General features: G+C 37.8%; 5 non-coding genes and 1 pseudogene across 5 annotated transcripts; 5 read left to right on the plus strand and 1 right to left on the minus strand.

Moving 5' to 3' along the window:
* Positions 1-48,880: 48,880 nt before the first annotated feature.
* On the plus strand, positions 48,881-48,954 carry TRNAI-AAU (transfer RNA isoleucine (anticodon AAU)). Its single transcript has one exon. It is a non-coding gene; the product is annotated as a tRNA-Ile (tRNA).
* Positions 48,955-53,808: 4,854 nt separating this feature from the next.
* LOC149261629 (uncharacterized) lies at positions 53,809-220,569 on the minus strand (annotated as a pseudogene).
* TRNAH-GUG (transfer RNA histidin (anticodon GUG)) lies at positions 65,596-65,667 on the plus strand. Its single transcript has one exon. It is a non-coding gene; the product is annotated as a tRNA-His (tRNA).
* TRNAK-CUU (transfer RNA lysine (anticodon CUU)) lies at positions 218,171-218,243 on the plus strand. Its single transcript has one exon. It is a non-coding gene; the product is annotated as a tRNA-Lys (tRNA).
* A 27,721-nt stretch (positions 220,570-248,290) lies between the features above and the next one.
* Positions 248,291-248,363, plus strand: TRNAK-CUU (transfer RNA lysine (anticodon CUU)). The gene has a single exon. It is a non-coding gene; the product is annotated as a tRNA-Lys (tRNA).
* Positions 248,364-248,805: 442 nt separating this feature from the next.
* TRNAI-AAU (transfer RNA isoleucine (anticodon AAU)) lies at positions 248,806-248,879 on the plus strand. The gene has a single exon. It is a non-coding gene; the product is annotated as a tRNA-Ile (tRNA).
* Positions 248,880-288,358: the final 39,479 nt, after the last annotated feature.

Consider the following 288,358-nt stretch of genomic DNA (forward strand, 5'->3'; position numbering starts at 1 on the left):
TTATTTTTGGGGCTTGCCATTGGTCTCTGTCTTCATGATGTTTTTCTTGATCCACTCCTTTGGGTAGTTCTTCACAAAATGGCCATAAACATGGAAATTGTTGAATTTGAAAGGAAGTTGGTCATAGTCCACTTGTTGGATAAAGGTCTAGTTGTCAAGGGTTAACTTTACTACTTTTGGAAATCCCTTCTCTAGATCAACTTCCACACAAATTCAAGCACATGCATACATGGATACATTGGTTAAGTTATATCTATGAATTTTCTAAGCACGTTCCCAATGTTTCTGAAGGTTTGCTGATTCCAGTAATGGAGGGAAAGGTAAGAAAAGTTCACCCAAACTGGAAGCACTTTTTTGTAGTTCTTCACAAAATGGCCATAAGCATGGATATTCTTGCATTTAAAAGGAAGTTGGTCATAGTCCACTTGTTGGATAAAGGTATAGTTATCAAGGGTTAATTGTACTGCTTTTGGAAATCCCTTCTCTAGATCAACTTCTACATAGATTCAAGCACATGCATACATGGATACATTGGTTAAGCTATATCTATGAATTTTCGGAGTGCGTTCCCAATGTTTATGAAGGTTTTTTGATTCCAGTAATGAAGGGAAAGGTGAGAAAAAATCACCCAAACTGGAAACGTTGTTGGGACATCATTTTCTGGATAAAAATTTGGATTCCATCTGTCCAAATACAATTCTTGGGTTGATCTAGGTGGCTCCAAACACATGCAGAAGTCCAAAAGGGCTCATAAATATTTAAAATTCACATTGTTAAAATTTCGATAAACTTAGCATTAGATCTAAGTGCTCGTCGCCCTGCTTCCAATGGTGTGAATGACACACCAATCCGACCTCGTGTGGAGAAGTTAGAGCAAGTCAAAGTTGCGGTCGAAGTTGGGCAATGGGCCAGGTTTAAGTGTCCTACAGTTTCATTGCTAACTGGCAGGGAACCTAACACCTGAGAAGTGGGCAAATTTGTTGGATCCCTAAATTGTTTAATAACCTCACATTCAAGAATTTCTTAAATATGGCGTAAAGTTGTAAAAAAAACAAAAAAAAACATATTAATGGGGTGGCGGGCCACCAACCCCGCCAACCCCCAACGGCCATATCAATTATATGATAAAAAAAAAAGGTCGGCGGGCCATGACCCCCGCTGACCCCAAACCACTATAATAGGGCGTATATGGGGGCAGGCCACCCGATCGAGGTGGACCCGCCACCCGACTCCTCCATAAAACCACAGTCGTTGGCAAGGCTTAATGCCTGCCCCAACAAACAAACCATAAAACAATCTAATATGCCATCAAGGGGATTCAAATCCCATCCTCTGCTAGGAGAGCCGAATTCGTTACCAATGGGCCACAACGGCCTCTTTGATAACTTCGCCCGAGAAAGTATATTTGACCTCCATTTCACATTGAGCTGAGGGGACAAGTGAAACAGAGCAGAGACGAAACTCAGAGCCTATGGAACCTCGAGCCATGAGAAACCATAATGCAATCCCAGATGGGGAACCATGATGGCACATTTCTCGAGACAAAGGATCTTTTGCAGAGAATATTCCTTGATCCCTAAAAGAATCCATGGGGAGGTAAATTTTCATTTTGTCATAATGATATGAAGTTTACAATCATTTTAACCAGAATTTCACAGGGAACACGATGGTGAAATCAGAATCACCATCTGACAAGCAGATTTGCATATTCCCACCAGAGTAGAATCTTTAAAGAATCTTGAGGGAATCTTCCAGATTCCTTGGAGGCTAAAATTCGCTAGAATCATAATGCAACCAACTTTATACTCAAAAGTCGTAGAATTTCGCAAAGATCATGATGGCGAGATCAGATTTGTGATCTAAGTAGCAGATCTCTATTCAGACCATAGAACAGAATCTTTAGAGAATCATGGGGAATCTAAAAGATTCCCAAAGGCCCAGATTTTGATGGTGTCGGAATTCGACAAATGGATAGTCGATTTTACACCTTTCAATGACAAAAATACAGTGGTGCAGTCAGTTTTTGCAGCTGAGCCTTCCATTTTTTCGCCAACTTTAGAGGTGAAGGTACATGAATCAGTCATGTCATGTTTTCCTTCATAATTGCTGAGATGATGTATTATGTTTTGAGATCCTTGTTTGATGTTATGTTTTGGGATCAATTTTGCCACATTATGTGAGATGTATTTAGATTTTCATTCTATGTATTGTTGTGGAGATCCATATGTAACTATGTTGAAGGGATGCTCATAGCCACATGGTGTGAGATCATGTTAAGTTGTCATGTTGAGAGGAAGCCTTCTTGAGTGAGAATTCCTATAAGCAGAATGTCTCATGGAGAGACAAGACACTCTTTTGAGGGTGTATGTCCTTGTTATGACAAAGAGTCTTCCATGTACAACATCATCATTTCCAGTAGTATATGAAGCAACCTCCACCATCTTGACAACGAGCTTGGAGATGTAGTGCACACTGGATGAACTCTGTTATCAAATGTCTCGTGTTTTGAATTGCTGATCATTGTCATGTTTCCTCTTACTTAAGCATGCATATGTGTTATTTTACGCTCTTTTAAATAAAATTCTAACAACATCACAAAAGTAAAAGATCTTGGATGATTCTGGTAGCTGAAGGAACCTAGATCAAGTTTGGTATCGGAGCGGTCTTCTCATTGATGTGAATTACATGTGTGAACAATTGAACATGCAAAAATGGAGGATGACAAAGAAATGTATGAGGAATTCCTAAGGATGTCAAAAATGGTGGAGATAATGTATAAAGCTTATGAGGAACGAGAGAAAGAAAGAGGAGAGAATGATGCTCCATAAACACCTTCCAGTGTACATTCATCACCTTCATCGTCTTCTCATCATTTGAATGAGGAGATCAACTAGAGCGTTCAAGCAGATAACGCTAAATTGAAGATGCTTCTACGAGAAGAGAAAGAGGAGAAGCAACAATTACAACTTCAGTTGCGTGCCATGAAAGAGGCCCTAGAAGAATTGCAGTGCAACAATCAGTGTCTTCTAGTAGAGCATGCTGAATTAAGGAGGCTTCTACAAGAAGAGAAAGAGGAAAAGTAGAGACTGTAACTTCAACTACAAGCCACGACAGAGGCCTTGGAGAAGTTGAAGAACAACGAAGGCTTAGAGAAGCCCTCATCACCTGTTTCAGAATCAACAGTTGAGATAAACAATGTTGGTTTTTCTTCAAATTCATCTTCACATGATGTTATTTCTGTTGGAAATGTGGAGATACCAATTACAGGAACTCACATGAGGCTCCTTACCAGGATAGGGTACAAAGGCGGAGGACATGGTGTTAATGTCCAAGGCATAACTCGGCCATTGGAGGTCGTGCAAAGACCTCGATTCGTAGGTTTGGGATACATCGAAGAAGAATGCTCAAAGGTGTTAGAAGCTTCCGATACATTGTTGAAACCGTCAAGGAAAGAGAATGATGGGAACACATCACCATCATCCCATGCAGTGCACATTACAGAGAAAGAGTTGAGGCAAGCTATCATCACCATAATGGCACCAGAGACAACCAAGAGAGGTATAAATAGTCTCAATATTCTAAAGTTCATTTTGATTACAAACATGTTAATGATGAAAATAAATCCTAACATAGAAAAACTTGTAGTTTTTGTGGTTTACATAACCATGTGATTGTTGAGTGCTGGAAGAGAATGGTAGCACGAAAAAGAATGAGGCATGAAAGGCCTTCTCCACAGTAGGGAAAGAAGCACATTAAGCAGATCTGGAGGAAGAAGACTTATTATAGTCATTGCAACAAAGGTGGTCATCAGAGAGCCACATGTTGGAGGAATCATCCAGAGCAACGTCTTAAGGACAAAGTGCCTGTGCATGAACCAGTTGAAAAAGTTGTTCGACAAGCGATTCCGCCACATGGAGATGACCCATTCACTTTGATAAGTGAGAAATGGTTTTTCTAGATGTGTTAGCTTGTCATAGCATTATTTTTGTAAATCACGTGTTGCAGTTTTCAATGTAAATGTGATGATGTGCTTTCCATCACTTTTTGAAGCAACAATGATAGTTTGGCCTTGTTTTCATAACTGGGGTATTATTTCCATTTTGATGTAAACTTGACCATAAAGTATGTGTTATAAACTCGTGGCAAGTATGGGATGCTTGGGTCATAGTTGGTCGTTTAATTTAAGCATGTAATTTGAAAAATATTGTACTACAGGTTTGCAGAGGATGCATGTGTCGACTCATCGCTTATAACTCCGAAGGACAAAGGTGAAGGAGAAGTAAGGGTGATCTGTCAAGACACTTGTGGTGCAGACAATGTACAAAGTAATTGCAGATTATTTTCATGCTTTTGGAGGACCAAAAGCTCCTTAGTAGGGAGGATTGATCTAGGTGGCTCTAGACACATGCAGAAGTCCAAAAGGGCTCATAAATGGTCAAAATTCACATTGTTCAAATTTTGATAAAATTAGCATCAGATCTAAGTTCTCGTTGCCCTGATTCCAATAGTGTGAACGACACTCCAATCTGAGCTCGTATGGAGAAGTTAGAGCAAGTCAAAGTTGGGCAGTGGGCTAGGTTTAAGTTTCCTGTAGTTTCAGTGTCAACTGGCAGGGATCCTAGCACCCGAGAAGCGAGCGAATTTGTTGGATCCCTAAGTTGTCTAATAACCTCCACGTTCGAGAATTTCTAAATATGGCGTACAATTGTATATATATATATATGGGGTGGCGGGCCACCATCCCCGCCAACCCCCAATGACCATATCAATTATATAATAAAAAAAGGTTGGCGGGCCATGACTGCCGCCGACCCCGAACCACTATAATAGGGCGTATATGGGGGCAAGCCACCTGATCCGCGCAGACTCACCAGCCGACTCCTCCATAAAAAAACAGTCGGTGGCAAGGCTTAATGCCTGCCCCAATAAAAAACCATAAAACACTCTAATATTCCATCAAGGGAATTTGAACCCCGTCCTCCGACAGGAGAGCCGGAGGCGTTACCAATGGGCCACAATGGCCTCTTGGGTAACTCTGCCCGAGAAAGTATATTTGAGCCCCATTTCACAGTGTGCCGAAGAGGACGAACGAAATGGAGCAGAGATGGAACTTAGAGCCTATGGGACTGTTGAGGGCCCCGAGGTCGGGTCAACAACAAGGGGGATACCCACCCGGTCCGGAACTTGGTTGGCGGCTCCTTGCCCGTTTGGAGTAGCGGGTCCGACTGGGGGTAATGGGACCAGTTTCCCAATGTGATGGGTGTGTGTGTGTGCGTAGAGTCTGATGATATTAATCTAAGGAAGGGGGGGAAGGATTCTTCTAATCTGGTCTTAATTCTAACTGCTAAATTAACTCTATGCTAATGTAATCTAATGAAGAAAAATACACCTAATCTACGCTAACCCGGGGTGTTTTTCTTTTGTTATGCGATCTAGAAAGATTTCTAACAGCAGCTGGTAATAAAGATCATTCAACTGATATCAGAATATAAATCAATAAAGATAAACTATTCTGCATAAGAAGTTAGGCAGAGTAGTTGTGAACAGTATATCGCATAATCAGTTTTCTATATGTTAAACATAAATAAATGATCCCACCGTACAGAAGTGCCAAATGGTAATACAGACATTCATGCAATAACATACAAAGAACTCAACCACATATCACTTTAGGAATACTAGCAGAATCTAGCCAAGAGATAAAAGTACCATTTATGACTAAGTTCACTAATAAACTTCAAGTAATAATGATTTATTTCTACTTGTTCTAACATCTGCTAAGAGTACAGAAGTGCAACATCAGTAACAGATATTAAAATGCAAACATAAATAAATCTCGATCCATCCATTCATCAAAAACCTCCTCTGAGGGTGCAGAAGTGCATGTTCTGAGGATAAGTTTTTTGACAGATTTCCGGACCCTTCTCCAAAAACCATGAGAAGGGTTAAATACTACTAACTAATCAATATTAATTACATGAAATTAGGGAATCGGCCTCAAATGACCGCCCTTTTACTAAAAGCAACTTTATTTCTAAACTTAAAATCTAATTTCTGACCGTTTCTGTATATTCTCTTTAGTGCTGTCAACAATGTAATGCTTTCCTAGGAAGAGTCGGCTAGCCGCCTTCTTGTTTCGCTCGGGATATAAAAGTGGAAATAGCAGGAGCTGGCACTTCCTTCCGGCAGACCAGAAGATGTTTTCGAAAACCTTTCTCTAGCTGGGTGTATTCGCCGCGTGTATACTTAGCGTGTCCCAGTTTCTTCTCGAACTGATTTTGCTGTTGCCGTTTTCGGTTTCTGGTCGTGCGAATGACTGAGTGGGTTAAGAGTCGTGCTGCATGGGCAACTCCCTGTGTCGAGAATTTCTTCCGTTCTTTGTTCCAGGTTTCCCTGAAGCGTTCTCCTTCTCATGCGCTTCTTTCTCTGCTTCACTAAGTCTTAGCTTCAGGATCTTTTCTGAATATGCTGCTTTTGTGCGCCTTTGACTCTGAGTCCCGGATAGTCTAATTTCATCAGTGCCGGTTGGCTGATAGCCTGGAATCCGCGGTTCTGCTGCATGCGGCATCCATTTTGCGAAAGCATTCTCTCTTTGCTGATTGGCGCTTTCCTCTTTCCTTCAGATGTTTCCTGCATATAAACTTATATTAGTTGCGTGTCTTGCAGTCTACGCAAAGGAGAAGTGAAATGAAAAGACTTGACGTGAAAGCATTAATCTCTAATGAATACATAATTCTGACATCCATCATCACTTGACTCTTCGATAAATGTAACGCAATCATTCCTAGATACTTAAGCATGCGGTCATTAAATTCTTTCAAGGCGCGCGCTTAATGCATGGGTCTATCGTGTGGTAAGTCTTTTCAGATCGCAGGTCGCAGATCGCAGATTGCTGCCATCGCAGATCGCAGATCGCAAATCGCAAATATCGCAAGTTCTCGTTTAATGGTTACGTCGTATAACGTAATGCTTGCGATTTGCGATATCGCAAATCGGCGATCGCATTGCTCGAAGGTTTTTCTTTTAAGGGGCGCGTGCGAGGTGTGCGATGCGATGAACTTCGCATCGCAATTTCGCAGTATTTGTTTTTTGCGCTCGAGTTATGCTTCGGCCTTTCTTTGCGATGCGATTTGAGCCTTAGGGAGAGAAATAAAAAAAAAACTTTAGAAAAATATATTTTTTGGGATTTTCGTTCAGGGTCCCCTCTTCGCTTGACATTATTGCTAATATCATATGAAGAAAGGGGGGTTGTTGGTGACCACAACAATGGCGATTCACTGTGAAGAACCAGTTATCTCTGCTTGTTCTATTGCATTTTCACTTCCAAAACAAAAAAAGTTTTCTTATGCCTGAATTTTGTTATGGACAGATAGAGTATTACCTTTTATCCTGTCAATAATGCTTCGTCACAACTTCTTATTTGATTCTGATTGTTTGCTTCCCCTGGGTTATTTTTTGTATTCATACCTAGTTATTACTCAGTCTCCTCAAAGACAAAATAAGGTCTTCTCTGCGTACTGGCTTTGTAAAGTATGCTCATTTGTCGCAGGTAGAGCCTCTGCTGCCCGCAGGCGTCCATAGCCTCGACAGGGTTACCATGTTATCCAGCAATGATCCTTTTTCCTGCTTGAGGTCATTTACAACATTCCAGAGAAAAATCCTTTTGACAATTTTTTTTTTTTTTTTTTTTTGATTTTTTATTCTCTAAAGAACAATGTCTTGGTTTGGTGGCCAAATTATGACACAGTCATTCACTTGATTTATACTTTTTGCTGAACAAGCTGGCTCGTGATGAGACCCCTTGTCTTTTGATTGCACAATCTTGAGTCGTTGCCCTGTTTTGGTAGACAGTAGTGGCAAAGTCAGCAAGTTATAATATCTGTGATCATGATAAGCCGGCTCGTGATGAGACCTCTTATTCTTTGAGATATAGTGTTTTCTTGGATTGTCTCTCTGGATGCTGCGATTTTCCTTAGCAGGGAGGAAGTCATTGTTTTTCCTTAAGAAAGCTCTGGACGACAATAATAGAGTTTTAAGAACAGCAGTTTTGCAGAGAATACCTATTTTGCTATCGATGATACCTTTCATAGCATTGGCATAAAACAATTTTTTGCCAAAAGTTACTCTCATCCCAGGTTTCTTTGTGAAGTTTGAAACTAACATCATATTCAGGTTAAAGCTAACTCTATTTGTCAATAATAAAAGTCAGATTTTTCGAAAAGTTTTGCTATTTATACAAGTGAAATCAAAATTTGGTACAGAAATGGTATGTTTCTTCATGAATACTATTTATGATCATTTACAACCAGCCCTATCTATGAAAAATGAAAACTAACATGAAAATTTAAAACTATCCTACAAAAACAGAAGGATGACCTTCTATGGGAAATACATTTTGAGGATTTGTCCGTTTACAGGCAGAGAATCTCTTCTGCCTGTCAAGTCCTGCAACACAAAAGTCGATGGGCCTATGACTTCTACGATTTGAAAAGGACCAAGCCATAGCTTCTGGAATTTCGTATGTTTGCCCTTTTCTTCGTGAGCCTTATCCCACTTCAAAACTAGATCACCCATCTGGAAGTTTTTTCTGGTCTTTATGTTTGAGTCAAAAGAGAATTTTATCAACGCTTGGTGGTGAGCATGGGTTTTCTTGGCCTGTTCTCGTCGTTCTTCTAACTTGATTATCTCCATTTGCCTTAGTTGTAAGGGAGAAGTAGGTACTTCATCAATGTGTTGTACTAAAGACAAAGAGGGAATGAGTAAGTGGGTAGGAAGAACTGCTTCTCTCCCGTAAACCAAATTAAAGGGAGAAGTCCCGATAGAGGCTTTCTTGGTAATTCTGTCTGCCCATAAGGCGTTTACCAGCGCTTTGTGCCAATTCTTTTGGTTTTGGTCAACTGTCTTTTTGATAATCCTGATTAGGTTCTTGTTTGTTGATTCAGCCAACCCATTACCTTGCGGATAGTAGTTGGCAGAATACTTCAGTTTGAACCCTCTTTTGAGCGCGAACTCAGTCATGGTATTTCCAGAAAAATATGAAGCATTATCAAATATTAAGGCCGTCGGCAATCCATACCTAGTAATGATAAGCTGATCTATGAATTCAACAATGTTTTCAGAATTAGCTGTCTTGAGCGGAACTGCCTCTACCCATTTAGTAAAATAGTCGGTTGCAGTGAGGATATACCTATGCTGTTTAGAGGAGTGAGGAACGATCTCACCTATTATGTCCAGGCCCCATTGGCTGAACGACTGTTCGATATTAACCGACTGCAGTGGCATGGATGACTTCTTTTGTTTTCCTGCAGCAGTTTGGCAGACTTGGCATTTTCTCACGTGATTGTACGAGTCTTTGAACAGCGTGGGCCAGTAGTATCCTGCACGTAAGATCTTGTGTGCGGTGGTTTCTCCAGCATAGTGTCCACCTGCTGGTCCATCGTGGAGTTCCTGCAAAACCTTTTCGGCTTCAGTTTTCTCAAGACATCTAAGAAGCACAGAATCATAGTTTCTTTTAAATAAGACATCATTTACGAGCTGGTATTGTTTAGCTTTTAACCTCAGGGCTCTCTTTTTTATATGATCCAGGTGAAATGGAGCATATCCATTCTTTAGGAAATAAATGATGTCGGCATAAAATGATTCTGCGTCGTTTAGGCTTACCTCATACGCGTGTACCTCTTCAGGTGACTCTTCGGGGATTTGCGATGCTCCAGCTAACATCTTGCAGAAGCCTTGGCCTCTTACGATGTGTGCCGACTTGATTTCCAGGTCGTATTCTTGTAAGGCGGTGATCCAATTCGCTCTCTTTTTGCCCACGTCTTTCTGAATCAGGAGGTTTCTTACCGCCGGGAATGGTACTATGACCTTGGTATGGGCCTTTAGCAAGAAGGGTCTGAAATATTTGACTGCTTTAAAGACGGCATATGCCTGTTTTTCTACGTCCGAATATTTCAGCTCAGCACCTTGTAAGTTTGAGCTAAAGAATGCGATTGGGGCTTCTGCCTTTTCTTTGTTTGCCTGGGTCAAGATCGCAGCATAAGAATGCTCTGAGGCAAACGTGTATAAGACAAATGGTTCTGAAAAATTTGGGGTTGCTAGGGATGGGGCGTCGATGATGGCTTGTTTGATTAAGTTAAACGCTTCGTGCTCGTCTAGACCCCATTTAAAGTTTGAATTCTTTTTTATCATTTTTTGTAAAGGAGAAATAATACGTGAAAAATCTGGGACAAATCTTTTCACAAAATTGATCTGTCCTAGGAAAGATTGCATGGTCTTTTTGTTATGGGGCATGGATATCTCGGAAATTTCTTTGATTCTGGCAGATTCGATGTGAATGCCCGATTTGGACACTATGAATCCTAGCAATTTTCCTTCACTCAACGCGAAAAAAGACTTCTTCGGGTTAAGCGAGATTCCATACCTTAAACATCTTTGAAAGATTTGCTTCAAATCTTTGATATGGTCGCTTCGTTTTTTGGAGTACACAGTTATATCATCCAGGTAAATTACCACTGATTTATTGATTAACCCTTTGAACGCAATATCCATAGCTCTTTGAAAAGTAGCGCCGGCGTTGATCAGACCGAACGGCATCTTTCGATACGCGTAGGTACCCCATTTAGTTCGGAAGGTGGTTTTTAGCTGATCGTCTGGGTGTACCAGCACTTGATTATATCCTGAAAATCCGTCCAGGAAAGACATCAATTCTGAGCCTGCTACAGCCTGTAATATTTGCTCCATAGGTGGAAGGGGAAAATTGTCCTTCTGACAAGCTTTGTTGAGATTCCGGAAATCAATGCAGATTCTAATATCTCCGTTTTTCTTCCTAACAGGTACCATATTGGACACCCATTTGGAATGTCTGACCGGGAAAATTATTCTGGCTCTCAACAACTTATTCAGCTCAGTTTTTATCTGATTTTCCAGGTTGGGGTGGATTTTTCTGAGCTTTTGTTGGACGGGTTTCTCGTTATCGATCATAGGGATAGTGTGCTGAATGATAGAAGTGTTATAAGTTTTCAACTCATCGTAGTTCCAGGCAAAGACGTTTTTGTACTGTCGTAGAAGACGGATGTATGCTGATTTTTCTTCAGGAGCTAGGCCTTGGCCTAGATTGACGTTTTGGGGTTTCTCGTCGGTTCCTAAGTTCACTGATTCGTAGTTCAGAGTTGAACTGTAAAGTTTGGCATTAGCTGACCTTTTGAACCGACTTTTTAAGTCATACAAATCTTCTAATTTGACCACTGATTTGGGTATAGCGTTATCAGTGCTACTTTGTTGTATTTGGTGGTCATGACAGTCCTCGTCGATTATCTGGCTTGAGTAGGATCCTTCGGAGGTAAGGAAACTTACGATGTCTGGGTCGTCGTTGAATACTCTCCAGTTGGTGATGTTGTCAGGAATAGACGGTTTAAAAATTAATTCTATCGAAAACCTATCTGGACTAAAGTCTTCGGAGGGAATGAGTCTGGAGGCTACGTTTGCTAGCAGGTCTGCGCTTGCATTGTGAAGTCTTGGGATTGATGAAATATTAAATGCTGTAAAATGCGCAGTGAGATCTTGCACTAAAGATTGGTAGTGCTTTAAATGACTAGACAGGCAATGTATGGTGTTACGTACCTGTTTGACGACGATCTCGGAATCTCCAAAGACTTGAAGATATTTGACGTTGGAGCCGATTGCTTTGTATAGGCCTTGCACCAAGGCTTCGTATTCCGCTGTGTTGTTCGTGCAATCGAACTCCAGTCTGCATGTGAGCATGGTCTTATTTCCGTCTGGGCTAATCAAGACGCATCCTGCTCCCGCTCCCTCGTTGGACTTAGAGCCATCAAAATATAATTTCCAAAATAAAGAAGTATTTACAGGGTTATCTAAGAAACTAACACATTTTGAATCATCAGTCTGGGAAAAGTTTTCTACTTGGGACACGACTGAATTTTCTAAATATTGTGATATGTGAGCATTGAAATTTCCAAGGAAAGAGTCTACCGAATAGTTGCCTATGATGCTGCTGTTGTATGCTATGGCTTCGTTCTCTCCCTCTAGGTCCGTCACTATGTACTTTTGGTGCAGTTCTCGTTCAACCTTTATTTGATTTGGCTTCCCGTTGAAGGGTAACCACATGTGCGACCAGTCAGTCGAAAAATATCCGTGGATCTTCTCAGACCAATCCCTGCTAAGAATTAGACCATAAAATTCAGGGATGTCAGCAACTAGAATATCGATGACCTGGCACACCTTGGGGTTGGACGATAGTCTTATGTTCACTTGATTTAGTTCGCCTATCACTTCGACTTGTGATCGATCAAGTTGAACTATGCGTACTGCGGATTTTTGCGGTTGAACATTAAGTTTGGCACATATTGACTTGGGTAGAATATTGGTTGAAGCACCAGAATCAACCAAGCAGTTATGCACGTTTCTGTTAAAGATCTCATAAGTGAGTAGGAAAGGGGGAGTGTGAGATCTAGACCTTCCTCCAATCAAGGCGATGTCATTTGGATCGATTTTATTGATCGTGTTGATTGGGGGTCTTCCTATATTATGAGAAGCTATAGCTGTAGGTAGAGGCGCAGTAGGTACGGCGTGTAACTCTTTCATCATGATCTTCTGTTGGTGTTTCAATTTGCTCAGCTCGTACAGGGTGATATTAGCCCTAGTCTTCTTCATGTCGTCTATGATGTTATACTCCATTTCATCCGACACTATTAGTGTCTTTGATGGAGGCGATTGCTCTGATTGGACTGGGCTAAATGAGGTCGCTTTAGGGGTTGTCTTCTTTGTTGAGGCCTTTTCTTTTGCTGGAGGGCTTGCGCCCTTCTGTTTTGGGGTAGTCTGGGGAGGATCAAGTTGATTTCTGCTTCTTGTACTAACCGGAAGTGCTTCTTGATCTTCCTCCTGTGGGAGGATGAAATCCCACATTCCTTGCAGTTCCACCACTTCTTCATCGTCGGTATGCGTTTCAGCGGTGTTCTCTTCTTCCTCTTCTTCAGATTCGACGTTAGAGACCACGCTAGGTGGCTTCGTCTCCATAGGAGGATTTCTCTTAAAACTCCTAAAAGGCTTTCTTGGGGACGATTCTACTACTTGTTTCCTGATATCAATCATCTCATTTGACATGGCCTTTAATACCTTTTGTAATCCTTCCATGTCGAAAGGATCCTTCGTTTGCTTCTTCTTGGTTTCTTCTTTGAAAGAGATTTTATTAGATTTACGCTCTTCGATTGTAGATCTCTTTTCTAGGGCTACTACGCGTCTTTCGACTGCTAATGCCTCAGCCAAATTTTCGACTAAGGTTGTCTTACTTTCCCTATCCACGAAGATGGCCAAGTTTGAAGGTAAGGCGGTGATGTACCATTCGCATCTTACTTCCTCGCTGGGTTGGGAAGCAGCGGGGATTTTATTGAGGATCTTGTTGAACCGTAAGTTAAAATCTTTAATGGGTTCCCGAGCCTCAGCTTTAAGATTGGACAGATCATTGATCAGTGTCGCTGTCGATCTATCATCGCCGAATTTAGTGAGAAATTGATTTTGAAAAATATCCCAGCTGGTGATAGATCCGGAGGGTAACGAGAAGTACCATGACCCGGCCGTACCTTGCATTGTATAGGGGAAGAGTCGGACCACGGCGTCTTCGTTGGTAACTCCGTTGAGATTAACTGAAAGCATGAAATTATTGATATGCTCTTCAGCTAGCATTCCAGTTTCTGGATTGAACTTTGGTAACCATTTCTCGGGATGGGCAGGTATTGGACTCAGGGGTGGAGGCATTAGAACCGCCCCAGGGTTGTTCCATGGAGATTGTGCCATCACTGAGTTGCTGGTTAGTAAAAGTGTAGAAGATGATCTTTGAGGTTGAGAAGATAGAGATGTTATGATTTTTGACGATTGTGGAGGAAGAGTTGCGGAAGATGGATGAGTGATTTGAGGTGGAGATGTGGGTGGTCGACTTCGCGGAGAGGGAGTTGAAATGGATGAGGTGGATGAAAGAGTCTCTCTGTCAGACTCTTGAAATGTTTTCCTTGCTCTTTTCCTAGTGGGGAGAGGGATTTCAGTTGGCTGAATGCTAAACTTTTCACTCTTCAATCGGGTCAGGGGATGAGCAGGGTTGTATTGCGAAGTCAAGCTGCTTTTAGATTTATCAGATTTCTGGTTAAAAATAGAGAATCCCTGGAGTTTACGGATCAAGGTTTGAACTTCAGGGGGATCGACCATAAATTGTTCTGATGTATAGCAGCGGTGGATGTCCGAGCGACTTCCAGTTCCGAGTTTAGTCATATTGGGGAAGTCGGGGAAGTTGGTGAGGGTGATTTGCTCTTAGAATGGTATTTGGATTTTGAGTTATGTGCCATTCATAGCTGTGGCCCTCCTTCTAGCGCCAGAAATGTTGAGGGCCCCGAGGTCGGGTCAACAACAAGGGGGATACCCACCCGGTCCGGAACCTGGATGGCGGCTCCTTGCCCGTTTGGAGTAGCGGGTCCGACTGGGGGTAATGGGACCAGTTTCCCAATGTGATGGGTGTGTGTGTGTGCGTAGAGTCTGATGATATTAATCTAAGGAAGGGGGGGAAGGATTCTTCTAATCTGGTCTTAATTCTAACTGCTAAATTAAATCTATGCTAATGTAATCTAATGAAGAAAAATACACCTAATCTACGCTAACCCGGGGTGTTTTTCTTTTGTTATGCGATCTAGAAAGATTTCTAACAACAACTGGTAATAAAGATCATTCAACTGATATCAGAATATAAATCAATAAAGATAAACTATTCTGCATAAGAAGTTAGGCAGAGTAGTTGTGAACAGTATATCACATAATCAGTTTTCTATATGTTAAACATAAATAAATGATCCCACCGTACAGAAGTGCCAAATGGTAATACAGACATTCATGCAATAACATACAAAGAACTCAGCCACATATCACTTTAGGAATACTAGCAGAATCTAGCCAAGAGATAAAAGTACCATTTATGACTAAGTTCACTAATAAACTTCAAGTAACAATGATTTATTTCTACTTGTTATAACTTCTGCTAAGAGTACAGAAGTGCAACATCAGTAACAGATATTAAAATGCAAACATAAATAAATCTCGATCCATCCATTCATCAAAAACCTCCTCTGAGGGTGCAGAAGTGCATGTTCTGAGGATAAGTTTTTTGACAGATTTCCAGACCCTTCTCCAAAAACCATGAGAAGGGTTAAATACTACTAACTAATCAATATTAATTACATGAAATTAGGGAATCGGCCTCAAATGACCGCCCTTTTACTAAAAGCAACTTTATTTCTAAACTTAAAATCTAATTTTTGACCGTTTCTGTATATTCTCTTTAGTGCTGTCAACAGTGTAATGCTTTCCTGGGAAGAGTCGGCTAGCCGCCTTCTTGTTTCGCTCGGGAGATAAAAGTGGAAATAGCAGGAGCTGGCACTTCCTTCCGGCAGACCAGAAGATATTTTCGAAAACCTTTCTCTAGCTGGGTGTATTCGCCGCGTGTATACTTAGCGTGTCCCAGTTTCTTCTCGAACTGATTTTGCTGTTGCCGTTTTCGGTTTCTGGTCGTGCGAATGACTGAGTGGGTTAAGAGTCGTGCTGCATGGGCAACTCCCTGTGTCGAGAATTTCTTCCGTTCTTTGTTCCAGGTTTCCCTGAAGCGTTCTCCTTCTCATGCGCTTCTTTCTCTGCTTCACTAAGTCTTAGCTTCAGGATCTTTTCTGAATATGCTGCTTTTGTGCGCCTTTGACTCTGAGTCCCGGATAGTCTAATTTCATCAGTGCCGGTTGGCTGATAGCCTGGAATCCGCGGTTCTGCTGCATGCGGCATCCATTTTGCGAAAGCATTCTCTCTTTGCTGATTGGCGCTTTCCTCTTTCCTTCAGATGTTTCCTGCATATAAACTTATATCAGTTGCGTGTCTTGCAGTCTACGCAAAGGAGAAGTGAAATGAAAAGACTTGACGTGAAAGCATTAATCTCTAATGAATACATAATTCTGACATCCATCATCACTTGACTCTTCGATAAATGTAACGCAATCATTCCTAGATACTTAAGCATGCGGTCATTAAATTCTTTCAAGGCGCGCGCTTAATGCATGGGTCTATCGTGTGGTAAGTCTTTTCAGATCACAGGTCGCAGATCGCAGATTGCTACCATCGCAGATCGCAGATCGCAAATTGCAAATATCGCAAGTTCTCGTTTAATGGTTACGTCGTATAACGTAATGCTTGCGATTTGCGATATCGCAAATCGGCGATCGCATTGCTCGAAGGTTTTTCTTTTAAGGGGCGCGTGCGAGGTGTGCGATGCGATGAACTTTGCATCGCAATTTCGCAGTATTTGTTTTTTGCGCTCGAGTTATGCTTCGGCCTTTCTTTGCGATGCGATTTGAGCCTTAGGGAGAGAAATACAAAAAAAACTTTAGAAAAATATATATTTTGGGATTTTCGTTCAGGGTCCCCTCTTCGCTTGACATTATTGCTAATGTCAGATGAAGAAAGGGGGGTTGTTGGTGACCACAACAGGGACCTTGAGCTGTGTGGAACCATTATGCAATCCCAGAAGGGGAACAATGATGGCACATTTCTAGAGACAAAGGATCTTTTGTAGAGAATATTCCTTGATGCCTGAAAGATTCCATGGGGAGGTAAATTTTCATTTTGTCAGAATGATATGAAGTTTACAGTCATTTTAATTGAAATTTCATAGCGAATGAGATGGTGAAATCAGAATCACTATTTCAGTAGCAGATTTGCAGATTCCCAGTAGAGCAAAATCTTTGAAGAATCTTGATGGAATCTTCTAGTTTCCTTGGAGGCTAAAATTCAGTTGAATTAGAATGCAACCAACTTTATACTCAAAAGTCTCAGAATTTCACAAGGATCATGATGGAGAGATTAAATTTGGGATATGAGTAGTGGATCTCCAATCATACTAGCGAACATAATCTTTGGAGAATCACGGGGAATCTAAAATATTCCCAAAGGCCCAAATTTTGACGGTGTCAGAATTTGACAAATGGATAGTCAATTTTACACCTCTCGATGACAAAAATTCATTGTTGAAGCCAATTTTTATAGCTGAGCCTTCCATTTTTCGACCAACTTCAGAGGTGAAGGTACATGAATTAGTCATGTCATGTTTTCCTTCATAATTGCTGAGATGATGTATTATGTTTTGAGATCCCTATTTGATGTTATGTTGTGGGATCGATTTTGCCACATTATGTGAGATGTATTTAGCTTGTCATGCTATGTATTTTTGTGGAGATCCCTATGTAGCTAGGTTGAAGGGATGCTCATTGCCACATTGTGTGAGATCATGTTAAATTGTCATGCTGAGAGGAAGCCTTCTTGAGTGATAATTCCTGTAAGCAGAATGTCTCGTGGAGAGACAAGCCACTCTTGTTTGAGGGTGTATGTCCTTGCTATGACAAAGATTCTTCCATGTACGTCATCATCATTTCCAGTAGTATATGAAGCGGCCTCCACCATCTTGACATCGGGCCGAGAGACATAGTCCACATTGGATGAAGTCCATTATCAGATGTCTCGTGTTTTGACTTGATGATCATTGTCATGTTTCCTCTTACTTAAGCATGCATATGTGTTCTTTTATGCTCTTTTAAATATAATTCTAAAAACATCACAAAAGTAAAATATTTTAGATGATTCTGGTAGCTAAAGGAACCTAGATCATGGGTGCCCATGAAGTATGGACCAATATTAAATATTGGTCTCCTTTCTTTTGAAATAGAAATGAGACGAATCCTCTTCAATAGAAAGAGGATGATATCTTCCATTTTATAAGTGGTCACCAATTTTTCTCCATGCACTAGTTCAATGTTCTCGGGGAAGGTCAAATCCCCTTGAACTGACCAATCATGCCATTTTTAGCTAAGAATAATGCCATACTTTGAGATCGATCTGGGTAGACTTGGATCTTTGGAATAGAGTCAAACTTCTTCACATAATGAAAGGGTTTTAGACACTAGACTTTTGCAGTTGTATTGATCAAAGATTGGAAGGTTGGATCGAGCGACAATAGAGGAGGAGGGGAGGTAGAGGTACCTACCATAGAGGTAGCCATGGCTGGTGACAAAATGCTTTTCCGATTTTAAAAAAATTCTAGGATGAAAAACCTTTAAACTCTTGAATCCCTCGCCAAAAAAAGTGATATCTATTTCCACTAACCCCTAGTGGCTTAGATTCCTCAACCCTTCTAGATTAAAATCATGATTTCATCTATCCAAATACATCCTTTGGGCGCCCATGAAATATGGGCCACTTCTATATATTAAATCTCGACATCCTTTCTTTTCAAACATAAATGAGAAGAATCCTCTTCCACAGAAAGAGGATGATATTTTCCCTTTGATAAGAGGTCACCAAATTTTGTCCACCTAGTGGTTCAATGTTCTTGGGGAAGTCCAAATCCCCATGAACTGACCAATCAAGCCCTTTTTAACTAAGCATAATTCCATATTTCGGGATTGATCTGGGTAGAATTGGATCTTTGGAATAGATTCCAACTTCTTCACAAAATGCGAGGGTTTTGGATGTTGGATTTTTGGGGTTGTATTGACCAAAGCTTGGAAGGCTAGATCTAGCCACGATCAGGAAACAATGGAGGAGGAGCGGAGGTAGGAGATCCTCTTGCAGATGTGGCCATGGATGATGACCAAATGTTCAAAATCTTTTCCAATATGTTTTAATTTCTAAGTTCAAAACTCTCCAAGCCCTCAAATCCCTCGTTAAAAAAGTTATATCTGTTTCCAATAACCCCTGATGGCTTGGATTCCTCAACCCTTCATTCTTCAACAATGTGATAGCAACGTCACACAAGATTTCAACATAGTCAAACAAAAAATAAGTTACTTATTCATTCGTTGGATGTTAACTATAGAAGAAGTGTTAAATTTAATTGTACACCTAAACACCTAAACTAATATTTTTATTTATAAAAAAAATATTATAATAATTTTCATAATAATGAAGTAAAAAAGTGAGACAAAGATAATTAAATTATAACTTTAACATCGTAGTGTAGAAAAATAAAAAATATATGAACATTCAAAAGAATGTACTTACAAAAATATTATAACAATTTTCATAATAATCATATCAAGAAGTGAGACAAAAATAATTAAATTATAACTTTAACATGATTTTTTTAAAGTTTCTAAATTTTATTGATCTTTCAAAATGAGTCACTAGTTACAACCATGAACAATTGTTTCCTTCGTGGTCTACGACTTGGGAAAATAGATCAACGGTGGAAGAAAATGATTTTTGACTAGAAAATAACAAGGTTTTTACACTGTTTCTTCTTTGCCATAAGTCTATTATAGCCAACATGATAAGTAAAACAAAGTAAATTCCTATCAATACTATAGGAGAAACAATGTTTTGTATAGAAGATAGTGATAAAACCATGGAAATAAAATACTGGAGGAAATCCCATAGTACTACTAAAGCCAATAGAGAAGTCATGTTGATGTGGCAACGTCAATCAGGGCTGCAAGTGTTTCTGGTCAAGTAGGTCCTTTTCCTCTGATAAGGATGACTTCAAGATGTCCCAATCATATGGTCAAATCACTGTGCTCCATAACTATGTCTTGATTCTCTACTATAATGTGATTGAGTTGCATAGATATCCCCTAATCATGCGCTCAAGTTTATGCTAAAAAATCAAAGTTCATAGAATGGAATGGAATCTATATGGTTGGATAGATCACGGCGATCTGAATCCAACGCAACTTGTTTCATCGAAAACGAAGTTCGAATGCTCCCAAAAATGAGTTCTGATCAATTTGCTAAACAGGCAAAATAAGTGCACAGTCAGCAAGTTCAAGTCTCTTCAGCCAATCGGGAGGCGCCAAGTGTCACTTTGTTGTTGGTCCTACAAATTGGCCCATCGCATCGCATCGGCATAAGTTTTCTGTTAAAAATCACCCCCCAGTCTTACCGAAATGTGATATGTGATATCGCATGGATCACATCGCAAAATCACATCGCAACAGGAAGTCTTGTTAAGAATCACACTGCCTGCACTGATAGCGAAACGTTGATGGAACCAGATGTGAAAAGAGAATAGATTGCAATGTATGGAATGTTCGGGTCCCCCGCCAATTGCGATAAGCCGATATATATCGAACGCAAAATTGTTATGAACCGTGGTGCATAAATCGTTAAGTCCACCATCGCAGATTGATGATCACAGTTTTTGAAAGGAGTTGTTTTGTCCATATCTCCACCAACACCGTTTGCGATTGCAATTTCTGAACCTGCCGGGAAGTATGGTTCCATTGGCCGAAATGTGGTAGATTTGGCGGATTTCATGCCAAATTTGATGGTTAGTGGCCAAAAAAGGGGAATTTGCTGAGCAAATTGTGGGAGAACTGGGAGAGGTCATAATTGCTTCAGTTCTTATCCAAATTAGGTGCAAAAGAGTAAATTCTAGCAGTTTTGGTTATTTTGAACTCATTGAGATAGGTTTCAGAGGCATTTTGAGCATTGTAAACATACTTTTGTTGTAATTTTGAGCATAATAGAGAGGCCCAAGCATTGGAAGCCGGACCAAGGAGACGTAGCCCAGGAGGGGTGAAATCCTCATCAATTCTCTGTGTTGTGTATTTTATTTTGATGTTCTTTGCTATTATTTTGCTGTTGTTCAGTGGTTGGATGTTTTTTTTTTTGACAGAAACGGTTAGGTGATGTATTAATTCTCGGCGAAAGATGCCTCATTACAGATTACAATAAGTAGACAGAATTCAGATTTCTCTTCAGATAGGAACCAGATGATTTCCCCCCTAGTGAGACTGCGAATACTTTGGACTATCATACGATTAATCTTCTCTATTTTTCCTAATTTACATAAACAAACAAACTGCTCCAATAAAAGACAGTAAAACATTTTAAACTAATAGTCAAGGGATGGGATCCCAGCCTTCATCTTCATTTCTTAGCAGGACTCCTGGAGAGAGGGGAGCCGCTTTGTTGGCTTCAGCATCAACTTCTTTATTGTTATCTCTCTTTACATGGAAGAATTCCAGGTTCTGAAAGGAATTAATAAGAGTTTTAATTCTGTTCATCAATCTTGAGAGCCTTAGATCAGTAGGAAGGGAGCTGTCAACAATGATCTTAATGATTGATTGGGAGTCCCCGAAAACAATTGCATCTTTGATACCCAAGGATATGAGCTGTTTGAGGCCCTGAAAAAGAGCCAGAGCTTCGGATTGGATGCTTGTGTTGAAGCCCGTGCCCCAGGAAAATCTTAGCTCAGTTCTGTTCTCAGCATTTTTGATTACTCCACCTGCACCGAATCTACCAGGGTTGCCTTTTGCTGCCCTGTCAAAAAAGAGAATGTATCTTGCCTTCTTGCTGCAAAACTCGGAAAAATCTACAGTATCCAGTCGAATTTGCCAATTTTTATGGAGAGGAGGGGATCTGATAATATCAGTGAAATTGAGCTGAAGGTCAGTGCCCCATGCATCTTCTTGGTCACTTAAATCTGCTCTGTCCAGCTGATCGCCCAAACAGTCTCTTAGGTGGCATTTGATTTTTTCCCATATGATCTTAATGTCACTTTTTTTGTCTCTGAATATGCGCTGGTTTCTTTCCAGCCATATATGCCAGAAAATGAGTTTAGGGAGGACAAGCCAGGCGTCTTTAATGTGGGCGTTCTGAAGGGAGCCTCCTGGAAACCTTGACTTCCAATTAGCAAACAGGTCTGCACAGCGATTTGGCAAGGCGAAGCCAACATTCCATGGTTTTAAGGCTTCGGTCCAGAGATCAGCGGAGAAATTGTAGTGGAGCATAAGGTGGGGGGCATTCTCCTCATCAGTTTCACATAACGAGCAGCGGGATGGCCCGCTGTAACCTCTTCTGCGCAACCTGTCATCTGTCAATATCTTTTGATGGCATAAAAGCCAGCTGAAAACATCAATTTTAGGAATTGAGGTCCGCGACCATATCCCTTGCCATGGCTTCGGATCAGGGGGAATGTGAGGACGAAGGGAGAGGAGTTTATAACCAAGCACCACTGTGTATCGACCAGATGATGGCCCCCATCCCCTGATGTCGGGTTTCCTGGAATTTAAAGGCGCTTTGCCTGCTAAGAGGGATCGGAGGGAGACAAGATCGCTGGAGAGGTTGTGAGGAACCTCGATGTCAATCCAGTTCTTCCATTTGCTGTTTTCCCATTTAGAGATATCCCAAAGCATTTTTAGGCCCGCTCTATCCATCCATTCTCTCAGCATCAGCAAAGAGCGGTCTTCAGAGAGGGGCTCACTGTCCATGATTCGGTCATCCCAAATGCTGATGCGCTTACCATTTCCAGGAATCCAGTGCGCGTGGAGATTGATCAAGGGGGCCGCTTTGATGCATAGTTTGTGAACCAACGTTCCAGTTATTGGTTTGGGTTTGTCCAGGCAACGGGTTCTCTGTCCACTGAAATATTTCCTCCACATCGCAACCTGAGCCCAACCTGGCTTTGGAGCTATAATCCTCCACAGGAGTTTTTCACCCAAGGCAATGTTTTACTTGCTGAGATTCTTGAAGTTGAGACCTCCTTCCATTCTGGGCAGTGAGACTGTGTCCCAGTTAATAAGGGGAATTTTTTTCTCGTTATCTTTCCCACCTTTCCAGAAGAAAATCCTGATGTAATCCTCCATTTTTCTCATAATACCTGTAGGTGCCATCGTGGCTGCAGCTTGGTAAGTAGGAAGGCTGTTCAAGACAACTTTGATCAGCACTGTCTTTCCAGCCAAGTTGAGCCAGTTGAATCTCCAGGTGTGAATTTTGAGCTTGAATTTTTCCAATAATGGCATCCAATCTTTGCTGAGGGCCCTTTTTTGGAAAACAGGGAGCCCCAAATATTTGAAAGAGGTCCAGGAAGAGGAGGTTACAAATCCAAAAAAGTTGGAGATAACTTGGAGGAATCTGGGGGAAGAGTTCCAACAGTAAATGTGACATTTGCCTTTGTTAATTCTACTTCCTGAGTCTTCACAGTAAGCATCCAACACTTCTTTGAAATGATTAGCCATGGACAAGGAGGCAACGCCCATTAGGAGAGAGTCATCCGCAAATAGGGCATGGTTTATGTCTTTTACACCCATTGCAATGCTCAGTCCCGTTATTTCTTGGTCATTCTACTTTTTTATTAGAAGGAAACTTAGGGCAGAAGCTTGGAGAACAAAGAGCAAGGGGGAGAGAGGGCATCCTTGTCTTAGCCCTCTAATGGCTTTAAAAAAGTCAGTTGCCCTCCCATTTACCAAAGGGGTAATCCAGGGCTCGCTGATACAAGCTTTGATCCAATTGATGAATTTGAGTCCAAAGCCAAATTTGTGGAGAACCTCAAACAAGAATCTGTGCCTTACCCTGTCAAAGGCACTTTCAAGGTCTAGTTTAATGACCATTCCTTTCTCTTTCCGGATCAGACTTGAATGAATCGCCTCTTGGACCAGAATAAAATTATCAACAATCTGCCTTCCCTGAATGAAGCCTCCCTGATTCTTGGGGATGATGTCAGGAAGGATGGTTTTTAATCTGTTTGCAATAACTTTTGTTATCAACTTGTAGCCTATATTGCAGAGGGAAATAGGGCGAAATCTGGAGAAGGAGCTGGCACCTTTTTCCCTAGGAATAAGGGCCAAGAAAGCTGAGTTGGTGCTTCCCCCAATTTTCTGACATGTTTGAGACTTCCTCACCATTCTGCACAAGTCTTTTTCCACTATCTGCCAACAGCTCTGCAAGAATCTAGCTGTGAAGCCATCTGGCCTCGAGGCCTTATATGGCTCCATTGCGAAGAGAGCTGTTTTAATTTCATTACTGGTGACTTTTGCTTCTAAGTACTACTTCTTATTGGTAGTGATCAGCGAGGGAATCTCGTCCACAGTATTTAATGCAAGCCCCTGTCCCTCTTCTTCACTATACAACTTTTTGAAATGAAGATATGCAGCCTTTTTTATACTTTGCTTGTCTTTATGGATTATATTCTCTTCCTTGATTTCTGAGATGGAGTTGAAACTTTTCCGGGCTTGGAATTGCTTGTGGAAGAAGGAGGAGTTTCTGTCTCCAGCCTTAAGCCAAAGCCTACGAGATTTGACCCTCCAGTACTCTTCCTCGGCCAGACTTGCCTTGAGAAATTTTCCTTGTAGCACAACTTCCTTATCTAAAATTTCTTTTGTAATTTCTTCATTTTCCGACTTCATATGGTGGATCTCAAGGCTTTCTTGAATCTTTTTCCTTTCCACTACTGGGTTAGGAAGGGATTTGGCCCAGGATTTCAAAGCAGCTTTCACTCTCCCGAGCTTTTCCTCCTATACATAGAAGGCAGAGCCATTGACTGGTTGCTTCCAAATATCTTTTACTAGCTGCATGAAGGTCTGTTCTTTAACCCAGAGAGGGCTGAATTTAAAAGGAATGGGGCCTTGATTCATGTGTGCTAGCAGATCGAGCTTAATGGGTCTGTGGTCTGAAACACTGCAAGGAAGAATATGCATTCTAGAATCTAATCCAAGAAGAAGAAAAGAACTTTGTACAAAGAAACGATCTAACCTTGCAGCGATGTGCCCCGGACCGAGTCTTTTGTTGGACTAGTTGTATTTTCCCGATGAGGGTTTTATGTCAATCAGGTCCCAATCCTGAAGCAGATCCTCAACCCATTCTCGCGCCAGATCCCTTACAATGATTCCTCCACGCTTTTCAGCTAGAGAGAGGGTTAGATTAAGGTCCCCTGTGATGATGACATTCTTTAAGTCTTCCGAGTCTACCATATTTCTGATGGAGTCCCAACAACTCTTTTTCTCACCTGCGCTGGTTGGAACATACACATTGAAGAGGCAGAAGGTCTCATTTAAATCCATGTGTTATAGTTTGGTGAACAGCCAATGGGTGTTGGCGACTTCTTTGATTTTTGAAATTTTATTTGCGTTCCAAAGGGTGCCCAGTCCTCCTGACGCACCGCGGGCTGAAACAAGTTGCCCTTCACTTCTTTTCCACAGTTTATTGACTGAGTGGAGGAAGGACTTATCCTCCATTTTAGTCTCCTGGATGAGGAGTATATCAGGAGATTCAGTTCTTATCAGGCTTCTGACGGCTTCTTCTTTTATTCTACTCTCCATACCCCTACAGTTCCAGGAGACGATATTCATCACTTGGTTTTTGAGTGGGGAGCTCCTTTAGAGCTCTGGTGCTGGTTTCTAGTCATCTTCGGAGTTTTTGCCAAGAGTTTCTCGAGGGTTGGTTGGCTTCCTTGAAGTTTGTCTTTATAAGTCTCATGTTCTCTTTTCTCGCGAGCTGATTTGCGGCCTCTCAATGATCTTCTAGGCGAGGAGTGTGAATCCCCTATTTCACCTTCCTCTTTTGAGTCCTCCGATCCTTGCTCTCCCTCGGCATCTTATGTGGGTATGTTGTTTTGCTTGTCTGGACTAGGATCAACTTTCTTTGATCCCGAAGGGACCTCCAAGTGGGGCGATGCTTCCTTCTGGCTCTCTATTCCTTTAGGATCTTTTGATGTTGAGCTTAACGGCGTAAATTTGTTACCTTGATCTTCCGTGGGGGAAGCTTGAGACGCAGGGCCTGGCTGGGGGACCTTGTCATTTTTGTTTCCTGGTCTAGGGTTTTTATGAGCATTTTTGGTCCTTTTGACCTGTGTCCATCCTTCCTCCTTGTTTTTTTCCCCTTCACTATTCTTTGGGAAGTTACGGGCAAAGTGGCCATAGACATGACACTTTCTGCACTTAAACGGTAGCTGCTCATAATCTAACTTTTGGAGGTGCACCCAGTTTCCAACCTTTATTTTATTGCCTCAGGCAGACCCACCTCAAGATCCACTTCAACACAGATTAGAGCGTAATCAAATTGATCTTTGCTGTTGGCTCGGTCTATGAACTTGCCCAATGTATTCCCAACGTGTTCAAGAGATTCCCAGTTCCAGCAGTGCATAGGCAGATTTGGCAGTCTAACCCACACTGGAACGGCTGTGGGAACGTCCACTGATGGATCAAAGTCAGGCGTCCACTTGTTGAGATACAGCCCTTGAGGGCCCATGAAATAGGGTCCATTGCGGAATATCAGTTCCTTATCCTCCTTTTCAGCAAATTCGAAGAGGAAGAAACCCTTCCCTAGGAAGTATGAGGTGACTCTGTGGTTGATCAACAGTGCCCAATTCCTTGCTACCCAACTTTCCGTGGTTTTGGGGGAGGGCCAGAGTCCAGTGAACTGCCCGACCAAAGCTCTCTCTGACAATTAGAGTGCAACCTGAATCGTCCCCTCAGGAGGGAGCTCGATCTCAGGAATATCATCTAAACGCTTAACAAACTTCGCGGCTTCAACTGCTTTCTTCTTTGGGAGAGATTCCAGCAGTTTTATGAATGCCTCTGCAGCAGAACCTTGAGGTGTTGACGGATCCATATTACCGACGACTTAGCTCGGATGGGGCGAGTTTGCCCTGGCTTCAACTCTCATAGTCCACGATCCAACCCAGAGAAACACCGCGCGGAGGGATATAGATCGGGGAGGGATTCAGAAAAGAACACCGCCCCAGGGATGAGTCCGTGCCAGGAGCCACCAAGGCAGCCAATAGGGCCGAGGCTGGATCAAGCGCGGTGGGTGCTAGGTCCAAAAAAATGATGCCACGATTGAACCACAAGATATCGTTCAATGGTTGGATGTTAACTATAGAAGAAGTGTTAAATTTAATTGTACACCTAAACACCTAAACTAATATTTTTATTTATAAAAAAAAATATTATAATAATTTTCATAATAATGAAGTAAAAAAGTGAGACAAAGATAATTAAATTATAACTTTAACATCATAGTGTAGCAAAATTATAAATATATGAACATTCAAAAGAATGTACTTACAAAAATATTATAACAATTTTCATAATAATCATATCAAGAAGTGAGACAAAAATAATTAAATTATAACTTTAACATGATTTTTTTTTTTTTTTTAGTTTCTAAAATTTATTGATCTTTCAAAATGAGTCACTAGTTACAACCATGAACGATTGTTTCCTTTGTGGTCTACGACTTGGGAAATTAGATCAACGGTGGAAGAAAATGATTTTTGACTAGAAAATAACAAGGTTTTTAAACTGTTTGTTCTCTGCCATAAGTCTATTATGGCCAAAATTATAACTAAAACAAAGTAAATTCCTATCAATACTATAGAAGAAACAATGTTTTGTATAGAAGATAATGATAAAACCATGGAAATAAATTACTGGGGGAAATCCCATAGTACTACTGAAGCCAATAGAGAAGTCATGTTGATGTGGCAACGTCAATCAGGGCTGCAAGTGTTTCTGTTCAAGTAGGTCCTTTTCCTCTGATAAAGATGGCTTCAAGATGTCCCAATCATATGGTCAAATCACTGTGCTCCATAACTATGTCTTGATTATCTGCTATAATGTGATTAAGTGGCATAGAGATCCCCTGATCAGGTGCTCAAGTTTATGCTAAAAAATTCAAAATTCATAGAATGGAATGGAAATTGTATGGTTGGATAGAACTCGGCAATATGAATCTAGGCAACTCGTTTCATTGAAATCGGAGTTCAGATGCTCCCAGAAATGAGTTCTGATTAATTTGCTAAATAGGCAAAAAAGTCCACAGTCAGCAAGTTCAAGTCTCTTCAGCCAATCGGGAGGTCCCAAGTGTCAATTTGTCGTTGGTCTCGGAAATTGGCCCTTCGCATCACATCAGCATAAGTTTTCTGTTAAAAATCGCCACCCAGTCCTACCGAGATGTGATATGTGATATCGCATGGATCGCATTGCAAAATCACATTGCAATAGGAAGTCTTGTTAAGAATCACACTGCTCACGTTGATAGCGAAACATCGATGGAACCAGATGCAAAAAGAGAATAGGTTGCAATGTATGGAATGTTCGGGTCCCGCGCCAATTGCGATAAGCCGATATATACCGAACGCGAAATTGTTATGAACCGTGGTGCATAAATCTTTAAGTCTGCCATCGTAGATCGGCGATCGTAGTTTTTGAAAGGAGTTGTTTCGTCCATCTCTCCACCAACGCCGATTGGGATTGTGATTTCCGAACTTGCCAGGAAGTATGGCTCCATTGGCCAAAATGTGGTAGATTTGGCGGATTTTAGGCCAAATTTAATGGTTAGTGGCCGGAAAAGGGGAATTTGCTGAGAAAATTGTGGGAGAACTGGGAGAGGTCATAACTGCTTCAGTTCTTATCCAAATTAGGTGCAAAAAGAATGAATTCTAGCAGTTTTGGTTATTCTAAACTCATTGAGTCAGGTTTCAGAGGCATTTTGAGCATTGTAAACACACTTTTGTTGTAATTTTGAGCATAATAGAGAGGCCCAAGCATTGGAAGCTGGACCAAGGAGATGTAGCCCAGGAGGGGTGAAATCCTCATCAAATCTCTGTGTTGTGTATTGTATTTGGATGTTCTTTGTTGTTATTTTGTTGTTGTTCAATGGTTGGATGTTAACTATAGAAGAAGTGTTAAATTTAATTGTACACCTAAACACCTAAACTAATATTTTTATTTATAAAAAAAATATTATAATAATTTTCATAATAATGAAGTAAAAAAGTGAGACAAAGATAATTAAATTATAACTTTAACATCACAGTGTAGCAAAATTAAAAATATATGAACATTCAAAATAATGTACTTACAAAAATATTATAATAATTTTCATAATAATCATATCAAGAAGTGAGACAAAAATAATTAAATTATAACCTTAACATAACTTTTTTTAAGTTTCTAAAATGTATTGATCTTTCAAAATGAGTCACTAGTTACAACCATGAACAATTGTTTCCTTCGTGGTCTACAACTTGGGAAATTAGATCAACAATGGAAGAAAATGATTTTTGACTAGAAAATAACAAGGTTTTAAAACTGTTTCTTCTCTGCCATAAGTCTATTATAGCCAACATGATAACTAAAACAAAGTAAATTCCTATCAATACTATAGAAGAAACAATGTTTTGTATAGAAGATATTGATAAAACCATGGAAATAAAATACTCGAGGAAATCCCATAGTACTACTAAAGCCAATAGAGAAGTCATGTTGATGTGGCAACGTCAATCAGGGCTGCAAGTGTTTCTGGTCAAGTAGGTCCTTTTCCTCTAATAAGGATGACTTCAAGATGTCCCAATCATATGGTCAAATCACTGTGCTCCATAACTATGTCTTGATTCTCTACTATAATGTGATTGAGTTGCATAGATATCCCCTAATCATGCGCTCAAGTTTATGCTAAAAAATCAAAGTTCATAGAATGGAATGGAAACTATATGGTTGGATAGATCTCAGTGATCTGAATCCAACACAACTCGTTTCATAGAAAACGAAGTTTGGATGCTCCAAGAAATGAGTTCTGATCAATTTTCTAAACATGCAAAATAAGTGGACAACCAGCAAGTTCAAGTCTCTTCAGCCAATCGGGAGGTGCCAAATGTCACTTTGTCATTGGTCCCGCAAGTCGGCCTATCACATCACATCGACATAAGTTTTCTTTTAAAAATCAGCGCCCGGTCCTACCGAGATGTGATATGCAATATCACATGGATCACATCGCAGCAAGAAGTCTTGTTAAGAATCACACTGTCTGCGCTGATAGAGAAATGTCGATGGAATCAGATGCAAAAAGAGAATAAGTTGCAATGTATGGAATGTTCGGGTCCTGCGCCAATTGTGACAAGCCGATATATATCAAACGCAAAATTGTTATGAATAGTGGTGCATAAATCGTTAAGTCCGCCATTGCAGATCGGCGATCATAGTTTTTGAAAGGAGTTGTTTCATCCGTATCTCCACCAACGCCGATTGCGATTGCGATTTCCAAACCCGCTGGGAAGTATGGCTTCGTTGGCCGAAATGTGGCAGATTTGGTGGATTTCAGGCCAAATTTGATGGTTAGTGGCCGGAAAAGGGGAATTTGTTGAGCAAATTGTGGGAGAACTGGGAGAGGTCATAACTGCTTCATTTCTTACCGAAATTAGGTGCAAAAATAATGAATTCTAGCAGTTTTGGTTATTCTGAACTCATTGAGATAGGTTTCAGAGGCATTTTGAGCATTGTAAACACACTTTTGTTGTAATTTTGAGCATAATAGAGAGGCCCAAGCATTGGAAGCTGGACCAAGGAGACGTAGCCCAAGAGGGGTGAAATCCCCATCAAATCAAAGTGTTGTGTATTGTATTTTGATGTTCTTTGATGTTATTTTGCTATTGTTCAGTGGTTGGATGTTAACTATAGAAGAATTGTTAAATTTAATTGTACACCTAAACACCTAAACTAATATTTTTATTTATAAAGAAAATATTATAATAATTTTCATAATAATGAAGTAGAAAAGTGAGACAAAGATAATTAAATTATAACTTTAACATCATAGTGTAGAAAAACTAAAAATATATGAACATTCAAAAGAATGTACTTACAAAAATATTATAGCAATTTTCATAATAATCATATCAAGAAGTGAGACAAAAATAATTAAATTATAACTTTAACATGATTTTTTTTTTTAAGTTTCTAAATTTTATTGATCTTTCAAAATGAGTCACTAGTTACAACCATGAACAATTGTTTCCTTCGTGGTCTATGACTTGGGAAATTAGATCAACGGTGGAAGAAAATGATTTTTGACTAGAAAATAACAAGGTTTTTAAACTGTTTCTTCTCTGCCATAAGTCTATTAAAGCCAACATGATAACTAAAATGGCATAAATGCCTATCAATACTATAGAAGAAACAATGTTTTGTGTAGAATATAGTGATAAAACCATGGAAATAAAATACTCGAGGAAATCCCATAATACTACTAAAGCCAAAAGAGAAGTCATGTTGATGTGGCAACATCAATCAAGGCTGCAAGTGTTTTTGGTCAAGTAGGTCCTTTTCCTCTAATAAGGATGGCTTCAAGATGTCCCAATCATATGGTCAAATCACTGTGCTCCATAACTATGTCTTGATTCTCGCTATCAGGTGCTCAAGTTTATGCTAAAAAATTGAAGTCCATAGAATGGAATGTAAACTATATGGTTGGATAGATCTCGGCGATATGAATCCAATGCAACTCGTTTCATCGAAAACAAAGTTCGGATCCTCCCAAAAATGAGTTCTGATCAATTTGCTAAATAGGCAAAATAAGTACACAATCAACAAGTTCAAGTCTCTATAGCCAATCGAGAGGCGCCAAGTGTCACTCTGTCACTGGTCCCGCAAATCAGCCCATCGCATCGCATCGCCATAAGTTTGTTGTTAAAAATCGGCCCATGGTCCTACCGAGATGTGATATGCGATATCGCATGGATCGCATCGCAAAATCACATCGTAGTAGGAAGTCTTGTTAAGAATCACACTGCCCGCGCTGATAGTGAAATGTCGATGGAACTGAATGCGAAAAAAGAATAGGTTGCAATGTATGGAATTTTTGGGTCCTGCGCCAATTGCGACAAGCCGATATATACCAAACACGAAATTTTTATGAACCGTGGTGCATAAATCGTTAAGTTTGCCATCGTAGATCGATGATCGCAGTTTTTGAAAGGAGTTGTTCCGTTCGTCTCTTCACCAACGCTGATTGCGATTGTGATTTCCGAACTCGCTGGGAAGTATGGCTCCATTGGCCGAAATGTGGCAGATTTGGCGGATTTCAGGCCAAATTTGATGGCTAGTGGCTAGAAAAGGGGATTTTGCTGAGCAAATTGTGGGAGAACTGGGAGAGGTCATAATTGCTTCAGTTCTTATCCAAATTAGGTGCCAAAAGAGTGAATTCTAGCATTTTTGGTTATTATGAACTCATTGAGTCAAGTTTCAGAGGCATTTTGAGCATTGTAAACACACTTTTGTTGTAATTTTGAGCATAATAGACAGGCCCAAGCATTGGAAGCTGGACGCATTGGAAGCTGGACCAAGGAGACGTAGCCCAGGAGGGGTGAAATCCTCATCAAATCTCTGTGTTGTGTATTGTATTTGGATGTTATTTGCTGTTATTTTGTTGTTGTTCAATGGTTGGATGTTAACTATAAAAGAAGTGTTAAATTTAATTGTACACCTAAACACCTAAACTAATATTTTTATTTATAAAAAAAAATTATAGTAATTTTCATAATAATGAAGTAAAAAAGTGAGACAAAGATAATTAAATTATAACTTTAACATCATAGTTTAGCAAAATTAAACATATATGAACATTCAAAAGTATGTACTTACAAAAATATTATAACAATTTTCATAATAATCATATCAAGAAGTGAGACAAAAATAATTAAATTATAATTTTAACATGATTTTTTTTAAGTTTCTAAAATTGATTGATCTTTCAAAATGAGTCACTACTTACAACCATGAACAATTGTTTCCTTCATGGTCTACGACTTGGGAAATTAGATCAACGATGGAAGAAAATGATTTTTGACTAGAAAATAACAAGGTTTTAAAACTATTTCTTCTCTGCCATAAGTCTATTATAGCCAACATGATAACTAAAACAAAGTAAATTCCTATCAATACTATAGAAGAAACAATGTTTTGTATAGAAGATAGTGATAAAACCATGGAAATAAAATACTGGAGGAAATCCCATAGTACTACTAACGCCAATAGAGAAGTCATGTTGATGTGGAAACGTCAATCAGGGCTGCATTTTGGTCAAGTAGGTCCTTTTCCTCTGATAAGGATGGCTTCAAGATGTCCCAATCATATGGTCAAATCACTATGCTCCATAACTATGTCTTGATTCTCTCCTATGATGTGATTGAGTTGCATAGAGATCTCCTGATCAGGTGCTCAAGTTTATGCTGTTGAGATTGCAACAAGATGATGGAGCTTAGTGAAAAGAGTCGCCTTCACTAAGTGGGCCCGCAGGCTATTTTTGGCGCAAGTCTATTTTTAGACTATGTCTATTTTTAGACATATGGATCATGTCTATGTTTATGGATGATTGATCAAGTTGGGAAAAATAGATGGACTTCTATTTTTGATGAAAGTGTGAGTGATCACAGTGTGAGTGATCAAGTCTATTTTTAGATTGGCTGTCAAAAATAGAAAAGTCAAATATTATTATCTCACAATAATATTTGGACTATAAACTTAATCTTATTCTCTTGGAGCACTTCAGTTTGAGCTACGGAAGTGGCACATGCAGCTGTCAGAAGGAAATTCGTTTTTCTTATGAGTCAGTTGAGTTGTTGCATGCATGACTTCAGTTAGAACTCAAGTGAGTTGAGTTTAGTGGACTAGAGGTACAGTTGATGGAGTTGTGTTCAGTTTAACTTAGTTAAACTGGTTGTAGTTAGTCTAACTGCAGATAGACTAATGATGAGTTGTTAAACTAATTATTAACTCATAATACAACTAAAGAATACATCAGTTAACTCAGTTGCATGTCAGTGCATGTTCAGTTCAACAGGGACAGGTGGTAGAGAATCAGATTGCTATCAGTTGTGACTATAGTTGTGCACCAGATCTTGCACAATCAAAGGATTGAGTATGCCAATGAGTTTGCTCACGTATTTGGCCCGCATTTTAGCCTTTTCTCACGTCCACAAAGAGTGAGTGACTATTTTGCAGGTGAAAATCGAGTTTGGGAAGCAATTCTCATCAGTTCTTGAGCAGGTATTGAGCAGTGGAGGCAGGCAAGCAGTGGAAGAGATTTGGAGATCAGATCTGAGCTGTATTGTGTGTAACAGAGGTGGAGATACTTGTGAGAAGTATTATGCTGTGTAATGTTACATGACTCAATCATTAATATACAGATAGTGTGGGGTTTTTAGCGAGATGCTTTCCCCGTGATACAAACTGTGTTAATGTGTGAATGCTCTTGATGTTTTATTGTTATTGATGCTGCTATATTCTTGATCAACGTAGAGGAGCTTATGTATTGTGTATGTTTTCCGCATTAGTACATGATCAGGATAATCTCCATTGAATATGTGTTAAATTATTCAAAATTTCTACATGGTATCAGAGCAGCTTGATTTGTAGAAGAGATTTTTACAGGATATCAAGCGAGGGTTGATCATCAGATCTACTATTCAGGAAGTGTTTACATTCTATTTCTCTAGGCAGAGCCTGTAATCGGGCCAGGTAGCCTCTGGATTCATCCTTCCTTTGGAAGGTGAAATATCCGGTGAAAGCCCATACAGTCAATCTCTGTACGAGAAATATTTTGTTCTCACGAATTCTAGATCGGAAGCAGTTGAGTTGGTAGCTGGTGGAAATTCGAATTTGCAGCAGTGTTGTTGAAAATGTCTTTCAATGGATTGCAAATGTTATTCCAAAGCAAGAGCGACCTGGCGCTCAAGGATAAACTCAGTAACAATAAAGGTGAGAATGGATCTTCATCAAAGGTATCTGATGAAGAGAATTGTGCTTTGGCTGCCAATGCAAAGAAAGGGAAGAGCAAGAAAGCTTCTCAGTCTGGTGCGAAAGGCAAGAAGCATGATATGTCCAAGGTGAAGTGTTTTCACTGTCACCAGCATGGACACTATGCCACAAATTGTCCGCAGAAGAAGAAGAACAAGCAAGCTGCTGGATCTGCAGGGGGAGAGGCCTTAGCTTCTCAGTTTGAGCTTGATTTTTCATTGATCGCATGCTTGGTTTCAAGTGTGATGGGATCTGTGTGGTTCTTGGACAGTGGTGCGTCTTTTCACATGACGGGAGATAGAGATTTGTTCTCTGATCTGGAGGACAAAGATCTTGGAGTGCACATCGAGATGGGCGATGATGGTAGATACAGTGCGACCGGTATCGGTACCATTTCCTTTGAGAGGGAGTCTGGTAAACCCTTTGTATTGAAGGAAGTCATGCATGTTCCAGGATTGAAGAAGAATCTCATCTCAGTGGCGATGTTAGAAGACAAGGGGTATGATGTTGTTTTCAGCGAGGGAAAGGCCTTCCTGCGCAGCAAGACAACTGGTGAGACCCGGAAGATAGGGGTTCGAGTGAGGAACCTTTATCAGTTGCATGTAGATGGATGCGCAGCAATGGCAGGCAAGGCAGAAGGATTGGTGAGCCGGGATGATGGCGAGTTGTGGCACAGGAGATTGGGTCACCTTCACCATGGAGCCTTGAAGATACTGCAGCAGATCACTACAGGGCTTCCTAAAGGCACACTTGCGCAGTCAGATCAATGCAAGGGGTGTACTTTGGGGAAGTTTGTGAAAGCCACCTTTCACGAGAAGGATAGTCGCGCCACGACGATCCTTGAGAGAATTCACACAGACGTGTGTGGACCTTTTCAGTTGCTTCAACAGCAAAACACAGGTATTATGTGATTTTTGTTGATGATTTCTCTCGTAAGTGCTGGATCTTCTTCATGCAGAAGAAGAGCGAGACATATTCAAAGTTCTGTGAATTCAAAGCACTGGTCGAGAAGGAGTCGGGGAAGAAGGTGAAGGCTCTTAGGAGCGATAATGGTGGTGAATACATCTCGGACGAGTTCAAGGATTTCTGCAAGGCAGAAGGGATTCGTAGAGAGCTCATAGCTCCCCATAACCCACAGCAGAACGGGGTAGCTGAGCGGAAGAACAGAACGATTGTGGGTGCTGCAAGGGCAATGTTGCATGATCAGGGCCTACCCCTTCACTTGTGGGCGGAAGCATGCAATACAGCAGTTTATGTGCAGAACTGTTGTCCTCATAGGATACTTGGCATGAGTACACCTGAGGAGACTTATTCTGGTAAGAAGCCTGATCTTTCTCATTTGAGGATTTTTGGTGCTAACGTTTACATGCATGTGACGAAGGATGCCAGAAAGAAGTTGGAGCCGACTGCAGAGGTTGGGATATTTGTGGGGTACACTGATACGCCCCACAACTATCGTGTGTATTTTCCAGATAGTGGTAAAACTGTTGTGCGACGGGATATAAAATTTCAGGAGGAGAAAGCCATGAAGTGTTCGCTTGAGAGGGAGCTACACTTGCATGCAGATGAGGAGCTATTAGTTCCTAAGGATGAGCTTCAGGACGTGGATCAGCCACAGGACGAGGTTCATGGAGTGGAAGAGACCACTCATGCAGCGCCAACCATCAGAGGGCGAAAGCGCTTGACAGAAGCTGAGCGACTGGCTCAAGATGCAGAGAAAGTTGTAGGACCACCTACAGCCCAACGCAGGCAGAGACAGTCACCTGATCGGTACACTGGATACATGGCTCTTATGAGCAAGTGTGTTGTGACTGAGCCATCCTCTTTCGAGGAAGCTGTGGAGGATCCCGCATGGGTAGACGCCATGGTGGAAGAGTATGATTCTATTGTCAGAAACAGTGCATGGGAGATTGTTCCTAGACCGGAAGGGAAATCAGTGGTAGGTTCGAGATGGATCTACAAAGTTAAGCAGGCAGCTGACGGGAGTGTGGAGAAGTACAAGGCAAGATTTGTTGCCCGAGGCTTTTCACAGATTGAGGGGATCGATTATGAGGAGACCTTTGCACCTGTCGCAAGGTATTCTTCCATACGGACGATTCTTGCTCTCTCAGCGCAGATGGGATGGCACATTCATCAGATGGATGTGAAGACTGTGTTCCTCAACGGAGTCATTGAGGAGGAGGTGTACATTGAGCAACCCGAAGGCTTTGAAGTCTTCAGCAGTGAGTCGCATGTGTGCAGGCTCAAGAGAGCGCTGTATGGGTTGAAGCAAGCACCACGTGCTTGGTACACACGGATAGACAGCTATTTCACAGGACTTGGATTCTCCAAGAGCGAGGCGGATCCGAACCTATACCAGATTGTGGTGGAGGGTAAGTTGCTTATCATTGTACTGTATGTTGATGATTTGATTCTAACGGGTGATGAGTTGTTGATACTGTCATGCAAGAAGGATCTTGCTACAGAGTTTGAGATGAAGGACTTGGGCCTCCTTCACTATTTCCTAGGATTGGAACTATGGCAGCGCAGTGGTGGACTGTTTGTTTCTCAGGGCAAGTATGCTCGGGAGATACTAGAGAAGTTCAACATGCATGGCTGCAAGCCTGTTGATACTCCTCTTCCTGGAGGTTGGAGGAAGGAGGATGCCACTTCGGGAGAAGAAGTGGATGCCACTGTTTATCGACAGTTGGTGGGGTCGCTGATGTATTTGGTCAATACACGACCTGATATATGCTATGCAGTTAACCAGCTTTCACAAGCTATGGTTAAGCCTACCAAGCTCTTCTGGAAGGCGGGCAAGCATGTATTGCGCTACTTGAGAGGCACATCGGGATATGGTTTGTGGTACAGACAGGAGGATGAGGTGAAGCTATGTGGCTTCACGGATGCAGATTGGGCAGGGAGCCCAACAGACAGAAAGAGCACATCAGGAGGGGTCTTTAGTATCGGATCGACAGCAGTTTCTTGGTACAGCAGGAAGCAGAGATCCGTGGCACTCAGTTCAGCGGAGGCCGAGTATATGGCAGCAAGTTTGGCTGCATGCGAGGCTATATGGATGAGGAAGATCCTGGTTGGTTTGTTCGGTTCTCATTTGGATCCTACTGTGATTTACTGTGATAACCAGAGTTGCATTAAACTCTCGGCTAATCCTGTATTTCATGATAGATCTAAACATATTGACATCAGGTACCATCATATCAGAGATTGTGTGCAGCGGAGGATCATGTTACTTTCGTACATTCCAACGGAGGATCAGGATGCTGATATTCTGACGAAGGCTCTCACCAGGAGCAAATTCGAGTACCACCGAGGCAGGATAGGGGTTGCTGATAATCCATATCTTGTCGAGAGGGAGTGTTGAGATTGCAACAAGATGATGGAGCTTAGTGAAAAGAGTCGCCTTCACTAAGTGGGCCCGCAGGCTATTTTTGGCGCAAGTCTATTTTTAGACTATGTCTATTTTTAGACATATGGATCATGTCTATGTTTATGGATGATTGATCAAGTTGGGAAAAATAGATGGACTTCTATTTTTGATGAAAGTGTGAGTGATCACAGTGTGAGTGATCAAGTCTATTTTTAGACTGGCTGTCAAAAATAGAAAAGTCAAATATTATTATCTCACAATAATATTTGGACTATAAACTTAATCTTATTCTCTTGGAGCACTTCAGTTTGAGCTACGGAAGTGGCACATGCAGCTGTCAGAAGGAAATTCGTTTTTCTTATGAGTCAGTTGAGTTGTTGCATGCATGACTTCAGTTAGAACTCAAGTGAGTTGAGTTTAGTGGACTGGAGGTACAATTGATGGAGTTGTGTTCAGTTTAACTTAGTTAAACTGGTTGTAGTTAGTCTAACTGCAGATAGACTAATGATGAGTTGTTAAACTAATTATTAACTCATAATACAACTAAAGAATACATCAGTTAACTCAGTTGCATGTCAGTGCATGTTCAGTTCAACAGGGACAGGTGGTAGAGAATCAGATTGCTATCAGTTGTGACTATAGTTGTGCACCAGATCTTGCACAATCAAAGGATTGAGTATGCCAATGAGTTTGCTCACGTATTTGGCCCGCATTTTAGCCTTTGCTCACGTCCACAAAGAGTGAGTGACTATTTTGCAGGTGAAAATCGAGTTTGGGAAGCAATTCTCATCAGTTCTTGAGCAGGTATTGAGCAGTGGAGGCAGGCAAGCAGTGGAAGAGATTTGGAGATCAGATCTGAGCTGTATTGTGTGTAACAGAGGTGGAGATACTTGTGAGAAGTATTATGCTGTGTAATGTTACATGACTCAATCATTAATATACAGATAGTGTGGGGTTTTTAGCGAGATGCTTTCCTCGTGATACAAACTGTGTTAATGTGTGATGCTCTTGATGTTTTATTGTTATTGATGTTGCTATATTCTTGATCAACGTAGAGGAGCTTATGTATTGTGTATGTTTTTGGCATTAGTACATGATCAGGATAATCTCCATTGAATATGTGTTAAATTATTCAAAATTTCTACATATGCTAAAAAATAAAAATTCATAGAATGGAATGGAAACTATATGGTTGGATAGATCTTGGCTATCTGAATCCAACACAACTCGTTTCATCGAAAACAGAGTTCGGATGCTCCCAAAAGTTCTGATCAATTTGCTAAACAGGCAAAATAAGTGCATAGTCAGCAAGTTCAGGTCTCTTCAGCCAACCGGGAGGTGCCAAGTGTCACTATGTCGCTGGTCTTGCAAATTGGCCCATCACATCGCATCGGCATAAGTTTTCTGTTAAAAATCGGCCCCCGGTCCTGCCGAGATGTGATATGTGAAATCGCATGGATCGCATCGCAGCAGGAAGTCTTGTTAAGAATCACACTGCCCGTGCTGATAGCGAAATGTTGATGGAACTAGATGCAAAAAGAGAATAGGTTGCAATGTATGGAATGTTCGGGTCCCGTGCCAATTGCGACAAGCCGATATATACTGCACGCGAAATTGTTATGAACTGTGGTGCGTAAATCGTTAAGTCCACCATCGCAGATTGACGATCGCAATTTTTGAAAGGAGTTGTTCCGTCCGTCTCTCCACCAACGCCGATTACGATTGCGATTTCTGAACCTGCTGGGAAGTGTGGCTTCGTTGGCCGAAATGTGGCAGATTTGGTGGATTTCAGGCCAAATTTGATGGTTAGTGGCTGGAAAAGGGGAATTTGCTGAGCAAATTTTGGGAGAACAGGGAGAGGTCATAATTGCATCAGTTCTTATCGAAATTAGGTGCAAAAAGTGTGAATTCTAGCAGTTTTGGTTAGTCTGAACTCATTGAGACAGGTTTCAGAGGCATTTTGAGCATTGTAAACACAATTTTGTTGTAATTTTGAGCATAATGGAGAGGCCCAAGCATTGGAAGCTAGACCAAGGAGATGTAGCCCAGCAGGGGTGAACTACTCATCGAATCTCTGTGTTGTGTATTGTATTTTGATGTTCTTTGCTGTTATTTTGCTGTTGTTCAACATATGTTTTATATTAAATTGTTTATAACATTTACATAAGAAACTATCATGGGAATCAACTAATTAAGCAAAAAATGTTGAATCCTTAAAGCACTTGATAAGAAAATGATAAGCATCTTGGGTTTTATTCTAAATGGGGAATTAGCACAACACTACTAATTTGCTCCATTTTAGATCAAGTTGGTATCAAAGCACTTGTTTTTGCTTACTAGGTTTTGCTCTGTGAAAAAGGATTTAATGGTTTACTAGTTTTGTTCATGCTAACAAGGTTAAAACTCAAAATAGGTGAAGGAAAGCTGGTTGGAAGCCCTGAAGTTGGGTCAAAGGGAAGAAGAGAAAGGTTTCCACAATATCCAACACCAGTTCAGCCTCAAGTTGCAGTTGAGACTACAGAGATCATGTCTCATGAAGAGAATCTATAAACATGACAGAAGATGAGAATACCTTCAGAAAGGATTTCTTTGATATGACAGAGATGGTGAAGGTACTCTATGAAGAGAGGAATAACAGGTTGCAAGGAGAAAGTTCCAAACCTCCCAAAGGAAAAGGCCCTTTAAGAGGAGGTAATGGAAAATGATGTAATGGGAATGGAGGAAAACATCCACCCTCTCCACCATCTTCTTCATCTTCTTCTTCACAAACATCTTCACACTCTTCCACTAATACAACCCTTACTCATACTCATCATCATTCTTCAAAAGGAGCTAGAAAATCACTTCTACTTAAACTAGATGTTAAATTCAATTTGCCCATGTATAATGGTGAAGTGAATGCCGAAAAGCTTTATAATTGGATTCGTCAGTTGGAGGTGTATTGTAGAATTCAGAACCTTCAAGAGGATGATATCAAAATTCAGTTGGCTTCATTGAAAATGGAGGGTACAACACTCATTTGGTGGGAAGCAAGGAATCAAGACGAGATCAAAAAACATGGTAAGATCTCTATTACTTGGTTTGATTTCATTGCTGCTATAAAAAGACAATTCTACCCTTTATCTCATATGCAAAAAGATATCATGAATTAGCAAAATTTCAGACAGTTAAAAGGTCAAAATGTTCAAAAGTATACTCAGGAGTTTAGGAGAAGAGCTCTTATGCTAGGAGTAGACTTGTAGTCACAAGATACTTTATTGAAATACATAGGAGGTTTTCATAGCTATCTTCGACCCACCATTCTTATGTTTAATCCCACAAATATTGATGAGGTCTATGTTCAAGATACACACCTTGAAGAAAGAGGGAAAAATGTACAAGAAGAAGGTAAGAAGAAGCCATTCCAGAGTGGTGAAAAAGGAAAGAAATCTAAAGGAAAGCAGAAGAAAAATGCTTCTGTTAAGAAAGAAGGGGAGAAACCCGTGTGCAAGAATTTTTCCAAAGAGGTCCATGATGAAGCGCATTTCTAGAAGTTTCATCCTGAATTAAGACCAAAGAAATTTAACAATAAAGGGAAACAAAAGGCAAACATTGTTGTATAACAAGACTTGGGTTCTGACTCAGGTGATGAAACAAATATTGCAACCACAATCACTAAAGGAAAAGTCGTGGCAAAAACAAGAAAATGGGAATCCATGGCAAGCACCAGCGCAACAAATAACTCCAACAATGCTTCAAATGAAGAAAACAGAATTGAGCTGTTCCATGTCAGAGTTATTTCCAAACACATCAAGATTGATGCACTGTTTGACAGTGGATCCCAAGAAAATTTAATTTATACAGACTTGGTCAAGAAGTTGAATATGGAAACTGTGCGTCATCATAAACTGTATCCATTGGGTTGGATAACCAAGGATGAAAATCTTCAGGTCACAAGGAAATGCGTTTTCAGGTTTTCTATTACTACCAATTTCATTGATGAAGTCGAATTAGATGTAGTGCCGTTGGATATTTATGGAATTGTGTTGGGAAGCTCGTATTTGGATGACTGGAAAACCGTTTTCCATAGATTTGAGAACAAATATCATTTGTTCAAAGATGGAGTGGAGTATATTGTGAGAGCCCATCGTAGAAAGCTTAATCTGTCTTTAGCAAGTGTAGGGCAAATGAAGCGACTGGTCAATTCCAACAAGAATCTCGTGCTCCTTATGATCAAGCAGAAGAATGACATGGAGTGTGAATCATTTGCAAGCTATGACATGAAGCTGAAAGCTGAATTGGTTGATGTGGTCAATCCATATGGAGATGTGTTTCAAGAACCAAAGGGATTGCCACAAAAAAGGGAACTCAACACGAAATTCAGCTACAACAAGATTGTCTACTCCCAAATATCGGTATGTATTGAATGTCAGTTCTGGAAAGTTTAGAAATTAAGAAACAAGTCCAGGGATTATTAGATAAAGGTGTAATTTGTCCCTCTACTTCACCATGTGGTTCACCAATTGTTTTGGTACCCAAGAAAGATGGAACCTGGCGCATGTGTGTAGATTATCGAGCTTTGAATAAAATTACCATAAAGAATCGATACCCACTGCCCAGAATAGATGATTTTCTAGATCAGTTGAAGAATGCAAAATATTTCACTAAATTAGACTTGAGAAGTGGATATCATCAAGTTAGAATAACTGAGGAGGATATTTGGAAGACTTCTTTTAAAACCAAACAAGGATTGTTTGAGTGGCTGGTTATGCCTTTCGATCTTTGCAACACTCCAACTACATTCATGAGAGTTATGAATGATGTTTTAAGATCCTTTCTTGATGAGTTTGTAATTGTCTATTTAGATGATATTTTGATATTCAACAAATCACGAGAAGAGCATGTCAAGCATGTGAGGAAAGTGTTGGATGTCTTGAAAAAAGAACAGTTATTTTTGAAGATGTCTAAATGTGAATTCAGGAAAACTTCCTTAATGTATTTGAGCCACATAGTTGGAGGAGGTGAGCTGAAGATTGAACCCTCTAAAGTTTCGGTCATTTTGAATTGGCCAATACCCAAATCAGTCACATAAGTAAGGAGTTTTCTGGGAGCAACGAAATACTGGAGGAAGTTCATTGCCAATTTCTCTTCCATAGCAACTCCACTACATGCTTTGACCAACATGAAGGTTGTCTTCCAGTGGGGAGGCAATAAACAAAAAGCATTTGATGATTTAAAACAAAATATCAGTTCAACCCTAGTTTTAGCGTTGTCGGATTTGAAACAACCATTTGAAATACAAACATATGCAAGTGACTACGCCATGGGTGCAATTCTTTTACAACGTGGTAAGCCCATTTCATTTCATTATGAGATTTTTAATGGTGCTGTTATTAACTATCCTACATATGATAAAGAGTTTTACACATTGGTGCAAACTGTGAAGAAATGGAAGCTTTATTTAATGGGAAAAGAACCATTATTCACACCGATTATCAACCTTTGCAATATCTGCAATCTCAAACAAAATTATGGCAATCAAGGAACTTTCGTTGGATGGGATTCTTACAACAATTCCACTTGGTAATCAGGTACAAGAAAGGTATCTACAACAGAGTTGTTGATATGCTTTCTAGACCAGTTGTTAATGTAGCCATTTTACTCAAGAATAATTCTGTTTTGCCTAAAAGTTATGTTGAACAATACGCACATGATGCTGAATTTCAAGAGGTATATTAAAAATTGAGTCAAGGCCACCAAGTTGAGGAATTAGACTACCATGTACATGATAATCAGCTGTATCATTTGGGAAAACTTTGTGTTCCAAAGGGAGAGAGAGTAAATGTCATAAGGGAAGCGCACACTTCTCTTATTGCTAGACATTTCGGTGTAAGTAAAACAATGACAAATCTTCAGAGGTATTTTTACTGGCCTCGTATGCTTGAAAGTGTGTCACATTTTATCAAAGGTTGTTCATTGTGTGCAGTCAATAAGCCTAGTAATAGGAAACTAAGATTGCACACAACACTTCCAATGCCTTCACGTCCATGGGAGAGTGTTTCTATGGATTTTGTAGGAGGTCTTCCTTTATCAATAAAAGATCATGATTATTTGTACGTAGTTGTGGACAGGTTCAACAAGATGTTCATATTAATGCCTTCTAAAAAAAAAATTACAACTGAACAAACAGTTCAACTTTTCTTTCAAAATGTATGGGTTCATTTTGGATTACCTACTTCTATTGTAAGTGACCGTGATTCCTGATTTGTTGGGAATTTTTGGTCAAATTTATGGAACTTGATGGACACCAAGTTAAAGAAAAGTGCAGCCTTGCATCTGCAAACAGTTGGTAAAACTGAAGTGGTTAATAAGACAATTATTCATTTTCTAAGAGGATATTGTAGCAAACATCCTAAGTTGTGGGATGAACAGTTGCATTATATTCAGCATGCTTACAACCAAGCAAAACACTCTTCTACTCTAACTTCGCCTTTTGAGGCATGTCTTGGTTATTTGCGTAAATCGCGTTTGGATTTCATATTTGAGAAAAATGTAGTTGTAGATGGACATAGCAACATAGATAGAGCAAAGAAATTCATTGAGAAATTTCAGTTGATTCACCAAACCGTTCAAGAACAACTAGAAAAGAGTTAAGGAAAGTAAAAGGAAAGGCATGATAAGCATCATGTGGGTCATCAGTTTCATGTAGGCGATGAAGTTTGGCTTTACATTAGCAAGGAAAGGCTTCAAGGTGAAGGTAAAAAGCTGAAACCAATTCGTTATGGTCCATTTAAAACTTTGGAAAAGATTGGTAATAATGATTTCAAGCTTGATTTGCCTTCATATATGAAAATTTATTTCGTTGTTATTGTTGAAAATTTGAGATTGTATGAGCCTCCTTTGATTGAAGATCAAGGAGAAAGTGTACATATTCCATCAATTGAAGATTTTTCTCCAGAATTTCTTGATGAGCTTCAACAAGACACCATACTTAACAGAAGAACGAGGTCATCAAAGAGGGGAAATGTTGATTATCTTTGAGTGGGTCTCAAAGGTACAAATCCATCAAAGGCAAAATGGATTGAAGAGGGGAAGGTGAGGGAACAATACCCTCATCTATTCAATAACTGAATATAATCTTTTGGGGTCCAAAAGCTTCCAGTGGGGAGGAGTGATCAGGTGCTCAAGTTTATGCTCAAAAATCAAAGTTCATAGAATGGAATGGAAACTATATGGTTGAATAGATCTCGGTGATCTGAATCCAACGCAAATCGTTTCATCGAAAACAAAGTTCGGATGCTCCTAGACATGAGTTCTGATCAGTTTGCTAAACAAGCAAAATAAGTGAACAGTCAGCAAGTTCAAGTCCCTTCAGCCAATCGGGAGGTGCCAAGTGTCACTTTGTCGCTAGTCCTATAAATCGGCCCTCGGTCCCGCCGAGATGCGATATGCGATATCGCATGAATCGCATTGCAAAATCACATCACAACAAGAAGTCTTATCAAGAATCACCCTGCCCGTGCCGATAGCGAAACACCGATGGAACTAGATGCGAAAAGAGAATAGGTTGCAATGTATGAAACGTTCGGGTCTCGCGCCGATTGTGACAAGTCGATATATATCAGACACAGAATTGTTATGAACCATGGTGCATAAATCGTTATGTCCGCCATCGCAGTTCGACAATCACAATTTTTGAAAGGAGTTGTTTCGTCCGTCTCTCCACCAACGCCGATTGCGATTGTGATTTACGAACCTACAGGGTAGTATGGCTTCGGTGGCTGAAATGTGGCAGATTTGGCGGATTTCAGGCTGAATTTGATGGTTCGTGGTTGGAAAAAGGGAATTTTTTGAGCAAATTGTGGGAGAACTGGGAGAGGTCATAACTTCTTCAGTTCGAATTCAAGTAAATTCTAGCAGTTTTGGCTATTCTGAACTCATTAAGACAAGTTTCAGAAGCATTTTGAGCATTGTAAACACACTTTTGTTGTAATTTTGAGCATAATAGAGAGGCCCAAGCATTGAAAGCTGGACTAAGGAGACATAGCCTAGGAGGGGTGAACTCCTCATCAAATCTTTGTGTTGTGTGTTGTATTTTGATCTTCTTTGCTGTTATTTTGCTGTTGTTCAGCATATGTTTTATGTTAAATTGTTTATAACATTTACATAAGAAACTATCATGGGAATCAATTAATTAAGCAAAAAATGTTGAATCCTTAAGCACTTAATAAGCAAATGATAAACATCTTGGGTTTTATTTTGAATGGGGAATTAACACAACATTACTAATCTGCTCCATTTCAGATCATCCCCTTGCAGGCTTCATGACTATTTCCTAGCACTTGGCATAAGAGAGATTTCATGTGCTATTAAAGTTCTACTGTATAGAGGTATTAATTATGCTTGTCATGGGTGTGTCCTAGGTTAGGGAGCCATTCAATAACTAAGGCAAGAATCTCAACATCTGTGAAATCATTGTGGTTTGCCATGGTTGCAAAAGTGGCAAGATCTAAGTCCCTTTGGATAGGGCCATGATTGTTGACATGTAATCTCCTTGCCGTAGTCAAGGCTCTATATCAAATGCTCACATTGCCAGCACCTCAGTTTGCAGAGCCTCTGTGACTCCACATCACTCTTGGGGCATGCTGGGATGGGGGAACAAAGCTGAAAGGGTATGAGATTGTGAAGCAGGAGTAATGGCGTAAAAGAGAAAGGCTTAAGACTTCCATTGAGAGGACAAGGGAAACCAAGCAGGGAGGAGTCCCAAGGGCTAGAAAGTCGTGGAGGGTGCCAACCAACATGAAACAAATAAGGAGTTGGCCATGGGGAGAATAAGAAAAGAGCAATGGTCACCAAGTAAGCTTGAACATAGCGTGGGGGGGTAGAGGATATTGAAAAATAGAGCGCTGATGAAACTTCAAAGACTCTAATGTATATACCCATAAAACACTAATGCATCTAGAGTGAACCTTGAGCTAAGCTAAATCTTGATAATTGAGAGAGCCAATGCTAGAAAAACCATAGCAAGTGGTTACTTGGAGTTGGACCTCGTATAGCTAGTGTGTTCTTGATGTGCTAAGGCCAAAAGAGTGAAATTCCCATTAAGGAGGCTGATTACTAGAGTTGCACCAGATGAAGGGTGGCAAGACCAACCAGTAATTGTGGAACCACTACCGTCATCAACAAATCGTACCACTGTAGTCCAAGATTGCATTGTACTAGGGATAAAGGGGGCCCCGACTCTCGACCAAACAAACTGACAATGATGGGTGTTGCAAATGTTGTGGTAGGGGGAGGGGGAAGGGGTGGCTAGGTTGTAAGGACCTAGACCAACCCCCAAAACAAAAGCGGAAACAACAAGTGCCCAATGAAAGCACAGCTCATTGAGATGGGTGAGAATGATCGGTGCAGTGAGATATCTAAGTGGAGGAACGAGAACCATAGAAAATACAAGTTCGAATACCAAGTGAATTGGGGTGAGCAAAACCTTAAGTAATGCATGCAGTGAGTGTAATGACACATCCACATGTTTACAGACTTAATTGTTGAAGGGATGGGGTGGTGGTGATGCCATCCCATCGCCTATAGACGAGCGTGTGAGAAGCCCAAGCGAAGATATAACTTTAACCTAATGGTGTAGCAAAGAAATATTAAATATTTCAAAAACGGATATTAACATTGAAAAGAGCCCACTTAGAAATAATATAGATACAAATAACAATGTAAATAAAAAATATTACCTATTCTACGTTATTATTTTCTTTTATTAATTTTTGTTCAGTAGTTAAGGTAAACTTGACTTCGTCAAGTTATTGGTGGTTTTTGAGCTCCAGGTTTATGAGAATCCATGGTATTAGTGAGTGATATAACCTATTTAAATGGGGAATTAAACCAACCTAGATCCATCTTAACTACGGATCTACCAAGGGCCAAGAGAGAGATCAAATATCTTGAGATGCAAATATCTTAACATGCAAAAACATTTTATCCTTTTCGCATTTGGGAAATCAAAAATTAAAATAAATTCAAACTGATTAATATATTTAAAAATATATATTCAGACATTTATTACCTAAATTATTTAAATATTTAATATTTATAATTTAATTATTAAAAACTTTTTAGATATTTTATTATTATATTCACATTTATTACTAAATGATTTGAATATTTAATATTTATAATTTAATTATTATTATTTTTTAAAATATTTTATTATTATTTTATATCACCAAGAAAATATAGTAATCAATTATAAAAAATCTAATAAACATTATATAATTTAACTAATTTACTCAAATTCACAAATTGCCTCGCAAGTTTCCAACCATAAGCAAAAAGGAGGTCATCACAAGCAATATTAAAACAATCGCACGAAACATTTATGAAAAGATGTATAAAAATAATGCATAAAAATAATAGATATTTTAGGATATGTTTTTCTTTGGAGTTGTTTTTAGTGTGATTTTTTGGACTTTCTATTGTTTGATGGAAAAATTTGAAGTGAAATTTTGATTTGTGTTGGTTAAACTAGTTTTTAATTGTATATATGGATTCAATACCTTGAAAAACGCGTAGGACACTTCGACTATGGAAAAATTACCCATCAAATTTGTGATTTCAATAAATTCTTACCAAATTTTAAAAAAATTAAACCAAAAAAACCCACCGAAAATTAAACAACTCATGTTTCTTTTAACAAATGATCTAATATATCTATGGAGAATTCTTGGACCTCGCATTCAGCGATACGGATTTCAATACTTTATAATATATTAATTATCATTTTAATAAAATTTACACATTTTTTTCAGCCTGTCTAGCTCAGTTGGTAGTACGCAGAGCTCGTAATCTTGTGGTCGTGGGGTTCGAGCCCCACGGTGGGCGTTCATGTGAACTTAATGCTCAATAATTGAACTGTACAGAAGCCAGAAATTACGAACCAAAAAGTGTGAAGCAAAACAGGGTACTCTTTGAAGCATTATTTTTATTATTCTGAGGGTGTTAGACCAGGAGATTTTGAGTGTAATTCTCTTGACCTAAGTCCTACCATTAATTTGACCACTCATCTCGGAATTAAAATCCGGGAGGAAGCCCAACGCTTTCAAAAGGAATTGAATTTGGAAAATAAAAACCATAATTGAAAATATTGTGTGGCCTATTAGCTCAGTTGGTTAGAGCGTCGTGCTAATAACGCGAAGGTCGCAGGTTCGAGACCTGCATAGGCCAAGGGTTTTAGTGTTTTTTATGCCTCTGCCAGGATTATAGAAATGTGAACAAAGAAATACCTGGGTTTTAGTGTTTTATGCCTCCTGCCAGGATTGTAGAAACGTGAACAAAGAAATACTTAACCAAAGGCAGGAAACCATGGAATGTAACCAAAAATATATAAACATAACTCTTTTCTTTGTTTTTCCGGCTACATTGGTTTTTTTTTCATAACTTTTTCGGCTACATTTTTGTTCTTTTGTTTTGTTTTTTTGTCAAAGGTGGAAAAATTTATCAAATTCAGTTGTCAAATCAACAGTGAGGACAGTTATCTCTGGCTGCCATCTGCGAATGTCGGTTTGACGCATCACTGTTATCAAGGAAAACCACACCACCTGGAATAACCCTTGGTGGTCCGTAAAGGAGCAGGCTTTCACTCCTGCCAAATGCCTCTGCGTCTTTGGCGGTTAACCTGTTTCCTTACGTCCGAGGAAGACGAGCTTTTAGCGAAGCAGAAACAATTTTAGGGCATACTCCAGGCCCAATCCAGCTACATTGTTATTCACAAAAAAAAAATAAAAAAAAATATAAAATTCTTTTTTCATGTTCTAACAGATCCGAAAAAAATTATAAAATTCTTCCTTCATATTCGAATAAATCCGAAAAGCAAATGATGCAAGCAAGCTCTTGTGTCCGCCATTAAAGTAGGCAGCAGAACTCTTCAAGACGGTCCTTGTTTTTCTGGCTACATCACTATTCACAAAACAAAAAATGTTACAGAAATGTAAAATTCTTTGTTCATATTCTTACAAAGCCGAAAAATAAATGATGCAAGTAAGCTCATGTCTCCGCCATTAAAGTAGCAGCAGAACTCTTCAAGACCGTCTTTGTTTTTCTGGCTACATTACTATTCACGAAAGAAAAAAATGGTGAGGAGATATAAAATTCTTTGTCATGTGTCCGCCATTAAAGTAGCAGCCTGACTGTATTTTACATGAAACAGATCATGGCTAAAAGCACTGCTAAAGAAACGCCCATGGCAGACGGTCTGGACGGGGCACCCGCAGCTAAAGCGCTGCCTTTGTTTTTTGCAGGGGGATTTGCCTGATTACTTCCATCTGTGCTGGAATTTGGCGTACTATGACCCGAGGGAGTAGGAGACCCCGTGGTAGGAGTAACAGGAATGAAGAAAGAAGTCCGCAGGAGGTGTCACTGGTGGTGCGTGGAGCGGGACAATGTTCAGATTCTGTCGGGGATAAATTTCACCATAAAAAGCCTTCCGCTTAAATATGTTCTTTTCCTAAGTTAAACATATGAAGGTTTACAAATATAACAATTTTTTTTATCAATAAAATATTTAATTTAATTTGTTTATCTTTTTCTTTCTAATTGTTCATATAAAGATTACAATGGGTTTGCTTTAAAATTGCTTGTGTTTGGTTAAGAGTTAGGGTTTTTGGGACATAAAGAAATTGATTAATGAAAAGAGACCTAGAAGTATGCCTCTTGCCAGGTTGTAGATTAGTTGTTTGCTCTTATATGGTGTAGAAATATGTGTTGGAATTAAAAATATGTTCTTTTCCCAAGTTAAACATATGCAAAAGGTTTACAAATATGACAACGTTTTTTATCAATAAAATATATATATATTTTTTTGTTTATGTTTTTCTTTCTAATTATTGGTATAAAGATTACAATGGGTTTGCTTTAAAATTTCTTATGCTTGGTTAAGAGTTAGTCTTTCTAAGACATAAAGAAACATGTTTATGACCCAAGACCTAGAGATATTTGGCACGAGTGAAAGCTTGCCCCTTTATGGACCACCATCGACTCGTGGAGTGCTTTTTTTTTTAATAACAATGGCGAGTCAACTTACATTATTGTTTTTTCGGAGGAAAAAACGTTTTTGATTTATATTAATAAAAACAGATAGTACAGTTTACAAAATATTTCAGTCTTTCTATAAAAACCCTATTGTCAACCTTACACTAATTTTTTTACTACTATTCCTCCTATGATTCTTATGAGCAGTATATTCCATAACATCTATTTCTTTCATCTACTGTCCAAAATACAAATTATCTTTCTAACAACAATATGACATGAGTGTTCTCCTCAATCAATTTTTTTGATGTTCCTTACACACACACACATATACACACCATGCAAAAATAAGATCCATCTTAACCCCAGACCTATCAAGATTCGAGAGGATCAAATCTCTTGATATACAAACCTCTTTTAAAGTGAAAAGAGATTTGATCCCTATCGATGCTTTATAGATCCAGGGTTAAGATGGATCTAAGATACTTTTTATATACACACATACCATATCTAGGCTAGATCCATCTCTCCCCCTCTCTCTCTTTCTCTCTTTCTCTCTTCCCTCTTGCTCTACTCTTTCCCTCCCTCTCTCCTTCTCTCTCTCAAGTCCTATTTCTCCCTTTCTCTCCCACCTCCATCTATCTCTTCCCCCATCTTTTTCTCTACCCTCCAAGTTTGTCCTATCACCCTTCCTTTCTCCTATATCTCCCCCTCTCTCCTCCCTCCATCTTTGTTTCCTCTCCTTCTCTTGGTCTTCCCTCCTTTCATCTCTCCCTCTCTCTCCATCCCTCCCTTGTCATTCCCTCTCTCCCTCTCTACCCATATCTCTATATGTATTTGTTCTTCCCTCCCTCCCTCTCCCCCTCCAACTCCATCTCTCTCTCTCCCCCCTTCTCCTCTCTCTCCCCTGCCCTCTCTTCGTTCCTCTCTCTCCCTCTCTCTTACACTTCCCTCTCTCTTTCACTCTATGTAATTAATGCTATATGTAATGTCTAAAATATTTTACATTTTAATTTTTGATTGTGAAATGAGTTATCATTTTTCAACATTTGGTATTAATAAGCCATGATATTGTAACAAAACCTATTTACAAGTTAATTACACCAATAGGCGTTCCTCTGTGGGGTTGGACTAGGCAGATCCAACGAATTAGAGATGCTTATTTTCGTCGTCCTCCCTTGAATAACAATTTGACACATGGATGATAACCCATGAGCATGACGACTGAAGAACTCGTCGATTTTTTATTCTTGTGCTTCAGTGCGACAAATGTGAAACCCGAATGTTGTAGCAATGCTACAACCTGACATGCTCAAAGCCACTGAATTGCAACCAACCCTCTGAGTGCAAATTCCCCCCTTTTAGCTTGTACTTGCAGAGGACCAATTTTTTGAAACAATGAGTTTTTCTTCACAACAATAGCAAGAAAAGGGTGTGCCCATTTCACATGCTTTGCACCTCGAATACGGGATCTGTCAACAATGCTTCTAAAATAAAAGAGTCCTATAGCCGCAAAAAATAATGCCAGAATTATCAAAATATGTCGAGAAACGACCCCACCGTGAATGAGGACTCTCTCTACTTGTTCTATTGGGTTTTAGGTCGTTTTGTTATTCCGATGCTCCAATGTGAGAAACATGCAACCCGAATGTTGCAACAATACTACAACTTGACCTGCTCAAAGCCACTAAACATCGAGAGGAATCTCTCTACTTGTTCTATTGGGGTTTAGGGGGTCGAATGTGAATTGGGTGGAAGTTATTTTGGCAAGATGTGGATTAATTTATGATGGGTACAACTCCCACTTCCTCACTGTGAAACCCTAAAGGTTGATCATATGATTCCTTGCACATTCAAGAAATGTTGTGTTTAAATATCACCATTAGAAACTGCCATGTTTACAAAGGATTAGCTATGTCCTTAAGGGAATGAATTTGACATCAAATCTGACATTAGCATAACAATAAATTGTTTTCATATTATTTTGTTTGACATAAAAACTCTGAAGTGTCTGCTTCGTTGGGACACATTCCTTTAGTTATCGAATACCAACCAACTCTGGTTACTAATCATGGAGGTTTGCAGGAATGTATTACAATAACCAAGAAGGGTTCCATTACTTCCCTGCAAGAAATATATGTGCTAGCTAATGATTTGACATATACAACACCTGCAACAACATTCGCGCATCTTGATGCCAAAGGATATTTTCTTGATAGCTATCTAATCAATTAATTTCTAAATTATAGAATCAATTTTTAATAAGCATTCTTTCTTTTGGTCAAGTATGTCTACCCAAGGCATTTTCATTCATAAAATATGTAGATAAAGAATAATATTGGGTTTGAGGGGATTTATGGTTTCCTTTAAGCATTCCATTTCTATTTCCTTGTTTTTCTCTCTATTTGATCACAGTAAGCACTAATAATAGATTCATTTATGCCTGCTATATCAAACAACATTCCATGAAGGATGTAGTCCTCTGGACTTGAAACTATGTCAAAACACTTTTATTGTAAACTACATATATCTTACAAAATTTCTCATAACTAGGCAAGGAAATCCCTTCTTTGAAAGGGTAAAAGAAAGTCCATTTCTAAGACCATTTCTATTGCAATACACTCTGGATTTATATTTACAACTTGATTATGGTACATGGATTGTTTCTTGGCATTTGATTTTCCCTGATATTTGCATCTTGCGAGGAATATTCCAAATTATTTTACAAGACATTATCAAGTTACTAAAAATATACCACAACCTCACCAATGTCATAATGTATGGAATTGTGTTGCAACTAGTTCAGTAGTGTTAATGACCTCAGATAACTAGAATACCAACTTACATGATCGAAAAAACCTATGTGGAAGAGAAGTAAGCAACTATATGGTTGAGATATTCAACTTACATCTTGGATGACACTTGAATCTATGCAACCCTTGACTATGATCTACACAAAATGATTTGATATCGTGGAAAAAATTACTTCCTATTTTGATCATATTATTTTTTCTTCTCTTAAAACATCTTCACAATTTTTGGTTTCTGGGATCACAGATGCAGTTCATTTTTTCTTGCTTGCATTGAACATCACTCATATGGGATAAAACCCACTCCAGACTTTGACTTTGAAAAGCTTGAAGCAAAGAATTTGTTTTCTTTGCAAAAATTAACAGTTGATGCTTCCAGCAGCCCATGGCTCACAACACCTTCTAAATCTTCCAGTACCTTCTCACTGGAAGTTGATACAAAAGAAGATTTTGGACTCTGTATATGTACTTTACCTATGTACATTTGTTCCACATTGGTTCCAATACCTTTTACGTGAGGACACATCTCATGTTCAACACTTCTGTTTGACTTTTGCTTCGAATCCTCAAAAAGTGAATCCCTGCCATTTATTTTGGAAGACATGCCATCTCCAAATGAAAATATATGAGGCAAAAACTTTTGCGCAAACAAAGCTCTAAATGCAATTTGACCCTGAAAAATAGGAAGAACAAAAATATTTACTTTTCACAATGAATATGAACCAAAATATTGACTTTTTCACAATGAATAGGAAGCGAAAAAAATATGGAAGCTTTTTAATATAGAACATAGAAATTATTGTACAAATATTTTACATGAGGTTGCAATTAGATAAGAGTATAATGTTTCCAACCTCACTCAATACATTCTTCAATGGATCAACGACATGGCCATCAACCCTGGAATAACTATTGTTTCTACTATTTTGAATACATATTTTGGCTTCTTTGAGTCTACCTTGCTTTGTTTATAGATTGTTGCTATAACACATTTCTTCCTCATCTATGGATGAACCTTCTTATAATTCAAGAACATATCCTCCTACATTACATTATATGCTTTGTACACAATTTATTGTATTATCTTAACTGTTAGTCCCCGAGTAAGGATCAATTTCAGGTTTAGTGCTTGAAGGTGTGTTTGAAGCACATCCCGATCCATCTTTTCCTAACTCTATCTCTTTCATTATTTGGTCCTCTTTTTTGGTTTGGTAGCTTTTTTTTTTGCATGACATCATGCATCTTTAGATTCTTGTACGTGAATAGATGTGTGGTTCTCATATTGTGAACCTTGAAATAAGGTCTCACCTTCTCTTTCAGTCGTATTTGAATGGCTGGGTTCTCTAGCTCCCATTATAGTTTCAACTTTGCGTGCAGATGGCATATTCTCTGCATCTGTGGCTCCTGAAAACATTCTTTGGTGGAGAAGAGAGGGCACAACACCATACAAGGACCACCAGGTTAAGGCTGCAACAACTGTCACTATGCAATTGCTTCTGCAACAATTGTGTCTCCATGCTACATTTGAACCCAAGGGAATACTAGAGAAAAGGTAGAAGTCCATGGACTCATGATCTCAGACTTAGACAATGAGGATGTGTTATTAGACATGTTAATAACCAAAGTTGACTAAGACAATGGTGTCATGTTAACAACCTCATTCACATTTTTTGAAATCACTCCATCTACAACACGATGCATTGGGACATGCCTAGGAGATTACTGATTTCTAGTTAGACAACTTGAATTGGTGTCCAATTCATTGGAAACTTGTTCATTTAATTTTGTTTCTACTCTGGAATCCTTGTCTGAAGTTGATATAGATTCATAATGTAAGATAATGTTTACATCAACAGTGGTATGAGACTTTAGACTATAACTGTGTAAGATTTCATTTCCATCATCCAGTATAGACTATAATGCCTGGTTGCAATGCCATAAACATGATTGCAATGCAAAGAGAAAATTAGAGCTCAAAAGAGAATGATATCATTGACAAAGTTGTCTGCTATAATCTTACTGCAATATGAAAGCCAAAAGGAGTTGTGAAATTGACTAAACCAAATTCTATGAATAGGTAGGAAAGCTTCTCAAAGAGGAACTATAGAAGTGCTAAACATACCTAGAATGAAAAAGGCCATACTGCCATACCAATACAAGCATCAGACAAAATTCATATTGATCCTTCCATGATTTTGAGCATTGCAATACCCCATTTGCAAAATCGTTATAGAAACGACAAACTCAATCAATACTTTTTGTGTATCCACCTTTGAACAAAAAAAAATTGATCTTTGGTCTAGAAATATTTGTCTCCCTTTCTTTAGTCTTAGCATTGACATGATGTGAATACAAAAAAAATTATTCAAGTCTACTGAGAAAACCTCTCAAAGATCAGTCCCCAAAAAATGTACAAGCATGATTTAAAGCGACCCAAATGTGCTTCTTTGTATTAAAATACTAAATCCAATAATATGTTGAATCATATGTAACTTGACCCTATCTATGCTATAGTTGGTAATAAAATATTATTCTCTATTTTCAATCTAAAATCCAAGAGAAAGTTTAATATTTTCATAAAAATCTAGGATCCATTCATGGACTACCGAACAAAGGAGCTTAATGAAATTCTTCCAACTTGTTCAATGCAGGTTGTCTTAAGGAGAGGAAGGTCCATGATAAGAAACAAGGAGAATCAGAAGGTTCCAAGGTATTTGGAAGACCTACTTTTCTTTTAAAACTCAAATACTTGGGTGGTTGGTATTTCATAATATCTTAGTAATCAAGGATTATCAAGGTTTGGTTTGGTGTTGCAAATGAATGTTGTGTGGTTTGTCACACATTTGTAATGGTTCATCATGTCATATGGAATTAAAAAATCACTTGAGCATTTTTGGATTCAACTAATATTGAGTACACTATTTTTATTTGTTTTTCCTCTCTAGTGGGACAAATGGATGATCCTGTAGGCAAACAAGATTATGCATCATTTGATAATATTGGCTCATATTTTTTTTTAATGGAAATGGCAATATGGAAACTTTTCGCCAGGTGAATACTTCATTCAACTTGGTAGAAGTTTCTGCAAATAAATTAGATTTTGGGGTTTTCCTTTATTCAATGGTGATTGGAACAACAGAGTTAGGAATCTTATAAAGTCTCTCATTGTAGGAGTTGTTGATGGGCATAGACTGCATCAACTCATAGGCCATGCTTGTCAACTCTACTGGACTTGTTATTCTCATTTTTGCCATGTTGGTTGTTCTATCCACTGTTCTACCATGAAACCCTACTGGCATATTATTATGTTTGTATAGATATATGCATGAACGTGTGTGTAGAGCTTTCTGGATGGTACCCTTTTCCATGTATATATGGCAGACATGTTGTAATATGTAAAGAGAAACTCTAAATTGTTAATTTGTTTGTTTGATTGCTTGGAGTATCCATTACCAATCTGAATTGTGATTTTGTTTGCTTGCTTACTTGGAGTACCAAGATAGAGATGATGGACCATATGGGATTTCTAGAAGTTGTAGGCAAAGGATTTTGGTTCATTTAATTGAGTTAAAACATAAATTATGCTGAGAGTTTAAAGTGAACACTAATTTTACATAATTAGAAGAAGGTTGAAATTTTGCAAGTCAGGATGTGTTAATGTTACTCATACTAAGAACTTGACTCAACTATTATGCTAATGTTCCTTATAATATGAACATGAACCAACTAAAATCAATCGAATATGAAGTGGGATTGTTGATATTTGAGAAATGAAACCATAGTTATTTCATTTTAATATATTTTAATTAGTTAGAAATAAAATAAAGTGACTTATTAATAAAATTCACACATTTCGATGACCATAAAAGTAAATGATACACTGTCATCATGTGTATAGAATCCTCCATACTCACTTCATATTGTGTACACAATCCTCTTGCACCATTACCTATGCTTTCTCTATATCAACATTTAGATAAAATCACAATACATGTATTTACTATATACTATATAGTTGAATAGGCTGCAAAACAAAATGCAAATCCTCCACTACTGCTGCCTGTTTTATTAATATTGCTTTTTAGTTTGGAAAGAGTTAATCAACCTTCCTCTACATCCATCGATGAACAAAGCACACGTGCATAACAACTACATGACAAAAATGAGTAGAGGAGGAGGTGCAGGTTTTATACCAAGAAAATTGCATCTAACAGCTTTGGTTGAATTTCTGTAGGGAAAGGCATGAATTGGCCACATTCTGTTACTATCATTCTATATCCAAGATAATAAGGGAAAGGTTACTCTGAATTTCAAAATCGTCAAAGTACAAAGTACATCTAAAGGTAACAATTATAAATACTGCTGCAGTATTTTTTGTCATTCAACAATAAATCCAAAAATGAAATGTACTCAAAAAAATGAAAAATATAACAGAAACAAAAACCAACATGATACAACTATTCTGCTTCAACTACCAAGTGTCTTGTTGAGGGAAAGGGTTCACAATGATATGGATCAATTTAAGGATGATCTTGGCCGTTTAGGGGATTTTCACTTGTTGAATAAGATATTGCCGTAAATCGGGATGCTTGGACATAGTATTTGGTAGCTAGTGGATTTCTAGGAATCAACATCTCATGCATCAGAAATAATTACAAAAATATGATGGTACATTTCATGAAACAAGATTCTGTGTTCAGCTAGTTTTGAGTTCGCAATGTTAACCACTATGTATAGACATCCTCTTTAGCATTAGATGGCTCTCTTAACTATTTTTTAGAAGTAGAGTATTACCCTCATCAAATATGTCAACTACTCTTCCTGTAGTATATAAGGCCATTCTTGAAGACATCTCACAGTGATCAACAATGCCGGTTCTTGTGCTAAGATGACAAAAAATGGGTAGGTTATGAGAAAGTATTGTGGAAAAGTTAAAAAAATTGAATTGGTCATTTTATGTTGCAACACCATCAAATGATCAAACATGTGACTTGATGTGGTTAAGGGACTTGATTATACTAAAATGGAGGCATATTCATAATCTGCAAATTTGGCATGTTATGGAAACAAGGTTTCCATTGCATACCAAAAAAAGAAATGCTAAACAAGGTGAAGCAACCATGAAAACTTATTCCATTACTTCAAAGTAGCATATTTACATGATAAATAACTACAAGCTTCTCTAAAACCCCTATAATAACATCATTGATGTGTGAACTCACACCAACATTAACAAAAAAAAATACAAGATATTGCCAAACTTTTGAGATAGATAAACCATGCAACATGATCTTTTTGGCAAGCTTATTTACAACCTAGTTTCTATAACAATGTTGGAGCAAGGTGTTTGTATCACACATCATTGTACACATGGGATGAACACCTTGATGCCACTATTGATAGACATAGAAAGAATGCATCAGACAAATTATAACATCTCTGACACCTTCTGCTGATAGTTGTTACAACCACATTGTTAAGTTTAACAAGGTTTTTCATTAAAAGTTCTTTCCTTTCAATCAAGAAATTGGGCTAGATCTTTTGAAAAAGAAGCCAGAATAAGCAACCAATGTTGTTTTGCAATATAGAACATGGTATTTTTTCCAGTTCTCTGAATTCCAACCTCCAAAAAATTACAAAGTTTAACAATATATATAATATAATATACACTAAATATTAAAAAAAACACCAAAATTTAAAATTTAATATATCAATATCATTTGCATGATTATGAAACCAAATTTCTTTTTCCAATTTAACAATCCTATCCACGTACCTTACACTTTTTTGGGAAATTAATGCTAGTAATATCCGTGGCAAAGTGGAGATGAATATCCATGGTTAAGAAACTTGTTGTATTATAAGTTTATTGTAAGTATTAAGTTTTTATGTGCTTATTAATTAAATTTAAATATGGTTTTGGAATCATTATTAGTCCACTCTAATGTGTTGATCACTATTATTTTATGATCTAGGTGGATTGATCCCAAAAAGATCTTTAATTGAAATGTGAGTTATTTACTATTAAAATAGTGTTAATGCATGATTCTTAAAAAAACCATTAAACACATAAGCATGAAGAACTGATAAGAAATTTGTAGCAAATTGAACATCATAACATGAAAATAAAAGAGACACACGAGATTATTAATGGAGTTTGGCTATCTTCAAGCCCACATCTCCAAGCCCAGGTCTTCAACGGGGAGGCCTTTATATTAGAACTTCAAAGCCAATAAAATACATCAAAGTTACATCAACAAGATCCCTGGATGGTCCAACTGTGATCTGCTTGACCTCAAAATTCTGACACAACTGACGGCTCAGAAAAAGACCCCTTACAACTCCAGGAATAAGCCTGCAAAGTTTCGCCTCCAAATCTCCAAAACTCTCCTGCTGCATAGACTGTTACAATTCCGCTCAAAGAAGCAAGCTCACCTCTCCTATCCCTCTGCCTCCTTCATGGCATAACATTACATGTATATATAGTGTTTGTAGCTGACCCAAATATAGAAAATGAATTAAATTACATATTGCATTGTTATAACCATATAACAATATGGTTCTATGGTTACAAACCCACTCTAAAATTAACATATTCGAAAGGTTTGTTTTAACTACATATACCATATATACATTATATGGTTGCTAACCATATCCACAATGCATACAAATCTCATAACCATATCGACGCAATTAGAACTTTACACATTGCATAACAAATCTCATATGTAATAGGTGGTCAATAGAGCCATAGACCCGTGGCATGTGAACATGGTGGAGCGGTGGATCCCATGGCTTGGAGCGGCGGTGTTGTCGAGACCGAAACTGTAGCATGTTTTGTAACCACAAATCCGACGGTTTTGGATTGTTAACTCCGCACCATGTTATACCTTAAACTATGTTTATTACATAGTGTTAACATTATCCATTGCCATGTTTAAACTTAGGTTGATGACCCATATCTATTTGCGCCATTCCATAACATAGGTTTTTGGTTAATAAATCAAATGCGCACTATACATGTTTAATATATGTTATGTGACTTAAATCGTTTTTGTGCATAACATATATTTTAATATATGGTTTTTGTAAACTATGAAATTTATATGCCATCATGTATAATAAGAAAATCACCTTTTAATCCATTCAACCCATTATTTCACCTTGCAACCAAACTGAAGATGTTGCAACTGTAACTGTAAATTCCATGTGTCGAGCAGTAAAAATGCGACGTGCACTGATTCGTCACAAACTTCAACAAGCAATTTCTCATTCATTCGGAGGCCAAATGCACCCGTTCAAGTTGTGTTGGAGTCGTTTCTGCGAACTCTACGCAATGGCGTTGCTTCCACTTGAATCCAGTAACTTTGAATTTTAGGTTTTTCTAGATCCTTGATCATCCATTGATCAATTTCAGATTATGGATATTGGTGGCCACTCCTATTCCACTTGGACCCCCACCACTGTCTCTTTCAGTTTTTCATTTTCCTTAATTGTAGCACAATTTACTATTTTTGGCAGTTTTTTAGGTCCTGAACTTCCATAGTCGTTTTAAGGCCCTAAACGATAATTTTTGGGAAAACTAGGAAAACATGGATGTTTGACATTTGAAAGTTGTATTCCCCAAATAAATCTTTCTAACAAGGTATTGTGTGTGTCAAATAGAGATCATATGCCAAAGTTATGAACCCGGGAAGTTGATGTACCAATTTACCCAAATGAGCCCCATAGTTTTGGCGCTTCATCTCCTAGGGTTAGGTTTTTGAATGTTTAGGATTTTCCATTGTTTCTCAATAATAAATAGGTCTTCGAGCTTCATTGTATCACAGTTCAGAGGCATGTAGCTGCCACATCTCTCCTTAGAGTTAAGCTACCATTGCCCGATCTAGTTTTATTTCCTTTTTGTTTGTAAGCATATTTCAATATTTGACATTAATGAAATGAAGTGTTATTTTTGCTGCATCTCTATATTTATGGTTATATATGTAATTTGTTGCGTTCTTGTTTAAGTTCAGATCAGTGGTATCAGAGTGATATGATCTTTCTCTATTTTTCTTTGCATGTCCCCAACGAGGTCGGGATATAAGGAGTTAAGGCTCGAACTGGTTGAACCTTTGCAAGACTAGCATCGCAAATCCCGACGACCTCCCATGGAAAAAGAGAAGAAACACGAGGGGGTAGGGGATCCTTTCAAAATATTGCTCAAAGAAGCCCTCAAGCAATAGAGGAACGCGATGATGGACAACTTTTCCCAGATCCTTCAACAACTACCTAAAGGCGATGCATCTCTTTCCAACAGCTACTCTGAAAGCGCCACACCCATTAAGGTACAAGTTAACTTTGACATCCCCATATTTGAAGGTAAAATATATGTAGAAACCATAGATAAATGGGTAAATATACTAGAAGGATATTTTTTTCTGTTCATGATTTTTCCAGCCGGGAAAATATTACTTTTGCACTTCTCAAAGCCGCCCCTGACATCAAGCATTGGTGGGAAACCTACTGTGAGAAGAAGGACGAGAGTACATCCTCACTACTTTCAGCTGCACCTACTTGGAATTTGTTCCAGGAAGCCATCAAGGAGTAGTACTACCTTGTCGGGAGCTAGGAGGATAAATACATAAAGTGGACTACACTGCGGTAGGGAAGGGACCAAGATGTGCCGAAGTTTACCAATGTTTTTCATACCCTTCGCACGAAGTTGGGTATCAAGGATTCTAAACAACATTTGGTACTCAAGTACTACGACTACCTACATAGGTACATATATGATGAGATGGAGTTCCTGGACGTCCCCTCGCTCAGCACATCATACCGATACACTTTTAATATTGAGAAGAAGTTTAAACATAATAAGCGAGACTTTGGATATCTGAATCCGAAGCAAGGGAAAGGTGCCCCCAAACCATAGAGAAAAGGACAAAGCCAATGCGGGGTGACCTAGGAAAACCCATTGAAGCCGCAAGTAAGAAAAACACCACGAAGAAAAAGATGGACACAGGAAAATGGTGTGAGTTCCATAAGAGCTCCACTCACAACACGAGTGAGTGTTAGGCCAATTAGTCATTGGTGTTCGAGCTGAAGGTTTCTGAATTAGATGCATGTTCCAACTCTGAGTCATAACCTAACAAGGGGAATGATAAAGGGAAGCAGATCATTGATGTGGAGCCCAATGCCACCATGGCCACCAACAAGATCCAGAAGAATGAGCCCAAATATCCAGAGGAGGGGGAACACCTATTCCACTCACAGATGTGGGTGAAGGGTTCTCTACTGCAATTCATTGTTGATAGCGGGATCCAAAAGAACCTCATTTCAGTAAAGGTCATGAGGCATCTGGGCCTACTAACTACAACAAATCTGCAACCATACACCATTGGGTGGCTTCACCAAGGATGAGATCTCCATGTCAACCAGCAGTGCTGCCTTCCCTACAACATCAAGCCCTTCATTGATGAGGTACTATGTGATGTTGCCCCTATTGAAGTTTGTGATGTATTATTAGGACAACCATACTTGTGGAAGCGATATGCTGTATATGAGTCTAGACCTCTCTATATGATTATTACTTTGGGCAATAAGTTGTACAGGATACCAGAGGTAGCCCCGCCTACTGGCATCTCTTTTATCACTGCAAAGCAATGCAGTGAGATCATTTCACAGACTAGGAAAGTTGTTTTCCTTATGATTCGCCCTCAAGGCGAGAAGAAGATTGTGGTCATGACTTCTAGACAGGGCTCCTCCGTACAACAAAAACAAATGGAAAAGGTCGTGGAGGAGTACATGGAACTTTTCTCCTCACCTACGGGGTTGCCTATGCATTGTCAGGTCAAGCACGCCATCTATCTGACCGTGGGCGTGATGCTACCCAATAGATCGATCTATCGAAACTATGTTCTGGAGAACGATGAGATCAAGAGGCAGATTTAGGAGTTGTTGTAGAAATGACACATCAGACCAAGCTCATGACCCTGTGGGAGCTTGATTGTATTGGTACAAAAGAAGGATGGGACCTAGAGTCTCTGTTTTGACTATCAGGCATTGAAAAAGATCACTGTACGAAATAGGTACCCAATCCAACAGATTGATGACCTTTTGGACCAGCTCAAGTAGGCCAAATATTTCAACAAGATCGATTTGAAGTTCGGTTATCATCAGGTGCCTATCGAACCCTCCAATGTGTGGAAGACTACTTTCAAATCCAAGGAGGGCCTTTTCGAATTGTTGATCATGCCTTTCGGGTTGACAAATGCCCCCACAACCTTCATGAGATTGATGGGCGACATCTTGTGACCCTTAACCAATGCATTTGTGGTGGTGTATCTAGATGACATATTGACCTTCAGCGAGAGTTGGGAAGAGCACCTCCACCATATTCGACAGGTCCTCCAAACCCAACGACAACACAAGCTATGTGCCAATTTGGAGAATTTCACTTTTGGCATGACCTAGGTTCAATATCTGGGGTACATCATTGATGAGAAGGGTGTGCATGTGGACCCAATCAAGATAAAAGTCATTCGGGATTGGCCAGCACCAACCACTCTAATAGAGCTATACAACTTTCTGGGTCTCACCAATTTCTACAACAGGTTCGTGTTGGGGTTCTCTCATATCACTTAGCATTTAAGTCAAGTCACCAAGGGAAGAGCGAAAGCAAAATTGTTTTGGTACGAAACCCAACAAAAGACATTTTCCAAGTTGAAGCATCGTCTCTGCTCTGCACTAGTGCCCACATTACCAAACCTACAACAACCATTTGAGATTGATACAGATGCCTATGACTATGCTATTGGTGCAGTTCTTACTTAGTAGGGGCATCCAATGGCTTACCACAATGAGACACTTTCAGACACATTTCGAAAGTATCCCAACTATGACAAAGAAATGTATTCCATTATGCAGGCCTACCGTCAATGGAAGCATTATATTATGGGGAAGGAAACGATCATCCTCACAAACCACTAAGCCCTGCAATTCATACATATACCAGGGAAGTTACAGAACGATCGCCATCAGAAATGGTCCGAATACCTGCAAAAGTTCTATTTGAACATTAAGTACAAGAAGGGCATCACCAATAATGTTGCAGACTGCCTCAATCGACCACCAGTCATGGCGCTGATCACTGTGCTCGACTACTGCGGGCACGAGACTTCGTGGTGGATGCATCTTTACAAGAACAATCTATAATTTGACAACACATACCAGACACTCCTGGAAGGTAAGAAAGTTCCAAATTTTAACCTCCAAGATGCATTGTTATGCCACCTGGGACACATCTGTGTTCCTTCAAGCGAGCATGCCAAGATCATTTGGGAGGCACATTACGATCAGGTCGTTGGAAATTTCAGAGTAGAGAAAATAGCGGCAGTACTACAGAAGTATTTTTATTGGCCGAACCTTCATCAGGATGTTGGGAAGTACATTCGTTCCTACAAAAATGATGATGTGCCTCTTAAAAATAATGGATTATTAAGATGTTTGTGAAAAACATATTCGATTTTATAAATTGTTGACCAGTTATAATTGTAATGTAGTATTGAAGGAAAAAATTACTTTGGGAAATTGTGAACTTCAGAGATCTAATGAAAAAGTAAATTGACCCCATTGAAATATGAAAACTATTTACATGTGGGCAATGATGAATTTGACATATCATATTATTAATTAATTTTTAGAACATATTTAGAAAAGTATTTAATTTTGCAATTTTTTAATAAATTATAATTATAATATTTTGATTTTGATATCTTATAATAAGAATAAATACTTTTTATACGAACTATTATATTATATTAAAGAAATAAAATAGTCATATTTCGATATAAGGAGTTTGTTGACCAATGAATGCTTACAACCCTATCTACGAAACGTGTGGGTAGATCTGTAGTCACCGCCTTGTTTTTTCACCTTTGTTAATATACATATCTTGTTCATCATAATGATTTTTTCACTTTTGTATAACATGAACGTTTTCAAGTTATACACAGTATAAAATTAGTTGCAGCCATTTTGTCATCCTGTGGCTGTAGTTTAGTGGTGAGAATTCCACGTTGTGGCCGTGGAGACCTGGGCTCGAATCCCAGCAGCCACATACATAGAAAATTGACTTTTAATCGACAGACACGAAAGAGATATGTTTGTTTGAATTCCTTACGCGTAATAATATTTTATATATCATTATTGTTATTCAAAAGTTTCATTATCTTCTCAAAAATAAAGAATAAATAAGCCATCAATAAGAAAATAAATAGTTAGCTAAAACGGAAGGTAAAAACTATTTAATAATAAATAAGAAAATAGCGTAATAATATTTTATATATCATCATTGTTATTCAAAAGTTTCATTATCTTCTCAAAAATAAAGAATAAATAAGCCATCAATAAATTGAATAAATAAGAAAATAAATAGTTAGCTGAAACGGAAGGAAAAAACTATTTAATAATAAATAAGAAAATAAGTAAATAGTTAGCTAAAACGGAAGGAAAAAACTATTTAATAATAAATAAGAAAATAAGTAATCAATAAAATGAATAAATATTAGATTTTAAGTTTCAATAAAATGATTAAATAAGAAAATAAATAATTAGCTAAAACGGGAGGAAAAAATTATTTAAAAATAAATAAGAAAATAAGTCATCAATAAAATGAATAAATAAGAAAATAAATATTAGATATGAATAAATAAGAAAATAAATATTAGATTTCAAGTTTTTGTGATCTATAATGTAGTAAGTTTGTCTTTTGCATTAATCACATCAGTGTAGTAGTTAATGTGGTTCATTTTCAATGTGACCCTGAGGATGAACCACATTAGCTGGTTCGAAACGTCAACCAAATAATACGGATGTGATTACTCTATAAGACAAGCTTACTACAAAAAAATAAATAGTTAACCAAAACCAAAGAAAAAACTATTTAAAAATAAATAATAAATAAGAAAATAAATTGCTAGCCAAAACCAAAAAAAAGACTACTTAAAAATAAAAAATAAAAAATAAATAATTAGCCCAAAAAAACCCAGAAAAAACTACCTAAAAATAAATAAGAAATAAAAAAATAAATTGTTAACCAAAACTAAATAAAACCTACTTAAAAATAATTATGTATGTAACATATTTTTTAATTTTTTATTTAACAAGACTCTTATCCTACTCCTTGGAAATGTCCAATTTTATTGTTATTTACATATGTATCGCCTCTTGAATGGTTAATAATTTCTCTACTATGTCTATTTCTAGAAAGTTTTGTTCCTTTTAAAGAGATTATATGATCGGGGATGATTTTGAGCATATTCATTGGTATTTATATAACAAGTTTTTTTTGCACCAGTGAAATTTTGTGAAAGAGGTTTTATACATTATATTAATGTTTGATTTGGTAATGAATTTAAAATTAGTGTAGATTCATTTTAAATATGAATCTAATATAAGTTTAGAGGGATCTAATTTCTTCACATGCAAATTTTTTATGAGCCAATATTATTTAAATGTTTTGTATAGTTATTTATTTATTTATATTTTAAATTTTTTATTTTGGCTGATATGAGCAAAATTTCAACTTTGATAACGGACACCCTTACAGTCATACTAGGTTGTAGAATGAGCCTCTAAGCTCAATTAAAACAGCATAGTCATATTGGTAAATGCTAATAAAAATCAATTTATAATAAATATCAAGAGGCTTATTATATAAAATAAAATTTTAAAAATCATAAAAAATAATTAAAGTATAGTTTTATTTTAAATTATTATTACTACTATTATTAACTAATGAAGCTATAATTAATGAAAAAATGACCCTATAATTGATTAAATAGGTTTTGTAACAATACCATGGCTTATAAATATTATAACTCATTTCATATGACACTTGTTCATATAACATTTTTTTAATTAATCAATTTAATTAAAAGGGTAAAGAGGACAAAACTATTTTGGAGATAAATCTCAACCTTTGATTTGTGAATATTACTAAGAATATTCTAAAATATGTTGAAAATGCAACAAGATGATGGAGCTTAGTGGAAAGGAGTCGCCTTCACTAAGTGGGTCCGCAGGCTATTTTTGGCGCAAAGTCTATTTTTAGACTATGTCTATTTTTAGACTATGTTTATTTTTAGACATATGGATCATGGTCTATGAGTTGCAGGATGCTGTTTATGGATGATTGGTCATGTTGGGAAAAATAGATGGACTTCTATTTTTGGTTCACAGCGGAGTGATCAAAGTCTATTTTTAGACTGCTAGGCTAAAAATAGAAACAGTCAAATATTATTAGCCCTTAGTAATATTTAGACTATAAACATTATCTTATCCTCTTGGAGCACTTTAGTTTGAGCTACAGATGTGGCACATGCAACTGTCAGAAGGAAATACGCTTTCTTTGTGGGTCAGTTGAGCTATTGCATGCAGGACTTCAGTTAGAACTCATGTGGTTGAGTTTGGTGGAGTTGATTGTGGAGTTCATGGAGTTGTGTTCAGTTTGACTTAGTTGAACTAGTTGTATTTAGTCTAACTAAAGAATACACTAGTAATGAGTTGTGTGAATTAAATATTAATTAATTCACTAATTATTAACTCATAAAGCAACTGAAGAATACATCAGTTAACTCATTGCATGGACAGTTCAATGGAGACAGGTGTTAGAGGTTGAGATTGCTATCAGTTGTGACTATAGTTGTGCATGAGATCTTGCACAATCAATGGGATTGAGTAATGCCAATGAGGATTGCGCAGTGTGGGCCAATACCAAGGAATTATAGCCTGTGCTCACGTGATTTTCACTTGGCATTGTGCAGTGGAGGCAGGCAAAGCAGTGGAGAAGATTTGAACCTGTGACTTGTTCAGATCTGAGCTAGTTTTGTGTGTAACAGGTGGAGATAGTATTGAGTACTTGTGAGGAGTATTGTACTATGTATTGTTACATGTTCTCAATCATTATAATATACAGATAGTGTGGGGTTTTTAGCTGTATGCTTTCCCCGGGTTACATACTGTGTTAATGTGCGCATGCGATTGATGTTTCATTGTTTTTAATGCTGTTAAATTGATGATCAACGTAGAGGAGGTTATGTATTATGCATGTATTCCACAATAGTGTATAATCGGGATAATCTCTGTGAATAAGTGTTTATTATTCAAAATTTATACAAAATATTCCATGGAGGTTAAATTCCTACCATCCACCTACTACTTATTGATAATTAATTAAAATTTTGGAAGGCCTATTCCAAAATAGACATGCATGTCCAAATAATTAATACATAGACTTATTGAATCAATAGCCCAGGAAGAAGGTGACTTTGTTGGCTCCCAATCCAAGGATCCTTCTCTATTGTAACTTGTGTTCCATTTCCCACATTCCATCTAATATTTTGGCCGAATAGAGAGAAAGCTTGTATGATAGTATTCCAAATAATGGATCCATTCTTTGAGGATTTATGAGGAGATCATATCCATTCCAGGATAGAGGATTTATGAGGAGATCGTATCCATTCCAAGATAGAGGATTTATGAGGAGATCGTATCCATTCGAGGATAGAGAACATGCTGATGTATTTTTGGTAGATATCTTGAGCCCAACGTCATGTTCCTTGGATGAGTTTCCAAACCCCTTTTGTTGCTAGTGCTTTAGAAATCCATAGTAAGTTCTTTAATCCTTAGCCTCGTAGTCGGGGATGTTTATTTTGGTACAATTGTGAGGGAAAAAATTCTTTGTTCTCCTTTCCCTATCCATATAAAATGAAGAGAGAGTTGTTTGATTTTCTGCATAAATCCTATAGGGATCCATTGCAAGGAGGCCAAATATATCAAGATATCTTCAATTATTGATTTGCAAAGGACCAATCTATCTACCCTAGAGAGCCACTTATTACACCATACATGAATTCCTTTTTAAATTTTTACAAGGAGCGATTGCTAACTAGATTTGAAATAATGGTTAGGCTTTAGGATGAATCCCATATATTTTCGACCCCCTTCAATCTCTACAACTGGGGAAGAGAAGAGATTCTTTATTTGAGTTTTTTCACTTCTCAGACAAACCCATACAATACAAGGAGGATTTAGAATGGTTTATGACCATACCAGAGGCCAAGGAGAAAATGTTCACAAGAGCCTTCAAGTTTTGCAAATGACCAAGATCACCATTTGAGAATATCTAAATGCCATCCACAAAAAGTGAGTGAGTTAGCTTCCAATGTTTATTAATAGACTCATATCTTTGTCTTGAGGATGAACCACATTAGTTGGTTCGAAATGTTGACCAAATCCTAATGATGTGATTAATCTAAAAGACATTCTCATTTGTAATAAAAATACCATTGTAGCAAATTTCGAGTTTGGCATTTGCTATGAATTTGTTGAGCCCTTCAATCACCAATAGGAAATGGAGGGGGAAAGTGGACAACCTTATTGGAGTCCCCTTTCCACATTGAAGAAAGTTGTAGCTACCCCATTTATGAAGAGGGGCAAGGAGGAAGAGCTTATATAGTTTAGTACATAGGTGTTGGGTCCTTTGTTTTGGAAACCAAGTCTTGCCAAGTTTTGACATTTTACCACATTTTGACCAAATTTGACTTGTGGGAAGTCATAGAGAAGACATCCGAGGAAGGAGAAAGACTCTAGGGAAGTCTAGCAGTTGTGGGAGATAGACCAGGGAAATTAGGGTACATGCAATCGCAGCCGAGATGGAATGTTTGCTGGCAACAAAGGAACCAAACGCAATCGAGCAACAAAGGTAGTTGAAAAGGAAAGGGCAAAGCATCTAAGGGAGAAGTAGTAGTCCAAGCGAGTGAAGTTTTTAAAAAGGATAAAGGAAAATCCAGACAAGAGGACAAGAGAGAAGTGCACCGAAATGCTGTAGTAGAGCCTATTGAGCCCACACTATTCTATACTATCTTGGTCATCTAGTATCTTGTATTACTAGTCATTGTTCTATAGATGTGGCTTTTGAGTTGAATTTATTGATGTAGTGCTGCCAAAACTAATGAAAGAGGAAGTTGTAGGGATATATGAGTCTTCTTGTGTGACTTTATGTGCCTCTTTTAAAAATTTTGTTATGAATGCATATGCATGACACATGTTCCTTTTGCATGCTTAAGTTGTTACATTTGTATCTTTGATGTCTTGGTTCTGGGTTTAATGAATATTAATAGTTCCATGTGATTTCCCCTAACGTTTGGTTCCAACCCCTTAACTAAGTAAGGTCGCAACAATGATAACCTTATTCTTTATGAGTAAAGTGAAAATGTCAGTGTTACACTAGACTACAACAGAGATTTTGTTGGCCCCTATGCATGAACCCAGGGTCTCAACCTGTTTCTCATTTTTCTGCCAACAAATGGTTCCGTTGCCTGGACCTGAAAATTTCCAAAGGGGTGTGGAACATGGTGTCTAGTATCTTTAATAAGGATCTGTAAGATTGGTGGCATGAACAAGTGGGGTGGTTTGATTCTCAACAAAGGCTTAGCTCCATCTCCAAAGTGTGAAGAGGCTGAAGGATGAGATTATGTATACGGAACCCGTGAATGATCAATACGAGATCTTTTGGTGCAAGTTCCCAGAGGAGCTCTACAATTGGTTTCGGAGGCTGCAGATAAAAGAAAATACCGATGGCCAAAGTCAATCTCCTCATACCTAGACTCAAGCTGATCTTGTTGAATTACATCGGCTTGACACATATTTGACACAGATTGTCGACTTCTAGGTGTAGTCCACTTTACAGGGGTATATTATTGAGTTTGCTACGGAGGGTCATCAATCTTTTTCTAAGGCTGAGGCTACATTCAATTCAGTCTTGCGAGGTAGACCACTGAAGGAAAGATCATTGTGGATTAAATTTATAATGGTAGAAGATAACTTGTTGGTTTTTTAGAAGCCACATATGGAAGCTTAAAACCCTGGTACTGGGGGAAGGGCCTAAGGGGAGGAATGCTACCTGGATGGGATCTATGAGACTATTGGAGAAATGGATATGAATGATTTACAGAAGGCTAGAGATCTGAGAGCATAGAGGAGAGAAAAAATAGGGGAGAAAACTTTACAGGAGATCTATAGACTATACAAGGAGCTACTGCGTTGAGCAGTCCAGAGGCACGGGAAAGAGAAGGAAGTCAGTTGAGGTCGCTAAATGATGGGGTTGATGATTGAGTAAAACCTGGTCCAATAGGAGAGGTTGATATCATGACAGTGACAGAGGTTCAAAAAGGTAGTAGAGATTTAACCGTTCCAACAAAGATGGGAGTGCCAGATGGATCGGGCCCTACCGACTCTAAGGTGAGCCTAGACGATGATATGCATTTTACTATGAAAATATTATTTTCTGAGAATGATGTGTCTCCCACGAGTAGCGATTCATTGCCCAACAGCTCAGGCAGTCCTCTAACCTTCCCCTAGTACTTTATAACAACCATGGTCAATTTTTGTCTAAGATAGTTAAAGTTATTAAGGTCCACAGTGTACACGCTGCCTACAATGTTAGTCCCTCTATTGGTAGAAATACTAATTTAAATTTAGGTCCCTAAGGATCATCATAACTAGGTTACTAGGATTTGTACTCGTTCCATCAGTTCGACCGTGTATGGTTGGTAAAATGGCGGGATCCTTTACTAGATATATTGAATTCTATGGGAAAGGGAATGAAGATGTCGAACAACATTGGTGTCTATATGAGGCCATCTGGAGAGCTCGTTAGACTCTAAATTCCATGAATCTTATTGAATTCTTGACCACTCTTCGAGACAGGTCCCTGAGGTGGTTCATCAAGTGGTCTGCATTACAACAGAATCTGACGATAGATGAGGTCTAGCGGGAGTTTGTCCAAGAGTTTAAAATCCCTTAGACTAACTACATCTGGAGGATGTAGAGATCGACATAGCAGGGGTAAAAAATTACGCTGATTTTGAAGTAATATATACTATGGGAGACAAATACCCCTATCTAGCATTACTAGGAATAGACTGGGCCTTTGAAAATTATGCAGTAATTGATCTGAAGAAGGAGACGATGACCTTTTAGGTGGATGGAGTTAGGGTGATCCAACCGCTGGATCCATATCAAGGGACAAGGTTCATAGATCCAGAAAATGACAGGGAAGAACCTGATTTGCTAGACCAATTATATAAGCTGACAACATGGAGAAGGGAAGACTATATTGAACCAACAACAGGAGTATCGATCAATTGGAGAAGTGTTCAGAGCTTTGAAGTTAGATCTGAGGTTGTATGGGATGACTAAAAATAGAGCATACAAGAGATCAACACTAGGCACTGCACCACAATCCAACGTATCATCTGGGTTGGTACTGAGGTATGAGAATTTCCTATTTTTAATGGCATGGGTTCTATTGTTGATTTTATTAATGAAGTTCATAGAACCATCCCCGAAGTACACAAAGTACCCTTATGGACGTCTCTTTACAAGAAATGCTAGCAATGTGGTGGGGCTCTCACCACAACCATCACAGAGAGTAGCAATGTGGTGGGGCGCACATAGTCTTCTTTATCTAAGATGACTGTTGATAATTATATAAATTTATTTAATTAATGTATTAAATAAATAAATATAATTGATTATATTAAATAAATATCATTAATTAATTAATATATAAAATTAATATTTTTAATATAATATCTACCTTGGGTAATCCATGATTATTTATTACAAAATAATTATTATTGATTTATATATTAGCCATTTTATTAAGATATAAATGAATATATTAATAAGTAATTATATTTCATTGTCAATAAAATCAAATATTTATTAATTTGGTTTATTTATAAATTAAAATAGTTGATCATTATCCTATTAACATTATATTAATTAATGTTTAAGTTATTATTATATTAATTTATTTTATTTTAAATGATAATTATTAATAATATATAACATTTAATATGAAATAAAAATTAATTTTTCATAAAATTTAGGGTTCTAGCCGACTGTTGTTCTTCCATTTGAATTTTTCCTCCTTAGTATTTATTCTTCATGTTTGCTCTTCTTTTATCATCATTCTTCTACCCTGATGATGGATCCCACTTGGGATTCGAAACGTTGGTTCGAAAATAATTCTACTGTGGATTCTCCGATCATTTCAAAAGAGTAGCAAGAGGTTAAGACAACATTGATGGCCAGATTCATGTATTCAGAGGACTACCTGCCAAAATTTCTTAAATATTGGGGAAGAAACAACCCTCAACAACATCTATAGAACTGTAAATATAGATGGATTAGAGAATAAATTATGGAAAACTTGTGGGTGCATATCTTTGTCCATACTCTAGGACATTTCCGTAAGCATGGTAGGTGAAGGAAGAAATAAGAAGATGGAACAGTTAATGGGACTGCATGGCAGCTCAGTTTACCAATGATGTTTCCTTCACCGATGAAGACAAAAGGATAACAACTGCTATGCAAGCTATCTAATGGGTCTTTCTCTTGGTAGGACAATTGACTAAGGCCTTCCTAGATCATAACACCTTGGCTCACATATACAAGTAGGGATTCCATGAAGTTGTGGCCTGTGGAAAGATAGACCTGGAACTTGATGAGGATGATTTAGAGGAACTGAGGCATTTGACATTTAAAGAATCTGAAGGAGGGAAGAGTGTCAACGATGGGCCTATAACCGTTGGTTTGTAGCTACTACCTCTGAAGGTGCAGAAGAAAAATATTAGTACTGAGGAGAAGTTGAAATTAGATTCAATAGGATATTACTAGGATGAGTAGAGTACCAAGGAAATATTCGATCTCCTAAGAGAATACGAAGACCTGTTCCCTTCATCTGTTGCAGAGCTTAAGGGGATTAAGGGGGAGATAAGGAAGATGAATAGTGTGCTTAGCCTGATGCAAAACCATTGAAACATCGACCATGTAGACTGAACTAGGGAGTCAGAGAGAAGGTGAAGAAGGAAATAGACAAAATGTTGGAAGCAGGGCTTGTCTTCCCAGTTGATGAGGTCGAGTGGGTCAATCCAATTGTTATACAGAATAAGAAGGACACTGAAGAAATTATGGTCTGCATGGATTATAGGAGTCTAAACAATGCTTGTGTTCATGACCCTTTTCCTACCTCTTTCAGCGATGAGGTTCTAGATAATGTGGCAGGAAATGAAGCTTACTCTTTTACAAATGGATTCTTTGGTTACCACCAAGTCTGTATTGCAGAAGAGGATAAGAATAAAACCACATTCACAACTAAATGGGGATCCTATGCTTACCATGTCATGCCTTTTGGACTCAAGAATGCACCAACAATGTTCTCGAGGATTGTGATCGTTGCATTCCAGGATTATATTCATAGGTTTCTGGAGGTTTACATGGATGATTGGACCATCTATAATTTGCTAAAAGAACATTCCAATTTGCATATGAGTGATGTTTGAATGTTGTAGACAACTGCATATCTATTTAAACTTGAAGAAGTGCATATTCATTGTCCCTTTTGGAACACTCCTAGGCCATATAGTATGTAAAGAGGGAGTTCGTGTTGATCCCGCTAAAGTGGCAGTAATCCTAAATATGGCCCGCTAAATAGTGTTAAGAAACTGAGATCCACCCTCAGCCATACCGATATTACCGTAGATTCATTCACAACTATGCCTCGACCACTGCACCGCTGGAAAATCTATTGAAGAAATTTAAAAGCTTGGCAAGGTCTGATGAAGGTGGAGCTGCTTTCAATGTGCTGAAGGAAAAACTAGTGAGTGCACCAATCCCAGTCTACCCTAATTGGAACAAGCAGTTTCATGTCCATATTGATACATTGGGAATCACCTTGGGTTCTTTTTTGGCTCAACCTGGGGATGGAAATCTTGTTCACCTGATCTGCTTTGCTAGAAAAAAATTGTCCATGGTGGAAAGGAATTATACCACAACTAAGCTTGAAGCACTTGGAATGGTGCATTCGCTACAAAAATTTTGGCACTATCTTCTGGGGGGCTCGATCAAGTTCTCTATTGATCATTCGACCCTAAAGTATTTAGTAAACAAGCTTATACTTGAAGGAAGGATTTGCAAATGGATTTTTTTGTTTCAGTTGTTCACATTTGAAGTAATTGTCAAGCCAGGAAGGCTAAACATGGTACATGATCATCTTTCCCAGTTAGAATCAAGTGAAGTTGGGGGGTCAGTAGATGACCAATTTCCAGATGTCAACCCGTTTCGAGTTGAGGCCATAACAAACAAATTGGAGGATATCGAATTACTCTTAACCATATGTAAATGCCTGAAGGAGTACATGGCAACACAATGGAGGCACATGGTGGTCCAAGTTGCAGACCACCAACTGATTTCAAGGCAGTTGTACAAGATGGGCTTCGACCAGATATTGTGAAGGTGTGTTATGGATCATGAGAAACATGATGTCTTATGGGAATTCCATTCAGGAGTTGTGGGTGGACATATGGGCGGGAAGGACACTGCAAGGAAAGTGTTGTAGGCATGACTCTGGTGGCCTACACTTTTCAAAGATGCAAAGGAATTCACTAGGAAATGCGATGTTTGGTAATGTGTGGGAAAGCCATCGCATTGCAATGAGATTTCCTTGTTTCTGATACAGGAACTACATGCATTTGAGAAGTTGGCAGTCGATTTTGTAGGGCCCATTAATGCTCCAGCGTATCACTCCCATGCTAGGTACATTATCACTGCCACATATTACCTTACCATATGGGCTAAAGTTGTGCCAGTTAAAGATTGCATCGCATACACTGCTGCCAAATTTATCTTTGAAAATATTATTTCCCAGTTTGGGTGCCCACGAAGCCTCACAAATGACCGGGGGACCCATTTCATTAATGAGATAGTCACTTCATTAATGTTGCAAAACTTTATGATCCAACACCATAAGAGCATCCCATACCATCCTCAGGCAAATGGTACTATGGAAGATTTTAACAAAATCTTAGATAGGGGCCTCACAAAGATATGCTCTGCTAACAGGGATGATTGGGATGAGCGAGTGCCGAACACATTATGGGCTTATTGTACAATCGTCAAGTGCCTACCCAAGTATACTCTATTTCAACTTGTTTATGGACGAGAAGCTATAGTACCCGTTGAGTTCATCGTCCCCAACCTTTTCATTGCATGGGCTACTCACATGACAGAAGATGAATCAGTTACAAAATTTTTGGAGGACCTCTAGGAGTTAGATGAATCCAAATTCATAATAGACTTCCACCAAGTTGTTGAGAAGGAGAGGCAGAAAGCATGGCATGACTAACAAATAAAGTGGAAATCCTTTGCAGTTGGTGATCGGATTCTCTTATATGGTAGTAAGTTCTTGAAACATCCTATAAAGTTGAGAATGAATTGGGTAGGACCATTCATTGTTACGGAAGTAAAGGAATCAGGAGTTGTCAAGCTCGTGCAAATGGATGGAGTCCTATTTCCTGGTTGGGTAAATGGTGCACGCCTGAAGCCCTTCCATGACACAACCAGTTCTGCGTCAAAACAATTTGATCTCTGAAAGGGTATCATAGGTAGGTATAGATATAGTTAATCATTCCTTTTAGTATGTCAATTGTATCAGTTATTTTAGTTGAGCTGGTCATGAATAAATTTCTATTAGTTATTTTAGTAGTGTCAGTGGAATGCAACCCCCCGCAACTGCTTGTGGTTAGGGAATCACACGTGTCGGTCGTCGTATCCATAATAATTAGTAATAATTCCCTGCATCAGTTCAAATTTGGGCTAAATCTCTCTTGTAATATCTCTTACATGATCCGTTCATCAACCTATAGGAACCTTTTGTCATATCATCATAATTATCCATCATCCCCACCATTTTTTTCAGTTTTCGTGTCATCTAGCCCAGGTCCAAGTCACAGTCTTTGTTATTGCCATGATTTGAATCAAGTATGGAAAGTTATCATATTAATTAGTTAAGTGGTCTAATCACAAATGCCATGTTAGGTATTTGTATTTAGTTTGCATGACAATGATAGGTTCCTCAGAAGCAAGCATAGGTGGTTGAATTACATTTCTGAATTCTATGTCGAATTTCCCCGGCCCTTAGATGAAATTCAAGCCACCTATATAAGTTGTGTATAGTCACTGGCCCGCAATCATGAATAAGACCATAATATATGTTCTAGCAACCGAACCAGACTCAAGAATCACCAAAACTAAGCCCCTTTATGGTAAATATGACAAGGCTATGCTTGTGGACAATGACCTCTCAGACTCATTCCATTTTCCAATGCTCAAAAGTGAAGTTTATATAGAAACTGTTGCCAAATCTGATAGAAGCCAATCATAGAGAGTTAAGGAATACTTCAGAGGATTATAGAGGTTTATATTGTTAAATCTTTGGAATCTCCCAGTCTTCGGCACTAAGGGAGCATCAATGCAATGTACCAAATTCCTTATCAACAAAATTCTTGGAGGATCTCTATGGCTTGACAAGGAATACCCAATCCATGACACCGAAATTCACGGGCTCATAGGGTTGTCTGTTGCAGGATCCACAGTGTTAACTACATTTTAGAATACTTCCAAATCGGGGAAGAAGATGGGCGACGAAAATTACTACAACAGGTATGATACCAAGCATGGTGATAAGGGAGCCCTGATTGAACCAATTAACAAGCCTACCATCAAGTTTTCTTGTTATACGATCGTTGGAATGATCATACACCATTTCTAAAGAGGTGAATGTATACACTATCTCAATCACAAAAGCCTGTGTACAGAGTACTGATTGTATTGGTGCAATTTTCTGTTGTAGGATCTCTTTGAAGCTTCTGAGGATATCTAGAAGAGGGAAACATATTTTATTTATGGATATATTTTTGTTTCCTTCGCAATGTGGCAGTGGTGCCCACCAAAGGGTAGAGAGATAATGCCCATTGTCGACGATCAACCCCTCGCCCTTAGATATTCACCATGGAAGACCTTTGGGGATCCTAGCAGCAAGGAAATTAATGAGGCTTCTTTTATCGGATGGTACCAGAAAATGTTGAATTTCATCAAAGATAGGCCTAGGATAACATCGATTCTCCTAGATGAACATTCACAAGATATATGGTTTGGCATAATCCATGGCAACACCTGGGTTCATCCTAAGTGTGTCAAATCTGACATGTTTCAGATGCAGGCTCAACCATTTGTTCTCTTAGAGGAAGCATTCCACATTGAAGTCTCGTCTTGGCTTGGAATGGCTCGATAGTTCAGGATGGGAAGATGACATATTCGTTTGAAGGATTTTTTCCTAGGCCACTTCCTAGAGAAACCCCTTCCGCCTCTTAGAAGAGACTAGTCGAAGAAACACTCAATATAGTCATCAAGAAGCCTAAGACACATATGTAGTCCTTATGTAGCACTCTAGAGGATCTCAGAGCATCAGTAAGTCAATTTCCTACCTTTTATAAATTTACCAATTCTAGTCCTATTTATGCTTTGACCTGTAGCCCAACCATTACTTCAATTCCCCCAATGGGCCCTCACTCGTATATCGAACCCATAATCAGGAATACTCACCCATTTTCTACCAAGCCACTGTCAATCCCTAAGAAACCAATTAAAAACACCTCTACTCAAGTTGTTTATCTTACTGACGAGGAACCCCACTCTCACACTAACACACCCATCACTGAAGAGAATCTACCCTCCACTTCTACAGTATCCCCAAGGTCACGCAATCAATCCCTATGAACAAGCTCCACCTCAGCCACCATCTCAGACATTCCTCCATCTGGAAATCCATTGGTTACTGAAACATAATTGGAGGTAGACTTTGTTATCCATCCCTTTAAAGGAAATACAAATGAGGCACTTGTAGTTCACCCTTCTAATGAGGAGTTCATTACCACGTCCCTGTTATCTTTACTACTAGAATTAGGCCCGTTAATGGCCACCAGCCAGCAGACTAATAACTCTGATACCCTAAGCACATAAATGATACACATCTCACCCCTAACTTTCAATCTCGTCTCTCTTTCATCATCACAATCCAACCTAACCCATATTGGTACTCAAACCGTTGAACCATCACATCGAGAGACCTCACCACAAGGGCTATTTGAGGACTCAGTTGCCAAAAGCCAAAAATTACAAATTCGGTACCCTGGACCCACCACTATGACCCCTGATGACCTCTAGAGTTGGTTGTTTCCCCAATTGTTCACTTTCATTTCACTGGATACACGCCAAGTAGAGGCGTTGCACAACAATTTGGCAACAGAACATGAGCAACAAAAAAAAAAAAACTTCTCTCCATAGCAACAAAAAGAGTCCAACCTATTTAGGAGAAGCAGGCACTACAGGCACAAGTTGAGAAAGTCAATTCAAAGCTCTAGGCTCTTTGGCCCTCAATTGCCGAAATTGTAACAGATGCACCAAAATATTTTTCGACATGCACCCTTTATGAGTGTTGCAACCATATTAAAACTGCCTTTGTTGATCTAATCTCAACGAACAAAGAGCTCAAGAGAATTATTGTCGCCACTTCAAGGGTGCTACAAGATCTGGAAACAAAGTATGCCAACGAGATCAACCAGAAAACTATAGAAGCGACTTATCTACAAGCCTCTATTATCCAAGCTATGGAGGAAGCTCAAGGAATCCTACCAAAAATTCGTGGCTGGACAGGCTGCCTGGCCAAGAAAAATCAACTAGTTTATCCATTACGCCATCAAGCTAATCACCTCTTCAAGAAAGCCATGGGTACCAAAGACAAAACCTAGCAAAGGGATCTCCTAGCACAGGTGGATGCCATCAAAATACATATCCAACAAATTGAGGAAATCGATCAAGACTAAGAATCTTCTTGGAGACCTTAAGCCATGAGCACAAGATCACTTTTAGACAGATTAGCAAGGAGGCAGACAGTCAATCGAATACCCTTTTGATGACACACCCTACCTAGCCAACAAACGAACTCGTAATGTAGTTCATTTCTCAAGCAAGCACTCTCACAGGCTCATGGCAAGTGGCACTTGTTGAATATGCATCATTTAATATTGCAGTCATTGAGTCTGTTCCATAGTTGGGTCCTTCATTTGAACGAACAAGACAAGGGGGGAAACACAAGAGGAAGCACCAACAACACCAACAAATGATTGACTTGAGGATGAGTCAATGGATTGTGGTTGGGGCCTATTAGGTCCTTTGTTTTGGAAACTGTCTTGCCAATTTTTGACAGTTAACCACATTTTCACCAAATTTGACCAGTGGGAAGTCGTGGAGAAGGAAACCAAGGAAGGATAAAGACTATAGGGAAGTCTAGCAGTTGTGGGAGATCGACCATAGAAATCACGGTACATGCAATCGCAGTCAAGCTGGAATATTTGTTGAAAACTGAGGAAGCAGACACAACCGAGCAATAGAGGCAGCCAAAAAGGAAAGGGTAGAGCATCCAAGGGAGAAGCAACAGTCAAGTGAGTGAAGCGTTTAAAAAGGCTAAAGGAAAAATCAAATGAGAGGATAAGAGAGAATTATACCAAAATGTTGTCACAAAGCCTATTGAGCCCATACTATTATATACTTAGTCATGAAGTATCTTGTATTGCTAGTCTCTATTCTACCGATGGGGATTTTGAGCCGAATGTATTGATGTAGTGTTGCCAGAACTAATGAAAGAGGAAGTTGCAAGGATATATGAGTCTTCTTGTGTGAGTTTATGTGTTTCTTTTAAATTTTTTGTTATGAATGCATATGCATAGTACATGTTCCTTGTGAATTCTTAATTTTTTATGATCGCATCTCTGATGTCTTGGTTCTGGGTTTAATGAATATTAATAATTCCATATGATTTCCCTTGATGCTTGGTTCTAGCCGCTTAACTAAGTAAGGTCACGATGCACCTTGGGTGACACATCTTATTCTTTCTGAGTAAGGTGAAAATGTCAATGTTACACTAGACTACGATAGAGCCTTTGTTGGCCCCTGTTCCTGAAACCATGGTCTCAACCTATTTCTCATTTTTATGCCAATAATAGGTGACAAAAGAGTGGCAAAAACTGAAATGAATCAATATAATTCTAATGCATAACCAACTTATCCTATCAAAATCTTTGGAAAGATCCACTTTAAATAATACAAATTTTTAACAATTAGAGTTGATGGTATGAAATCCCTCTTATGCAGGTCTTATTGCTTCATGAATTTGATGTCCTTCCAAAAAGCGAAATCACTCCAAAGAGATGAGTCACAAAGAATTATTTCTATCAGAGTGCTATTATTGTCAAAGTGTATTGTAGATGGATTTACACAAATATATGAGCCTAAAATGGTCTAAAAGTTAGGGTTATTAATTTTTGGAATAATGTGATGAAGGTAGAGTTAAAAGGGGATAGGATTTGACTAGTGGTTTGGGAATATTGAATAACATTTTAATAGGTCCTCTTATACAAAATCATTGCATTCAAGGCATAATTCAATGGGAAGGCCATCCAAACCTAGAATTTTTCTCTATTGGAAGCTATGGAGGACTCTTTCAAGTTAAATTTTAGTAACCTATAACATAAGACAATGATTTCCCTCTAGGTTTACAAATCTAGGAAAAAGTTTGGGCACTTTGACAATATCATCTATAGTGGCTCTATTTTCTTAATGAAATATTTTTTGAAGTATTTACAACCCTTTGTGGCTATACCTTGAAAATAGGATGCACTTGTTCCATCAAATATTGTGATTTCACATATTGTCCTAAATGACCTTTCTATGATTTGCAATTCATAGATTTTTTTTTTGTATTTTCATTTCCATCCTGTCGCTAGAGAGCTATGCTCGTCATTCTCCATTATTTTTCTCTATCAAGTAATTCTTCTTCTTTAATATTTCAAGCCTCTGATAAGCTCCTTTTGATCTACCAATATTTTCTCATTTACATATTGTTCAAAATAATCTTTTAGTTTGGCTACTACTTCCACTAGAGTCTTTGAGTCACCATTCTCTTTTTTGTCTTACCCATGTGGTGATAACTACTTTTGACAATTTATCTTTTTTTTGGAATTTTATGGAGGGAGATTCTCTCATATCTAAGGTGAAATGACACCGTATCCTTTTTATATATTCATATAGAGATGGATCTTCAAACTAATGGGGGTTTAATTTAAAAGGACTTGTAGGCTTAGAAGGGGAGGAGTCCAAGTCAAGTATGATTGATTGGTGATCCAAGTCACCATCCATAGAAACCCATTTTCAAGAGCATAAACATGTGTAAAGAAAAAATTAATAGATGAGGAACCGACCTAATATTTTATGATTTTTCACCTCCCCTATTATATTATTCTTCCAAGTCAATATTAGTTTAGGGGTTAGAATTCCAACAAGCCCAACTTCTTCAATTTTATCAATTAAAAATTCTAATAATGGGTCAGGGAGAGTTGTAAAGCCTCAAATTTCTTTTGCCCCCAATGTAAAATTTAGATCCCCTCCTACTATGATTCTTACAAAGTTGAAGAAATATTATTGGAAAGTCATGGACTAAAATTCTTTCTTGTTCAAGTAAAGGCCATATATATTTAAGAAGATAGGAGATATGCCCAACTCCTCGAAGTGAAGGTTCAAAGAAAAATGAGATTGAATCAAACAAGCCATAGAGAGCCGAAAACTATGCTCATTCCACAAAGAGATGAGACCCCTAAATATTCCAGAAGCATCAATGGCCACATAATCCCACTTTGGAAGAATTGTTTGTAGAAGTTTTATAGCTTTTTCTCCCTCCATCCTCATATCTTGTAGGAAAAGAGAGCACACCTCAATCAATCATTTTAGTGATATTTTTTTGAAGGGTTGGTTAGTCTCCTACAATCCAAAGACATGAATTTAATTTAGAAACCTTCAGAGGGGCTATCACTCTTTGATTAGGTTGGTCTCTTTTTGGTCCTTTCTTCAATTCATTCTTTGTTTCCTCCTAATCTCCTGATCTCCCCTCTGATTTTTCCTCTACGTTAGAACAACCATATTCTCCTAATAGCCCAAGATTATTACTTAGGTCGAACATAAGGAGATTCACATTACAACTTATATTTGCAACTTTTTCTTCTAAGAAATAAAACCTCCCCTAAATCGGTCCCAAGATCACAAAACCAAACTAATCTTGGATGCCTCTATATTTCTTCACCATCCTTGAGGAATTTTCTCGTATCCACCCTCGGGCTTTACTATGTATCCTGCCATTACCATTCAAGGGAATTCTAGGACTTTTGGAATTTTCCTGACACCACCTCACCCCAGATTCCGAAACCATATGGAAATCAAAAGCTCAAACTAATAAAGAATCCCATCACACCATGTATATCTAGAAATGTCAAGGCAAGGCTAAAAACCACTATCAAAACATAGCAAAATCCATGCCAATGACAACAAAAGAATTAAATACCAACATGCACATACCATGGATGTCAAAACCAGCTAGGAAATCATACATGAAACTTGTTACCTGCAAGTATTCCTGCTAAAGTTGTCTGATCCAAAGTTTCCTTGCTTGATCCTTGCTTTCCTTTGATTTCCTTATCCTTCCTTTTCTTGCTTGATTTCCTTCTCCCCTTGGTTATATTATCCTCTTCGAGACTAATTCCAAAATTGAACTAAAAAAGGATACCAACTGATGCTCTGATGTCTTTTTATTATTCATGCCTCTAATTTCTTCCATTTTCCATTATTTTCCTTCATTTTCTTCCTCACAAGCAACTTGTGACCTTTCACCTTCCTTTTATCCTAATTTCCTTTATTTTCATAAAATAAATGCCAATTAATGCCTCTTTTCCTTTCCATAGCCCTAGCCATTGTCTTTGCCAATTTCCCTTAGTCATAAACACATCAAGTGATGCCCACTAGGTTATTTTTCCCAACATTTAGCTTGGAATAAGTGTCCCTTAACTGTGGTATTATTTTTCCTTTATTAACTTTTATTACGTGAAATTTTAACTTGGGTCTGTTACAAGAAAATAGGGTGGAAGAAAGGGAAAACAAGTGGATTGAAGCAAAAGGAGCACCAGGATCCCAACAACCACTGCAACCATTGTGATATTGACAGTCAAACAGAGGAGAAGTGCTGAAATTTGCATCCATATCTTAACCCAAAGAAAAAAAGAAATACAATAAGAATAAGAATCTCATGGCAGTTGGTTCAAGCAACCAAATTGAAAAAAATCTCTAATGTGGATGAGAAGATCATCTATACATTAGTGTAGAAGGAGGTGAATCTAAGTAGCCTTCAACGACATGAAGAGAAAGAAATGACCAAAGTCTTCCATATAAAGATACAAGTCAAGAGGACAAATATTGTGCTCTATTTTACTCAAGATAACAAACAAATATCATTGCAGTAGAGCTAGTCAACAAACTGGGATTGGAAGTTCATGATCATCCAAGCCATACCCTTTGGAATGGGTAAATAAGGATGCATAGTTATAGGTAATAAAACAATCTGCAATTAAATTTTCTACCAGTGTTGATTTTATTGATGAAGTAGAACTAGATGTAGTTCTTGTTGATGCATGTGGTGTCACGTTTGGAAGTCCCTACATGTACATGTAGGATGAAATGTTCATGCAAAGAGCCAACCAATACCGAATCGTTAAGTATGGAAAATTATTCACCATCAATCCACACAATGGAAAGTTGAAAATTTCACCGATAAGTTCCAACCAAGCCAAGAAACTAATCAGTTCTAGAAAGAAGTATGTTTTACTATTTTTAAGAGAAAATTGGTCTGTAAAAGATTCAATAAGAGGCAAGGCATCCCTAGAGGGTTTTACTAAGAAACATAAATAGCAAATGGAAAAGTTTCTATAGGAATATAAAGATGTGTTCTGGGAGCCTAAAGGGTTACCATATAAGAGGGAAGTGGAGCACGAGTTCCAACTATTTCCGGACTCCCCATTACCAAACATTGGGTTGTACATGAAACATGTTATATAAGAAAGTGATGTGAAGAAGAAATTGCAACAAATATTGGAGTAAGGTGTCATTCGACCAAGTACATCACCATGTGGGTCACCCATCATCATAGTGCCAAAAAAGGATGGGGCTTAACGGACGTGTATTGATTATAGGGCACTAAAAAATATCATGCTCAAGAACAAATACTCCCTGCCTAGGATAATTGATTTGTTGGATCAATTGTAACAAGTGAAAACTTCACCAAGCTAGACCTAAGGTCTGAATATCACCATGTTTGTAGAAAATTAATGTGTAGATTTGAAACTACTCATGAAATTTACTACAACACAAGACTCAAATCTACTCTACTATTCTTCGGACTTCAATTCATGATAGAGAACACAAATCATAAACATGCAAGAATAATTTTCACACTTGCACAAATATTTATCTAGGGGAAAGAAACTGCTCAAAACCCCTTCTTATTTGTATTTCATTAATCAAATAATAGAGATGAATACATATTCTTCCTCAAGCTTGAGCACAACCTGCAAGTGTAAAATCTATCTCTTTGCTTGAATGACTAACTCTGGCCAACACTTAGCCAATTTTCAAGCCCTACAGGCTCCTATTTCCTTGTGTTGTTACTTGAGGAAATTAGCCCCTATTATTTAGGAAATTCCCTCTATTGAATTACACAATTCTTCTAGGTCCTTCTTTTGACTGCATGCACCACATGTACACATGGGAATAGTCTACAAATGATAGTACACTACCTTGGAATCTCCATATCAATTGGGTAACTCAAAATCTCTGCATGCAACAATTATTTTGGGTTGAATAATCAGTTAACTAGTTGATCATTTAGTGTGGTTGAAGTTCCATTTCCACAACTTAACCTACACTAGTTCTTATAACAATTAGAACTAGTTTAAATAACAATAACTCAATTTAACGAAAATAGATTGCTACAAATTAGCAATCAATCATACTGAACAGAAGTCAAGATTCCCCAACACAAATTAACTGAGTGAATAGTGGCATGTCACCTCAGTTAACTACCTCTAAGATTTCTGTTGAAATAGAAATTCAAATTTTCACTAGTTTGACCAAGGCAAAGTCAAACTAAGATTTTCTTGCTGCAAAGACAAACTACTCACAAAATTTCCTAAAACACAAGACTCAAATCTACTCTACTATTATTCGAACTTCAATTCACGATAGAGAAAACAAATCATAAACATGCAAGAAGAATTTTCACACATGCACAAATATTTATCTAGGGGAAAGCAACTGCTCAAAACCCCTTCCTATTTGTATTTCATTAATCAAATAATAGAGATGAATACATATGCTTTCTCAAGCGTGAGCGCAACCTACAAGTGTATTATCTATCTCTCTACTTGACTGACTAACTCTAGCCAACACTTAGCCAGTTTTCAGACCCTCCAAGCTCTATTTCCTTACATTGTTCCTTGAGGAAATTAGCCCCTGTTATTTAGGAAATTTCGTCTATTGAATTGCACAATTCTTCTAGGTCCTTCCTTTGACTGCATGCACCACCTGTACACATGGGAATAATCTAAAAATGATAGTACACTACCTTAGAATCTCCATATCAACTAGGTAACTCAAATTCTCTACATGCAACAATTATTTTGGGCTGAGTAATCAATTAACTAGTTGATCATTTAGTGTGGTTGAAGTTCCACTTCCACAACTTAACCTACACTAGTTCTTATAACAATTAGAACTAGTTTAAATAACAATAACTCAATTTAACTAAAATAGATTGCTACAAATTAGTAATCAATCATATTGAACATAACTCAAGATTCCCCAACACAAATTAGCTGAGTTAACTGAGTGAATAGTGTCATGTCACCTCAGTTAAATACCTCTAATATTTTTTGTTGAAATAGAAATTCAAATTTTCTCTAGTTTGACCAAGGAAAAGTCAAACTGATATTTTCTTACTGCATTTTCACCACTTCCTCTCAACAAGAAAGGGATTATCAACCACCCATATCATGCACCTGTGGAACTCGAAATTCCCTCTTGACAAGGCCTCTGTCAAAATATCATCATCTTGTTCCTCTGTTGGAATGCATTGCAAAAAAATTATTTGCCTTTGCACAAAGTCCCATAGATGGTGATACCAGATATCTATATTCTTGGATCGATCATGAAAACAAGATTTTTAGAGAGCTTGATATGACTTTGAATATCACAGTAGATCACAATTGGATCCATCATCTGACCAAACAATCTAACAAGTATCTTTCTTATCCAGATCACCTCACATGATGCTTGACTTGCAGCCATGTATTCTGCTTATGCCGAGATGAGTGCCACAAATATTTTCTTCCCGCTATACCAAGAAACTGTTGTGGACCCAACCCTAAAAATTCCACCTAATGTACTCTTTCGGTCCGAGGGAATCCCCACCTAATCTACATTTGTCAATCCACACAACTTCACTCCCTATGTCTATCTGTACCATAGTACAAACTAGGTATTTCCTCTGAGGTACGACAGAACATGCTTAGTTTCCCTCCAAAATAGTTTGGTTTGCCTAACCATAACTTGGCTCATCCATTTTACTGCATAACACATATTTGGTCGTGTGTTCATAAGATACATTAGTGAACCCACCAACTATCGGTAAACAGTAGCATCCACTTCCTCACTTGAAGTGGCATCCTTTTTCCTCCAATTGATTGCTAGAGGTGTCTCCATGGGTTTGCACCTATTCATTTGGAACCTCTGAAGTATCTCATTGGCATACTTTCCCTAAGAGACAAACAATTCCCCATCACCTTGCCATACTTCCAATCCGAGGAAGTAGTGCATGAGACCCATGTCCTTCATTTCAAACTCTCTTGCAAGGTCCTCCTTGCAAGATCTGATCAACTACTCATCACTAGTCAAAATCAAGTCATCAACATATAAAACAATAATCAACAATTTACCTTCTACCAAAATATGATAAAGGTTTGCATCCACTTCACTTTTGGTGAAGCCCAAACCGGTGAGATAGCTATCGATCCTGGTGTACCAAGCACGAGGTGCTTACTTGAGACCGTATAATTCTCACTTGAGTATGCACAAATGAGACTCCCGATAAAAAGTATTGAAGCCTTATGGTTGCTTGATTTACAGCTCCTCCTCAATAACTCCATTAGGAATGTTGTTTTCACATCCATCTGGTGGATCTTCTAACCCATCTGTGCAGCCAGAGACAGGATTGATCTGATGGATGAGTACCTTACTACATGAGCAAAGGTCTCCTCATAGTCAATCCCCTCAACCTGAAAGTACCCCTTGGCCAAAAATATGAACTTGTAATTTTCTATTCTTCTATCTGCTACATGCTTCCCATTGAAGATCCATCTCGAACCCACCACTGATTTGTCTGCTACTCTTGGGATCACTTCCCAGACATTGTTGTTTACAATGGATTCATACTCCTCCACCATTGCATCAACCCATACAAGTTTCTCTACTGCTTCCTCGAAACAGGATGGCTTAGTCTCTACAACCTTAATCATTAGATCCATGTAGTCAATGTACCGATCTGGTGACCTTCTCTTCCTGCATTGATTTGAAGGATCACCCACATTCTCCCTCGCATCTTGCACAAGTCTCTCGGCTTCCCTTGTCCTTTTCCTGCCTTCTCTGGATGGTTCTACTTGAGTGGTTGTCTCCATTCTTTGCTCCTCAACTTGTGTCTACTCCACAACTTCTTGAGGTTCCTCCTTTGGAGCTAAAATCTCCTCTTTTGGTGGGATGTGAAGCTCCCTCTCAAGAGAGCATTGCATGGATTTATCTTCATCAAGTTTTACATCCCTTTGCATAATTTTCATTCTAAGGGATGACAATTACATGTGTTAGTTGTGGGGAGTTTCTTTGTAACCCAAAAATACCCCCAATTTTGTTGTTGGCTTTAGCTTCTTCCTTGATTTTTTGGAGACATGGCAGTAAACAGAGGCTCTGAAAATCCTGAAGTGCGACACATCTAGCTTCCTCCCTGAAAAAGCATCCTTCAATGTAATCATGCCAAGAATCAGATGAGGATTCCCGTTCTGTAAATAGACTGTTGTGTTACATGCCTTGGCCCACAACTGCAAAGGTAGGACCTGATCATGCAACATTGCCCTTGTTGCTCCCACAATGCTACAGTTCTTCCTCTCAGCCACCCCATTCTTCTGTGGGTTACGGGGTGCTATCAAATCTCGTCAAATGCATTCTTTTGCACATTTTTTTTTAAAATTGATTCGACACATACTCACCTCCATTATTGTTCCTAAGAGCCTTCACCTTCTTTCCCATTTATTTCTCAACCAGCGCCTTGAAATATACAAACTTGGAGAATGTCTTATCCTTCTTCCGCTTGAAGAAGATCCAACACTTCTATGAGAAGTCATCAATAAAAATGACAAAATATTTGTTGTTGGTAGTGGAGGCTTTCAAGAAAGGTCAACAGAAATCAGAGTGGATCGTTTCAAGGACTACATGTGCTTTGTTGTCCCGATCATGGAAAGTGGATTTTTGTACTTCCCCAAGGTACACCCTTTGCATGTATCTTGCTACTCTAGTGATCCTTTGGGGAGTCATGTGGTTATATGTTGCATGATCTTCAAAGCACCATGATACAAATGGCCAAGTCTTTTATGCCAAAGTTCACCAACATCGCGGCTTTGCACCTTCTCTACCTTTGTGCTCAATGTAGCACAATCCTCCACATCTAGCTTGTACATGTTCTTCACACGAACCCTTATCTGCTTCACCTATCCCATGGCTATGTGTCTTAGGAATGCCTTTCCTTTCTTGAAGATCATCTCATAACCATGGTCTTCCAAAACTGCAATGGATACAAGATTCTTCTTTAGACCCGTAACAACCATCACATCCTTGAGTTTGAGAGGGGAGCCCAACTCCCTCTTAAAGGTGATTGTACCAATCTCGGTCGAGTTGTACCTTCCATCAGCTCCCATCTTGATTTGCATCTAGAGATATTTCTCCTCCAAATCACTGAAAAATTCTCTATTCCATGTCACGTGGCACAATGCACCATTGTCCAAGTACAACATGCTCCCCATCACTGTGTTGGTCATGCATGCAATGGGAGTAAAGTCAAGCTCAAAATATGAAGCCAAAGCTTCACTTGCTACTCCTCCTAAGGTATTCTTTCTTGTCTTGTTGTGTGGAAACTTTGTGGCATAGTGCCTGAATTCAGGACAGTGAAAGCACTTGATTCTGGAAAAGTATTTCTTCTTGTCCCCTTAACTAGATTCTGATTTGGATTGGGATTTCTTCCCTTTTCCCTTCTTTTCCTTTCTAGCCAAGGCACAATTTTCCTCATCCTCACCCTTGGATGAAGTCCCATCTATGGTATTCCTCCTTATTTCCTCCTGCACCAAGTCAGACCATAAGCGTTCCCAATTTGGTAGTTTCTCCCTTCCGTTCAACAAATCTTGGTTGTTGTGTTAGCTCTTGGGAGCCAACTTGACCAAGTTCATCACGACATTGTGTGAACCTTCTCAGGTATTGTGAAAAGTCTCGTTCTTCTACATCTTGATATTTCAAATCTTATTCTTGAGTGCCAGCTTCCTTTGGTCACTACTATTCTAGAACAAATATGTCAGTGCTTGCCACATTAGATATAGAGTCTCTTTCATGTGGAGATTTGAGACAATGGTCTCATACTCCCTCCAATATGATTCTCCTCACCTTGGATACAAACTTCTTCCATTCTGCTAGATCCTGAGCATCAACTTGGTTTCAGAATTTCATTATCAATTAATTCCTTCATTCCATTGTCATCCAACACTGCCTCCATGTGTTCCTTCCAAGAAACAAAATTCAAGCTCCCCTCAAGGGCATACTCGATTCTTAGTCCATAGAAATCCATCCTTCTAGCTTTGAAGAATTAATCCTACAATTTTGATCCTCTTTCAATAAGAACCTGAAATTTTTTGCTCTACTCTGAATCCTGCTATGATACCATGTAGAAAATTAATGTGTGGATTCGAAATTGCTCATGAAATTTACTAAAACACAAGACTCAAATCTACTCTACTATTATGTGGAATTCAATTCACAATCAAGAACAAAAATCATAAACATGCAAGAAGAATTTTCACACATGCACAAAGATTTATCTCAGGGAAAGCAACTGCTCAAAACCCCTTCCTATCTGTATTGCATTAATCAAAGAATAGAGATGAATACATATGATTTCTCAAGCCCGAGCACAATCTGCAAGTGTATAGTCTATATCTCTTCCTAATTGACTAACTTTGGCTAACACTTAGCCAATTTTCAAGCCCTCCCAACTCCTATTTCCTTGCACTATTCCTTGAGGAAATTAGCCCTTATTATTTAGGAAATTCCTTCCATTGAATTGTGCAATTCCTCTAGGTCCTTCCTTTGATTGCATGCACCACCTATACACATGGGAATAGTCTACAACTGATAGTACACTACCTTGGATTCTCCATCTCAACTGGGTAACTCGAATTCTTTGCATGCAACAATTATTTTGGGTTTTTTGACCAGTTAACTAGTTGATCACTGAGTGTGGTTGAAGTTCCACTTCCACAACTTGACCTCCACTAGTTCTTCTAACAGTTAGAACTAGTTTAACTGACAATAACTTAATTTAACTGAAATAGATTGCTACAAATTAGAAATAAATCATACTGAAATGAACTCAAGCTTCCCCAACTCAAATTAACTGAGTTAACTAAGTGACAAGTGCCATGTCACCTCAGTTAACTACCTCTAAGATTTCTGCTGAAATAGAAATTCGAATTTTCTCTAGTTTGACCATGGCAAAGTCAAACTAATATTTTCTTGTTGCATTTTCAACAATGTTTGAGTCAAAGAATAAGATATTTGGAAGGCTGCCTTCAAAACTAGGAAATGTTTGTATGAGTGGTCAGTCATGCCATTCACCCTATGTAATACACCAACTACATTTATGAGGTTAATGAATGATATATTGTGCCCTTTCATAGATTCATTTGTTATTGTCTATTTGGATGATATAATAGTATACAATGCTACTTGGGAGGAGCATATCTCACATTTGATGCAAGTGTTGGAGACATTAAAGAAGCATCAACTACTAGCAAAAATCAAGAAGTGTGAGTTTGCACAACAATATTTAGTGTATCTGGGGCATGTGTTAGCTGGAGAGTTGAAATTAGATATTTCCAAGATGGAGGCCATCATGAAATCGTCAATCCCTTCTAATGTTTCCAAAGGTTTGGAATTTCAATGAGTGGCACAGTACCTAAGGAAATTCACAGCCTCATTTTCAGTAGTAGTAGCAACTTATGGACAAAACAACCCATTCTTTCCTTAATGTTTTTGTCCTCTTTTGCTGTTAGAGCCAACAACCACATGGAATTTTCCTTGTCTTTTCAATTAGATTTACTACCCATTCAACCCATTAAATTCTCAGTCAAACCATGGTTGATACATTTAAATTAACCATTTCCTCAAGCAATATCCCTCCCCAAGCAACTGGAATTTGTGTCCCTTTTTCTCATCCTTTTAAATAAATACAATTATTTACAATGAGAGAATATTAACGAGATAATTGATGAGCCCCAATTTTTGGTACAATTTGGGCTCATATTGGCCTACTTACCTTGCTCAACCATTCATATTTTACCACTTATGCATTCATTTCTTAGTATATTCGTGTTGTTTGTAGGAAGAAGGGCATGCATTATATCTATGTGACTAATACATGATGATTTCAGGTTCTTGGCATTAAAGAGAGCAAAAGACCACGCAAAAGGAGACAAGGAGACAGCAAAGGTGACATTGCGGGTTCATAGGGAGGTTGTCCACAGTCTTGATGACCCTCCTCGTGATTTTCACCTTCACTCCGAGCTCTAACAGCTCTCCCCACCGAGCTTAAAGGCAGCCAACACGTTCTACAGGATCAGCAGTTTTACAGCAGTTTGACTCTTAGTTGGACAGCCAAGCTCCACGAATGGAGGAAGCCAGCTTGATCTTCATTTTGTATAAATATGAAGGCCGTAGCTTTTGTTAGGAGCTTTTGAACTTTTGGAGTGATATTGTAATTTTTGGAGCATAGCTCGGTGTTTGTTTTTGTAAGCCAATTTTGGCATGACATCAGACTTTTGATTATGAATAAAGGCAAGCAGATTTGGATCTAATTCTAAGCTTTTAAGGGAGCTATAGCTCTCAGGTTAGGGCCCAACCTGAGAGCAATAGATCTCCTCTTCTTGTAGTGTTATTCACCTTTCTTTCCAGCATTTTGTTTACTTGTTTTGATATGCATTTCAAGAACACAGTTTGCTGATTTGATTTCGTTAATAGGATTGAGTAGGATTGGTTTATGATTAAATTACTTTCAGCTGCTTAGATTCGGATAGGAGGTTTGTAATACACAGGAGCTCCAAGAAAAGGTTGTTAGAGATCACTGCCATCTCTGTTTAGGGATTGGGGTGCAGTCTATACCAACCACCAAAAAAAAACACAGTCTTTTCTACTCTCATGCAAGCTGCAACACAGTCGGTTTAATCGTGGATCCTTCCATGCACTTTTTCCCTTGAGCCATACTTCGTCATTGCAATTCCATGCACGACTTTCCTTCATGATTTACATCACTGTTTCTTGATTTAATAGCACATGTAGCAACTGGTTAATGAATTCTCGTTTTTGGTGCAAGACATAAGTCATTTGTTTCATTTACACTGCTCCATATCATTCCACTTCCTTCTTCTTCTTCTTGACCTCTCCTCAAGCCACCTACTCGACCTCTGTTCAGCTCGTTTGCCTTCCAACTCATTCATTGCCACGTAGCTTCATCTTTTTGACCTTTCGTTGCTGCCATCCTTCCATCCACCAACCAACTCCATGCACTCTCTCTCCATCTTGTTCCTCTGCCCCTGAGCCATCACAAGCTCCATCTCCACCTTACCTATTCACCCAAACCATCCCATCACTTCACCATCACCCAAACTTCCACTTACAGCACATCCTGTAGAAGTTAGGAGACTTCCTGTAGAATTCCTTAGTTTCCTGTAGGATCCCCTGTAGACATCCTGTAGAAGCCTGCAAACTTGGTTTCCGAGCATCCGAATGTTGTAGACCTCTGTGGACTAATGCTAGGGACCCTCTGGGACCTCTCCTAGCCATCCTGACCTTTCCCAAGCTTTCTCTCCCTTCGCACCACCTCTGCACAGCCAAACCCTAATAAGAAACAAAGTCATAATCACTTCATCCACTTAAGCAAAAATACAAAAACCATGTTCTTTTTCATAGAAGTAGTTTGAGTTCATGCATTTCACAGCATTAGAGGTAATGGCATCCTTTTTAGACATTTGCACTTTCACCATTGCATCATAGAGGTTAAACTAGTCAGATTAGGGTTTACTAGGGTTTCCATGCTTTGGTTGGCTTTCAGTTCATTGTTGCAAAGTAGATCAATTCCCCTTGAGATAGCCTTCGTCCATCATTTAGAAAGCTTCTTCTGAGAGCATATAGAAGTTGGCTTGAGCCCTAGCGGACTTGTGCCAGCTGACCAAGTGACAGCTGCGACAAGAGCTAGTACTTGTGCATATAGCACCGTCGCTTCCAAGTTTGTACGAACTACCGTGTTGATAAAATTAGAGATAGGAAGCCCCAGGAGTTGTAGCATTATTGCTACAATACTGGAGCCCACCAATAATGTCACAATGTACTTATCAGTTTGACAACTCTGTATTTTTTTGTTTTGCTGATAATTTCATAGACTTCAATCTCTGTTTTTTTTTTCATAATTTCTATAATTCTACTTCATAAAAATTTCCACAGCTCTTCATATAATTTTAAATGACTAATTAATTTTATATCTCTTTGTAGCATGTAACTTGAAACATAAGAACTAACAAATGCATCTAAACAAAGAAAAAATATAACATAAAAAAAGTAGAAATATATGATAGAACTTGAAACATAAAACAAAATAATGGAAAAAAAATTTAATAGTTTTAGATAACAGTTTCAAGTTACTGACATTTTTCATTTGAATAATTTTCCTTATTCATTTGCAGAAGAAAGGTAAAATTTGTTTTAGACTTAATCACTCTAGGAAAAATTTGCGCTGACCTAAAGTCTATGTGGAAAAAAGGAGATAAAAAAGGTAAGTTCCACTGCTCCACACAAGGTGGCCACAAAAGCAAATATTTTGTTTTATAATCATCTTGGGAAAGTGACCCAGATATTTAGACTTGTCTAGAATGATTTCTCTTGTTATATAATTCCTTTTTGCATTACCTAGAGAGAAATGAAACTAGTTTGATGCATGGAGGACAAATATAAATCCCAAAGTTGCTACACTTGGTTGTAAATAATAAAAGATAAATTTGTTGTGAATAAATTAACAATAACTACTAGAAATTATTTATATTCCACCATGTGATTGCATGTAATCACTTACGCCTTTATAGTAAGGGTTGTAATTAATGAGAAGCGAGAGATGGGAAAGTCTTTGGATACATGACATAAAATTTGACTTCATGCCGCAAAAGTCTCTCACTTCAAAAAATGTTACCAAGTCTAACACAACTACCTAATAAGGCATGAATCTCTAGTATACAAGATTACACTTTATCACTATGGCTAAAATTTGTGCGCAGTTAAAATTTGTATGGAACAAAGACATGCATAACTAAGGTATCTGCGAAAATACAAACATAAAAGGGTAAGTTCCATTTCTATACACAAGGTGAGCCCAAAAGAAAATATTGAATCTATAATCATATTGGAAAATGTAGCCAACTATCTAGACTTGCATGTAATGATTTCTCCAGTCATAGAATTACTTTTTTCATTATGTGCAGAGAAATGAAGATGACCTTTGCCTAGTAAATTAGAGAGTTAATAAAAAATGCATGCACGAAACTAAAATCTATGTGGAACAAACATGTAAAAAACTAAAGTTTGTGTGCAAGTCATTTAACATAGATTCATGTCCCGCCGCGTGACTACGTGTAAGCACTAATGCCTTTATAGTAAGATAACATACCACGGTTAATGGGAAGTGAGAGACAAGAAAGTCTTATGATATTGATCTGAAATGGGGCAGATTAGTAATGTTACGCTAATTCCCCTCATCAGAATATAAAAATGTGCTTGAGGTTGTACTCCAAAACAGAAAGTAAAAGCATGAATTTTATCTGTTTTTGCTTAAGATAGTTTCATTAAGAAAAACTTCAAAATTCAAACTAAAACACTAAATGGAAGCATGCATCAAACAATAATACACCAGCCATTGATAAAGGAGTTCACCTCTCCCAAGCTACATCTCCTTGGATCAGCTCTAAAGGCACGACCCCTTCTCCTTATGCTCAAAATTCTTCAAATAAAGAGTACATAAATGTGCTGACAAAAGAGTGGCTTGTTTCCCCTTAAAGGAAGCATTCTTCTTCAAAAAATTATCACTCTAAACATATGACAACCTACAATTAGTTGTGAAACAATAAAAAAGCTAAGGGTTCTCAAATCAAGACCCCATACTCCAACTTCCAAGAGCATAAACAAGTACAAAAATCCACTTAAAGTAATTAACAAGTCTCTTTATCCATACACATATACAACAAAGAAGAAATACAACTACAACACTATTGTAATGGCTGCTGCAGGAACACATATGGGGGCTGGAATACCCCTGCAAGGCCATCTCCATCTTAGAACTCCTCCATAAACTAAATCAACACTCTGGTTGGCCACGACACCCATAGGCTTCACTTTACAAAAATCTTATCCAAAAGTGCTCCTTTGACTCTGAAACCTATTCCCATGAGTTCAAAATGCCCAAAAATGGCTATCTAGCCTCTTTTTGCATCCAATTTGATCGAAAATTGCCTTAGTTATGACTTCTTCTAGTCTCCCCACAATTTCCTCCTCCAAATCTAGCTTACTGCCAGTTAAATTCATTATCAATAGTCTAAAGTAGCAGTTCTGCCGAAATCGGAAATTCTTCCATCAATCCCACCAATCTCGCGGTTAAGGGTCGAGTGGTCACACTTGCAGTTAGGTCTGGTGGTTACGGCGACGGTCCCATAGTCTGTCGAATATCGCAATCGGTCTTTGTTTGGAGTAATCCTTAACACAGGACTTCATGCTGTAAAACATGCGATCTGGTGAATAAGTGGAACTACTGGAATATTTAACTGCAACTCTGAGTCAAATTGCATCCAGAATCCATCGCTCATCGCATTTCGCATCGATGGAGAACCGATGGTAATGGAATGTGGGACTTTCTTTGATTGTGATATCTGATTAATCACATCACATCCATTCTTGAACTGGGGCCGATTACCATGAATTTACACGATGTATGATTTTGATCGCATCGCAACCTACCTTGCACTGGGGGATGATATCCTTTCCTGCGATATGCGATTTTTCTAATCACAATCGACTTTTTTTGGGGGCCGATTCTTACTTGATCCTTTCGCCGATATGTGATTGTGGATCACAATCGCAACTTCGGATGATGTCGCATCACATCCCTTCCCTTGTCGGGGGCCGATTCTGTAATGTGATCCATCTTACGATTGCAATTTCTGATATGTGAGGGCCAATAGCGGGCTGCCACTTGGCACCTCCTCATTTGTTGAAGACCTTGCCATGTCATCAAGTCAACCCTGAACTTTGACCGGCTCTAGCTTCTGCATACGATCTCAGATTTGAGTGTCGTTCACACCATTAGATTCAGAGTGATGAGCTCTTCAATATGAAGTTGAACTTATCAAAATTTTGACACTTTGAATTTTTGGCAAATTTTGAGCTCCTGATCACTCTTCCCCACTAAAAAAACTTTTGGTCTCCAAAAGAATTAAATAATCTGCAACTACACTGTACTTGTCTGCACCGCAAGTATCCTTCATGTCATCCTTCCTTCTCCTTCACCATTTTTCTTCAGAGCTATAAGCAATGAGCCTACACTTGCATCCCCCGAAAATCTATAGTACAATATCTTGCAAATTACATGTTTCACTATGTGATCAAATACTTCAAGTTTGATGTTCTTCTCGACCTATCCATGTCACTATGGCCATCCACAGCAACAACCTTCCCAAGAATAATTCCAAGAATATTATTTTCAAAATCCTCATCAAGGATAAGATCCTAAAAGACTTTGTCAAATGAACCCAAAACAAGCTTCACATAGTGAATACTCGTATAACTCGAGTACTACACACATTTGGAACATGCTAAATGTGTTGCAACCACTCGTACAACAGTCTTAAAATGATTTTTGCAAAATGTGTTCAAGAAATCATTTTACAAAATGGAATGAACTTAACTCCCAAATTTTTCATTCAAATTGATTATCAATAAGCCAAACTAGCATTGTAATGCTTAAAGAAAACACCGTTGCATATAAGTGATTTATTTATGAACATCACTTTTACAAATTACCCAACTATGGGGATATGCAACTATTGCAAAATAGAAACTTACAAACTTCAACTGGAAAAATAGTCTGCCCATTTCTTACCCAACTGATGAGCCTTATCATTGGGTAATTATATGGGCCTTAATTCACCTCCTAGCTTAGTCAAACCAACTATTCTCACAACTTATTGCATACTTTTGATTATATTTTGTTTATGAGATGAGTTAGAGTTGGATATTTTTCTTTGTGGTCTAATGTGAATTTAATGTAGGATTAAAGGATAAAAGCAAGGAATTTTGGCAAAGACCTTGGTCAAAAATCGAATGGGACAAGGGAGAGGAATTATAGGAGATAAATCCTCCTCATTTACTACCCCCCCCATTCGAATATTCCTCCATCAATGGAGTGCAAACAGCCAAATCATGAGGACTAGAAGGCAGTCAAGAAAGTGAAAGTCAAGGCACTAGTTTATCTCAAGTTTGGGAGCCAAGCCTCCCTAATTTTAAGGAATTCATTGGAGACTTTAGACGTATAAGTAGAGAGGCCTAGGACCTCAGTAGGATTCAGACTTTTGACTTTAAAACTTTACTCTATTTTCGAGCTGCAAGACTTGTGACAGTTTTTGATGTAATCCATTGTTTTGATAATAAGAATGAGTTTTGTTTCAAACCAACACTGAGTTAACTCAGAGGGCTGAAGCTCTTGGGTTAGGGCCCAACCCTAGCAGCCAAGGCTCCTCTTTATTGTACATGTATGCTAGCGTAGATTCATGGTTTAATCATTCATTTGCTTAAGTAGCTTCATTTCCATTACAACAGTGTAGTGTAGATTGGTTATGTTTTAGTTTGCTTCCATTTGTGCCTTCTTTCAATTAGTGGGTTAGCAATGAGAAAAAGATCACCATAAGGTTGTTAGCAGGTGTCCCAGCCTCACCTCCTCCCTCTGGGACTTGAGGAAGAGACCCTTCAGCAACCCCAAAAACACAGATTTCTAGTTCTTCCATGAACTTTGGAGTTTTTCGTCTTGATTCAGTACTTGGTTCATTTCATCGTTTTCTTTTTTCCATCACTCTCTTTCTATAATAAGATCTCACTCATATTCTCATTTCCTTCAGCACTTTCTTCATGCATAATATATGCGGAAGCTAATAAATCATGTCTTAATCAGATTATGCCTGTAGATTTCCTTACCATCCGATCCACAACAAACCTGACCAATCACCGTCAACCGCATGTTGCGTATTCACTTCAACATTTGACTTTAGGCACTCCAAATCTCCATCGTCGATCTGTTTGGCTTGATCCAATGGCTATAGCGTCACCCACTCACCAACTATCTTGGCCGATCTCCACCGTTGATCAATCCCGCATGATCCAACGGTTATCGCGCAATCTCACGTGAAGTCTTGCACTACCGATATCTGACCGAGAGCATGCGAGAAAAGTCATTTTCCCATGCTACGTGTCACTCACTCAGGCTAATCGCGTGAAATTTAGGAATACAGCTTACATCTCTTAGGGCAAGCGAGATACTGCTTACCACCTATGAAGACTGCTCCATCGCATTACCCGCTTGCCAACTAGCTTGGCCAATCTCCACCATCGATCTGTCTCGTTTTATCTGACGGCTATCGCGTCACCTGCTCGCCAACTAGCTTGGCCAATCTCCACCATTGATCAATCCCGCATGACCCAATGGCTATCGCGCATTCTCGCGTGAATTCTTGCACGACCGATATCCGATCGAGAGCACACAATAAAAGTGGTTTTCTCGTGCGACGTGACACTCACTTAGGCTAATCGCGTGAAATTTATGAATTCTGCTTACAGCTCTTAGGGCGCGCAAGATACTACTTACCACCTATGAAGACCGCTCCATCATTCCGCACATTTTTTAACCCTTTTATCGACACGTGACTTGATGTGATCCATCCATCTATTAACGTAGTCTCCTGCGATAAGATTTCCGCCGCTCATCTTCCGTTAATATTTTTCATTGATCCATCCATCTATTAACTTAATCCCCTACGATAAGATCTTCGTCGCTCATCTTCGTGTGCACTGCTGCTTCATTACTTCTTCCTTTCACTAATTTCGATCTTCGATTACTCTTCCACTTGACTCCTTCCCAAACTTTGTCTACGTATTATTTAAACACTGCCACTCCTGAGACACTATCCAAACACTCCATAGACCTTCTAGCCATCCTCAACCACCTTCCATCCACCTGTCACGTCTCCAAGAACAATTAAATTGCATGCTTGATTTTACCCAAAAAAACCAAAAAAAATGAAAACAGATTTAGTTTAGTTTCCTTGCTTAAACATTAGTTTTGTTTGATGCTTTTTACTTTTGTAACTTAGATAGCAGCATTAGGTTAGTGTTGATTTATAAATTTTGCTTAGCATAGCTATTTAAATGGTTAATTAGGATATGGTGTGATTTAGCATTACATGTTGTTTTCTTCATTACTGCAGTAGAGTAGCTCTCTTAGAATAGATTTTCTTTTCTTCCATTAAAGAATCAAGCTTCTTCTGACTCTATAGGAGTCTATCTTGGAACCCCTGGGGTCTCTTGCCAAATGAACAGTGACAATAGGCAGGAACTTCACTTTTTCTTGTGCATATAGCACTGTCACCTCCAAGATTGTATGAACTCCGGGTTGATAAGTAAATATGGTAGCCCAGGAGTTGCAACATCCTTGCTACAATACTGGCGCTCATCACTTTTTGGCACCATTGCCGGGGAGGTGTCTGAGTAGAATTTGATTACTGATTTCTTTTCTTCTATTTCTAGTCTTCAATTTTCTTCCATTAGTTTATTTATGCAAAAGTAATCTAGTAGCTTCCTTTCTTTCAGTTGTCATTATCTGCTTTCCTTTCCATTCTGCAAGTAGAATTTCAATTCAGTAAGTAACTTTTCTTCATGTCAGTAGTTTTCATTCAATCAGCGATTTCATTTCTGCAAAGTACTTTCCAGCTAAAAAAATATTACAAAAACCAACCCAAAAACATTTCCTTTCATTCCTCGTAGGAATAGGGACAATTTAGGGAAATTCTTGCCAAATACCCCCACTGCATCCAATAGCCAACCTTCTCTCTTCTTTGATGGTTGTGAACTAGAGGAACCTTTAGGTGAGCAACCTGACATATTTGAAGAACCTATATGGGAAGAGGAAGAAGAAGAACCCATTCCTACTAAACCAATGGCTGAAAACCGAAATGATAGAGGGAATAGAGAGAGAGTTGAGGTTCCTTCCCATCAAGGAAACCAATGGGGACACTAAGATGAAGAATATAAACCCCTCTGCCCTACCTCATTTCCATGGCCTGACCACAGAGGACCCTGAAACTTTCCTATTTGATTTTGTTTTTATATGCTGAACCTATGACTATACAGATGATGAGCAAAAGTTAAAACTGTTTCCATCTACCCTCAAGGATGCAGCATTGCACTGGTTCATGGGTTTACCTAGAGATAGCATCACAACTTGGGCTCAGATGCAACAAGCTTTTAACAACAAATATCGGGACTACTGTAGGTCAAAGGATACTAAAGAAGATATTTTCAAGATGACCATGGGCCAGGATGAATCCTTAGAAGACTACGAAGAAAGATTCCAGCTCAGTTACAAAAGGGCCAGGTGCACACTTGACCCCGAGTCACTAAAGCTGGTCCTGCTTAGAGGAATAAGGGAATATCTTCTGGATACCTTACACTTGTTGGTAGGAGGAGATATCTACCAATTGCCCTATGAGGATATCAAGAATGTCTTAGAAACCATTCTAGGGTGGCGAGGGAAAAGGGTAGGAGTATTCAACCTATGGCCAGTGCATCATCTTCCAACTCATCCATCTAGGGTGAAATTGGAAGTATGCTGGAAGATTTCAAAAGTGAGATGTTGCAAACCCTTGCCTTGCAATTGGACACCATGAACATCAAGAGGAAGTAAGAGGAAGCAGAGAGAGCCTTGGCCATCTTTTGTCCTAGATGCACTAGGAGGTATCCCAAGAACGAATGTCCATTGAACTGCATTGATATTTGCTCGGTCTGTGAAGAAAACCACTCCACAGACAAGTGCCCTTCTTTACTCGGACTCAAATATGTATATCAAGGAGCTGAAGGCATCACTGAGCAACTTTGCTACATCAACCAACGGAGACCTCCTAGGTTTAGACCATACCAGCAGGGTATGCAAGGGTCATCCCATGCATATTACAACCCCAACCAAACCACAACTATACCTTCTTGGGGACCCCTTGCTCATCCTTCCTAGTCTACACCCCTCCATGGTCCTATGCATCCTAGTATCATTCCCAGCCAGCCAACCAGTCATTTAAACCTTATGTTCTGCCACACCCTCAGTGGAATACCCCACACCAGGGGTGGAGGCCCCAATACAACAATGCTTCAGCTCTATTGCCTCTACCACCTACCCAACCAAAACTCCTACACTCTACTCCACCTAAGCAACCCCAGATGCTTGCCCAGCCAAATCCAAACCCAAACAATAGGCAGGCTCAACAAGTATACAGTGGAGAGACATCATACCTAGCTTATGATGTAGAAATCTAGGAGATCAACCTAAGATTTGGGAGAATTCTCCCAGATAACCAACCTCCCTCTCCACATAGGGAGGTTGAGGAAGAAAGAGAGGAAAGAAACCTTAAAGTAAATCCAACCTTTCCTGGGAGATTAGCCCAACCACTCCAGCCTACCCCAAAAGAACTGAACTTCTGGGAGAATTGAAAAATCTGTGTGAAGATCCCCCTTCTCCAAGCAATAAAATATGTTCCCATTTACAATAAGTTGATTAAGGAGAAATGCTTCAAGTATCCAGGAAGAAGAAAAAGGGATTCCCCTACCATTAATGTCATTGGGCAACTGTCCGACTTAATGTTGGGGTAGGTAATATGTCCGAAATATTTGGAACCTGGAAGCCCTATAGTAGATGTGCACATCAATGGCACCATCGTCCCACACACTCTGATCAATATTGGGGCTGCCATTAATGTGATGACCAGGGACACCATGCTCAAGATCAACCTCTAAGGGTCATTGGGGAAGACCATAATAGTTCTGCAACTTGCAGACCGTTCCACAGTCACCCCTGAGGGAATTGTGGGGGATGTAATGGTCTCCGTTGACTCCTGGGAGTACCCTATAGATTTTATAGTTCTCCAACCTAAGGCTAAGATTACTGGTTACCCTCTCATCCTTGGGAGGCCATGGTTGGCCACAACTGATGCTTACATTAGCTGCAGAGCTGGGAATATGACCATCAAGAATGGGCATATGTCTAAACAGTTAGTCCTATACCCTCCTGCTCAACCTTCTCTAGAGCATGACTTACCTTTATGGTTGGAGGAGGAGGAAGAAGATGAGGTTTATTCAGTCCAACTTTATGCTTTGGAAGCAACCATAGGAGGATGACAGCAAGATGAGGATGACTTAATTGAACACCTGCTCCAAAGTCCAACTCCTAGTTTGTTACCATTAGAAGAAGAAGTAAGGGAAACCCAGAACAATCATCCAATTGACTTATGCTTGGCCGATTCCAACCCACTCCGTGTCAAAACTATAGAATTCAGCCTAGAGAAAACTTTGAAAATTAATCCATCTCTTTCGCTCTTGAAGAGGAAAAGCTATGCAACATGTTGAGAGAAAACCTAGAAGCCTTCGCTTGGAGTTACAAGGAAATGAAGGGAGTACACCCGTCAGTGTGTACTCACCACATATACATCAAAGAAGGTTGCAAGTTGTTCTAATAACCACAAAGGAGGATGAATCCAACTCTTAAAGATATAGTCAAAGAAGAACTGCAAAAACTGCTAGATGCAGGATTCATTTACCCTATCTCCGACAGTGAGTGGGTCTCTCCTTTAGTGTTAGTTCCCAAGAAAAATGGTAAGTGGAGGATTTGTGTCGATTATAGGGAGTTGAACAAAGCCACAAAGAAGGATCATTTTCCCCTACCCTTCATTGACCAAGTGCTAGATGGCCTGGCAGGGAAGAAGTTTTTCTCTTTCCTAGATGGATTTAGTGGGTACAACCAAATCCAAATCTGCCCAAAAGACCAGGATAAGACCACATTCACTTGTCCTTGGGGTACTTTTGCCTATAAGGTCATTCCTTTTGGCCTATGCAATGCTCCTGCCACTTTCCAGAGAGCAGTCTTGAGTATTTTTGCCGAATTAGTACATGATGCAGTGGAAATTTATATGGATGATTTTACACCTTATGGCTGTGATTTTCAAGAAGCCTTGACTAACCTAGGCAAAGTATTTCACAAATGCATTGAAATGAACCTGTATCTAAGTCCGGAAGAATGTGAATTCTTAATGATTGAAGGGACCGTGCTAGTTCATTCAATATCTCAGCAAGGACTGCAGTTGGACCCGAACAAAATAACAATCATCCAAAGGGTCCCACCTCCACAAAAGCAGAGGGATGTTAGGAGTTTCTTGGGGTTAGCTGGATACTACCAAAGGTTCATAAAGGACTTCAGCAATTTGGCCTCTCCTTTATTTGGTTTGTTGGCCAAATATTCTGAGTTTATATGGTCAAAAAGCTGTCAAGATGCCTTAGACATTTTAAAGGGTAAGTTAACAACTGCACCAATTTTTTGAGGCCCAAACTGGGCCCTCCCTTTTCATGTTCATGCTGATTCCTCACACAAAGCCATAGGAGCAGCCTTAGGTCAGGTAGAGGAGAAATTTCCCTATGCCATCTATTTTATCAGTAAGAACCTGTCAAAGGCTGAGCTAAATTATACTGTGACCGAAAAGGAACTCCTAGTTGTTGTGAATTCATTAAACAAATTTAGGCATTACATTACAGGCTACCAAACATTTGTGTATACTAACCACGCTGCAATCAAATATTTAATGAACAAACCAAATGTGAATGCTAGAATTATAAGATGGTTGCTTTTATTACAACAGTTTGATCTAACTATTGTTGATAAGCCTACAGGTGAAGAAGGAATGGTGCATGACCAATTACCAGACGAGCATTTGTTTTCTATTTCAGTTCTCTCCCCATGGTTTGCTGATATAGCAAACTATTTGGTATCAACACAGTTCCCACCAAACTTTCCCTCCAAAGAAAAGAGAAAGATAGTCAAGAAAAACGCCCCCTTCACCTGGATTGGGGGTAATCTATTCAAACTTGGCCCAGATCAAATCTTGAGAAGGTGTGTAAGGGAAGAGGAAGTTTTTGACATCCTTCTGACCTGTCATGATGGTCCCTGTGGAGGTCACTTTGTAGCAAAGAGGACAACATTCAAAGTGTTACAAGCAAGCTATTATTGGCCCACTCTTCATCAGGATGTGAAAAAGTACATTAGTCAGTGTGATCGGTGCCAGAGGATGGGAAAGCCTACTCCAAGAGATGAAATAACCCTACAACCTCAAGAGACTTTAGAGCCATTTGACAAGTGGGGCATAGACTTCATTGGGCCTATCAAACCTCCTTCAAAGCAAAAATAGTACATTATTGTGTGCACTGATTATTTGACTAAGTGGGTTGAAACCAAGGTGATTAAGGCAGCAACAGAAGAGAAGGTGGCTGAGTTCCTAAGGGAGAATGTATTCTACAAATTTGGGTACCCTAGAGAGATAGGCACAAACCAAGGCAACCAGTTTACCTCCAACATGATTGAAGAACTGCTCATCCATCACAAAATCAAGCATTGGACCTCCACTCTTTATCATCCACAAGCTAATGGGAAAGTGGAGGTGACCAGCAGCAGCAGGAAGGATTGGGCAGAGAGACTAGTTGAGGCCACGTGGGCCTATAATACAACATGGAAGACCACCACTGGATTTACACCCTATGAGCTGGTCCATGGGAAAAGGGCTTTGATGTTCATTTAGTTTGAATATAACACATTGAGGATGGCAACCCAACTAGATTTGGATCTCAGTCATGCACAAAAAGAAAGATTGTTCCATTTGAATGGCTTGGATGAATTCAGAATGCAGGCCCTCCTACATAAATAGATAGTTCAGCTTTAGAGGAAGGTCTGGCATGATAGACATATTAAGGAGAAAAAATTTCAAGAGGGCGATTGGGCATTGTTAGATGATTCTAGGTATAAATATTTCAAGGGAAAGCTAAGGACAGGATGGCTTGGACCTTATGTGGTGGAAAGATGCCATGATAATGGTTCAGTCAAAATCAGAACTATAGATGAAGAAGCCATTTCATTGCTTGTTAATGGACACCACTTGAAAATCTACAAGAGGCCTTTATCAAATAAAGAGTTCATTGAAAATATCAATAAGACAGTGACGATCGTGGAGCAAGTTCCAGCTCCTTCCTCATCAGGTCACTAAAAAAAGAAAAAAGAATAAGGATTCAGGTGAAAACCTCCATGAGGTGCCTAAGTCCCATCTTTGGGTTGAAAACCTCGTGAGGCGGCCCAATGATGAAAAAAAATTTCAAAAAAGAATAAGAATATCCCTGGGTGAAAACCTTCCTTGAGGCACCTAGGGCAAACATCTAGGGTGAAAACGTCTCTGAGGCAGCCTAGGTGTTTTTCAAAAAAAAAAAAAGTGAAAAGAGAAAAAAACATAATTGTTATTTGCAAGTGGGCGAGAAAGACAATCAAGGAGCAAAGGGAACATCCAAAGGGAACCCTTCCTCACATATATTCATCTCCTCCACTCCTTACCATGCATCCCTCCATCAATTCCATTGTTTTTTCACTTCATTGCTTCAATTTAGGCGAAGACTATGTTTTCTACAGGATGATCCTGTAGGAATTACAGTGGCCCGAAAAACCTATAGGAAGCAATCTGAGGGTGAATGGTAGGTTGGTTAGGTCCTGTAGCAGCCTATCCCACATAATATCAATTATCAGCTATTAGTCTTCACTAGGATGATCCAGGAGATCCATAGCAGCAACAACATTAGATCTTCAGTCACAAACATCTGCAAAAGCCAAGAAACCATCAATAGATAGCAGAGGAGGAAGAAGAATGACCATACAACAAATAAATAACGCAACACCACTGATCTTCGACAACTGTAGCATGGAATTGAGATCACAGGTAACAATCCCGCTCACTCACTCATATGCATCATTTGATCAAAAGTTGTAAGGGTTACGAGGTAGTTGGTTTGTAAGTGAAAAGGTGGCCAGTTAACTTGGCCACCTTCGTTCAGTCATCACATACAAAACTGGGTGTCCTCTCACACGTGGTTGTAGTCAACTCAAAGATAGAGGAAGAGTAGGACAAGAAGTGGTTAACTACGGATCTACGAGGTGGGAGCTGATTACGAGGAACCTCACCCCCAAAAACCATAAAAGGGAGATAAAACATTGTTTGCATGCATTCATGCATTCCACATCCTTGAAACTCCCTCACTCAAGTCGCTCTCATAACTCTATCCACCCATAGGAAGCAAGGATCCATCATTCTGCAAGAGCATTTCTACAAGAGCATGCACAGGAATTCCTACAGGGACAGTCTACAGGAGCAGTCTCCAGGATACACAGAGGCAGTCTACAGGATAGGCAGAGAGGGGTTCAAGAGGGGATATCACGAGAATTGTCCACTGCCACCATTCTAAAGAGGTAGGATCTGAAAATCCATCCCCATTTACAAGCAAATGAACTAGAAATGCTGCAAAAGCTAGTGGATTTAACAACCGTGGGAGGTGAATTACATACACAGGAAACTCTGTTTTCTCCTGAATTTAAAATTTTTGTGTCAAAACCTCTCATTTCCTCCTCAAGCCTCACAAGTAGATGACAGGAGGGTTTAATAGAAGAGAACCCACAAACACCGTGAGGTTACAACAACACCCCCAATTGCTTGAAATCTTTATAAGACACCAATGGATGGAGTTTTTCGAAAAATTCATAGGGTATGATGATGAGGTGGCTCAAGAATTTTCTCATTCCCTCACTCCACACAGCAGAATCCATGTCGCTGTTATAGTTAGAGGGCTCACTATAGATCTCACCCCAGAGCTCATTAGTAGAGTCACCACACTTCCCCTAGGAATTCCATGGAGAAAAGAAAACAAGGCAGGCAGTCAGGTGGAAAAAAGGAAATTCTTTTTAGAAGGTGAAGAACCCACAAAGGATAAAAATAGAGTAAGGAGGGACAGTATTCCATACCCATGGAGCGAGGTAGGTTACCAACTCATCAAATATATCTCATGTGGGGGTATATACAATGTTGTTTATGGCTACCATTTTAGGATGCTTGAAGAATTAAGATTTGGGGTAGAAACACCAATTCACCAAAGACTCAGCATACCATATTTCTTGATGCAATCACTCATAGACTCTAGCAACAAAGTAAAGGAAGGGAATTCCCAACAATTGGCTCACCATGGGCTGATCAGGATCCTCATTCAGGATGCCCTCCAAAACCTCAGGATCCCTATAACATGGTCTGTCTTCAGAGGCTTACCAGCAGAAGATGACATCAAAACCCTCACCTATGATGTTAGTCCTTCTGTCAGCGAGGAGGAGGCAAAACAAGAAGAAGAAGATAAAGAGCTAGATGGGTATGAGATGGATGAAGAAGAAACTAATACAGAGGAACATGATGAAGCAGAAGAAGAAGGGGGAGAAGAGAAGGAGGATGATGCTGAAACAGAGGAGGAAACGAAGGAAGAAACTGATGAAGATAAGAAAAATAGAGAGGAAGAAGGCATTGAAACAAAAGGGGAAGAACACAAGGAGGATTCACCTAAGGTGTCTTCAGAGGCCCTTGAGAGGGAGGCAGCAACTTCCCTCACAGCTCTCAACACCCTAGTCAAGAAAAAAGGGAAAAGAAGGAGGCAAACTCCTCTATATTTCAGAACAAGAAAGAGCACAAGAATCAAATAAGGGAAGCCACAAATGTCAACAAAAATCCCTATTGAGATTGAAGATTCCCCTACACCAAGAGACAAAACGCCTTCCCTTAAGTCACCAATCACCTGTGTAAGGAGGCCTAGTACCAGATCAACTTCCTTAAAGGGTAAGGCCATCCTACAGGATCCACAGCAAAAACTACAGGAAGCACAGAAATTGGAAAGAAAGGTTGGGGAGTAGAAAGAAACAAAAGAGGAAGACATTGAGCACATGGAAGAGAAGCTCAAGGAAATGGGCAAAGAGCTAAGTGGCTTAAGGGATAGAGAAACAATAATGAGAGATCAACTTGAGAGGGAAAATGCATGGCTGAGAGGACAGCTGCAGGAAAGGGAAAACCAACTAGCATGTATGGCCAACCTCTCCTTGGAGGCCATCCAGTGTAGGATGCCAGCTAAATCCTATGCTCTTTACCTCAGAGAACAATGGCTGCATTTTCATATTAAAACACTAGCACAAAGGGGCACCATACCATTTCAGGAGGACACGTAGTTTATTGATCTTTGTGATCAAAGTACACTAGAGGATAGGGCCAAAATGGCTGAGTTTTACTTGCACAACATGGCTCTCACAGACATGAATGTTTGGGATCCTAATGTCGAGCTAGGATATCTACAATTAATGGCTTTGGCATCATGGATGAACCATGAGGAGTCAAAGGCTGCAGAGATGAGAAGAATATTGGCCAGAGAGCAAAATGAACCTCTTTTCATCAGAGCTGAACAATCAAATCCCATGGCCCTAATCAGCACCCATAATCTAATTGAAAATGATCCTCAGCTGGAACCTAGATATCTTGCTGCCCAAGAATAAGCAATTTCACATTTTGAGGATATGTTTTGGCTTCTAGGAGATGACAGTATACATGCCTGCTTAAGGAGATGGAACACACTGCCACATAGCTTGAACATCAGAGAATATCACTCCCCTCAAAGGTTGAGAGAGGCACTCAACATGACACCTAGGTATAAGCAATCAATGCAAAGGTTGAAGGTCAACTGGATAGGCCTAAACCTCAGTCCACCACTACACCTAGGGATTCTAGAAGGGAGAAAAGAAGAAGAGGAAAAGAGGCAGTGGGAAGAAGTAGAAAGGAAAGCAGGCTTCTATGCACAAGAAGAAGAGACCACAGCAAAGGCATGGGATGTGAAAGAGGCTATCAGAGCCATGAAGGACATGGACATTGACTAAGTTGCTCAGAGGATTAGCAACACTTTCAGTAGGGGGGTGATGATGAGCCTCATCATTGGGTAATTATATGGGCCTTAATTCACCTCCTAGCTTAGTCAAACCAACTATTCTCACAACTTATTGCATACTTTTGATTATATTTTGTTTATGAGATGAGTTAGAGTTGGATATTTTGCTTTGTGGTCTAATGTGCATTTAATGCAGGATTAAAGGATAAAAGCAAGGAATTTTGGCAAAGGCCTTGGTTAAAAATCAAATGGGACAAGGGAGAGGAATTATAGGAGGTAAATCCTCCTCATTTACTACCCCCCCATTTGAATATTCCTCCATCAACGGAGTGCAAACAACCAAATCATGAGGACTAGAAGGCAGCCAAGCAAGTGAAAGTCAAGGCACCAGTTTATATAGAGTTTGGGAGCCAAGCCTCCCTAATTTTAAGGAATTCGTTGGAGACTTCAGACGTATAAGTAGAGAGGCCTAGGACCTCAGTAGGATTTGGACTTTTGATTGTAAAACTTTACTCTATTTTCGAGTTGCAAGATTTGTGACAGTTTTTGATGTAATCCATTGTTTTGATAATAAGAATGAGTTTTGTTTCGAGCTAGCACTGAGTTAACTCAGAGGGCTAAAGCTCTTGGGTTAGGGACCAACCCTAGTAGCCAAGGCTCCTCTTTATTTTACATGTATGCTAGCGTAGATTTATGGTTTAATCGTTCATTTGATTCAGTAGTTGCATTTCCATTACAACAGTGTAGCGTAGATTGGTTGTGTTTTAGTTTGCTTCCATTTGTGCCTTCTTTCAATTATCAGGTTAGCAAGGAGAAAATATCACCATAAGTTTTTCAGCAAGTGTCGCGGCCTCACCTCCTCCCTCTGGGACCATGACTTGAGGAAGAGGCCCTTCAACAACCACAAAAACATAGATTTCTAGTTCTTACATGAGCTTTGGAGTTTGTCGTCTTGATTCTATTAGTGTCGGTATCTTCATCCCTCCGTCAGAGATCAAATCCTCTTTTTGCATTGCATATTAGGTGTCCCGCTTAGTCATCTGCATTCCATTAGGCGCATGGATCATCTAACGGTAGTGGCTTCTCCTACAATTTCCCTCATGTCATTTACCTGCTGGTTCATGTTTTTTCATAAAAAATTGTACACAGTCACCTTTTTGTCTTAAAGATTGCAGAAGTCTTTACTAGGGTTTCATTGTCATTTTGGTCTAGGGTTTCATTAGGGTTTCATCAAAAATGGTTTCAAAAGGTCCAATAACAACCAGTAGGTGCATGAGGAGTTTCCAGTACCAATAAAATTCATAATCAATTGCTCAGAAATGTATTTTTCCTCAAAACTCTGTTTTGAGGAAAAACAGAGTATTCTAGGTTTTTGTTGTATAAATTCATGTAATTTCAGTTCTCTTGTATGTAAATCACTTCAGTGGCAACCCTGGTCACCTTGCCAAGCTTCAGCTGCTCCATCACCTGCAAGGCAAACAAAAAATCAAAGCATTCAGTTCATCACAGGCAAAAATAAAGCAAACTGCCCAAAAACAGAGTTTGAAAAGCAAGTCAAATGCAAACATTACAAAGTGGGTTGTTGATAAGTGAAAACTTAAAATCTCTTGTATATAACTCATTGGTCATGTTCAAAGAGCTCATTTGCATTCAAAGAAGACATATTAAGCAAGAGAAGGTCGTGTTGGAGAAAGGAAGCTAGTTTGAAGCAAAATTGTGCAAATCTAAATGCACTGGGCAGGAAGCACGACGCATACAAGAGGCGCGGCGCATTGGGCCGCATTTCGCAGTGTAAAACAACACGGGCGCGGCGCATACGCTGGGCACGGCGCATTGGGCTGGATGCGTGGCGCACACAGCCAAAGAGCCCAAAAACTGCCCAAAATCGCTCTCATCGCCCCAAATCGCATGAATTGGTCTTGATACAAGTAGGTAGAGCCTCCATCTTTGTTTTTATCCAAGTTTGGTGTATATGTCATGGTGATCGATGAATGGTGAGTGTTTAAAAAATCAAACCCTACTTTTTCAACATTTTCAAAGGAGATTGCTACTAGGGTTTTGTATTTAACTGTTTTGCTATCAAGTCTATCATCCCCCCATCACTCCCTTATCCCATTTGTCCATTGATTTTATTATTCCCTAAGTTCCCCTACCCCCTAAATTTACTAATCCCATATCCCAAGTTCCCTTTCCCAAAATCCCAAGTGTAAATTCCCAAACCCTAATGGCTGTCCCAAGAGCTTCATGTCACCATTCAGCTGAGTGTACCATCATTCAGAGGGTTTTCATCATCATTTCAGGTTCCAATGGGTCATTTTACACCTTGTTCGTGCTTCAGTTGCGTCTAGGTAAAGTTCATTTCCCTCTCCTAGGCTTTTGAAGGTAATTTCTCTTGGATGGTCAAATCATCAGAAAAACTTGTATCCTGATGTTCATACACCTTCCCCTATCCTTAATGTACCTTATTAAACACTTCCCATCACTGATATCCCTCAAATTCCTCATTTTCGCACAAACCCTAGTTTCTTGCTACAACTTGACAATTTTCTGGGCTAGGCCTGTGTTTTGCCCTTTTGGACCCCTTCCCCTCAGTCAATCTTTGCAATTCCACTTTCCCCTGCTTCCTAACATCCCTCCCTACTTCCAAAAATTTTCCCAAGAATTTAGAAGCCCCTTATCCCCTTCATTTCGCTTCATTTCGACAAATCCCCTGTTCCACACATCGGGGTAGGTTTTACTCAAATGATCTTTCTGAGCAAGAAAAGATGAATTTAAGAAAACTGAGAGAGTTTTTTGTCCACAATAGGCCAAGGAAGAAAAACCTCCTTCACTTTTTACACAAGTGTCATGGTTTTAGAGAAATGTCAAAAATACAGTTGCCCCAGGAGAATTGATGCACCTCTGAAGTGACTTTGGGAAAATCAAGATTTATCCTAGCTTGGTTGGCCAAATGACTACTTTATGAGTCAAATCATAATTATATACAAATATATTTCCAATGAGCTATCATGAGCTCAATTTGGGGTTGAGGAAGACCTTCAAAAGTTGACTGCAACAGCACTCTGCCTTTAGGCAGCCTCATTTTGTACATTTTGACCAGTTTTGGGAGATTTAACTTTTGACAGGGCAAATGAACTCCAAATTGAAAAATTCAAGTTGGGTTGGAAAGTAGACTCAATAATATTTCCAAAGAGATATTTTTCAACCATTTTTGACACCTAGAAGGCCCTCAAAAATGGTCTTCAAAAAGGCGCTACGCACAGAAATTTTTAACACAGGTTTTTCAGCCCTATGCGCCGCGCCACGTGGCGCTCGCTTTTGCTAGGGGCCTCCAAATCACAAAAATCAGAATTTTTTTATTTTTCATGGAAAATTATGCTTTCCTACCTATGGCCAAGAAATTTGGGCAGGTTTTGAGCCCTCAAAAAGGTCAAAAACACTCAAAAAATGACCTCACTGCCCCTATTTTGACACACAGGAAGCAGTGTTGGGAGAATGGACTTTTGGAGGGGAAAATGGAGGCAAAATTGAAAATTTCCACTTGGTTTGGAAATTAGACAGGCATACCTTTCCAACAGCACACCTGGAGCTCATTTGGACATCTGTAAGGCCTCCAAAAGTGGGTCCAAACAGGCGCTACGCATAGAGAATCAAGCGCGGTGCATAGAGGAAATATTGCCAGTTTGACCGAATTTTGCTCTGTTTTTTGCCCAACTTCGCCTAGTTTGACTTTTTCACTTTCCTAATGGAAAATTTATGATGTAATTTGATGAATATTGATGGATTATTATGTAAATATGTTGGATTTTCACTTGTATAGGTAGATTCATCAGTTTAGAGGTTGTTTGAAACTGAATGAATCAGTTCCTTTGTTTATAGAGGCATGCTGTTATGTTGCCTAGTTTCTAGTTCTCAGTTTAGAATTAGTTGGATCAGCCCCTAAACTTGTGAGCTCGACCCCTAGAGGCAAGGAGGAGCTATGTTTGTCTATATTATGTTATTTTTCAGTCATTAGCATGGTTGTACTTTTAAGAAAGCCTTGAGCTTCATTGTACATTCATTTTCAGTATTTTGGCTAAGGAATTGACACTAGGATTTGCAACACTCTTTGGGATTCATGTGGAAATTTGTATTGGTACAGTGCTTCTCTTTGTAATTGTGAATTTTGTTTATGTATGCCATCATCTATCTTATTTCTTCTGAACTAAACAAACAAGAGTGTAAGTAGAATTCATTGAAAGTGCAATGCTCTACTTGAAGTTTGCTTTAGTTGTTCGATGTTTTCAGCTGTTTGGGGAGGATTCTTGATTGCCCTTTCCCTCTTCAACACCTCACCTGTCTTTTTCCTCCATCTCTCTAAAATTTAAGTGCCAAAACGATTTCCTACCTTGCCCCATCGAGATCTCTGCAGAACTGAGCCTCAATCCCCGCACCCCAAAATTTGCCTTTCCCTTGATTCCAACAAAACCCCCAAAAAATCAAATCAAATCCTTGCACTTCATACCTAGCCTAAAATTAGTTTTTATTTCAGTCATCTCAAGCCCCATCGAATATCTTTTGCTGAGATTGACCCAGAGAGAGCCCTCTCTTGTCCTCGTAGGGCTAGCTACGAGGCTGAGCGTGGTTTGATGTTGGCCCTGGATCCTACCTTTTCAGCCTGAGGTAAATCTAGGCTCTAACAGATTCAGTACTTGGTTCATTTCATCGTTATCCTTTTTCCATCACTCTCTTTCTATAATAATATCTCACTCATATTCTCATTTCCTTTAACACTTTCTTCATGCATAATATATGCGGAAGCTAATAAATCACGTCTTAATCAGATTATTCCCGTAGATTTCGTTACCATTCGATCCACAACAAACCTGACCAATCGCCGTCAACCGCGTGTCGCATATTCATTTCAAGGTTTGACTTTAGGATCCACAACAAACTTGACCAATCGCCATCAACCGCGTGTCATGTATTCATTTCAACGTTTGACTTTAGGCGCTCCAAATCTCCACCGTCGATCTGTTTTGCTTGATCTAATGGCTATCACATCACCCACTCGCCAACTAGCTTAGCTGATCTCCATAGTTGATCAATCCCGCATGATCCAATGGTTATTGTGAAATCTCGCGTGAAGTCTTGCATGACCGATATCCGACTGAGATCACGCGAGAAAAGTGGTTTTCCTGTGCTACGTGTCACTCACTCAGGCTAATCGCGTGAAATTTAGGAATACAACTTAGAGCTCTTAGGGTGCGCGAGATACTTATTACCACCTATGAAGACCGCTCCATCCCGTCACCCGCTCACCAACTAGCTTGGCCGATCTCCACCGTCGATCTGTCTCGCTTGATCCGACGACTATCGCGTCACCCACTTGCCAACTAGCTTGGCCGATCTCCACCGTAGATCAATCCCGCATGATCCAATGGCTATCGCGCAATCTCGCGTGAATTCTCGCATGACCGATATCCGGACGAGAGCACGAGAGAAAAGTGGTTTTCCCATGCAACGTGTCACTTACTTAAGCTAATCGCGTGAAATTTATGAATTCTGCTTATAGCTCTTAGGGCACACAAGATACTGCTTACCACCTACGAAGACCGCTCCATCATTCCACACATTTTTTTACCTTTCTGTCGCCATGTGACTTGATGTGATCCATCCATCTATTAACGTAGTCTCCTGCGATAATATTTCCACTGCTCATCTTCTGTTAATCATGTTCGTTGATCCACCCATATATTAACATAATCTCCTGTGATAAGATCTCCACCGCTCATCTTCTTGTGCACTGCTGCTTCATTACTTCTTCCTTTCGCTGATTTCGATCTTTGATTACTCTTCCGCTTGACTCCTTCTCGAACTTTGTGTGCATGTTATTTAAATGCTGCCACTCCTGAGACACTATCCAAACACTCCATAGACCTTCTAGCCATCTTCAACCACCTTCCATCCACCTGTCACGTCTACAAGAACAATTAAATTGCATGCTTGATTTTAACCAAAAAAAATGAAAACAGATTTAGTTTAGTTTCCTTGCTTACACATTAGTTTGGTTTGATTCTTTTTACTTCTATAACTTAGATAGTAGCATTAGGTTAGTGTTTATTTAGTAATTCTGCTTAGCATAGCTGTTTAAATGGTTAATTAGGATATGGTGTGATTTAGCATTACATGTTGTTTTCTTCATTACTGCAGTAGAGTAGCTCTCTTAGAATATATTTTCTCTTCTTCCATCAAACAATCAAGTTTCTTCTGACTCTATAGGAGTCTGGCTTGGAACCCCTGGGGTCTCTCGCCAGATGAATAGTGACAACATGCAGGACCTTCGCTTTTACTTGTGCATATAGCACTGTCACCTCCATGTTTGTACGAACCCCGGGTTGATAAGTAAAGCTGGTAGCCCAGGAGTTGCAACATCCTTGCTGCAACATTGGTGCTCATCACCAACCAGGTGAATGAACCCTCTATTTGAACTTTCTCTTCTTCTGAAGCTATTTCAGGGATGGTCGCATATTGCGCCACTTTTTTTATTGTCGGTTCCTCTTCTGGTGCTTACATGATCTTCTTGCCCTTACCAGGATTAACTTGTGGAAACAATTTCCAACACTTCTCAACCCAATGCCCACTGATATTCTAGTGAGTACACAAGTTCTTTTGAGCTCCTCTCGACTCACTTGCCTTTATCCTTGGATGAGATTTTCTCCTTTCGATCTCAATTCCGGTAGACATAAACATCTTCTCGATGATTGCTTTCCTTTTATCGCACTTATATACACAATGGTTAGATGAAAGGCAAAAGGTGCATGGAAACATTTTCCTTAACACATTATTCAAATTTGCATTTTTTTCCATCGTGAAAAGCATTCGATTTAACAACATTTGAATTAACAGAACGGTTATACATATGTTGGTTTTCGTTTGTCTTACGCTGCCTGTGTGAGGAACTTGAGTGGCAACAAGAACTCGGCTTTCCTTCTTCTTTAGCTTTTACATCTCTCTTTGGAGACATTCTGTACTGCAAGTCCTTCTTACACTTGAGGAACCAAGCGGGAACCAGTTCTGGGTGCAAACTCCAACATGTTTCCTCCTCATGTCCTCCCTTATGGAAAAAGGAGCACGTGACCCATGAACCATCGCTAGAAGACCATTCTTCTTTTGCGACATAGCCTAAGCCTTCGTATTTAGGCCTCTCTTTGGCTGCAATAGGATTTTTAATGCCCTATATATTTATTCCAAGGCCTCCTCCCTTGTAACCCATCTTGGTCAAGAGTTTGGATCCAATGCCTTTACTGTGCTTTTCAAAGGTCGCAAATGAATTTATGTCAATAATTTCACAAAAGGAAGAAGTATGTTGATCCAAATTTAAACAAGACTGCAACAAATTATAGATATAACCATAAATACAAAGATGTAGTAGAAATAACACTTCATTTCATTAATATCAAATACTAAAATATGCTTACAAACAGAATGGAAATAAGACTAGTGCAATGGTAGCTTATCTCTAAGAAGAGATGTGGTGGCTACATGCCTCTGAACTGCGTTACAATGAAGCTCCATGACATTTTTATTATTGAACAATAAGAGAAAACCCTAAACAACCAAAACCCTAAGATGAGGAGATGTAACACCAAGAGTTTATGGGCCTCGTTGGGGTTAGTTGGACAGCCAACTTCCAGGGGTCGTGACTTGGTCATATTATCTCCATTTGACGCGCATGATACCCCATTGGAAAGATATCTCCAAGGACTACGAAGGAAAAATGATTTTAAACAAAAAATTGTTGGAACAAGATTTCCAAAACAACGTCGTTTAGGGCCTCATAACGGCTCCGAAAGTTTAGGACCCGAAAAAACTGCTAAAAATAGTAAATTGTGCTACAATTAAGGAAACTAAAAAACTGAAAGAAACAATGGTGGGGGTCCAAGTGGAATTGGCAGGTGGCCACCAATATCCACCTGGATCATTCCTCCCCCCTTAGGAAGCAATGGTTCCCATTGCATTGAGTTCCTCCATGAGATGGGGAAACTTCTGCTGAAATTGGTCCCTAGTGAGCCACTTGCCCTGGTGAAGGAGTTGGCTTGCTTTGAAAACTCGATACAGTTGGATCTTCTGCTGGTCAGTGTGCTTGATCTGTGTGTCCATGACCTGATCAGTTGTGGCTTGTTCCATGCAATCTGGATTTAACTCTGTAGGTGTGAGTTGTTCTGCAAGGTCTGATGTGTCTAGCATGGCGGGAAGTATGGTCGAAGGAGGTCCACATTAAACACCGAGTGCAGGCCAAGGAATAGGGGAATGCTGAGCTCAAATGCACTGTCTCCCACAACCTTAGTAATGGTGTAAGGACCATATCGGAGTTGTATGAGTTTCCGATAGGCTCCAGTAAGGCGTTCCTTTTGCAAAAGCAACTAGACTTTGTCACCCACATGAAACTTGTGTGGCACCCGATGTTGATCATGTCGTTGCTTGTACTTGGCATTTGATTTCTCCAGAATGTCATGGACCTGCTGGCGGATATGTTGGATGTGCTCAATGAAGCTATTTGCCTTATCGGTTTTGGATTGGACATGAGCCGAATCTACCTAAGTAGCTGCAAATGACATGGCCACATCAATGGGACATAGTGGCTGGAATCCCAAGCCCACCTAAAAAGGGTTATGGCCAGTCGAGCTATGGAGAGCCCAGTTATAGTTGTGCTAGACATAGGGGAGGCTCTCATCCCATGTGCGTGGATGCTTTGAGTTGTACATGCGCAGAATGTGTATGATCATCCTGTTGATGACCTTTGTCTGGCCATCAGTTTGGGGATGGAAAGCTGTGGACTTAGTGAGCTTGGTGTCTAGCATTGACCAGAGACTAGACCAAAATGTACTAAGGAACTTGCTGTCCCAATCTAAGATGATATACTGTGGGATCACAAAGTGTACCCACACTCATTCAAAGAAGAGTTTAGCAGTGGCTTCCGCTATGATATTCTTCTTGCAGACAGCCATAATGGCTATCTTCGAGAATCTGTTGACGACCACAAAAACAAAGTCATTGCCATGCTTAGTAGAATGAAAGCCTGACATGTAATCCATGGAGATGGATTCCCAAGGTCGACTAGGGGTAGGTAGCGGAGTATAGAGGCCTTGCTTCTTGATGGTCAGTTTGGCAATGGCACAGGCAGTGTAGGATCTGATGTACTTCCCGACATCCTATCGAAGATTCGGCCAATAGAAATACTTCTGCAGTACTGCCACTGTTTTCTTGACCCCAAAATACCCAATGACCCAACTGTAGTGTGCTTCCCAAATAATCTTGGCACACTCGCTTGAAGGAACACAAAGGTGTCACAGGTGGCATAATAGGGCATCCTGGAGGTGAAAATCTGGAACTTGCTGACCCTCCAAGAGCGTCTGGTATGTGTGGCTGAATTCTAAGTCGCTTTTGTAGAGAAGTGGTCAATCAGAAGTCTCGTGCCCACAAGAGTTAAGCACGGTGGTTAACGCCATGATCAGTGGTCGGCTGAGGCAATCTACAACATTATTAGTGCTTCCCTTCTTATACTTGATATTCAAATGGAACTATTGTAGGTATGTGGACCACTTTTGATGGCGATCATTCTGCAACTTCCCTTGCATCTGTATGAATTACAGGGGCTGGTGCTCTGTGTGGATGATTGTTTCCTTCCCCAAAATGTAATGCTTCCATTATCAGCAGGCCTGCACAATGGAATACATCTCTTTGTCATAAGTGGGATACTTCTGGACTGTGTCTGAAAGTGTCTCACTGTGATATGCCACTAGATGCACCTGTTGAGTAAGCACTACCCCAATAGCATAGTTAGAGGCATCTGTCTCGATCTTAAATGGCTGTTGCAAGTCTAGTAATGTGAGCATTGGTGTAGAGAAGAGGCGATGTTTCAGCTCTGTGAATGCCTTTTGTTGAGATTCAAACCAAAATATTTTTTTTTTCTCTTCCCTTGGTGACTTTACTCAAAGGCCAAGTGATATGAGAGAATCCAAACATGAACCTGCGGTAGAAATTGACAAGACCCAGAAAGTTATGGAGCTCTGTCAGAGTGGTTGGAGTTGGCCAATCCCGAATGACTTGGATCTTGGCAGGATCCACATGTAGCCCCCATTCATCAATAATGTATCCCAGATACTGAACCTGGGTCATGCCAAAAGTGCATTTCTCTAAATTAGCACATAGCTTGTGTTTCCACAGTGTTTGGAGAACCTGTCGGATGTGGTGGAGGTGCTCTTCCCAACTCTGGATGAAGATCAAGATGTCATCCAAGTATACCACTACAAATGAGTTGGTGAATGGCCACAATATGTCATCCATCAACCTCATGAAGGTTGCAGGAGAATTCATCAACCCGAAAGGCATAACCAACCATTCGAAAAGGCCCTCCTTGGCTTTGAAGGTAGTCTTCCACACATCGAAGGGTTCGACTGGTACTTAGTGATATCGAAATTTCAAGTCGATCTTGCTAAAATATTTTGCCCCCTTCAGTTGGTCCAGAAGGTCATCAATCTGTGGGATCGGGTACCTATTCCGGACAGTGATCTTGTTCAGCGCCCAATAGTCAATATAGAGTCTCCAAGTCCCATCCTTCTTCTGTACCAACACGATCAGGCTCCCATAGGGTGATGAACTCGGACGGATGTGACGTTTCTGCAACAACTCCTGAATCTGTTTCTTGATTTCATCGTTCTCCAGAACGGAGCACCGATAGATTGGTGCGTTGGGCAGCAACGCACCTGGGGTCAGATCAATGGAGTGCTTGCCTGATAGTGCAAAGGCACCCCTGCGGGGGAAGTGAAGATGTCCTTGTACTCCTCCACGACCTTGTCCATCTTTTTTTGTCGTGCGGAGGGGCCTTGTCTAGAGGTCGTGGCGACTATCTTCTTCTTTCCCTGAGGGCGTATCATCAGAAAAACAAATTTCTCGATTTTGGAAATGAGCTTACTGCATCATTTTGCAGTAACCAAAGAGATGGCAGTAGGCGGTGCTACCTCTGGTATCCTGTACAACTTATTTCCCAAAGTAACAATAACAGCACGAGACCTTGACTCATACACACCATGTCACTTCCATAAGTATGGCTGGCCTAATAATACATCACAAACATCAAGGGGAGAAACGTCACATAATACCTCATCCTTGAAGGGCTTGATGTTGTATGGAAGGCAGCACTGTTAGCTCACGCGAAGATCCCGTCCTTGGGGAAGCCACCCGATGGCGTACAGTTGTGGATGTGTTGTGGTCGGTAGGCCCAGCCGCTTCACGACCTCTACCAAAATGAGGTTCTTTTGGCTCCCACTGTCGACAATGAACTGTAGTGGGGAACCCTTTACCCACATCTGGGAGTGGAAGAGGTGCTCCTCCTCCTCTAGATCTTTGGGTTCCTCCTTCTATATCTTCTTGGTGGCAATGGTGACGTTGGGCTCTACATTGATAATCTACTTCCCTTTGTCATTCCCCTTGTTGAGTTCTGACTCAGAATGGGAACATGCATCTGTTTCGAAGCCTTTAGCTCGGCCACCAGTGACTGCTTGACCCGACACTCACTTATGTTGTGAGTGGAGCTCTTATGGAACTCACACCACTTTCTCGTGTCCTTCTTCAACTTCGTGGCATTGTTCTTTTCTTGTGGCTTTGGCGGGTTGTCCTGGGCCACCCCACCTTGGCTTTGGCCTTTGTTCTGTGGTTTGGGGGCACCTTTCCCTTGCTTTGGATTCACAGATCCAAAGTCTCGCTTCTTCTGTTTAAACTTTTGCAAGATCTTGACGACATATCGGTATGCTGTGCTGAGCAAGGAGATGTCCAGGAATTCCATCTCGTCCTCAATGTACTTGTGCAGGCAGTTGCGGTACTTGAGAACCAAATGCTTCTCAGAATCCTTGATACCCAACTTCCTGCGAAGGGTATGAAGAACATTGGTAAACTCTGACACATCTTGGTCCCTTCCTTGTTGCAGTGTTGTCCACTTTATGTATTTATCCTCATAGCTCCCGACAGGGTAATACTGCTCCTTGATGGCATCTTAGAACGAGTTCCAAGTGGGTGCAGCTGAAAACAGTGAGTTTGTACTTTCATCGTTCTGCTCACAGTAGGTTTCCCACCAGTCCTTGAAGTGGGGGGCTGCTTTGAGAAGTGCAAAAGTGATCTTTTCCCGGCTGGAAAAATCATGAACAGAAAAATATCCTTATAGCAAATTTAACCATTTATCTACAGCGTTTGCATCTATTTGACCCTCAAATATGGGATGCCAAAGTTAACTTGTACCTTAAAGGGTGTGGCGCTTCCAGAATAGCTGTTGGAAGTAGATGTGTCGCCCTAGGGTAGCGCTGAAGGATCTGGGCAAAGTTGTCCATCATCGCGTTCCTTTATCGCTCGAGGGCTTCTTCGAGCAAGATTTTGATAGGATCTCCTGCCCCCTCATATTTCTTTTCATCTGCCATGGGAGGCCATCGGGATTTGCGAGGCTGGTCTTGTAGAGGTTCGACCAATTCAAGCCCTTTATATCCTGACCTCGTTGCAGACATGCAAAGAAAAACAGAGAAAGAGCAGACTACTCTAATACCACTGATCCAGATTTAAACATGAATGCAACAAATTACAGATATAACCATAAATACAAAGATGCAGTAGAAATAACACTTCATTTCATTAATATCAAATACTGAAATATGCTTACAAACATAATGGAAATAAGACTAGCTCGAGCGACGGTAGTTTATCTCTAAGAAGAGATGTAGCAACCACATGCCTCTGAATTGGGTTATAATGAGCCTCCATGGACCTTTTATTATTGAAAAATAAGAGAAAACCCTAAACAACCAAAACCCTAACCCGAGGAGATGTAACACCAAGAGTTTATGGGCCCCGTTGGGGTTAGTTGGACAACCAAATTCCTGGGGTCACGACTTGGTCATATTATCTCTGTTTGATGCGCATGATACCCCGTTGAAAATATCTCTCCGAGTAATATGACGCAAAAGACGATTTTAGACAAAAAATTGTTGGTACAAGATTGCCAAAAAAACGTCGTTTAGGGCCTCAAAACGGCTTCGGAAGTTTAGGACCCAAAAAACTACTAAAAATAGTAAATTGTGCTACACTTAAGGAAACTGAAAAACTGAAAGAAACAATGGTGGGGGTCCAAGTGGAATTGGTGGGTGGCCACCAATATCCACTTGGATCATATGTAATTCTTACCATTTCCTGTATCCTTTGATTGGCATATGATGATGTTTTCGAATTCCCTTTTAATTCGAGATGTGTCCTATTGGACTCTTCGACTCTCTTCTTTCAGCTCCTCAGATTTGGGTGTTGATAGAACCTCATCTTCCACATCATGTGGAAAAAAGTACAAACTTGTCCATCTGCCTTCTCTGAAGGACTTTCTACACTAGCATCTTACATAATAGTTGTAGAAAAACATGAAGATTGTGGAGAAGATGGTGGTTTATCACCATTCTTGTTACCTTCTTCCCTTGGAGAACATTCTCCTCTTTGAGGTCTAAATCCTTCACCTTGCAAATTGGTATTCCTCTCTTCATAGAGGACTTTCACCATTTCTGCCATGTCTACGAAAGCCTTTCTAAAAGCCTTCACATCCTCTGACATTCTTGCAGTCTCTCCTCCTTATGACATTCTTTGTTTGAAGCTTCTACTGCAATTTGAGGTAGAACTTGGTAGTAGAGATTGAAAAAATATTTCTCTCCTTTCCAAAACCTTCTCATCAATGAGCCTCAAAACACATTTACTTGCAAACAATAGTAAATTCCTCGTTTAGAAATCTTCGGCAAAATCACATAATCAATCTTTTGTCGACGCGTTTCGAACCAACCAATGTGGTTCATCGTCAGGACAAGTTGAAGAACCAATCTGGCTTAGCAAGATTAAATAGAGTGTGCAGAGACTCCAACGGCTATAATGCCAACGGCTAAATTTGGCCAAAAAATCTTAGTCAAACCACTCATTAGTTACTAACATCCTTAGAAACCGCTAAAAAAGATATAATTTATTACTATATTTAATATTTTTTTAATTATAATGGTTATAAATAAATTATATAAAAGATAATTTATCTTTTATATAATTTATTTATAACCATTATAATTAAAAAAATATTAAATATAGTAATAAATTATATCTTTTTTAGCGGTTTCTAAGGATGTTAGTAACTAATGAGTGGTTTGACTAAGATTTTTTGGCCAAATTTAGCCGTTGGCATTATAGCCGTTGGAGTCTCTGCACACTCTATTTAATCTTGCTAAGCCAGATTGGTTCTTCAACTTGTCCTCACGATGAACCACACTGGTTGGTTCGAAACGCGTCGACAAAAGATTGATTATGTGATTTTGCCGAAGATTTCTAAACAAGTTATGGATCACAGAAGTCTAAATTCCTTAGTAAATTCCTCCTTGCACAAAGCAAAACCATAGCTTTGATACCAACCTGATCTAAATTGGGGCAAATTAGTAATTCTATGCTAATTCCCCTCATCAGAATATAAAAATGTGCTTGAGGTTGTACTCCAAAGTAGCAAGTAAAAGCATGAATTTCATGTGTTTTTGCTTAAGATAGTTTCATGAAGAAAAACTTAAAACATGAAACTAAAACACTAAATGGAAGCATGCATCAAACAATAATACACCAACCATTGATAAAGAAGTTCACCCCTCTTGGGCTAAATCTCCATGGATCAACTCTAAAGGCATGACCCCTTCTCCTTATGCTCAAAATTCTTCAAATAAAGAGTACATAAATGTGCTGACACAAAGAGTAGCTTGTTTCCCCTTCAAGGAAACATTTTTTTACAAATAATTCTCACTCTAAACATATGACAACCTACATTTAGTCATGAAACAATAAAAAAGCTAAGGGTTCTCAAATCAAGACCCCATACTCCAACTTCCAAGAGCATAAACAAGTACAACAATCCACTTGAAGTACTTAACAAGTCTCTTTCTCCATACAAATATAGAGAAAATAAGAAATACAACTACAACACTGTTGTAATGACTGCTGTAGGAACACATATGGAGGTTGGAATACCCCTATAAGGTCATCTCCATCTTGGAACTCCTCCATAAACTGAATCAGTACTCTAGTTAACTAGGACACCCATAGGATTCACTTTACAAAAATCCTATCTAGAAGTGCTCCTTTGACTTTGAAACCTATTCCCATGAGTTCAGAATGCCCAAAAATGGCTATCTAGCCTCTTTTTGCATCCAATTTGGTCGAAAATTGCCTTAGTTATCACTTCTGCCAGTTTCCCCATAATTTCCTCCTCCAAATCTAGCTTATTTCCAGTTAAATTCATTATCCACAATCCAAAGTAGCAGTTCCGCGAAAATCGACAGTTCTGCCATCAATCCCACCAATCTCGCAGTTAAGGGCCGAGTGGTCACACTTGCGGTTAGGTCCGGCGGTTACCGCAACGGTCCCACAGTCTGTCGAATATCGCAATCAATCTTTGCCTGGAGTAATCCTTAACACAGGACTTAACGTTGTAAAACATGCGATCTAGCAAATAATCGGACCCACTGGAATATTTAACTGCAACTCTGAGTCAAATTGCATCCGGAATCCATCGCTCATTGCATTTTGCATCGACAGAGAACCGATGGTAATGGAATGCGAGACTTTCTGCGATTACGATATCAAATTAATCGCATCGCATCCATTCTTGAACCGGGGTTGATTACCATGACTTTACACGATGTGCATTTGCAATCACATCACAACCTGCCTTACACCGGGGGCTGATATCCTTTCCTGTGATATGGAATTTCACTAATCGTAATCGACTTTGTTTGGGGGTCGATTCATACCCTATCCTTTTGCCGATATGCGATTGCGATCCATTGCAATCACAACTTCGGACGATGTCACATCACATCCCTTCCCTTGCTGTGGGCCGATTCTGTAATGTGATCCGCCTTTCGACTGTGATTGCTGATATGCGAGGGCCAATGGCGGGCTACCACTTGGCGCCTCCTCATTCACTGAATACCTTGCCATGTCATCAAGTCAACCCTGAACTTTGATCAGCTCTAGCTTTTGTATATGATCTCAGATTTGAGTGTCGTTCACACCATTAGATTCAAAGTGATGGGCTCTTCAATATGAAGTTGAACTTATCAAAATTCTAAAACTTTGAATTTTTGACAAATTTTGAGCTCCTGATCACTCTTCCCCACTAAAAAAACTTTTGGTCTCCAAAAGAATTAAATAATCTGCAACTGCTCTGTACTTGTCTGCACCACAAGTATCCTTCATGTCATCCTTCCTTCTCCTTCACCTTTTTTCTTTGGAGCTATAAGCGATGAACCTACACCTGCATCCCCCGCAAATATGTAGTACAATATCTTGCAAATTACATGTTTCACTATGCGATCAAAGAATTCAAGTTTCATGTTCTTCTGGACCTATCCATGTCACTATGACCATCCACGTCAATAACCCTCCGAAGAATAATTCCAAGAATATTATTTTCAAAATCCTTATCAAGGATAAGATCCTAAAAGACTTTGTCAAATGAATGCAAAACAAGCTTCACATAGTGAATACTCGTATAACTCGAGTACTACACACATTTGGAACATACGAAATGTGTTGCAACCACTCATACAACAGCCTTAAAATGCTTTTTGCAGAATTTGTTCAAGAAATCATTTTACAAAATGGAATGAACTTGACTCCCAAATTTTCCATTCAAATTGATTATCAACAAGCCAAACTAGCATTGTAATGCTTAAATAAAACATTGTTGCATATAAGTGATTTATTTATGAACATCAATTTTACAAATTACCCAACTATGGGGATATGCAATTAGTGCAAAATAGAAACTTACAGACTTCAACTGGACAAATAGTCCGCCCATTTCTTACCCAACCAGATGAATGAACCCTCTATTTGAACTTTCTCTTCTTTTGAAGTTGTTTCAAGGATGGTCGCATCTTGTGCCACTTTTTCTATTGTCACTTCCTCTTCTGATAATTGCATGATCTTCTTGCCCTTACCGGGATGAAGTTGTGGAAACAATTTCCAACACTTCTCGACCCAATGCACACTGATATTGCAGTGAGAACAAAAGTTCTTTTGAGCTCCTCTCAGCTCACTTGCATGTATCCTTGGATGAGATTTTCTCCTTTCGTTCTCAATTCCAGTAGACATAAACATGTTCTCGAGGATTTCTCTTTTTATCGCACTTATGTACACAATGGTTAGATGAAAGGAAAAAGTGCATGGAAACATTTTCCTTAACACATTAATCAAATCCGTGTTGTGTTTTCCATCATGAAAAGCATTCGATTTAACAACATTCGAATTAATAGAATGGTTATACCTCTATTTGATGTCCTTTGGCTTACGATGCCTGCATGAGGAACTTGCGTGGCAAGAAGAACTCAGCTTTCCTTCTTCTTTAGCTTTTACATCTCTCTTTGGAGACGTTCTACACTGCAAGTCCTTCTTATGCTTGAGGAACCAAGCGGGAACCAGTTCTAGGTGCAAACTCAAACATGTTGCCTCCTCATGTCCTCCCTTATGGAAAAAGGAACACGTGACCCATGAACCATCGCTAGAAGACCATTCTTCTTTTATGACATAGCCTAAGCCTTCATATTTACGCCTCTCTTTCGCTGCAATTGGATTTTTAATGCCTTGCTGATTTACTCCAAGGCCTCCTCTCTGGTAACCCATCATGGTCAAGAGTTTGGATCCAGTGCCTTTACTGTGTTTTTCAAAGGACACAAATGAATATACATCAATACTTTCACATAAGGAAGAAGTATGTAAATTCTTACCATTTGCTGCATCCTTTTATTGGCATATGAAGATGTTTTCGAATTCCCTTTTAATTTGAGATGTATCCTCTTGGACTCTTCGGCTCTCTTCTTTCAGCTCCTTGGATTTGGGTGTTGATAGAACCTCATCTTCCACATCATGTGTACAAAAGGTAAAAACTTGTCCATCTACCTTCTCTGAAGGAATTTCTACACTAGCATCCTGCATAATAGTTGTAGAAAAACATGAACATTGTGCAGAAGAAGGTGGTTTATCACCATTCTTATTACCTTCTTCCCTTAGATAAAATTCTCCTATTGGAGATCTAAATCCTTCACCTTGCAGATTGGTATTCCTCTCTTCATGGAGGACTTTCACTATTTCTGCCATGTCTAAGAAAGCCTTTCTAAAATCCTTCACATCCTATGACATTCTTGTAGGCTCTCCTCCTTGGGACATGCTTAGTTTGAAGCTTCTAGTGCAATTTGAGGTAGAACTTGGTGGTAGAGATTGAAACAATCTTGCTCTCCTTTCCAAAACCTTCTCCTCAATGAGCTTCAAAACAAATTTACTTGCAAACAACAGTCAATTTCTCGTTGCACAAAGCAAAACCATATCTCTGATACCAACCTAATCTGAATTGGGGCAGATTATTAATTCTATGCTAATTCCCCTCATCAGAATATAAAAATGTGATTGAGGTTGTACTCCAAAGTAGTAATTAAAAGCATAAATTTTATGTGTTTTTTCTTAAGATAGTTTCATGAAGAAAAACTTAAAACATGAAACTAAAACACTAAATGGAAGCATGCATCAAACAATAATACAACAGCCACTGATAAAGGAGTTCACCCCTCCTTGGATACATCTCCTTGGATCAGCTCTAAAGGCATGATTCCTTCTCCTTATGCTCAAAATTATTCAGATAAAGAGTACATAAATGTGATGAAAAAAAGAGTGGCTTGTTTCCCCTTCAAGGAAACATTCTTCTGCAAATAATTCTCACTCTAAACATATGACAACCTACAGTTAGTCATGAAACAATCAACAAGCTAAGGGTTCTCAAATCAAGACCCCATACTTCAACTTCCAAGAGCATAAACAAGTACAACAATCCACTTGAAGTACTTAACAAGTCTCTTTCTCCATACACATATAGAGAAAAGAAGAAATACTACTACATCACTGCTGTAATGGTTGCTGAAGGAACACATATGGAGGTTGGAATACTCCTACAAGGTCATCTACATCTTTGAACTCCTCCATAAATTGAATCAACACTCTGGTTGACCAAGGCACCCATAGGCTTCACTTTACAAAGAGCCTATCTAGAAGTGCTCCTTTGACTCTGAAATATGTTCCCATGAGTTCAGAATGCCCAAAAATGGCTATCTAGCCTCTTTTTGCATCCAATTTGGTTGAAAATTGCCTTAGTTATAACTTCTTCTAGTCTCCCCACAATTTCCTCCTCCAAATTTGGCTTACTTCCAGTTAAATTCATTATCCGTAGTCTAAACTAGCAGTTCCACCGAAATCGGCGGTTCCGCTATCAATCCCGCCAATCTCGTGGTTAAGGGTCGAGTGGTCACACTTGTGGTTAGGTTCAGCAGTTACGGCGACGGTCTCGTAGTCTGTCGAATATCGCAATCAGTCTTTGCCTAGAGTAATCCTTAACACAAGACTTAACGCTGTAAAACATGCGATCTGGCGAATAAGCGGACCCGCTGGAATATCTAACTGCAACTCTAAGCCAAATCACATCCGAAATCCATCGCTCATCGTATTTCGCATCGACAGAGAACTGGTGTTAATGGAATGTGGGACTTTCTGTGATTGCAATATTAGATTAATCACCTCACATCCATTCTTGAACCAGGGCCGATTACCATGACTTTATGTGATGTGCAATTGCGATGCATTACAACCTTCCTTATGTCGGGGGATGATATCCTTTCCTACGATATGCGATTTCACTAATCGCAATCGGTTTTGTTTGGGGGGCGATTCTTATCCGATCCTTTCGTCGATATGCGATTGCAATCCATTGCAATCGCAACTTCTTCTGGTGTCGCATCACATCCCTTCCCTTGCCTGGGGTCGATTCTATAATGCGATCCGCCTTTCAACTGCAATTTTCGATATGCAAGGGCCAATGGCAGGCTACCACTTGGCACCTCCTCATTCGTTGAAGACCTTTCCATGTCATCAAGTCAACCCTAAACTTTGACCGACTCTAGATTTTGCATACAAGATCGGATTTGAGTGTCGTTCACACCATTGGATTCAGAATGATGAGCTCTTCAATCTGAAACTGAACCTATCAAAATTTTGACACTTTGAATTTTTGACAAATTTTGAGCTCCTTATTAGATATATAAAGAAAAGTTTGATGACATGCTACACAAGTTTTATAAAGAGTAGTCCACAGACTAGTGATGTAAGTCTCAAGCTTCAAAAAATCTTATCAAGTCTACACAATTACCTAAAAATGTATGAATCTCTAGCATACAAGCATATACTTTCACTCTAGGTAAACTTTGTTCACAGATAAAGTCTATACGGAACAAAGAGGTGCGAAATTGAAATCTTTGTGGAACAAAGACATGTGTTGAACTAAAGTATGTTTGTAAGTGAAGACATAAAAGGGTAAGTTCCATTGCTTCACACAAGGTAAGCCCAAAAGAAAATATTGAAACAACAATCATATTGGAAAATGCAACCTAGATATTTTATTGATTTCTCTAGTCATAGAATTCCTTTTTGCGTTACGTGTAGATAAACAAAAATGACCCTCACCTCCATATTATTGTTTATTTTGTGCCTCAAACCCATCCATTTGTTTATTTATTTATTTTTATATCTATGGATTGTAGCTTTATAAAAACAGACCAAAAAAAGAGCATGAATGCTTTTGTTTTTTTTCTTTTCCTTTTTTCTCTATCTAGATATCGACAAAAACAACTTCTATTAATTCCATTTACATGTTGCTAAATTGTGCATGCATTGTATCCAATGGAAATTGTATAGATTTGCAATGAATTCAAGAAAGTTGGACGAATTCCACCTTAGATCAAGATGATTTCCTCCCTTACAAATAAATAAAGAATCCAATCAAAAGAAGAAAATATCTAAATATTTCAACATTCTGAGAGTCTGAATATTACCTTCCTTTTGTAGAATGCAAAAATCATTACTACAAATAAAAAAAGGAGTAATGAATGAATATCAACACACAAACCAATAGTGACACTATAAAATTGCATATTGTTGAAAGGACATTCATATTTAAACTCAGATTTAGTGGTTAATTATAGAAAGAGGATCAATCAAATAAACCAACATATACATTTCTAATAATGCATTAAGAAGAAAACTTACATTTTATTCATTTTAACACTTAAGCATGTTTTTCATATAACAAAACAAAATTCAAACTGAATACATATTTCAAAATGACTCAGATTGAACCCTTTAAAAGAAAACGAAAATCATTTCTCCTACAAAATTTCCAATGAAACAATCTATATATTCTAAGTTGAATTCCATGGATGCGAAATAAATGTGTTATTTTCTCCGCATAGGAGCCGTGATATGGGGATTTCTATTTAATTTAATTGAAAGATTCATGTCCCATCGCGGTATTTCATGTAAACACTTATTCATTAACAATAATACAATGGAGCACAGTTAACTAGAAGCGAGAGACATGAAAGCCTTACGATAAACAAAAAAATTGCATCACACCATGAGAGTTTTACAGTTTGTTCCTCAAGCCCGCTCCCTAAGTCCCCCACTTTGAGAAACCTTACCAAGTCTAACACAATTACCTAAGAAGACGTGAATTTCATACATAGAATATTATACTCATCGTTGTAGATAAACTTTCTGTGGAGTTGAAGTTTGTACGAAATGAAGATTTGTGCAAAGATGAAATCTATGTGAAACAAAGACATGTGAAAAACTAAAGTATGTGAGGATCTGCAGAGATAAAAGTGTGATTTCCATTGTTTTGCACAAGGTAGCCCAAAATCAAATATTGAATCAATTGTATTGGAACAAAGGCACAAATATCTAGAATTGGGTGTAATGATTTCTCTAGTATTAGAATTCATTTTTGCGTTGTGTTTAAAGAAATGATGATGGCCTTGACCTAGTAAATGAAAGAGTTAAAATGATTTTAAAAGTGGTAAATAAAAGTGATAAATTTTAGTATTATAGGGCAGCCTATTAGTTACCAATTACTAGCCTTAGTACCTGGTGATTTCAATACTTAAAGGAAAATCGAGGGTTTCAACACTTTGAAAAATCTCACCAAGTCTACAGAGCATAAGACATACACTAATGATGTAACTATGACAAAAATGTTAATAATTTCATATATTAGTTGCAAGTTACTATAATTCATGCATTTCAAATGTATTTCTGACTCTAAATAAACACAAAGTAAACTAGTACTGATAGACAAATGTATAGTTCATGCTTTGAAAAATTGTAACTTTATTTTTCCCTGCTTTTCTTTTTAGAGATTTTTCTTAGTTTTAATACCACTTAAATAATACAACTTCAATTTATCTCACCTTCAAATTTAATAAATGTAAAAAATATTAAAAGAAATTTTGATCAGCTCTAAAGGCATGATTCCTTCTCCTTATGCTCAAAATTCTTCAGATAAAGAGTACATAAATGTGATGACAAAAAGAGTGGCTTGTTTCCCCTTCAAGGAAACATTCTTCTGCAAAGAATTCTCACTCTAAACATATGACAACCTACAGTTAGTCATGAAACAATCAACAAGCTAAGGGTTCTCAAATCAAGGCCCCATACTCCAACTTCCAAGAGCATAAACAAGTACAACAATCCACTTGAAGTACTTAACAAGTCTCTTTCTCCATACACATATAGAGGAAAGAAGAAATACACCTACATCACTGTTGTAATGGTTGCTGAAGGAACACATATGGAAGTTGGAATACCCCTACAAGGTCATCTCCATCTTTGAACTCCTCCATAAACTGAATCAACACTCTGGTTGACCAGGGCACTCATAGGCTTCACTTTACAAAGAGCCTATCCAGAAGTGTTCCTTTGACTCTAAAACATGTTCCCACGAGTTCAGAATGCCCAAAAATAGCTATCTAGCCTCTTTTTGCATCCAATTTGGTCGAAAATTGCCTTAGTTATGACTTCTTCCAGTCTCCCCACAATTTCCTCATCCAAATCTGGCTTACTTCCAGTTAAATTCATTATCCGCAGTTTAAACTAGCAGTTCCATCGAAATTGGAAGTTCCACTATCAATCCTACCAATCTCGCAGTTAAGGGCCGAGTGGTCACACTTGTGGTTAGGTTCAACGATTACGGCGACGGTCCCGTAGTTTGTCAGATATCGCAATCAGTCTTTGCCTAGAGTAATCCTTAACACGGGACTTAACGCTGTAAAACATTTGATCTGGCGAATAAGCGGACCCGTTGGAATATTTCACTGCAACTCTGAGCCAAATCACATCCGGAATCCATCACTCATCGTATTTCGCATTGACGGAGAACTGGTGTTAATGGAATGCGAGACTTTCTATGATTGCGATATCCGATTAATCACCTCACATCCATTCTTGAACCGGGGTTGATTACCATGACTTTACGCGAAGTGAAATTGTGATGCATCACAACCTACCTTACGCTGGGGGATGATATCCTTTCCTACAATATGCGATTTCACTAATCACAATTGGTTTTGTTTGGGGGCCGATTCTTACCCATCCTTTCGCTAATATGAAATTGCAATCCATCGCAATCGCAACTTCTTCTGATGTCACAACGCATCCCTTCCCTTGCCAGGGGCCGATTCTGTAATGCGATTCGCCTTTTGACTGCAATTTTCGATATGCGAGGACCAATGGCAGGCTACCACTTGGCGCCTACTCATTCGCCGAAGACCTTTCCATGTCATCAAGTCAACCATGAACTTTGACCGACTCTAGCTTTTGCATACGAGATCGGATTTGAGTGTTGTTCACACCATTGGATTCAAAACGACGAGCTCTTCAATCTGAAACTGAACTTATCAAAATTCTAACACTTTGAATTTTTGACAAATTTTGAGCTCCTTATTAGATATATAACAAAAATTTTGATGACATGCTACACAAGTTTTATAAAGAGTAGTCCACAGACTAGTGATGTAAGTCTCACGCTTCAAAAAATCTTACCAAGTCTACACAATTACCTAAAAATGTATGAATCTCTAGCATACAAGCATATACTTTCACTCTAGGTAAACTTTGTTCACAATTAAAGTCTATACGAAACAAAGAGGTGCGAAATTGAAATCTTTGTGGAATAAACACGTGTTGAACTAAAGTATGTTTGTAAGTGAAGACATAAAAGGGTAAGTTCCACTGCTTCACACAAGGCAAGCGCAAAAGAAAATATTGAAACAACAATCATATTGGAAAATGCAACCTAGATATTTTATTGGAATTTCTCTAGTCATAGAATTCCTTTTTGCGTTACGTGTAGATAAACGAAAATGATCCTCACCTCCATATTATTGTTTATTTTGTGCCTCAAACCCATCCATTTATTTATTTATTTATTTTTATATCTATGGATTGTAGCTTTATAAAAACAGACCAAAAAAAGAGCATGAATGCTTTTGTTTTCTTTTTCTTTTTCTTTTTTCTCTATCTAGATATCGACAAAAACAACTTCTGTTAATTCCATTTACATGGTGCTAAATTGTGCATGCATTGTATCAAATGGAAATTGTATAGATTTGCAATGAATCCAAGAAAGTTGGACAAGTTCCACCTTAGATCAAGATGATTTGTTCCCTTACAAATAAATAAAGAATCCAATCAAAAGAAGAAAATATCTCAATATTTCAACATTTTGAGAGTCTGAATATTACCTTCCTTTTGTAGAATGCAAAAATCATTACTACAAATAATAAAAAGAGTAATGAATGAATATCAACATACAAACCAATAGTGACACTATAAAATTGCATATTGTTGAAAGGAAATTCATATTTAAACTCAAATTTAGTGGTTAATTATAGAAAGAGGATCAATCAAATGAACCAACATATACATTTCTAATATTGCATTAAGAAGAAAACTTACATTTTATTCATTTTAACACTTAAGCATGTTTTTCATATAACAAAACAAAATTCAAACTGAATACATATTTCAAATGACTCAGATTGAACCCTTTAAAAGAAAACAAAAAACATTTCTCCTACAAAATTTCCAATGAAACAATCTATATATTCTAAGTTGAATTCCATGGATGCGAAAGAAATGTGTTATTTTCTCCGCATAGGAGCCGCGATATGGGGATTTCTATTTAATTTAACTGAAGGATTCATGTCCCATCGCGGTATTTCATGTAAACACTTATGCATTAACAATAATACAGTGGAGCACAGTTAACTAGAAGCGAGAGACAGGAAAGCCTTACGATAAACAAAAAAAAATGCATCGCGCCACAAGAGTTTTACAGTGTGTTCCTCAAGCTCACTCCCTAAGTCCCCCACTTTGAAAAATCTTACCAAGTCTAACACAATTACCTAAGAAGACGTGAGTTTCTTACATACAAAATTACACTCACCGTTGTAGCTAAACTTTCTGCGAAGTTGAAGTTTGTACGAAATGAAGATTTGTGCAAAGATGAAATCTATGTGAAACAAAGACATGAGAAAAACTAAAGTATGTGAGGATCTGCAGAGATAAAAGTGTAATTTCCATTGTTCTCCACAAGGTAGCCCAAAATCAAATATTGAATCAATTGTATTGGAACAAAGGCATAAATATCTAGAATTGGGTGTAATGATTTCTCTAGTATTAGAATTCATTTTTGCATTGTGTTTAAAGAAATGAAGATGGCCTTGACCTAGTAAATTAAAGAGTTAAAATGATTTTAGAAATGGTAAATAAAAGTGATAAATTTTAGTATTATAGGGTAGCCTATTAGTTACCAATTACTAGCCTTAGTACCTGGTGATTTCAATACTTAAAGGAAAATCGAGGGTTTCAACACTTTGAAAAATATCACCAATTCTACAAAGCATAAGACATACAGTAATGATGTAACTATGACAAAAAGGTTAATAATTTCATATATTAGTTTCAAGTTACTACAATTCACGCATTTCAAATTTATTTCTGACTCTAAATAAACACAAAGTAAACTAGTACTGATAGACAAATGTATAGTTCATGCTTTGAAAAATTGTAAATTTATTTTTCCCTGCTTTTCTTTTTAGAGATTTTTCTTAGTTTTAATACCACTTAAATAATACAACTTAAATTTATCTTACCTTCAAATTTAATAAATATAAAAAATATTAAAAGAAATTTTGATAATTATTACTTAAAATTACCTTAAACTGGACGTCGATTAGACAACGAAATACAATCATTAGTCAATGTGCACTCTTGCATGAGGCCCATATGCCCTTCCCTCCTTATCCTCCAATGTGAGACTTGGAAAAAACCCATTCCCACTAACGAGTTCCACTAATTTCTCATTTTTTTCATTTGAGTGTCGCGATTCACTCTGAACAGAGAAAGTGAAACACAAGGTTGATTGTGGCTTCAAATACTCTTTGTTTTGTAAATATTCAAAAAAAAAAAAAAAAAGCCTCTTGGATAATGAGTTGTTGAGTCATGTAGTGATTTCTTTAAAAACCCCAACCAACAAATCATCCACATAATGTATTCAATCTCCTCAAACTGAATGAGTTGTTGAGTCATGTAGTGATTTCTTTAAAAACCCCAACCAACAAATCATCCACATAATGTATTCAATCTCCTCAAACTGAATGACACATTATTGAGCTTTTGGTGAATCTATGTATTTGATCATGATTTGGTTAAAGGGTCACTGTGGTGATTGCCACTAGTGAAAATCAATAAACCATTGGGCTTGATCACTTGACTCAGATTGTGAATCCAATTTAGGGGTGATTAGTTGGAGCAAAGTTGCAGTGTACCTAGCCTAAAATGGTCTTTCCAACCATTTTTAGATACACATATAACTCTATTTGTTCATGCATATTTCAATTATTATTTATGACATGCATTGTTGTGTCTTTGACTAATGCAAGGCCATGTATATTTATGAACCAATAACATCAATGGCCACAAAACTATCCGAGAGTAATCAACTAGCAATCATTTACAATGAGCAAGCCTGATGAGCCCCAAAAATGGACAATTATTTGGGCTCATTCAACCTCCTAATTTGACTTAATCCACCATTCTCATTAGTTTATTGCATTTTTTTGATTATATTTATGTTAATAGAGTGAATTTGGTTAGTCATTATGCCAACAAGTCTAATGGGTGCTTTGTGTAGCCTTTTTGGTCAACTTGGAGACAAAATTGAAGGTCTTAATGAGCACTTGGCAGCCAAATTCGTGGGAGAACAAGCTAGAGGATTTGTAGGAAGGTTTCCCCTCATTTATGGGCCCTTACCTCGAATTCTCCACCATCAGCTCGGAGTTCAAGGGCCACCGAATCAATCAGCACAAGGGCAGCCAAGCAAGTCAAGTAGGACTGCTGTTAACTCCAAGTTTTGGGCAGCCGAGTCCCTAAAGTTTAGGAGGACTGTTGGGTCCTCAAATTGTATAAATAAGAAGGTTTAAGGCCTCATTTGGGTTAGCCACTGGATGATAGCTAGTTAGCCAGTAGATAGTAGCTAGTGGTTAGTCATTTTGTAGCCAATAGTTAGCTAGTTTGTAGTTCGATTTTTATGCAATAGATTAGCTTTGCATTCAGCTCATTTTCAAGTTCTTCTTGTGGACAGTTTTGATGTAACTCTTCATTTCTTGATCAATAAAGATGAATCCAGATTTGCACCAGCTCTAAATCTCTCTTTGGAGGCTGTAGCTCTTGGGGTTGGGCCCATCTCAAGCGCCCAGTACCTCCTTTGTTTATCTTTATGTGTTTTGCTGCGTTCTTAAAATAAAATCTGCTATCTAGATTTAGATCTTTCTTTGTTATTTAGATTTCTTTTGATGGTTAAAGTAGCTTTTTATGTTTGGAATAGAGTGGTAGGATTTAGTCATGCATTCAGATCTTTTGGACTGTTCTTGCTCACGTGTTGTACATGGTTTCCTTGCAAATAAAGCTGCTGTCCATTCTTGTTACTGTTAGCTAGATCATATTAGGGTAGCATAACTAGATCTTTGTTTTCTTGCATGTCTTTGTTTGTTCAGTTTGAAAAACCACTTGCAGAGTACCTGTTATCCTTCCTTACCTGCCCATACTCCATCCAACCTACCTGCTTCATCCTTCACTTATAAACCTTACCTTACATTTGCCTCATCCGCTTACTTTGCCATGATTCTCATCTTCTTGTGCAACATCGCTTCATCCATCCTTGAACAAATCCAATCGCTCCTTAGCCTCATCCACCAAGTCCTAGACCTCTTCACACCCCTATTTCACCTCCATACTCATTCCTCCATCTTTTTCCCTCCATCCATGCTCCAAAATCCCATTTCGAAACATCCTGTAGAAAAATTACAGAACATCCTGTAGAAATCCTAGAACATCCTGTAGAACCCCTGCAGACTTCCTGTAGAAGCTCATAAACGCGGTTTCTTGGCAGCCAAACTTTGTGAAACTCTTTGGAAGGGTGTTAGGGACTCCTTAGACCCTTTCTGTACCTTCCCAACCTTTTCCAAGCATTTCTCCTCCTTGATCCACCTCTGCACAGTGAAAAGCCAGTTACAAGCACATGCATGATAATTCTAATAACTTAGTCAAAAATACAAAAATATGTTTTCTTCAGATAGTGATAACTTAGACACATGCATTTTACCTTCATAGAAGTAATGGCATCTCTTTCAGTAGTTTGCATGCTCTCCTTTGCGTCAATAGGACTAGCTGGTAGAATTAGGGTTTGCTAGGGTTTGCATTTCTTTTTGCTTTCAGTTTCTTTTTGCAACTAGATTAGCTCCCTTCGAGTTAGCTTTCATCCATCAATTAAAAAGCTTCTTCTAAGAGCTCATAGAAGTTGGCTTAAGCTCCTAGTGGACTTGTGCCAGCTGACCAAGTGACAGCTGCGGCAAGAGCTAGTACTTGTGCATACAGCACCGTCGCTTCCAAGTTTGTTACGAACTACCGGGTTGATAAAATTAAAGAAGGGAGTTCCAGGAGTTGTAGCATTATTGCTACAATACTGGAGCCCACCAAAGCCCATTTCTCTTCGCATACACCATGCATCCACACATGCCTTCCACTAGTTTTAGACATAATAATATTGCCAAACCAACAAGACTTATGACTATAGCTCAAGTCTGTGTGTAACAACAACATGTGCGGGAGTACACAGATATAAGGGTAAGTTTCACTACTCTACACAGAGTGGGCCCAAATGAAAATATTTAATTTATAATCATATTGGGAAAGCAACCCAGATATTTAGACTTGAGTATAATGATTTCACTAGTCATAGAATTCCCTCTTGCATTACATGGAGATAAATGAATCTACTTCGATGCATGGAAGATAAATATAGACCCCAAAGTAGCTACACATGGATATAAATTATAAATAATAAAGTTGTCATAAATAAATTAACAACATATCATGAATGCTTATTTATCTTTTTTGCAAGTAATAAAGTAATGTAAATATAGAAAAAAAAAGGTAATAGTTCCAAGTTAATATCATTTTACATTTGAATAATTTTGTCGAGTCAGGAGCCAAACTAAATGCTATAAAATTTCTAATTATTTTGTATGATTCAAAAATTCAAACAATCATGGATAGACACATTTGATGTCGCAATATTATTATTTTTTTGCATACTTTCGAGTTGATGGGGAATTAAATAGTCAAGAAATATTCTATTTTTTTTCGAGATTCTCTCTGATTATTAACAACATAGTTTCATGTAAGTAATTTTATGCATTTCAAATTTATTTCTTTTCTTCACTTGTCTACATTCTATTAGGTATCTAACATAAGTCACTAAATTGTTACTTCATACTTCATGCAAGTAGATTGTTAAGCTAACAGAATACGTGTAACTTGAAATGCAAGAACAAAGAAATGCATGTTGTTACGCTAGCCAAATGCATGTAGCTTAAAACACACAAACTAAGAGATACATGTAAACATAGCAAAAAAAAAAGCACAAAAAACGAGGAAAATATTATTGAAATTGAAACACATTGAAAATAAATGTTTTGCAAACAAAAAAAATAAAACACAAAAGGTATAAAAATAGGACGTACTTACCAATTTGTCGACATTGTATTTTTTTGTTTTACTGATGATTTCATAGACTTTAATCTCTATGTTTTTTTTCACAATTTCTAAAACTTTGCCTCATAACAAGATCAACAGTTCTTCATATAACGTTAAATGACTAATTAATTTTACAACCCTTTGCAACAACTTGAAACACAGGTGCTAACAACTGCATCTAAATAGAGAAAAAACAGAACAAAAAAATAAAATAGAAAACTATGATACAACTTGAAACATAAAATAAAATAATGGGAAAAAAGTTAATAGTTTCTGCCAATAGTTTCAAGTTACTATCATTTTGCAGTTGGATATTTTTCTTAGTTATGTGCAAAAGAAAGGTAAACTTTATTTCATAATTAGTTTCAAAATTAATCACTCTTGGTAAACTATGTGAGCAACTAAAGTTTGTGCGAAATAAATGAGATGAAAGGGTGAGTTCCAATTCTCCACACAAGGTTGCCCCAAAAACATATATTTATTTTATAGTCGTCTTGGGAAAACAACCCAGATATTTAGACTTGCATATAATGATTTCTCTAGTTATAAAATTCCTTTTTGCCTTACCTAGAGAGAACCGAGATCTATCAGCTACCAATAATTTACAACGAGCAAGTCCATTTCTCTTCGCATATGTCATACATCCGCACATGCCTTCCACCAGTTTTATACCTACCAAGATTTTTGAACCAGGAGGACTTATGACTATAGCTAAAGTTTGTGTGAAACAAAGACATGTGCGAGAGTACACATATATAAGGGTAAATTTCAATTCTTCACACAATGTGGGTCCAAAAGGAAATATTTAATTTATAATCGTTATGGGAAAGCAACCTAGATATTTAGACTTGAGTATAATGATTTCTCTAGTTGTAGAATTCCTTCTTACATTATGTGGAGAGAAATGAAGCTACTTCGATGCATGGAAGACAAATATAGACCCCAAGTAGCTACACTTAGCTATAAATTATAAATAATAATTTTTTCATAAATAAATTAACAACAAATCATAAATGAGTGATAAATGATTATTTATATTTTTTGTAAGTAATAAAATAATGCAATTATGGAAAAAAAGGTAATAATTTCAAACAATAGTTTCAAGTTACTATCATTTTACATTTGAATAATTTTGTCTAGTCATCTGAGGAGGCAAACTAAATGCCATGAAATCTCTAATTCTTTTGTATGATTCAGACATATTCAAACAATCATGGACAAACATTGGATGTCACAGTATTATTATTTGTTTTCATACTTTCGAGTTGATGGGGAATCAAATAGTCAAGAACTATTCTACTTTTTTCTAGATTCTCTTCGACTACTAACAACATAATTTCATGTAAACAATTTTATGAATTTCAAATTTATTTATTTTCTTCATTTGTTTGAATTTTATTAGGTCTTTGACGTAAGTCAAAATAATTTTGCTTCATACTTCACACAAGTAGATTGTTAAGCCAACCAAATCCATGTAACTTGAAACACACAAATAAAGAAATGCATATTGTTAAGCCAACCAAATGCATGTAGGTTTAAACAAACTAACTAAGAGATACATGTAAACAGAGCAAAAACGAAGCACCAAAAAACTAGGAAAATATAATTGAACTTGAAACCCAATGCTTTGCAAACAAAAAAAATCAAAACATAGAAATGATAAAAATATGTACTTACCAATTTGACAACTTTGTATTTGTCTGTTTTGTTAATGATTTCATAGACTTTAATCTCTGTATTTTTTTCATAGTTTCTACAACTCTACTTCATAATAAGTTCCATAACTATCTAAATGTAGGCTTCTGTGAGTAGAATTATTTAGAAAAATGTTTTTAGGATCCATCGCATGAAAGTATTATTTGCTTTTCGTATAACGTTAAATGGCTAATGAATTTTATAGCTCTTTGTAGCATGTAACTCGAAACATAGGAACAAACAAATGCATCTAAACAAAGCAAAAACATAATACAAAATAAACAAAAACAAAAAAAATGTGATAGAATTTGAAACATAAAATAAAATAACAGGAAAAAGTTAATAGTTTTGGACAATAGTTTCAAGTTACTGTCATTTTGCATTTGAATAATTTTCCTTAGTCATGTACAGAAGAAAAGTAAACTCTATTTCAAGCCTAGTTTCAAACTTAATCACTCTAGGTAAACTCGATGCACACCTAAAGTTCGTGTGGAAGAAGGAGATAAAATCGTAAGTTCCACTTCTCCAAGCAAGGTGTCCCCAAAATAAATTATTTATTTTATAATCATCTTAAGAAAGCAACCCAAATATTTAGACTTGTGTATAATGATTTCTCTAGTTATAAAATTCCTTTTTGCATTACCTGGAGAGAAATGAAGCTATTTCGATGCATGGAAGACAAATACAAAGCCCAAAGTTGCTACACTATTGTAAATAATAAAATTTAAAGTTTTCGTGAATAAATTAACAACAACTACTAGATAGTTATTTATATTCCATCACACGATTGTATGCAAGCACTTACTCTTTTACTATAAGATAGTGGGTTGTGGTTAACGAGAAGCTAGAGATAAATTAAGACTCCTAAGGAATTTTATAAAATAATAATGGAAATAATAAATTATGATTATATTACATCATTAAATTTTAGAGGGAAAAAAGAAAAAACTACTTTTTCAACTTGTATTTTCAACTTATCTCCCTATAATTTTACTCAAATTTCGAGTAGGAGCACTCATTGGATGTGAACTTTAATTCCTCATCCAAGAGTACCTGTGTTGCATACTTTCGATGGATCCCACTACACGAAAAATGAGAAATACTTGAAAAAATGTGATTGCAATCATGTTTTTCATGTAGCAAGGACCATCAAAAGTATGCAACATGGGTATTCCTTAGATAAGGAATTAAATTTTTCATCCAAAAATTGCTCCCTCTCAAAATTTGAGTAAAACCGTAGGGAGATAAGTTGAAAAAATAGGGTTTTTTTTCTTTTTTTTACTCCAAAAATGGTGAATCATCCTCCATGGTTGAGATCATCATATTAAATCCTATTGGTTATTATAAAGTTGATTTTGGTTGTACATTTTTGTTTTAAGTCTCATTTTAGACCTCAAAATTTCTCTAATAAGTCTTATAATACATAACAAAAAATTTGGCATTGTACCATAGAAGTTTTATAAATATGTTCCTCAGAATTGTGGCATAAGTCTCCCCCTTTGAAAAAGCTTACCAAGTCTATTACAATTACCTAAGAATGCATGAATCTCTAGCATACAAAATTATGTTTTATCACTCTAGCTAAACTTTCTGCGCATTTAAAGTCTGTATGGAACAAAGAAACGTGGAACTGAAAGATGTGTGGAACTAAAGTATGTGTAGAAATGTGAACATAAAAGGGTAAGTTCCATTGTTCTACACCAGGTTCGCCCAAAAGGAAATATTTAATCTATAATCATATTGGAAAATGAAACTAAGTATCTAAATGTGCATATAATGGTTTATCTAGTCATAGACTTACTTTTTGCGTTTTGTGGAGAGAAATAAAGACAAAATTCACTTAGTAAATTGAGAGTTAAGAACAAAGACATGTGCGGAACTAAAATCTGTGTGGAACAAACATATGTGAAACTAAATTTTGTGTGCATGTCATTTAACAAAGATTCACGTCCTTTCACATGATTGCATGTAAGCACTTATGCCTTTACAGTAATACAGTGAGCCACGATTAACGGGAAGTGAGAGATGGGAAAGTCTTATGATACATAACAAAAAAATTGATGACGTGTCATAGAAGTTTTATAAAGTGTGCTCCATAGACTCACATCGTAAGTCTCACACTATGAAAAATGTTACCAAGTCTAACATAATTACCTAATAATGCATGAATATCTAGCATCCGAGATTACACTTACACTCTAGCTAAACTTTGTGTGCAAATAAAGTCTATATAGAATAAAGACCTGCGAAACTGAAATCTATGTTGAACAAAGACATGTGCCAAACTAAAGTATGTGTGAAAGTATGGACATAAAAGGGTAAGTTCCACTACTCCACACAATGTGAGCCCAAAATAAATATTGAATCTATAATCATATTGAAAAATGAGACTCAGATATCTAGACTTGCGTGTAATTATTTCTCTAGTCATAAAATTCATTTTTGCATTAAATGGAGATAAATGAAGACGATTGTCACCTAGTAAATTGGAGAGTTAATAACAAAGGCATGTGCAAAAATAAAATCTGTGTGTAACAAACATGTGTAGGACTAAAGTCTATGCGCAAGTGCAGAGATAAAACAGAAAGCTCCACTAATCCACATAAGGTGGGCCCAAAAGGAAATATTGAATATATAATCGTATTTCAAAAACAACCCAGATTTGTAGACTTAAGTCTAATGATATATCTATTCGTGGAATTCCTTTTTTTCCATTATGTAGATAGAAATAAAGTTACTTTGATACATGGAAGATAAATAATAAAGAAGCTACACTTGGCTACAATTGAAAAAAGATAAATTCATTTCAAATAAATTAACAACAACCAATAAATGTGTATCTTCTCTACAATAACAAAATAATTCACAATTTTCGCACGCATAATCTTCGTCCTTATATTTTTTATTACAACACTATATTCATCCATTTTTATCTTTCTTAACATTATTATCATGACTATATTACTAAATGTGGTTCATATATATCAATAACTGTCAATTGAAATGTGACAGTGCCCTAAGGTGCCACTTGGTGCCAACATGGACTTTGAGACTACGTCACTGCAAGACTCATTCCCCACCATGAACTTAGTGCATCGTTTAAAATTGTTGAAGGCCACAAACCAATAAGGAATGTGAGCCATGGATATCTATGTCATTTAATAGAAATATTCACGTCCCAGTGCATGACTACATGTAAGCACTTATCCCTTTATAGTGAGATAGTGGACCATTGTTAACGGAAGTGAGAGACGAGAAGTCTTACAATATATAACGAAAAAATTGTCATTGCACCACAAATTTTTATAAACTATTCCTGAGACTCATGGCCTAAGTCTCTTGCTTTGAAAATTTATATCAAGTCTAACACAATTACCTAAGAATGCATGGATCTCTAGCATACAAGATTATACTTTATCACTCTAGCTAGATTTTTGCGTAGTTAAATTCTGTACAGAACAAAGACGTGAATTGAAATTTGTGCACAAGAAAGACATGTGTGGAACTAAAGTATGTGTGGAAGTGCATACATAAAAGGATAAGTTCCACTTCTCCACACAAGGTGAACCCAAAAGCAAATATTGAATCTATAATCATATTGTAAAATGTGGCCCAGATACCTAAACTTGCAAAGAATAAGATAATAATGCAATTATGATTTTTTTAATATAATTTTAGATATTAGTTTCAAGTTACTATCATTCATGCATTTCAAATTTATTTCTTTTTCACTTGTTTGAAATAATTTTATGATTGGTATCATCCTATTAGTTGAACATCATATGATTTCTATATTTATATATGTACATACAACACATAGCACAAGGATTTGTCTCAGTCCATTTTGCTAGCCTTGGTAGGTTTCCTTCAAGGTGGCTAGGTCACTGCACTTGGTCAGTGGCCATGTCCATAGCCACTAATAGAAACATAAAGCATAAAATTGAAAGAGATGAAAGAATTTTAGTTCTTGAATTCACACATCTCTTCCACTCGAGTTGGGTGCAGTTAACCGAAAGCGAAATACGAGAAAGTCTTACGATACATAACAAAATATTTCACGTGGCACTGCAGGAGTTTCATAAAGTGTACCCCGCTTCGAAAAATCTTACCAACCCTGGCACAATTATCTAAGAAGACATGAATTTCTAACATACAACAATCACAAGACACACATTATTAGAACAAAGAATAAGACCTACTACTAAGGTCACTTAGACTACGACTATATTGTATTAATGTTAATTGAATTGATGTTTCATATTTTACACTATTGTATTATTGTTAAATTGTTGCTTCATACTCCATAGAAGGAAATTGTTAAGCCCACTTAATCCATGTAACTTGAAATGCACAAACAAATGCACATTTTTAAGCCAACCAAATGCATATCACTTGAAACACAAACCAACAAATGCATGTAAACAATACATAAAGTGTGTCCTCCTTCGGAAAATCTTACCAGCTCTAGCGAAATTATCTAAGACATGAATTTCTAACATACCAAAATCACGAGACACACATATCAGACGAAGGAATAGAACCTACTAGTAAGGTCATTTAGACTACGAATATATTGTATAAATGTCAATTGAATTCCTGCTTCATATTTTACAATATTGTATTATTGTTAACTAAATTATTGCTTCATACTTCACAGAAGCAGACTGTTAAGCCCACCAAATGCATATAACTTGAAACACAAACAAACAAATGCATATTGTTAAGCCAACCAAATACATGTAACTTGAAACACACAAACTAACAAACACATGTAAATAGAGGAAAAACAAAGCACAAAAAAACCAACAAAATATGATTCAACTTGAAACACATTGAAAATAAATTCTTTGCAAACAAAAAAAGTTGTATTTATCGATTTCACTCCTCTATATATTTTATTTTTGTTAATGAATTCGCATACTTTAATCTTTGTATTTTTCTTCTTCACACTTTTCTACAACTCTACCTCATAACAAGTTTCACAACTCTTTGCAAAATGCTACATGACCAATGGACTCTGCAAATGCACCTCCACTTCTCAACGACAAGTTTTATAGGATGAATCCCAAAATGCCTCCCCTGTAATCGAGGAGATATATTGAATGTTCACGGTGTGTTAATATTGCTGCAAATCAACAATGAGATTTAATCATCAATGTTATTAAATGAACAAGATGCAGATTTCTTTAATTGAATCTTGATGTTCGCTCCTAGACCTCAAGTGAAATGCCACTTAGTTTTCCTTTAATTAAATTTTTGTTTTAATTAACTCTGACAAAGAGATTTTATCATCAATGTTCTTCTTGAAACAATAATTTTTATTTGAAAACATGTATAGTCTCGAATAAACATGTCATTATGCCACGATTTCATTTCTAAATCTTGCAAAACACAAGACATATGTTATGTTTTTTATTATGGCATTTGAATATGTTTTTCACATAAATACTAATGTGCTTGTCACTAGGCACTTGGCTTTTTTCGCATTTTTGAAATTAAAATATTTATTTATTTTTTACTTGTCATGTCTCACCACAAGTAATTAGTCTTTTCAAATATTTCAGGCAATCAAAAAATTGAACCCCTGGGAGGGACTAATAAAAGAGGTTTGGATATTTTTTTTGAATGATTCATTTGTATAATGTATTCTAACTTTAGAATTTTTTCATTGAGAGAGCCGATGAACAAGTTACATGCAAAAAGATTTTATTCATAGAATGTTGAGGTCATTTTATTAGGCCATAGTGCCTTAGCTTCAACTTACATCTATTTTTTTGTTGGAAAATTTTGACTTCAACTAACTTATATTTTTTTTTGGAGACCCTACCATGGGTTAGAATTTCTTTTAGAATGGTATGGCTTTTAAACTTTTAAGATCATTGGTGAACTTTGAGTAAGATTATTATCTTAATTTCAAAGTTAATAATTTATGTTTTTTTTCCAAAAGAAGCTAATAACTTAGTAGTTAGTGATAGTTATATTTATATTGATTTTAATGAATGTCTATTGCATTGAAAGGGGTTTTACAACTTAGTATAAAAGAGATGTTGTCACATGATATTATATTTAAAAATAATAAATTAACAAATTAAAATAAATATCAATATTGGTCATAAATAAAAATATTTCAATTTCCATTTTAATTTTACATTGAGAGATAAAGTAATTGAAAAAAAATAGTATGAGGGGATATGTAATTCTTCTCTACTTAATATAGAGTTAACAAGTGGCATGTAGAAAATAATATTGTTGATACTACATGATGTGGAATTCATTCTGTGTTTAGTTGACATGTAACATTTCAAACAAAAATATATTAATAACAAAAAAATCTTTTATTATTGATTATAAATAACAAAGAAAATAAATTAAATTAAATTAAAAATGTTCCTAGAATTTTACTTTCCATTACCAGAAAGATATGTAATTTGTTCCATTTTTAATATGGAGTTCATATGTAATATTTAAAAAATATCAATAACATTTTATTTTTTAAATTTGAGTTATAAATCAAGTATTTTAATATACATATTGGGTAAAAAAAATTAATATTTCATATTTATATAAAAACATCAATAAGTTTTTTCTAATTGATAAAAATTTGTAATTCCTTTGGTGTTTAATATGGAGTTAACATATAACATTTTTAAAAGTATTAATAAGAAAAGTAATTAAATGTGTGTGTACATAGAGAGAGAAAATTAATATTTCATATTTATATAAAAACCATCAATAAGTTTTTTCTAATTGATAAAAATTTGTAATTCCTTTGGTGTTTAATATGGAGTTAACATATAACATTTTTAAAAGTATTAATAAGAAAAGTAATTAAATGTGTGTGTACATAGAGAGAGACAAAATGAACATTTTAAAATAATTCTATATATTATACAAAACATTTTATTAGTGTGTTGTTCAAAACCATCGTAGATCCATCTTAATTCCATATCGACGGAAAATCAGAAAGAATCAAAATTTTCGAAGTACAAAACTTTCCTAAAATTTTACACTCAAAAAAATGTTTGCATCTTGAAATATTTGATTTCTAATCACTTGGTAAATCTAATATTCAAATAAATCTATACTTATTCTACCAAAATATATTTAAAAACACAATTAAAACTCATAGCTAATAAAAAACCTCCAAAATGAACTAACTGGAAACAAAATTATGTGATTGTTTGAAGATTTAACACCTATAATTACAATCATTCTATCTCCTCAGGGTGCAACAAAATGATTGATTTAATGGACTCCTGATGAAGATGAACTCCCCTTCTAATGGGTTCCTAGGTGAAAGACACTCTTCCAAAGGGTAAAAAAGACGCATGAATTGAATTCCTTTATTTATAAATTAGAGTACCTTTTATGTTGTATGAGTACGGGGGGTGAGTACGGTACATGACACCTGTAATATTGGATATCAACGAATAAGCTCAAGATCCCTTTTTTCGTCCACGTGGCTGGGGTTTGTTCTATATTTATAATATAAATAGAGAGAAGCATGTCATTGGTGTGTACAGCTCAGTGGGAAGAGCTCATGGTTTTTAATTTTGTGGTCGTGGTTTTTACTCTGCCGGAATTGAAATCGAAATTGAAATTCTAGGGTTTGGCAAGCTCATTTAAACCATAAATTCCTGGAAATTAAAATCGAAGCATGTGGCCTATTAGCTCAGTTGGTTAGAGCGTCGTGCTAATAACGCGAAGGTCGCAGGTTTGAAACGTATTTCTTTAATATTTAGCGAAATTTTGCGACCATACATGCTCCTATGGAATTTGAATTTGGTTTTAGGGAATATACTTCATGAACAAAGGATTTGCGACCATACAGGCTCCTATGGAATTTGAATTTGGTTTTAGGGAATATACTTCATGAACAAAGGATCTTAAATCCTCTAATCTTGTAGACTCATCTTATTTTTTCTTCATCTACTTCATGAACAAGAATTTGGTTTTAGGGAATATACTTCATGAACAAAGAAGGATCGGATCTTGAATCCTCTAATCTTATTGCTCCATCTTATTTTTTCTTCATCTACTTCATGAACAAAGAAGTTTGAGACCATACATGTTTCCATGGAATGTCATTCCCTATCATTTTGGCAAATTTGCGACCATACATGCTCCCATGGAATTTGCTTTTAGAAAATATACTTTATGAACAAAGAAGGATCCTGGATCCTCTAAGCTTATAGCCCCATCTTATTTTTTCTTCCTTTACTTCATGAACAAAGAAGTTTGAGACCATACACGCTCCCATGGAATTTGCTTCTAGGGAACATACTTAATGAACAAAGAAGGATCTTGGATCCTCTAGGTTTATAGCTCCATCTTATTTTTTCTTCCGCAGTGGAGAGAGATGTGCCTCTTTTGGAGGAGCTTCAAAAGCTTGCCTCATTCACTATTTTCTAGAATGTATTACCATGATTCTTTTGATTTCCACATCCTCCAATTCATTTATGTTGAATATCCACTCTAAGAGTTAGTTACAAGGAGATGTTGTGAGCCTTCATATGGTTTTAGTTGGGAGGAAAGTCTAAGGAACTAATGCCATGAATCATCTTAGAAAGACACTATTTGTACATCCTGAACCTCATAGAAGCAATGCTTCTGAAGAAGGTGCTTTCCTTTGTAGGCCATCTTCTAGATTGAGGATCTATGTGGAAATTGTGTCGTTCTTATTCTTTGCTATGTACGAAAGTTGGCACTATATTTTTTGTTATGTATGGTATCTCATAATGCTCTTCCCTTTTGGATCCATCTTGTTAATTTTGGTATGTTATATGCTTAAGAGCAATTTACTTCAATTTCTTATTAGCCCAATATCAATATCTAGTTTAGCAATCACATCAGCATGATAGTAAAATGCAAATAGAACATAAACATAAACAGTAGAAGACAAGTCAAAACAAGAGGACACAAGATGTGGCACTAGCGAGGGACAAACCTCAATGTGGGGAAACCCTTGATAAATTCTTCTTATGTTCTTCAATAGTTTAGCAGCGAGAGAGAGATAGTACAAATATACAAATCTGATACTTTATGATAGCAACAACAAACCCTAATCAGCAAAGTCAACGTTGGTCAAACAGGTCAGATTTGACCTCCAAATCAGCTCGGACAAATCCCAATCAACTCGGCCTCCAACAACAAGATGAAACAACCCAAAACAGTGCAAAAATCCCAGTCAATTGTAGTCAAACCTGTGGCCAACCCTAGGATAGTCAACGCTGGTCAACGCAGGGTCAAAATAGCCTAGAAATCCATGTCTATAATTTCGGCCTGCCAAGGAGAAGTTGCCTCACCCAATCCATAGTCAAACCAAGTCAACGCAAGTGATCAACGCAACAAAAGAAGTCTTCTTGCAACTCGGTCAAACTGGTCAACGCAACCCTAAATAGAAATGTCCACCTTCTTCGTTCGCACGTGTGAGAGATGTTGCCCAGATCTGCATACCCAAACAAGTGAGGAGAGATAGATGAGAGAGATGATGTCCAAATGAATTTAGGTCTCCTCCTTTTATATGCAACATTGAGGATGAGCTGGGGGTGAAAATCCCTGTTTTGCTTGTTGGTCGACCTTGACAATTTGTCAATAATACAAATAAATTCATATCTCCATTTTTACATGTCGGAATTGGATGATCTTTAGATCAATCCTACACCTGTCAGAGAGAGGAATCCAAGAAAAATGTCAGCTGGCATAAATAAGGTGACCCATATGGAGTTTGGCCCTAGTTGCTAATTTTAACACTCGCTCTCAACTAGGGATAACTCCATCTGCTAATCCATCTATCAGTCAGTACTATCTCTGCCAAGAATGCACTACTTTGTTGAACTATGAAGAAGAAGAAGTGATCGAGAATGTATCATAGCATTCTCTACTGACCCGAATTCAGTCCTAGATAAAAGAGAGTGTCTCATATCACTCTTACTGACCCAAAGTCAGTTCCAATTGATTACAGATCAATATCATCCTAACATAGGGAGTACGATAGTACACAATGCGTCCGTTGGTAGTACTATGGTCCCTATCCTCATTTCCCTACTCATTGGCCAAAAGAGAGGTACTTCCCATGAGTCCCAGACTACATGGGTAGGATGTCTCAGTAGGAGAAGGATGAACCACTCATCGTGCCTACATGTCACCATGGGGTATCACAGGGGAAGGCTAGACCACTCACCCTGTACACAACAAACCACTAGGGGAAGGCTAAACCACTCACCCTATGGTTTCTCATTGCTCCAAGAAGTACCCAAAGTCCCCCGGAGCTCCTAAAGCTCAATATCTGTAATGATCTTGATAATAGCAAATATTCTACATAGCAAAATACAAAAACGAAATGTTTAGCAGACACCCATATAAAAACTGTAAATGAAGAACTTTTGAGCCATTTTATTAATTTTCTACAAACCAAATACAATAGATGATGGAATGGTGCACCTGGGCTTGTCTCAATGGACAAGCAGGACCAAACCCAAGTAGGAAAAGGGTTGAGCTGAAGGTTTCCCAACTACTACACCACTTTGCACTATGATGCCCAAAAAACTACTACTCTATTGAAGTTAGAATCGCTGGAATGGGTACTGTTACACTAAAAAATGTCACCATGACTATTTGCATTTAGTATGGCTCCATCCACTGTCATACTATCCTCCTTGGCAAGTCTCATGCCTCTGCTCTCCATGTCAAACTTCAAGAAAGAGAGAAAGTCATTAAAAAGTCAATTATCTCTGGTACGCAGTTTCTCTTAGCCTTACCTGCGTGTACGCAACCCAAGTTCACAATACCTGCGTACTTGTACGCTCTGTATGTAAAGGGGTGGGTGCGTACTCCTGTAAAGGTCAAAAGGCGCAAGTTTCACTCCAAAAAAGTTACTTGTGGTCATTTCTAGAGTCTTCTAGAAGCTTGTTTGACGTGTATGAAGCGCCTCCAGATGGTTCATGTATCCCTACCTAAGAGGAACTTATCCCATCAAGAGGGGAGCTATCCCATCCAAAGAGGGGCTTATCCCATTGATGGTGGACCTGAATAACTTCCTCTAGAGCACTATAAATACAGACATTGGGCCAAAGGGAGGAAAGGTTGGAAAGCTAAACATTCCTAAGGGTAGATGCTGCTAGAATTAGGACTTCCTTGTAGAAGCTTGTGAGAAGAGATTACCATCTTTACTTGTTTCCATTGGGAGGTGGGTGAGCTGATCAGAGTAAGGGAGAACTCTTGTGGACCCTGGGAGGAGCTTGCACAACACCAAGGCTCAGGTTGTAATGGTTCCTTTTGTTACCTTTTAATACAAATTAGTCCATTCTTCTCAATAATTTGTTATTAATGAGTTGTTTCATATACTCCTTGGTCTATATGTTAAATATGTTTTATTTTATGTGATATTCAGGTGCTATTTAATCGTTTGATTGTTAGTGAATGCAGGTTTCGAAGGGAAGGAGGAGCTCATCCGGATCAACGAAGCTGGACTACTACAACAACGTTGGATTACAGATAGGATCTAAACACTTGATTTCTCATATTATAAAAGCATATTTAGGGAAGGATTGCTCTTATTTGTCTTGTTTGTCATTAGAAAGTCTTAGGCTTGTAAGAAGGTCGGTTGTGTCCGCACTAACGACTCTTTCCGCGTGACAAAATGGCGACTCCACTGGGGACTCCATGAATGTGTTTGAGTTCTTTTTGATTTGATATTTTGGTCTGAGAAAAATCGCTTGTTTTCTTATTTTTGGCTGTCTAACTGTGTATTTGGGTGGGTTAGCTTAGAGTCAATTTAGATTTTTATTTTTCTTAGCTTTGCCAGCAGTACGCAGTCTCTGAGTTTGACACAGTGCGTACTTGTACGCACTGCGTCTTTGTGCACAGGGCGTACCCGCGCCTATGTCAACAGATCACCTGCGTACCCCTGTCAAATTTGAGAAAATTCCATTTTTCCTCTTTTGCTCTTTAGATTTTGTTTTTACTTTGTTTTTACTGCCCAGATCCATTAGTTTACTGTCAAAGATCTTCACCTGAACTTGTCCTGTTAGTGTCGAGGGTTTTGGTGGAATTCATAGGGATTTTGCCTTAGGGTTTGATTTTTAACTAGTCCTGTAGTGACTTTGGCGTTAGAGGTTGTCAAACTTTGGATCTCCTTGGTTTTGGTCAGTCCTCTTAGGAGTCGGGCCTGTCGTAGAAGTCACCCTTGTGAGAGACCTACCTTTGTGTCTTCTCTTTGCGAATCTCGAAAAGTTTGTTTGTTAAAGCCTTGAATTCCATTCTTGAGAAAAAAGAACAAAAACATTTCGATTTTGTTTTTTGGTTAGTTTATGATTCTGCATGAACTGATCCTTAGTTGCATTTTGACTGAGTAAAACATCCGGGAATCATCTTTGTAGGCTTTTGTCCTCATTATTTTTTGCTTTTAGGTAAATTTACTTTTAATTTGCTCTTGAGTGAATTTGATTTGATTGTATTAGATTTGTTAAATTTGATTTGATAAAATAGTTTTACATGCTTTATTAATCTAGGAAAAACACAAAAGTTCTTTTGGAAAAAGTTTGCTTTGGTAGCATTTGTAGACTTTTGGGAGAAAAAGGAAATTTCGTAGCGTAATTAGTGGTCATGAGTTGTGTGTTTTGAAAAGATAAAGAGAATTGTTTCTTTGATTGTCTTTACTAAGAAAGTTGTTTTCTATAAAATTTGTGTTTTCCAACTCTCTCAGTTAGGAGATTCATTGAAAAAGAAAAGTAGTGTAAATCATCTTAGGTGCATCTTTGCAGTGGTTGCAAGTCGAGTCTACACACCACCAGTTTCATCTCCACTACCCTTTTGTCTTTAAGAAAAACCGTAAAATTAACGCTTAAAGTAAAATCAACTTAGTAACTTTTATTTACTAGGGCTCTGAAACACCAATTTAGATCAGGCTAGTGTCTTGGAGTAGGAGAGTAATTAACTTTCCAAGACAACAAAACCAAACAAGTAGCTTATCTTGTGATAGAATAAATCCAATTGTTTCATTTGTACTCTGGGAAAGCTCCTCTTAAAGGAGAAGCATGAGCTCGTGTCCGAACCAGTGAGGGGATCAATCCTCCCTCGTTGGGAACGACGCCAGACACGCACGTATTACAAACGGTAAACCTCGGATTAACCATTGTCGAGGAGCCAGGGGTCACTTGTCGGTAAACCTTGGATTATTGTCAAGGAACCGGCAAGGGGATTGAGCTTGATACTCTGCCCTTGCGTGCTGTCGGAGTGTAGACTGTTCCCCCAGGTGCATTTGTTGCGGTTGGTAACCTTAGTGACCATTATCTTTAGGATTCTACCGAGGTGACGGTGGAGGGAAGATCCCACTGTACCTGGAGCAGACGTCGGCTAGACTCACTTGGATTTTCCGAGGGGTTCACTTCACTCGAGACAGTTAAAGTGGAGGAACTTTTGCCGGTCTATTCATTAAGCAGGTTGCCGGGGTAACTGTTCCACCCGCCACTTTTGTACTGAATCCGGCGATGTTGGGTTTCATCTCCAACTAGCGTTTTTGGTCTGGAAGGCTACTGTTTGTGCTTGGTTTGACGCCCTAGATTCTTTAGGCGTGTGATTCAAATTTGTTTGGTTCTTTAGAGACTTTAGGTGGTTTTCTTTGAGATTTTACTTTGTTTGCGTGTGCAATAGTTAAAAGTTTTTAACTGTGGCGGAATTACCGAGACAGTCCCGTAGACTTCGGGGCAAGTCTCCTGAGGTTGTTTCTGTGGCCGAATTGTTGAGGAAATCCCGTAGACTTCGGGGTGAACCTCCTCAAGACGTCCCGAGTCATTACGAAGGTTTAAAGGTCCTTGTAACTCCTCCTAGTGGCAGTAGAGTAGGTTCACCTGAAGAAGGAGAGTCTTCGTTGGTAGTCCATCAAGATTACCAAAGTCTAGAAACAGGTTATAATCCTGAAGCAGTTGCAGTTTTTGAGCTTGCTGGTAGTTTTTCATCTACTAGTGATATAGGTGAAGAACCTGAAATATCTGAACCTGTTACTCCAACTTCTAGTGTACCAGATTCACCTAGGGTAGAAAGAGTCATCACCGAAAATCTTCCTACTGGTTTGATAGCAATTGAAGAACTTGCTCCAGAGGAAGAGTTAGGCGTATCTATCCTTGAAGATCAACCCACTATTGATCTAAGGGAGCGTGAATCTATCTTTTACAGTCCTCCTAGAAGTACGACTTGGTACCTTTCGTTAACCAATTATTTAGACAACTCAGGGGTAGGTTTTTCTCCACCTCGTACTCCTTTTCCACCTGGAGGTATTTATACTCCTGTAAATATGTCTGGTCAGTCGTCCGTGTTCACTCAATCTCCTGAATCTTTCTTACACGGCGGTCCTTCTGTTCCCACCGGGTATCAGTCACTTTCTGGTACCTTTGCGGGGGCATCTCCTCAACCCATTGATCATGGGTTATTAGCTAGAAACAATGGTAATAAACCGTTGGGTATAGGGGACATTTACATGATGTCAGGTTCAGTTCCCGTTTCTCAACCTCAAGGTGGTCAATTACCGCCTGGGGGGCAACCTCAAGGTACACAAATTGTGTCTGGGGGGCAACCTCAAGGCCAGTATGTACCCATAGTACAATACATGCCTCAAGGTCAACCCCAGCCTCAATATGTACCCCAGGGTCAACCTCAGTATCAATATTTACCTCAAGGGTATCAACCCCAAGGGTATCAACCTCAAGGGTATCAACCTCAAGGTCAAGGTCAACCCCAGTATCAGTATTTACCCCAAGGTTATCAACCTCAAGGTCAATACTCGAGTCAAGGTTATCAACCACCTCAAGGTCAGTCATATGTTCAAGGTATGGGAACTGTTCCTTTCAGTTATCAATCCTATCCTCAATCCGGTTATGGATCTCAGTATCCTCAACCTGTTACGGGTCAATACCCCGGAATGATAGTGTGGGATCCATCACAAGGTCAACAGGTGTTGCAGCCAATTATACAGTTGTTACCTCAAACTGGACAACCCGTAGTTTTTGGTTCACCCCAGCAACCGCAACCTGTCCAGTCAAATGTTCAAACTTCTGTAACTTCGGTAGTTACTCAGCCGCCAATTGCACCTAGTACTCCATCTCAAACGACTGCTGCAACTACCGCAACATCTACCGCACTTACTTCTGGAGTATCGACAGCTCCAGTTTCTACTGTCTCTGTAACCACTCCTCAGACATCTTTACCGTTGTCCGGATCTACGATTCAAACCACGGTCCAGATGCCTGTAGGGCAGCCTGGTTTAAGTACTGTTGTAACAAGTCAACCTCAATTTACCTACCAACAGTACTAGGGACAGTACCAACTCGGTCCTGTTGTCCAACAACCGGTTTACCAGTATCAACCGTATCCTGGGTACACTTATCAACAACCTCAGCAACCCCAATACGGTCCGGTTAATCCTGGTTTTCCAGGAGGATATAATATCCCGAATGCGATTCCTGTTCCAAGTTATCCTGGATATCCTCCTCCTGGGTCTGGTCTTCTGACCCAGAGTTTTAGAGATCCTAACCGGCAGTTACCGTTTATCGCAACTTTGGATTTACCAGACTTGACGCGCCTAACGAACGATCCAATTCAATATCTTCCGTTCTGGCCGCCAATGCCAAATAAGTTGCCCAGTGATATACCCAAGTTCGAAGGTAAGTCTGGAGAGGATCCGTCCAATCACGTGATGACATACCACCTCTGGTGTGCTTCAAATTCTATCTCGGATGATTCGATCCGCTTACGTCTTTTCCAGCGTACGCTCATTGGTCTCGCGGCCAAGTGGTACATTGAGTTACCACGGGCCTCTTTTTACAATTTTAGCTAGTTAGCCACCTCGTTCCTAACTCATTTTCAGTTGCCAGTCAGATACGATAACGGCACGGAGCTATTAACTTCATTAAAACAGTCGACCTCCACTTATATTTCCGATCATATTCACGAATGGAGACGTCGAAGACGTTTAGTGAAAGTTTTTATCCCGGACCAAATCTTAGCTGAATGGTTTGTAAAATCATTATTACCGAAGATTACTGAAGATGTAGCTAAGGCCGAAGTAGTTACTGAGGAGCAAGTCATTGCTCAAGCCCAGTACCTTGACTTAGTTTACACTCAATCGGGTACGTTGCACGAGAAGATCCCAGATCTTCCTAAGTCGAATCAAATCGCTGCTGCTCCTTCGGGGTCTCATGCTGCTGATGGCATGATTGGCACAGTAAATACTAAAAGTAAGAAGAAATCCTCAAAGAATTCTTCTCCAATAATAACCTTACCAGACTCCCCGACAGGAGAGTCTTCTCCTGAAATTACCGCCGACATTCACGCTGTAGAGTCATCTACGGCTAAATCAAAAAACAGTGGTAAGAAGAAAGGCAAGAAGAAGGATAAAGCAGACAAGGCTCCAAAGGAGAAAAAAGAGAAGTCGGAATCTAACGACGAAAAGCGCAAACCTCGCTATCCTTGTTTAATTTGTGAAGAAGATCATTTCACAAGAGATTGCCCTCATCGGGCGGAGGTTGTGAAAATCGTTAAAGGTTCCCCAACTCCTGCTGTTCTGAAAGATCCATTTCCGAAGCAGGAGAGTAAAATGATAGGTTCTTCCTCGAGTGCCAGTGAAGAACCCATATTGATGATGTCTCATGTACGGATTGCGACTCGATCGCAAGATTATGGTAGTAAGAATCCTGTTGATGGTAAGGAAGCAGAATCTTCTCATTCTAATCCATCAACCTCAGCTCTCGGTTCCGATCCACTACAGATCGAGAAACCTAACTCGGACTTGGTAATTAAACCGCCCGCCAAGGGTATACTTCGAAAATCTGCTTTCAATCCACATGCGAGAGCAGCTCAGAATTATAACATTGTTGAGGATTTAGTTGTTTCACCCTCAGCAATGTCGGCTTTGGAAGTGCTGCAATCATGCCCAGCACAACGAAAATTACTCTTGTCGGCTATAGGAGTTGTTGATATTCAGGACCCGAACCTGATAATCTTTGATCTAGAAAATAGTACACCGCGTCTCCCTCATCAAATGGCTTTCCAGATTCCAGTGATAGTCAAAAACAGGCCTATTCATCGGACTGTAATTGATGAAGGAGCTTCTACGTGTATTATGTCGATTCAGTGTTGGAGATCGCTTGGTTCTCCTTCACTGAACCAATCCCCGACGATTCTTAAGGCCTTTGATGGCCGTGGGTTCCATCCGTTTGGCATTCTACAGGATTTGCCTATAGGGGTTGAAGGAAAAACCGTTAGTCTGGATGTGAAGGTGGTTGATGCCCCTCTAGACTACAACCTTCTTTTGGGTCGCAGTTGGTCTTACGCTATGACAGCGGTCGTGTCATCGGTCTTCAGAGTTATAAAGTTTCCACATAATGGTAAGATCGTGACGATAGACCAACTGGCTTACTTTTTATCCAACCCAGCCTCTTCAGAGAGTATCCAGCATGTCGGTAAAACGACTATCCCTTACAAGGATGTTGGTGTAGGATTAGTTAAAGATTTCGGTTTACTGGGAACTTTTCCTTTTCCTTCGATCAATGCAGACCCTTCATTCGCATCCATTCATAAGATTACTTCAGACACTATTATTTACGATGATCCTTGGATTGTCCCATCTGAATCTGAGATAGACTCATTCGGTAATGCAATGCCTTTGAGTCCATATGAAATTACTTATGAGGCCATGCAGTCTTTTTCCGACTCCAGTTCAACCCAATTCGACCAAATGAATGTGGTCCGTGAGGAATCACTTTTCACATCAACCTCAGAACGGATAACGTTTCCTGAAGTCGTGTCATCTGACGAACAACTTCGCGAAATCCTAAGTGTAGACGATCTACCATGGGAAGATCTTCATCATAGATCTTCGTTTTTACCTGAGAGTGATGACTTTGAAAATGATTTTTCATCAATTTTTACAGCTGAATATGTCAAGGACGCTCAGAATCCCACGAAACATCCTGATTCAGAGTTGAATTTGGGAAACATTTCCCAAACTATTGCCATCGACATTTCAGTCAAAACCGGAGTTATTGAAAACATTCATATAGGTGCCTCGTGTACAGATAACGAAATTCAAACATACAAGGTCCTATTTCAAGAATTCCGCGACGTGTTTGCCTGGTCCTATGAGGAAATGCCAGGAATTGATCCCTCCATTGTTGTTCGTGAAATCAAGACCTACCCGGACGCTAAACCCGTTCGGCAACGTCTGCGTCAGATACACACTAGGAAAGCGGCTGCGATTAAAGCAGAAGTCGAGAAGCTGTTGAAAGCAGGTTTCATTTATCCGATCCCGTTAACGGATTGGGTATCGAATATTGTTCTGGTTAACAAGAAACAAGGAACAATAAGAATATGTATCGACTATAGGGATATAAATCGTGCTTGTCCGAAAGACAACTATCCTATGCCCTATATCGATCAAATAATTGATGATTGTGCCGGCAGTGAAATATTTTCCTTTATGGACGGTTTTTCCGGTTACAACCAAATCAATATTCTACTGCTGATCAACCAAAAACGGCTTTTATTTGTCCTTGGGGGACATTTGCTTACTGCAAATTACCTTTTGGACTTAAGAACGCCGGAGCCACTTTCCAACGGGCAATGTCTTACGCGTTTCACGACATCAAGCACATTGTGCAACCGTATCTCGATGATTTGCTTGCTCATTCTTTACATCGAGCTGATCACCTTGTCCACTTACGCGCTATTTTTATGAGGTGTCGGCATTATCGAATTCGGTTGAACCCACACAAATGTGTCTTCTGCATAGAAGTGGGACGATTGCTAGGATTTGTCGTTTCAAAAGCCGGTATCCGCGTCGATCCCTCGAAGGTCGAAGCCATCATCAAATTGCCTCCTCCTTCGAGTCTGCGCCAACTCCAAAGTTTGCAGGGGAAAGCAAACTTTTTACGTCGATTCATTCCTAACTACGCCGAGGTTACAAAGGGTTTCACCTGGTTGTTGAAACAAAACGCTCAATTTTCTTGGGATGAGATAGCTCAAAAATCTTTTGATGCACTTAAGCACGCGTTAACCCATGCACCGTTGCTGCATCCTCCCAACTACAACCAGGATTACTTTTTGTATCTCGCCGCCTCCCACTCCACCATTGGAATGGTCCTAGTTCAGGAAGACGAATTCGGAACGGAACATGTGATATATTATCTTAGTAGGACGTTAAATCCCACTGAGCTAAAATATTCCCATGTGGAGAAATTGGCCCTGGAAGCTGTTCAGGCTGTCCAGCGTTTTCGTCATTACATTCTTCTCCGTAAAACTACAGTGATTTCGGATTGCAACCCTATGATCTATATTTTGACTAAACAATTGCTAGGGGGCAAGTACTCCAAATGGATTGTTATCCTGCAGCAGTTCGATTTGGAGTTCGAGAAGTCCAAGTCTAAGAAATCCTTAGTTTTTGCGGAATTGATGTGTGACTTCCCGCGTGCTGACACGGAAACTGTGGCAGAGGAACCCATTGCGGATGAATCTCTGTTTCTTATCAGCACTTTAGATCCGTGGTATGGGGATATAATCGTCTATCTCCAAACCCAATCCTTTCGGCCCGAAGCTTCAAAGTCGGAACGCCGGAAAATTCGATTCCAGTCCCAACAGTACAGAATTATTGGAGATACTCTTTATCGTCGCGGGGCGGACTTAGTTTTTCGTCGTTGCTTACCTCACGAAGAGGCAGAAAGGGTTCTGAATGACTGTCATTCTGGAGCATGTGGCGGTCATATGTCTGGGTATGCCACAGCTCAGAAGGTGTTGTGTGCTGGCTATTTCTGGCCGTCCATGTTTAAAGATTGTATCATTGCGGTCCGGAAATGCCACAACTGTCAAGTGTTTGATCGCAAGATGCGCGCACCACCTGCTCCTCTCCACCCTATAATTGTCGTTGGTCCTTTTGCTAAATGGGGTATCGATTTTATTACATGTAACCCTCACTCGGCCGGGGGGCATGCGTATATCATCCTTGCGGTTGATTATTTTACTAAGTGGGCCGAGGCGATGCCTACATTCGAGGCAAGCGGCAAGACAGCAGCGATTTCATTCGAGGCAAGCGGCAAGACAATAGCGATTTTCGTATTCAATCATATTATTACTAGGTTTGGCGTCCCACAAGCGATAATCACTGACCATGGGCGCCATTTTCGAAACATTATGATGACAGAACTTACAAGCCAGCTTGGTTTACGTCATGATAGTTCTACTCCTTATTATCCTCAAGCAAATGGTTTGGTTGAATCCATCAACAAAGTTCTAGTTATCATGATCCGACGAATCATTGGTATTCATCGGTCGAATTGGCATAACATGTTATTTTCAGCACTTTGGGCATACCGAACCTCAGTAAAAACATCAACAGGGTTCACTCCTTTCCAACTAGTTTATGGTTTGGAAGCAGTGTTGCCCATTGAATGCGAAATCCCATCACTTCAAATGGCTATCGAATTACTTCCAGCTACTTCCGAAGAGGAGAAGCGTCTCTTATACTTAGCTAAATTAGATGAGACTCGACGTGACGCTGCTTTGGCAATCGAGACTCACGCAAAAAGGATGAAAGCTCAGTATGATCGTAACGTGACCCCTCGTAATTTTTCGGAAGGAGACCTAGTGCTGGAAAATTCGTTCCCATGTGGCATGGACCCTACATTGTCAAGCGAAAGCTAGCAAAAGGGGCCTATGAGCTGGTAGATTTTGATGGGGACTCTTTGGGTAAGCCCAGAAATGGACTTTACCTTAAGAGGTATTATGCTTAAATGGTGGGTATGGAGATTTAGTTAGTTCTAGTTAGGTTAATTTTTCTTTCTAGCTAGTATGTTTGCTTAGTTTAGACTGTGTGCTTAGTTTAGAGAGTGTGTTTTTGTCGTTATTCTGGCTTATCTTGGTTTTACTCTTGATATTGCAAATGTCGACGCCTCTCCAAACGTACATTGGATTCGCTGATGGTGCTTGTCGTAGTACACGGAATATCTCTTCCGCAGCTTGGGTTATCTATTCGCCCTGTGACGAGTTAGTTTCTATGCATGGGGTGAGCCTCGGTCAAACAACTAACAACATTGCAGAATACAGTGCAGTGATTGAACTATTATCTGAATCTATTTCATTTGGGATTCGGAGTTTGATAGTGAGGTTAGATTCTGAACTCGTTGTATTACAGCTTAATAGAGTCTACGCCATTAGAAATCCAGTGTTATTAAGATTGTTTTTGAGGGTGCGTCTCTTGGAACGTGAATTTGACTACATTAAATATCAACATATTCCAAGGTATTTAAATACATTAGCAGATGCAATGGCGTCTCGAATGTTAAATAGACATTTGTAACAATCATAAATGTAAATTTATAAACATTTCATCACACATGTTTAACAAAATAAGCCGGTAATAATGATATATATAGATAGGAGTGTGTCAAAAATATACATCGTCTTCGATCATAGGTTGAAAAACACCTTATGATCGGCAAAAATGATAAGTACAAAAAACCATAAATGTCGCATGTGTCTACAAAAGTGACTAGCCAATCACTGGTGGTGCTCTCTATACGAGACCACTGCCCGTGCTACCCTACACAGGAACCTCCTGAAAGGTCCTGGGACTGCGACCACGTAGCGCTGAAGTCGGATAGGAATGTCATCTATAGTGGTCTCTGGTATACCCGCCGTTAGACGCTCTAGATCCTGTTCCAGCTCGGCTAAGGTCTCTGCGGCCGCATCCTGTGGGGCCGGTGCTGGTACAGCTGGTACTCTTCTCTCAAAAGCCCGGAGATTGGCCGGACGCCGTGGACCTACATCTGCATTTTGAAAATTTGTGCTGTCAGTTTTGAGACGATATATAAAAAACAAAAAATATAGATAATTTAAAAAAATTGTGAAAAATGAAATACCTCTGTCATCCCATTGTTCTCCCTGTGGAAGAACCATGTCCGGATCATTGCGAAAATCCATTCCGGCATAAGGAAAATCCTGAATCGCAAAGACCTGGCCCTCCAGCCAATGAAAGTAACCATCAGGAAATCGAACAACTGCTGCTCCCTCATCAGGATGCCGGGCCATTACCGCAACCCATCTCGTCAACTTAGGCTCCCGAGGAGCCCCAACTGGAACTGTAAGATGCTGGGGGATCAGCATTGGAACTCTCTCTAGGGCAAAGCTCACGACTAAAGGCCCATATCCAAAAGTCTTCAGTTGTCCGTTCTTTGCCCTGGTTAGTTGGCCCTTCATATTGGCCAACACAGCATCGCACCAGTTGAAAATGGTACCTCAGAAGCAATCTATAGCCATCCGCATTTGGGAACCAGTGGCTATGTGCAAAGCGACAGCACCGCAAAGTCTGGTAACTGTAAAGGCAATTACCATAAGTTCAGGTCGGGATATGTATTTGATTTCTATCCCCTTATCCTGGTTTTGATTGTTGCACCACTCTAGCCGGAGACTAGCAAGGGATTGGCCACCCGGCCTAGTCCCGAATAGAGAGAGTTGCTCGCCCCTGTTAGGCAAGCCAGTGAGAAAGTATATGTCGGAGGACTCTATCTCGAGCTGGTGTTCTCCGATGTAAAAACATTGATCCTGAATGTTCCACCTTTCAACCAGCCACTCTAAGAATGGCACCTGGGCCCTCATGCCAGGTATGGCCCAGTACTTGTAGAGACCGCATGCCTTTAAAGCATCAATGGAAGGTTGATGACCTATTGCGGCCAAATCGACATCTTCGTGTTCTCTTTCACGCCAATCTAACATGGTGGGCAGTCTACACACCAAAAAATATTAATTAGAATTCATAAAATAAAATTTTGATGGTTGATTTTTGTGTTTGGGGTTTGAAAATCCACTTTGCGCGGAGTACGCACCCCGCGTTCAGAAAACAGAGCGGCGGTACGCAGCTGTTCTGAAGGTGGGCTGCGTACTCCGACCATTTTCCCATATAGGAAAATGTCGGGGTACGCAGGTCGCCCATAGGGCACCTGCGTCCCCCGAAAGGCGGACTCTAAAACCCTAAACCCTCCAAAAAATCAAACTAAAACTTGAAATGAAATTCTAAATGGATGAAATTGAAGAGGAGGATGTTGTGAAATACCTGAAAGAGACGGCGCTCGATTCTGACGATCGGATTCTCCGCAAAGTCCACGGGAAGTTTCTTGTCAAAAGCCCTTTTCTCAACCTCAACAGTAAAATGGTAAAAATGACATGGTAAAAAGTCTTTTTATAGATTTTTTGGATGAATGAATGCTAAGTTTGTTTATTTTTCACCATGAAAGGATATTTTTCAATGCATTTTTGCCCATCTTAAACAGGTATGAGTAATGTGTTGTTTTTGTGCAGGACAAAAGGACTTTAGGGTAAAATCATCATTTTTCACGAACCAAGACATCAGAGTCATCTTTTAAGCCCTTTTCTGACTCCTAAAACATGAAAAGATTTCCAAGCGTTTCTTTTACACTCGTTAAAATGGAATTAAAAGACGGTCCTCTTACAGCCTTTTTTTGACCGTAAAAACACGAAAAGATTGCCGGATTTTTGTCGTTTCAAATTCGATACTAGAAATAAAACGACATGCCTCTGATCGCTTTTTACTTTTCAGGTCAAAGGCATTAATCATGAAAGTACTCCTTGGTCGCAAGATCAAGCAGTTCTCTCAGGTATTATTTTATACTTTTTCGGGCTTGGGAGACACAAATTTACGAAAAAGTTCACCTTGGAGTCTTCTTTAGTTTTTTCAGACTCTCTAAAAATGAAAAACGCCGAGTTTCTACTATACTGGACTCGTTAAAATTTCACAGTAAAGGACTTGTTCGATTACAGACAGGAACAGACCACTCCTTCTTAGGGTCCGAAACTAAACTAAGTTGGACTCATCCGAAGGATGAGCTTATAATCAAGCATATGTTATCCTCCTCAAGCTTGTGAAAAATAAAGAGGTACTTGCCAGAAATGGTGGGGGAAAAGAGAGAAGAATGAACCTATTTTCCATCCTTTGTTACGGAAGAACCTTATCACCGCTCTTGAACACGACACTGTTCATTCACCTGGGTTGGGAAATCCTTTGCCTTAAAGTTGATCAAACCACTTTGAAAGCCTTCAACCGTTTCCGGGTATTAACTTTGGGTCAATCGTCACCAAGCCATCTATCGTGTCGTTATGTGTTCAAGAGGTCTATGCAAATAAACCATTCATATGCAAAATACTTGTCATCCATTTGACCATCCCTGAGTCAGTCCTTACAGCAACATTTCTTCAACTTGAACAATGATTTCGTGTTGTGGGCTTGCCTGCAACGGGTCGCTTTCTATCGACATCAGCACATTATCTAGAAAGATGACTTAGAAATCGTCAGTACCTTGAAGTCTGCATGCATCAATGGCAGGTTTCTCGCCTTTGACGACAGTTTACATCATTGACTTTCGATCAAAGGATTCCGTGACGTGTTCGACATCAACCCATTCATTCACATTTCATGGATTGTACTGGGTACTTTGAGAACCATTGACATTACTGGTGGTCTCTCTCACACTTGTTAACGGTTTACATCATTGACTGGTAATCAAGTGGTTTCTACCATGCTCGACATCAACTCATTTATTCGCATGGATAGAATCGTACCAATTCGGGAAGTAGAAATGAAGACCCTGGATCTAGTTTCCACCATCCAGGCTGCGAGGAGTTTTGTATTCATTATATAGTAGACTAATCATAAACAGATGGCTGCGTCCATACTGTGTCTACAAAAGTCTATGATTGTGATGTACTGCAAAATCATTCTTGTATCAGAGCAGTAGTTAGATTGTTAGTTAAAGTTTTCAATCTGAGTATGGGAATGCCTACCTCAGCGATGATATCATCTTATATATGTATTTTGTGTTGAATAATTGCAGGTTCTGACCGGGTCCTCCGCAAGATACTCCTTGAAATGATAAAGTACTTCACCCTTCCTAGATCATAAAAACCCTAATCTACTACAAGCTTTGCACTTTAGGGGGCAATCTGTTACACTAAAAAATGTCACCATGACTATTTGCAGTTAGTATGGCTCCATCCACTGTCATACTATCCTCCTTGGCAAGTCTCATGCCTCTGCTCTCCATGTCAAACTTCAAGAAAGAGAGAAAGTCATTAAAAATTCAATTATCTCTGGTATGCAGTTTCTCTTAGCCTTACCTGCGTGTACGCAACCCAAGTTCACAATACCTGCGTACTTGTACGCTCTGTATGTAAAGGGGTGGGTGCGTACTCCTGTAAAGGTCAAAAGGCGCAAGTTTCACTCCAAAAAAGTTACTTGTGGTCATTTCTAGAGCCTTCTAGAAGCTTGTTTGACGTGTATGAAGTGCCTCCAGATGGTTCATGTATCCCTACCTAAGAGGAACTTATCCCATCAAGAGGGGAGCTATCCCATCCAAAGAGGGGCTTATCCCATTGATGGTGGACCTGAATAACTTCCTCTAGAGCACTATAAATACAGGCATTGGGCCAAAGGGAGGAGAGGTTGGAAAGCTGAACATTCCTAAGGGTAGATGCTGCTGGAATTAGGACTTCCTTGTAGAAGCTTGTGAGGAGAGATTACCATCTTTACTTGTTTCCATTGGGAGGTGGGTGAGCTGATCAGAGTAAGGGAGAACTCTTGTGGACCCTAGGAGGAGCTTGCACAACACCAAGGCTCGGGTTGTAATGGTTCCTTTTGTTACCTTTTAATACAAATTAGTCCATTCTTCTCAACAATTTGTTATTAATGAGTTGTTTCATATACTCCTTGGTCTATATGTTAAATATGTTTTATTTTATGTGATATTCAGGTGCTATTTAATCGTTTGATTGTTAGTGAATGCAGGTTTCGAAGGGAAGGAGGAGCTCATCCGGATCAACGAAGCTGGACTACTACAACAGCGTTGGATTACAGGTAGGATCTAAACACTTGATTTCTCATATTATAAAAGCATATTTAGGGAAGGATTGCTCTTATTTGTCTTGTTTGTCATTAGAAAGTCTTAGGCTTCTAGGAAGGTCGGTTGTGTCCGCACTAACGACTCTTTCCGCGTGACAGGTACTAAAACCACCCAGAAAATTATATTCTTTTAACCTCGAACTCCTTGGCCAAAACCTAGAAAACCCAGAAGGGATTTTCGTTGGTTTTGACTTTGGTTTCTCGACCCCCTTGGAGTCTCACCCGAACTATGGCTGCCAAATTCAACCTACTGGAAACTAACTGCAAATCCACCTGCAAACTCTTCCAAAATGTTGGGTTTACCCTTGCTATCCAACTCCTAAATCCTCGAATGAACTCTTGGCCCGACCCAGTTGCTCTCCAAGCACCACGAAATTCTGATGTGTTGCCTCTATGCTCTCTCTGCTCTGAAATGTGATTTTTTGGAATGTTGGCTCAACTGGCTGAAAGCTCTAGTGAAAATGCATGTCCAACACTGCTACCTCAGCTCCCTCACCTCTCAGCAAGCTGTGTGATCCCTGCTTGTCTCAAACTCCCTCTGTGTGATTCCTGGCTGCCCAGAAATACGCACCCCCTTCCTCTATTTTGTTGTTGATGTGTGTCACTACCCCAGAACTCCTGAAAAATCCTGTAGAACAACCTCCCTAGGGCGGGAACGGATGGTCCCCCAAAGTAGAGGTTGAATCTCCCACATGAGAGACTCGTGGCTAAATAGCCGGTAGACTCGCTAAACAACAAAGTGAACAAATGTGTGTTTGTTTGCAAATGTCAAATATGAAAAAAAATGAGAGTTGATCTCTCTTTATAACTCCTTGGGCCCCCTCAGCCTCATGTGGGCCCTTCCATCCACCCATTCAATTTTCCCTCCAATCATATCAAATGGATAATTCGAACTCCTATGTGGGTGGCCCCCACATTCCACTAGCAGCTAAATAAAGTCGATTTGGCCCCTAAGTCCCTTAGTAAAAAATGTGCAAAATTGTGTAGCAGCACCCTGTTACTAATGTGTTTGAGAAGAGACATGACAATCCTCCCCTCCTAAATGTTTCTTGCCCTCAAGCAACCTCAAAGTTGGGTGCTCCAAAATATGCTCACCCTCCCAAGTGGCATCCTCATCTGGAAAGTTCTTCCAATGCACCAAACATCGCTTGTCCTCAAGCAATGCCCAAAAAAACACCCTCTCTGACTGTGGACCCCCACTATCACTGCAAACTTCACCAGGGTCCCAAATGTGCCATTGGATTGTCCCTGATCGTTGTACTATCCTATAGTGAAGGAGTCTCTCGATACCAGGATCCAAAGCCAACCTGATCAACGTGAAGCGCTCCTTGCTCCACTAACTATCTTGTCATATATGGGCATTAGAACCTCTGTGTCTATCACCAATAAGTAGAGCATCCTGACGATGTAAAACTCTGCCTAAATCCTCATGAAGTTTCTCTACCGAATAGTCCACCCCATGCATTTTGCTTGTGGGCCCTTGAAGATACAACTCAATCCCTATGTGAATGAAGCCTCTCTTGCATGAGCTCCTCCTGAAATACTCTTGCTGGCCATCCTGCCATGTTAATGGAGTCTCCCACACCCTTAGCAAATCACTGAACCCCGATGGAGAATCTTGATGACCCTCCCCTATAGAAACCACCTCACCCCTATTGGTATCTGAACTGCTAAGTACTATGATGCTAGGGTCCCACACCCAACGCAACAAGAAATTGTCTTGCTGACCCCACGACACGCTGGTCATCACTAATTGTCTAACGTGATCGTACTAGAGCCTCCTCTTCCATAAGTCTCGGCCACAATCTATGTGATGATCGAGGTTAGGCCTAACCTGCCAAAGTGACCTAAAAGTGTCAGCGCCTATCCCTCCATGGCTGGCCCCAATCTTGAACAACAATCTACCTCCCCCTATGGTGAGGGCTTTAGTGATTCCCCATGTGTCTGCCTGTGAATGAATCAATTCGCATGTTATGCTGCCCATGCTCACTGAGGAGTGGAGTATACCACCAATCCACTGTCTCCCTGGATCCCATTACCATACTAGAGGTCCACAACCCCCAATCCTTTCTGCCTGTCGTTGTGATATGTTGCTAGCTATTGGGACTCTTGTGTGTCCCGTCTTTGACTCTTGTAGGTATCCAATAGGTAGGCACTGAGCATCAAGAACTCATGTTGCGAATAACCATTTACTCCGCACCTGCCAAATCACACAACAAGATCTACTATCCCAACTCCTGATGATGTGCCCTAGTCCTGCTGGAAGCCTAGGCATCATCCTGCCAATGAGGGCTACCATCCCTCACACCTCATGTTCACCTAATGTCTCAAGTTGTCAAGTTGGAAAAGCACCATACAACTCCCTCTCGGTCACCTCCCCAAGTGTGAGCCTAGGGGTGGAACATATGCTACCTCGAAAATCAATCATGCTATCCCTAAGCCTATATCTGTCAACTTGTGCACCTACCAAGTGTCTCAACTGGAGAGTCTCCTCCCAGCCCATGACATGCAGTGTCTCATCCAACTACCTAGGGTGAGAATCTCATGCCCTACTTCCTGAATGGAGAGTGTCAAGGGGCAACAACCAAACACTATGCGGCTGTAAGAAACAACGGAGGAGGATGGGTGGGTATGTCCCGAAGGGTATGATCAAGAGTCTACCAGAATGCTCAAGAGTAATCCTACGTACGTCCCCGTCTCTGCCTTGGATCTGCTGACAACCCCCTCGAGGCCCTATCTCCACTAAACATAGTGTCACCATATGCTCAACCATGTCCTCATCGATCCTAGGTGAGATGCATCTAATGTTACACCTATTGCCCATGTCCACAAGTCTCCTTGGAGGTAACGCTCCAAGCGCCCTCTGCATTGCATCATTTGCCACTATATACAACCTAGTATCACCGCACTCATTGACATGCCACTGTATACTGCAACCTATCTCTGTACACCATGAAATACCCCCGGCTACAGCCATACCATCCTGTATCGTCCCTTGTGCTGCTTGTGTCACTGCACCTGTCACTCCCCACACATCCTCAATGCGATGTGAGTTACTACTCCTACCCCATATTGTCAACTAGCATGTTGTGGTATACCACCATGTATCTCCATGCTCCTCTGTAGGCCATTGCTCCTCACTGCATAGCTTTACACACCACTGGGTGCTATGGCCTATTATTGGGTCTGTATGCATCAAGCCACATCCCTCTATATAAAATTGGATGTTATGACCTAACTATGTGCATTCTTGTGTACCACTGCTTACTATCATACCAACCTGTAACATATGGTATCCCACATGTGACAAAGTTTCTGCCACTTTGATAGTGACCCCACCATGACACGCGTCATGTCCCCTCATCCATCCTGGTAGACTTGAGCACCCTAACTCCACTCCTGCTGGGGGGATATCTCTACTGGGTCGATCCTCTATGATCCCTGAGTCCTAAACCTCAATGGGAGAACATCATCTCCATACAATATCCGGTCTAGTGGCATACCCATGCCACATCCTCCAACCAACTCCTGCCAGAGAATGCTAATCATCCTACGCCCACATGTGCAACCAACAATCCAAAACAATGAATGGAGCTTGCTCACAAACCACTTGGCCACTAGCATAAATTGGAACTCCCCTAAGGAATGCATGTGCCCAGGCACGGGGTTAACTACCTCATCAATTCCATAGCCATCCCACATGTTTGATATTGGATAGGAAGCCCCGCCTGGATCCCAATTCCAACCTGAGCCTCCAACACCCTCAATGTCTGAGAGCTCCCACTGAGATTTACTTCGAACTAGGACCATCTCCATGAGTCTAGCCCACTCCACTGGGTACCAAATCAGAATCTCTCGCCATCCAAACCCAAGAGAGGGATTGAATGCACAAACTCTATCACATAGAACAAGCCCTCCATCCTGCGAGTGTTGCACCCTACGCAACTCATGTCGCCTCAACTCACCATCCTAGTCAACACATAAAATTTGTCAGGGAGTCTCTACATCTCTCTCTCCGTAGTGCAAAGGTAGCCTAGCAATGTTGCAAGCCCCATCTATGTAAGCCCAGTGAGAGCTATTATCTGAAAGTACTACAACTCTGTTGATGGGTTGTGCGTCTAACAACTCTAAGTTAGTGGTGGGCCCTAAATAAGACTGCTCGTCCTCCTCCACCATGGGCTCAACATCAGTCACGAACTGCTCCTCCATGGCTATCTCACACCCCTCTATGTGATCTCCATGTCGTTATAGGTGGTTGTCATCCCACAAATCTATCGTAAATCTGGGTGCCTTTATACCTATCGGCTCCTCATCAAGGGTGGTGATGTCTCTTGGAACCTCATCATCCTATCGTGCATTTCTATCACTTGAAAACTCGGTCATGACCCCAGATATATCAACAACGGATGTCACCTTCTCAACGATGGACACGTTTGTGTCTCCTGTCACCTTCTGAATGGATGGTCCTATGGGTGTATGCTCTACTTTCTCCCCCACAACTAGTGCTATCAAAGAGGCCTCCAACGATGGTGACTCTTGTGCCACACTGGGTATACCAATGTGATCCTCACACTCCCGCGTGTCCTCTACCTTATGTTAAATCTCCTCCTCAGGCCCCTGATGTCTAAGACCAAGTCTCCACTAGCAAAATTGTCTCCTTGACTTATCCTCTAACTATCTCTAGCATGCCTGCTCCTTTTAAGGAGATTTGGTTCCCTGATTATCTCGGCTTTCCCCACATAGTGTAGATGGTTGTACTCCCACAACTTTTGCACCTTTAGTGTCTAGGTTGTAAGGACAAGGATGGATATGGTTTGACACCTTCCTCAACTGAGCCAACCTCTCATCGCTCCAGCGGATTCCACCCCAGAATTCCTGCATACTGAATCTCACTTGAACCATGTGTAGTGTACGGTGTAACTCGTCACTGTGCATACATTCCCAAATCTCCCATGATCTTACTGGTTACCCACAGCTGGGCCAAGATCATGCTCTGATACCACTGTAATGATCCTAAATAGGAAATACAAGTGATAACAACAAATATTCTATGCAGCAAAATACAAAAATGAAATGTTTAGCAAACACCCATATAAAAATTGTAAATGGAGAACTTTTGAGCCATTTTATTAATTTTCTGCAAGCCAAATACAATAGATGATGGAATGGTGCACCTAGGCTTGTCTCAATGGACAAGCAGGACCAAACCCAGGTAGGAAAAGGTTTGAGATAAAGGCTTCCTAGCTGCTGCACCACTCTGCACTGCACTGCCCAGAAAACTGCTGCTCTGTTGAAGTTTGAATGGCTGGAATGGGTACTAAAACCGCTCAGAAAATTATATCCTTTTAACCTTGAACTCCTTGTCCAAAACCAAGAAAAAACTAGAAGTGATTTTAGCTGGTTTTGACACCCTAGCTATGGATGCCAAATTTGACCCGCTGGAAACTGGCTGCAAATCCACCTGCAAACTCCTCCAAAATGATGGTTTTACCCTTGCTATCTAACTCCTAACTCCCTGAATGAACTCTTGGCCTAACCCAGCTGCTCTCCAAGCACCATGAAATTTTGTTGTGTGGCCTTTGCACTATCTCTCAGCCAAAAAATGCGAAATGTTGGAATGATGGCTCAGCTGACTGAAAGCTCCAGTGAAAATTCTTGTCCAACACTACTACCTCAGCTCCCTCACCTCTTGGAAAGTTGTGTGATCCCTGCTGGTCTCAAACTCCCTCTACATGATTCTGGGCTGCCCAGAAATACGCACCCCCTTCCTTTATGTTGTTGTTGATGTGTGTCATTGCCCCGGAACTCCTGAAAACTCTTGTAGAACAACCTCCCTAGGGCGAGAATGGATGGTCCCCCAAAGTAGAGGTTGAATCTCCCGCGTGAGAGAATCGTGGCTAAACAGTCGGTAGACTCGCTAAACAATAGAGTGAACAAATGTGTGTTTGTTTGTAAATATTAAAGATGAAAACAAAATGAGAGTTGATCTCTCTTTATAACTCCTTGGGCCCCCTTAGCCTCATGTGGGCCTCTCCATCCACCCATTTGATTTTCCCTCCAAGCATATCGAATGGCTAATTCGAAATCCCATGTGGGTGGCCCCCACATTCCACTAGCAGCTAAATAAATTCGTTTTGGCCCCTAAGTCCCTAAGTCGAAAGTGTGGGGCCCTCTTCCTTTTTAAAAAATGTGAAAAATTGTGTAGCAGCACCCTATTACTAATGTGTTTGAGAAGGGACATGACAATATCCATATCATACAGGACCCTCATAAGAGGATCGCTCCACGACTCCTAGTCGTTCTTGGAAAGTCAAGAATTTGAACTTTCCCATGGGCTTTGTCAGAATGTTGGCGACTTGCTCATCAGTCCCAATGTGATGGAGCCTTATTGATCCTCATTGTACCATATCTCGGATAAAGTGGGATTTGATATCGATGTTCTTGGAGCGATCACAAAATACAGGATTCTCTAATAATCGTATCCCACTCTGGTTGTCGCAGAGGATCACAGTGGTATCCAAAACATGTGAAAATAGCTCACTAAAGAGCTTCCTCAACCAGACAGCTTCACAGGAGGCCATACTCGTAGCTATGTATTCGGCCTCAGCAGTTCTTAAAGCAACAGAATTCTGCTTCCTGCTCATCGAGGATATTGAAGCAGACCCCAAAGAGAAACATCACCCAAAAGTACTCTTGCGATCCACCACACTGTCTACCCAATCAGCATCAAAATAACCATGCAGTCTCACATCTCTAACAATGTATCTCAATCCATGAGTGATTGTGACTCGAAGATATCTCAGAAGGTTCTTGGCACAAATCCAATGTGTGTGATGAGGCTCAACCATATATTGGCTCAACGTATTAACTACAAAACATATAGTCAAATGGGAGTTCACCAAGAACATCATTGCTCCTATGAGTTGGTGATACTCATAAGAATTTCCCAATACAGGTCCAGTAGCCCTACCACATAACTTCTTAAAGTTAAGTTCCATCGACGTAGTCACAAGCTTGCAGTCCACTATCCCAAATATTTCCAATATCTTCGCAACATATTTTCCTTGAGATAGGAAAATTTCTCCTGGCTTTTGCCAGACCTCCAACCCTAGGAAGTAGTGCATCAGTCCTAGGTCCTTCATCTCAAATTTGGAAGCCAACTCCCTCTTACATTTTTGAATGAGAGGGTCTGCACCTGTTAGAAAGAGGTCATCCACATAAAGTACCGATATGAGAGGTTTATCATCTTCAACCTTAAAGTAAAGGTTCAAATCATCTTCACTTCTAGTGAATCTCAGCTTCATCAGATAGCTATCGATCCTCTCATACCAAGCCCGGGGTGCTTACTTCAAGCCATAGATATCTTTCTTTAACCTGCATACATGAGATTCCAGGTCATTAACCTCAAACCCCTCGGGTTGTTCCACATAGACCTCCTACCGGTCTTGACATCCATCTGATGTAGGTCCCATCCTTGCGAGGTAGCAAGGGCTATGATTCAACAGATGGTGGTGTATCGGGAAATCGGTGCAAATATCTCATCGTAATCTACACCTTCCTTTTGAGAGAAGCCTCAAGCAACAAAGTGAGCCTTGAACTTTTCAACACTTCCATCAGCTCCATGCTTGATTTTTTAGAGCCACTTAGAGGTGAAAATTGATTTGTCCTGGGGTCTAGGAACCACATCCCAAACATCATTCTTCATAATGGACTCATATTCTTTATTCATAGCATCCTTCCATACTTTATGCTTCGCGACTTCTGCGAATGGTGTAGGCTCATTTTGAATGATAGTGCTCAATATGGTCAAGTATCCATGATACCTTCTCGGCTTCTTGCTTTCACGAAAAGTCCCCCTTGGTGCAATATGTCCCTCGGCATATTCGAGAGTCTACCTAAGCCATGAGGGCCTCCTCTTGGAGGAGGAGGTCTATTGAAGAGGAAGATCAATAGGATCCATAGGTTCATCAACATTAGGCATCGTTTCATCTTCTTTTTCACCCTACTTTCTGGTGTCAGCTTCTTTATCCTTCCTTGGTATAGGAAGGTTGTTGACCTTGCTAAGAGCCATATCTTCATCAAATGTGACATCATGATTTATCTCAACTTCCCTTTGACCAGCCACATAAATTCTATAGCCCTTAGAATTTTCACTATATCCCACAAAGATTCCTTTCTTCCCTGATGCACCCAATTTTCTTCTATTCTCTTTCGACACATGAAAATATACGGGACTTCCAAAAATTCTAAAATGGGAGACATCGGGTTTCTTACCAGTGAACATTTTTTCGGGAGTCTTGGAGTTCAATGCTTGACGAGGGCATCGATTTTGAACATACACGATGGTATTCGCAACTTCGACCCATAGAAACTTCGGAAGCCTTTGATCATGAAGCATGGCATGAACAACTTCCATAATAGTATGATTCTTCCTTTCAGCCACACCATTATGCTCGGGAGTATATGGTGTTGTGGTCTCCCTCTTAATGCCAACTTCTCTGCAATAGGTATGGAATTCATTGGATTCATACTCGGTCCCATTATTAGTTCTCAATATCTTGATTCTCTTCTTGGATTGATTTTTGATCATGGCTTTGAAGTGACGGAACCAGGTGAACACTTCATCCTTCCTTTTCAAGAAGTAGATCCAAGTCTTGCGAGAATAGTCATTCGTAAAAGTGAGATAATATAAGTATCCTCCCAAAGAGTTTACGAGCATCATACTTGATATTTCAGAGTGGACCAATTGCAATATATTTCTGGTCTTGCTATTATTTGAGGGGAATGGTCCCCTTGTAAGTTTTCCTTCTGCACATCCTGGACATACACCTTCATGCTCTACTTTGAACTCAGGCATACCTGTCACCATCTGTCTCACGTCGGGTAGAGCCTTATAATGAATATGGGCAAACCTCTAGTGCCATAGTTCATATTGTAGATATGAGTCACAATACATGGCTCGTAATGGACTTCCTCCAACTTGATACACCATCTATCTCACATCGGGTAGAGCCTTATAATGAAGATGGGAAAACCTTTGGTGCCATAGTTTAGATTGTAGAGATGAGTCACAAGACATGGATCCTAGTGGACTTCCTCAAAATTGATACAAAGTGTCAACCCAAAACCCAAGAGTGAAAGCATCTTTAAAATTTATTTTCCAAACACGTACCTTTCCATCAATGAATGCCACCTTGTATCCTTTATCTTCCATTCTGAAATGGAAACCAGGTCCTTTTTTAGATCAGGTACATATATAACTTCTTGTAAATGAATCATGTTACCCTGATTCAATTGAAGGGTAACATTCCCTACTCCCTTTACGGGATAGGTGGCATTGTCTCCAAAAATAATCTCCAAGTTTGTCTCTTTCTCTATCAGATTAGAGAGAGCTTCCTTGTACCCAGTGAAGTGCCTTGAGGCACCACTATCGGTTAGCCAATTCCCCAAAGTGTCCAAAGGAGAGGTAGTGGAGAGGGCCGATATAAGATAGTATTCCTTTTTCTTATTGTTAACAACATTTGATTCTTCATACCTGGAGTTACTTGCTTTCTTGGAGGGTTGACCGTTTCCTTGATGTCCCACATTCCTTTTTCCTTTGCCATTGAACTTCCCATTCCTTTGATTGTGGTTTTTGAAGTTTCCCCTAAAGTGATTGTGATCATCATCATGTGGTGTGTCCCTTCTATTTGGACACTCCCTTGCATAACGACCAAACTTATTGCAAAAAAAGAACCTTCCCTTCCTTCCACCCTTAGATTCAGGCTTTCCATTGAAATGACCTTTAGACCCTGCATTATTTATACTTTTGGCATGAGCAGAGAAAACAGTGGGGTTGCCTCTATTAGAAGGAATTTTTTGCTCCACCATTCTTGTCTCTTCTTGAATGAATCTTGACATTAATTATTCAAATCCCGGAATTCGATCATTATTGAGAATAGTTATTCAAATATATACCACTCAGGTGGGAGCCCTCCAAGGGTAGTGATATAAGTTCCCTGTCAAATATGATTTCTCCCATCGCAAGAAGATCATTCTTGATCCCAGTGATTTTTAAGAAGTAGGATTGAATATCCTTGTCCTTGCCCTTCTTAATTTCCTTCAATTTAGTTTTGAGAAATAAAATTTCATTTGCATCACTAACCTTGAACATGCTTACCAATCTGTCGTAGATCTCCTTGGAGGTGTTCAAATTGTAGATGTATGCCACGAGACATTTGTACATGGAATCTCTGATAATCTTCTTCGCTTTGAATTCAACCTTGTTGTACTTGCTCTTTGTAGCAGCCAGTGCATTTAATGGAGGCCCAGGGATTTTACCCTTCACATAATCCAACACTTGTTGTTATTCCAATGTCAGATTAAGAGACATCTTCCATCCGTGATAGTCAAACTTTTCATGGAGCTTGTCTTTAGTTGGGAAGTGGGATGAGGAACCCATTGAGCCCTTTTTCCTTGTCTAACTGTCTTCAGTGATTGCTCTTTCACTCTTGCTTGGGCTTTGTCTTCACGTTAGATCTGATACCATGTTAATTTTTGGTATGTTCTATGCTTAACAAAAATTTACTTCAATTTCTTATTAGCCCAGTATCACTATCCAATTTAGCAATCACATCAGCATGATAGTAAAATGCAGATAGAACATAAACATAAACAATAAAAGACAAGCCAAGACAAGAGGACACAAGATGTGGCACCAACTAGGGACAAACCCCAATGTGGAGAAACCCTTGATCAATTCTTCTTATATTCTTCAATAGTTCAGCAAAGAGAGAGAGAGATAGTACAAATATACAAATCTGATATTTTATGACAGCGACAACAAACCCTAACCAAAAAAGTCAACATTTGTCAAACAAGTCAGAATTGACCTCCAAATCAGATTGGTCAAAGCCCAGTCAACTCGGCCTCCAACAACAAGATGAAACAACGCAAAACAATCCTAAAATCCCAGCCAAATGTTGGTCAACTGTAGTCAAACCTATGACCAGCCCTAGGATAGCCAATGTTGTTCAACGCATGGTCAAAGTAGCCTAGAAATCCATGTCTAGAACTGCAGCCTGCCAAGGAGAAGTTGTGTCACCCAATCCACAGTCAAGCCAAGTCAATGCAGCAAAAGGAGTCTTCCTGCAGCTCGATCAAACTGCTCAACACAGCCCTAAACAAAAATGTCCTCCTTCTTCCTTCACACGTGTGAGAGATGTTGCCCAGATCTGTGCACCAAAACAAGTGAGGAGAGATAGATGAGTGAAGATGAGATGATTTCCAAATGAGTTTAGGTCTCCTCCTTTTATATGCAACGTTGAGGATGAGATGGGGTGAAAATGCATGTTTTGCTTGCTAGCTAACCTTGATAATTTGTTAATAATACAAATAAATTCATATGTCCATTTTTATATGTCGGAATCAAATGATCTTTAGATCAATCCTACACCTCTCGGAGAGAGGAATCCAAGAAAAATTTCAGTTGCCATAAATAAGGTGACCCATATGGAGTTTGGCCCTAGTTGCCAATTTTAACACATCTCCACCATATCTTAGCCCCCAATACTAGACTAAGTGTTTTAATATCTCGATCACTAGCCCACCTTGTGCCTTGGGGATACAAAGGTTATCCCAAGAAATCAATGCCCATTTTATATCCTTTAAATCTCCTCCCCAAAGAAAGGAATGTTGTATTGAATGGATCTGGGACTAAATGCATTTTGGAGTGACAAGAATTGAGAAAACATAGATAGGAAGAGCTTAGAGAGATGTTCCGAGGAGAACCATCTAACCTACTATATTAAGGGAGTGAAAGGTCTACCAATTTAGGTGATTTTCAATTTTTTGAAAGAGCTATATCCAAGATTTTGCCTTAAGGGAGTTAATCATAAAAGGGGCTCCCAATTATTTAGAAGGGAGTTTGCATCTTTTGCACCCTAGTGGCCTTATAATGTGAACTTGAATGGGAGGAGGGACAAAAAATAAAAATAAGACTTGAGAAGATTGAGCTAGGTCCTAGAGACACTTTTGAAATTATCTAGGACTTCCTGAAAGACTATGGATTTTTTAACCATGAGTCAAACCATTAGAATTGTGTCATCCATAAATTGTTGGTGGGTGGTTGGAACTATATATCCAAACAATCTCAGTCCCTTGATTTTCCTTTTTCCATTACAACTTCGATTTTCCTTCCCAAACCTTTAGTAGCCAAAATGAAAAGGAAGGGTGAAAAGGGATCACCTTGTTGGATTCAATGAGATGGGTTAAAATGAGTGGATGGAGAACCATTGATCTAAATGGAAAAGAAGGTAGAAAAAATAAGGGAGAGGATCCATGATGTCCATGGCACAGAAAACTAAAAGAAAAGAGCATTTTATGAAGATAAGATCAACTTAGCTTATTGAAGGCTTTAGATAGATTGAGCTCAATGATCATACCTACTTTTTTTTATTTGTGCACTGGGTGAATTATCTCGTGTGCCACAACAATGCCATCAAGAATTTGTATGCCTTCTGCATAGCATGATTGTTCCTTAGAGATAATAGAGCACAATAATGGCTAAAGTCTATTGTATACAACTTTGACATGATCTTGTAGATGGTATTGTAGAGGAAAATAGGTTGAAAACCACTAAGGTCATAAACAATGTCTTTCTTTGGAGCTAAGGAGAGGAAGGTTGCACTAAAGGCCGATAATAATGAGGAGGTTCTTTATGATTCCCCCACTGAATCCCATATTTCCACCCCAAGAAAGGGGAAACATGCCTAGTAGAAGTCAAAGATAAACCCATTAGGGCATAAGACCTTATTTTTTGGCATGCATAGGACTACTTTCTCCACCTCATCCATAGTTATAGACCTAATCAATGCTTCATTTTGATCTAGTCTAACTAGTGAGAGGATATGTCTAGTTATAGAATTTATGGCATTCTCAAAGTCCCCCTAAGGTTTAACTAGGAGTTCATTGTAGCACCAGACTAATTATTTTTCTATCTCCTAGTGTTATAAGAGCTTCTTTCCATTTATAAATTTGAGGGAGCATATTTTTTTTTTCTCTAATGATTTTTCAAGGATTTATGAAAAAGATAGTGTTTTCTCCCCTTCTTTGTGTTAGAATATGTTGTCATTGATGTCAAAGGATTTGTCAATGAATAGCAAAGATCACTGGTTGTAGGTAGATTGATAATTAAGTCAAACAAATTCCTATGGAGCATTATCCTCTGATTAATTTTTGCTTCAGATATTTAGCTTAAATTCTCTTGAAGACTGCTTAGATGAATAGGCCTTGAGAAGACCTTTCCAATGGTGAATGACACTTTGCAAATGACCCCCTAGATCGAAATATATTGAAAGTCAAAGTGGGCAGACCAAAAGGTCAAAGATCAGGGTCTTAGAGCCCAAATTTCGTGGTAAACTTAGCCATCTCCAAAATTGACGCTAGTTTGGCATTTTGCCAAAGATGGTGGCAGAGTTGACGAATAATAGAGTTAACGAGATCAATGGTTCATGGGTGGATCGGGCACCACACATGTCCTGTGCTATAATGGATGATAGGAGTGAGCCCAAACTCCGTTGATAGTTAAACAAGGGGAGGGGGTCGAACATTGGAATATTCACCCAAACTACAGATCATTAGATCTACGGTCACGATTGAATGTGCACCCCCCTTTCTTTGAACTACCAAATGGGGTCGCACAAAACTACCATGTGGATTTCTCCAAAGCGCCAATGACAAATTACATGAGACCAACAAACCAAGTGGTAGGTGATGTGGGACGAGTAGACCTACATGGTTGTTGCCGCAACGATGATGATGTTATGGCACTCAATACACAAGGAACATGGCATGTGTTTTTTGTGTTTTTGGATGGCCATGTGGGCCTATTATGGGTGACACATGGACCCTTGTTGAGAGGCCACATGGCCCAAATGACATGAGCATGACATCATCATCTAAGTCAGTGAATTAGTAGGTTGGCCAGTTGAGAAACACACAAGATTCCCCGACCTTTTAAGCCCCAAACCTCATTAAGGTGTGGTCACAACCCTGATTCGTATGGGCAAAGCGACCACCAAATAAGGCTTAGCCATTTAGTGAGGAAAATAGCAAATTCGGTGGAGCTTTTGGTAGCGTGTGCCATATTTGGCAGTTCAGACAAAGTTGGCGATGGGTTTAGCCACAATTAAGTGGCACTTGGAGTTTCAGTGAAGTGCAATTGTAGCAGTGATGACATATTTAGCAGCTAGCCAAAATTGGAACTGCAATTAAAACCACTACTAAACCCTATAATGTGCCATAATTTTAGAAAACAAAATTTTAAGTTAAGGATCCACTTTAGATCAGCATGCAGGACTTGAAAATGAGTTTCACACATACAAACAATTGATATAAACAAATTGTACAACAAGAAAATAAGAGAAAACTTAAAGAAACTAAAGATAGGAGTTGAAGATAACTAAAAGCTAAAACACTAAAAATATCAGCTCAAATTCTTTACAAGTAAAATTGAATAAGCAATTTGGTTATTAGTGGTGCAACAATATGCATATTGTAGTATGCATTAGGGGTGAATCAGAGACACATTATGGTGTGAATCAGAGATACATTAGCGTTTGAATGCATTAGAATTAGTGTTTGAGATGTGTTCAATATTTCCAAGAATATTTTAATGGTGAAGTTGGTGTATGCATCAAAGGTTAGAGAATAATGAAGAGAATTTGTTGAAGATATTTTTATGGCACTAAGGTGTTGATATAGGTTACTGAGGTGTGTTAGAGAGAGAGGATGAATCTTGTTTGTAGAGAGAAAGTCTTGTTGATTTGAGTTTGAAAATAGTATGAAAGATGGATCAACATGGCTAGCAAGTTGGAGCTTAGATTCCAATAGTTGTAGATCCTTCCATTAGTGGGTTGTCAATAATCAGGGGTGAGAGCTCATTTCAATGGTAGCTGATAAATAATCATGGGTGGTAGATCCTTTCAGTGATAACTGATAAATCAAGAGTGAGAGCTCCTTTTAGTGGTAGCTGATAAATAATTATGGGTGGTAGCTTATTTTAGTGGTAGATGACAAATTAAGGGTGGTAGCTCCTTTTAGTATTAGTTGATAAATCAGAGAGTAGTAGTTTCCTTCCAGTGGCAACCTAAGAACCTACAAGTAGAGGCGTGTAGGCAATTTGATTTAATACAAGTTGTAGCTAGTAAATTGCATCATAACTTTAGCAGTTTTCCTAATTATATTGTTGTGTCTTAATTTGTGAAATGGCTTGCTTGTGCTGATGGCTTCAAGAATTGTTTGCTTTGAACAAAAAAGTTTTAAATTGGCAATAGTTGTATAATTTGGTCACAATATTGATTCACCCCCCCACTCAGTATTGTCCTGGTTTCTAACAATTGGTCTTAGAGTAGGTTCCTTTAGGACCAGTCTAATAGTTGAAAGGAAGATCAAAGAACATGGAGAACCAAGATAGGATTACATCATATGGAGTTCCATTTTTGAATGGGTCCAATTATACAACTTGGAAGGTAAGAATGGAAATCTAGTTACAAGCTCTTGACTTTGATATATTGTTATCTATAGAGAATGGAATAATGACAATGAATTTAATGCACAAGTTAAGGAGGAAATCATGAAAAGATTGTCTAAGATAGATCTTGAAAAAGTGGTCTATTATGAGATGGTCAAAGAGATATGGGATAAGTTGCAGTCCATCTATGTCATAAGAAATCAAGCTACATGTGATATAAAGGGGAATTCTCTGAAGAATGGAGCAGACAAAGATTCAAATAATATTGAGGATTCACCAATATCAAATGGCCAATATGTTGATCATCACTCAGAGGATTCAAAGCCACGATGAAATCTATATGTAAATTGCTATTATGTTTTTATCGTAGAGGAATAGGTCATCTATCATCTAGATGCTCACAAGAAATTTCTAATGAAAGAGATAGTTGTTCATCTAGTAGTAGTAAATAAGGAACTACTTTGATAGAAAAAGTAGATCTAGACACTACTCTAGAAGATGATGGGTGCACCTTTGGTAGAGAGGAAGATGGAATATCCCATGTGTCTATAGTAAAATCCATAGACTTAGAAGGGAACAATATATTGAAGAACTTGAAAGTGAAAGAAACACTAGTTGTGAATATAGTAGTTATTTTACTAAATTAGAAGATCTTAAAGAAAATATCTGTTTTAGAAGGACACTCATATATGTCACTTAGAAGATCCACAGGCTTACAACCACAAATCAAAAATTGGAAGTAGAGATCATTACTTTAAAGGACCAATTGTCTCAATATCATAAGCATGAAAAGACTTCTGAATCTTTGGATGAGATTTGAAGTAGCTAAAGTCCCCCTCTTTATTGGGATTCTTTTCAAGGAGAAACAAGTAAAGAAAAAACTAGCCAACAAGAAAGTCATGAAGCCAAAGGTAAATTTCCCCTCACATGTTTTAGTTGTGGTGAAGCAAGACACTATTCCTCTAAGTGTCCAAAGAAGAAGAACCAACTGTAGTAGAAGAAAAAAAAGGTGTTTCAGTCTCAACAAGGCACTACTCAAGGCAGCAATTCAAACAACCACACATACAAGTCCTTTTCCCCTCAAGAAAAAAAATTCAAAGGCTCAATGTATCTAGGAGAGCATGTAAGAGTCCGAGAAATGTATATGTTATAAGAGGATATGGTAGTCATTATGTTAATCCCTTTGTTCCTCCCTTAATTAATGTTGAACACAACAGGGGTGGTAATTATGGGCACATAACAACCACACGTAGATTTAGGAAGAATAAGCTTCTTTATAAAACTAATGCAAACAGAGGCATGGATCATGTTCAGAACCTGTTATCGCCAAAAAATGATCACCTAGCGATTTCTAACTAGGTGGATCGAAATACACCATGTAGGATTAATTTTACCATAGTAAAATCACTTTCACCATGGGAAATAATTTAGTAAACCATTTTTATTAAATTATTTTCTCATCAAAATTTAAAAACCCCATGAGAATAATTAAATAAATCATTATTTATTTAATTTTCTCTAGGAATAATTATAAAATCATTGTTTGATAATGATTCTTTATCACATTTGACTAAATCCCCTAGGAATAATTAAATAAATCACTATTTTTTTATTATTCCTTATTTCTATTATTGGAATAATTGTTAAATCACTATTTAATAATTATTTCATTTTCACACCATTCTTAATCCTTGTGAAATAATTAATAAATCATTTTATTTGTTAATTATTTCTAAATAAAGATATTTGACCATTTTGTGTATCTTTTCCCTCCCCAAAAAATATAATAAAGTATTCCTAACAGTTAGATCTTGATTTGGTTAATATTATTATCCATTTTCAAGATTAACTCAATACTTTGTTATAATAGGAGGGTTTTCCATTCATTCTTTACCATGATCATTATCATCGTCACCATTATCGTCTCTTTTCACTTGAGCTCCCATTTGATTTCTTCACACTATTTTGGGTTTTTCACATATTGAGAGAGAGAATCGATTACTGAACCATCAAGGACATCAAGGGACTCATCCCACAAAGGGGGATTTTCATATCCCTTTTGTAAATCTCCTTCACCAGGTGTTATAAATAAAATATTTATTCATTTTAAAGTCTTTCCATTTGGGTTACTGCATTGGATATCTATATTATTGTTTGTTGTTTTGGATCGTATAAACTATTTTGTTGCAGTTTTTCCAAGTTTTATTACAGATCTGAAGTGTAAGAAACCAAAAATTGTTGTTAGGGTCATGTGTCACCTAGTGACTTAAGTAAAGTGTTTTTGGTACACCTTCCAAGAAATTTCACACTAATAGGACAAACAAAGATAAGTGCTCATCAACAATAAGAGTAACATGATAAAAGAAGAAAGGAATCAACAAAGATTTGACTATCAGAGGAAAGTTACGATAATTGATATTTATTTTCCTAAGATTGATCTCTCTAGTATCAATTCAATAATATAAAAGGAGCAACAACTCTGCTAGTCCTCCATTGCAGAAAGCAAGCACAAACAATGAGAAAGAAGCATAATAGGAGATATGTAGTTTATCTCTATTTGGTGACAATAATCACAAGTGGTTCATATGTTCCGATTGTGGCATAAAGTCACTCAGACAAGTAAAAGGACAAGTTCACGGTGATGCCCCTATCAGAACTCAACATATAAAGGTATGGAAGAAAAAGGGAGGAAATCTACTTAATGGGAACATATCCCTTTTCCCTCTTCATTGAAAAGAAGAGGATGGCTTCAAGAGGAGGGAAAGATGTCAGATGCAAGTAATAAAGAAGATATATTGCATTTGAATGATTAAGGAAAGACTGTGTTTTTCTTTCGAAGTTTCTATGTTGATCATATTTCCAAGATGTTGAAGAACGAGTGTTATACTGAATCGATCATGATAGGTGAACTAGTGTTGTCTGATTGTACAAAGTTTCTGTAACAAAGTAAAATATTGTTGAGCTCTGTAAAAATCAATCTGGAATTCTTGTGTGCTATGAGGCGAAGACTACGATGTGTTGTGCGTATGAAAACCATGTTGGTGTGACAAACGTATGTAATTTGGACAACTGTCCAATAAAATGTGGGTGTATTTGTGTTTAATGTACTTTCTATTCCTACTATGGTTGCGCTCAAGTAAATTTAATTGATTATTTACAACAACATTCTATGACTAAACCCAATTGGTATAAGTGATGAATGGAGCTGGTTTTTTTATGCTACCTGAGACACAGTGCAATAACATACACTATGTGAAGAAACGATTTTATCTCATGAAAGTTGAGAAGAAATTTGGCCATTGGAACAAGCTTGATACTCCTACCTGTTGTATATTTATATTGTTAACAATGTCTTTGCAGGGAATAAGTAAACACGTGTTGCAAAGAGAACACATTTATGTCAGTTGTATTAAAAATTGGTATACAAGACTTGTACTGCTAAAGGATGACAAAGTTAAGGCCATTAATGATGTATTATTGTTGATATTTATTTTGAGTTAGAGTGTATAGTGATGAATGTAGGAGTATGATGTCATTAGGATTTTGAGCCGATGTAGTGATGTATGGTTTTGGTATGTTGCTACAAGAGTTAAAAGAGTATGATGGCCAAAAGAAGGTGTTGGTAAGTCAAAGTGTGTTATCACTAGTTGATGCATGCTTGAGCTAATGTTGTTAGGTTTTGTAGTATAATTTGTACTCATGGGTGGAAAGTTGTTAAATCACTATGAATGGGTTATTTGTATGTGTTCAGTCATCTAACTTGTTTCGTAAGTTGAGAAGCCCTTGTATTTTTTATGCGTAGAAGAACATCATTTGTGTCAGCCATGCATAAGAGAGATGTTTGTTAGTGATAGAGGTCTTGTTCATAAGTTTAAGGGTGAAACACAATTATAATTGTAAGCCTAGTTGAGACTTAGACCAATGGGAATCAATGTTCTTTTGACTCAATTAGTATGAATTTTTGATATCTTAAAACCTTTAGTAAGAGAGCCATCTTGAATACTGGAGGCAGAGATTGGAGTAGCCACTCTTTTGTCAACTAAATATTCTCCATAGGGTAGGAAGGTAGTTATTCATATCAGTCCATAAATAGTTGAAGCAATCAACACATAAAGAAGCAACTGTTAGGTCCACAAGATCAAAATGATGGGGGGGATTACTTGCAAGGGGATCATCTTTGCCATTGATTTCTAAAGGGGAGGAATAAATACAAATATTGCATGGAGAAATAAGAAAACATTGAGAAAACATTGAAGGATATTTGAATGAGAAACAATTGGTAAAAAGTGAGGTGTTTCTCAAGTACAAAGGAGAATGAACAAATGAACAAAGTGTTGTTGCTATCAATAACTATTCCATTACTGGTAGCAATGTTTGGTGTTGCCGTAAATGTCAAAGGGGGAGAATGCTAGAATATGTTGTCATTGATGTCAAAGGATTTCTCAATGAATAAAAAAGATCATCAGTTACAGGTAGATGTATGATCAATTCAAACAAATGTTTATGCCGACATTATTTTTAGATTAATTTTTGCTTCAGGTATTTAGCTCAGATGCTCTTGAAGATGACTTAGATGAATATGCCTTGAGAATACCTTTCCAACAGTGTATGTAACTTTGAAAATGACCCCCTGAATCAAAAGATATTGAAATTCAAATTGGGTAGACCAAAAGGCCAAAGATCAATGTCTCCAGGCCCAACTTTGGTGTTAAAATTATCCATCTCCAAAATTGGCGCTAATTTGGCATTTTTCCAAAAGATGGTGGCAGATTTGGTGGAGAAAGGAGTTAACAAGGGTAATGATTGATGAGTGGATCAAGTTCCATCCTTAGCTCTAGATCAAACAACAAGAGCTAGCCCCGACTCTCTCGACAGTTAAATGAGGGGGGAGGGGTCATGCATTGGTAGATTCTCCCACACTAGAGATCATAAAATTTGTGCTTATTATTGAATGCCCACCCCCCTTTCTCGAAACCACCAAAGGGGAGTCGCGCAAAACCGCTAGGTGGATTTATCCAAAGTGCCAAATATATATTACATGGGACCAACAAACCAGGTGGCAGGAAATGTGGGACCAACAGACCAACTAGAAGGTGATGTGGGACCAATATACCTACATAGTTGCTGACACAATGATGATTTCGTCAACACTACTCACATGAAACTCTATACATGAGACATGTGGCATGTGTTTTTTGTGTTTTCAGATCGCCACATGGGCCTATTCTAGGTGACATGTCGACCACTTCTGAAAATCCACATGGCCCAAATGACACAAGCATGATGTCATCATCCAAGTTAGCCAATTAATAGCTTGTCTAGTTAACACATGAAATGCCCTAATCTTATAAGCCCCTGACCTCATTAAGGTGTGGTCACAACCCTAAGTTGTATGGGCAAAGGGGCCATCGAATAGGGCTTATCCATTTAGTGAGGAAAATAGTGAAGCCAATGGAATTTTTGGCAGTGTGTGCCATATTTGGTAGTTAGACAAAGTTGAAGGCGGGTTTAGCCAACACTAAGTGGTACTTGGAGTTTTGGCAAAGTGCTACTGTATTTGGTGGTATATTTAGCAACTATCCAAAATTGGCACTACAGTTAAAACCACTATTAAACCCTGTAATGTGCAATAATTTCAAAAAAAACTTTAACTCAGGGATTCACTTCATATTAGCATGTAGGACTTGAAATTGAGTTGCACACATACAGAAAAATGATATAAATAGATTGTACAACAAGAGAAAACTTAAAGAAATGAAAGAAAGGAATTGAAGATAATTAAAATCTAAAGCACTAAAAATATCAGCTCAAATTCTTTATAAGAAAAACTGAATAAGTTGATTGTTATTGGTGAAAAAATATGCACATTGTAATATGAATTAGGGGGTGAATAAGAGATCCGTTAGGATGTGAATGCATTAGAATTAGTGTTTGAGTTGTGTGCAATATTTCCAAGAGTTTTTTAATGGTGATATTGGTGAAGTTGGTGTATGCATAAGAGGCCAGAGATCAGTGAAGAGAGTTCGATGAAGGTGGTTTTATGGTAGAAGATGTGTTGAGATAGGTGAATGAGGTGTTTTAGAGAGAGGAGGAGGAATAATGTTTGTAGAGAGAATTCTTATTGATCTGAGTTTGAAAATAGTATGAAATATGGGTCAGCATGGCCAACAAGTTGGAGCTTGCATTCTAGGGGTTGTAACTCCTTCCAGTAGTGGCTGGTAAATAATCAGGAGTGAGAGCTCCTTTCAGTGGTAGTTGATAAATAATCATGGGTGGTAGATCCTTTCAGTGGTAGCTGATAAATAATCATGGGTGGTAGATCTTTTTAGTGGTAGTTGATAAATCAGGGGTGAGAGATATTTTAAATGGTAGCTGATAAATAATCATGGGTGGTAGCTCCTTTCAGTGGTAGCTGATAAATCAGGGGTGGAAAATCCTTTTAGTAGTAGCTAATAAATTAGGGAGTGGTATCTTCCTTCAGGTGGCAACCTAAGAACCTACAATAAGAATCTTGTAGATAATTTGATGTAATACAAGTTGTAGCTTATAAATTGCATCATAACTTTGGTGGTTTTCCTAGTTATATTGTTGTGTCCTAAATTATGAATTGGTGTGCTTGTCCTTACTCATTCAAGATTTTTTTTATTTTGAGAAAAAAATTTAAATTGAGAATAGTAGTATTATTTGGTCAAAATAATGATTCACCAACCAACCCCCCCCCCCCCCCCACCTCCCCAATATTGTCCTAGTTTCTAACACTTTGAGCCATCTAACTCTATATTTTTGGCACCATATAATTTATTCTTGGCTTATGTGCCCTTTTGGTTGATGAATAAGAGATGATTCTTATGTGACTAGATCATTTCACCTTCCATTTAGAATATTTCTATTGGAGACTAACTATATTTTCTTCTAGGTGATTTTGAGCTTGAATTAGATTCCCAAATTCTTAATACAAGATTTATGATATTTAAGCTTTTGTTGGAAATTTCTAATTGTTGATCGAGCTATTGTCCGAGCTTTCGGCCACCATGCTTTTTCCTTTTCAATAAAAGGTTTATTCATGAAGCTATAATCTCTCAAAATGGAAGGGTCGATTATGGTGCTGAACCTTGATGCCCGAGCTTAGACAAATTGGCTAGTGATTCAATCCTCTATAAGGGATTATAGAGGCTTATAAGAAGAGAATTTTCTCTAGAAGTTCTTTTGAGACTAGGAAGTGATCTAGCTGGAAGGCTACTTAATGGGAGCCCCCTCTTATATTTCTCCAAGTGAAAATTCCATTAACTCTGTGGATTTCCTCCAAATCTAATTGCTACATTATTTCTTTTAAGTGATTCTCCTCATAGTATAATCTACAAACACCACCTCACTTTTCATCCAAGGATGTAATAAGATTAAGGTTCCTTCCAACAATCTAAGGGATACTTTTCATCAAATGATGGAGATTACAAATAGATTGGAGAAATCTTTTCTCATCCCATAAAAGGTGTGAACCGTGGACATTAGAGAGATTTTTTTTTCCACTAAGCTCATGGGCCTAAATCGAGATGATAATATTTATGGAGCATCTAAGAAGTTAAACCGAAGTATTTTTTTAAGGTGCCATATGATTTCCAGCATCCTATCTTGGCCTTAAACGTTTATTGCAATGCTTTGGGCACTAAACCAACATTGAGATTTAAGGTTGGCTACTTGGTCACTAATGCATTTTGTCTCCTAAATCATGATGATTGTCAGTTTTCTTGGTGGAGTCTATTACTTAAGATCCTTTTCTTGCCTTTACAATTGAGGCCTATGATTTTCCAAGAGATGATCTTCATGGATCAATAGGATAGGAGAAGGAAACACCTTTATCATCAATGTGATTCTCCTAGAGTTCACTAATAGTTCCCCATGTTCTTGCAATGGTTGTTTATTACCTTGAAGACCTCATATTTTCTCTTCTTTGTCCTATTTAGATGGATATATGGAGTGATACATGCTAAAACCTAAAGAAGAAGAGAAAGATGTGTTACCTATTGGGCCTTCTATGATGGATTTTGGATTTGAGTAGAGATTTCTTGAAGAGGTGGACTTAGTGTTGTGGAATAACTTTTGGATCCTTAACTTTCTATTATGCGGCTAGGGCTTAGAGTTCAAGAAAATAAAGATCCATATCTTATGCCCCCTTTGGTGGATCATGTGGGGGAACCTCTATCATTACCACCTTATTCTCTAGCCTCGATTCTTCGCATGTTGGAATGTGATTGGTTGAAGGTTGTTTCTTGCTTGTCAGGTTGTCCTTTTCCTTTTGTTTTTGGCTATAGAGGGATCACAATTTTCGTTAATGGATTCCTCACTTTTGCTTGCATTTTATATATCTACAGGTGTCTCAAATCTATTTTGAGTATGAACCATTGGATCAATATCTTTGGAGGATTAAGAACAAGGGTGCTTGCATATGGGGTTTGGATGAATGAATCCATCCTAATCATTGATGGATTTTATTGTGGAGGAGGATTTAATGGTTGTGTTTGTGGTAAATCTCTAGAGAGATGGTCATATTTGTGGCATATCCTTCACCTCAATGGGATGTGTTCATAATACAAAGAATTCTTCCATAGCTCATCTTGGTAGTACTTTTCAATGGAAGTGGAAATAGGTTGTGATGTATCCATATAGACAAATCAAGGCATAAGATGAGTAAAAAACCCTTCGTGTGACTGCAAATACTTTGAAAAAATGGCCTAACACGTGGACAATGCCTTCAAGGATTTATTCCTCCCAAAATTCCTTTAGAAGGGAGAATGGCTTGGTCCATACAAGTGTAGTTTTCAAATCCTCCTTATTTAGATGAAAATTTTACATTTAGAACTTGAGGTGAAGGCCTGGTAAATTGAAGAAATAAGGAACGCCTTAGAATATTTGTGGTCAATCCATCAGATTGGTAAAAATGACTATGAAGAACCCTTTTGATCCGAGTTGTAGACCAATTTTCCCTTTCAACTTCCATTTATTATAGGTTCAAGTGATTAGGACTTTCTCATTGGGCCAAAAACCAAAAAATGTCCCAATAAGAATGTGATATTGTATATGTTGTACATATATGTTCTCCAATCTTGCCAAACTTGGCTTTAAATTTGGGATCCACAACTACCTTAGGAACACATCAACATGATTTCCTTACCTTCTAGGATGCTCCAACAAGTGGCTTTGTAAAGGAACCAAGATGCGTTGGGTTGTCACAATGGTGGGTGCCTTGTTGATGAGAGTTGGACATTACTTTAGGTTGATTTTCTATCTATGCGTCTCTTATAGTACCACTTCAATAGAACATGGATAACTCCCCAAATTTTACACACATCATTAATGTAGTTAGAATGGAAAATTTTGTTTCAGAAACCTTGATGACAAAGTGTGGATCAGGTTTGATTGAAATTTGACATTGCATTTTGCTAATATTTCTATATGAAAAATATAAGTGTTGATGCTTAAAATTTTCTTGGATGTAGAATATACATATGCCCTTGCTTCTTTAGGTGTGAGTAGTTTATTTTATTGATATTTGTTTGTTGGGAAATTAAATTGTTTTGTTAATTTAGTTCCCTTCTTGAAATATGTAAGGAAACACGATTAAAAAAAAAAAACATGGGATCACCTTGAAAACTTGCATAAGAAGAATTGACTCCATTAACAAGAATCTTCACATTACACCACCATCTCATGCTCTTGAATAAATTTAACTCTCCAAGAGTTCTCTACACCACAAAATAATGAAGGGGAAGACAACAAGAACAAGCAAAAACTCAAGGAGAAGGTAAGAGTTTGCATCTTTGTCAGCCATGAACTTGATGATCCAGACCATGTTGTGAACTTGTTATTTGTTCATAGTTTCAATAATCGGGTTCTCATGATTTTAAGACTTGAGATATTTATACTAGATTTAGAGTGCTCTGGTATCTCCACATATTAGTCTTTAGTGGCCTTTGCAGTTTCCTGTGAATTCATGGAATCAGGAATCACAAGCATTGGAAAGAATATCATGGCCATGTTGTGTTTATCAATAAGGTTGGAAGTTCTTCTAGTAGATACGGGATAGTTTTTGGTGTCTAGTGACTATGTAATATTTCTTGTTAAAATTGCAAATGGAAAAATGAATTCAAATAGAAAGAGGATCGAACATTTTATTTTTCAAGGTTTTCAAAGAGCAATTTGAGGCCATTGATTCTTCATCCATAAAAACAACTCTTGTAAACTTCAAAGAAGTTTCTCCAATCCTAAAATGAGAAAAGGAGAACAACCATGAAAAGGAAACATGGTTAATAACATGCTCATGAGGAGTGAGATTGTATATGTAATTGTGAATGTAGGGGAATACAGGGTTGTTATTGCAAAGAGAGGAAGGGGACATAATGGAGTAGAGGCCCTAGATCTCTCCTATGATCAAAACCAAGAGGATATGGGAGGGATGTTAATCATTTTTATTCTTGTTTCGGGTCAATATTCTTCTTAACAAGAAATGTAGCCTATGGTTTTAATGCATGAGAATTTAGAAATAGCTCTATTTCGTTCCAAATGTGTGCCTTAATAGAGGGTTGAATTTGGTTGTTTTGATGAGATTTGACATAGATAAATATAAGGTCAATTCCCACCTACATATGAAGTCAAATACTTAGCTTCAATTTTCATCAATATAGTGTTTTCTTGTGTTCTGACTTATCTGATCTAGTCTTAGTTAATCTCTCTTCTACCTAGGTTTCTGAATTCAAATTTAAAAAATATAATAAGGCTAAAGATGTACAATTGTTTTTTTCCTTTGCCTTACCTGAATGCCTCATTAGAATAGTTAATCTTGTTTTTGTTCATTCTATAGTTCCCAATTTAGTCCATCAAATTATTTACAACAACAACAACATTGGCATACCGAGTGCTCTATTTCAAGTTTATGTAAATAAACAAGTTGATGTTAATCACCAAACTTAACTTCATTTTTTCCTTGGCAAATCGTTTCTTGGTCAAAAACTTCCAAGGAAAGAGCATTGGTTAATAAATGCAAGTTGCTCTATATATTTATAAAGAGTATGAGGTTTACATGATCTACTTCTTATATATTTTTATACTTCTTTACTCTATTTTGTTGCACTTTATATCTTTAGCCCTTTTTTTTCTTACTTTACCTTATTTTTTATTTTTATACGGTATCCACATTCCTCATCCCCTTATTCTTTATCTTATTCCTATTTTTATTTTGTATATTGATTCTTTATTGTTTGTATTGTCTTTATCTACCTTATGTTTTCTTCTTGCTATTTTCTTATTTTTCTCATTATTCCTAGCATTTTAATTGTTTCACAAGTGTGCTTGAAAGTTGAAAACTAAATAAATTATGGCTCCTTAAATATAAAATTCAAAATATGATAATGAAATGTAGATGAATTATATGCGTGGAATCACACTCATAAGTTTAAAACTGAATAAATTATGGCTCTTTAAATATAAAAATCATAATATGATAATGAAATGCAGATGAATTATATGCGTGGAATTATTTTCATATTGTTAATCATTGTATTTTCTCTCTATAAAGCATGATTATAATGGATCAATGGGAACAAGCATGTGTTCATCAATATTATATGATATATGAGGATAATTATTTGATTCATGACCATTCAATTTCCATGGATATGATATCATTCTATCATTCTAGTAAAAAAAAAAATCTTGTAGATTAGCTAATAAACTTATTACAAAAATCAGGTGAGAAAAAATGGAAGAATTTCTTTGAGATGGTAGCTCACAAATCAAGAGAAGGTGACTAGGTATATGACACACAATCACTTCCACATTTTCCACACCATTTGTGAGTTGGATCAAATCTAAAGTTTGAATTGTATGATGCACATCAATATATATGATATTTGAGTTTTGCAATGCAAATCAAGCTCTCTAAGTAATCGAAATAGTCTAACATCTAGTTTAGTTGAGTCCTCTTAATAGATTTAGGATACTTATGTTTTCTTCTCCTCAACATAGTTGAGCCACTTAGGATACATATGAACCTTAATAATATTAATCATGGATCTCATAAGGATATATGCAATGGATAGTAGAGTTATTAACATTACAAAGCCAATACACATCTAAATAGTAGTGAGGACTAAAAAAAAGAAAACCCTATAATACTTGGCTGAGACGCCTTTAACAATGTGTTGAAATCGTATGTAGGATCTTTTCTCTAATAATGTGTTGATGTCATATGTAGGTTTTCCCCTCTATTTAGAGCATGAAGGGAGACTACTATGTTTTTATAATTCACCCCACTTTTTTGTTGAGTTTGTTAGATTCTTTTGGAGAGTGTTCAATTTGTTGGTGTCATGGTGTTGTTCAAAGAGTACCTACTGTTGGCATTATGTTACAAGTGTTGTCCTTGATGGCAACTCACACAGATGTTTGATAAAGGTGATGGCAACTTAATCGGAGGACAGATCTTAGTACAGCAGGTCAAGAGAGAGATATACGCAGGTTCATCGTGACCAAGCCGCGTATACACGTGGGTTAGATGTTCCAAAGATGCGTATGCGTATACACGCACTTTCACGCAAGGAAAGGCACGTACATATTAGAAAATCAAGCTTTGGTCCATGGTATTTTGGTATTGGTCGATGGTATTTGTGTTGATCCCAGGTATTGTTTCTACATGGTTTTGGACCATGGTATTGAGAGAAGCCTAAACCTATATAAGGAGAAGATCATTAGGCAAAGGCAATGAGCAAGGAATGCATGTCTGACGAAGTGTGAAGATATAGTATGCTGGTTATGGGTTTGTGATGCTTGGCTCAGGTTGGAAATGACAGCGACGGTATAAGTAATTATCTTTAGATCTGTACGCGAGTTGTCTCTGGTGAAAGCACGTATACACGCGGTTTTGATATAGTCAAGTAGCGTATGCATTATGAGATTTGGCGTTTCAGGTTGTTGTTGGTTCTAGTGGTTGTTGCAGAGTTCTGGGCTCTAGTAACTTTGTTTTTGATGATAGGGTTTCAGTGATTCAGTATTGGGTGAATTAGAGATTTATGATGCAAGTATAAGTTGATGATTGTATTGCAGCAGTGATTGTTTTGTACTTATGGATCCAGTCTGAAAATTGATGAAACGTGCTCCCTGGAAGAAAAGAAGGTTGTAGCCTTCTGTAGGTCAACACCTACGTACTAGTATATCAGCTAGTACAAGAGCTAAGGGGGTTGTAGCTCCCTTCCAGAAGAAACTGGAGAATGAGAGAGGGTTGTAGCCCTCTGCAGGTTGCAGCCTGCATGCTGGTAAAGGACTGCACCAGTACATTGTAAAAGAAGTTTCTTATTAAAGGAAGATAGAAACAAATTGCAGCAGGTGGTTTTCACCCACATTGGGTTTCCACCTTATATGATGGTGTTCATGTGTGCTCTTTATGTGTGATGATCTGTTATTTTTACTATTCATATGATTAATAATGTTCTGATGCATTCACTGAAGATGAACTAACTAAATCACAAAGTTTACTGGATGTACGCTAGTTGCTTTTAACACAATAGCGTATATACACAGATATCTTTAACTGAAGTAGCGTATATGAATCAGAATATGAAAATGGAAACGTGTTTGATTTGCTAATACTGATTCACCCCCCCAAGTATTATATCCAACAATTGGTATCAGAGCAAGTCATTTAGAAGAAGCTTGATCGCTTGAAGGAAAGATCCATCAGAATGGCTAATCTGGAAAGAGAGGCACCCATCAGGCCACCAATCTTTGACGGGAACAACTTTACCCACTGGAAGATAAGAACCACGACATATCTACAGTCGCTTGGAGCAGAAGTTTGGGGAATCGTGGAAGGAGGATACACATACCCATCAACAATTCCTACAGATATAGCAGAGAGAAAGCAATTGAGCTCAATGCCAAAGTTGTTACTGTCTTATTGGGAAGTTTTTCACAATCAGAATTTATGAAGGTCATGCATTTCAAATCAGCTAAGGAAATATGGGACAAAATCATTCTAAGCTACGAAGGAGATGAACAGGTGAAAAGAGCAAAGCTTCAAACTCTTAGAATCTGGTATGAAAATCTTAAGATGCATAGTAATGAAAGCATAGCTAATTACTTCCTACGTATAGATGAGATTGTAAATTGTATGAGGAATTTGGGTGAAGCATTTAAGGAAGTTGTCTTAGTTGAAAAGGTTTTGAGATCACTGTCTGCTAAATTTGATTCCAAAGTGTCTGCCATAGAAGAAAATGAGGATCTGCAGAAAATCACCATGTCGCAGCTTCACGAAATCTTAACTGCTTTTGAGATGAGAAAAGAGGGACCATCAGAAGCCACATTCGAAGCATCAGGATACATGTCAGAAGAAGAAGATGAGGTAAATTTGTCAAGAATCTTGAACGAGGAACTGGATGGTTCAAAGGTAGGCTACCTTTTAAATGTTTTTCATGTGGTAGAGTTGGTCACTACGCCGCTAGATGCCCTCATAACAAAGGAAAGATGTCTGAAAGAAGGTAATAGAAGCTATTATACCCATGTTAAAAGTAATGACTCATTCAATGGTAGTGAAGACATTAGAAGTCTCATGGCATATGAAAAGAAGGATGCAGAAACTGAAGAAGTTACCAGATTAAACGAACAATTGGAGTCAGTAACAAGAGTAAGGGAGCAATTGCAGGATATAGTAAAAGATCAGAGCATAACAATTCAGAGACTTGAATCGAAGATCCTCTCTCTAAAAGAAGATCTTGAAAAATCAAAGAAGTAGAATAGAGAAGCTCTTGAAGAACAAGAACATGAAGTGATCAAATTAAAGCAGCAAGTGGAAGAAGGAAGAAAAGCTGAAGAAGACATAAGGAAACAATATCTGGAAAAGGAAGAACAACATCAGGTTGAGGTAAATATCTTAAAAGGTAAATTAGAAGAAAAGGATAAATTGTTACGATTTCAAGATAGTACTAAGATTTTGGATGACATTCTTGGTAGTCAAAGATCCCCTACTATCAAAACTGGTCTTGGCTTTTATGAATCTGTTGAAGGTGAATCTAGCTCACAAGGTGAGGCAAGGAACTCTAATGAGAAATCTGAAATGCTCAACAAGGAACAGCCAAGGAAAGAAATTCCTCAAAGAAAATCCTTTGCTCCTAACTATGGAAGTGATAGACGATTATTTCCTCCACTGAATAATGTTGAATGTTATGTATGTCATAATCTTGGACATGTTGCAGCCAGATGTAGAAGTAGAATGGTTCAAGACCATCACAAAAGATCATCACATTCCAGGTATTTCAGAGGATATTGTTTTGCCTGCAATGCGTTTGGACACAAAGCAATTGATTGCAATAGAAGGAACATGAAACATGTAAGATGTTATACATGCAACAAGCTTGGACATAAAGCAAGGGAATGCAGGAGCAAATTTCAAAATTCAAAACAAGAGGACCATACATCATCACAGTTCCAGGAATTGAAGAAGACAGAATTAGAGATAGAAAGGTGTGACATAACTCAATTAGCTGACATAACAGACACAGGGGAAACTGAAAGTGAAGAACTTCAGTATTCCATCTTGCATACGCTGATATAATGAAGATAAGTCGCGTATATACGCGAGTTAGAGGCTGCAAAATCGCGTATATGGAGTTCAGAAGAAAAAGGCAGCAGAACAAGCTCAAGAAATGGTTCGGTCATGATATGTAATGGTTGGCGCAGGCTCAAGGGGAGCATATACCTCAAATAATGCATTGTTGGCATTATGGTTAGAAGTCGTTGATGAAGTTTATGAAGCTAAATGATACATCTTGTTGTTTGATCAAAGGAATGGTATTGCAGGTTTGTATGTTGATGCTTATGGTGCAGATCATATATGATGTATGATAGTGGCTAATGACTATCATGGTCTTGAATGGATTGCTGGTTTTTGAACTTGCATCTTCTCAGGGGGAGCATGGATGGATTGATACAACTTGGCATATACAAAAGGGGAGCCCAATCAGAGATTTCAACAGGTACTCAGGGGGAGTATGGACAACAGAGGGAGAGAACTTCTTGGTCTGCCCTTTGCCCTTGATGTCAAAGGGGAAGAGTGACTTGGTGTGGTGGTTGCCATCAAGTCCAAAGGGGGAGAGTGACTTGGTGTGGTGGTTGCCATCAAGTCCAAAGGGGGAGATTGTTGGCATTATGTTACAAGTGTTGTCCTTGATGGCAACTCACTCAGAGGTTTGATACAGGTGATGACAACTTAATCAGAGGACAGATCTTAGTACAGCAGGTCAAGAGAGAGATATACGCAGGTTCATCGTGACCAAGCCGCGTATACACGCAGGTTAGACGTTCCAAAGACGCGTATGCGTATACACGCACTTTCACGCAAGGAAAGGCGCGTACATATTAGAAAATTAAGTTTTGGTCCATGGTATTTGGTCCATGGTATCTTGGTATTGGTCCGTGGTATTTGTGTTGATCCCAGGTATTGTTTCTACATGGTTTTGGACCATGGTATTGAGAGAAGCCTAAACCTATATAAGGAGAAGATCATTAGGCAAAGGCAATGAGCAAGGAATGCATGTCTGACGAAGTGTGAAGATCTAGTATGCTGGTTATGGGTTTGTGATGCTTGGCTTAGGTTGGAAATGACAGCGAAGGTATTAGTAATTATCTTTAGATCTGTACGTGGGTTGTCTTTGGTGAAAGCGCATATACACGCGGTTTTGATATAGTCAAGTAGTGTATGCATTATGAGATTTGGTGTTTCAGGTCGTTGTTGGTTCTAGTGGTTATTACAGAGTTCTGGGTTCTGGTCTGCGTTCTGGTAACTGTGTTTTTTATGACAGGGTTTCATTGATTCAGTATTGGGTGATTTAGAGATTTATGATGCAAGTATAAGTTTATGATTGTATTGCAGCAGTGATTGTTTTGTACTTATGGATCCAGTCTGAAAATTGATGAAACGTGGTCCCTGGAAGAAAAGAAGGTTGTGGCCTTTTGTAGGTCAGTACCTACGTACTAGTATATCAGCTAGTACAAGAGTAAGGGGGTTGTAGCTCCCTTCCAGAAGAAGCTGGAGAACGAGAGAGGGTTGTAGCCCTCTGCAGGTTGCAACCTTTGTGCTGGTAAAGGACTACACCAGTACATTGTAAAAGAAGTTTCTTATTAAAGGAAGATAGAAACAAATTGCAACAGGTGGTTTTCACCCACATTGGGTTTCCACCTTATATCATGGTGTTCATGTGTGCTCTTTATGTGTGATGATCTGTTATGTTTGTTGTTCATATGATTAATAATGTTCTGATGCATTCACTGAAGATGAACTAACTAAATCACAAAGTTTACTGGATGTACGCTAGTTGCTTGTAACACAGTAGCATATATACGCAAATATCTTTAACTGAAGTAGCGTATATGAATCAGAATATGAAAATGGAAACGTGTTTGATTTGCTAATACTAATTCACCCCCCCCCCCCCCCCTCTCAGTATTATATCCAACACCTACATGAACATAATAACTATAAGAGAATAATAATAAATTTTGAATTTTAAAGCAAAATTTTCTATATGATTACTTTTCTATAATTTACCTACTTTTATATTCATATTTATAGGAAAGTACGCGTTGGCTAAGTGTTATATTATCTAGAGGAAAGTTTGCTACCCAGTATTAATAAAAATGCCTTGTGTTACACAATCTATGATTTTCTATGCTTTTTTCTTTCATAATTTCATCTAGTTATTCTCATTTATGCATTTCAGTTACATATGACAGTGTCTACAAAATTTACAAAGTAATTCAAGCAAGAAAAGGAAGCATGTGAATCTTGCATTAGAAAAGGTAAGTTGTGTTGCATGGCTACTTGTTTCAATGAATAATATGAATGAATTTCCAACAATATGCATAAGTTCAAGTATGGTAAAATTGATTGCCATTTATATTTTTTGTCTCGATTTCTATTTTCCTTATATAGGAGGTCAATCTACTTTGCAACCTTTTCCCTTCTTTGCGCCTTTAGGAAGATTTTTTCTTTTCATTAGTATGCATGTAATTACATTTTAGCATATGATAAAATTATTATTAATGTGTTACACCTTATTTGATTTTTAGGTATAGCTAGTTCCATATGATGGCCTTTACATTTTAATTTATAAAGAAATAAATGAGAACTTTCCTATTAAATTACCTAATGCACTTTGTTTTGTGGTACATGGCATGTTGATGCCATCTAATGTGTTTGATAACCAACCTCATTTATTTTTGGTGGGAATTGGCTTTGGCTTTGGATATTTAGTTTATGCAATATCCTTGCAACTAATAATTTGATGTATAACCGCTAGTTTTGAATTTTTGATTTGTAGGTAACGATCTTCTATGGGTGCACCCAGGCCAAAAAAAGAGAAGAGGGAAAATACAAATAATTTTTTGGGTTGTTTTTGGGTATACAAGGGTTTAGGCCTAATATTTTGAATATGGTATCTAATACTATGTGTGAGGCCCTCAACCATGGCTTCAAGATTTTGAATATATAACCAAATGTATATTTAGTCTGCCCTTTTCATGTATGCAATCTTATTTATTTACAACAACATAGAAATAGATAACTTAAGCATCATATAGGAAAAATTTAAATAAGAAGCATGTGTAGGGAAAATCATGAGAATAAACGTAGAATATGATAGGAAAATACCTTCAATGTTGAGTTGATTTGAATGTGAATGTGAAATATGTAGTTTTGCTTCTCCCAAGATGCCCTCCAATTGTCCAATTGAATTGATCACCCAACAAAATAGGAATAGCCCATCTGTATTTCTAGCCCTACTAAAGCCTCCACATGTTGCGTAGCCCTCCAAGCCCAAGCCCTAGAGTTGTAGCCCATACTGTGTTTTTCAACATCCAGGTGCCTAAGTAGCTTCCCCAATTCCAATTGATTGTTACCAAGTCTTCCACAAGAAAACTCCAACTCTCTCAAAGTTGAAAATCTCTCTCTCCCTTCTCTAAATACTCACAAAAAATCTCCCACCATAATTTTCCTCATCCCCATTCATTTATCCTCCCCCATCTCCAAAATATCTCCCCCTCCTTTAATGTCCCACCTACTCAATCAAAAAACCCCTCACTAATTATCTCTTCAATTTTAAGTTATACCTAACTCCATTATTTTATTGTTAGGGTCTTGGATTCCCCACACTACAAAATAAGTCATGACAACTAAGCCTGCCAATAACAATAATTAATTGACAAGGTCAAATCAAGGTTTAGTCTACCATGATATAAATTTTAATCTTTTATATTTAGTCCTAAGAGGATAAGGAATATCATACTCTTCTTATACTTGACTTATACTAGAATTATACCGCACTCATACTAGACTTAGATTATTATCCTTATACCATATGACATATAATATTTTATCATTTAATCATATGCATTATTGTTGAATAAAATATTATAATAAAATCATTTGGACTTAGAAAGAAACAAGGGCTCTCCTTGATTTATTCTTGTGCTTTTAGATTGTAAGAACCCAATTTCCATAATAATTAGTTTATTATGAATTTATTCAACCACATTAATTAGTCATTAATAAGCATACGGATTAATTAGAATTATTTGAACATAAGGTTCCACTTAAGATCCAATTAGCATAGTATATCATAGAAATAATATTGTACATGTGCAAGGTATGTATGTGTAGCTAGTGCATAAATATCTCATGCATGTGCTAGTAGCAATAACTATCACATATAATCTATAGTGAAATACATCAAAATGAAGTAACTAAGTATATACACAATCCTTTTAGAAGAATTATGTCATTCACAACAAATAGAACATAAAAGGATAGTCTCTAATTGATAGAAAATTAAGTTTAACATAAAATACAAGGAACATGAACTAGGTCAGGAACTATAGTTATGCGATAACTCAATACACTCTCAACTAATCCTAACACCTTTCCTTCCTAACCTACTTCCATCCTCCATGTCCTCTCCCTCCTCTATTGGAATATTACAGAGTATCAACATTATTGACCTAACTTTAGGTAGAACCTATAACCGAGAGTATTAATGTGTTGATCAAGCTTCCCCAATAGAAAAAAAATAGTCAACATCACACGTCTAGGGAACTGATACTTAACACCATTCTCCCATGACTCCAGGTTTCACAAGATACACGGTGGGAAATTCCTTTGCCCCTTGTTATAGAGCTAGGGTCAAAACCCTAAGATAGACCACACTACATTTTTAGTTTTGGGTTCTTGTCATTGAATTATTTAGTCAAGAAGTCATGTTACCTACAAACATGCATCTAACCCAAAGTCATAGTAATGCATATCAATTAATACAAAATACAATAGAACAATGCATATATGTCATTACTAATTTGATGTCCTAACGTCGACCAATTACAATCATGGTTCTCTGGATATCATATAACCCTCTTCCAACATATAGGTTATTTTTCATCTAAGAATATGCATAACAATATATAAATATAGACATGTGATTCTAATTAGCATATTATCTAACCTACTATCCGCGTACCAAAATCTTTCAATTAACATCAACATGCTTGAAGTAAATCATACATCTATTATAACGTAACATAATCCATCTACTATTTTTATATAAATAAGTCCACCATTCCAAAATTTGAAATGCAACAATATTATGTCACAACATTCATAAATAATGCGTCAAGAAAATACAATTAAGGCCTCAATATAAGTAGTCGTAGGTCAAAATGGGGCATTACATAAGTGTGGGTGCAATAGGTTGTTGGGATGTCCATACAAACATTGAATGGACTATAAGGTGCCACTATCAATAGAGGATCATAAAAAGTTTCAAGCAATGTGGAATAATTAAAGATTTTAGGGATAACATTAATTAAGAAATGACATGTTTCGATCCATACAAATAAAGACACTATTAGGGTTGAGTTCAACTTTTGGATCATAGTAAGTGAGTTGATCAATGCCAATGATATATCCTTCATGGGGGGAGCTCATGGTATGGAAAATTGAGGAGGAAACTTCATTCATCACATGTATATAACCTTTTCTGGATGAGCTAGTCAATTAAGGCACCTACACCCTTAACATTAATAAGATCCTAATTACCAACTAACTACATGAGTACATTTTCATAGAACCCTATAGGTTGGGAGTAAAAAAAACATTGGGACACCCTTACAAAAGAAAATATAGCTTGAAGGTGAGATTTCTTTGTTTTCTTTTCCATGGTATGTAATTGTGCAAGTACAAAAAAAGAGGTACTCACTATGGATTTACCAAAGACCCTATGGCTTGTTATGTTTCTATAGAATCTTAACCCCCTATTCTCTGCTCTCTATCTTCCCACAGCCAATTCTCTACTCAACTATGGAACAAAATACGATAATATAGAAAACAACCCCTTCTCCTCCTAGTGGTCCAATATTTGACATTTCCCGATAGCCATCTAGGGTTAAGTTCTTTATTTTTTCAACCATCAATTAGAGTTATGGTTTTGGACCTTCTATAATCTTCTTGAAAATCCACATGTGAATATCCCCATATGCACGTGTAATGGGGGTTAACATGTCATCTTGTCATACAATAGTGGTCAACATAATAAGTCAATTTTTGGGAGGCATATCTTTTTCGTACAAGCTCCAATTGAAGTGAACCTTGAGTTGTTACTTCTCTAAATGTAGATTGGCATCAAGGGGTCCTTGCAAGCAAGATAAACTTTGACCCCAAAAAAATTCATTCAATGCCTCAAAATCACTCAGATTTCAAACCCTAATTTTGCAAATTGGGACCTATAGTTAAAATCACCTTGAAAGACAATTCCTCTAATTTTTCCATTTTGAAAGATGAAAAACTATATAGTGATCCGAATTAGATCATATCTCCCCATTTAGGGAGGATTTTGGTCTCCAAAATATTTATTAAATGAGGTGAGGAAAATTGTCCTCTACCTTATCCCTAGAGTATCATTTTTCCTTGCCTAGAAGTTGTACTTACAACTCAATTTTCCAATGGCCATGCTAACCGTGTCTTATTTCTAGACCTCTTTTCCAAAACTATGTTCTCTACCAACCTTTCCTAAGCATTTGGTGTTATTCCTCTATGGAATGTGGGACTTGCTCCTCTTCCTGATCCAACATGGAGTGATCATTGAGCTTGAGATTCTCTACATTCAAAACTAAGTAAATATGCATGTATGAGGGTAGAATGAGTATATCAATGCTATATCCCATGTTTTCAAATATCTCAAAAGAACCATACCACAAAGTTTTTCTCTTCTTACCAGGACCATGTAGTCATTCCTTGTTTAACTATAACAAAACTCTATCTCCCACTCTAATTGAATTCTTTGTTATGTTTTGGTCTTGTTAAGCCTTGTAACTTTCTTATGACTTATTTAATGTCTTTTGTACTTGGAAATGGATCTATCTCATATTCTCAACAATTTTTTCTACTCTCATTGCATCTTATGTGAGGTCCCCCCTCTTTCCTCCTTGATGTCCATATTCAACATCCAAGGTCAAAGGTAGCAACTATCCAAAGCAATTTTTAAAAGGTGACTTACCACAAGAAGTGTGTATTTATTTGTTATAAGAGTGTCATATATAAATCAAATGTCATCCTAGGTCTTTGGATTCTTTTGATTGTAAACCCTCAGAAGCTACACAAATTTCATGTTGACTACTTTTGTCCACCCATCTATCTGTGGATGGAATGCCATAAATATCTCCAATTTTCTATATTCTCCCATAATGTATTCCAAAATGCACTAAGAGATTTGGTATCCATGTCTAAGATGATGCTCCTTGTTATCCCAAAATTCCCCCAAACATGTTTGTTGATTTTTTCCCTTTGATAGAAGCATGAGAATGCACGTCTTATTGAATCTGTCAACTACCACACATAGGTATTCATGTCCCTTCCTCATTGTAGGTAAACCTCCCAAAAATTCCATGGAAATTATTTCCTAAGAATGAGATGGTAGAGGTAAGAGATGGTATACACCTTTCCTATTACTAGGCCTGTTGATACAACAAAGTATACATATTTTTATGTATTGTGCTACATCTTCTTACATTTTGGTTCAATACACATACCTATGTAAATTTGCAATTGTCTTCCCAAGACCAAAATTTCTTACAACCTTGAAGGTGTGAGCCGATCTAATAAGATGTATTTACTTAACATTAGAAACATAATTCTTGCCCAACCTGTAGAGTAACCCATTTTGGAGATGACAATAAATTTGATATCACCATATTTTACATGACTTGGCCCATTTAGTTCCTAAAAGAGACCCTTGAAGTCCAAATCTTCTATGTTTACATGTCTTTATGCATCATGGGTGAAAGGCTCCATATGTATTAGAGTTCCCTATGATGTAATTCTGGATGTAGGTGGCCCTGAAAGCATGTCTTCTAATATATATGTGTTTCCCTTCTTGCACTTGATGACTAGATGAAATTGTTGTGAAAACCATATCCACTTGTAATTTTGAATCTATTGCAAATTACTTTGGGCCTACATATATTGTAGCAACTAGTGATATATGTAGATGATGGACTCTTTTCCCATTAGATAAAGATTCTCATCTTTAATAACTTATACCAAGGCGTAGATCTCCTTGCCTTAGGTAGGTTAATTGAGAATTTCCCCATGAAATATTTTAGGATGGTACCATACAAGCCTCCCCCCTTGCATTAAAACTTCTCCCATGGCATACCCAACTATATCTCTCTCCCCTTCGAAGGGTTTCTACAAGTTTGGTAACACAGGAATTGGTGCTTGAATAATTTTTCTTTTCAACACTTTAAAAGTATGACACTGATTCTTCCCCCACTGTAAACTCCCACAACTCGTTGTTATGGCATGGAGTGGTGTAGCTACTTTTGAAAATAAATCCATGAATTTCCACAAGTACTGTGCTATCCAAAGAAAGCTTATGAATTCAATGACATTAGTAGGAAATGGCCATTTCATGATGGTATTTGTCTTTGCAGGATCTATCTTGAGCTCCCTCCAATAATCACTTACCCCAAATACACCAATGAACACTAAGAAAGCTCACATTTATCTAGCTTATCTAGCATTTGGTGCTTCTTCAAAGTCTCTAGCACTTGCATAATATGTGAAATATGTTCCTCGTAGGTAGTAATATAAACCAATATATCACCCAAATAGGCTATAACAAATTAATCTAGATATGGACATAATACATCATTCATCAATCTCATAAAGGTAGTTAGTGCATTTCATACACAAAATGGCATGACCATCCATTCATACAAAACTTCCATGGTTTTGAAGATGGTATTCCAACTATCTTCTTCTATGAATCAAACTTGGTAGTATCCTAATTTTAGATACAACTTGGTGAAGTATTTTTTGATGTAATAGATCATTGATCTTGGGTAGAGGGTATTCATTCTTGAGTGTAATCTTGTTTAATGCATTATAATCAATGTAAATTCACCAAGTCCCATCCTTATTTGGTACAATTATGATGGGTGATCCATGTTGGGTGTGGAGCCTGATTATCTTCTATATTCAAAGGTATCGCCACATAGGACCCCAGTTCGAAATGGGGGCGGCAACGCCACCTGTAAAATATTCGTTGTAGGGGGGGTCCAGGGGGGGGGCAGCTGCAACCTTTGGGAGCCCCCCCCTGGCGAGGGGTTTCAGGGGCAGCGCCCCCGAAGCTAAAAACAGCTGTAAAATTGCCTTGTAAAAGTATAGTAATTTCTAGTCAATCTGGGCCGTTCATTAGGCGAATGATCTGACGGTAGAACTTATGTTTAGTTTAGGGTTTTTTGCCCTAGAAGGCAACCCCTCTCTTTGTATGAGGGTATTGTATTTGAGGCTGTGTGATAGATGTGTATTCTGTGAGCGAGAAACAAAGAGGTGAGACTGTGAGAGAAAACAGAGGTATTACAGCAGATTTGCTGTAGGTTGTGTCTCTTCATTTTGCTGGATAATAGAAAGGAATGACTGGCTGTTCGGGGTGGACGTAGCCCAAACTGGGTGAACCACGTATATCTGTGTCTCTCTTATTTTGTGTGTTTTCTGTGTTTATATTTCTGCAATATTTTATGTGTTCCATTGCTCCGTAATATATAATTTTCTAACAACTGGTATCAGAGCCGAAGGTCTATTTGGCTGATAAACTCGCAGGAAAGAAGGGTTCCTGGTTCGAGTGGGAGCAATGGCGGAAGATGGTAAGTTTAGGGTCGAGAAATTTAACGGCCAAAACTTCTTGCTGTGGAAGATGCAGATGGAAGATTATCTGTATCAGAAAGATCTATACCTACCATTGGGCGGAAAAACAAAGATGCCGACGGGTATGAAAGACGAAGAATGGAACCTTCTCGATAGAAAGGCACTCGGAACAATACGGTTGTGCCTTGCTGCGTCAGTCGCCTTCAACATTTCGAAGGAAACCACGACAGAGGGTTTGATGCAGACGTTGTCGAAACTATATGAAAAACCCTCGGCCTCAAACAAGGTATTTCTTATGAAACGGTTATTTAATATGAATATGTCGGAAGGTGGATCTGTTGCAAACCATTTAAATGATTTTAATACAGTTACAAGTCAGTTAAGTTCTGTAGTGGTAAACTTTGATGATGAAGTTAGAGCTCTGTTATTCTTTTTCTCATTACTAGAAAGTTGGAATGGTTTGGTAATGGCCATTAGTAACTCCGTTTCTGGATCTAGTACTTTAAAGTTTGATGATGTTGTCGGTGCTATCCTTAGCGAGGAAATGCGACGGAAAAGCTCTGGTGAGACATCGGGAAATGCTTTGAGTGCAGAGTCTAGAGGAAGAAAAATGGAAAGAGGAAAGAGCTCAGGATATCGCAGTAAATCAAGGAAAGGCAGATCCAAGTCCAGATCGGGGATAGTGTGCTGGAAATGTGGAAAGAAAGGACACCTAAAGAAAGACTGTAGATCTCGGAAGGGAAAAGAAGGAGATGCACAGCAAGAAAACAATAATGAAACAAATGTGACAGGTGAGGTGTTACAAGATGCTTTGATTCTTTCTTTCGAAAATATTACTGATTCCTGGGTGGTAGATTCAGGGGCTTCATTCCATGCCACACCTGATAAGAAATACTTTCATGACTATGTTCAAGGAGATTTTGGACAAGTTCGTCTGGGTGATGATAAACCATGTAAAATCGTTGGAATGGGTAAGGTTCTTGTAAAACAGTAGAATGGAAACCAATTGCTATTAAAGGAGGTAAGGCATGTTCCAGTAAGAAAAATCTGATTTCAACAGGGCAGTTAGGCGGTGAAGGTTGTGTGACAACTTTCACAGATAAAGCTTGGAAGGTCACCAAAGGAGCCCTGGTAATAGCAAAAGGCGAAAAGGTTGGTACATTGTATTTATGCAATGGTATTTCTAACTCTGTTAATGCTTTAACTTCCAAAGGAGCAGATGCAGCATTATGGCATCATAGGCTCGGACACATGAGTGAAAAGGGGATGAAGATTCTTCGCTCAAGGAATTTGTTGCCGGGTTTGAAGAATGTTGATTTGGACTTCTGTGAGAATTGCATTTATGGAAAACAGAAGAGAGTTAGATTTCTCAGAGTTGGGAAAGAAAAGAAGAATGAAAAATTAGAGCTTGTGCATACAGATGTATGGGGACCTGCTCAGGTATCATCTCTCGGTGGCTCTCGTTATTATGTTACTTTTATTGATGATGCAACTAGAAAAACTTGAATTTATTGTATTAAGAATAAATCTGATGTATTTGATACTTTCAAGAAATGGAAAGCTTTGGTTGAGATTGAGACAGGAAAGAAATTGAAGTGTCTTAGATCAGACAATGGAGGTGAATATTGCAGCAAAGAGTTTGATAGGTACTGTTTAGAGCATGGAATTCGCAGAGAAAAGACAGTTCCAAGAACACCACAAGAAAATGGTGTGTCAGAAAGGATGAACAGAACAATCATGGAGCGTGCAAGGTGCATGAGATTGCATGCAGGATTGCCTTTACAGTTTTGGGCAGATGCTGTATATATTGCTGTTTATCTAATAAACAGAGGGCCTTCAAGTTCCTTGGATGGTGGTGTTCCAGAGGAAGCATGGACAGGTAAAAAGGTAAACTACTCTATTTTAAAGCCTTTTGGTTGTGAGGCCTTTGTCCATATTGATAAAGAAAATAGAACAAAGCTTGAGGCAAAGTCAAAGAAATGTACCTTTATTGGATATGGTGTTAATGATTTTGGTTATCGCTTATATGATTACGAAAATCACAAAATCATTAGGAGCAGAGATGTAATATTCAATGAAAAGGTCTTGTATAAGAATCAGTTGCAGGAAAAGAAACAGGAAAAGGAAAACAAGGAATATGCAGTTATTCATGAAGTCACTGAAAAAGGAAATGTGCTTGAAAATAATAATAATCAACAACCACAACAACAACAACAGGCACCCCAAACACCTGAAAGTGGTGTTAGAAGATCTACCAGGATAAGTAGACCCCCTGAACGATACTCTCCTTCATTATATTATTTATTGTTGACTGATTCCGGTGAACCCGAATGTTATGAAGAAGCAATGCAGGTTGAAAGCAGGAAGAAGTGGGAGGTAGCCATGGAAGAAGAGATGGACTCCTTAATGCATAACCAGACTTGCGATTTAGTCAGGTTGCCTGTAGGAAAAACTACATTGAAGAATAAATGGGTTTACAGGCTGAAGGAAGAAGATGGAGGAAAACAGGGGTATAAAGCTAGACTTGTGGTGAAGGGGTTTGCACAGAAGAAAGGTATTGATTTTGATGAAATATTTTCTCCTGTTGTTAAAATGACTTCAATCAGAACCATTTTAAGTCTTGTAGCAGCTGAAGATTTGCATCTTGAGCAGTTAGATGTAAAGACAGCCTTTCTCCATGGGGATTTGGAGGAAGAGATATATATGCAGCAGCCACAAGGATATGAGGTGAAAGGGAAGGAGAAACTAGTGTGCAGGTTGAAGAAGAGCTTGTATGGCTTAAAACAGGCTCCAAGGTAGTGGTATCTAAAATTTGACAAGTTTATCTCTGAACAAGGTTATACTAGATGTCACTCTGATCATTGTGTTTATTTGAAAAAGCAAAATGATGGCAGCTATATTATATTGTTATTGTATGTAGATGACATGCTTGTTGCAGGATCTAACATGCAGGAAATAAATGTGCTCAAAAGAAAATTGGAAAATTCATTTGCAATGAAGGATTTGGGAGCTGCAAAACAAATCCTTGGTATGAGAATAACTAGAGACAGGAAAAATCGTAAATTAACATTGTCTCAGAATGAGTACATACAAAAGGTGTTGAAAAGATTTAACATGCACAATGCAAAACCAATTAGTACACCTTTTGCTAGCCATTTCAAACTTAGCAAGGAAATGTGCCCAAAGACCCAAGAAGACATGGATTATATGTCTAAAGTTCCATATGCATCAACAGTTGGAAGCTTAATGTATGCAATGGTCTGCACAAGGCCTGATATTGCACATGCAGTGGGAGTTGTAAGCAGGTACATGAACAATCCAGGAAAGGAACATTGGATGGCAGTGAAATGGATTCTCAGATATTTGAAAGGTACCACAAATCAAGCATTATGCTTTGTTGGTGCAAACATTTCTCTACAGGGATACGTTGATGCAGATATGGCAGGTGACAGAGATAACAGGAGGAGCACTACAGGATATGTATTTACTGTTGGAGGAACAGCTGTCAGTTGGGTTTCAAAAATCCAAAGTGTTGTTGCACTTTCAACAACAGAAGCAGAGTATGTCGATGCTACAGAGGCTAGTAAAGAAATGATTTGGTTACAAAGGTTTATGGGTGAATTGGGTAAGGAGCATGATATGGGCACGTTATACAGTGATAGCCAAAGTGCCATTCATCTTGCAAAGAACTCAACATTTCATTCCAAGACTAAACACATACAGCTCAAGTACCATTTCATACGATCAGTGTTGGAAGATGGAGAGTTGAAGCTGGAAAAGATACACACTAGCCAGAATCCTGCAGATATGCTAACAAAAGTTGTAACCAAGGAGAAACTGAGAATATGCTCAGTTTCAGTTGGTCTTCAAGGATGACGATGAAGATGAGAAACAGCCAGGTCCAAAGAGGAGTCATTGTCCAGCAAATGGAGCAGCGGTGGAGTTGCTACAATCAGTCTCCAAGTGGGAGATTGTTGGGTGTGGAGCCTGATTATCTTCTATATTCAAAGGTATCGCCACATAGGACCCCAGTTCGAAATGGGGGCGGCAACGCCACCCGTAAAATATTCGTTGCAGGGGGGGTCCAGGTGGGGGGGCTGCGACCTTTGGGAGCCCCCCCTTGGCGGGGGGTTTTGGGGGCAGCGCCCCCGAAGCTAAAAACAACTGTGAAATTGCCTTGTAAAAGTATAGTAATTTCTAGTCAATCTGGGCCGTTCATTAGGCGAATGATCTGACGGTAGAACTTATGTTTAGTTTAGGGTTTTTTGCCCTAGAAGGCAACCCCTCTCTTTGTATGAGGGTATTGTATTTGAGGCTGTGTGATAGATGTGTATTCTGTGAGCGAGAAACAGAGAGGTGAGACTGTGAGAGAAAACACAGGATATTACAGCGGATTTGCTGTAGGTTGTGTCTCTTCATTTTGCTGGATAATAGAAAGGAAGGACTGGCTGTTCGGGGTGGACGTAGCCCAAACTGGGTGAACCACGTATATCTGTGTCTCTCTTATTTTGTGCGTTTTCTGTGTTTATATTTCTGCAATATTTTATGTGTTCCATTGCTCCGTAATATATAATTTTATAACAATCCACAAGGTGAAGTGCTTGGTTGAATGACACACTACTCCAATAGTTGTTGCAATTTCTTCTTTACTTCATTCAATTCTTGAATGGACTAGTTATACAACCTAATATTCAACAATGGAGAGAAACAATAATTATAATTCATGCTCCACTTCCCTTTTCGGTGGTAGCCCTTTATGTTGTTGGAACACTCCTCTATATAATCATAACAATTCCTCCAACGGATGCTTCTATTCCTTAGTACACCCTTCTATGTATACTTTTTCTCTTATGGGCTCATCATGAAACTACTTATCTCTAAGAAAAGTAAAACATATTTCTTACTGGAACTAATCAACTTCTTGGCTTGGTTGTCTCTTACTAGTGAGATATTAACTTGCTTTTGTGTGCGTTGATGACATGGGATTTTTCATCCTTAATCAGGTAGTATTGATTAACTATATTCATGAATATTGTATAACTCATATACATGTAGGGGCTTCCATATTATACTTCACATATGTCAAGAGGTATTGCCTCCAATTCCACTTCTGATCAATATACTAAGCACTTACAACAAATTTAATCTTGCATTATTGTTTTACCTTGATCTCTACATCCTTGTATATCCATTCCAATGGATACATGATAGGATGATCATGAACATCCAATCCAAGCTTGTTTACTATATTTGTTGATACGATAGTAGCCTATGGGTCGCGGTTGAATAGATCATCTATCTTGGTCTTCTTTACATCAATCTTGATGTGGAAGAGTTTGGTCATCTCATTCTGTTCCTAGTGAAGAAGGCTACTCTGGTTCAACTCCTTTTACACTAATGTGTAGAAAATATTATCATCAAAATTAGAGCTAAATTCAACCTGATTGCTCAAATTTGTGCAAGAAGATACTTTTTCTTTGCATCCTTCTTGAAATTATTTAGGTTCAACTTTGGATGCAATTTCCAACACCTTTCCTTAGTGTGACCACCAATATTGTAATGGTTACAATGGTTGTTGGGATCCTTGCATTGGCATATAGTGGGTGTCATTTGTGTATCCTTCCCTCCTTTCCACTTCTTCTCCCCCTCCTTGGAAGCTTCCTGGTGCTTTTTCTGCTTAGAACTACTTTGCTTCCCTTTCTTGTGGCCTATGCTTTCCATATATTTTTCCTATACACATGCCTCATCTGTTGTCGTTAGCTTGAAAAACATAACTTGCTTTTATATATGGCTCGTAGATCCCAAAAATACTTGATGAGAACATCTAGGTTCTTGTGAGAGATACCTAGCATGATGGCCACGTTTTTGAACTCAATGGTGTACTCTTGTATATTCCACACATACCTCTACTTACAATAGTGTCACCAAATCCATTAGTACTCTATGTACCCGATAGGATTAAGTTGGGACTTAATGGGGGTTTTGAAGTCCTCCCACCTAGTTACTAGTGGATCAACCTCCGACCTAAGTGCTTTTGAATGGATTTCCTACCAGGTTAAAGCATGGTCCTCTAACTTCAAAGTAGCAAATGATATATTTGTTCTTCATCTATATGGTGAATTTTGAAATGAATTTTTAGTTGTTGCAATTAATTTTTTAGTTTTAATGCATCACTCCCACCTCACTATCGATTTGTGATCCACTTTTTCTTCCATATTGAATAGGGATTGTGAAGGGTTAACTATATTCAAAATTGACCACTCTTTCTCAAGTTCTTTCCTCGACTCCTTTCTGGGCCTTCATTATCTCCTAATTTCCCCTCTGATTCAATCGCTTAATTAGAACATATATCCCCTTTGAATGGTCCAAGATTTCTTGCTAGAGACACCATGAGGAGTTTCATATTGCAATTGATGTTTAGCAACCTATGCTTCGAAGCTCACAACTATCTCTTCTACTAGGTCTTCAGAGTTATTGTGAATAGACTCATTGGCCATGGATAGGGTTCTGGTACATTCTTCTTAAAATGGTTCCTGGATCTCTAAAACTTCTAAAAGATATACCAAGGAAACCTACTCTTATACCAATATGATCTATAAACTACCATGGACATTGCATTATAAAGGCTAATTTCCCTTAGATCTAATATTCTTAGTTATTGACTTTTTTCTTATATGCGCAAGAAACACGAAATACAAAAAATAGAGAACAAAAAGCTACACTCACATATGGCATCTAGAAATTAAAAAAAAAAAATGTTTCACCCTAGGAAACCCTTATGAGAGAAAACCCAACTAGAAGGTGAATTTGTTCTGCTCTTTTTTGTTTAGTATGGAATGCACAAAGACAAAGAAATAGGTCTTACCTGTGGAGTTATATAAGACGTTGTGGCCTATAAGGCTTCTATAGAATATTAATCCCCTCTGTTACACTCTCTAACTTCCTCCTCTCATTGCTTTACTTAACTATGGAACAAAATGAAATAACATAGAATGAAACATCTTCTCTTCAAGTAGCAGTGCAATATTTAACATTGCTCGATAGCCATCTACTGGTAAGGTTTTGTCTTCTTCAACCCTCAATTATAGTTTCATTTTTTGACCTTCTATAATCTTTTTGAAATTCCACACATGCCTAGCCCCATATGCATGAGTAATAGGGGTTGCCATGGTGGTCAACATGGTAGGTCAACTTGTGGTAGGCATAATGTTTGCATATGAGCTTTGATTAACATAATTCTTGAGCTATGGAAAGGTTTGTAAGTGTAGATTGGAATGAAGGTTCCTTGCATAAGGAAGGGGTGTTTTGACCCCCAAAAGATGTAATCAAATCCCTCAAAATAGCCTAGAAGGTTTAAAACCCCAAATTTCCAAACTAGGATTTGCCACTAAAATGATTATGCACACTAGTTCCTCCATTTTTTTTCCACTCTAAAAGCATCAAGATAGATGAAAATAATATAAATATTTAATCTGGATCAAGGAGTGTTGACCATCATACACATGGAGGGTAATCATAGATGGCACATGATCAAGAGATCCTAACTACTTGTAGATATGAGCAGGCATACTGCGCATAGATGTAGCCTCATTGACAATGTAACAATGAATCACATTGTTCTTAATAGTGATTGGAAGTTGGAAGGTAATTGAAGTGGGTGGATGAGCTTGGTTTTGTCAATGTCAAATGTGATCATTTTAAAAGTTTTGCTACGATTTTGATATTGAAAAGATAGGTATGGATCCTTAATATTTTCGTTAGTGCAAAATATTTATTTGTTGAGCAATTAAATTGCTTTCTTCGTTTAACACCCCTCTTGAAATATGTAAGGAAACAAAAAGTATATATATAAAAAGGCATGGGATCACCTTGCAAACTTGCTTAAGAAGAATTGAGATGATAAAGTGCATTTGGTGACTATTAGAGATGAGATGGTATTATAAGTTGTGAGGAATAAACTATGTGTTTGTAGAAATGTGATTACAATGTACCTCTACATATGATAAAATTTGAGGTGCTTGATGTTTTGCTTAGGTGAAGTTTATAGTTTCGGTCAAACTCTAAATATTATCTTCCACCACCAGAAGAGAAGGCCAACTTATTGTGGAGAAGATGCATAGGTTTTTGGTGGGAGAGGAGATGCATGGTGATTAATGTTGTTGGTAGTGCAAAGTTTCTACTAATGGTTTATATGCAATGACACATTAGTTATAGAATGTTATGTTGTCAAAGAGATTTGTTATGAGACAATATTTATTGATTGGATGTTAGCTATAAAGGAAGTGTTAAATTTAATTGTACAATTAAACATTCAATCTAACATTTTTATTTGTAAAAAATATTTTAACAATTGTTATAATAAGTCAATAAATACAACAAAGATGATTAAATTATGACTTTAGTGTAATGGTGTAATAGAACTAAAAATATTAAATATTTGTAAAAATATATTAACATTAAAAATAATACAAGAATTTTTAGATTATATATATATATGATTTATTTATAATTAAGTTTAACAATATTGTAAATTTAACGCTTGTACGATTTGTGTTATGTATAAAATTTATTTCCATATCCATTACATTGATCTTGACATTAAAAAAAATAATAATCAATTATAATATAATAAGTAAATATTATATAATTTATTAATATAAACAAGTAACCAAAATGCATCTTAAATTTCCAAGAATAACCAAATAAGGTCTGTATTTGTTTAATCCAGGCGGTATGTTGTGGAGATGCTTGGACCAGTGGCATTATCACCCTAATAATAGGCTCTCCCGACATTTCCGTCAGCCCGTCTAGCTCAGTTGGTAGGGCGCAAGGCTCTTAACCTTGTGGTCGTGGGTTCGAGCCCCACGGTGGGCGTTTAAGTTGATTTTGATATTCGCATGAATTTCGGTGTTTTGAGTAAAACTGGTAGCGAGCTCCCCATTTGCCATCGAGCTCGGACACAGTCTCGCGATCAGAACTGCAAAACCAGGCAAGTCGAGTTTTGCATTTGAAGCGGTCGAGTCGTTTATTTAAAAAAAACGTGCAGAGATATAATACCTTTCTTGCAGCAATTAGGGCATCTTTTAAAGTTCTAGTTCCTCCACAGACCTACAAAATATTTTCCCCTTATTACTCCGTAAATTATATTAATCCGACGTTTATTTTAAAAAATTTCTCCAGAGATATAATCTCTGGGAGATTAGGTCGTGGATTCCCATTTCTCTGTAAAACCCGGCTTCTCTGCAAAGCAATATGAGCAATATTTCATCAGATTGCCTGAGGCTAGGCCGAAGAGAATCGAATAGCCAATGATGTTTGTAAAGCCGATAGAGAGAGCCCCTCCTGCCAGTTTCAGGCCTCCCAATCTGCCCAGATAGAGAACAAATACCATTGCTCTCACGTAAACAACACAATTCACAGCTGCCACAGGGATTGTGATGCCACCTAGCTGTTTCAATTCATCAAGAACCTGAAAATAATAACACCAAGAATTAGCATATCAGCAAAATATCCCTCAACAGCCCTCAAATCAATTCAGTTCAATTCATATTCACAGCCCACTAGGAACTTGAAAAAACGTGTTCAAAACTTATAAACAATAACTTCCATGAAAAAATGTACTACAGTGAATCTAAACTTTTAAATGCCTCTTTATACTTGTGGAACTCAATTGCTAGGGATCGACTGCCTCTTTATACTTGTGGAACTCAATTGCTAGGGATCGATAGATTGATGAGTGATTGGGCATTACAGTGATGGACCCAACCTCATATTCATCTCAGAACTGATAGTTTGATGAGTGATTGGGCATTACAGTGATGGACCCAACCTCATATTCATCTCAGAACTAATAGATTGATTGAGTGATTGGGCATCACAGTGATGGACCCAACCTCATATTCATCTCAGAACTAATCAATTATTATGTTGATATAAACCAATTTATCATTTTATATGAATAGAGGGTCATCCAGTATTGGTTACAACTAGTTGACATAAGGCATTACACTGACCTGGCTGAGCAACACTCGGACAATCAATATTGTTTACAACCAGATAGACACCTTTTGGAATTGTTGCACATACACTGTGTCAGTTGGTAAGTTTCATCTGAGATGAGACCATGTGACCACAAGAATTCATTGTTGCTTATGCTGATATCTATCTCTAACAAAGGATTGCCCGTCTACAAGCAATTTAAGGGGCAAAGCAAATGTTAGTACAAAGGATTGAGCACTAATAGATAAACAAATATATTAGATTTGATTACAACAATAAAAACAAAAGCCCCCCCATGAGCAAGAACTCATTTTTTCACGATGAAATGCACATTCTCTCAACAACAAAATATTACTCAAATCTCTTTGGTGATTTTACCCTTGGTACAGGGCTTACAAGACTAACATGGAATGGAGTTACATTTCAAGCTGGACCTTGAACCTAGCCAGCTTGCAAAACCCATGTTTAATAGAGATTGCCCAATAGCACGATTAGAAATGAAAGCCCTTAACCTTTTCATTAGCTACATTCATTATGAAAATTGTCCCGGTTGACCCTCCCTTTGTAGTTAGTGAATTCCATAATCACATGAGCTTTATGTAAACAAAATCTACATCATTGGAAGAATCCTAAAATGATTGTGAAAGAAGATAGACCTACAACAATTCCTCTAAGGTTAATGGGCTTGATGTTGGGCTTTTTGTTATGCTCCATCACAAGAGTTGCTAATTGAGGCACATAGTGTCCTACAAAATTACATCAACCAACATAGTTAGTGTTAAACAAGATACACAACCACCAACATGAACAGTTTTAAAGAGCTTAAAAGAACAAGTGAGCATAGTCTACATATATGTTAAAAGATAACGCCAGGTCATACCTCCATAACTCTCCCCTGTTATGTAAAAATCTACATCTCTGTATTCCATAAATTTCTCAAACCAATTCAAAAGGAAAGACAGGTTGTCTTCAGCTGCATTTTTTGACACTTGTTGTTTAGTTATAATCTTATTCAATATTGCCCAAAAACTACAGTCGCCATGATCATCAATCTAAGAACATATTTCATTGCCGCAATCAAAAGGAAAGAAATATGGATAACAAATAACATACCAGTCATTGCATTGTTATAATACTGGTACTCTAAATTAGTGTTGGAATAAGAAAACCCCACACCAACTGGACTCTCTAGATATAGCATGTTTGGTTCTGTCATCAATAAAATTGCACATGGTAAATGTCATGGTATATAGTTAGCTTCTAATTATGCTTGAGCCTTCAAGTAATCCAAACTATTGCTAATCAATCCAAGAAAAAACAGAGTTGTTACCTGTATTCCAAGAGTCACTGACCTTATCTTTGTCACATGGGCAGTTTACCCTTGTGAGTTGCTCCACAAGGACTAATACACTTTGAAGGGTGTCTTCCATATACTTTGGCAATGTGTGCCTCCTTATGGATCTTTTGTTGTTGACAGTAGGTAATTGCATTAGTATACTTAGATTCCCAAGCTAGGGTTTTCTCTTGGAATAGGCTTTGAACTTTTAGACTTGTAATCATGAAATAACCATACATAGAATTTGCTGCAAGTTTATGTTTACTATAGTAACTTGTCGGGTACTTGTAATTGAATTCAATAGAATACTCATTTCTGTACTAATGGACTGTGGACGTAGCCCTGGATATAGATATTTTCAGTTAGCTTTGAAAGCATAATACATAATGCTTCATGAAAAGTGAATTTTTTTTATGATTACCAGCTGAAAATATTGTTCACTAGATAGTTATATTATTGTTGTCTACTCGACCAATTCACAATTCATGATTGTGAAAGTGCCTATCCAAGCTGGGGTGGAAATCTGACAATGGGGTGATGGGTCAAAGTATTTGGACCATCTCTCAAATCTCTACTTTGGAGGTCATATTTGCTCATTTAAGAGTTTGGGCAGTGTGGGTCACAACAATGTTTAGATGGTTAATTGCTACTTAAATAAAATCACCGCTAGACCTAGTGGCTTTTAATGGATTTTTTTATTGAGTGATTGATATTTCATACCTCAAAAAAAGCATAAAAGAGGTTTTATATTTATATATATGTTGGATGACTTGCTAAGATTAAAATTTCAGTTCTGATGTCTTTGCATATTGTTTGACCAGATCAATTCAAAATGGGCAAGCGAAGTAAATGACAATATATCATGGATCTTGAGGTGCAAGACCTCAAAGGAAAAATGACGTTCTCTAGTAAAGACTTGGTTTGGACAAAAATAAATAGAAAAAACAATAGTATTGATCGAGTTTTCGTAACCCCATTATGACGAGTCGCTGACTTTATCAAAAGAGAGGAAGAAAATCCTATTGCTCCATGTAAATTCATACGAAAAAAAAAATGAACCAAAACAAAGAGCTACCGCTGCATTGCAATATGAGATGTGAGTATTTAAAAAATGTATTGTTTAGATCTTTTGAAACCACGTTTATCTTTATTTGTATGTACTAACATTTTAAATTTTTAGTGTAGTTATCATTGTTCATTTGGCTTAGAGGACAAAAGAGGAAATCCTCCAGCTAAATGAAGGACCTCATTTGTGCAGAAGAGAGGTTGCTAATGCCACTTTATTGTGAAAGTTATGCATGAAGTTCCTGATAGAGCAATACTAACTTTCAATATGTATGAACATGAAGATGGGGAAGGTTGGGCTTGTCATGGTCAACGTGACACTTCAGGTGAGACCAGGACCTTGCATAGGCCAAATCTTTCAAGGGACGTTGTTGCGTATGTAGAGTGTTGTTCCTTTTTGGGAGTGTCTGTTGATGTAGTGTATAGAATCCACATTAAGAGACATGTTGACATCGATGTGGCAGCTCGAGATAGAGATTTCTTCTTATGCAGGAAAGATATTGTAAACATATATAATAGGTTGGCGAAGGGAAATTATCAACTTCACAAAAAAGATGAAATAAGTGTAAACTTTTGGTATCAAAAGCATCGAGAAGATCTTTTCTTTTACCAAAAGCCCAATGGTGTGGAGGTCTCTTTTATAATAGGGATTCAAACAAAGTGGATGTTGGAGACAATGGTCAAGCTATTGCATAATAGCTTAATAGCCATGGATTCAACATTTAATACAAATAAATAAGGGGTAAGTCAGATACCAATGATTGATTGAATATATTTATTTAAGTTGTATACATTCAGAATGATTAATAACTTGTATTTGACCTTATGTAATGTTGAATATGACAGTATCAGTTGTATATACTCGTGGCATTTAATGAACAACAAAGCAGAGTGCCAGTTGCATGGATCGTGGCATCATGAAACACATCAGATGATATTGCAATATGGCTGGAGCAACTCATGCGCAAGTGTTTCCAAACCCATCCTGATTGGAAAGTTAATGCTTTCATGGTTGATGATGCACTCGCTGAAATCAGTGCCTTGAGGTAACTTTAACATTGTCATGATATAACCAAACTTGCATTTTTTCTAAAAATAGCACACTAAAATGCATTGAACATGGTAGGAAGATCATGGGTTGTGATGTGATCTTATGCGTTTGGCATGTACGGAGGGCTTGGTTAAAAAATGTCAATCGGTTGGCCACTAATTCCATAAAAGCCAATGAGATGTTCAGTGAGTTAGGTTTCATCATGAAACACACTCTCAATTATGAAGTGGAATAGGTTTCATCATGAAACATACTCTCAATTATGAAGTGGAAGATGCAATCAATCAATTTTTTATCAAATTTGCAGATGAAGAGAAGTTCTTGGATTATTTCAACAAGAATTGGGTCACAGGAGATAAGATTCATAAGTAAACATTTTTTTCGTATTATATGCATTTTTTTCTTCTATAAAGGTGATATAGTGACACTGACATGGTTCCATTTGCAATTAGGTATGTGGGCGAAATGTTGTCGGGAGTTTACTCATGCAAATCAGGAAACCAATAATGTTGTTGAGTCATACCCTTGTTACCTAAAAACAACATTTCTATCTGATAGAAGGAAAAAATGTGCACGGAGGATGGATTGGTTATTGCATATGCTACTAACAACAGTTGAACCTCATTATCGGTTCAAGGAAATCTTAAAAAAAGAAGGATTTCTAAACAACTACAAGAGAGAAAGTAGCTAAAATCATCAGTGGAACGAACAAGAAAAATTTTGGATACTGATTGTTGTCCTCATGACAGCATAACTCGTGCTTATTAGGTGAGAAGTCAGACAGATCGAGGTAAAAAATACTTTGTCACCTGGTATCGTATGGATTTTATAATGTGTGAATGTCCATGTCCTATCTGTGGAAACATTTGCAAGCATGCCATAAAGGTTAATTGGTTGTATTTTCACTCGGATAATTCAAATCCATTACTTCATCAACATGTATAGGATAACATATGCAATGACCCATCTAAGATCAATATAGAGCCTCAAAACCATGATGTAGATGTCGATCCCACTCTTATGGCCACAAATATTGTTGATGCAGATGTCGGGGCACTTTATTTGACAAGGGAGGAGTTGTTTAGCTATACACATCTCATTTTAGATAACCCTCCTACTATTTTGACGAAGACAAACCAGTTGACTAGTATGCTTAAAAAAATGTTGGATGAAGCCAATAATTTATACATTATTGATTTTGACTTTACACATGGGTTGGGTTCTCTTGAACAATCTTTGAAGAGGAAGAAGAGTTTCCTTAGCCCCACAAAGAAAAGAAGAAGCAACAGAAAAAACAATGGTTTGGAAATTGATTTAAATGTTGATTCATCAGAATATGAACCATTTAGTTTCGATACTTCAATAAGCGAGGACATCATCGATCAAATAATGCCTTGTTTATGGTTTTAGGTTAGTTTCATGTGTTGAATAGAGTCATGGTTTTAGATTTAAGTATTTAATCATCACCATTATTTAACATGTGGTATGTTTATTTTTATAGCAATGCAACAATCTCCAACCATGGCGATAACCCAAGAACAAAGGGAGATGCAAGACCATCTAACCTTACCTGCCATGCCAGGTACATTTGACACTCTTTCATTATGTGCGCACATATATCTTGATGCTCTAGAAAAAAATTTTATAATAACATTTGACACTTTTCTAGGTAACTATAGAACAAGTGGAGAAGCATCATCTTCTACCATCGCTGATCATCTATGGAAGGGCTTCAACTCTAGTGGGAATCAATGAGGTATGCACAAAGAATAGATAAGCTAGGTTTTCATGGCCTCGTCAAGTGGGTTGCCATTTTTCATATGATATGTCTATTTATGTTTTCCTATTGTTATGTTGTTATGAAAATACCCTTTTCATAATCTATTCATGGTCACTGAAAAATTAGGATTGCCAAATATGATCATTATCAGTGCTTATGTTTCTTCCCATGCATTGCTCATTGAAACAAAGTTTAGTCCTCAACGCCTTTCCCCCACTAAGGTGTTAACTGTATTTCCTATGCCAAAGTCATGGGCTTTACATGCCTTTTTATGCTTGTTCATGGTTGAGGAGAAGGACCATCATATGGGTTCATTGCCCATGCTTGTATTTTTTCCCTATCCATCATGTTGGCTGTCAAATATAATCTCTTTACTTATTTATGTTCATGCAACATGTTTGATTTTTATACTTAAACATGAAGTTACTATGTTCTCATACCTATGTTCATGGTTCGGTGTTTATTAGATTTATAGATCTTTATATTTTACATCTTTATAAATTTATGGTTAGATGGTCAAAGGCCAGTGAGGTTTGAACCTTATCATTGCGTTTTTTGTTGTTGGATTTTTTATTCCTTGCCTCTAGTCAGAGATCTCGTTGGATTTTCATGACCTCATCAAGCTGATTTTTCCTTCATGGAATAGTATATGATAGCGTAGTATATTGTTATGTTATTTTGAACATGCCCTCTTCATGATTTGTTGATGTTCACTGAACGATGTTCTGTCCTCTTATGCCTATGATAAAGTGTTAACTGTCCTATTGCCCAATTCAAGGTCAGTTGTTATCTTTAAGTTGTGTGTTCGATGAAAGTGTTTATTTTGATCTTGTGTGCTCATGTATATATGTGTGTTGAAGTTCCTGGTCACATATAGTTTATGGTCTGCTAAGATAATACAGGTGTTGATTAATTTTCAAAATTTTAACGTGGACGCTCTTTTTTTCAAGTTGTTCTATAGTTCTGCTTCCAACCAGGATTGTCCATGCATTGAACCTCAATGTGGAAGACATAAATTCTCAGCCAAGCACACAATGTTTATCTATACAAATATTTTTTGTTGTAAAACGCATCATGGAAGTCATGGTCATGGTTGAAGGCTTGTATTTTATCTAGTCCATGGTTTTCCAACTTCCAGTTGTACAGTAAGTGAAAAAGTTGTGATAGATTAATTTACCTTTTGTATAAGCATCATTACATGAAATGATGCTCTGGAAGCACCAGGGAAGTATTATTCAATAATGTGGCAGTTTCCACGGTCTTGAGGAAACAGTTCTAGCATTTTGTAATAAATTGAATATAATGAAATCCATTGCAGTGAATTTCTTGCTAGCAATCTGTTATATTTCCAAACTTTTGATGTTCAACTCCACTCCATTTTGATATCTTCCTTTTTATGTCAGTAAAGCAGATCCATTGCAATCATTGTACTTATCATTCCAATGGTAGCCCCTTTAAATTATTAATTAACCAATTTAAGCTAATAAGGAAGATCCTTGCAAGTGTCCACTCTATTCCATCTATGTTCCTCAAACATGCCAATGAAAACACTGATTCATTCTTTGAAATCTGCTCCCTTCACCATATTTCCGCTTTTGAACCAATCTGCTAAGGAAGTGATTTCTAGTAAATCTTTAACATAGAATGTGGCCCATAACCATATCCATACAATGTTTGGGTTCATAAATAGATTGCAGTTTGTGTGAAGGTGCAACAACATTTAAAGAGGCAGATCAGTTAATAGGCATCTTATGGTCGTTGTATGTATTCATGCTTCTTTTAAATTAATAGTGTTTTCCAGACATAGAAAGAAACTTATATGGTAGCTTTTATAAAATTAGAAGTGCTTTTATCAGTTCTATTTTAGGCACAGATCTATCTCAGTTGAAATCACAAGCTTGTTGGGTAATCTCTGTACAATCGAAGTGCCCTGGGGTTTTTCAGGGTGTTGAATTCATATATACAATGTTGTTGCAGAGAATGTTAGTACTGAGATCAGTGTTATTGCAAAGAATGTTAGTACTGAGATCAATGGTGTTGCAAAGAATGGTAGCTGTGAGTTGGGTTTGGTTTATATTTACAGTCTTCCTGATGTCTTCAACTCTGATTCGATGAACAACTATAGTAGTTTGAGTGTATGGCATTCCTTTTGCCCTGCTATTATAAATTTTGGGTTTGGGGAATTGATTACAAGTTCAATACTGCCAGTAGAACAACAAGGGTCTTGGTATTAGACTGGCCAGTTTATTGGGGAGATCATGTTCCATAAAAAGATCTTGGAGCATCCTTGTGTGACAAATCGGCCTGAGCTGGCCAAGGAATTTTATGTGCCATTTTACACCAGATTGGCTGTGGGGAAGTACCTATGGTCTGAATACTCTGCGGAGGACAGGGACTGGCATGGGAAGATGGTAATAGAGTGGTTGCAGGGGCAAGAATATTGGAAGAGGAATTGGGTCTGGGACCACTTTCTCACGATGGGGAGGATCACATGGGACTTTTGTCGATCCCGAGATGAGGATTGGGGCAGCAGTTTCCTGTACATGTACATGCCTGGGATGAAGAATGTTACTAGGCTACTGATTGAGAGGAATCCATGGGATGAGAAAGAGATGGGTGTCCCATACCTTGCTGCATTTCATCCAAGGAGTGCATTTTCCAATGTATGAAGAAGTTTTTTCAATTGCAAGGGGTCATTTAATTCTTCTAAAAAAACAATGTTTAATCATGCAATAACAATTTCCTACTTTGTATCAAAATTGTCTAGTCTAGTACCATAATAACTGGTTCTGTGTTCAAAATGTAGTCCATGCCTGTTTTCAAATTTCATCTCTTTTTAATCCACATTGGCAATAACTGTTAAACAGGGTTGGTTTGTGAAGTACAAAATGAACCAAAAGCTTTGCTGATATTGAAACTGACTTTGGGATGCAAGTTCTCAGGTTGATGTAATAACATCCTCCCTCACATTGGTCAGAGTTGCCGTTGGACAAGGTTGGTTTGTGAAGTATAGAATGAACCAAAATCTTTGTTGATATTGAAACTTGCTTTGGGATGCAAGTTCTCAGGTTGATGTAATAACATCCTCTTGAAACTGGCTTTGGGATGCAAGTTATCAGGTTGATGTAATAACATCCTCCCTCACTCTAGTATTAACTTTCTTCAGAGATGTCTGTGTGTTTGTGAGTATTGGTTAGAGCTGCCTGTGTGTTTCCGAGTTCCATTTGTGTTTGTTCATTGTGTTTTTTTTGGGTGATGCCTTCATAGTTGCAAGCTTATGGAAAACATGGCATATCCCTTGCTGAGCATATGAGCAGGATTTTCATCTAGTTGAAGAGAAGTAAAAGGTACCCTATTTCAATAGAACCTTGATATACTCTGAAAATGCAATAATGAGTAAATGTTCAGGTTTACAGCACTGCAAGCATATGACAACCATTACAATTGCACAAGTATTTTCTTGGAATACTTTGACAGCGATTACAATTCACTGTTCAGTAGACAATGTTCTTGTTCTACAAGTGAAGTGAGTATTAATCCCCCAGTGTCTCAGCCATAAATTCTAAACCCTTATATCTACACTGAGAGAGGTGAGGTTGCGTTATAAAACCTAGGTCTAACATGCAGTTCAAATTTGGAGTGCATAACTCAAGTTCCAATATTTGATACATCAGCCATTTCTGTGAACTAGAAATATGCAGCCTGATTGAGGTGAATATCAGACCTGGGTTTAGATGGATCTGGACTGTTATTTCAGTGAGATTGCCTTCATCAAACTGTTGTAGATTCGGTTATTGAGAACCTTATTTCAAGCAGATATACTCCCATGTAATTGATTAATAAAAATTGTTTTATTTTGGAGAGGGGAGGTGGGGATGACTCCATTGCTTCTGTGAAATTACACCTATATTATGTACCAGGATACCATCACCCAGATAAAACATCATCGGTGGACATAAATACTTGGGAATCATTAATTGGTTTAAAATTTTATATTGGTGCATTTACAAATTGATCAAATGGCTCTATGATGCATATAGTAATGACAATATTCCTATACCCACCTGCCCCTGATAAATTGCAAGTGAAGTCCAAGGTTCACATTATTCATATCCCATTGCGTCTGAAAAGTGTCATCATTCAAGGAGGGCTAGCTCCCCACATTTCTCAAATTGCTGTATATTTCCAAAATTGGATTATTACAATCTCCCATATTTTGAAGCATTAGATGAAATCAGCTTTTATAAGTGGGGTGGCCCGTTGAAAATGGTACCCAAATGGAGAACTCCACACATCATTAAGCTCACCAAGCATCTCAGCTATGTTTTCTCAGTTGCTACAATAATTGTTATTTCAATTAGATATAAATAACTATGTAAAGAGGATTGAAGGTTTACGAGATATAAATAACTATATAAAAATGATTGAAGGTTTGAGATATTAAAAATATTTGAAGAGAATATTTGTGATATGCACAATATTTATTTGATTTATAGGCTATTTGAAAGAATCCAAAATATTAAAATAGTTCCTCCCAAGGCTTAGTCATCACCCCAAAACATTATAATGTCTTCCACAAGGTTGGGTGAGATATTTCTAATATGATACTTGGAAAGGTTATGTTCCCAGTACTACAATATTGACTATGAAAACATTTTTAAGAATGTAGCAATGCCATCTTTCATAAGTAATGGAATGCCACTTAGCTTATTTATAATTTAAACTATCAAAACAAGCAATGTCTTAGTTTACTTCTATATCCATGTTTATATCTTTAAGAAATCTATATCCATGTTTATATCTTTGAGAAATTTTGGTTAGCTGCAATCATAAATGAATTTTCATACCTACATTAATAAGATAGATATATCTGAACCTGTCATATATTTCCGATTCATTGCTTTACAAATAAATTTCTATGTTAACTATTTAATATTTGATCCATGAAAGATATCTGAATGGAAATATACAAGCTAAAAAGATATTTATAATATAAAAATTAAAAAGCTAAGCCAAAGATGTATGACTTAGTATTTTGAAAAAATTAATTTGGAAATGGGGAATGAGGAATGCATACAATTATATTAGGTACATAACTTTATATTCTCATATACTTTTTTACAAAGTTTAATACAATTTTTATCACAATGAGGAGCTAGCAATTTGGTTTGGATTTATACATAGCATGTATGTACACCCCCATAATTAGTGTGTGATGAGTGTCACAAGTCAGTGGGGATGGCTTCTTTCTTTTCGTTTTTTCAAACACCTGCGAAGTTTTCAAATGAAAAGGAAGAAGGTGAAGCTTGTACAATATGGTTCTCAGATTCACCTTGTTGTATCTTCTAATGTTGTACCTAGTTTTTTTTCTAAATATTGTAGCTAGTCTCAATGACAGAAGCTTTAGACTAGCCTATGACGGCTTCAAAACATCATTAGATTAGCCTTTAAATTAAATAATGAGATCTTGGGTAACAATACCTCAATTTGTAGCATGGAAATCTTGGGCCATAAGAAATATTTTACATATCATAATGAACTTTGCAAATGTCATTGAAATCCTCGACTCCTTGACACCCAACATAGTTATTGACCATATTTTGATTGTGAATAATAGATATTTTCTGTAGTCATCAGTAAACATATCTTTCCAGCACTGGGCCCTAACATAAATATTTCGAGTTTAGGAGTTTCTAGTTGTTCCTGAAGCATATCTAGGTCTAGATATTACTTATGGTAGACAAATTGGTTACATCTTAGGACCTTGTGTAGTGCACTCTATGTAGCATGTCTAAAGTTGTGAAGGGTTGTATTGCAGTTTACATTCAAAATATTTCAAATAATATGTGATGAAGGGACATACAGGTTAGGAGTATAAGCAGTTTAGAAATGCAGCAATGGATGCACACCAGTAGTGCATCTCTCACAGATGTGTACAAATTTTTCTGGTCAAAATCAAATTTAACAACCTATTTAATTTTGAAATTCCAACCTTAAATGATAACTTGGAGATTTCTCATCCAACATTATTTTACGATATATGTTTAGTCACAAGTACACGGCAATTACATTCAAGCTTAATGGCAACTTGGAGGTCTTAGAATACAATGTTATTTTACAATATATTGATATTAATTCTTAATCACAAATGCAACATCTGTGAGGAGTAGGAGGACTAAATATTGATTTAGGTCTTGTTCATTACACAGTCATGCGCTCATTGTAAAGGTCTGCCTATGTATATATATATATATATATATATATATATATATATATATATATATATATATATATATATATATATATATATATATAGACATGCTACGGTGAACAATGCAATGTTGGAGCCAAATCATTAAGGTTGAAGCCACAGTCACATCAAATCTATGAAGTGTGACCTGTCTTCTCACCAGTTATCCTTTACAGTAGTCATTTCGATAAATTCCAGTCGTAATAATGAGAAAAGCAACACAATACTATAGGTGTGTAATTGAACTGGAACAAAATGTTGGTTTCCTTCCTCTTGTTATTTTATCACCTTAAAAACCCAGAATCAGCTATGAACATCAGTTTACGAGGATAATACACAACCACCTTCAGTAAACAGGGGAGGTGGGCATAGTTGGTGGTGAAACAATTGAGGTTTTACAAAGTCTTGTCCCCACATCATGAGCTGGGACATCTAAAGAAGTCTCCATCCTTACAGGCTATGATTTACCATTTGGTTGGTCTGTCGTTTTGTCTAGTAAGAACGTGCACAAACAACCCTATCAAACAGCTCCAGTGGAACATGTTCTCCCCTACGCTGGTGTGGAGCAATTGTTGCAGTGTGGACAAGCGTTTTCCATTTATCCTGAAGCACAAGTGCTTCATAAGACCCTCGTGGAACATAAATAGAAACCAGTAAACAATTACTATTTAAAATTTATACAGTTTTCAAGTTATTCCTTACTCCATGAATCTCTATTTTTGCAAAATTTAATTTTTATTGAATTTTATTCTCTATTTTTTTATCTTATACTAAAGAACAAATGAAAGTATTGAAAAAATATAGATGTTGCAAATATAGATGTTGCTAATCAAGTCAACACATTCAGTAAAGATGATCATTTTGGGCCAATTATCAGTGCATCATAACCTCACAATGTGAGCCACAATAGATTGTTAAAATAAATAAAGCAATCTTACATTGATGAAGTCCAAGAAGCAGCATGAGAAAGCATGAAAAGTGAATCATCAACACTAGTGGATGAAGATGGGATCGAGTTTGGTTCCAACATGAATCCCACAGCTTCTAGTTTTTCAGGATGTGAAGTACTCACTTGGATTAGAGTAGTGTTCTCATCAGTCACTTTCATGCCATGAAGAAGAATTTGGACTTGGAACCCGCCCTCAAGAAGATTAATCAATGCCTCCATTGCAACCTTCTGCTTGTAATGTGTGACCAAGTAGCAGGTATTTATGATTAAAATTGTTGTGTGTGACAAAGTAGTAGGTATTTGTGATTAAAATTGTTGTATTCCTTATTAATAGATAGGCATGGGTGAATATTTATGTTTCTAATATATACGATAAAATTTATAAGATCTGAAATTTGAGTATGCACTCAAGGACTACTATTGCTACTACAAGGCAATCTTAAATCTCCAAAATGGGGGAAGCCAAATAAGAAAGAAAGGAAAAACACTTGCCTTGAGATTAGAAACAGTTGCAAACTTTTGACTCAATAAACAGCTCTGGGACTGCAAAGGATTTGATGCCAAGCTTAACCACAGAAGTAGAACACACAAAAGTTGGGTTATTCCAAAAAAGGCATATGAATATTAAAATTAACTCCCTTTGATCAAACCCAACACCTCACTAACTTCAAGATTTTGAGCAAGGCTCCGAAAATGTTTTAGTTTTTATGTTTTCATCTGAAAATGAATCCAATTGAGAGTGGGTTGCTATAGTAGTCGACGAACTTGCAACAATTGAGACATAAAAATACATGGATTCAATGAGATCTTATGTTGTACTTCCAAATCATACCATAGATTATTTATTGAAATTTTGTTGGCATTTATTTTTGTATATTGGAAATATGTAGGAGCTTATTAGATGCTACCATCATTAAATCATTATCACATGCATTCTTGTAAGGAGGAGAGCTTCACAATTTTGTCTCTTCCCACTGTAATTAAAAATATCATATGTAGAATTTGATTGGGATTGTAAATAGAATATAGAGGGTGTGCACAATGCTAGGAGACTACAATGATAGGATATTTTTTATCAGTGCCCTTCCCACACTCTACAATTCAATTTCTTGCAAAACTCAAATCCTGATCTAGTCTCAAATTTGGCTGTGTCTATCCATATTGATTCAGATATCATTTTTGGACTATTTTTTCTTATTCCATCATACAAAACCCCATAAATCTCATGAATGCATATAAAGTAAGGTAAAATTTGATCTGTTGTCAATATTCTTTTTCTGAGGAGAATCTAGAAGTATACATTAAAAAAAGACAAATAAAGTGTGAGATGCAATTCTAAACTTTGTTAAAGCAGGGCATGATACTATGGTCACTCTTTCATAGATATTCTAGTTTTTATCTAAGAATCCCTTTGTAGAGGAAAAACTATTGCAAGATTTGGAGGGAGTGGAGTGGTCACATGGGGGATTTAGCATAGTAGACCATCATGATGGATTTGATTTCTTGGAGAAATATTGACATTTCCTAACTTATGACACACTGAGCATGAGCAAGATTTGCTTTGATTTAAAAAGACTAGGTCCTTACTGTCATAATAAATCCATAAACACAAGATCCAAAATATAGAGAAGTCAAGCCAAAATAGAGTTGTGATCTGGGAAAACTATGGGGATGAAATCCAAGGTGGAGACGGGAAGAGTGACTAGGTTATTGAGAAATAATAGTGTTATTAAGAATAAATTCATTATAAACATAGTAAACAAACCTTTCATCACTGATCAACAACCAACAAACAAATCACATAGCATATCAATATCTCTCCAGAAACAAAGATCTGAGAAGGTGTTTGGAAGGATCAGACAACACCATAATGTATTAATGATAATAAAAAAACCATGAACCAATTACTTTTCTCAAAATACATTTGTTCATATACATGGAATATATTATATTTGTCCATAAATTTGTCTCCCATACAAAAAACGTAATCGTTGCATGTTGGGGAAAAATAAACATTAACAGGTTCTTCTTTAGTGAAAGAACCATGCTATGATAGACCCAAGAAAAATGATAACAACAACCCATTCGCACAATGGGGATCTATATTGATGGTGATCAATGATTTCTGTTGCAGTGGATGGTGATCCTATGTCATATTTGACATCTACATATGTGCTTAAAAATGATGTGGACATTATATCAGTGGATGTCTTTTCAATATCTACAGAGCAATTGATGGTCAAATATTGAAATTGACAACTCCAATTTATTGCTTCCTTATGAAGGGGTTTTAAATTGTCCTTCTGAACCCGATAGATGCCTTTCATCTGATTACATATCAACTCCGAGTTGGTGAAGACTTCAATATCATTGACATCATGTTGTTTTGCCTCTTTTAGCCCTTCAACAAGGGCAATGTAATATGCCTCATTGTTTGTCGTCATTCCAGGCACTTCTCTCTTTCCATGAAATAAATGATTTGTTGCCATATTGTAAAGGACAAATTTAACAACTGCTCGACCTGGATTTGGAAAGCAGGACACTTCAATGCATAAACGCCACTTTTGCACCATTTTTTACACTTAAAAAACCTGAAAAATAAGATAACAATAAATTCATGTTAAACAAGTAGACGATTTTCTATTTTTTAATACTCGACATGTTTTTCAGTCATATATAATTCAAAAAAGTAGATAATTTTTTTCACATTCAATGTAAGACTGACTGACAAATTTTGTTGGAGTATCAAAACCAAATTGAATGCTTTCGATATTGTTAGATATAAGTATCCCTATGACTGTTACAATGTCATATTTCCTACTAGTAGTTATAAGGTGGAGCTAGAAATTCAATTTCAGAGCTTGCAAGAATAATTTTCAAAACAGTAAGATTTCTTAAGTGCACCAGTCTTAAAAAGTTCCTGCATGCTCAGAAAGATAAATTAGTGCGATATATGTTGTCTGATGATGTTATGGGGTATATAGTGCAATTTAAGATAGCCTCATGACACCTTTTGATTATTTGAGTAGTTTCTCTGATTTACAATTCTTTCTTTGCAACATTCTAACTAAAATTGAAATTAATGTTCAATCTGGTATTGTAACAAAATTAAACAGAAGATAGAATCTCAATAATGGCAAAAATAAATAGCACAAAAGGATGCAGGCTATTTGGGATGCAAGCCTTTCCTTTAAGATGCAACTTCTTGCCTCATTCACTTTGAACATGGCGTTCCTAAAAGGAAAGATTCCTAAAACAACATGAACATATGCAATCCAATAAATGTTGGCCATGTTTTTTGAGGGTGACCATTTGCTAAGCAGGACTAGACTTGAATGAACCCGGGATATATATATATATATATATATATATATATATATATATATATATATATATATAATGCATAGGACAAATGCATTCAATGACCCAACTGTATTATCTTGGCCAAGCTAAAGTCACGGTGGTTTTTCATTGGGTTTCTTATCTAACTTGCAAGAGGTTAATACACCCAGAATGCACACCCTCTTTAACAGGCTCTAACATTTGACTAGATATATGAGATTTTAAGGAAAGTAGACCATATGAATAATAGATAGATGAAATTTTACAAGGAATTAGAGTGATAGATGACAACATTTTTTGTTTGGAGAGGTAGAATATGGGGATCATGATGCAAGGGGATGAGATAAAATCATGCAAATGTAACTACTATTTTTTATTATGTAAGTTTTTCCTTATTGAAAAAAGTTTAAGACATTGCCGAAATTTGAATTGAATATGGATATGGATTACAATGCAGGGCCTGGATGCTCATCACTTGGTTATGAATCATTCATGGAGCATGGTCCTTTTAAACCCGGGGGACACAATGGCGAACTTTTGTGGAGAAATAAGTACTCTTGGAATGCAGGTAACAACTTTGTTTTCTCTTGGATTGATTAGAAATAGTTTGGATGACTTGAAGGCTCAAACATAACTAGAAGCTAACTATATACCATGAAATTTACCATGTGCAATTTTATTGATGACAGAAACAAACATGTTATATCTAGAAAGCCTAGTTGGTGTGGGGTTTTCTTATTCCAACACTAGTTCAAACTACCAATATTATAACGATGCAATGACTGGTATGTTATTTGTTATCCATATTTCTTTCCTTTTGATTGCTGCAATGAAATATGTTCTTAGATTGATGATCATGACGACTGTAGTTTTTGGGAAATATTGAATAAGATTATAATTGAACAACAAGTGTCAAATAATGCAGCTGAAGACAACCTGTCTTTCCTTTTGAATTGGTTTGAGAAATTTATGGAATACAGAGGTGTATATTTTTACATAACAGAGGAGAGTTATGGAGGTATGACCTAGCGTTATCTTTTAACATATATGTAGATTATGCTCACTTGTTATTTTAATCTCTTTAAAACTGTTCATATTGGTTCTTGTGTATCTTGTTTAACACTAACTATGTTGGTTGATGTAATCTTGCAGGGCACTATGTGCCTCAATTAACAACTCTTGTGATGGAGCACAACAAAAGGCCCAACATCAAGCCCATTAACCTCGGAGGAATTGTTGTATGTCTATCTTCTTTCACAATCATTTTAGGATTCTTCCAATGATGTAGATTTTGTTTACATAAAGCCATGTGATTATGGCATTCATTAACTACAAAGGGAGGGTCAACCGGGACAACCTTCATAATGAATGTAGCTAATGAAAAGGTTAAGGGCTTTCATTTCTAGTCGTGCTATTGGGCAATCTCTATTAAACATGGGTTTTGTTAGAAAATTATATATTACATAGCAATGGAACGCATAAAATATTGCAGAAATATAAACACAAAAAACGCATAAAACAAGAGAGACACAGATATACGTGATTCACAGAGTTTGGGCTACGTCCACAGAGAAACAACCAGTCCTTCTTTTTATATTACCTAGCAAATTGAAGAGATACAACCTACAACAGATCCGTTGTAACTCCCTCTTCGCTCTTAATCTCCTCTCTCTTCCTCACTAAGAATACAGATCTCTATAGACGCAATACAATTCCCTCATATATAGTGAGGGGTTGCCTTCTAGGGCAAAAAACCCTAAATTAAACATAGCATCTACCGTCAAATCATCCGCCTAAGGAACAACCCAGATTGACTAGAAATTACTATACTTTTACAAGGCAATTTTACATCTGTTTTTAGCTTTGGGGTGTATAATCTTCCTGGGGTATACATCCGGCTGAAACCTTTGAATACAGAAGATAATCAGGCTCCACACCCAACAAGTTTTTCTTTCTATTTTAAGCTTACTAGGCTCAAGGTCTAGCTTGAAATGTAACTCCATTCAATGTTAGTCTTGTAAGGCCTGTACCAAGGGTAAAATCACCAAGGAGATTTGAGTAATATTATGTTTTTGAGAGAATGTGCATTTCATTGTGAAACAATGAGTTCTTGCTCATGGGGGGGCTTTTGTTTTTATTGTTGTAATCAAATCTAATCTATTTGTTCATCTATTAGTGCTCGATCCTTTGTACTGACATTTTCTTTTCCCCTTAAATTGCTTGCAGATGGGCAATCCTTTGTTAGACATAGATATCAGCATAAGCAATGATGAATTCTTGTGGTCACATGGTCTCATCTCAGATGAAACTTACCAACTGACACAGTCTATGTGCAACAATTCCAAAAGGTGTCAACTGGTTGTAAACAATACTGATTGTCCAGAGTGCTACTCAGCCAGGTCAGTGTAATGCCTTATGTCAACTAGTTGTTACCAATACTGGATGACCCTCTATTCATATAAAATGATAAATTGGTTTATATCAACATAATAATTGATTAGTTCTGAGATGAATATGAGGTTGGGTCCATCACTGTGATGCGTAATCACTCAATCAATCTATTAGTTCTGAGATGAATATGAGGTTGGGTCCATCACTGTAATGCCCAATCACTCATCAAACTATCAGTTATGAGATGAATATGAGGTTGGTTCCATCACTGTAATGCCCAATCACTCATCAATCTATCGATCCCTAGCAATTTAGTTCCACAAGTATAAAGAGGCAGTTAAAAGTTTAGATTCACTGTAGTAAATTTTTTCATGGAAGTTATTGTTTATAAGTTTTCTTTATTCTAATTTCTTCATGAACACGTTTTCTCAAGTTCCTAGTGGGTTGTGAATATGAATTGAACTGAACTGATTTGAGGGTTATTGAGGGATATTTTTCTGATATGATAATTCTTGGTGTTATTATTTTCAGGTTCTTGATGAATTGAAACAGCTAGGTGGCATCACAATCCCTGTGGTAGCTGCGAATTGTGTTGTTATCGTGAGAGCAATGGTATCTGTTCTCTGTCTGGGCAGATTGGGAAGCCTGGAACTGGCAGGAGGGGCTCTCTCTATCGGCTTTACAAACATCACTGGCTATTCGATTCTCTTCGGCCTAGCCTCAGGCAATATGATGAAATATTGCTCATATTGCTTTACAAAGAAGCCGAGTTTTACATAGAACTGGGAATCCACGACCTAATCTCCGAGTGATTATATTTGCACGAATATTTTTACATAAACGTCGAATTAATATAATTTATGGAGTAAAAAGGGAAAATTATTTTGTAGGTCTGTGGAAGAGCTAGAACTTTAAAAGATGCCCTAATTGCTACAAGAAAGGTATTATATCTCTGCACAATTTTTTTCAAATAAACAACTCGACTGCTTCAAATGAAAAACTCGACCTGCCTGGTTTTGCAGTTCTAATCGCGAGACTGTGTCTGAGCTTAATGGAAAATGGGGAGCGTTTTTGCCTCGTTTGCTTGATTAATCACTCAGTTTGAGATTTTTTATGGAAAATTTCGAGGAGTGGTTTAGCCTGGTGTGAGAGTTGTGCTCTACTTGTTTGAGAGTTCTGAAGGTGGGGGAGATCGCACACGGTTTTGACCGTAGTTCTAAATCTGACCACCAACTCCAAACAGTCAATCGCCTGCGGCGCGATGTGACCAAGAATCGTTCGGATGGGAGGATCTGCGAGACAATACTCGGGCAGTTAATGTCGAAGGGTGGAAGGGTGGCAGAGGAATGCGGGGTTGTCGAAAGGTGGTGGAGGGTGGATTGAGGAATTGCCAGAGCTGGAAGTGTTTCTGGGTCGGAATGGAAACCGGGCAATTCCTCTGTCTAGTTAGACTACTCCAATATAAAATGGTATCCACAAGTCAAACATATCATCCACATGTCAAACAACTCATATAAAATGGTATCCACAAGTCAAACATATAGAACAACTCATATAAAATGGCATCCACAAGTCAAACAACTCATATAAAATGGTATCCACAAGTCAAACATATCATCCACATGTAAAACAACTCATATAAAATGGTATCCACAAGTCAAACATATCATCCACATGTCAAACAACTCATATAAAATGGTATCCACAAGTCAAACATATAAGTAAGGAATTATATTTCACTTGTATTCCTTATATGCACAAGTCAAACAACTTAATCTATTAGGTTAATACTCTATTCCAACTCATATAAAATGGTATCCACAGGTCGACCAACTCATAAAAATATACTCGAAGAATTTCTTTCGGAATTCGGCAACTATGGATTGTTTAAATTATGAGGTTAATACTATATTCCAACTAATATAAAATGGTATCTACAAATCAAACAACTCATACAAAATGGTAGCCAGAAATCATCCCCATGTCAAACAACTCATATAAAATGGTATCCACAAATCATCCCCATGTCACACAACTCATATAAAATGGTATCAACAAGTCAAACATATAGATAATGGTATCCACAAGTCAAACATATGAATAAGGAATTGTATCCCAGTGGTATTCCTTATATGCACAAAACTCTACTCGAAGAATTTCTTTCATAGTTGTGGATTATTTTAACTACGAGGTTAATTACTCTATTCCAATTTATATACTCTAACTCTACTCAAAAAATTTCTTTCGAAATTGTGGATTATTTTAACTACGAGGTTAATTACTCTATTCCAATTCATATATTCTACTATGGTATTCATAAGTCAAAACACTTTATTCCAACTCATATAAAATCGCATTCACATCAAACATAGCTCTACTCGAAATATACTCTACTTTATTCCAACTCATATAAAATGGTATTCACATCAAACATAACTCTTCTCAAAGAATTTCTTTCGGAATTGTGGATTATTTAAACTACGAGATTAATTACTCTATTCCAATTCATATACTCTACTCTATTATTCATAAGTCAAAACACCTTTTTCCAACTCATATACTCTACTTTATTCCAACTTATATAAAATGATAATCACATCAAACATGTACACAAGGAACTCTATTTTTTTTCTTTTAGTCAAACATATACATAAGGAAGTTCTCACTTTTGATATTCCAATTCATATGAAATAATATTATAACAACTGAAACAACTAATATGAGATAGCATTATAACAACTATAAAAGTTTATATACTAGCCTAGGTCTATCTAACACCAGATTTATTAGTCGTTTTCATTTTTATTGTATATGTATCACAAACCTCTACTTTAATAATTTCTCTTAGAATTCGACAATTGTGAATTGTTTAAACTACGAGGTTAATTACTCTATTCTATTCCAACTCATATAAAATGATATTCACAAGTCAAACATATAGATAAGTAAACTCTATTTTTTTCTTTTAGTCAAACATATAGATAAGGAAACTCTATTTTTTTCCTTTTAGTCAAACATATAGATAAGGAAATTCTCACCTTTGATATTCCAACTCATATGAAATAACATTATAACAACAAAAATAGATAGATAGGAATTATAAAAGTTTATATACCAACCCAAATCCATCTAACTCTAGATCTATCAGTTGTTTTCATTTTTCTTGTATACCTACCAGAAAACTCTACTTTAATAATTTCTCTCAGAATTCGACAATTGTGGATTGTTAAAACTACGAGTTTAATTACTCTACTCTATTCCAACTCATATAAAATGGTATTTACAAGTCAAACATATAGATAAGGAAACTCTATTTTTTTTTCTTTTAGTGAAACATATAGATAAGGAAGTTCTCACCTTCCATATTCAAACTCATATGAAATAACATTATATCAACGCAAACAGATAGATAATAATAACAAAAGTTTATATAGCAGTCTAGATCCGTCCAGATATATGAAATCAAATCCCTCGAAACACAAACCTTTCCTCAAATTATTAATCCAAAGTTATTAAATCTAATAATATTAATATTGATATTAGATTTAATATTAATAGTGATATTAATATCAATATTTTAATTTTAATCTTAGATTTAATTATTTTTTATATAGCATGATAACAAAATTTATAATAAAACTACATCAAATTAATATTTTTAAATATTACAATTTTAGCGCCCTTTAAAGATATTGATATATCCATAAGATATGGTTTTTCCTTTTAAATATTTATTTTACAAATATTTAATAAAAAATATATTAAAAGATTTTTTTTATATTGAATTGTATTACAATTTTTTATATTTATATGATTATTTTCATTTTTTTTCGACCAACATTAATTATTTTTATTATTATTATTATATTATTAGAAACGTAACATACACGTCTTCTCATACTTGAATTGTAGAATACACCTATCAATTGATAGGTGAATCTTATATGTTTCGTGAATACACTAAATTATATATGTTTTCTTTTAATATCCTTTCACCTTCACTTCATTAGTTAATGCTCTTTCATCTAAGTATCACCATAAATAAATAGATTCCACTGTTAAACCATATACTCATTTACTTTAATGATGTTAGATAATAAATTATTTTCACCCTATTTTAACACAACATTATTTTATTTAAATCTAAAGCTACAATCCTCTACCAAATCCTAAAAGGTACCTCATTTCTTCGGGGTTCTTTCTCTTTCAAAATTAGTCTCACTTTAGGAGACGATATTTAGGTTCGTAGAAAATAAGTTAAGTTCATTCATGGTGTGGGGACTTATGGGGAGTTTTATATCCAAAAAAAAAAAACTTAAAGTCATTTTATTTAATTTAAATTTTATTTCTCATATAATTTTGTATTTAGTATATGTTTAGATTTAATTATTATTTTGATTAGCATGTTTCAAGGTAAATATTTTTTATTCTAATGGGGTGGTATTAAGGAAGAGTTTGACAACTAAATGAAGGGAAGGGATCTGACATTGAATAGGTAAAATTGTGTCTTCACCATGGATGGATAAACTGGAGTAAACATTGTGGTACTTTCAATTGAAGCTTAATAGGCTCATAAAGTTGGAAAAATCATGTTATGCTATTTGGTCTTATGTTTATTCATAGCCTGCGTGTCATCCCATGGATAATTACAAATTGTAAGGGCTTCTAGAGTCTCTTTGTTGAGGTGGAAGATAGGAGCACTAGAGTCCACACGTTCAGAGAATACTACATATGGGGTAAAAGAAAATGAAATGGGGGCAGGGGACCCCTGATCAATTCCATAGGAACATGGGGTGATTTGATGAATAAAGATATGGAACAAGCACATGGTGGTTCCAACAATGACAAACTCAAGGGACACCAATCATAGAAATGAGTTCTCAATGATTCCATTTGATGAAAATAACAAGTCTTCAAAATTATTGGTCCCTTGGAACTTGAAAGGTAAAATTGTGAACAATATTCTCATTGGGTTTCTCAAGAGGAGGTCCAATTTCAAAGGAATTGAGACAATGTACGATGGTGAGGGCATCCCAAAACCAAGATAACTTTGAACAATGATGAGAATAATGGCCATAAGTATAAAAAAAACACATGGATGGTTAGTACACCATGATTTAATATTCTTTGTCCATGACCAAGAGAGAGAAGTGTGTACAACCAATGTGGATGGTTTAGGTCTAGATCACTGGAATGAAGGAGGTTTGGTAACTCTACAAGTGATGGGAAATTATTGGTTGCGTGGTTGGTGAGATCACATAAAGCACACAAACAGATAGTTCTAGGTGTGAGGGTTAAGGTGGCCATAACTTATCCAAAGATAGTGGTGCCCTTAACTTTCTTGGGTTCTCCCCTGGCCATGGCCACTCTCCAAGACTTGGTAGTGACCTGTTGGGCCTGTGTAGATTCCTTAGAGGACATAGGGACAACACATGCAAGTTGCATAGGTGATAAAACCAAATGAGGAGTTGGTGATGAAAGCATAAAAGGGGTTGGAGGATCCCAATACCACATTAGGATCCCTGAAGTGAGATTAAGACAATTTAAGGTAGCCATCACGGGGATACTTAGTACCCTTGGAGGAAAAAACAAGAATGGGACTTGAGCAAAGGGAGGTCGATAGGTTAGATTCTCTCACTATGATGGTGTTGTGGATGAGGCACTAGATGAAGAAGGTGTTGAGATGAAAATTTCTTAGGATGTTGTCACCATATAAACATTGGATGGACCAAGATGTGTCACTATTAGCAGAGGACTATGATAAATTCCAAGAAATTTTGAATCTTTCAATATTTTGGGATAAACATTGGTGAATGAGGAAATGCATAAATTCTCATCCATAGAAGAAAAGACATATATCCATGTCCTAAAAGGATGTTGTAATCCAATGGGGCCCTTACAACCTCCACATCAACAAGAGCATACTTTCTAGCTAACTAAATGGGTGCATTTTGATACAACCCTTTGGGTTTGGAGGGTCAACCATCATACGCAAAAAAGGTAATGATAGATGGCACAAGATTAGGAGATCCTTACTTCCTACCATTTGGTAGAATTCTTGCATTTCTTAACTCAAAAATATATTGTACAAAAGCCAAAAGTTACAAACAGAAAAGTGCAAAACAAGAAATGCTTTAAAACCATTATTACTATTATTTTGCAAGAGTTAGAACAAGGGATTTTGAGTGTAATTGTCAAGAATTTAATTTTAGCATCTTATATAATGATTTGACCACTAATATGTGAGAATTCAAATTAGAGAGGAATACCCAAGGTTTCATATGTAATTGAATTTGTTCCACTAACGAAAGGGGTTACAAAAGGAGAAAAAAATAAATGTGGCCTATTAGCTTAGTTAGTTAGATATTCATGCTAATAAGACAAATGTTGTATGTTTGATACCCACACATGCTAGGAATATTTATGTTAGTTTATCCCTCCCACAAAACTAGAAATATAGATAAGGATCCATTTTTGTTTATCCCTTCCAAAGAACTAGAAATAAAGATAATGATTTATTTTTGTGTATACCTCCTACAAAAATAAGTTTTAGAAATATAGATAAGTTTTATTTTATATTTTTTTCTTTAACATCCTTCCACCCTTCAGTTTCATTTGTTGATGCCCTTTCATCTATCACTCTAGTTAAATATATTCCACTCTTAAATTATATTTATTTGCTTTGGATAAGAAAATATTTTCACCCTATGATACCACACCGTTACTTCGATTCCAAAGATATCAAGGTCTTAGGCGTACCTCATTTCATTGGGGTTATTTCTTATTTATAATTGTACCTTCATATTTAGGAGATGATATCCAGGTTAAAAAAAGAAAAAATGGACCATTGAAGATAAAGTTAAGCTCATTCATGTTAATCTAGGAGGTGTAGATTAGTTGGTTAGTGTGGAATTGAGTCCCTATCTCATGGGGAGAGGTTGAGGGCAGGAGCCACTTCTTAAGGATAAAAAACTATCACACATGGTGTTCAGGCTTAGCACAACCTCACACAATCCTAGTGAAAACATCCCACAAGTAGATAGATTATTCTTCCATCTCACATAAGGGTTGACCCCAACCTAGGCACAACCTAGCTTGGAAAAAAAGAAAATAATCATGGTGATGGACACATTGAATTTTCATATCTATAGAAAAAATAGAATTATTTTACTTGGGCTAGGTTTTACATTCATTAACACGAGTTTCTCGTATCAACTTATATGGCTATACACCTTGCATTATAAGATTTATAAATGTGCATTTTTTTTGGTAAATTTCAAGGTAAATATAGATTTTATTCTAATGGCATGGTATCAAGGGAGATTTTGACAACTAAAATGAAGGGAGGGGATTTGGCACTCAATAGATAATATTACCTCTTCACCATAGATGAGATGAAAATGAGTAAACCCTTTGGCAAATGTCACTAATGTCCAATAGGTTCATAAATATGGGAAGAGAATGTAATGCCATTTGGTCTTGTGGTTCCCCATTCATCCCATGGATAATTAGAAGTTGTAAAGGATTCTATCATTATTTCATGAGGTGTAAGATAGGAGCACTAGAACCCGCATATTCAAGCAAAACCATAGAGAGGGTAAAAGAAGGTGAAGGAGGGGTGGGGGACCCCTAATCAATTAGTTGAGAACTTTCCCTGACATAATATATTTTGACTAATAAAGATATGGAACAATGGTTCCAACAATGGTGGAGTCAAGGAGACAACAATGATAGAATGACTTCTTCAGTGATTACATCTTATGAAAATTTCAATTCTTCAGAAGGTATTGGTCCCATGGAAGTTGAAAGGGTAAAAAATGACAATATTCTCATTGGGTTTCCCAGGAGGAGGTCCAATTTCAAAACTTGGCTCACCTTATACTTCTTGAAAAAACTTTTGATGTCAAAGGGAAACATCATCCAAAATAAGTGTGGGATTATCCTTTATAATGCAATCAAGATGATGAACACTGGTAATTGCACCACAAATCACATGCATGGTTAGTACACAAGGATTGAATACTCTTTGTTAATGTTCTATATAAAGAATGTAACACCCTCCTCCCATATCTTCCCAAGTAACCGACCAACCGGGGTAAACATACGATGAGAGGCTACTATGGTTGGATTCAACCTCCTATGTGACCTTAAGGAAATGGAATCAATGGAAACACAACAAACAGACCTTCCACATCAGCTATAGGACCCCTAAGAACCATGCCAACACTTTAGGTAGATTGCCCTTGGGTCCCATTGAAACTTCTAATCACTTTCCCTCTAGACACTCTCATGCTATGGACATGCCAACATCTAGGGACCTCTGGACACTCTCACAAGCCTGCATGCCAGCTTGCAGGGACCAATTTGTTCAGTTTTGTGCTAGTGTCCTGAGATTTGAGCCACTTTTTTTGGCCCAGAGCCCAGGTCACTACCCAGAATGGAATGATATCTTAAGATCAGTAAAATAACAGGGAAACAATGAAGTAGAAGCAATGAGTTAAATAAGCCCTTAACTAGACCCCTACTAGCCATGACAGGCATTTCGTGAAAGATATCACAAACATGTAATCTACAGGTGTAAACAAAAAGATTAGGCATAAGGATCTCATACTTATCTGATAATTTCTAAGAACCATTGTTCCCTCATGTCTTTTGCTGCATTATCATCTATTAGGTCATAGATACATTGTCCATTCATTTACAGGTAAAAACATATTGAGATCCATACATAGCTGTTGTCATAAAACATACATATAACCAACATAGTAATAACATATATACCATAACTATATTAGCCATAAAATCCACATATAAACCAGTACATTTATACATGAGAACCAAGGGAATGAATTTCTCATTAATGAAGGCAAAAACCAATCGGAGATCCAACTACCACGTTCCACCCGACCATAGATTGGTTGAGCCAAGTCTCTCTTTAGCCAATCACCCCTGTGCCATATTCCAAGCATGAATGTGGGACTCATAACCAACCGAAAAGAACCAAAACAAGCATGGATGCTACCGAAGTTCTCCACCTACACCATGAGGAATTCGAGTGCCCCCTAGTCTCTCAATCTTTAGCATAATCCACAACCCGATCCTGGCAAACCCATGCCATGACAGAAAAAAAAACCACATGAAACACCATGCACGCGAAATCTAGCAAGGAAAATACACATCTAAATTGATACATGCAATGAACCCTGTTGTAGCTGCTTGATCTTGCCTTTCCCTACTTGATCTTTTCTTCCTCTTGCCTTATTTACCTTTCTTGCTCCAATGCCAAAGTGCTCCAAGAAATCTCTAAGTGTCCAAGAGTGAGAGAGAGAGAGAATAATGAGAGAATTCCAAAACAGAACTAACAAAAGGTTTCTAATTGATCCTTAGAAGCCTTTTTATTAATGAGGCCTCTATTTTCTTCATTTTCCTTCAATCTCCTCCTTACATGCAACTTGTGACCTTTCACATCCCTTTTCTCCTAATTTTCATTATTTTCATAAGTAAATGTGCCAAAAATGACATTTTTCCTTTCCGAATCCTTAACCATTTCCTTTGCCAATTTCCTTAGCCGTAATAAACCAAATGAACACCCCCCTAGGATGTCTTGCCAAACATTAAGCTTGGAATAAGTGTCCCATCAACCGTGGTTATCATTTTTAACTTTCATTACATGAAATTTTCACTAGGGTTGTTACAGAACCCTGAGTCCCCCTTGGGGGATACCGTCCTCAGTGTTCAATCACGCATATACCTCAGCAAACCGCTGGGAAGAAAACATACTGCTCATGGATCTTTATAACATAGCTCGATGCAGTATTTACGGTGATCATCTTGCTAAGTGCCAACCCACATGAAAACATAACAACACAATAACATAACAACATGATAGCATAGTAGCATGACAATATAACAACATGACAATCATAATGACATGAAAACCATACTGCTTATTGGAAATTTATAACATAGCTCATGGCAGTATTTACATCCATATAGATATGTACATATAGCAATATCACCAAAACATATTCCAAAACACCATATGAAAACATATCCCAAAACACCATATCAAAACAGATACCAAAACACCATATCAAGCTAATATTTTAACAATTTAATTGTACAACTAAAAATTCAAGCTAGTATTTTTATTTGTCAAAAATATTTTAATAATTATTATAAAATTCAAGCTAATATTTTTATTTGTCAAAAATATTTTAATAATTATTATAATGATGAAATCAACAAGTACAACAAAGAAAATCAAATTATAACTTTAGCACACTGGTGTAGTAAAACTAAAACTATTAAATATTTGTAAAAATATATTAACATTAAAAAGAATATATTAAATAACACAAATGATAAATTTTAGATTATATATATGATTTATTTATAATATTTATAATGAATTTTAAAAATATTATAGATTTAAGACTTGTGCCATCTATAGAATTTATTTCCAAATCCATTACATTAATATATTAAAAAATAATAACATAATAATCAATTATAACATTAGAAGTTAATAAATATTATATATAGTTTATAATATAAACAAAGTAACCAAATGCATCTTTAATTTCCAAGAATAACCAAATAAGAGGTGATAATTATAATAACCAAAACAATAGGAAAGCGATTAATGCCTAAATATAAAAGGTGTGTATTTGTTTAATCGAGGCGGTATGTTGTAGAGAATGTTGGGACCTGTGGCATCTATCACAGTGAAATGACGCTTTCCAGTTGTTTCCATCAGCCCGTCTAGCTCAGTTGGTAGAGCGCAAGGCTCTTAACCTTGTGGTCGTGGGTTCGAGCCCCACGGTGGGCGCCTTAGGTTTGTTTTTGATAATTTCGTAAAATCATATCCAGGTATCGCGTGAATTTCGGTGTTTTGAGTAAAATGGTAGCGAGCTTTTGCATGGGACCCTATTTATCTCTTCAAAACAAAAATCCAACAACAAACTTTCTTACTGTTCGGCACACTTTGTGCATTTCTTAACTCAAGAATGTACTGTACAGACGACAGAATTTACAAAGGGAGAAGTACAAATCAAAACAGGAGATTCTCTAAAGTAATTATTTGTATTATTGTGAGGGTGTTATTAGACCAGAAGATTTTGAGTGTAATTTTGAAGGTTACCATCTTATACAATGATTTGACCAGTATCAGTTGGATTTGAAAGCGGGGAAAGGACATGGGGTTTCGTGCAATTAAATTTATTCCAATAAGCAAAAGAACAAAGTCGGTCGTCCTTAAAACTGGGACATGTGGCCTATTAGCTCAGTTGGTTAGAGCGTCGTGCTAATAACGCGAAGGTCGCAGGTTCGAGACCTGCATAGGCCACTTTCTGCGTTCCTTCCATTTTGAGCACAAAACTCTAGTTGAAGAATAATAATAATAATTTCTGGCACAAAAATTTAGTTGAAGAATGATAATCTCTTTCGGAATTGAGCACAAAACAAAACTTTAGTTGAAGAATAATAATCTCTTTCGGAATTGAGCACAAAACAAAACTTTAGTTGAAGAATAATAATCTCTTTCGGAATTGAGCACAAAACAAAACTTTAGTTGAAGAATAATAATTTCTTTCGGAATTGAGCACAAAACAAAAAACTCTAATTGAAGAATAATAATTTCTTTCGGAATTGAGCACAAAACAAAAAACTCTACTTGAAGAATAATAATTTCTTTCGGAATTGAGCACAAAACTCTATTTGAAGAATAATATGAATTTCTTTCAGAATTGAGGAGCACAAAACTTTTACTTGAAGAATAAGAATTTCTTTCGGAATCATGGATTGTGGATTGTTTAAACTACCTTATAAGCACAAAACTCTACTCGAAGAATAAGAATTTATGTGGATTGTTTAAACTACAAGGTTAATTACTCTATTCCAATCCATATACTCTAAAAGGACAAAACTCAGATTGTTTAAACTACCTTATAAGCACAAAACTCTATTCGAAGAATAAGAATTTATGTGGATTATTTAAACTACAAGGTTAATTACTCTATTCCGATTCATATACTCTAAAAGGACAAAACTCTATTCGAAGAATAAGAATTTCTTTTGGAATCATGGATTATTTAAACTACCTTATAAGCACAAAACTCTATTCGAAGAATAAGAATTTCTTTTGGAATCATGGATTATTTAAACTACCTTATAAGCACAAAACTCTACTCGAAGAATAAGAATTTATGTGGATTATTTAAACTACAAGGTTCATTACTCTATTCTGATTCATATACTCTAAAAGGCCAAAAATTTACTCCTTTTAAGCACAAAACTCTACTCAAAGAATACGAATTTCTATGGATTATTTAAACTACAAGGTTAATTACTCTATTCTAATTCATATACTCATATACTCTGGTATTCATAAGTCAAAGAACATTGTATTCCAACTCATATACTCTGGTATTCATAAGTCAAAAAACGTTGTATTCCAACTCATATACTCTACTCTGGTATTCATAAATCAAAATATTGTATTCCAACTCATATACTCTACCCTGTTATTCATAAGTCGAAACACTTTATTCCAACTCATATACTCTACTTATTCCAATTCATAAGTCAAAACACTTTATTCCAACTCATATGCTCTACTTTATTCCAATTCATAAGTCAAAACATTGTATTCCAACTCATGTACTCTACTCGTATTCATAAGTCAAAACACTTTATTCGAACTCATATACTCTACTCTATTCCAACTCATATAAAATGGTATTTACAAGTCAAACATATAGACAATGAAACTCTATTTTTTTCTTTTAGTCAAACATATAGATAAGGACGTTCTTACCTTCCATATTCCAACTCATAGGAAATAACATTATAACAACCTAAACAAATAGATAAGAATTACAAAAATTTATATACCAACCTAGATCCATTTAACTCCAAATCTATCAAATCAAATCCCTCGAAGCAAAAACTTTTCCTCAAATTATTAATCCAAAGTTATTAAATCTAATAATATTAATATCGATATCAATATAAATATCACTATTATATTTAATGATTTTTTTACATGGCATGATAACAAAAGTTATAATAAAACTACATCAAATTAATATTTTTAAATATTACAATTTTAACGTGGAAATATTTATGTTTTTAAAGATATTAATATATCCATAAGATATGGTTTTTCTTTTAAAAAATTATTTTACAGATATTTAATTAAAATATTAAAATATTTTGGAGCATGATTTGCAATTTTTTTATATTGAATTGTATTACAGTTTTTTGTTTATTTATATGGTTATTTTCATTTTTGTTTTCCCCGAACATTAATTATTGTTATTTTTATTATTCTTTTATTAAAGAAGTGACATACACATCCTCTCATACTTGAGTTTTAAAATACACCTCTCAACTCAATTATATATGTTTTCTTTTAATATCCTTTCACTTCATAATCTTTCATCTAAATATCACCAATAAGTAAATAGATTCCACTATTAAACCATATACTCAGAGGTTAGATAATAAATTATTTTCACCCTATTATAACACAACATTATTTTATTTAAATCTACAGCTATAATCCTCTACCAAAGCCTAAACGGTACCTCATTTCTTTGGTGTTCTTTCTCTTTCAAAATTGGTCCGTCACTTTAAGAGATGATATTTAGGTTTGTAAAAATTCTTTGGGTCATAGAAAATATGTTTAAGTTCATTCATGGCATGGGGACATATGAGGAGTTGTGTATCAAAAAAAACTTAAAATCATTTTATTTAATTTAAATTTTACTTCTCATATAATTTTGTGTATTTAGTTATACGTTTAGATTTAATTATTATGAAAGATTTACAATTGTGAATTATATGATTAAATATTATTTTGAATAATAAGATTTATAATCTTGATTTTTATTGACATGCTTCTAGGTAAATAGTTTTGTTCCAATAGGGTGATATCAAGGAAGAGTTTGACAACTAAATGAAGGGAGGGGATTTGGCACTCAACAAGTAAAAGTGTGTCTTTAACATGGATGTATAAAATGGAGTAAACATTGTGGTAGTTTCAATTGAACCCCGATAGGGCCATAAAATTGGAAAAAATATGTTATGTTATTTGGTATTATGTTTATTCATGGTAAAGCATGGTTGTATAGGTGAGGGTTTTAGGCCTAGGAGTCTCTTGACCAGTTTTGGCGGGATTGTTGTAAAGCCTAAGGAAGCCCTGGTTGATTTGTTGTGAGTCCCACATTCATGCTTGGAATATGGAATGGGGGTGATTTGCTGAAAGAAATATTTGGTTCAGCCCCATCTATGGTCGAGTGGTACATGGAAGTCCCTGACTTGGTTAGCTTTTGCATATGTTAATAAGATTTATTTTCCTCTTGTATTTCATGACTATTTATACTTGTTATTATGTGGCTTTCATGGTTGTTCTATCACTATTATTATTTTCGTTAAGCATGGTTTTATGATGGAATTTAGTTATGGCTCTCATCATGTTTTGATTCGTAAATGAATTGTTAATGATCATTTTCAGATAAGTACGAGACCGCTATAACCTATAGATTACATGTTCACAATGTGTTTGACGAAATGTCTGTCATGGTCAAGGCTTGTTAGGTCAAGTTCTTGTCTAAATTTTTCTATAATGGATTTTCCTTGTGTCATTCATCATTCTGGAAAGTTCTATCAAGGTTTGGGCAGAGGTCTGGATCCTAGCCCTGAAAAATTGGCTCAGATCTCAGGATCGCATGCATAGAACTGAGTAGTTTAGACTACAATCACTGGGGATGTAGGGCTATCCATGCGACTAGAGGCTTATAGTCGCTGGCTTGCCTTTTTATGCAAGTGAATGGGAGTCCAGGTTAGTGAAAAAGCAAGTTAGCTCAAGTTTTGGGCACTTTGAGTGGTTTTTTATCTCTTGGGGATCCTGTAGCTCCCGAGGAAGGTCAATAAAGATTCAGTTTGTCGATACCAGCTCCTTAAATATACCTAGGAGGTTGAGTCATATCATAGTAACTCCTCGTCACATAATTACCCCGGTGGACCGATGAACTTGGGTAAGTGTGGGAGGAGGGCGGTTACAGGCTGGTATCAGAGCATGGTTCAACACTTAGGTTAGATCGATGAAATATGTTTTTCAAGCATACATGTTGGTTGTATATGCATGTTTTATGCATGGAAATGTCTATATGTTTGTTATGCATGCATTTTTATGGTCATGGTTGTCGTGCATGAGGTCATGGTATGCTGTCGATATTGTCATGCATGAGGTCGATATATTGTTATGATTATAAATGTATCATGTTAATCTGGTTGATCCTGCAGATGAGATATCCTCCCTTGAACTATAATGAGTTATGTTGGTTATGTTTATGTTTGGTTTATCTGACATGATATGTTGGAAGGAAGTAGAAGATTAAAGATGACTAGAAAAATGGTGGATTACAGTTCACGAGACTCTCCCTACAGATTTAATGAATAACATGGTGATGGGTACTTTCCTGACATAGCAAACACTTTGAGAAGCTTGAAGGAAGTAAGAATTTGCAAAGCAAATAATGACAAAATCATTCAATCATAAGAGACACTTTCCAGGGCACAGGAGAAACAAGCAGAGGTCAATGCAGTTATCCTTCAGAGTTTGTCAAACATGCAGAGACAAGGACCACTTAGGATCAGTCATGGATAGGAGGACATGACTAATGGAGCATATAGTAGCAGATCTCATGGCGGGCACATGTCAGATAGATATAACACTGTCAAAGATGGAATATTCTTGGATACAACTCATAGGAGAGGCAGTGGACATGGGTTCTATTCTAGTTCTGGTTCAGAAAGGTATAATTGTCATCATCACCATCATCGTTACAGGAGGAGTGACACGAGATATTTTCTGGATGAGTTCAAGAAAGCCAAGCCACCTACATTTGATGGAGAATTGAAGAAGTCGGAAGATGCTGATGCATGATTACTTCGAATGAATAAGTTCTTCGAGTTGCATGATTACACAAAGAAAATGAACGCTAGGATAGCTATTTTCAGCCTCAAAGGGGAAACAAACGTCTCGTGGGAAGATGTGAAGTGGGTCAGAGACAACATGACAAAGTAGTTGAGTTTGCATCATTTCAAGAGAATTTTCAGGAAGAATTACTTGTCAAAGAGGTACTATGATGGAAAAGATAAGGAGTTCTATGAGTTGAAGATGAGAACAATGATAGATGAGGAGTACACGACTAAGTTCCTAAAGTTGCTAAGGTATGTACCATATCTTAAGGATGAGAAAAAAAAAGTTCAGAGATTTGTTAGTGGACTACCATTAGCATTTAAGGATTAGATTGAGTATGATGAGCCTTGGTCACTGGAAGAAGCCATTGGGAAGTTGAAACACTATTTTTTAAAAATCGAAGCGTAATACAAAGTCTCAACAGGGTTGGAAAGGGAAAGATAAGACTAAATGTAAATGGCCACCAAAGCGAACAATACCTCAGGATGCAAGTGAGAAAGAGAATGTTGCTCCTTACACGAAGTTTATTGTAGTTGAGAAGGGACATGTGTCGCAACCTAGAGAGCAGTAGAATAAAGGTGGTGGTAGGTGAAAGTTGTAGTGTTGGATGTGTGGCAAGAAACATCTGAAGAAGTATTTCCCGTTGTATCATGGTGGTAGGCCTCAAATCTACAGTGCATAGGAGGCGCAGACAGTTGGGGATGCTGGGCAGAGCATTCCTCAGATCTATGTAACATTGGATAATAGGTAGGCAGATCACCATCCATCTATTATCGAGATGGACGACAAGCTTTGTGATGAAGTTGTTTCTATTTTGATTGACCCTAGATCTAATTATAGTTATGTTAACCCTGACCTGGTGGATAAGTGTGGTTTGAGTAAAGAAGTGCATGTAGAGCCTTGGTTAGTGAAGTTGGCTATAGGTACTAAGAAAAGAGTTCATCATTGGGTAAGAGTTTGTGCATTTGAGTTAAATGGTATGCCTACATAAACACATCTGAATGTACTTCCATTGGGATCATATAATATACTTCTAGGTATGGATTGGTTGTATTTTCACAGGACTAAGGTGGATTTTTATGAAAAGGCCATTGAGTGCTTGGATGACAATGGAGAACAAATAATCTTGCAGGGAAAGAAGAAGGAAACATCAGTTAAAATGGTTAAAACTATGTAGGAGAAGCTTAGTCGCAGGAAAGGATATGTGCTATTTGTAGTTCATATCTCCAGTCATAAAGATAAGGATGTTGAGGATGCATAAGTCTTAAAGAGGTACCTAATCTTGCAATAGTTTCAGGATGTGTTCCCAGCATAGATTTCAAAGTTTATGCCTCACAAGGAAGTGGGCTTTTCTACTGAGTTTGTAATAAGGGCAAGATTAGCATCAAAGGCACCTTACAGGATGATCACTACAGAGTTAGTAGAGCTAAAGTTGTAGTTGAAGGAAATGTTGTACAAGGGATACATCAGGCCAAGTGTGTCACCTTGGGGTGCACCAATATTGTTTGTGAATAAGAAGTATGGTAGTCTCAGGTTGTGCATTGATTACAGACAATGGAACAAGGTGACGATCAAGAACAGGTACCCCTTACCGAGGATTAATGACTTTTTTGACCAGTTGAAGGGAGCATCAATGTTCTTGAAGATTGACTTAAGATCCAGATATCATCAGGTATGCATCAAAGAAGAGGACATCTACAATATTGCTTTTCAGACTAGGTATGGGCATTCTGAGTTTGTTGTGGTTCCTTCGGTTTGACTAATGCTCCAACTACTTTCATGTGCTTGATGAATAGTGCATTGCGTCCTTATTTGGACTAGTTTGTGATTGTATTCATTGATGATAATATTAATATATTTTATGAATGAGGAAGAGAATGACGCACACTTAGCAAAAATATTGAGATTCCTAAGAGGGCATCAATTTTATGCCAAGCTTACTAAATGCAATTTCTTTTAGACAGAGGTACATTACTTGGGACATGTGGTTTCTAAGGAAGGTATAGAAGTGGATCTGGAAAATATTAGAGCTATCATGGAATGGGAATATCCTAGTGTTGTGCCCTACAACAACCCCCCATTTCATAATATTTTTATCACAAACAATTAACATATGAAATGGGTCCCTTTTAAAAATTTTAATTGGCATTAATGAATTTGTTCGAAAAAGGTATGATAATCAAATGAATTTGTTAACAAAAGCCTTTTTGAACAAATAATAAGCAATTTTTGGTTAAGTCCGAAAAGGCAATCGCAAGACCGTTTGCTACCTTGGTTCTTTCCGATGCGATATCGCTATCGGCCATCGGCGATAGCCAATGCACACACAGAAAAAGCACACATCTTTTCCCCGATGCGATATCGCTATCGGTAGTCGGCAAAATCCCATACATCTTCATAAGACGTTCAGATCTTTTTCCCGATGCGATGTGATATCGCTATCGGTAGTCGGTAAATCAATTGATATGCATTTAGGGATTATGTTCGCGCGCTAATATGATACAATGTCGCAATCGGCATTCGCCAAGATCTCTCCCAAATGATAATGTCACTCACACTCCCGATGCGATGCGATGACGCTTAATGATGACCAGAACTCCTAATAAAAGGATGATTATTTCAAAGCATTAAAGTTATATTTAAATCCGATTTGACAAAAGCACAAATTTCAAAATGCCGTTAAGTAAAGGGATAAGGTAATGCATGCGTATTTAAAGCTTTGCCCCTTCGAATTAACGAGCAATTACGATTAGACCTTTGAAGAAATCTATTGCACGCTTTAAGGGGTCATTCGGTTTAATAACTTAAGTAATGGTCATTTATGAAGCTGTAGGCCGTAAAATCACCATCATTGCATCTACGGTGCCCTCTCGAATCATTAGATCCGCAGCCACTTTTAGAATTAATCTCACCACGCTTCAAGTTATATATCTATCCCGTTATGGATCGTCATTGTTATTTCTTTGTTACGATTTCTCTTGCATTTGTGTAGAATTCAACCGAGAGGAGTCTGAATATGATGGGAAAGAAGTTCAAAAAGGTGGCAGGTTCTACTCCAACACCTGTCTCAGGCCAAGCTGCTGTGGTTTCAAAGAAAGGCTTAATCTCAGATACTACATGCACTGGTCTTCCTGGTACTACATGGCAAGGTACATACAATTTGCTAGAAGCAGAACAACCAGAACAGACAGTAACGGAGGCCAGTGTGGATGAACTAAGAAAGTCTGAGGCAACTCTTAAAGATTTGGCTGACTCCTTTCTGCACAGAATAGCAGCCAGAGAACAAGTCTTGCCTTATACTGATGTGGTACGTTGGGCAATTGAAGAAATTACTCTCACTGATAGAACCTTCCATACTAAGGATGGAAGGATTTTCGGTTCCTTCAAGCCTGATGACTTGAGACGGATGTATCATTTGCCTCAACCCGAGCTAGTCTATAATAGAGCCTTTTTGGAGAAATTCGCGAAGGAGAATGAATCGCCATCCGAACCTCTCCGAGAGTGGAGGCAGAATCCAACTAAACACAAGCATGATATGTCGGGTAAGTACTCCAATGCTTCTTTGGCTTCACCTTATTGCTACGCCGGGATTATGATGTGTAGATTGTGGGGATTTCATGACTCTGCAAATATTCATATTGATATGGTTCCTTTAATGGAAGCAGCCGTCAATAGTATAATCATGGATTGGGCCACTATTTTGTCTGATAAATTGGTCATGGCTATTCGTGAGTTTAGGGCCAAAACCAGAGTCACTGAGAGAAAAATCCCACCATTCTATTACTCTGCTTACATTATGGATACCCTTTGTTTTAATTCTGAGTTTCCTGTCCTTGGTTGGAGATGGACAACCCATGACCCAACACCCATTCACTTGTACCATCGGAAATTGTGGAAACCCTCTCACAAAGACCATTTATATCAAATCTGCAATGGTTTTATAGTTCCCGTTCACTATTCTATTTTTGACAGACCTATCCCTAGAATTTCCTATGAAGCTTCTTTTGATCTCCCAGCCGTAGCCCATTGGTTCGGCGAAGAACATTTTACCTATATTAGAGTTTTTGGAAGCAAAGCTAAGCCACATGTCCTCCCCTTGTATGTCCCAGATAAATTGTTAGCCCGGGAAATCTCCTACCAGATTATGTCTGAGGGTGTCACACAAACTCTCAAAGAGGAGAAAAAGAGAGGATGGCCCTCTTTTCCTTTAAGAATTGGAGTTTATACGCTGCTGAATTACAAGCATGCAGAGAAGGAAGCAGCAAAACTCCAATTGATATCCCTGGCTTCTATTTCAAATAGACTCTATGATCCAAAAAAGACTGCTTTCATTGCCTTGGAACAGGCCAAACTGTCAAAGGTTGTTCATCAAGAAGACCAGTTTGACGACCTGTTCATGAGTGCCGATTCAATAAGCCAAGTCAGACAACTTGCTAAATTGAGTTATGAAGATGAGGAGTTAACTGAATTTAATAAACTTAGAAAGCAAAGGTTGCAAACTTTGCCTCTAGATTTATTATCCACAGCCCAAACATCCTCTTCAAGCGAGCCTGGTCAGCAGCAAATACACCTATCTCCTGTTACAACTAAAGAATATGATAGACAACAGGAGGAAAGGCAAAACAAGCTGCAAGCAGAGAGGCATAGAAAGGATCAAATAGAAAGGCAGCAAAAGGCACAAAAGGATCAAGAGCTAAGAAAACAAAAGGAGTTAGAAGAACAGAGGAAAAGAGAAGAAGAAGAGAAAGCAAAGAAAGAACTGGAAGATAGGCAGAAAAGGGAATTGGAGGAACAGCAGCAAAGAGCACAGGAGGAGCAACGGCGGAAGGCATTGGAGGAACAGCAGAGGATTGAACGGGAGAAAGAACAAAGTAAAGCTCAAACAGAACAAAGTGAGCAAGTCTCTACTGATCCTGAATTAATTAAAGAATGGAACCAATTCGATTCCATCATAAGTGGTAAGGAAGCCTCCAAAGACTCAGACGCCTCTAAGACTCCCAATACTACTTCTTCTCCGGTTCTAGAGGGAACCAGCGGCTCACCCATGGTACAGAATGTAGAGGTAATCACTCAAGACCCATCCGATCAAATTGATCTTCAGGTGGAGGAAATTCCTCCTCTAGACATTTTCTACAGCCCAAAGCATAGAGCCGTTGTAAGGCGCTCGAGGAAAAGGCGAAGGCTTGATCAACCTTCTATTTTGCCTGAGCAAACAATCACGGGCAATGTGGTCTGGAAGGGAGAATTGGATCCCTCTGAAGATCTGACAAAGCTATCGCAATTTGCGGGAGCTTATTCAGCGGCAACTATTGACAAAGCATCCGAAGTAAGTCTTCTTTTGAAGACTAAAGAGCATGAGATATACGCATTACAAGCAGAAGTGATAGAGGCAAGGAATAAGGCAGCACAGGCAGAGGAACAATTGCTGGCCCAACAACAAGAGAATCATTTGTTAACCCAGCAAATTGAACAACTGAGGATAGACCAAAGTGACATTCAGAAAGCAAAAGAATTGTCAGAGGCATTATCCCAGTTGAAGGCATCGAATGAGCTGATGATACAAGCTAAAGACGAGCAAATAATTCAGCTATCAGCTCAGCTTGAAGGTATTAAGAGCGCCAAGAGTATCAATGATTTCAGAGCAGAGGCAACTCGAATAAACAGCGCACTGATATCTCAAATCAGGATCTTATGCCAACAACTTGTTGAAGCTGAGTCACTGTGTGAAACATCTACAGCAGTGTGTCAACAAATCGAGAAAGCCAGAAGTAAGTTGGATCAGGCTGAAGACGATATAACAGAATATATTGAATGGCAAGACTCTCCAGAAGGGCAAGCCGCAAATTTCTCCCGAATTTGTGTGACATACAAGGACATACTCTTCATGGAATGGAACACACAAATGATGAAAGCAGAAAGAGCAGCCTCCAGATGCAAAATGATTGCCAGTAACATGATCAATCTAGTCAATGATACATTGTATCTGGCAAACATGATTTCACAATGCACACCTGGAAACATAACAACGGCAAATATGCTGGAGCTCAGGAATTACCCTGATCTGGAGAAACAAGGGCGGTTAATTACTGGAGTAAATACCTTAACTGCCGATTCATACTGGCTTTTCCTGATTAAACCACATTCTCAAAGGTCGGCTCTTAATTGTCTAACAGATGCTCTCCGATACCTGATTGCCGATATTCGAGATGCCACATATGATGCACAGCTAACTTCACGCCTCAATACTCCACCAGAAGTAGAGCCAATGCTGGCGATATGTCAGCAAAGGAGTAAAGGCAAAGAGACCTCTGACTGAAACATCGCCGCCGACTGCCGAATCACCAAAATACAAAATGATATTTGTTAATGCCGATTTAGTTGTTTTTCAGTTTTAGATATTTAGATATTTTAGATTAGCATAGTATTTATAGATCCTTTCATTGTTTTGGAAAGGGTCGTAAAATTTTGTAAAAGACTTAAAGGCTGAAGTTTGCACTATTGTGCTTCAGTCTATATTCTTTTTTGAAACTCGACCACTGGTTCTTAATTTTACTTGGAAGGATGTTTTAAGTAAATTGTGCACTATTGTCGTTTGCTTGGAATGCTTTCTGGTCTGAAGGAGGAACCGCGACATAGCGATTAATATATTGGATTGCTCAAACAGCTTGCATGGTACTATTATCTGTATCTGTTCTCTTTTCTATTATATGAATTGCTGTGTTATTACTTTTGCTATTATTGATTACATGTATGCAATATAACAGCAAGTCTGCATTTCATATCACTATTGAATGTTTTGTGATTTGTTATCTCTTTTAATCATGCGTGTAACAATGATATAAATGACTGAGTACAGTAATTCGCTATTATCGCTCTGCATAACTACTTATGCAGAGCAATCTTAAATGATTTAAACATTTATGCTTATTGTTAGTGTCATCTATATGCCTGCCAGTAAGCCTAAATTATCAAACGTTGTATTCAAATGAATCGATAAGTCCCGGGATTAGCTTATAGTTATTATATTTCTTTTGTAGTTTAGTTATTTATTTATTATCACCTTACATCGTAAATCATTCATCCATCCCGTTTACTTATAATCTTTGGGAAACTGGTCCCATTATCCCCAGTCGGAGCCACTATTCCAAACGGAAAAGGAGTTGCACTAAGTTCCGGACCGGGTGGTTTCCCCGATGTTGTTGCAACGAATTTCGGGGCATCAACACCTAGGAATGTGGATGAGGTCAAATCATTCATGAGGGTAGCCGACTATTATAGGAGGTTCATCAGGATCTTCTCATGGATTGCATATCCTATTACATCATTGCATAGGAAAGGAAAGAAATTTGAATGGACAAAGGAATGTGCAACGAGTTTTGAGAAATTGAAGAAGTTGCTTACAAATTCTCTAGTTCTCAATATTGCAAATCTAGATAAAAAGTTTGTGGTATGTACAAATGCTTGCAAGAGAGGACTTGGTGGAGTCCTGATGCAGGAGAGACAAGTGCTATTCTACGAGTCAAGGAAATTGAATGAGCATGAGTAGAACCATGTGACACATGATCTTTAGTTTGCAACGATCATTCATGAATTAAAGATGTGGAGGAACTATATTCTTGGCAGGAGGTTCATTTTGATGAGTGATAAAAGTGGAATGAGGTACTTATTTGAATAACCGAATATGAATTCCAGGCAAGCTAGTTGGTTGGCTACAATCAATGAGTTTGAATTCAAGATCAAGTACATTAAGGGAAAAGAGAATAGGGTTGCAGATGTTCTTAGCATAAAAATACAGGTGAATCACATAGCAGCTATGAGTTCATATGAGACAAATTTATAGGATCAAATCTTACAGGCAGGGAAACAACATGAAAAGTATAGGGAAATTAAGCATAGGTTACAATAGTAGGATACAAGTGAACAATATGTGGATTATCATCTCACGACAGATGGTTTGGTGAGATTTAGGGATAGGATCTATGTGCCAGACAACAATGAGTTCAAGAAGCCTATCTTGAGAGAATTTCATGTTAAGCCACATTCAGGTCACCCAGGATATCAAAAGACTTTGACAACAATTAAGAAGTTCTACCATTCGATGAACCTGCAGAACGAAGTGGTAGAATTTATGGCTAGATGTTTGTATTGTCAACAGGTAAAGGCAGAGTGTAAGCATCCAAGTGGATTACGACAACCAATTTTGATTTACGAATGGAAATGAGAGGTCATTTCCATGGATTTCATTACAGATTTTTCGAGGACATCTAAACAACATGATTATATTATGGTTGTGGTTGACAAGTTGAATAAGGTAGCTCACTTCATAGTGATCAAGTATACTTATTCGGCTTGTGAAGTAACACATGTATTCATAAGAGATATAGTTAGGTTGCATGGTGTTCTGAAGAAGATTGTGTCAAACATAGATGCCAAGTTCACCTCCAGATTTTGGAAGGAATTATTTGCAGGTTTGGGTACATAATTGGCCTTCAGTAAAACTTATCATCCGCAGATAGATGGATAGACAAAGAGGGTCAACAGGATTTTGGAGGACACGTTGAGAATGTATGTGATGCATTAATAGAGGAGGTGGGAGGAGTATCTTCCACTGGTGGAGTTTGTGTATAAAAATGGGTATCAAGAGTCACTAATGATGATTTTGTTTGAGGCACTATATGGGCAGAGTTTTAATAATCCTATTAGTTGGAGTGATCTAGTGAACATCGTCTTGATTGGACCAAACACGTTGGCATAGATGGAACAAGAAATGTAGGTAATCAAGAAGAATATAAATGTATCACAAGACCTGAAGAATAACTATGCAGATCAACACATGTTGTTTAAGGAGTTTCAGGTTGGGGAAAATGTGTACTTGCACATTAAGCCCAAGAAGAGCTCCTTGAGGATTGGGTCATGTGTGAAGCTAAAACCTCGATATTGTGGGCCTTTCAAGATCCTTGAGAGGATTGAACAAGTGGCCTACAAACTTGCACTACCTCTAACAACAAAAGTCCATGATGTTTTCCATGTTTCATGTATTAAAATATATGTAAAGGATGTTGATCATGTGATTGATTGGTCTATATTGCAGGTGGAGCCAAAAGGATAATTCTAGCCAGAACCTATGTGCATTTTTCAATAGAAACAACTCTTGCTCTGGAATCAAGCAATCGAGCAAGTTAAAGTGAAATGGAAGCACTTTGGACCCAATGAAGCTACATGGGAGATGGTTGATAAGATGTGGGTTATGTATCCTTCTCTATTCACTGGTTGAGCAAACATGTTTTGATATATGTTTTGATGTTGTGTTTTGATTATGTCTATATATTATATGTTGTAAATACCACATTGAGTCGTGTTATAATGCTCCAATAAGTGATATGGTGTTCATGAAATGTTGGTTATGTTTTCAACGTATGGATATGATGTAAATGTTGCATTGAGTTGTGTTATAAATCTCCATAGGCAACATATGTTTGATGGTTTACAAGTGTCATTGAATATCAAGGACGATGTTCCTCCAAGGGGGAGGGTTCTGTAACAACCCTAGTTAAAAACCCATGTAATGAAGTTAATAAAGGAAAATTAAGATGAAGGTCATGGGACACATATTCCAAGATGAATGCTAGGAAAAAAATCCTAGTGGGTGTTCATTTGGTCTATTATGGCTAAGGAAATTGGCGAAGGCAATGACAAAGGAAAAGAGGCATTAATTGACATTTTAATTGTTGAAAAGTGTGCAACAAGAAATGCTTGTTGAGAATGCAACAAGATGATGGAGCTTAGTGGAAAGGAGTCGCCTTCATTAAGTGGTCCCGCAGGCAAATTATGGCGCAAAGTCTATTTTTGGATCACAACAGGAGTGATCACAGTCTATTTTTAGACTGCTAGTCAAAAATAGAAAAGTCAAATATTATTGTCTCATAATAATATTTAGACTATAAACTTTATCTTATCCTCTTGGAGCACTTCAGTTTGAGCTACAGATGTGGCACATGCAGCTGTCAAAAGGAAATACGCTTTTCTTGTGGGTCAGTTGAGCTATTGCATGCAGGACATCAGTTAGAACTCATGCATGTGAGTTCTGTGGAGTTGGATGAGCAGTTAATGGAGTTGTGTTCAGTTTGACTTAGTTGAACTAGTTGTATTTAGCCTAACTGGCCAATAGAATAAGTGATGAGTTGTGTGAATTAGTTATTAATTAATTCACTAATTATTAACTCATAATGCAACTGAAGAATACATCAATTAACTCAGTGCATCTACAATTTAGTGGAGACAGGTGTTAGAGGTTGAGATTGCTATCAGTTGTGACTATAGTTGTGCATGAGATTTTGCACAATCAAAGGATTGAGTATGCCCATGAGAATTACATATGCCCAGTGATATAGCCCGTGCTCACGTGATTTCCAGTGTGAGTGATTTTCCAAGGTAAATAGAACTTGGAACGAGTTTGGATTCATTCATTCTCTTGCAGGATTGTGCAGTGGAGGCAGGCAAAGCAGTGGAGGAGATTTGGAGATCAGATCTGAGTTGTATTGTGTGTAACAGGTGGAGATAGTGCTGGATACTTGTGAGGAGTATTGTACTATGTAATGTTACATGTTCTCAATCATTAATATACAGATAGTGTGGGGTTTTCAGCTGTAAGCTTTCCCCGGGTTACATACTGTGTTAATGTTTGCGTGCTATTGATATTTCATTGTTTTTTATGCTGCTAAATTTATGATCAACGTAGAGGAGGTTATGTATTGTGCGTGTATTCTGAAATAGTGTATAATCGGGATAATATCTGTGAATATGTGTCATATTATTCAAAATTTCTACATGGTATCAGAGTTGTTGATCATCAGATCTACTATTCAGGAAGTGTTTACATCTTATTTCTTCAGGCAGAGTCTGTAATCGGGCCAGGTAGCCTCTGGATTCATCCTTCTTTTGGAAGGTGAGATATTCGGTGAATGCCCATACAGTAGATCTCTGTACAAGAAATACTTTGTTCTCACGAATTCTAGATTAGAGGTGGTTGATTTTTTTGAGCTGGTGGAATTCGAATTTGCAGCAGTGTTTTCTTGGTGTCAAAGTTGAAATGTATTTCAACGGATTACGATTGGAGTATGCCCTTGAGGGCAGCTCAAACTATATTGCATGGAAGGACATGATGGAGGCGGTGTTAGATGATAATGGGTTGAGGGAGTTCATAGATGCGGATGTCCCAAAACCTACTGATGCTGCTCAAGTCGGGGATTGGCAAAAGAAGACAACAACGTGTCAAAGGATTCTATTGGAGGGCGTGAGGGATCACATTGTGTCCAGCCTCCATGGAAAGGCTTCTCCATATTTGATGTGGAAAACGTTGACAGAATTATTCCAAAGCAAGAGCGACCAGAGGAAGTTGGCGCTCAAGGATAAACTTAGAAACATTAGGTGTGAGAATGGAGACAATATGCCCCAGTATTTCACGAAGTTCACCCAATGCCGAGATGAGCTGGGAAGTGTGGGGGTAACTGTTGAGGATGAGGATATGGTGAGTCTAGCACTCCTTGGCCTTCCTAAGAGTTGGCATAGCTACCAGGACTCGGTGAATGGAAGGGAGAAATTGCCAGGATGGGAGAGACTTTGGTCGGATCTTGTGCAAGAGGAGATTAGACGGCGCACCAGAGACAATTCTTCATCTATGCATGATGAGGAGAACTGTGCCTTAGCAAGTAAGGCGAAGAAGGGAAAGGGGAAGGTTTCTCTTTCCGAATCCAGTTCTTCCAATGATGGGAAGAAGGTTGACAAGTCGAAGGTGAGATGATTTTGTTGTCATGAGTTGGGCCGTTATGCTACTAATTGCCCAAAGAAGAAGTCCAAGAAGGGATCCGGGGAAGGATCTGAAGGTGAGGCAGCCTCACTTGCTTCACAGTTTGAGTTGGACTTCACACTCTTTGCATGCATGGTTTCATCCATGGCGGGAAGTGGTTGGTTTCTTGACAGTGGAGCTTCTTTCCACATGACCGGTGACAAAAGTTTGTTCAATACTTTGGAGGAGAAAGATCTCCAGATACTCATAGGGATGGTTAATGATGAGAAGTATAATGTCTTAGGTGTAGGCACGGTTATTTTTCAGAGGGAGCATGGAGCTCGCCTTACCTTGACTGATGTCAAGTATGTACTAGGACTGAAGAGAAACTTGGTGTCGATCGCGATGCTGGAAGATAGAGGCTATGATGTAGTCTTCAGTAAGGGAAAGGTTTTCCTTAGACACATCATCATTAGACAGGTGAAGCAGATTGGTTCACGGGTCAAGAACCTGTATGCTCTTGAGGTTCAAGATGCATGCAAAGCCTTGAGCAGTGAGGCAACTAATGGAGACTTGGTGGTTGAGAGGGAGTGTATATTACCTCTCAACATGCAGAGGCAGAAGAAGTCTCAGACGATTGTGGAGGAACCACAATTGGTGCGACAGCTTCAAGGGGTTGTGGAGCAGCCACAACAAGGGAAGCTGAGAGGAGATCGAGTAGAGACATCTACTCATGCAGAGACCTCCAGTAGGGGGAAACTTCAAGCCAAGTGAGCAGAGGGATCGCATGCAGCCATACCTCCAGGTAGGAGGTGGGGTGATGTGGATTGATCGTCCCAAGGAGGAGGGGTAGGATCCTTGAGGTACCCAACCTCTTGGATGAGACCTTACTACGGGAGCCCCGATGTGGAGTAGCAGGAACTGACTAATTGGGTAGAGACAGATGCAGATGGAGCGGCAGAGAGAGCGAAAGTGCAGGGAATCCCAGGATAGTGCATAGCATGCAGGCTGCAGCAATGCGAGAGGCACAAGTGTTTTGCACAATGCTAGGTGGCACAGAGAGGTGTGCAATGGTGCGAGATGCATGGAGATGTTGCAGTAGCGCAGATGTCAGAGAGGGAGCACTTGTCAGCAGCAGGTAGAGCTTCAGCATCAGAGTATGTTCCTAGCCCAACAGAGTGGTCAGTTGGGAGTGTTTTTGTTCCAAGTGTTGTTGGAGCAAAGTGGACCGGGCAGATGTGTTGCATGAAAAACATTCCAGAGTTACAGGATCGGGTTTGAGAGGAAGCCTTTCTTGTTGAGAGGGAGTGTTGAAAAGTGTGCAACAAGAAATGCTTGTTGAGAATGCAACAAGATGATGGAGCTTAGTGGAAAGGAGTCGCCTTCACTAAGTGGGCCCGTAGGCAAATTATTGCGCAAAGTCTATTTTTGGATCACAACAGGAGTGATCACAGTATATTTTTAGACTGCTAGTCAAAAATAGAAAAGTCAAATATTATTGTCTCATAATAATATTTAGACTATAAACTTTATCTTATCCTCTTGGAGCACTTCAGTTTGAGCTACAGATGTGGCACATGCAGCTGTCAAAAGGAAATACGCTTTTCTTGTGGGTCAGTTGAGCTATTGCATGTAGGACATCAGTTAGAACTCATGCATGTGAGTTCTGTGGAGTTGGATGAGTAGTTAATGGAGTTGTGTTCAGTTTGACTTAGTTGAACTAGTTGTATTTAGTCTAACTGGCCAATAGACTAAGTGATGAGTTGTGTGAATTAATTATTAATTAATTCACTAATTATTAACTCATACACTAATTATTAACTCATAATTCAACTGAAGAATACATCAGTTAACTCAGTGCATGTACAATTTAGTGGAGACATGTGTTAGAGGTTGATATTGCTATCAGTTGTGACTATAGTTGTGCATGAGATTTTGCACAATCAAAGCATTGAGTATGCCCATGAGAATTGCATATGCCCAGTGATATAGCCTGTGCTCACGTGATTTCTAGTGTGAGTGATTTTCCAAGGTAAATAGAACTTGGAACGAGTTTGGATTCATTCATTCTCTTGCAAGATTGTGCAGTGGAGGCAGGCAAAGCAGCGGAGGAGATTTGGAGATTAGATCTGAGCTGTATTGTGTGTAACAGGTGGAGATAGTGCTGGATACTTGTGAGGAGTATTGTACTATGTAATGTTACATGTTCTCAATCATTAATATACAGATAGTGTGGGGTTTTCAGCTGTAAGCTTTCCCCGGGCTACATACTGTGTTAATGTGTGCGTGCTATTGATGTTTCATTGTTTTTGATGGTACTAAATTGATGATCAACGTAGAGGAGGTTATGTATTATGCATGTATTCCGCAATAGTGTATAATCAGGATAATCTCTGTGAATATGTGTCATATTATTCAAAATTTCTACATTAATTATGAAAATAAAGGAAAATAGGAGAAAAGGAAGGTGAAAGGTCACAGGTTGCATGTGAGGAAGCAATTGAAGGAAAATCAGTGGAAATTGAAGAAAATAGAGGCCTCATTGATAAAAAGGCTTTTGAGTATCAATTCATAACTTTTGTCAATTTCAACTTTTTCAGTTTAGTTTTGGAGCTCTCTCTCTATTCTCTCTATCCTCTCATACTCTTTCAAACTTAGAGAATTCTTGGAGTACTAATAGCATTGGATAAAGGAAGGTAAAGGAAGGATAAGAAAGCAAATGGAAGCAAGGGTCAAGCAAGGAAGAGTTGGATCAAGTGACTACAACAATACTACTTGCAGGTGTCAAGTTGCATGTATGATTTCCTTTCTATTTTGGACATGCATGTGTGTTTTTGGTTCTCTTGCTATCATTGGCACTGGATATTATAGGTGTGACAATGATTTCAACTTTTCCTTGCCATTTTCGAATGGCCATGGTGTGATGGGGTTCTTTTATTTGGTTAAGCTTTGGATTGTCAAATGTTTTTGGAACCGGGTGAGGCGGTCTCAGGAAAATTCCCAAGGGCCTAGGAATCCCTTGACTAGTAATGATGAGATTATGGTAAATCTCGAGGTTAGAGATGGGAAAATTACTCAAGGTATTGCTGAAGAAATATAGATTCATCCAATCTTGTTTAGGGTGTAGTGATCCCTTGACCGGTTTTGGAAGTATTGCGGTAAAGCCTGGTAGTGCATGTTTTTTTGTTTGGGCCTAGGAATCCCTTGACGAGTAATGGCAAGATTGCAGTAAACCCTGGTTGTATAGGTGGGGGTTTCGGGTCTTTGAGTCGCTTGATCGGTTTTGGCGGGATTGTAGTAAAGCCTGAGGAATCCCTGGTTGATTTGTTGTGAGCCCCACATTCATGCTTGGAAAATGGAACAGGGGTGTTAGCTGAAAGAAAGATTTGGTTCAGCCCAATCTATGGTCAGGTGGTACATGAAAGTCCCTGACTTGGTTGGCTTTTGCATACGTTAATAAGTGTTCTTTTCCTCTTGTATTTCATGATTATTTATACTTCTTATTATGTGGATTTGATGGTTGTTCTATCATTGTTATTATTATGGTTATATGTTGGTTATAAGCATGGTTTTATGACAGACTTTAGTTATGGATCTAATCGTGTTTTGATTATTAAATGAATGGTTAATGAATGCATGACCTACTATATGTTATTGCAACTATTGTGAGAGGGCATTAGACTTTCTTGATGATTTCTAGATAATTATGTGACCCCTATGTTCAAATATGAATTTATAACCTGTAGATTACATGTTCACAATGTGTTTGATGAAATTTCTATCATGGTCATGCCTTGTTAGTTCAAGTTCTTGTCTATCTTTTGAATTAATGGATTTGTCCTTGTGCCATTCATCATTCTAGAAAGTTCTATTGAGTTTTGGACAAAGGTATGGATCCTAGCCTTGAAAAAGTGGCTCAGGTCTTGGTGTTGCGTGCATAGTAATGAGTAATTTAGATTGCAGTCGTTGGGAGACAAGGTTATCCATGCGACTGGAGGCTTACAATCATTGGCTTGCCTTGTTATACAAGTGAATGGGAGTCCAGATCATTTAAAAATCAAGTTAGTTAAGGGTTTTGGCACCTAGAGTGGTTATTTAGCTCCTGGGGGTCCCGTGGCTCACATAAGGGTTGGCCCCGACCTAGACACAACCTAGCTTGCAAAAAAAAAGAAAATAATCATGGTGATGTACACATTGAGTTTTCATATATATATATATATATATAAAATTAGAATTATTTTACTTGACCTATGTTTTACATTCATTAACATTGGTTTCTCATATCACCTTATATGGTTATACTCAGTTGTTATAGAAGATATAAATTTGTGAATCATATGATTAAATATAACCTTGAATTATAAGATTTATAATTGTGGATTTTTGTTGGTATATTTCAATGTAAATATAGATTTTATTCTAATGGCATGGTATCAAGGGAAAATTTGACAACTAAAATGAAGGGAGAGGATTTGGCACTCAATAGGTAAGATTATCTCTTCACCATGGATGAGATGAAAATGAGTAAACCCTTTGGAAATTTTCACTAATGTCCAATAGGTTCATAAAGCTAGGAAGAGCATGTAATGCCATTTGGTCTTGTGCTTCGCATGTCATCCCATGGATAATTAAAAGTTGTAAAGGATTCTATAATTATTTCATGAGGTGGAAGATAGGAGCACTAGACCCTGCATATTTAAGAAAATCCATAGAGAAGGTAAAACAAGGTGAAGTAGGGGTAGGGGACCCCTAATCAATTACATGGGAACTTTCCCTTACATAAGATATTTTGACAAATAAAGATATGAACAAGTAAATGATGGTTCCAAAAATGATGGGGTCAAGGAGACAACAATCATAGAATTACTTCTCCAATGATTCCATCTTATGAAAATGTCAAGTCTTCAGAAGATAGTGGTCCCATGGAAGCTGGAAGGTTAAAAATGTGAACAATATTCACATTGGGTTTCCTAGGAAGAGGTCCAATTTCAAAACTTGTATTACCTTATACTTCTTGAAAAAAAAATTGATGTCAAAGGGAAACATCATCCAAAATAAGTGTGGGATTATCCTTTATAATGCAATCAAGATGGTGAACACTGGAAATTGCACCACAAAGCACATGCATGGTTGGTACAAAAGGATTGAATACTCTTTGTTAATGTACTAGAGAGAGAAACCTATACAACCAAAGTGGATGGTTTAGGTTCTAAATAATTGAACTTAAAGGGGTCTAATAACTTTGGTAGTACTGGAAAATTATTAGTTGCATGGAAAGTGAGATCACATAAAGCACATAGATAGATAATTCTAGGTGTGGGGTTAGGGAGTCCATATTTTTTCCAAAGATAGTGGTTCCCCATACCTTCTCGGGTTTCCCTTAGCCACATCTCCCTTGCTAAACTTGATGGTGACTCATTGGGCATGTGTAGATTCCTTAGAGAACATAGTGATAACACCTGTGGGTTTCATAGGTGTTAAAACAAAATGAGGAGTTGGCGTCGAAAGCGTCAAATGGGTTGGAGGATCCAAGTACCACACTAGGATCCCTAAAGTTAAGTTTGTACAATTTAAGGTAGTCATAATAGGGATACTTACTACCTTGAGAGGGAAAAACAATAATGAGACTTGAGAAAAGGGAGGACGATATGTTGAATTCTCTCACCATAATGGTGTTGTGGATGAGGTAATATATGAAGAAGGTGTTGAGATGACAAGTTATTGGGATGTTTTTACCATACAAACATTGGATAGACCAATTTGTGTCACTATTAGTAGAGGACTACTAAGTCCTCTACTAATTTAACTATTTTTAATTACTCTATTATATTCTTTAGTATTACAACTCTAGTAAAATGGTTTATTACTCTACTCTATTCTTGGTATTCAAATTCATATAAAATGGTATTTACTATTCAAACATATAAATAATTTTTTTTGTTTTATTCTTTTAAATTTATTAATAATACTAAAATCATTCACCACAATAATTTAAACTGATCATTTGTATTCCATTTTATCAATTATATCCTTAATCCTAATCATTTATATGGTATCTTTTCACTTATTTCCCTGATCTTTGATATTCCAACTCATATCAAATATCATTAACCATGGATAAGAAATATTCCAACTTATATGAAATAAATTTAACAAATTAAAAAAATAGATAAGAATTGGGTAAAGTTTATATTTATATATATTTTCCTTCAACATCCTTTCACCCTTCAACTTCATTGGTTGATGCTCTTTCATTTAATTATCATCCCTAATTAATAGATTCCATTGTTAAATCATATAATTATTTACTTTAATGATGTTAAATAATAAATATTTTCACCCTATGATAACGCAACAATTTTCAAATCCAAAGTTATAATACTCTACCAAAGCCTAAAAGGTAACTCATTTCCTCTGGGTTCTTTCCCTTTAAAAATTTATTTTCACCCTATGATAACGAAACTTTCAAATCCAAAGCTATAATGCTCTACCAAAGCCATTCTATAAAGGTAACTCATTTCCTCGAGGTTCTTTCTCTTTCAAAATTGGTCCATCACTTTAGGAGATGATATTTAGGTTCGTAAAAAATCTTTGGGTCATAGAAAATAAGTTAAGTTCATTCATGGTGTGGGGACATATGGGGAATTTATATCTCATAAGAAACTTAAAATCATTTTATTCTAGTTAAATTTTGTATTTACAAATATAAGTATTTTATATGTTTGTATTTATTTATATGTCATAAATAAACTATTATGAAAGATTAATAATTGTGAATGATATGATTAAATATAATTTTGAATAATAAGATTTATAGGTTTGATCTTTATTGGTATATTTTAGGGTAAATAGTTTTTGTTCCAATGAAGTAGTATCATATCAAGGAAGAGTTTGACAACTAAATGAAGGGAAAGGATTTGGTACTCGTAAGGATGTGTTTTCTCCATCGATGAAGGAAAGGGAGTAAACTTTGTGGTAGTTTCTATTGAAACTTCATAGGGCCATAAATTTGTAAAAAACATGTTAGGTCATTTGGTCTTGTTCTTATTCATGGTCTACATGTCATCCCATGGATAATTACAAATTGTAAGGGCTTCTAGAATCTCTTTGTTGAGGTGGAATATAGGAGCACTAGAGTCCACACATTCAAGGAATACTAAAAATGGAGTAAACGAAGGTGAAACAAGGGCAGGAGACTCCTGACTAATTCTAAAGGAATTATAAGTTTGGCTTACATAGGGTGATTTATGAATAAATATATGAAACAAGAAAATGATGGTTCCAATAATGACGAGGCCAAGGTACACTAATCATATAATGAGTTCTCAATGCTTCTATTTGATGAAAATGACAAGTCTTCAAAATTAGTGGTCCCATGAAAGTTTTAAAGGTAAAAAATCTAAACAATATTCTCATTAGGTTTCTCAAGAGGAAGTCCAATTTCAACAATTGTCTTTCTTTGTTCTTGGAAATAATTTTGACATTGAAGGGAAACATCATCCAAAACAAGTGTTGACTTATCCTATATAAGTTAATTGAGACGATGTACAATGGTGAGGCATCCCAAAATTGGGATAAATTTGAAGAATGATGAGAATAATGGACATAAGTATATAAAAAAAACACATGGATGGTTAGTACACCATGATTTAATATTCTTTGTCCATGATTCAAATAGAGAAACCTGTACAACCAAAGTGAATGGTCTAGGTCTAATTCATTGGAATGAAAGAGGTTTGGTAACTCTAGAAGTGATGGGTAAATATTGTTTGTGTGGCCGATGAGATCACTAAAAGCACACTGAAAAATAGTTCTAGGAGTGAGGATTAGGGTGGCCATAACTTATACAAAGATAGTGGTGTCCCTAGCTTTCTTGGGTTTTCCCTAGCCATTGATACTCTCCCAAACTTGATAGTGACCTTTTGGGCCTATGTAGTTTCCTTAGAGGACATAGGGGCAACACCTGTAGGTTGCATTGTTGTTAAAACCAAATGAGGATTTGGTGTAAAATGTGTCAAAGGGGTTGGAGGATCCAAGTACCACATTGGGATCCCTAAAGTGAGATTAGGACAATTTAAGATAGCCATCATGGGGATACTTACTACCCTTGGAGGGAAAAACAAGAATGGCACTTGAGCAAAGGGAGGTCAATAGGTTGGATTCTCTCACCATGTTGATATTGTGGATGAGGCATTAGATGATGAATTTGTTGAGAAGAAAAGTTGTTAGGATGTTGTCATCATACAAACATTGGATGGAAAAAAATGTGTCACTATTAGTGGACGACTATAATAAGTGCCAAGCAATTTTGAGTCTTTAAATATTTTGGGACAAATGATTGTGAATGAGTAAACACATCTATTCTAATCCATAGAAAAAAAGACATATAGCCATGTCCTAAAAAGGATGTTATAATCCAATGGAGCCCCTACAACTTCAACACAAATGAGAGCCTACTTGATAACTAACTAAATGGGTACTTTTTGATTCAACCCTTTGGGTTAGGAGGGTCAGCATCATACACGTAGAAGGTAATCATAGATGGAATGAGCTCAGGAGATCCTAACTTCTTACGATTTGGTAGAATTATTGCATTTCTTAACTCAAAAATGCATTATACAAAAGCCAAAAATTACAAACATAAAAGTGCAAAAGAGGAAATGCTTTAAATCCATTATTAGTATTTTGAGGGAGTTAGACTAGGGGCTTTGAGTGTATTTGTCAAAAATTCAGATTTAGCATATTATATAATGTTTTGACCATTAATCTACCATAATTGAAATTTGAAAAAAGATCTAGTGTTTCATACGAAATTAAATTTGTTCCATTAACGATAAGGGTAAAAAAAAAGAAAAAAAAATTACATTGCTAAAAATAAATTTGGCCAATTAACTGAATTGGTTAGAGTGTGATGTGAATAATGCAAAGGTTGTATATTTGAGACCTACATAGAACAAGAATATTTATATTTGTTTATCCATGTAATAGTCATTTTTGATAACACCCCATGTATGTAAATACGACTGTATGAATTATAGATGTATGTGAATCTATGTGAAAATGAATTGATGATTGGCCTAAATGGAGGGACATACATATCTAAAGATCTAAGGGGATGGTCATTAAATGGTTATTTTGTGCCTAGAGGATTTCTTACGTGGTGTTGTGAACATGCCCATACCAATCTCAATAAATTACCATGACTACCCACCTAACCATGAACTGGTCTATGCCAATAAACATTGAATTCGAAGTGGGAAGCCTGAGTGGAGTATGTTTCCCATACCATCCCATTTCATTGTGGAACATGGAGGGAGAAAGAGATAGGTTGTGGACCAAAAATATTGGAGGTGAGAAGGAAAAAGAGTCTTTTGGTAGTTTTGTGGAGAAGGAGAATGGTTGAGGTGTGTAGAGGAGGCACAAAATTATTGAAACATAATCTTACCATGTAGAGAGCACACTAAGCACTGGAAACCACAAAACAAGGGATTTTTGGTCGAGGATGCCGAAAATTATTAGTTGCATGGCCATTGAGATCACATAAACCACATAGATAGATAGTTCTAGGTCTGGGGTTGGGATGGCCATAGATTTTCTAAAGTTAGAGATGTCCCATACCTTATTTGGTTTTCCTTGGACACATATCCTATGCTAAACTTGATGGTGACTCATTGGGCATGTCTAGGTTCCTTAGAAAACATAGTGATAACTCTTGTGGGTTGCATAGATGTTAAAACCAAATGAGGAGTTGGTGCCAAAGGTGTCAAAGGTGTTAAAGGATCCATGTACCACACTAGGAAGGTTTAATGTAGCCATCATGGGGGTACTTACTACTCCTAGAGTAAAAAACAAGAATGGGACTTTGTTGGAAATAATACTGAGAGGGGGGTGAATCAATATTATCAGATCAATTATTTTATTTCTCAAACAGATTTATATACGCTACTTCAGTGAAGTGAACTAGCATGTACACGTGACTGTGCTTAAAGAAACCAACATATATGCATAGAACTTGTGATTTAGACAGTTTATCATTTGTTGAGCTTAAACCAATATATCAAGATTTATTAGACAGTGCAGTAAAAGCAGAATAAAGCATCACACATATGAACACCAAGATTTAAGGTGGAAACCCAATGTGGGTGAAAACCACCTACTGCTGTCATCTCTGTCTTCTTTTAATAATAAGAAAATATGTTTACAACATTGTATTGGTGCAGACTCATACTAGTACGCAGGCTTCTACCTGTAGAAGGTTACAACCTTCTCTGGTTCTCCAGCTTCTACTAGAAGGGAGCTACAACCCACTAGCTCTTGTACTAGCCGATATGTTTACTAGTACGTAGGCGCTGACCTATAGAAGGCTATGACCTTCTTTCTTCCTCTAGGGACCACGTTTCGTAAATTTTCAAATTGGATGCTCCTGGTACACAACAATACACATGAAGGCCTTGTTTCATCCAATTTTCATATTGGGCTCATCAACAACATTGAAGCTTAGAATCAATCATCATTGCAATACAACCATCAACTACATCTGCATCAACTAATCACTGAAACTCAATCAATCGCTAACAACCTCTGAACCTCTGACACAACTGAATCAACCATCAACTTCAACAAATCCACTAGAACAGATAGATCACTGTAACCAGTACACAGATCTGAACCCAAAATACTGCATCATCATTCAGAACCAACTGTAACCTCAAAAACATGCATTAGAGTGTATACACAACTTGGAACAACTGAACCAACGTGTATAAACAACTTCATCAAAGTGAACCAGTGTATAGATCTGCAAATACTTACTTATAACTTCGCTTCACTTCTCGATTTCAGACATACCCAGATCATCAAATATAAAGGATAAAACATGTGTTAGCAATTAGATCTAGCCCATCAAATCACATAATGATTAGTCATTATGATCCTGATCCATCATTAGATCTCATCCATCATCACTGAAGCAAATCACAATCAATCAATCTGAACACTGTCACCAGAATGCAGCCACAAGAACATAAAGCAAAACCCAGAACTCTGCATCAACAACCAGAACCAACTGTAACTTCACACATCATAGTTCATAAGGTATACACTACTTCGATGTGTCGAACCAGTGTGTATACATGCTTTTACCAAAGAGAAACAACGTACATATCTGCAAATGCTAACTTAAAACTTCACAGACATTCCAGACTTCAGTTATACCCAAATCATATCATTTACAGAATAAAACATGCGTTAGTGTTCAGATCTAGATTGTCCATGATCAAACCACATAATGAAAATACATTTAAGGCTTTATGATCTCGATCCATCTACCATCATCAACCACAATGGTGCATCCTTATATCAAATCAAGCAACGCATTAGAAGCTCATAACATACATATATGATCTAACACTTCAGAAGATATTCAATACTTGCACACCTGGCCTAATGATCTTCTCCTCCTTATATACTCTTAGGCCTTTCTCAATACCTTGGACCAAAACTACTTAGGATCAATACCTTGGACCAAATACCTCGGATCAAATACCTTGGACCAATACCTTGGATCAAAATACCTTGGACCAAATACCTCGGACCAAAAACTTGGTTTTCCAACATGTACGCGCTTTTCCTCCTGTGAAAGTGCATGTATACGTTATATGCTACTTTTGTTCTATTAAACCGCGTGTATACGCGCCTTGGACAAAGTGAACTAGCGTATACCTCTCTTTCTTCATTCTTTGGAGTCTGATCTGTAATCCTTTGCTGTTGACCTGCTGTACTGTGAACTTTCATCTGAGTGAGTTGCCATCAAGGACAACACCTGTATCATAATGCCAACAATCTCCCCCTTTGGACTTGATGGAAACAACGACACCAAGACACTCTCCCCCTTTGACTTCAAGGGCAAAGGGCAAACCAAGCTATTCTCTCCCCTATGTTGTTCATGCTCCCCCTAAGTACACGCTGAATTGTCTGATTGAGATCCCCTTTGTACATGCTAAGATGCACTGAAAAATGTCTATGCTCTTCCTGATCACAAGCAGAGTCTACAAAAGTATTATCCAAAAGAGTAACATGACTCTATAACTCAACTATGTGAGTATGACCTTCCTATCACCAATGACTCATACATACATTCATCTCCCAACCAAGTGGGGATATACCAAATTTGACTCATCCACCCAACCAAGTCGGGATATACCAATTGTTTATACATGAAATAAATATAATTATATCATCCATCTTATGCAAAGTGGGGATACAAATTACATCAATTTTCCAATAGGACTCATTCAAATGTATGAGAAGACATATCACATCCTAGAATTTTACATGACTTAAACAACAAAAGGTATAAATATCTAAAGCCATAGCTGGACTCAGCAACCATAACGCCAACAATGCAGAATGCGAGTGAAGGTTAATGCTCCCCCTGAACCTGTGCTACCTGTGTATTGTTAACAAGTCAATGATCAAGGCATCTTTGTCAGTTAGATAAAAATTAATGAACATAGCATATCAAGAGATTGTGATCATCAACATTAGACAGAGCACCCATATTAGAGCTTGCCCCACTATTTTTCTTGTCTGAAAGACATATACGCTCCTTGTTCCACATAAACCTGCGTGTGTATGTGACTCAACTTCATGAAACATGCGTATAATAACCTTTCTCTGGAAAAATTAGATTTAACAGCAGGATGATGCAGCAACTACTCCCAGCTTTTGTTTGAGATATTCAAATGTTTCTCTGGGTAGTGGTTTAGTGAATATATCAACAACCTATTCTTTGGAGGGAACATACTCCAATTTGACTTTTTTTTCAAGCACTTTTTCATGTAGAAAATGGTATTTGATGGGTATGTGCTTGGTCTTGGAGTGCATGACTGGATTCTTTGAAATATTGATGGCACTTGTATTATCACATAGAATGGAGATGGGTGGAGTATATGTGATCTGAATGTCTTGCAAGGTTTGCATCATCCAAAGTAGTTGTGTGCAGCAAGATGCAACAACCACATATTCTGCTTCAGTTGTAGATAAAGCAATTGAACTTTGTTTCTTGCTGAATCAAGACACTAACCTGGAACCCATATAGAATGCACCACCACTAGTGCTTTTTCTGTCATCAACACTTGCTGCCCAATCTGCATCTATATATGCATGAAGAGTAAGATCTACATCTCTAAGATACCATAAACCAAAGTCTTGAGTTCCTTGAAGATATTTGAAAATTCTTTTGACTACCTGAAGGTGGGATTACTTTGGATTTGCTTGGAATCTTCCAACTATTCCTACTGCATGCATATGTCAGGTCAGGTACCTGTTAAATAAAGCAGACTGCCAATCATGGATCTATAAGTTGCTTGATGTACTGCTGTTAATTCATCATTAGGGAAAATTTTAAGAACCCCCCATAAATTTATATGTATAATAAATGGGTGAATCTCCATGGTATATAGGAAAAATGGAAGGCAATTTTATCAATAATATAATATGTATATATATATTTTTTGGCGAATCTCTCACTAGGCATGGCGAATATCTTACTCAATCATAAAATCTTGTAAGATCTTGGTGAGTCTTTCACTAAATAATAAAACTTTGTAAAGTCCTAGTGAATCTTAGCATTGTGAACTCTTAGAATTTTTTTTGAAAAAGTATAAAAGCATATATGACAAGAGCCACATGGTGGCAATATCACTGTTTTTTTTTCACATTTCCACCACATGGAACTTGTTTATAAAATTATATAAAAGCCAACCACGTCCCTTATAATATGCATGTAAGCTTATACCAAAGTCTGATACCTCTACTATTCTTGTCTTCATTCAAGTGTCATAGCTGCTATACTTAACACTGTGAATCACAACTCTCTCAAAAATCAACTCTATAGTGTAATTAAAACCTTTGGAAATTGAATTTGATAACTCTATAAAAAGGATTAGTGAAATAGAAGCTTTTGTGAATGATCCCACTAACTATCACTGCTAAACAATCAATCTAGACTATGAAGTCTTCCATCTTGATCACAATCATGCTCACGATCAAGGGAGTGCGACCACCTGGCCTGACATAATGGCCATCATAGCTTCCAATAATCAACAACCACCTTGCAAGGACATCCTAGCTCATGTCTCATGAATTTTATTCATCAATCTTAACTGATATAAATCTTATAAATATAATATTAGAATCCTCTCCAGATTCACTGTTAATAGAAGGGTAAAGGAAATTTTCTAGCTCAAGGCACTAGCCAATACCAACTTTGGTATTTGTGACCCCTTTGTGGGGATGCACCTACCCTGCCTCGTTGGGTTTCTGCCTTGTAACATAGTTCAAGGATCACAAGAATTTCCAATCTTCCTACTCCATTAAACACACTTTATATGCTATACATAGTGAATGGAAAAGAAGCATTATAGAACACACAATTTCACAGAAGGAAGAAAAATCTTAGCCAGTTCAATATCGAAATCTTAACCATTGATTACTAAAGAATAACAATTAGTGTAATGAATTGTTCTGTTGCCAAAGAAGCCTTAGTCAAGTATCAGCTTGAAGAAGAGGTAAACCATTCCAATTTGTCTTCAAATTTGTCTAAAAATGCTTATATTGGTTCTTTTTAAAAACATACTAGAGGCATAGGTTACAAGCTAATGTCCAAGATGGGCTATGAAGGAAATGGCTTGGGAAAGCATGCACAAGGTATTATTGAACCAATAATGGTTGAGGAAAGGCCTAAGTATTTGGGTCTTGGCTATGGAAATTCTTATGGAGAAAGTTCCAAAGTTGCCATGAAGGCCATTGAAACCGTTCCAAGAAGGAGTTTCATTGCAGATCCTCTATCTCAAGAGTGTGAATATTGTGTTCAGGAGGAATGAAATGACTTGAAACATCATTTGCAAGATGCAGGTGCTCAAAAGCACACCCTTGAACCAGAGAGTTGTGGAAAGTCTGACAGCCTTGAAGAGATTGATGGTGTTCCAAACGGAGCCACTTCTTCATCTGCTTTACCTCCCTATGAAGACAATAAAGGTGAAAGAGACAGGTATAAGTTTGGTTCTAACCATAGATATCGGAAAGGAATTGCATGTTCCTTTTTTGGTTTGGATAACCATCATGTTTCCAGATGTTGGAAGAGAATGGCCACATATAGGAAGCTTTTGAAGGAAAAGAAGCAAAAAGCCAAAGGTCCATTGGACAATGCAAATCATGCTATCAAAAGGATGCACATGTGTTGCACTTACTGCCATAAGCAAGGGCATCTTGCTACAAAATGTTGGACTATGAATCCAACAATTCTTCCACAAAAGCTGAAGAAGAAGGTGGAAAGAGAAAATGGCAGAAATGGAAAGAAATTTTCTGTGAATGATGTGTTTCAGGATGATTCACATGTTGATGTTGATGTGCAGACAAAGGAAAGACCTTTGAAATGGATTGGTAAGAAATGGTTAGAGTTCTTGCCCAATTAAAGATTGCATGTCTATTTATGCATCTGTTTGCATTTCTTTGTTGATGGAATGCAAGTTGCAGGTTTTTACCAAGATGGTGAATGGAAAAAGTTGAGTAGGAGTCTCACTTTGTTGCTACAACACTATGTTCATTTCAACTTTGAAAGTACAGTGTACTTAAGCGAAAGTTGAAGGATGAAATGCATGATGTGCATGAACACAGGGATGTTGATGTTTTCCTTGTTTTCGAAACATGTGTGTGTAATTGACTTGAAGGGTTGATTGCTTTGTTGTAAACATGCATGTAAAGTCGAGTTGGGAAAAGTTAACTTGGTCTCCAAGATAGAGGTAATAATGAAGTATTTCATCTTTTGGAAAAGAGTCCAAATGGTCTTTTTCTACATGTTTGACTTGGAGGATCATTTGTTGGAAACGCATGTTTTGTGGACTTGTTATCTAGTCCATCATTTGTATGCAGATATAAGACATGGAGGTGTTCACAAGATGTGAAATATGCTTCTTTTTGTTGAAGCAGAAGTTTAGTCCATCCATTTGTTGTCTGTATTTCTGTTGTTGTTAGCAGTTGTTGTTGACAGCTTTTCAAACAGGTACAATTGAAAGTTTTGTGAAACAGATGTACTTCACATTTGTTTGGGCCACCTTGGATCAATGATCAAGGTAGAGAAGTTCCAACTACCTTCTATGACCTTTTGAGTAGGAGTTATGCAGGAAGGCAAGGAGGAAAGTAATTCTTCCCAGGAAGACCAGCCCATCCAGGAAGGAGAGTGGTCAAAGGCTTTAATGCAGAGGCACTATGCAAGGCAAATGTAGGGAGGCTGAAAGAAGAGGGTGTTGTTACTGTCATTTACTGTTCAGATCAGTATATCAGTCTTTTGGAGACCAAAAGTTATTTTAGTGGGAAGGCGTGATCAGAAAATGATCCTAGATGATTTTTTCACTCAAAAATGAAAGTAAAAGGATGCTCCTAGAAATAGTCACATTTCATAGATCTGTTCATTCTAAATCCGATGCAATTTGAACGGAATAAAACAAACCTCAGATGCAGAAGTTATTATAAAAAGAAATTTCCTAATGTCCTTAGAAAAGGAGGCATTTTCTTATTAAATTGGTCTTTAAGGGAAAATATGTTGTTAATGTAAGTTCCTTAAAGAAATCGCATCGGCAACCTTTTTCCAATGGAACAATGGAAATATCGCATCGGAGATATGTATTATACGGGGTCAGATCGCAAGTCTTAAGGACATGCGATATGCAATCATCATTAAATATCGCATCACAATTATTTCAAAGGGAAGGACCTTGGGCCATCAACGATTGCGATAAGCGATTGCCACTTTATTGCATCGCATAGATCCATGGGAGAAACACCAGTGCCCCGAGGCCTTAAGATGTGTGATGGGCCAATTGTCATGAGCGCATTACAGTCGTCGGATCGGCAAAGGGAAGCAACGGTTAAGATCTGATCACTGATTGGCGATCGGGGAAGCTTAAGGGCAGCGAGCCATGGAACCAACGATATGCCGACTGCCAATATGCCGAAATGTCGATGGGTCGATACATCGATATGTGATAGCGTCGATCAGAGATTGGAGATCGGATCAGAGCAAAGCCAAAAGGGAGAACTGGGCCTTTAGACCATGTGACATTGCAATTTGCAACGAATGCGTGGACCCAAAATATTATAGATGCGGGTTGATAATTTTTTTTAGATCCGGCTTAGTCTATTCAGTGGGGTTTTCAATGTATTTCCTGTTTTTTAATGTATTTCCATACATCGTTGTGTATGGTTAAAATGTGCCTATTTTTAGATTTTAGTTCCGGAGAAGGGCTTGGCTTGCGACCGCCGCACCTTTTGTTCCCAAGTCGTTTCTATTCCAAACATCATTGTTCCCCACCTAGGTAAATGATGAAAATGCAGACAGGGAGGCGAACGGATGGACAGAGGGACAAAGAGACTGATTGCCTGAGAACCACAAGGCCAGAGAGGAATAGTCAGAGGCATGACCAGAGAGGCACGGCCAGAGGAAGGCAAAGAGTTGGAAAAGGAAGGTGTTTTGGGAACCAAAGAGGCTTTGGTAACCATCCACGAGAGATGGAAGCGTTATTCTTGGTGGACTCGAGGAGTTCGAGCCATCTCGGGGGATTAATCCCATTGTTGTAGAGCTAGCAAGGGAGAGCTCACAAACGGTAATGATCCCAAAGAGCCTGAGGAAAAAAGAGCCCAAGAGAAAAAGAGCCGAGGGACAGAGAGTTGAGAACCCAAGAGACTTAATCCCAAGAGGGATAGAGAACCACAATCCCACAGAGAAGCGGGAGGTGGAGCGAAAGAGGCCAAGAGACCCACAGAGAGCCCGAGAGCCAGAGAGTCAGGGCCAGTCTGAACTTGAGCGTGATGTTAGCTTCAACAATTAAGGAAATGCAAAATTATGATGGAGTCATTGTTTGAAGAAGCTCAAGACAGCCAGGAGCATTGATTGAAGGAATAAAGTCCAAGGGAGTTTGGATCTATTTGCAGCAATAGCTATGGATAAAGATGGAATTCTAAGCCCATTGGTTCAGTTAATAACCATTAGAGTTGAGTGTGGAACTTGTAAAATAATTTAAGCCATAATCCCAAAGAGCCAAGTCAAAATGACAAGAGCTCATGGAGACGTAGCCCACAAGAGTTTTGGGTGAACTCCTCATTAAATTGTTGTCTTATGTGTATTGTGTTACTGCTGCATTATTCACTGTTATATGCATTTATGTATATGTTCAAGCACATTTAAATATCAACATACACAACAGATTTTAAAGCACATAAAAGCCAACAATAAAAATAAGCATATGCCTATATTTTAGAGCATTTTTAATTCCGCATTGGTTAATCATTAAAGACTTGGGAATATTCAAGCTTTGGAAATGGGAGAGATTCTTGTAAGTGAGACAAGAAACCTAAGTGCTCCATTTTCAAATCAGATGTTTAGGGTTTTCCATTGTTTCTCAACAATAAATAGGCCTTCGAGCCTCATTGTAAGACAATTCAGAGGCATGTAGCTGCCACATCTCTTCTCAGAGATAAGCTACAATTGCCCTAGCTAGTTTATTTCCATTTCTATTTGTAAGCATATTTCAATATTTTACAGTAATTAAATGAAGTATTATTTCTACTGCATCTCTATATATATGGTTATATCTGTAATTTGTTGCGTTCATGTTTAAATCCGGATCATCCTACCACTTGATGCCTCCTCATTCACCGAAGACCTTTCCACGTCATCCAATCTTTCCATGTAGATGAGTCAAACTTGAACTTTGACTTGCTCTAGCTTTTGCATAAGAGCTTGGATTTGAGTTTCGTTCACACTGTTGGATTCAGAATGACGAGCTGTTCTAAAGCTAAGTTTAACAAAGTTCTAGCACTTTGACTTTTTAGCATAATTTTGAGCACATGATCAATTCTCCCCACTAGAAGCCTTTTGGACCCCAAAAGATTATATTCAGTTACTGAACAGATGAGGGTACTATTCCCTCACCTTCCCCTCTTCAATCCATTTGTCCTTTGATGGATTTTTACCTTTGAGACCCACTCGAAGATAATCAACATTTCCCCTCTTTGATGACCTCATTTTTCTATCAAGTATGGTTTCTTGTTGAAGCTCATCAAGAAATTATAGAGAAAAGTCTTCAATTGATGGAATTTGTACACTTTCTCCTTAATCTTCAACCAAAGGAGGCTCATACAATCTCAAATTTTCAACATTAACAACGGAATAAATTTGCATATATGAAGGAAAATCAAGCTTGGAAGCATTATTACCAATATTTTCCATAATTTTAAATGGACCATAATGAATTGGTTTCAACTTTTTACCTTCACCTTGAAGCCTTTCCTTGCTAATGTAAAGACAAACATCATCACCTACTTGAAACTGAAGACCACATGATGTTTATCATGCATTGACTCTTTTCTGGTTGTTCTTGAATTGTTTGGTGAATCAACTGGATTTTCTCAGTGAATTTCTTTGCTCTATCTATGTCGTTATGTCCATCTACAGCTACATCTTTCTCAAAGATGAAATCCAAAGGTGATTTAGGAAAATAACCAAGACATGCCTCAAAAGGCGAAGTTAGACTAGAAGAGTGTTTTGCTCGGTTTTAACCATGTTGAATATAATGCAACTGTTCATCCCGCAACTTAAGATGTTTGCTGCAATATCCTCTTAGCAAATGAGTAGTTGTCTTGTTAACCACTTTAGTTTGACCATCTGTTTGTGATGGAAGGTTGTAATTTTCTTCAACTTGGTGTCCATCAAGTTCCATATATTTGACCAAAAATTGCCAACAAATCGGGAATCACGATCACTTACAATAGAAGTAGGTAATCCAAAATGAACCCATACATTTTGAAACAAAAGTTGAGATATTTGTTTAGCTTTAATTTTTTTTTACAAGGCATTAATATTCACATCTTGCTTAACCTATCCACATCTACGTACAAATAATAATGACCTTTTCTTGATAAAGCAAGACCTACAAAATCCATGGAAACACTCTCACATGGACGTGAAGGCACTGGAAGTGGTGTGTACAATCCTAGTTTCCTATTACTAGGCTTACTGACTGCACACAATAAACAACCTTTGTAAAACATGACACACTTTCAAGCATACGAGGCTAGTAAAAATACCTCTAAATATTTTCCATTGTTTTACTTACACTGAAATGTCTAGCAATAAGAGAAGTGTGTGCTTCCCTTGTGACATTTACTCTCTCTCCCCGTGGAACACAAAGTTTTCCCAAATGATATAATAGATTATCATGTACATGGTAGTCTAATTTCTCAACTTGGTGGCCTTGATGCAAGTTTGAGTATACCTCTTGAAAGTCAGCATCATGTGCATATTGTTCAACATAACTTTCAAGAAAAACAGAATTATTCTTAAGTAAAATGGCTACATTAACAACCGGTCTAGAAATCATATTAGCAACTCTGTTATATATACATTCCTTGTACCTGATTACCAAGTGGAATTTCTATAAGAATCCCATCCAACGAAAGTGCCTTGATTTTTGCAATTTTGTTTGAGATTGTAGATATTGAAAAGGTTGATGATCGGTGTGAATAATGGTTTCTTTTGCCATTAAGTAATGCTTCCATTTCTTCACATTTGCATCAATGCGTAAAGTTGTTTATCATATGTAGGATAGTTAATAAAAGCACCATTAAAAATCTCAAATGAAATGAAATGGGCTTACCATGTTGTAAAAGAACTGCACCCATGGCATAGTCACTTGCATCTATTTGTATTTCAAATGGTTGTTTCAAATCCGGCAATGCTAAAGCTGGGGCTGAAGTGATCTTTTGTTTTAAAGCATCGAATGCTTTTTGTTGTTTGCCTCCCCACTGGAAGACAACCTTCACATTGGTCAAAGCATGTAGTGGAGTTGTTATGGAAAAGAAATTGGCGATGAACTTCCTCCAGTACTGCGCTGCTCCCAGAAAACTCCTTACTTTTGTGACCAATTTGGTTATTGGCCATTTCAAAATGACCGAAACTTTAGAGGGGTTAATTTTCAGCTCACCTCCTCCAACTATGTGGCCCAAATACACTAAGGAAGTTTTCCCAAATTCACATTTAGACATATTTAGAAATAACTGTTATTTTTTCAAGACATCCAACACTTTCCTCAAATGCTTGGCATGCTCTTCTTGTGATTTGCTGAATATCAAAATATCATCTAAATAGACAATTACAAACTCATCAAGAAAGGATCTTAAAACATCATTAATAACTATCATGAATGTAGCTGGAGCGTTGCAAAGACCGAAAGGCATAACCAGCCACTCAAACAATCTCTGTTTGGTTTTAAAATCAGTGTTCCAAATATCCTTCTCAGTTATTCTAACTTGATGATATCCATTTCTCAAGTCTAATTTAGTGAAATATTTTTCATTCTTCAACTGATCTAGCAAATCATCTATTTTGGGAAGTGGGTATTAATTCTTTATGGTAATTTTATTCAAATCTCGATAATCTACGCACATGCGCCAGGTTCCATCTTTCTTGGGTACCAAAACATTTGGTGAACAACATGGCGAAGTAGAGGGACGAATTACACCTTTATCTAACAATTCCTAGACTTTTTTATTAATTTCTAAACTTTCCATAGTTGACATTCGATACATACTGATATTCGGGAGTGGACAGTCTTGTTATAGCTAAATTTTGTGTTGAATTCCCCTTTTTGGTGGCAATCCCTTTGGTTCTTGAAACACATCTCCATATTGATTGGCCACATCAACCAATTCAACTGTTAGCTTCATTTCACAGCCTGCAAAGGATTCACGCTCTGTGCATTCTTCTACTTGATCATAAGGAGCACAAGATTCTTGCTGGAATTGACCAGTCGCTTCATTTGCCTTGCGCTTTCTAAAGACATATTAAGCTTTCTATGATGGGCTCTCACAATATACTCCACTCCATCTTTGAACAAATGATATTTGTTCTCAAATCTATGGAAATCAGCTTTCCGGTCATACATATACGGGCTTCCTAACACAATTCCAGAAATATCCAATGAAATTGGCAGTAATAGAAAACCTGAAAACACATTTCGTTGTGACCTAAAGATTTTCATCCTTGGTTATCCAACCCAACGGATACGGTTTATGATGAGGCACAATTTCCAAATTCAACTTCTTGACCAAGTCTGTAGAAATTAAATTTTCCTGGGATCCATTATCGAATAGTGTATCAATCTTGGTGTGTTTGGAAATAACTTTGATATGGAACAACTCAATTATGTTTTCTTCATTTAAAGCATTGTTGGAGTTATTTTCTACGCTGGTGCTTTCCACAACTTCCTCTTTGCTTGTTTTTGCCATGACTTTTCCTTTAGTGGTTGTGGCTACAATATTTGTTTCATCTCATGAGTCAGAACCCAAGTCTTTTTGTACAACAATGTTTGTCTTCTATTTCCCTTTATTGTTAAATTTATTTGGTCTTAATTCCGAATGAAGCTTCCAGAAATGCACTTCATCATGGCCCTCTTTGGAACAATTCTTGCACACGGGTTTCTCCCCTTCTTTCTTAACAAAAGAATTTTTCTTTTGGTTTCCTTTAGATTTATTTCCTTTTTCACCACTCTAGAATGGCTTCTTATTACCTTATTCTTGTACATTTTTCCCTCTTGCTTCGAGGTGTGTAGATTGAACACATACCTCATCAAGATTCGTGGGATTAAACATAATAATAGTGTGTCAAAGATAGATATTCAACCATCCTATGTATTTCAGCAAAGTATCTTGTGACTGCAAGTCTACTCCTAACATAAGAGCTCTTCTTCTAAACTCCTGAGTATGCTCTTACATATTTTGACCTTTTAACTGTCTGAAATTTTTCCAATTCATGAAAGCTCTTTGCATATGAGCTAAAGGGTAGAATTGTCTTTTTATAGCAATAATGAAATCAAACCAAGTAATAGAGGTCTTACCATGTTTTTTTATCTCATCTTGAGTCCTTGCTTCCCACAAAATGAGTGTTGCACCCTCCATTCTCAATGAATCCAACTGAATTTTGATATCGTCCTCTGAA

Source organism: Pinus tabuliformis, chromosome 6 (genome assembly GCF_031772625.1).
Source record: "Pinus tabuliformis cultivar Carrire ecotype Pingquan chromosome 6, CPIR1, whole genome shotgun sequence".
Classification (NCBI taxonomy): domain Eukaryota; kingdom Viridiplantae; phylum Streptophyta; class Pinopsida; order Pinales; family Pinaceae; genus Pinus; species Pinus tabuliformis.